The following is a 288358-nucleotide window of genomic DNA, read 5'->3' as shown; positions in this document are numbered from 1 at the left end:
GATGAGGCAGTTTGGATGGCAGCAGGGACTGCCCAGTGGATCAGGAGAGTATGCGCGAGTTATTCGGGAGAGGTACGCATGGGGGCCAGTGCTACCATATGATCAGGCACTGGTAGAGTTCCGGACACTGCAGGCGAGACCATGGGACAGACGACCGAGGGTCATGGATGCAGGTGTGACAGATGAGTACACGCAGTACCGGGCAGTGCACTCGATCTTACGGATCTTTGATCCAGTAGAGCCGATCCCAGCTTTTGAGGATGAGAGGGGACGGAGACGGAGGAGGGTAGGAGGTCGAGGACCGAGGGCAGGTGGAGGAGATGGAGGAGGAGGAGGAGGAGGAGGAGGGTTGGGGATGTGGAGTCAGCGGAGAGGGAGAGGTGGACTGTCTCTATAGATATCACAAGGACCATTGATACAGGGAGGAGTGCAGCTGAGTGGAAGGGGGATGGAGAGGGAGATCCCGATGGACAGGGGGGAGGGGACTACTGGAGAGGGTGGTGCAGGTGAGGCAGCGATGGATACCGGGGAGGGAGCCACTGGAGAGGGTGGTGCAGGTGGGGCAGCTATGGATATTGGGGAGGGAGCCACTGGAGATCTGCGAGATCATGTGATAGTAAGTTTGCAGACTCGGATAGAGGATTTGGAGGCGAAGGTGGCAGCTAGAGATGTGCAGCTATTTGTACGGGAGTCAGAGCTGGCGGTGGTGCTGCGGGAGAGGGATAGTGTAGTGGAGAGATTGGCGGAGCTGCAAGAGAGAGTGCGGGTTGGAGTAGGAGCACGGGGGCCTACGGGGGAGGTGATGAGGGAGATGCGGCAAGCACAGGCAGAGATAGAGTACTGGCGGGGTTTATATGAGCGGGTGGTGCCAGTTAGTCAGCGAGCTCTTAGCTATTCGCAGATGCGGCAAGCTAGATCAGAGCGATCGCAGAGGGTGCAGAGCAGTGGGGGTGTGATGGGTCCGCTGCGGAGGGAGAGATCAGGGGATGCAGGAGGGAGTGGTGGTTCGATGAGGCCTCTATGGAGAGATGGATCAGGTGGTGCAGGCACTAGTGGTGGAGCAGGTGGAGGTGTTGGGACAACATCTAGCCAGAGTGGCATTTGAGAGAGCATTTTTGCATGCATATATGTATTGTATCATTGTTTTTATTCTTTGGACTGTATCTTAGATGGCTCTTGGTAGCCGATTTTGTAGACTTCATTGTACTCTGATATATGAGATGAGATGGAGATCCCATATTTTGATGATATGCAGTTGATTATGTATGGATGTTTATGCGGGATGATGAGTTATGGCTAGATGGATATGTGTACATGTATGCATTTGATGATATGTTTCTTATATGCATGTTTTTATGATGATACTGACATATGAATGCAGGTTTATATATGCACGATTTGTTTTGATTTTTGATGTAATGCTTTATGTATGTAATGCCATGATGATGAGGTATGCTTATGATGATTTATGAACAGGATTTTGGTGTTTCTTATTTTGTTATAATGATGAGATAATGGTATGCAATGATGTTAATGTAATGGTTGAATGAATGATGTTATGTATGGATGTGCATCTAGATGTGTTTAGATGAATGTAATATGGATAAACAAAATGTAAAGTACAAATGTTTATATGATAATGTGTTAAATGAATGCATATGCATAATGGATATAAAATGTTAAGAACCAATGTTTTGTAAACAAATAGATTTTATGATTCTAAATGCTTAAATATGATTTAAGTACAAATGATAATGTGATGATACTATAACTAATGTTTTAATAACTGCGCCGTAATGCAATTAAAAAGAGGATAAATGAATGCAATGTGAATGAATCCTAAAATGAGCATAATAAGATACTTAGTAATGAATGAATGCACTTTTTAACTATAAATGAATGTAGGCAATAATAAATGATAAAAGATGATGAAATGATAATGGATAACTGACACTAAAGGAATGCATAGTAAATGGCTTAATATAATCAAAGACAATTTGATCCCATGAATGAATCTAATTATTTATGATTGATGCAATGATGCAAATGTTTAATGAAAACTAATGTCAAAAATGAACTATATGCAATGTTAAGTTAAAAATGACATGAATGTACTTAATGCAAGATGCAACTAAATGCGATGATGATATGACATGAGGAATGCAAGGTTTTTGAGACTTTGCATGATGCATTGATGATGTATCAGAGTACTCGGTCGTGATTGTATCCAAGACCAGTTTTAATGGTCACTTTTTGCATAAAAATCCTAGATATGAATGAGTGAATGGATGGGTGATATGCAACGGAATGCAATATATAAACAGACGAGATGAAATGACAATCCATAGTGCTCTATTTTCATCATTGAGCTTTAAAATGTTGGAAGAGAATACAATCATCTTGACATAATGATTCAAGATGACTCGAGTATTCCTTACATGGATTTTATATAGCAAGTTAATACAAACGACTTGATATAAGGGTCAAGGCGACCAGAGTATTGCTTGCGGAACAGATAAGGATTATCTCCGTTCATGCATGACTTGGATCGTCCTCCTTGATCTTAGGCTGATCATATCCTGAGACAAGTGCATACCGTACTAAGAGATAAAAACCTTTATCCAGTTTGGATGAGGTAGGAGGAACCAAAGGAAGAGCATTGTACCTGCAAACAAACAGTATATACATAAAGAATAAAGAATAAGGATCCTTGGTAATGGTTCATGCTCATATGGTCGAGGTATACGTTGTAGTCAGCAAGCTGTAATGATCCATGACTGCATTTGGCATAAGATCACGTAGCTTGGTGAACTTCCCATGTAGACACCATTAGTACATGCCCCAGAACTTCATTGGAAATAATGTGCAAACGATACAAAACAATGCTGAAAGATCCTGATGCAGATAAACGAATGATTGTACTCACAAATCAACCAAGTATTTGATAGCTTAACATAATTTTCTTGTCAAAGAAAACGTCATTTTTGTCTTTGTTTTGGTAACGAAGGATGCATCCTTGTTGAAGACAGTTTTTGAGTGTTGATGTGGATTGTGTGGTCGATTGGTAAATGGTCATCGTGTGAGTATTTTGTCAATGCTTGTTTTGGTATCTGCGTGGATGAGTATGTACAAAGTGTTGCCATGTTTTTGTTGGATTTTTTATGTTTTCTGATGTTTTTGGATTTTGAATTGTTTTGAATGTTTTTGGTATTTCTGTTGAGACATTTTCCAATGTTTTTGGTATTTTGAGATAGTTTGAATAAAGAACTTAATGAATCATAAGACAATGTAGAATCCATTTCCATCAATAGGTTTTAAGGGCATTGCCCCCAAGTGTAGACATGACTATGAAAAAGCGGGATGCAAGACGCATGAAGTACTTTCTCTGATTGCAGAGGAATAACAAGCCATGGTTTTGGATGGATGGATGTATGTATGAAGTAGATGTGATCGCAACAAGTCTGAAAGACAATGGAGCCATAGCCTTTACGAGTGGCGCCTGTTTGCCAGGTTTTCACCATCGTACTTACCCAAGGTGCTACCGGGGTGGTTGTTCACCGTTTGGATGCATGATTTTTCCTTACTTTTTTTTTGAATGTTTTTGTATTTTCTTCAGGACATTTTTCCAAATGTTTTTGGTATTTTCTGGTATGCAGGGGAGTCTGATGCTCTGTACAGCTTAGGTATAAAACTGTTTGAGGTGCATGTTGTTGATTGGATCTGTGAGCGATTCTCCTTCTGATGTAGCCAACTGATATGCCCCAGACCCGAACACAACAGTGACAACACATGGGCCCAGCCAGTTTGATTCAAACTTGCCTTGATGTTCTCTGTTTGGTTGGTTACGAGGATTTTCTCGTAGAACAAGATCACCTACCTCAAATGTACGAGGTCTAACTCGGTGATTGTAGCTTCTGCTCATGCGCTGTTGATAGGCTTTGAGATGGTTGTATGCAGCTTGTCGCTTCTCATCAAGTAACTCTAAGTCCTGAAGATGGGATACTCTGTAGGCTTCATCATCTATTAGATTGTGCAAGGAAACCCGTAGTGATGGTATCTCAACCTCAATAGGCAAGATAGCTTCTGCACCATAGACCAATGAGTAGGGAGTTGTGCCTGTAGGGGTTCGAATGCTAGTTCGATATGCCCATAGTGCTGGATTCAGTTGAACATGCCAATCACGACCGACATCGTTGACTGTCTTCTTGAGGATCCTCAATATGTTTTTATTGGATGCTTCGGCCTGACCATTGCCTTATGGGTAGTAGGGAGTGGAAAAGCGGTGTTGGATATGAAATTTCTCACAAAGTTCGCGGACATCCTGTTTTTTGAAAGGAAGACCGTTATCTGTGATGATGGACATGGGCACACCATACCGGCAGATGATGTAGTTGAGGATGAATGAGGCGATCTGCTTGCCGGTGACTTGGGTAAGTGGAATAGCTTCGATCCACTTTGTGAAATATTCGGTGGCAGTAATAATGAATTTATGGCCATTGGATGAAGATGGATGGATTTTACCCACAAGGTCAAGGCCCCATTGACAAAAAGGCCATGGTGTTGTGATTGGTTGCAGTTCTTGGGCTGGTGCATGTATCAGGTCGCCATGAACTTGACATTTCTTGCATTTTCTGACAAAGTAGTAGGAATCCTTTTCCATAGATGGCCAATAGTATCCATTGCGCAGGAGTTTCTTGGCGAGTGATGGACCACTTGAATGAGTCCTGCAAATGCCTTCAGGAACTTCTTCCAAAGCCTTTGTTATCTCATCTTGTTCCAGACATCGAAGGAGATTACCATCAAGACCGCGTCGGTATAGGGTTTCCGCAATAATGGTATATTGAGCAGTTTGGCGAATGAAGGTTTTTCGTTGGTTATTCGATTGGTTGGGAGGAAGGGTGTGATCGCGGAGATAGGTGTAGAATTCACCGTACCATGGGGATTCAGAACCGACAAGGCAACATATCATTTCAGATTCGGGGATATCATAAGCGGGAATCCAAAGCTGTTCGACCAAGAACTCGTAACGTGTTTAATTTTGTGGAAGATCTAGGAGAGATGCGATGGTAGCCATAGCGTCAACAACTTGATTCTGATCTCTTGGTATCTGCTCAAAAGTGATAGTAGTAAATGATGACTTTAGATTGTCCACCATTTGCTTATAAGGCATGAGTTTATCATCTTTGGTCTGATATTCATCTGTTGCTTGTCGAATGACCAATTGTGAGTCACCATATACTTGCAGTTCTTGTAATTTCCATTGTACGGCTACCTGAGTCCTGTGATCAAGGCCTCATATTCTGCTATGTTGTTAGTGCATGGAAATGTGAGCCTGTAAGACTTCAGGATGCTGTCACCTTGAGGTGTGATAAACAGAATGCCTGCCCCCGAGCCATGCCTAGTGTATGAACCATCAAAGTATAGTTTCCATGGTTGTGCTGTTGTGATCATGAATATCTCTTCGTTTGGAAAATTGGAAATGAGAGGATGATCACCTATGAGAGGTGCATCAGCCAACTGACCTGCAATGACCTGCCCTTTGATAGCCTTACGGTCCACGTACTCGATGTCAAATTCACTTAGAATCATCACCCATTTGGCCAAACGGCCTGTCAATGCTGCTTTGCTGAGTAAATACTTGAGTGGATCAATCTTTGCAATGAGTTGTACTTTGTGGGTTAACAGATAGTGCCTCAGTTTAGTAGCTACTAAGATTACTGCTAAGCAAGCTCGCTCAATAGGGGTGTAATTGAGTTCATAGCCCACCAGTGTGCGAGAGATGTAGTAAACAACACACTCCTTTCCTTCTGCATTATGTTGTGCTAGTAGTACACCCAATGTTGTACTTGTTGCTGAGATATAGAGTAACAATGGTCTACTTGGATCTGGTGGCATCAACAATGGTGGATTCATGAGATAGTCTTTAAGCGTCTGAAATGCTTGTTGGCATCGGGCATCCCACTGAAAGCGGATGTTCTTGTGTAGCAGATGTGTAAATGGGTGACACTTATCAGCCAATTGTGCAATGAATCTTTGGATGGATTGAAGTCGCCCTTGTAATGTCCTTAGCTGACTGATATTCTTTGGAGGTGGCATGTCCATGATTGCTTTTACCTTTGCTTGAGACAATGTATCCTAGAAGCTTCCCAGAGGTTACTCCAAAGACACATTTCTTTGGGTTGAGTCGAACATGGTATTGTTCCAGTCTATCAAATATTTTGTCTAAGATGTGGAGATGCCCGTCTCTGGTGAGTGATTTTGCTAGTAAGTCATCAACATAATCTTCCATCATAGTATGCATCATGTCATGGAAGATGGTGGTCATTGCTCTTTGATAGGTTGCTCCTGCATTCTTGAGACCGAAAGGCATTACATTCCAACAATATGTGCCCCATGGACAGGTGAAGGTTGTCTTATGTTGATCTTCTGGTGCGATCTTTATTTGATTGTATCCTGAAAAGCCATCCATGAGTGAAAGCATGGCATGTCCGGTTGTCAGATCCACTATGATGTCGATATTTGGAAGGGGGAAGTCATCCTTAGGACAGACCTTATTCAGATCTCTGAAGTCAGTACAAATGCAGATGCCCCCTTTTGGTTTGCTGACAGGCACAATATTGGAGATCCATTCTGCATAATCAATTGGTCTAATGAAACCAACATCTAGGAGTTTCTTCAGTTCTGTTTTGACTAGTACTGCAATCTGAGGATGCATCTTACGAAGCTTTTGCTTGACAGGGTTGGCTCCTTCTGCTACGGTAAGGTGATGCATGACTAAATCAGGATCAAGCCCAGGCATGTCTGCATATGACCATGCGAAGTTGATCTGACGCTTCTGGAAGAACTCTATAAATTTAGGCTGTTCCTCTGGAGTGAGAAGAGATGCCAGATGTATGATATGAGGATTTTCAGGAGTCCCCACATTGTATTCTTTGGTTTCCTCGATGAGAATCATTGATCATTCCTATTGTGCATTAGCAGGGAGAATGTCAAACCATTCATCCTCAGGCGCCTCATAGAGGTTTTCACCATTGGATACGCTCTTTCTTTTTACTATTGTCGGATCAAATAGTGCCACAGTGTGGTTTTCACTAGAAGATCCATGTTTTATTGTTATATTTTTGTAGCTGAAAGGTTTGGCATCCGCCCCGAAGTATGTTGTGCTATTAAGTTCAATGGCGAATCCAGCTTTGTGATCCCCGCTTGGTAGGTTATCCCTTAATTCCAAAAAGTCAATGATGGCCTCATCGTTTTGGAAGAAGTAAAGACATGGGGGATTTGGTTGGTTCCATTCGATGAGTTCAGGGTGGATAATGGGCATTACTTCATCGATTAGGTTAAGTGTGCTAGATGTATCAGTGAGGGTTAAGATGTTATGGTGAAGGTCATTGATGGTACTCTCGCTGTTAGAATCAGGTGTAGGATGAGACGTAGGGTCTGTGGAAGATGTTTCCAGTTCAGGAACCCAAGTGGTCTTTATCTATGCTTCTCCGTAAACAAGGATGTCTTTGTGTGGTGGAGGTGGTGATGTGTCTTCCTCATCTGAAGTGTTAAGCTGTACAGAATTAAATTCCCACTCATGGGAGTCGGTCTCTGAGTCACTTTCCAACATCCGATTACTATACCATACTGGGATGTCTTTTGAGTTAAATACTATAGGTGTGATTGGTTGATGTACCTTTGTAGTGATCGGTGTTGCAGGAAGGTTGATGGGGATAAAAGAATATGGTACCGGGAGTATCGGTAATGTTGACTCAGTGGCTTTTGCTGGAATTGCTGGTGCCATAGATGTTGTTGTGGGTTTTGATACAGTTGCTGCTGTTAATGGTGTTGTTGATGGGATTACGGGTTCGTTTGGTGGGATGAGTGGCATTGGTGATGGTTGTGTTGGGATTCTGAGCCTCGGTGGGGCAGTTGTGATGGTGCTCGATGTTGCTTTGATAATGAAAGGTGTCCTTTTTGCTGTAGGCGGACAAAATGGTTTGTTGGGTTTTCCTTTGAATTTGAGTTTAGGAAAAATCTCTTTTTCAAAGCCTAGGCCTGTATTACCTTTGGGCTTTAATTCCGGCAGCAGAGGTTCATGTCGTCCTTGTTTGCAATATCCCAAAGCACTCTGACCATCATACCCCATTCTTTGCATAATGAGGAGACCTTTGCCATACTGATCCGTAGGAAGTTTAACTTGCGGTATATCAGTGGTGATGGGATCTTTATAGATCTAGTCCGCTAAGTCCTCATCTTGGGTTTCTTCTTCTTGACTCTTTCCAAGGATGAAAGGCGTCAAAGTACATGCTGGTGTGATTAGTGGTTGCTGGAGTATCTGCTGTGGTTTACCATGTGTTCTAGGAGAAGTGGGCATTTGTCCCACACAAAAGAGGTGACTTAAGTTGTATTCCCCAGGACCTTCCTCTGCTATCTTCATTTTAAGCTTTTCTTGCTTTGGTATAGTGGTGTTTGAACTGGCAAGAGAGGCGGGACTTATATATGATGTGGAGGAAATGGCTTCTCTATTATTAGGAATGGTAATCTCTGGTTGATGGCTGATATTATGGCAGTACGCAAAGGGATTTGCATCGCCCAGGATTGTGATCTCTACACCATTATGTGGGAACTTGATACATTGATGGTAGGTAGATGGAATGACTTGCATGGCATGTAACCAGGGTCTCCCTAACAATAGATTATATGGCAGAGGAAGGTCCAGAACCTGACAGATGATGTGCTTCACCATAGGGCCCACTCGGATTGGTAGCATCACAGCTCCTTTGGATGAACGCTCTACATCATCATAGGCTTTGATTGTGATCTTCTTACGAGGATCCACTGATTCTACCGCATATCCCAATGCTGTGACCAACTGTAGTGTACAAATATTTAGGCCTGCTCCATTATCGATCAAGACTCGCTTGATCCTATGCTGGTTAATAAATCCTTCGATGTGGAGTGAGGCGTTATGAGGTTGCTGGAAGGAAGAGTTGTCACTTTCGGAAAAAGTGAGACAAGGTGATGACTTTAGACTTCCAACCATGGCTTGAAATTGGCCTGTATTCAGATTTGCAGGGACTGATGCCTCTTGGAGTGCTTGATCCAAGATATTTTTATGAGAGGGCGATAGGCGCAATAGCTCTAAAATGGATATAAGCGTAGGCGTTTTATCTAATTGTTCCACAAGATTGTACTGCTTTGGGATGGAGGTGGTGCCTTGTGGAGCTGCCTTTATGGTAACCTTGCCGTGACGTGTAACAACATTGCAATTTGAGTTGGGATTTTTGAAGGTTATGGTTGCAACTTGTTCACTGGCATCATACAAATGATTTACAGTGTAATTATACGCAGCTTGTGTATAATCAGTGGTATCAGTGCCTCGCCTGGAAGTGGAAGGACCCCTTTGATCTTGTGATGGAAGTGGATTTTTGAACATTAGATGATCATTATTGGTTGTTTTTGGGTCATGTCCTTCAATTTCAATTTCTCCTCGGTCAATAAGATCCTGAATAAGATCTTTTAATCGGTGACAATTACTTGTCTTGTGTCCTCTTCCTTGATGGAATTCACAGTGTTCAGTATCTCTCCACCATGCTGGTTTGACCTGAGGCTCATAGTTTGATAGTTAAGGTAGAGTGACCAAATTTTGAGAAATGAGTTGTCGCAATACCGTTTCAATGGGTTCCCCTAAGGGAGTGTACGTTCGTTTCTGTTTTTGCTAACGAGGTCTAGGTTCATCATGAGATGTGATGCGACCTTGATTGGAAGGAACATTTGTGTTATTCTGAGGTGGAGGATTTTGTCCTGCAAACTGAACCACAGGTTGTGCATTTTGTATAGTCCTGGCATCCACAACCCCATCGTTGACGATATTCTTGTTTTTATTCTAGAAGTTTGGTTTATCGCTATTGAAGCGTGGGCGAGGACCACCTTTTGGTTCATTAAAGATTTTGATGAGTCCTTTCTTGATAAGTGCCCTTTCACATTTCAAACCCTTGGTGATCATACCATTAAAAGAGTCTATGTCTTTGACATCCAGGTGAAATTCCATTTCTTCGTTTAAGTTGGAAATGAATATTTCCACTAGTTCTCGTTCAGGTAACTGAAGAGAATGTCTGCTAGACATTTGACGCCATCGTTGCAGGAATACTGAGAATAGTTCACCTGATTTTTGTTTGGTGTTGCACAGATCAGCCATGGTGATGTCACGTTCAATGTTATGAGAGTAATGAGCTAGAAACTTCTGGATGAGTTCCTCAAATGTTCTAATGCCACCTGGTAGTCGGGAAAACCATGATGTGGTTGTTCCTCCCAAGCTTTGGGGAAAAAGGCGCATTAGGTAGGTGTCTTCATATGCCACTTCGAGGCAAGCGAAATGAAATTCTCTGACATGATCACGGGGATCCCCCTTTCCTCTATATTTTTTGAATTTGGGTGTTTCGAATCCTCGTGGAAAGGGTGGCATATAAAGATTCCTATCAAAAGGATAGGACAGATGTCATTGAGTGAGAATTGGTTAGTTTTGACACCACTATGAAGTTGTTGGGCGAGATTCTAGACTTGTTGCCGCAACATCTCCATTTCAGTTGGAGGAGGAGGTGGTGGGTTACCTCGAGGAATGTTATATCTGATGGGATCTCTACCTCTTTCCTCTTCATGGCGACTTTGTCTTTCTGAAGCTTGTCTTAATTGGGCAAGATCGAAGTCAGAGGGGAGTTTGGCTCCTTCTTGAGCGAGTTTTAAGAAGTGAGCATCCGCATTGCTCCTGAGTATTTCGTCAAATAGTCTGTTAAAGAGAGGGTTATGCTGAGCCCTTTCTATTGTTGCAGGAGTAGGAGTACTTGGGTTTTCATCATTTGCATTTCCTCCAAGTGCTTCTTGAAATTCATTGAGATTTTCCTCTTCTTCTTCTTCTATTTCTATTTCTCGTTGCCTTGACTGTGATCGGGTTTGAGCCATTTTGTTTATGAGTCTTTGTTGAAGTTGAGTGAAAATGATGATGAGTTTTTGATGAAATGAGAGATTGATGATTGGTGAATTGTGTTGCATGTGGATCTCTAGCACTTTTAAGGTAGATGTAACCGAAATTCCTTTTTTGAATTGCTTGCTTGTTTGATAAGATTTTGATGTGATAAGGTGTAGAGAAATCTGAGATGTGTTACAGATTTATCTACCTAGTAATGAGAGGATTCACTCATGAACTAGTTTTAACCTGCGTAGATGTGTCTCTTAGGACGAGCTTATCCTAGATGTAGAAATAATCTAAAAAGTGATGTGAAGTGTTTGATTCAAGCAATATCTAAAAGAGAACTTTGGGACAAGAACCTCTTAATGTTTTGAGAGTTTGGAATGAATTGATGATGAAGTGACGATGGATGAATAAGATGATGGATGAAATGTTTTCAACTTCAATAAAAGCTTTGTGTTACAAATGGAACAAATTCTACCTCTTCTCTTTCGGGTGTTGGTGGTATTTCTCGAGCTATGTTGTATGTGATACAAATGTTTGGGAAAAAGTTGGGATTAATCTTACCTCCTTGGTTTTTGTGATAACTCAGAGCTCTATATTGCATAAAAGCTCTGCGGTTCAATTATTTTGAATCAAATTCGTTTGTTTTGCCTTGAAGGTAGAGACACATGTGACACAGAAAAACTCTACGGGAGACAAAGATTTGCCGATTGATATAGAAGAATTTCTTCCTTTTGATCAAAGCCTTTGAGCTTAATGGTCTTCTTTTCAAGTTGATATTCTGATGCCGCTTCTTCTTTCGCAAGATGTGAAGAATGGTCATAAATTTTGACTCTTTGTTGTTTTGCACTTTGTTTTTGATGTGTTCAGTTGGATGAATACTTTGTTTTTAGAAGTGATTTTCTTTTGATGTTTCTTTGACAAGAAAACAAAGCAAGCACACAAACACAAGAATGTTGCCCCCAAAGGCACAAATGAGTATGGGTCTAGATCAACCCAATCCTTGGACTTGTATATGACCCTTCCTTTAGATGTATTTTTAAGGTGTATTTCCAAAGCCTGAAGTCGGCTCAATTTGCACTTGGTCTTTAAAACGAACACACTTCAAACACTTTTTATCCCTAAGGTCAAACGGCCAGTTGCGATAAATTTAGCCCACATCTTGATATTTCTTCGACTTTGGTACTACGTACCTTATGAATCCCGTCGTGGCAAGTAAGGATGTGATATACTAAGTCTTGCACAAGCATAACAAATAGATGATCCCTATGATGGGGGAGTCACCACTTTTATCAAGCCACAAGTGACTTTTCAAAAAGCTATGTTTCTACTCAAGGAAATATGTATGGTGAGTATCTTGGGAGCAAAACCATCTATGCTCTTGCACTAAATTATATTGCAAATATTCTCAATCAATAGAATGAGTGGGCTACTACTTAAAGGTGTTTAGTCATGTTCGATGTTTTTGGACATAAGTTCATTCTGCAGTGACTCACTTAAGAGCCTTGTAACTGGTGGTGGGGCCCATTTGTCCTTTCGGCCAGTTACATTGTAGGAACAACTATACCCAAGGCTACAGCTTTCGCTCTCACCTGATTTCTATAGCGGCTCGAAGGATTTACCGCTCGAGGTCATTCCCAAGAGTATCGATCCCTTGACAGGCCTCTCTTAAAAAGATAAAATTTTGAGTGTTACTAACACTTTTCTCTTGTACCTAGGACCACGAAAGCCAAGGGAGAGGATAGTGTGTGTTAGAGGTAGGACCACTCGACTGACTTTTTTTTGCACAAGTGTGCCAAGCACGAAAGACACTTGTTCTTTTTAATCCACCATTGCAATGTGATCTAACTATTTGGAGATGTTGCTCCAACGACCATGGTGTTCTTTTTAACTTCAAAGGCAATGTGTTTTGTAATCTGGAATTTGGAAATCTTGGTCAACTTAATGAAAAACACGTTTGCTTGAAGTAAAATTTGTTTGCAAAAATCAAAACAAATGGATTGTGTATTTTATGTGCACCAAATTTGAAAGTGTGGATTGTAAATCTTTTTAGTTTGATGCAAGGAAATCAAATTTGTTTGTTGATTTTAAGCACCAAAAGACAAGTGATCCTAACTAGAAAGCAATGAAATTTTGTTTGTGTTCAAGTTTTAATGCACCAAAGGAAAATTTGTGATTTTTAATGGTGCGTTTTAACCTGCAAAAACAACAATGTGTTAGTAAAATCGATGTCCAAGGGGGGGCTTCCACAAGCCTAAAATTTACACTTTTTTGGTTACAAGGTGATTTTTACGACATTCTGTTACAATAGCGCTAGTCTGTGTTTGAACAGAGGCGCTATTTAACACAGAAGCACTGAAAGAATGGGAAAGCCAGAGAGGCAAAAGCGCTGAAAGATTCCAATAGCGCCAAAGTAACGATAAACGCGCCAAACCAAATCCAAAAGCGCTGAAATTTGGACAATAGCGCTAAAAGAATAAGTGTCGGTAGCGCTAGAACGTGTTCAATAGCGCCAAAGCACAACCTGTGTGACATTTTCAACATTCAGACATGTTAGTTTGCTAAAAAGATGATATTTTTTTGGTGTTTCGATTCACGTCGGGTTCACCAAATGATGCCCTGCAAAATGGACAAGGTTAGTCTAAGAGACAAACAACACAAGACACCCAAGAAAATCGTTAGTGTTATTTAATCAAAGACTAATCTAAATAGGCATACCAAGAGAGACACTAAAAACATGAAAACATATTTAACTAAAGAAGCAAATATGATGAGGCATCTCCAAATACCTCCTAACATGCTCTTAGCTCTTTCTCCCTTGTTCCTCTCCTCTCCAAGTTTCAAAATAGTGTAGCTCTCAGCAGTTTTTTGCACTATGGATGCTTATGGAGGATTGAGATTGTAGTATTGTGCTCCAAATCTGAAATGAAAAGCTAATACTAAACTATTGATACTAAAAATGATTTATTTTATCCAGGATGACAATATATGAGTTAATTATGCTAAAATGCTCTCTTAAAATGCCTATAGCTTAAATGCATACAAGTTTTCAGGATCTGGATTATGAAGAAATGGGCTCTATTTATAGGAAAAATGGAGCAACGGATGGTTGAGATTGAACAATCTCAACAAGGGTCAGGATTGAATGATTTCAAATCCATGTGAGGGCTTTCAACCCAATCCCAGGATGACAAGTGTCAATGTGAGATAGGTTGAGAGGAGAGGGAATAAGCATTAAATGCTTGATATGACTTTGGAAGTTAAAGTCAAGGTTGGTTGAATGAATAAACTCTTTATTCAAAGAATAAAGCTTTTATCCAATGGATAAACTCTTGTGCAAATGTGAAATGGATGAATATGGTCAAAACAATAAATGTTTGGGGGAACAAGTTTGAAATAACCATAAATGGTTATGTAAGAGCCATAAATGGTCATGTAAGAGCCATTAGTGGTCTTGGAAGACTTTGGGGGTTAATTTGTTGAACACACAAAGCATTAAATGCTTTTCAAAGACTTTGGAGTCTTTGAGAAGTGACTCCATTTTGCTTAGGAATGTGACAATAATTAGGGGATGGATTAGGCTAATTAGGAAGAGGTTAGAAGAATCTAGAAGGGGATTAGATTTTGCAAGTGGATTTGGTGGGTGAGGGAAATTAGGATTTTATTAAAATAAAAATTCATTTATTTCAATAAATGTGTGCAAGTTGCATTTGTAGGAAAATGCAAGTGGGGTGGGGATAATGATTTAAATAAATGTTTTATTTAATTTATTTAAAAGAGGAAAAGGGGATTTAATTAAATAAATAGATTTTATTTATTTAATTGATTTGTATTTGGTTTAATGAATGAATTAAAATAAATTGAATAATTTATTTAATTAATAGAAGAATGTTTGGAGATGAATTAATTAAATATTTATTTAATTAACTGATGGCTAGTGGATTTTTAATCAAATAAATAACGTTTATTTATTTAATTAAGCTAGACAGATTTATTATTATTATTATTATTATTATTATTATTATTATCAAAAACCTATTCTAAGGCTTATGGACACCTTAAATTATTCTTCATACATTCAATGATTCATGTGTTTAACTTTGGGATCCACTTTCTTAATTATGTTTAGATGTTTTTCACCAATACCTCAACTTGCATTACCATTAATGGGCAACAAATGTATCGATGTTCAATCTCAAACCCAATAAATGTATCGATGAGATTTAAGGCTTAGACAAAACCTAATGAAAATATGTGATTGTATGCATATCCAAAATTTAAGTTGTCTTAATACAAAAAACCATGGAGATATTGATCTTGTACATTATGCCATAAACCACCACTTTAACATACTTAATAAACCTATCTTAGATGAACACAAAACATCAAGCAAATGAACATTACTTCATCATAAGATAGAAACAATAAAGAAGTATAAATCAACAACACAAGAAGAACATCTCACAAAATATGATTTACGTGGAGAAACACTTTCAAGTAAAAACTCCACCAAGAAGAAAGGTATATGCTTGTATTATCTCCATGAAATAGAGATTACATAAAATACTTCCCGCCTTCTCCTCTTCAACCTTCAATCCAACAACGCCTGTGTACAAAAATGAACTCTTGAATAAAATGTCTCCATCTCAAGCCCTTAATATATAGACTTATGGAGGCCCAAAATACTACTATAAAATATTATAATGGATCAAAACAATGTTCCAAAATACCATGGTAAAAATCCATACGAATTACTGTAAAAACCATCATGATATAACCCAAAATATCCACTTATAGATTCTCTTACAATTGTCATAAGGCATTTCTCATGCATGGGCGCCTAGGGACCAAAATAGCAATATTTTGTCAAAGGTATCGTCATAGAATCTTATGACACTTGCCATAACTATCATAGGTTCTTTTATAACATCTTACATGGTTCCAACAACCCAAAATCAAAGATTCCAAAGGGGATGCCTAGGTATTTTGTCCTTTTCCTATAGTCCAAATAGTAACTGGAACTCCATCTTTACATGAGTTATTTTACATCTATTGGTAAATAAGTTTCATCCCTTATGGGTAAATTACAAATAACATTAGGAAGAATAATTACAAGAATTTACAAGGTTGATGGCACCTAAATCCTAATAATTTTTTGCCGGTTCAAGTATTCAATGGCAAAAGACCCAATGCTAGATGCAATCCTTTCATCCTAAACCTAGTTGGTTAAAATATTTTTTAGTTGGAAATGGATTGATCAAGGGATTTTTTATTTATGTGTGAGCATTTCCTTCACTTTTTCGAGCTAATTTGCTATCTTGTAGTAAGTTGTCATTACCAAAACTAAAAAAAAGTTGGGCTATTGGATCACCGAGGCTCTTTCTTTGGCTGAAAAATTCTAGGTTTTTAAAAAAAATTTGGTTGCTACTCATATTTATCACTCCTCTTGTTAGGTTCCTTTTGAGACCTCTTATTTAAAAAATGAAAAGTTTCATAGGTAATTTCTTTGGGATTCTATTGACAGGAATAATGGATTTCATTGTATTGCTTGGGAGTTCTATTATATCTCTCATGATGCTAGTGGGTTAGGATTACTCTTGATCCATTTTCAAGGCATTACTCTTTGTGCTAAATGGATCATCAAGGTTCTAGAAGGGAATGATGCTTGGGAAATTCTCATTAAGACGTGTACTACATTAGGAGTGCCTATTAAGTGACTAGCTTGAAAAGGACTTAAAATTTATTTTCTCCTAACCATGAGGGAGCCAATCTATATATAAGACACATGCGTTATTAACAACATTTGGAAGCAATAAGAGTCATTCAAGCCTTAGCTTCTCTAGCTTGATAATGAATTTCACAATGGACTTTCAATTAATCAATAGTTTATTTAGTGGCCTATGGTTCTATCCAATCAATATCGTCCTCTTAATAAAGACCATTGGGTTCATGCTTTGAAATTCTTTAACAAAAGAATTAAATTTTTTGTAGATCTCCTTAATAGAGCTACCAAGAATTTTCTCTCATAGTCTAAAGCTCGATTCATGGGTGCAAGCGTGGTCATAGTGAATTGTCCAAACAATTTTCCTCACTTGGAGTCTTAAGGCTCTAGAGATCGTGAAGCTCATAGGTAGTGTTAACCTTCTTGATCACTTTTTGCCTCTTCTTGTGGGTATGTAGCTCTTGGTTAGCTAGATTTCGACAAGTTTCCTCACTTGGAATCTTAAGGCTCTAAAAACTGTGAAGCCCACAAGTAGTGTTGACCTTCTTGATCACATTTCGCCTCTTCTCATGGGTATGAGGCTCTTAGATATTTCTCTTATTCATGCTCAAAAACTTGTAGATGAAGACCAAGGTGAGGAGGGCGTGCTCACAAATTGGAAGCCTATTCATGATAGTTCCATCCTTGCTAATACTAGAAGTAAAGGTAAGATACTCATGATCCCCATGTTATCAGTACTCTCTCATTGCTTGGCAACTTTAATATTTCTTGATGTTTGAATTATTTTCATATTTTTATTTTCAACTTGATTTCACATAAACTATAAAGATATACCTATTAAAACTCATTCTTCATAATATATTTTCTCTTTTAAATTTTAAAAAGAATAGAATTTTTTTATACAAAATTGTTAGTCAACACTGCTACTATTTTAGATTTTAAATGAGAGAGGAAAGAACTTAAATAAAAGTAGAGTACGCCACTTCATTAATTGGCATCTTGAAAAATAAATGATATTTTCGACACCGAGCCAGGCAAACAGGACGGTGAAAACGACAAAGAATCCTTGCTTTTGTATCACAACCTTAACGTGTACGCACAATTGCACGCGTCACACCAGGGGGCTATTATTCTTATCCCCCAGCCATCTTAAATTGAAAGAAAGATTCTGTATTTATGCATTAATTCTGATGATGGTGGTACTGGTCACCGTCCATCTGTATACTTCTCTCAGAAATCCGGTTTGTAACAGCCGCATGAAATGAAGGTGGGCCCAATCGAATGGCATTTATGTAGTTGACAGGGCTGTGAGCCGAGATGCCCGGTAAAACAATCCCCATGCATCTAAATACTATTCCACACCACCCTTCTCTGAAATCATTTCCCTTTGTATATCTAATCATGAAGCTCTGTATAAGTTCCCATATTGCGTTTATGCAATTTGGAATGTAGTATAAGAGAGAAAAATTTCTGTTGGGTTCTTCCTTCAATGTCTGTCAAGGCAGAGGAAGGGATATTAGTTGGTATGTAACAAAAATTGTTTCAGTGAGATTATAGAGTGAGATTAGATTTCTATAGTCTATCAGGGTTGTTTTTGTCTTCTGTATTTCAATTGTATAAATTTTTTTGCATCAATATTTTTGATCATATTCAATGATCTACTATCAGAATGAGAGAACTGTAAGACGAGAACGAGTGAAATTGCAAACCAAGAAAGGATAAATAGGAGTCTTCAATATGGACTCATTCTCATGATGATTGAATATGATCCAAAATATTGATGCAAAAAAATTTACACATGAATTGAAATCCAGAAAACAAAAACAACAAAAATTGTTTTCCTCCAACCTTTCTAAATTTGCAGAAACTATATATTACAGAAGCTATTGTAGAAAGAAATAAAAATTGCGAGCTGAGAGAATTAAGGAAAATGTACTTTCTGTTTGTAGCAGCTACTGTAGTAGATGCATGCTCCAAAATGCTTGAACAGGAACATTTTATTATCGTATGGCAACCTGGGAATCAGGTCATTGCTGTAGACTACTCGGTAGTACCTGGGTTCAGGTTCGTTGATGTTTTTATTCATGTATTTTCCCATCTGTTCATCACCAACTCTTGGTTGCCCAAATGTATAAACTGCCAACAGCTTTTCCAAGAGCTTTTTCCGGTTATGCAGAAGTAGTATTGTAGGAAACATTACTGCAAGAGCACCACCCAGACTGTGCCCTGTGACAATATACTTGGCATCCTTGTGTTGCTCCAGCAATTTTTCTAATCTTTCTCTAATGGCATAGTAAGCCAGAGGCTTTTCATGGTCTTCTGGGACATTGTCTGGCAACCCATCGCTTGTATTGGGTTTTAGATGAAATTGGGCAACTTGTTTATTGGAACGATTTGCTAAGCCCATTGCTTCAAGAAATCCAAGATGAGTTCTCCCTATTGGTTCCATTTTATACAAAGAGATGTCGAAGTCAGTGCTCCAGTCGATTGCATCGAATGGTTCTGTGCCTCTGAATGCAATCACCACCAGTTCTGCATTTTCTGCTTTATCACAGAATATGAAGGCATGGGTGGATTTTTTTTTCAAGAATTCTGCAGATCAATAAATCTCAATTACTCCAATGAATACAAAATGGATGACAAAAATATGTTAGGAATTCTATTCAAAACATATTTCTCAAAACCAACAGGACTGTTTTTCTATGATTCTAATGAAAACCCAAATACATTCTTTACTGTGTAAAAGATTTTATATTCTTCAATCTGAAAGTCAGGATTTTTCAGCCATAGTTGGAGAAAAAAGCATGAAAATGAACGGACGATTTCTTACGATTCCAGCAGCTGAAGAACTCCACGAAATGCATCTGTGAAAAAACAGTCATAAGATCTACATCAATGATCACACAACAAACAAAATTTGAAAATCTCGAGTATAAATATGTAACACTTGAAACTGTAAATACCTTCCAGTGATTGGTGACCACATTCTTGATAAGAGACTCATTTTCATATGCCAATTTTGAAGCCATTATACAGATATCTGCGCAATATCTGCTTCCCGATTTGATAATCTTTTCGGCACTATGGTCTAAATCCAGACGGCCATCCAAGTATCCAATGGCGCTGATGAAGTTTTCTGTGCCCCTCTTGGGTTTTATCACGCCATCCCCTGATCAAACAAGTCCTTTAAAAACCAAAACAAAAGCAAACAAACTATATTTTACGATTCCCCCACCATAAACATTTGGCACATTCTTTACGCTGAGTGCACAGAGAAATTCTCTCTGCACATTGAAACCTAATTGAACAATACAATTCATCCCAAAAGAATATTGTACTTCAAATATTCTGTAAACAAAGCACTCTAAAATTGAAGACAAACCTTTTAGAACCTTGCAAATTAGTCCTGTAAATCCTCCATTGTCCGATAAAAGATTCAACATAAACTCAATGCAAAATCCAACCCAGGCCATGGGCTTAGCCACAGAATGGAAAAGTTTTAATACAAGAATGGAAATTTTGATAATCCATTTATTCTGGTCTCTGTGACGAGGCCTAAAATGCTCAGAATACTCTACGAAGTCATGCTCATTTCCGGCCAGGAAAAGAGAACGGAGGAGCTGTAGAGTTCCTCCATTCTCAGGATGTAAAATGAGGCATTCATCACACATCTTGGTGGCCCTGAATAAATTTGGAAAATTGGGAGTAAACCAGCACATAATATGGGCATTCATAACTGGTTCCGGGCATTTAAAATCCTCAGTCTTTGCCTTCTTTTCTCATGACAAACGGTCGCCTTCCTTAGTGTTTTTCTTACAGTTAGAAGTTTGTTGGCTCACCGATGTCTTCAGGAAGGCTGAGACGTCACATCTACGGTGTCTGTTCATTTCCACATCAATGGATTGAGTTCTCACCGTTGATGGTGAGCAAATTCTTTCTCACTTCCCCATGAAAACTGGCAACATCGACCAGAAAGTCGGAATGTTTTCGTAGAACTCGCCACAAGCATGTTTCTTGAAATTTTCTTGAAGAATCAGTTTCGTTTCTTGAAAGTATTTACTTTCTGGTATATTTATAGTAAAAAATGTTTAAATATATAGTTTTATGACTTTTACAGCCAAGTGCCACCTACCCTTATCTAGATTTAATCTCTAGCCGATGGTATTCGTCTTTGTCCTTGCAAATCCTATCAAATTTGACTTTAAGCACCATGAAAGGGGTTCTTTAATTATTATATTCGTTTGGGTGTATGTTTTTGATGTATTAGTGTACAATTTGTTGTTTGAGTAGGTATGTTTATTGATGATTACTATGAATTTATGTGATTGTTTTGAGTGGAGAATCTTTTTTATTTAGGTTGTCTATTTTAAATTAGACAAGCAATCATATTTCATATGTGTAATAGTAATTTAAGTATATTTGTTTATTTTCACAATCTTTTGGATTCTATTTTTTTTGTGTTAATTCTAAACTTTTGGTTTATCATATTAGAACATGAATTTGTTGAAGCAACTTACTTTCTTATTGTTTAGAGCTCTTATAAATGTAAGGATGATGCAATTATTAGATGTTATTATGATGTAATGATTAAACGTTGTACTGATTGCCTAGATAATTAGGAAACATAATAGACAACTTCCTTCTATTTATCAATTATGCGAGGCTTGGATTTACCTTTATTATAATATTTATTAAACACCTATACATTTCTCCCACTGTCCTTCTCAAAATAACAAGCATGTGAAGGATTAAAACCATAAGGTAGAGGGATTATTAATGTGAATATGCACTTTCACATTTGTCTCACCTCTTCCAAACACAAAGCAAATTCTACATAAACATTTGAAAAGATGCAAATGGAAATGACACTATTCTCCATCACCTTTTTCAATTTCATTTCAAAGTCTTTCAATTTTAGGAAAAACAAGAATCTTTTTTTTTTTAATATATATTGAAGAATGTAGATTATAAAGAATGAAAGCTACCAATAGGTAGCTATAGGTAGCCAAAGGAAATAAAACATTGTTTGACCAAATGTAAAGCAACCACTAAATGGCTGAGAGAGACATTTACTAAATGGCTGAGAGAGACATTTATTTCATATATTGAATAACTTTACATTGAAAAATACTATTATCAGACTAAAATTGTAACACTTGCTCTTTAATTTGAAGAAGCTGATCTATGGCTATCTTATTCTTCTTACATTACGGCTACGAAAACAAAAAATCCACTTGTAGAAAAATGTTAGAGTAAAGCCTTAAAGTGCCAGTTATCTCATGAAAGTTTTTAGAAAACACTGCATTACATCTAGTCTTCCAAATATGCTTTAAAATAACTTGTCTAATAGAGTCAAAAAACATATTGTAATGCATGCCAAAACCAAAGATAACTTCTTTCCAATAAATCTCATGCCCTTAAACCCATAGGAAAAACAAGAATTATAGTAGTGATAAGAGCTCAAAGCAAATGGTCATGCATGATTTTTGGACATTCAATTTTTAAAACTATGGAAAACATCACACTTTAGTTTGAGAAGCAAATTTTTTCTTAGCATGCTCTGAAATTAGATATCTCTACCACACTTTACGGTATGTCCAGATCATGGTGGGCCAAATAAATCCTTAAGTGGCAATGAAAAATAGAAAAATAGAGTTACGTAGCTTGACGTAAAAAATTGAATAAGTTACCAACATTATTTCAAAAATATGTACAAGAAGATAATTTGTAGCAAATTAAATGTAGTTAAAAGCTACTAGTTATTTTCTGAAAAAAATAAAATTCTCTTTGATGAAAATTTGAAATTTCAATGCAGTAGTACTAAAATTTTAGGAAAAAGATAAGAAGTAGGTGTCTGTCTGACCACCATAACTTGGTCAAAACTTTATGAAATTCAATTTTTTCTTTTTTCATCCTATAATATACAAAGCATAGAATGTGATGCATTTTTCATATTCAAAAAATGTAATACTGTTTGAAAGTTATAGATATTTTTCAATCAGCTTATGAATCAGGACTTTAGTCAGAATATCGCCACTTTTTGGCCCCTCATGATCCTACACATACCCTTTAATTTTAGCAAAATAAAACAACTACAAAACTTGTGAAACAAAAATCAAGAAATACGAAAGAGTGAAGTTATGTATTAAAAGACAATCTTCATCAGGGCCTAGGTGGCCATTGACATTGTGGCATCAAAATACTCATTAGAATAGAAAGTGAAGAGAATGATCTCTTGAGCTACAAAGTGGATGTGCTTTTAACTCTTTGAAATTGCACACTTCCCATTCTACCCCCTTCATTTGTCAAGATACAAACTTCTCGTCTATAAGTAACCAAATAAATATTGGAATTAATCAATGCCCAACCAAAATATGCTTCACCATTTTTGTAAAATAAATGATTTTGTATTGATTTGACATTAATCTTCCCACAATATCACTATTTTGGGGGTTTTACAATCTTTGAAAATAATTAAAAAGTATAGTTGTAGGAATGCAAGTGATGCAAGGCCCTAAATATGCACATGAACATCATTAACAAAGGAACTTGGACATAAAATTATAGCTAAAAGGCCGTGCTAAATCAAAGGTTGAAAATCATTCTAATAAATCTTAATTAAATGATAAAATTGGTAAGGATGGTATTCAATAGTTACTACATGTCACTTAACTAAACAACACACTCAAAGGATTTGCCCAATAGCCCTTCTCCATGCACTACCATTGAGGACATGCCATGTGTTCTTAACACATTGGCTACAACAATATTTGGTGGGGTGTGCCATTTATCAAATGCAATGAACTTCAACTATAAACGAAATTATTATGCAAATGATGCAAGATGCAAAGATGGGTCCTGACTACTAGGCCATGTTAGGTAACCATATACAAATGATCTGTCACAAATGGAGAAAAGGAGAAAAACCACTCCCTAAAAGAGAGAATGCAAAAGAAGATAATCTAAAAGTGATAGAATGACTGATGTATGGAGGCCTCATTAGTACATTTGCACCTAGCTATCTCTTGAATTTTTAAATGGTGATGTTTAGTTGATCTAATTAGCCCCCAAGGTTATTGTATTGTGCCCCTTGTCAATTTGTCTTAATGTTGTTCGTCTATTTTATGTAATTTCCATATGGGTATACTTAAATAGGGTTGCACGTGTTAAATTATATAAGACATATAGCCTAAAGGAACATTGCTCCAACTAATTAAAAATATATAGGGTGCATTGGCTTAAGTGGATAGGTTTGTCAAGATTATAAAAGAAAAAGTGCATGTGAAAGGGATTAAATATTGAGAATGTCACAAATTGAAGATTGAGACAATTGAGTAGCATCAACTACTTCAAGTTTGTATTAAACTATCATGTGACTAGGAAGCAACCAACACATATTAGCTAATCATCATGGTTGTTATGTCCTTTTTAAAAATATCTTATTGAACCCTACAAATTTTGAGATTCTTGGCTACGCTAGGGTCAATACCTTGCCATTTTTTTATTACTAAGATCCTCTAATATTGTCATGCCCAAACTTTTGGGCAAAAACGCAACAACAATTTTTCTTTTTAAAGCAACATAAAAATACTAATTAGCCTACGATAAAGAAGGAGATAAATAAGTTTTGTCTAATTAAGGGTTATCTCAAGCGTTAAAAGAATGGGTTCCTAGAGTTAATTAAATTAACTCCACAATTATAACGTTACAATTCAAACTAGACTAATTATACTTTAAACGGGTCGTCACAACTTAATTTATTAATTTAATTAATTTACCCCAATTAATTCTCCAATTATGAATCAAGAGATATTAATTCTTTCTCACTTCCCCATGAAAACTGGCAACATCGACCAGAAAGTCGGAATGTTTTCGTAGAACTCGCCACAAGCATGTTTCTTGAAATTTTCTTTAAGAATCGGTTTCGTTTCTTGAAAGTACTTACTTTCTTGTATATTTATAGTAAAAAATGTTTAAATATATAGTTTTATGAGTTTTACAGCCAAGTGCCACCTACCCTAATCTAGATTTAATCTCTAGCCGATGCTATTCGTCTTTGTACTTGCAAATCCTATCAAATTTGACTTTAAACACTATGAAAGGGGTTCTTTAATTAGGCTCGCGACCCTTGGGGGAGGAAGGCGACTTGGAACGTAGTGCCATGGCAAATTAAACCTGCAGATTACTTCCCTATCTCACGGTGGTAGTAAGCGATTTGGCGTAATGTAATGCAGTTCCCACGGTGTTAGCTGAGAAGTCGACAACCTTCTCCACGATCTATGGCGAGAGGAGATCGACTCAGCTCACCACGACTGCAGAGAACAACAATCAGGATCCAAGAACCATAGACGTGTTGACAAGGCAGTTAGATGAGAGGTAGGTAGATTGGTGAGTTAAACCGAACTCTTGGAAAGGAGTAGACGTGGAGAAGAGGAGTGAGAGATCTGTCAACAATATAGCTAAGGTGTCGAACTCATGGCTAGGTCTAAGCCAAGGATGTAGCAGATAATGTAGAGGAAAATAATATAAATAGAAGCAAGGGCTCAAGAGAATGGGAGGAGAGCAAGATAGGAAGAAGATCAGAAAGGTGGAACATAGAAGAACGACAAGAGAGATTAGAGAGGGAATTTTAGAATAGAGATAGAAAGAATAATAGAGGGGTAATAGAAGAGAGGAATAATGGAAGAGTCGATAGAGTATTGTGAATCATCAACCAAGGGAGGAGTAGGCAAATATAGAGGAGGAAAGCGAGATTTCACTTCAAGCAAGTATCAAAGCATAAGGAGGGAGGATCTACTATTTTTGGTCTATATGCATTTAAAAATGATGGTGAGAAAGTCGTGAAATAGTTCAATGGTTAGTAGAATGAGATTTGATTAAGAGATTTCATGTTTTTATTAAATTTGTTTTAATATTATTTTGAATTAGTCATATAGGGAATACAATATGTGGTACATCGGATGAAATAACTATGAAATGCATGTTAATTGTTAAAGAATGGTATTTAGTGCTTATGGGTTACAGTAGTTAATCATTTAAAGAATGTGTACTAAAATATAACTATTTTATATGAAAACATTCATACTTACGCTACACCTTCTTTCATTTTTTAATTTAGTTGATTTACTTTTTGATTTAAGAAATGGAATTATGTTTGTTTATCAATTTGCGCAAAAGTTAATCAATGAAAGATTATTTTCAAGTATGTGTGAATGTACTTCCATAAAATAGTGTTTTATTTATGAACAAAAGTAATAGGAACGTTGTTAAATCTATTAGACAAGAGATTGTTTTCTTTAAGAAATTATAATCTTGATTTATATGAACCAAGCTAGATAGGCTTGTGTATGGGGAAAGTTACTTTCTAAGACGGGTACCGAATATGGAATCCTAGAGAGAATAGTTTATTTTTCCAAACTATCTATTTTTTGCTATGCATGGCATTATACTCGGCCGAGTAATTCAAATGAATAAACCATCGAAATAGATGGAATTCTTTTATTTATGCTCTCTACCATATCCTTGATTGATCTTGCTTGTTTCTTAATGGATTTAGAAAAATGAAAATGCATGTATCATTTAAGGACGCGCCAGATTCCATTTTGTCTTTCAAATTCTTTTTGCTAAGCAATTCGTGTAGGGTCGGGTATTCTTGATTGACTAAGAATTCCGGGGAAGCGTAAGCTTCAAGGACAGGCATAAAAAGTGTCTGATTCTTGTTCTTGTCTGCATTCGAAGGACTGAATTGAAGTGACTCAGATTGGAGATCAATAAACACATCTCTCTTTCTTTTATGTTTGATTATACTTATGGCAATAGAAAGCCTAAGCATGGTATAAAGATATGTAACGAGATATTTGTACCTTCCATTGTTTATGAAAATTTCTTTAAACTCCCAGTGATATCTATTATAGTTATATCGATTTATCAAGCTTGGGTTATATTATGTGTGAAATAGACTTATTAACTGATTTATGATTTTATTTATGAATAAAGAGTAGATTATGTCTTTTAGAGTAATTTACGTCTTTAAAACATTTGTCTCACCTCTTCCAAACATAAAGAAAATTCTACATAAACATTTGAAAAGATGCAAATGGAAATGACACTATTCTCCATCACTTTTTTCAATTTCATTTCAAAGTCTTTCAATTTTAGGAAAAAACAAGAATTTTTTTTTAAATATATATTGAAGAATGTAGATTATAAAGTGTGTATGGTGAAAATGGATAACAATAATAACAATATTGAAAGGCTAAATGAATTCAACCACAAAACCCTAGCCTAACAATCAACAAAGATCTACCATAACATATGAAGATTACCTAAGACAATGCAAAATAAAACAAAATCACAAAGATTATACCATCACATGTCCAATAGGGTTTTGATCTCCATTCTTCCTATCTCCATTGATCTTGCTTGATATATTTGCTCTCAGATTTTATGTGCACAAGAGCTCAACAAAGAACGGAATGTGGTTGCAAGTAGGATCATAATGTAGTCAATTGATCAAGTTGTTAGGTCATTAGGGTTTGATAATGAAGAAGGCATCTCCTTAAATAGAAGACACAATAAGAAATGGAGGGATAAGATTGAGAGGTGTAAAAAGGAGTTCGGCTAGGATTAGAGGGTAGGTAGAGGAAATAATAAAATAATGAAAGAGGTAGGTAGTGTATGAATTAAGAGATGAATGACATGTGTCATAGGTAGAAAAGGCTAATGAATTAATTAAATAAATAAAGATTTATTTAATTAATAGAAGAAGTAGGATAAATTAAATAAATAAAAATATTTATTTAATTTAGGAAAAGGATAATTTAAATAAATAAATGTATTTATTTAAATGAGAAATAAGGCTAGAAGAGGATAAATGAATGAATTAAATAAATAAAGATTTATTTAATTAATAGAAGAATTAGGCTTAGATAATTAAATAAATAAAATATTTATTTAATTAGACATGACAATTTTGAGTGTCTACATTTTGCCCCTCTTTGAGACAATGCGACTTGTCGCGTTGTTTCAAAGAAGATAAGATGAACTAATACAGAGTTGCCTCAAAATGGGAATGATATGCCCCCTCGAGAGATTGGATGAAAATGTCTGAAAAGATTGCAGACAATCTCTCAATAAAAAAGGAAGGATAGAATGGACTGACCGAATAAAGTGACAGAGTCACGGGATGAAGAAGACTGACTCAGAAAATGAAGGCGAGGGCTAGGGTAGGCTATAAGATAGACCACGGGCAAAAGACATCCTCATTTTCATCTACACCCTCACGAGATCAAAGTGCAGAGCAAGAAAAAGAGCAGCAGCAGTCAGCAGCGATGGCTTTCGTTCACAGATTCGACCGCGTTCGACGATTTCAGAGGCCAGCAGAGGCAGGAGAGCCGGTAAGTACCATCAAACCTCCTCGTACTTAGACGCATTTAAGTTTGTCATTAATGCATGTCGAATAGAGAAATAAATGCGCTTAGAAGTAGGGTGCAAAAAAATGCAAAAATCGGGAAACCGCGTCTGCGTCGGTGCCAGGCGCGTCTGTGTCAGACAGGCGCGTCTGTGTCTGGAACCGCGTTTGTGCCAAATGCGGGCGCATCTATGTCCTTCAGGGGCGTTTATGTTGCAAAGTCACGTTTGTGAACAATATAGGCACGTTTATGTCAAAAAGGCGCGTATGTGTTGTTTAGGCGCGCTTGTGCAGTCTATAGGCGCGTTTGTGAGGTAGAAACGCGTTTATGTCTGAAAATGCAAGGTTTTGGTCTTCTAGGTCAAATCGGCAGTTCTGTGATGAACATACGCTGTCGATTGGATAAGCTGCTGAGAGGATACACTCAAGCAGGTCCTCTAGGAAGACTAGGATAGATCAAGGCACTTTGTGATGAACAGGGAGCACGAAGATAGAGTACTTTGTGATGAACAGGGAGTACCCAAAGTATGAGCAGCACTTTGTGATGAACAGGGAGTGCAAAATGTGAGTAACACTTTGTGATGAATAGGGAGTGTCACACACGTAGTACTTTGTGATGAACAGGGAGTACTACTAGGATAGATAGCAACACTTTGTGATGAACAGGGAGTGTCACTGAGATAGATAACCATATGCATTTAGATAGCGAGTAGCATTTTGTGATGAACAGTGAATGCCACGATGACTGACATGATTGATTTGTTTGACTGCAGGAGTATTTGCCTATATTAGAGTCACGGGAGAGATTCCCGTCGACACAGAGGTTGCGACCGGAGTTGTCGTTTCAGGATAGAGCTGCCATCGAGGAGATGGGTTTGAGACACGTGCTATATGTGCCTGAGTTTCGGGCGAACATGGGTTTGCTGACTGCGCTGGTCAAGAGATGGCATTCAGAGACTTGCACATTCCATTTGCCGATGGGTGAGATGACAGTCACCCTTGAGGATGTTTACAGGATTCTACATATACCGATTGATGGAGATCTGATTCCATATGATCGTGACGGAGACAGAGAGGCTTTGAGACGGGTGTTTCAGGATCCCGACCTAGAGATGAGAGCAGGACATGTGGCATGGGACACCATGACCGCGACAGGGTTAGCCTTGCCAACTGTGATTGGAGGAGCTATCAGTGGGTTCCTATGTCTGGATAGGGCGACACGGGGGTTTGCAGTGGGCTGGGGAGGAGCACTGGAGACATTGGTGATGCAGCACACCAGATATGCATGGGGTCCATGTGTGTTGGCCCACCTATATTATGAGCTTCACCAGTTTGTATACCATGGATCAGTGGGACTGGGCTGTGGAGTGACACTACTGCAGGTTTGGGCGTACGAGCATCTGCCTATTACACGACCGATACATTTCAGAGGGAGAGGTCATGGACGGAGTTTTGTTCATCTGTATGACATGATCACTTCGCAGCCGCGGATTGGCAGGCTAGAGCATTGGCAGCGAGTGATAGATGACATTGACGTAGTCATCTGGAGGCCGTATCTGGGATGCGAGGAGTGGGAGGATGACGCAGTGGAGCTGCCTTACACCTTCTCGAGCAGGTGTCTGATTGGGCGGACGCCCTATATACTGGAGAGACAACTGGTGGACAGAGTATGTAGGCAGTATGGCAGGATCCAGAGGATGCCACGAGGCTCGGGTATGTATGCCCGTACAGTTAGGGATCAGGCGCAGTTCGGGCCCTTATTGTCATATGATTAGGCGCTGACATAGCTGGCAGAGATGGTGCCCCTACCCTAGAATATGTGGCCAGAGATCGAGGACGCCGGGATGGATGCGGAGTATGCAGCATATTGGGCCGAGCATCCATTCCCTCGATTGACAGATCCAGGAGAGCTACTGGAGGGAGATGGAGGAGGAGATGATGATGATGATGGTGGGGGTGATGGAGGCCGAGGCCGATGGAGGTGGAGGGGAGTAGTTGGGGAGAGGAGGGTGGCACCTCAGAGGGAGGGTGGACAGGAGGGGCAGGCCCAAGTGGTGAGGGGTCGCGGTGGATTGCCCCTGCAGGTACCAGCAGCACAGGGTTCTATAGCACAGGGACAGAGACAGGGATAGGTACAGGGACAGGTGCTAGTACAGGCACAGGAGCAGGGACGGAGACAGGTACAGGGACCTAGGCATGTACCGAGACAGGTACCCGTTCAGGCACCAGTACAGGCACAGGGACAGGTACAGGGGCAGGCACCCGCAGAGGGAGAGCCACAGGCAGAGGCAGAGGGTGGGGATCTAGAGGAGGATGAGCTGATTGAGCTCAGGGAGACCTGCCAGGGCCAGGCAGATGAGATCCAGGATTTGGAGAGGGAGAGGGACCGACTCAGGACCAGGCTCAGGGATACTGAGCGGGAGAGGGATCAGGCGATTCCGCGCTACACGGAGGCTGAGACAGCGCTGAGGGCAGGGAGGCAGGCGACGAAGGACACAGGAGCAGGCTACGCATGTGTCTTGCGAGCCGGAGAGGAGATTGCCTACTGGAGGGACCTGTATTATGGTGTCGTGCCAGTGGATCAGCGGGCGAAGAGCTTCCATAGACCATCGCGGACAGCGACAGCTACGGGAGGGAGCCGGAGGAGATAGGCATCGAGTGGTGGGGTCATGGGTCCTCCACCACCACCAGATAGGGGGGATAGGCAGGGTGATCCTGGAGCAGGTCCTTCTAGGGCTCAGATTCCGTCGAGGCCAGGCGGCTCCGAGGGAGGGAGTTCATCATAGGGCTCCCGTGTATCAGTATTTGTACCATTTTTGTATTGTAGACACCTGCGGGTGATTTTGTAGCCATATGATTTTGACATCATTGTATCATGACACTTTATATATATATGAGATGATTCATTTTTGCGGCAGCTATATGCATGTGTACCTATGTGATGAGATGTTCCTATCTGATGCTTATGATATGGATGAAAATATGTATATAATGCAATGCAATATATTTTTGTTCTTTTATGTTTTATATGTAATGCGTGATGCAAATGAATATGATAATGCAAATGTAAATTGTGCTAACAGGTGTTGTGTGCAGGATGTGATGCAATTGTGATATCTATATGTATGTGTGAAATGCTTATATGTGGTAATGCAAGTGCAGCTACATGAAATGCAAATGTTTTTGGTGTGTCATTATACTCAGTCATGTGATAGCAGGCTACGCGGACTCAAGAAGGATGATGGAAGTCAATCAAGAAAGGGGGATGAAAGATAGAAGATATGAACGTGAAAGAGCTTCTTGTGCGTTATCATCATTGAGATTTATTATGGCAAGTAGGTTATGACAATCAAGGCATATGTTCGACCCAGAAAGTCATTGTACCTGTTTGCATGGAGATAAGACAGTCACAAACAAGGAATGCCCCAGTTCATACTAGACTCACAGTGTCCTCATATCCTTGGACAAGTCATAGCATTACTAAGAGACAATCCACAGACAACAAATGCAAATAGGTGACGATACCCCATCCTCGCCTTTCTAGTCAAAGACATCTTGGAGATAGAATCTCTAGTCAGAGACATCCTGGAAAAGCTAAAAGACATGTCACCAAAAAGATGAAATCAAAAGAAAACCAAGACTCAACACCAACATCCACTGTAGTCCTCAAGTTTAGTGTCTCTTGTCACTTGTATAAGTCTTATTTGATTGTGGTCACAATGTTTACTTTCACAAAAAGGATAGATAGCATTGAACCATATGTTGTCTGAGTCTGTTGAAAGATTTGATTTGTTGAAGCCCATTGTTGCTGCTGTGTCTCATCTGAAACTGACTGAATCCATGAAACTGATACTTTATTGCGGAGAAGATGAAACTTTATTGTGGATCTGTGATGCAAAATGTTGTTTTATTGCGGATTGTGCGCGGATAGACTTGAAGGAAGCTGGAAGAAACTGTACTCCTCGAAACATGTGATGTTCTCAGTTCCACACCCATCACTAGACGTAGGATTTGCTGTAGTCACAGATAGGATCTGATTTATTATGGATGGAAAGGGAGGTTTATTATGAATGGCTAACCAATCTTGGGTAGATCAATAACAAGCCATGATGGGAATGGGTAAGTTTATTATGGATGAATTGGCTGTGAGTGTGTGCAAAGTGAAAGGATGAAAGTGAATCCTGAAGGAGGGAGGAGCAATGTCTCTACGCATGGCGCTGGTGACCCAGTTTTCACCATGGTACTTGCCCAGGGCGCCACCGAAGTGGTTTTCACCGTTGGACGAAATTATTTCTTTTTACTTTTTTGATTTTTCAATTTTTTTGTGTCACAAGGCGCCTGTTTGCCAGGTTTTCACCAAGTAACGATTTTTTTGTTTTTATAATTTTTTTTGTATTTTTGAATTTTTTTGATTTTTTTAATATTTTTGAATTAGGATATTCCAGAGAACTATGTGTAGAACCGGCGAAGGTGCATGCTGTTGATAGGATCCTCCAAAGGTTCACCTTCTGTAGTTGAGAGCTGATATGCCCCAGATCCATATGCTGCTGTAATGATGTAAGGACCAAGCCAGTTTGGTTCGAACTTGCCCTTCTTCTCTCTGTCTTGTTGATTCTTGGGATTTTCTCTGAGAACCAAATCACCTACCTCAAATGTGCGAGGCTTGACTTTGTGATTGTAGTTGCAATGTTCCTTGACTGAATGATGTGTAGCTTGAGTGACTGTCTTCCTTGATAAAGGAATTGAGATAGAATTACTAGTGTGTGGACTACGTTTGCCTGTATGCGTGTCACCTAAAGAAGTTTGGGCATCACTGATAGCAAAGTCCCTTGAGGAAGCTCCATTAAAGGTCCATGATGTATCATCAGAAGGGAAAGGATGTGTGGAACAAGTGGATGAGTTATGAAGGCTTATGATTGCAAAAAGAAGTGAAAGTATGATAGCATGATGGAGACTTAGGATCAACAAGTATGCTTTTTGACTTAAAATTGTAGAACTTTTGCCCCCAGTTATTTTGACATTAGGGGAGATCAACTCTTGCTCTTTTTGCTTCATAGGATTTTTATCCTTGACTTTGATTTTTGCAGAGTCCAATAGCTTTTGATTTTGATTTAGACTAAAGGATTTTTCTTTATTATTGACTTTTAGATTTTTCTTTTCAAAGCTTGATTTTTGATCCCCAATGAGTAAGGGCTTTTGTAATTCTTGTTGATCCAAGTCTGGAAGTGGAGTGGAAATGGAATGAGTGGATGAAATGGTAAACCTATGTGAGTTCTCAAGAGGGCCAGCGATACGCTCAATAGATTCTTTGTTGGAACCACTCTTAGGACTATTGATATCAAGAGATGCTTGCACCACTGGAGGATATTTGCATTCAAACTTAGTAGCCACAACGCTAGGTGGTTGACACCCAATTCCTTGGTCTTGCATACTACTTATAGACTGTTCCTGTTGACTGAATGTCTTAAGAGATAGTGGGATTTGATCAACATGAAAGATATATTCACCACATCCCATGTCTTTAATCTTGAATTCTTCTTTGATCTCTGCCTGTTTTGATATAGAAGCTTTTAAGGATTCTGGATCCACATATGCTGAAGATGGAATAGCTTCTCGATTAGTTGGAATTGTTATTTCTGATCTAGGTCGCAGATTGTTGCAATATATGAATGGATTTGGATCCGCTTTGACGGTCACTTCAACTCCATTGTGTGGAAACTTGATACATCGATGATATGTAGATGGGACTGCCCTCATTTCATGAATCCAAGGACGTCCTAGCAATATGTTGTATGTGAGATCCAGATCTAGGACCTGACAAACCACATCCTTTGTGACTGGCCCAATTCTTAGAGGTAAGGTGACTGTGCCCTTGGATGAGTGCTCTTCATCATCATATGCCTTGATGGTGATTTGATTTGTTGAATTCACAGCTTTATCAGAATATCCCAATTGTTTAATGGTGCTCAATGTACAAATGTTTAGACCAGCTCCTCCATCTATCAGGACTCGCTTTATTTGATGTTTGTGTATGAAGGCTTCAACATGTAAAGGTGAATTATGTGGCTGACTTACGGAGGCGTCATCAGCTTCTGTGAATGTGAGGGAGTGTGGAATGGAAAGGTATCCCACCATGGCTTGAAACTGGTCTACGTTCAGATTAGTAGGAACGGCAGTGTCTCTCAAGATTTTGTCAAGAATAGCTTTATGAGCAGGGGATATGCGTAAGAGCTCAAGGATGGAGATGAGCGCGGGTGTCTTCCCTAACTGTTCTACAAGGTCATACTCAGGCTTGGTTGATGAAGAAGTAGTAGTTTTAGTGGGAGCACCTGGCAACGTAATTTTACCTCGACGAGTTATAACATGACATTCAGAGGTAGGTTCGGAAGAAGATCCAACACCTCTTAGAACAATCTTGGGTCTCTGAGGAGGATTCTCAGGATTTTTGTTCTTGATGGTAATAGTAGAGATATGATTGTCCATCGAGATGTGATTGATAGTCGAGTCATAGTTGTAAGGTGCTCTAGTATAGTTGGCTTGATCATCTGTGACTTTAGTTTTTCCTTTGTCATGCTTTGGGAATGGTTCCTTAAACATCTCATGCTCTTGATTAGATGAGTGTCCCTCAATCTCAATGTCACCTCTATCAATGAGATCTTGCACAATGTTTTTCAGTCGATGACAATTTCCTATCTTATGACCCTTGCTTTTATGAAATTCACAATACTCATCATCATTCCACCAATTTGGTTTGACCTTTGGTTCATATGGCGGGAAATCTGGAACTGTGATCACCTTGTTTGCCACAAGCTTTTTGAAGACTGATTCAAGTGGTTCTCCCAATGGGGTGTACTTCCTTCGTGGTTTAGAAGTTGTTTGAGTATTCACTTGATTGTTTGTAGAACTTGATCCCGAAAAGATGAATTTGGGTCGCACTGTGTTAGCATCAACAACACCATCATTGACTGTGTTTTTGTTTTTATTCCAAAATCTTGGCTTGTCTTTTCCTTTAAAGTCATCTTTGTTTTCCTTGAATATCTTAATGACTCCTTGTTCAATTAAAACCTTTTATGTTGCTAAGCCCTTTTCAATAACATCCTTGAAGGTGGACAAACAAGCTTTTCTTAGATCATAGCCAATATCCTTGTTAACGTTTTGAGTGAACATTTCTACCATTTGTTTCTGTGGAATTTCACAAGAGCATCTGCTAGCTAGATTTCTCCATCTTTGTAAAAATGACGCAAAGGATTCTCCTTCTTTTTGCTTAGTATTGCACAAAGTAGTGACTGAGACATCTGTCTCTATATTGTAAGAGAAATGCTGAATAAATGCCTCTGCTAAGTCACCCCATGACTTAATACCAGGTGGTAATTGAGAGAACCATTCCATAGCTTGATCGCCTAAGCTTTGTGGGAACAATCTCATCAAATATGTTTCTTCTGCCGCTACCTCAATGCAAGCTGTGAAAAATTGTCTTATGTGTGCCTTGGGGTCTCCTTTTCCTCTATACTTGTCAAATTTTGGCATCAAAAGTGTGCAGGAAATGGAGGCATTGGAATGCTCTTGTCAAATGGATAAGGACATATGTCTCTCATTGTGTATGTTGGTTTTGGTGTATTTATGTCCTCCATTTTCTTTTGTAAATCTCTAATTTGTTGCTCCAAATTGCTCTTAGGTGGAGACCGACTTCTTGTAGCATACCCCATGTTTGAGACACCAATTTGAGGAGGAGCTTGTTGCATGTATGGATGATATTGATCATACACATGTTCATATGGAGGAGGTCTATATTGATGCGGCATATAGGGAGCACTTGGTATAGCTTCATGTTGAGGAACCCCATATCTATTTTGCGCATGTATACCATATTCTACAGGCATGTCATGTTCTAATGTGTTGCCCCCAAATTTGACATGAGGTTTCCTTGTGTCCAAATTTTGAGCATGCCTTTGAATGTCCAATTGTTTTGGTTGATCCATAGCTTGAGCATATCTATCTGCATAAGACTTCCATAATGGTCTTCGAAGGTAAGTATCATATGTTTGACCATGTGTATGTGGGACTTCTGGTTTTTGAAGCAAAGCTGATGGTGATTCAGGTACCATATGCGGTCCTCTATTTCCTCCACTATTAGGTCTCCTTTGATCCATGTTGGAGTGAGTTTGTTGCGAGGGTCGGTTTTCCATAAGTTGAGACATGTCAAAGTCATGAGGTATTTTAGCTCCACTTTGTGCCATCATGTGTAAGAAGTATTGTCGATCCCTCCTCATTATTTCTTCAACCAATCTATTGAAATGGGGATTCATAATGGATTCTTCTACATCTGCTGAATGTATTGAAAAGTTGTCCACATTGTCATTGTGTGTAGCATTGTTGTTTGTAGTGTCTGCGTTCTCCACATTTGGAATGTTTCTATAAACATCCATGTCAGGCAATGTAGTGTGCTCAGGATTGAAAAATAAATCATTGTCATACTCATAAGAACTCATGTTTGCGGACTCTTGAGCTTCTTTAGCTTTTCTCCTAGATTTTTAAAGACGGGTTTCAACCATGAACTAGGTATTGACCAAGATGTGAGAGACTAGATGAAAATGGAAAGAGTATGGAAGACCAAGAGTTGTATGGAGTGTAAATGAATCTGAGGTGTACTTGCAATGTCCAAAGTGTAAGACCAAGTATGTATGTAGTAGAGTAGGTGTGACTTCCAAAGAGAGGATAGTTTCTCTTGATGAGGTAAGTTGACCTTGACTCTAAGTAAGACCAAATGAGACCCAAAGGTAAGAAACCTTGATGAGGGACCACTTAGCAAAGTGTAGTTGTATGTAGTGTGTTGACAAAGTATGATGAGGACAAGCAAGTGAACTTTTGACTCAAGTTTAGACAATTGTGAATGTAATGTGAGATGTGAAGCAATGATGGACTGTATGAGACCCAAAGACAAGTTGAATGCTAGATGAAACCTGAAGAAACAACCTAGGAAGCTCAAGTATTCCGAAATTGATTTCTTTTGTTTGCCGGGTTGTAAAATTTTTCAATTCTGGACACAGACGCTTCTGTATACTTCACAGACGCGATTCCCAGACACAGATGTGTCTCTGTTCGACACAAATGCTGCTAGACACACAGACGCTATTATGCCCTTCACAGACACGCTTAGATGACTTAGACGCGGTTAAAACAGACACAGATGCGTTTCTGTAAATTTCGTGCAATTTTTCCAATCTGTGAAGTTGTTTTGTTGTGACCAAATCCGACTGTTTGACTGTTTTTCGTGACAAGAGGACACAATATTGATGAGGACTCAATGTTTGCAAGTGTTTAGACTCCAAAAGTGTGTTGTTTGATGTAAAATGTTTTGCATACACTTGAAGACACAAAAGAAACAATATTTTGTTGTTTGGTCTTGAATGTTTGAATGTTTAACATAAGACAAGCACAATTCTTATGGCTGGCCAAGACAATAGTTGTTGATCCCACATAGGGTTTTACTCCCGAGGCTACGCTATTCAGAGCGGATACTTAGATGCTTGACCTCACTGGCTCCACCCTCGACACTCACTTCTCGGGTCAGCCAAGCATCAGTCCCCATGAAAACTCCCCATGGCGAACTTTGTATCTCTACTAAGAACCGTATGTGTGTGGGCCGCTACCAGAGGTCCGACCTCCTGCCCCAACAACTAGAAGGATTTGGGCTTCTAAAACAAAAAGGTGCTAGTAAGGGCATCCGCTCGTGTGGCCATACATGCGGCACTTTCAGCTCTGTAAATACAGAAGGCTCCCAGCCGGTAGGGGTTACGCCCTACAAATGATCAAATAAATTTGATCAAACGGGTTTATGGGGAGACATAGTGTCGGTATGAACTAATCACCACACGTTATTCATAGTTTTCACCATGAATACATTTATTTATAGTGGTTTGGAAGAAGATGGCTTTTCTTTTTCTACCACTTGGGTCATTCTCTTCTCACTAGTAGTCCTAATGACCACATGGGAAGACAGGCCCTCTAAAGATTAAACAAAAAGAGCCTATTGCTCAAGACACAAAAGACAATGATTCAATTTTAGTGCACCAATGGAAGTGTTTGCTAATCTATGAAAACAAGGCACACAATAAAATTTCAAAACCCTAGCCAAGGACCTGCAACAAAATTTGTTAGTAGTTTGGGTTGTTTCAAATGATCACCCCTTCCTGCAAGCACACAAGTTAGGTAAATTTTAGAAACCCAAAAGACTTTGTGAAAGAGGGGCCTTCAACAAAAATGTTTTTTTGCTTCCAAGACAAGCTGCACAAACTTAGTTAGCTAGATCTGAAAGGGTTAGTCCAAAAATAAACCAGATCTGAAACCCTAAGTGCGAAATCCAAAAATTGAATCAATGAAAGTTTGAAAATTTTGAAACAGTAAAAACACAGACGCTGTTACCCACGACACAGACACGTCTGTATGACACAGACGCGGTTCTGTGACTCACAGACGCGGCCAAAAATCACAGACGCCCCTCTCGGACACAGACGCGAGCAGAAACAACACAGACGCGCTTATGAAACACAGACGCTCCTGTCTGAGACCTGCAAAATAAAACTTGTCGAAAACACAGACGCGACTCCAGATTCTGCAGACGCTCCTGAAAATTAGAGACGCGATCCGAAAGTTCACAGACGCGGAAAAACCTAAAATGTCGTCGAAAAATGTCCGATCTGCAACTTCAAAAACGCAAAATCTGCAACAAAAAGGTTAAATGCAAAGGGACAAGAGTCCCACCGGGCATGCCAAAATGTGTATGGTGAAAATGGATAACAATAATAACAATATTGAAAGGCTAAATGAATTCAACCACAAAACCCTAGCCTAACAATCAACAAAGATCCACCATAACATATGAAGATTACCTAAGACAATGCAAAATAAAACAAAATCACAAAGATTATACCATCACATGTCCAATAGGGTTTTGATCTCCATTCTTCCTATCTCCATTGATCTTGCTTGATATATTTGCTCTCAGATTTTATGTGCACAAGAGCTCAACAAAGAACGGAATGTGGTTGCAAGTAGGATCATAATGTAGTCAATTGATCAAGTTGTTAGGTCATTAGGGTTTGATAATGAAGAAGGCATCTCCTTAAATAGAAGACACAATAAGAAATGGAGGGATAAGATTGAGAGGTGTAAAAGGGAGGTCAGCTAGGATTAGAGGGTAGGTAGAGGAAATAATAAAATAATGAAAGAGGTAGGTAGTGTATGAATTAAGAGATGAATGACATGTGTCATAGGTAGAAAAGGCTAATGAATTAATTAAATAAATAAAGATTTATTTAATTAGTAGAAGAAGTAGGATAAATTAAATAAATAAAAATATTTATTTAATTTAGGAAAAGGATAATTTAAATAAATAAATGTATTTATTTAAATGAGAAATAAGGCTAGAAGAGGATAAATGAATTATTTAAATAAATAAAGATTTATTTAATTAATAGAAGAATTAGGCTTAGATAATTAAAAAAATAAAATATTTATTTAATTAGACATGACAATTTTGAGTGTCTACATAAAGAATGAAAGCTACCAACAAATAGCTGAAGGAAATAAAACATTGTTTGACCAAGAATGTAAAGCAGCCACTAAAAGGCTGAGAGAGGCATTTATTTCATATATTAAACAACTTCACATTGAAAAATACTATTATCAGACTAAAATTGTAACACTTGCTCTTTAATTTGAAGAAGTTGATCCATGGCTATCTTATTCTTCTTACATTGCGGCTATGAAAACAAAAAATCCACTTGTAGAAAAATGTCAGAGTAAAGCCTTAAAGTACCAGTTATCTCATGAAAGTTTTTAGAAAACATTGCATTACATCTAGTCTTCGAAATATGCTATAAAACAACTTGTCTAATAGAGTCAAAAATCATATTGTAATGCATGCCAAAACCAAAGATAACTTATTTCCAATAAAGCTCATGCCCTTAAACCCATAGGAAAAACAAGAATTATAGTAGTGATAAGAGCTCAAAGCAAATGATTCACACATGTTTTTTGGACATTCAATTTTTAAAACTATGGAAAACATCACACTTTAGTTTGAGAAGCAAATTTTTCTTAGCATGCTTTGAAATTGAATAACTCTACCACACTTTACGGTATGTGCAGATCATGGTGGGCCAAATAAATCCTTAAGTGGCAATGAAAAATAGAAAAATAGAGTTAGGTAGCTTGACGTAAAAATTTGAATAAGTTACCAACATTATTTAAAAAATATGTACAAGAAGATAATTTGTAGCAAAAAATGTAGTTAAAAGCTACTAGTTATTTTCTGAAAAAAAATAAAAAAATCTCTTTGATGAAAATTTGAAATTTCAATGTAGTAGTACTAAAATTTTAGGAAAAAGATAAGAAACAGGTGTCTGTTTGACTGTCCTAACTACAATCAAATCATAATATTTTTTAATAAGATTTTAGATATAAGTATAAGACTCATGTCCAGATGTGACACACACACACACACACACACACACACATTTTAAATAAATAATTAATTATGATTTTTTTACTACAACGTTTTAAAAATATAAAAACGTGTATGTCTGACCACCATAACTTGGTCAAAACTTTATGAAATTCAAAATTTTCTTTTTTCATCCTATAATATATGAAGCATAGATTGTGATGCATTTTTCAGATTTAAAAAATCTAATACCGTTTGAAAGTTATAGATATTTTTCATTCAGCTTATGAATTAGGACTTTAGTCATTAAATCGCCATTTTTTGGCCCCTCATGATCCTGCACATACCCTTTAATTTTAGCAAAATAATACAACTACAAAACTTGTGAAACACAAATCAAGAAATATGAAAGAGTGAAGTTAGAGGTGCAAGTTATGTATTAAAAGACAATCTTCATCAAGGCCCAGGTGGCCATTGACATTGTGGCATCAAATTGCTCATTAGAATAGAAAGTGAAGAGAATGATCTCTTGAGCTACAAAGTGGACGTGCTTTGAACTCTTTGAAATTGCACACTTCCCATTCTACCCTCCTCCATTTCTCAAGATACAAACTTCTCATCTATAAGTAACCAAATAAATATTGCAATTAATCAATGCCCAACCAAAATGTGCTTCACCATTTTTGTAAAACAAATGATTTTGTATTGATTTGACATTAATCTTCCCACATTATCACTATTTTTTGGGTTTTACAATCTTTGAAAATAATTTAAAAGTATAGTTGTAAGAATGCGAGTGATACAAGGCCCTAAATGTGCACATGAACATCATTAACAAAGGAACTTGGACATAAAATTATAGCTAAAAGGCCGTGCTAAATCAAAGGTTGAACATCATTCTAATAAATCTTAATTAAATGATAAAATTGGTAAGGATGGTATTCAATAGTTACTACATGCCACTTAACTAACCAACACACTCAAAGGATTTGGCCAATAGCCCTTCTCCATGCACTACTATTGAGGACATGCCATGTGTTCTTAACCCATTGGCTACAACAATATTTGGTGGGGCGTGCCATTTATCAAATGCAATGAACTTCAAGTATAAATGAAATTATTATGCAAATGATGCAAGATGCAAAGATGGGTCCTGACTACTAGGCCATGTTAGGTAACCATATAGAAATGATCTCTCGCAAATGGAGAAAAGGAGAAAAACCACTCGAGAAAAAATCACTCCCTAAAAGAGAGAATGCAAAAGAAGATAATCTAAAAGTGATAGAATGACTGATGTATGGAGGCCTCATTAGTACATTTGCACCTAGCCATCTATTAAATGTTTAAACGATGATGTTTAGTTGATCTAATTAGCCCCCAAGGTTATTGTATTTTGCCCCTTATCAATTTGTCTTAATGTTGTTAGTCTATTTTATGTCATTTCCATATGGGTATACTTAAATAGGGTTGCACATGTTAAATTATATAAGACATATAACCTAAAGGAACATTGCTCCAACTAATTAAAAAAATATAGGGTGTATTGGCTTAAGTGGATAGGTTTGTCAAGATTATAAAAGAAAAAGTGCATGTGAAAGGGATTAAATATTGAGAATTTCACAAATTGAAGACTGGGACAATTGAGTAACATCAACTACTTCAAGTTTGTATTAAACTATCATGTGACTAGAAACCAACCAGCACATATTAGCTAATCATCATGGTTGTTATGTCCTTTTTAAAAATATCTAATTGAACTCTACAAATTTTGAGATTCTTGGCTACGCTAGGGTCAGTACCTTGACATCTTTTATTACTAAGATCCTATAATGTAAGGTGGGGGCACATATAATGAACAATTATAGGGGATCAAAGTTTGTGTATCTTCTAAAATATGAGAACTAATTTAGCAAAATCATTACCAGATGTAATTAAATGGCAAGTTGGTCAAAGGATATTGCTCAATATTTTTTGTATTTAATAGAATTATACAACAACTAATTAACTACTTAAGAATCCCACCATTGATCATGGTAGTATTTGAATACATGAAAACTATTGTCATAAAAACTTGTATAAGATTGTTAGAATACTTTGAACCCTAACACTAGTTAATAAATAATATATAATACTTAACTCCTTTGAAGTTTTACAATTATATGATTGTGCCACACATAAAAATGCAAAGTATTGCTTCAAGCCCTGACACATAATGTTGAGTATATTTATTTTTATTATAATTTTATGGCTGCACTTCATATGACATAAACATCTCAATAGACATTTGACTAATATGACAAAAGCAATGAACTTTTCTATTGATATCACTCATTAAAATGAAGTGGCTATGCCACAATAGAACATATAATATCTAAATGCTACTTTAATAATATTCACTACAAACCCGTGCATTCTTGAACAACCCGTAGCTTGTGTTTGTTCATGTATGAGAGATATGTGGTGTGGAACTCAAGCATGATGTTGGGTCATTGGTGTCTAGTTGAAGATGATTTTGCATGCTTATCATGAATTATCCTTTTTTCAAAGAAGATTATTGAAGTATCAGTTATTGATTAAAAAATTTAGCTCATCCCTTTTCTCAAGAAGATAATTGTTTTTGTGTAATTATATCAGCAATTCTATTTTTAGACTAAATTTCAGATTTAATTGCATTTTCATTTTAATAATTTAAAATTTTACTTTTCAAAATAAAAAAATATGAAAATCTAGGTATTACCCATTCATATGGATGTCATAGTTAAGTCATATTTTTAAAGTTGTATTTAAAGTTGTTTGTAAGAAGAGAACATTTATATGTAATGAAATAACATCATCAAAAGAGATCCTATAAAGTATTTTTTTATGATTTTTTAAAATTAAAATTTATATTAATGAAAAAGCAAATAATATAATATTCATGGAAAAAAGGATGGCGGTAGATGGCATACATAAAAGTCTAACAAAAGGATTAATATAAAGGGCTCAAACCACAAAACATAATTAAGCAATAATGATTATGTTGGACAATAGAAGATGGTCCTTACAATCAAGGTTCCCCTCAAACATCACCAAAGTTGACATCTTCAATCGACTCCCAATTAGTGAGAATGAAAACATCTTCTTTATTGCCCCCAGGACCTTGCTAAATGTGAATTAGAGAGATGGCAAGCAACAAATGGCAGATTTTGTTTGTTTCCAGCTAGTCAAAGTCTCACCTTGTAGATGGTGGAAAGGAAGGCTAAGGACATCCTCCATGGGCAATTATGGGATTCTGAGGCAAATAATCATGGGAATGAGAGCCATGACCTCCATAACTTTCCTCATCCTGTTGGGACAAGTGGTTTCATTCATGTTGATGCCCTCAAGGGGAGGTGGAGTCAAGAGGCCTCCAAGCAATAGTGCATGAGGCTTTACCCTAGTGGTCCAACAAATCCTCAAAATAGACAAATTCAAATGCAATCTTGTTGGCTTGCACATGAATTTGTGTAAGAACATTAAAGAAAATGATTGATTTAGTATATAAATAAAAATACTTATCAACAACATGGTAAAAAAATGCAGTATTCCAATATTTCTAAATACTAAAGAGGATTTCCACCAAAAAAGCACGTTGAATTAGGGTATACTTATGTAGGAGACAAGGACATTCTCCAAGAAAAACCATGTGCCACAAGCAAGAGGTAGGTCTAAAAGGTTCGAAGAAATCATAAATCTAATTCTAAGCATCTTGAGCTTGATATAACCAACTTTTTTTTTGAGGGATTCAAGTTGATCACAAAAAGGACAATTAGGATTGATAGTGCCTATGTGAGAAATACAAATCCCCAAAGGAAGGCCATGGTAGAATAAGCACCATACAAACTTTGGCTCCAAGTACAAGGACCACCATATTATTAAAATAACAAATTTACTCAAAGTAAATATAAATTGAATAAAAGTACTCAAGATTAATTAAAAAGATAAAAATATTATATAGTGACACAAAAGTCTGAGTACATACGCCCCAAAGGCTAGCATGATTAGCTTACATGTATAAGGTTATTTCTCCACTTGTCTAAATGGGTATGAGTTATCCTCCAAAAATAGTTATTTTGGAGATGTCACATTGGGCATCTTTTTTCTTAGATCCCCTAATCATACTCGAATCAAATATGCTATGTGTCATGTTTGACCCCGTGTTAACCCAAATTCAAATCAAAGGCTATTTTCAAATATGCTTATGGTGTGAACTACCATTAAATGCTTGATTTAATTTAATAGTTGACTTCTCATTTTCCATAAATGAAATTTTAAGAAATGAAATGATTTCTTATATCTTCAAGTGAAATATTTCTATGATTTAGGAAAAAAGGAAAAACATGATTTTTTTTTTAATATTTAATATTTGAAATTCCTTGGGTAAAGAATCCCTATTTAAATTCGATTTAATCATTGAATTTTAAATATTGAAATAGAACCAATGTTAAATGTTTTATTTTCTCAAATTATAAATTTGAGAATTTAGAACAAAAACATAAGAAAATTAGGAGTTATAAAATTGGAAAAAGGGTTAAAAGTCAAAGAGAAGTCTTTCATTTCCATTATCCATATTTTTGGGAAAATGGCTCTCTAAAACCCATCTTTTGGAAATTTTTAAATGGGTTGAAATTGTGAGGATTTGGATTGGAATGGCTTAGGAGTTGGACGGATTAGGATAAGAAATGACATGTTTACATGTGTGTGACCTTGTCTCCTTCAATTTGAAAAATTGCAAATTTGTATATGTTTTGATGTGCATCCAATTTGGAGGTAATATTATTTTCCTCTCCATTTCTTGAGTTCTTTCTTGTTTTGGATTTCATTCTCACCCTTAAAAGAGGTTATGACTTCCTTTATAGACTGCGATTTGAAGTTTTAGAGGAGAAATTAAATTTATTTTAAATTTTAGAAGTGTTAAGTTTGATCTTGATAATATATTTTTCATAAATATTTAAAGTCACATGTATTAAAAACATATTTGTTTTTCAAGATAGAGAATATAATCTTGTCATCTTGACATAGAATCTCTCTTTTTAGGCATCATTTATTTTAGTTATAGTATAGTTTAGTAGTTTTTCTTGAGAAAGTAGTCTGTTGATCCCCAAAACCAGCTTTCACTAGTTTTTAAAGGGTAGTTTAGGAAGTTCACATGTGTGGGACTAGATGTGACCTCTGAAACAACCTTTGATATTTTAGAAGATGACTCTTCATTTCAAAGAAATATTTGGAAAAGGAGAAGGGAAACCAACACCCAAATCAAAGGTTTTCAAAGGAACAAAAATCTCAATGAATGCAAAGCTTTTATAGAGGACTCGGGGTGTACGAGCTATAATTAATCATTCTACTGAAGAAAGTTATTTTGTGGATTTTTGCACAATACATGACAAAACCTTCATTTTTGGGAAGAGAACAAAATGAACGAAGTAACTTAGACATAAGTCATGACATTCAAATCCCCTGTGGGAAGCACCTGTAAAGGCCAAAGAAAATTGAGAACCCTGCTATCCTAAAAAAATAAATCCCTTCACATCTTGCGAAAAAAAGCGATTTGATTTCTAATTTTCATAAAAATAAAAGAATGAAAACAGATGATCCATATTTCATGAACAAAGGAGCTAGAAATAAAACATTTATTAAGAAAATAATCACGCCTAAGTTGTTAATGCCACAGAGTATCATTTATAATGGCAAAAAGGTGATAGAGGCCCAATCTGACAAATTACAAGTGAAGCTAAGGCCCTAATGCAGATCATAATTCATGCAAGAAAATAAAAGGGGGGAAGCTTTTTATTCTTCTTCTAAAGCTATTACATGCACATAATTTATTTAGACCATTTCTTTGAGAATACGAGAGGTTCAGTCTCAGAGTCTTTGAAAATTCAGAGCCCTTCTCTTCTCACCACATTACAGGCTTTTATAATCTCGTTTGAAGAGAATTTTCTCTCGATGTGAAACTTTGCGGGGATAAGGCCAGGGTGGTGGTGATAGCTGCTTCTGTGCTGATAAATTTCAGGCCATAGATTTATCCTTGATCTTTGGTATGGGAAACAGATTTGTGCTTTGGTCATAATTGAGGGGCTAACTGCTTTCATTATTTTCGCGATCTTCTTGATTTCAAAGCACCTTTAAATGTTTTCAGGTTCATGCATGCATATACATCTTTTACTTATTTGTTTCCATCATTCATTCTTCTGACCACCATAAGCTTAACAACTAAGGATCATTACCCGCTAAGGTGGAGATACGATCAACACATGTAGAGAGTCTGCAGGTTCCCTATAACTTCCTTTCGGCCCTTTTAGTGAAGCTTCCCTGCGGATGTGACAAATGGCGAATGGATGGAGATTCTCAAGAGAAGACCTAGATCATAACCTGAATTCTCCGCAAATGCGATACGTAGCAAATGGGTGGGGACTTAGCCGGAGCAAGTTTGAACTGTGAATAAAAATAACCGTCTGCTAAGTGCTAATAAGGCCCATCTTGTCCGAAGAGGGACAAGATGCCGCTTGCTTGCAAATGAGAAAGAGGTCAGAAGAATGACGACAACGTTTATCCAGTTCTTACGATGTACTGGCATCTCATGCATATAATAGGTGTTATACATATATTATATGTTATGCATACATATATCTGTATGGTAACGTCTACCACATCCTATGCATACAATACATGTTATCCATAGATAGACATTGCCAAGAAGGACTGGTGTAGAGATATACATAATCAATCTTATATTTGATTGCTAATAAACAAATCTTGGTGAAAATAACAAATAAATATAAGAAATTAGTTAAAAAAAATTATATTTGTGATATCTACACTTTTAGTTTTATGAAAGAGTATTTGTAGATTAAAAAAATATTTATAGAAGTGGTAGGAATATTAACTTTTATTTTTTATTAAAAAAACTATAAATATTAGCATCAAATTGATGCTAGATATGTATCTAATTGACACTTTTTACTAGAAAATTTGTGGCTTGGATCTATTTTAGCTAGAATGAATCTATTCATAACACATGTTCAACCCAAACTAACTTTTAGTTGGAAATTTCGATTCTAGCATTTTGAAAATCTAGACTAAAAGCCAACACAACTTTGAACTTGAACTTTGTATTCCTTAAAGATGAAAGAAGAGACATTGTTGCTAAGCATCCTAGTACTTTTAGTTTGATTTTGAGTTAGGATTTGTAGATGTTAAGATAGAAAAAGAGGGTAAATGTGTTTTAATACTTTGTTCTTCGCCCAAATCACATGAAAAATTAATTATTGCTATTAGTGGTGGTATTACAGAGCCTAAGATGGATACCCTTGTTATTAATGAAGGGCACACAATATAATGAGAGGGGGGGGAGCAAATCACTATATGCATTTTTTCACTTAGTTCCTAACATTGACTTCCTCGAATAACTTCCATAATTAATTTATAGATTTACATTACTTAAATATTTCAATGATGCATCAAATAAACATGTAAATAAACACATATTCACACCATGAATGATACCACCTAGGATAGAGAAAACCACAGTGAGAATAGTTGCTTGGATCTACTATCCAAATCCAACCTCACAAATAATGAACTGATTATATAAATATTACAGGTACCAATCTACAATATGAGACAACAATCTCCTCAATGATAGTGAGCATCAACCCACTAGAGACACCAATCTCATAAACATATATTTGAGTACCAACTAAAAAACTAGGATCCCAATTTCAACAATATGAAAGATATAGTTTTGGGACTTTCAAAATACAATTGACCTCTATTTGAATCAATTATTGCAAGCTCTAGTTTGTCACTTGTGATATTCTGATAATGGGGCACATGAATCAAGATATCTCAACCTGACTCATTCTCCAAATCGCATGATATGAACTTGTAACATCAATAGTACATTACATAATCTAGAACACTCCCTTGAAATGAATCTAGGACACACACATCTATGAGTCCTAACTACAATTAGAAACATAGGTTTGCCACATACATAATTAAACATTCTACAAGTCGGCCAGACAATTATCGTCACCAAACATGTAGTAGGCTAGGTTCTAATTAGCCCATATAGAAACAAATTCAAAGAATCTTATCACACACTTTACAAGGCAGTTTAAGCAGGTCCTAAAGGATATCCACAAGCAATCTTTGATAGAGGCATATGCTACACTCCATCCACAAGTCAACCAAATCAAATGTGTAATAGGTTAGACCCAAAAATTCATACGTGGTTCGACACAAGGAAACATGTCATGCTGACCCTACTGAGAATTAATATGATCACAAGGAACATCCAACCTTAATTAAATAGGTAGTATACACTTAAAAAACTGCCCACCATTCTAGAACACAAACTAGATCTATCTACGACACAGTAACAAACTGGTGAAACAAACATTGTCTTTTGCCACACTAGAATTCCAAAAACTCTGGATACTAATAAAACATATGTAGGAATATTCTCCATTCCAACCATAAGTCATAACTCTCAAACATTAGCGCGCGCCCACACACACACACACACACACATATACAAGTTAACAAAACAAGCATATAGGCAAGGTAATTGCAAATTTTTTTTTTCAGAATAGACTTTATCAATATGAAAAAATGCTTCATGATAACTTACATAGATGTCTTGAACAATTTTGCAACCATATCAATCAATGGAATTGCATAAGACTATCATAACTCAAAACGAATTGACATGACAATGACAATAACACAGTTCTTCAACTATTCAAATAGATTAGGAGTAAGCATCATGATTGTAACACTGCTAAGAACATTTGTCCAACAATCTCCCTTTTTGACATTAATAACAACTTTTGTTCAACAATTAGCTTGGTCAACAAATAAATAAGAAAAAATACTATGTGTGACGGTTGAAAGGTTGCACTACATGTTCAAGGAAGGCTTGAGGATAAAGGATGTCCAAGGGGATAAAATAAGAAATCTAAGGATATATCCAAATCAAAATAATGGTTTGAAACATCTAGAAAGAGTAGATCTGAGTGAGTGTTATAACTACGAGAAGTAGAGCCATGTGAAGAAAGAATACATAAACAAGATCAAGATCTTTGATGATTCCTTCATAGAGAATCCTCTAATGATGAAGTTATTGATCCATTGAACATTATTTTTATTAGCACCTAATTTATTTAGGTCCCCCTACCACTTGACTCTTCACAAGGAATTATTTTCTTGTTACTAAGGATGTGATGGCATGTTGAGGTTTTCTTGATGATAATAAGATTCACAATATTATTGGTTGGGGAAAAGTAATATTAGTTTTAGTGATGGGATAATGAAAACTTACCATTGTATTGCACATTTTAGGGCTTGCAAGGAATTTAATTTTGATTTGTAAAGTGAATGATGCTAGAATGTATGTAAAATTTAAAAAGAATAATTTTGAGTTGCTAAATAGAAATCTAGTACTAGTTAAGGGCTCTTGGTGTAGTATTTTATGAAAGATAGGGGCATCTACTTATCATTTTTTGATAATGTAACTAAACAAGTTATAAAAAATTATGTATAGTGAAAAGGTCTTCAAAACATGATTAGTAAAATATATTGTTAGGTTTTGGTTTATTTTATGAACTTGATTTCTATGAGAAATATTTGTTCAACAAATAGAATGGATTTAATTTTTCAACTAATAGAAATGAGTAAATTTTATTGTGATAAGCACTATAGCTAAAATAATGTTATTCATTTGGATGTGTTTGGTCTATTGGATATTCACTCTATAGGTAAATTTGAATGTGATGTTTTATTTATAGATGATTACTCAAGGTTTACTTGGATGCATTTTCTAAAATATAAATATAAAATTCTATTTAAATTTAAGGAATTTAATGAAATTATTGCAAAATGGTTGGATTAAAAAAGGTCTTATAATGGAGGTAAATATTTCTCTAGGGATTTTTATTTTAGATATGGAGGTACCATGGAACAAAAAAATATTCAATACATGCCACGACAAAATGAGTAGCATAACAAATGAATTAGACATTAATGCATAAAGCTTAAATTATGTTGATTGATGCATAATTGGATCATTTTTCAGGGCTGAGGTTATGGATACCACTTGTTGCTTAGTGAATAGATTTGTTTTCTCAAATCTAATTGATAAGAAACCACATGAGGTGTAGACAGGTAAGAAATTCTTTATTTCACATATAAGAGTATTTAGCTATGAGAACTGTGTTCATATGCTAAAGGAATATGATCTAAATTAGATTTAAAATTAGCTTGAAGGTGTATTTTCATTGGTTATAACAACCATATTAAGAGTTGAAAACTTTGGGATCCTCTAAAATTAATATAAAGTGCAATTAATTAATTACAAAACATACTAAATATTGAGCTAACACAACATCATTAGAAATAATTAATGAGTCGTACATGTTAAACTTAAAAAAATATGAGAAATAATATTTTTACCTCTTAATACACTTATTTATGACAATTGATCAAGTCAAATTAAAAATTTACTAAATATTCAATTTGCATAAGTGTTGTAGTTAACACACTATGTAAATCAAATGTTGACAATAGTGATGAATAACTTTCCCAAGAAGCCCTACTATGCATAGGCCAAAGAGTACCGCTAACAACCAACTTATAGATTTAAAATGGCTATATCAATGAATCACATGGAAAATTCAAATATATTGTTTACACAATTGGCTAAAAAATTTGGATATGCCTATTTATGTCATAGTAAGATTTGGAAAGTGTATTGATAAAATATGAGATAAAGAAGATTGACTCATATACGTATACTACGAACATCATGAGATAGTTGAAGATAAATACCACTATCCATGACATAGGTTATCATTACACATAATCACAATAAATTACACCAAAAAAAGGTCACAATCAACAACAATATAACTAAAAAACAATGATTAACATTCACAACTAAACTATATTGAGAGTTTTATCAATTAAATCCCTTTACATAAAACCATATTATTCTCCTTTAATTGTTACTCTAAAATGAGAAATAATCCCTTACAACATTATCTGAAAAAAGAAGAGACATGTCTACAATTGATCTCTTCATAACAAATGAGGCATGTAAGTTAATTCAAATTACTAGTTTCAATATTTCATTTATAATATGTTTCATATACGACTCATTCACAATTAATATATTATAATGTCTACAATTTACAAGTACATGCTCAACAATAAAAATTTTGCAACTAAAATTTGTTCTCCATATTCATAATACATATAATTTTCTTTAATTAGTTTACATTACAAAACAAAACAAATTCATTTTCTACAGTATTCTATTAAAATAACAACAATTATGATTGTTGTACAGTATCATTGTAATTTATTTGTTAGGAATAAAATGAAATTAAAATGAGAAGAATTAATAAGCTCAAATATAAAAAAATATCATCATATATAAAAGAAAGAATGTTAGTATACAAAATAAATAACAATCACAAATTTATATTCAATATTAATAAAAAACATATCCAAATTTATATAATTTTTTTATAATTCAATACATCTACTTTTAAGCTTACAATGACAACACTAGACAAGGCCACCATGGTTCCCAAGGCTCCCTATATCCTCAACATCATGGGTAGAACCCTTTGCCACATGGACATTGATATGTTTCTTAGTGGGGCCATGTTGGCTAGCTAGATAGTGAAATAGTTCCCTGCTTGGGACCTTGCTATGTTCCTGTGTTCAACAAGTAGAAGGCAAAGATCAACACAAAACCAACGGTTACGACCACTCTTGTTGTAATTTATTTATTTATTTATTTATTTTTGACTTCAATACAAAATTCTTGAAATATGATTCCACTTCATTTGTCTTTTAGGTAAATCATATAATATCTTTTAAATATAAAAATATAATATTTTTCATCATTGAAAATTAAAAAAAAAAAGAATGAATCCATATAAATAGTGTATCTCTTATTTCATTAATTAATTTATATTATCTAAAATATTAGTTTAACATTATAATTTACTATCAACTTCTAAATATACAAGTGCTAACTAATTATATTGTCCTCTCATGATTTTCAAAACAGAAAGATATTTAGCATACAATAAAATAGGATATTTTTAACATCCACCTGTCAATAACTTTTTGCTATTTCATAATGGACTCCTCATTTTTCTGAACTGAAAATTACTTTATACTTAATGGAGAAGTCATTATAAACTAGTCCTTCTCCATATTTTGATTTCCCATTAGCATTGAACACGTGGTATTATTTCCCACTAGTGACGTTTCGGTGACCGCCAAAACTATAAATTTCATGTGTGTTAATCACTTGCGAAGGCTAATTACTACAGGGAAAAAAAACCAAGCAAGTATGCTCCAAACGAAGGAAAAGAATTTGGTGGTTTTGAAATTTTAACGTTGCAGTGAAATGCTCAAATGAGCATAATTTACCGCATATTCTCTGTAAACATTTCAAACGTTCAGCCATTAGAGAACCGCCAACGTCTGTGTAGATTACTATTTCAAAATTTTAAAAAGATTTCAGGGTTTGAAGAGCGGGCCAGTGTAATTTTCTCGAATGTGGCATGCAAGTTCTCTGGAATTTATAGATGGCATTGAATTTTCCTGGTTTGGGGTGGTGAAACGTAACTTTCAAAAATTGCATATAAGACCCGATAAATTGAGCCTCAGGGGGGCGCTTCCATCGTCTTTAAATTTAAAAATATATTCCTTTAAAGCAATAGAAGAGAAAATGATTTCAACTTCTTGAAGATATTGAAAGAATTTTCAAGTAAAGAAGATAGTAAGCTGGTTTTAATGGAAGCTGTAAGGGCAAAGCCATGAAACTTGGGTTTAGGCTGTAGGTTGAATTGTAGCCATGGAGAAGGTCTGCTGTAGATGCCTTGCAATCTTAAGTATTTAATTTCGAGTGTCCAAAGGCTGCCCTGGTTCTGTTCTAGGTTTAAAACATGGGGACGATGGTGGGTAGTTCTGATTTGAAGTCTATTCACAATGAAGAATTAAGCACCAGTGACAGCTTTTCCACGGAAGATAGGAAAGTTATATTGCACGGAACATTAGATGTGTGGATTTTTCAAGCCCGGGCTTTACCTAACATGGATCTCTTTTCCGAGAGACTGAGACAATGTTTTTCAATATTTACTGCCTGTAGGAAACCCTTCTACAAATTAAAGGGCCACGGTGAGCATCGCAAAATTATTACCAGTGATCCTTATGTTTCTGTACAACTTGCTGATGCTACAGTGGCTCAAACTCGTGTGATAAACAATTGCCAGCATCCAATCTGGAATGAACATTTCGTAATTCAAGTGGCCCATCCAGTGGACGAGGTGCGCTTCGTTGTTAAAGACGATGACTTGATGGGAGCAGATTTTATAGGGACTGTGGCAATTTCTGCAGAGAGAGTTTTAAGAGGCGAGAAGATTGAAGACTGGTTCCCCGTGCTTGGTGCCAATGGACTGCCTCCAAAGCCCAATGCATCTTTGAGGATTGCAATGGAGTTTTCTCCGGCGGAAAATAATCCTTTATTTGGATTAGGCGTGGGTTCTGGCCCCAATTATCAGGGAGTGCCTCGGACTTATTTCCCACTTCGAAAATGTGGGATGATTACTCTTTATCAGGATGCTCATGGGGAGGATAATTCCTTTCTGAATATTAAACTACAGGATGGAAGGCTGTTTGAACGGAAAAATTGCTGGGAGGATATGTGCCATGCCATATTAGAAGCACACCACTTGGTTTACATTGCTGGTTGGTCCATATATACCAAAATTAAGCTTATAAGGGAGCACACAAGGCCATTGCCGCGCGGAGGAAATTTGAATTTGGGTGAGCTTCTCAAATTTAAGTCTCAGGAAGGATTGCGCGTCCTGTTACTTGTATGGGATGACAAGACTTCACATGACAGTCTGTTCATTAAAACGGTATGTTTTCTATCCTAAACCCATCTTTTCTTACGTGAGTGCGTGTCATGCAACTAGTATGGGATGGCAAAACTTCATATGACAATCTTTTCTTTATAATGTTATGTTTTCCATTTTAAAGCCATTTGGGTTTCCACTTTGGCTACCGCATTCTATGTTCCTAAGTTTCTTGGGATGTGCCTGAGATTTGTCGAAAATTGTGTAAATGAATTATTTTTCAACTACTGTTCATTTCTTTTTGAAAAAGGTTTGATTACAAAATGTGAAATCCCTGGTTCTGCTCCTGAGATGCGGACGTGGACTTTTCTGGTACACAATCTTTCATGCCTTAACCTTTATAGCAGCATTCCTGTTGCTTTATACTCTTTTAGCATTCACAGGCAATTTAAGTTTTCAAGCTTGGGCCACCTCGGCATGACTTCTCTTCATTTTAATTGAAGAAGCTTAAGTACAAAATTGAAGCGATTAGTGGTTTACAGTCTTCCATGCCTTGTCCTTATAGAGGCAATCCTGTAGTTTTATAATATTGAAGGAATCACAAGCACTCTAAATGTCAAATCGTGGGCCACTGAGGTATGTCTATTTATTTATGGCTTCAAAGTTTGTTCTTAAGCTACGCGTTCGGATTCTTATGTGCCAGCAACTAATCTCACAATAAGTGCTAGATTACTACTACACAAATCATGACGAATCAAATGGGAAATTTCTAGGTATATAAAACACTGACACAAAATTGATTAGCAAAAAGATCTTGAAATATGGAGGCAAGAACTGACAGAAAGAGATGAAGAAGAAAAATTAGTAAGAAGGACTGAAGCATAACTTTTGTTTCTGTAGGATTCTATGAGAATTCAATCATAAGCCTAGAGGTGAATGAAGACAGGTACAAAACTGCAAACGAACATACAGATGGTGCAGAATGCAGATAACAACAAAATCTAATATCGAGGATGTGGAAAGATTGAAATGAAATTGATTGCACAATAAATAAAATAACTACTTAGGTGAACTTAATATTAAGTGCAATTTACCGAAAGATTCAAATATAATTATTCTTGGGTGGAGCTTCCTTGATGCTTAATCATTTGTGAGGCTGACCGTGTTATCCTTACCTATACTTCTTTGGTAGCAATCTTAATTTTTTTTCTCGTTGTTATACTTGTGTCATTTATCTGTACTTGGTTTAGCAGATTTTGTATTTCATGAATAGGATACTTGAATAGTTTGGTATTTTGTATATAAAACATTGAGTGAGTTACTTAGTTTTTGTGAGATTGGTCCCCTGAACGAGATTTCCAGTCTAAAAAATGTACATTATAACTCCAAAAAAATTAAAAATAGATTCAATTTCTTAACGAAGGGTTTCCAAAGCCATATCAATCAACAAGAACTGCAAAAAGACTTATTATGACCTTTAAAAATACATTGAATTCAGGGACTATTTATTTCTGTGAACTACTTCACACAAATTGCTATTTTTTTTGAAATTGAGCCAGGAAAAACCTGGACTACTCTAAATTCTAGGTCTTATTAATTTTTTGAAAAAGCAAGTTGATATCTTCGATGTTTTGTGGATGTAATAGTAGGAAGATAGCACTCTAGGTTGAGACAAACTACAAGTCATTTGGAAACTACTTGTAATCTTTGGTTTGCATGGGCAATTACTTACAACAATATCTATAACCGATTCATAAACATTGGGTTTATAAACCTAATGGTGCATCAAATATGGATTCTTACGTTAGCTCTACATGTCCAAGTCTCATAAATCATTGAACAAATGGTTTGTTGACATTCAACACTATGAATATTTAAAATTAAACAAAACGATAAATAGGAAAACAATGTACACTATATTCAAGAACACATAGCAACGATTTTTTAGCTATAGAAAACCCAATTGGGTAAAAAAATTGACGAAGGGTATGCTGCTAGCACCCATCAGTAATTTCAGTGCCAATGCATAGAGGTTACATTGCCGAATGATACATTAGAGTTGTCTCAACAATCCGCAAACTCCATCCCTACTCTGCTCTTGTGCCTCATAGAAACTTTGTAATATTCCCTCTGTTCTCTTTTAACTAGCATTAGAGTACTCCCGAATGAGACAACCTTTTAGGTTTCTTGAATGATAATGACCACAAATGATCAATGAGAGGTCGTTGAACATCAAATATGAATAGTTGTGGCCCTAGAGAATTGGAACAACCCATGTAGGAAAGGAAAAAGATGTCAGCATGGGCAAAGTATTTGCCTCTTCACCTCTCTTCATCCTATTGCACTTGACTGTTGCTTGCCCTTTTGACTCCCTCTTCTTGTTTGTAACTATAATGTAACATTAAAATCCTTTGTTATCGGATTTGCCTGTGGACAAACCAGATCTAGGTTTGGTTTGAACCAGATTCCAGTACCGGTTTGGTTCGCTTGCGGGTTCAGCCAGGATGTGGCTTTAAGCAACTTAGTTTGTTTGGGGCAAACCCAAATGCACCATGGCGAACCTGTCAATGCAGCTGCGCTTTTTTTTTTTTGCTTTTTCCTTTTTTTCCTTTTGATCTGACATTGATTGGGTGTCCTAGAATTCTTCCTCAACCCTAAAAGTGACTTCTTAACCACACGAAACATCAAAACATGTTCATTTTAGTTCATTTCTTTTGTAATCAACAAATATCATTCCAAGAGGCTGAACATTGATTTTGCTTGTTGAATCAATAAAGGAAGTTGAAGATTGATCTTTGAAGGTTCTACAATGAATGCATTGTCATTCCTATGCATTTACAAGTGTTCATTGGCTATTAGAAGATCATAGAAGTATGTTTTTGCAAAGAGGTAAGTTTTTTTCAACTTTTTTCCTCCATTTTTGTTTTACAAACATGAAACAAATTCTTTGATTTGTTTATCTATTTTTTCCCATTCTTCCACGAATGTATCAAAGATTCAAAATAGCTATGTTCTATATAATTGTTTTTGGTATTAATTTTTTTGTTTTGAATATGTTTACAACATTTCTTGCCATAGGAATGACAATGGCAGCTAATTCTAGCTCCACAACTCAACTTAAATTCAAAACAGATCCGATACAATTGGTTCTAGGTGGTGGGAGTTACATTTGGATTTTCAATTGATGTTAGGTATTCTAGTTCGTATAGTTGATGAAAGCCCCTATTTGTGTGGAATACTTGGGCAAGGCATCAAAACTTGCCTTGGAAAGGATTATGTACATGTTCCATCAGAGACAATGATAGGATATATTATGTAGCAAGAACAACTGATGAATGGACAAGCTATTAATCAAGTCACCCCTTAATAAAAAAAAGATTAAAGGAAATGAATCCCACAATGCCCCCATCTAATCCTAGTGTTGTGGTAGAAAGCCATCCATTTATGTCCTCTCCTCATTTTGAAAGTGAAGAACCCACTACAAACGAAAGACCAAAGGGACCCTTGGAAATTGCATTTCAAAATGATAGTTGAGACATTGTTGACCAACACATAGCAAGATGTATATATGCAAATGGGTTGTCTTTCAATGTTGTTTGCTCATCATATTGACAAGAGATTGTTAAAAAAATTAATGAGGCTCCAAAAGGGTACAAGGGCTCAGGTTATGAGAGGGTGCATGGCACCTTATTGGAAAGAGAGGTCAAGATCGTTGAAGATTCAGTGAAGCCCATAAAGATTCATGGGTTGATATAGGTGTGTCGATTGTTTTAGATTAGTGGAAAGATACAAAAAATTGGCCTTTGATCAATGTCATAATGATGTCCCCTAAAGGGGCAATGTTTTTGAGAGTCGTGGATTGTGAGGGGCAGGTGAAAGACAGCTAATCTATTATTGGTATTCTCATCACAACCAGTGAGGAAGTGGGACCTCGTAATGTTGTTCAAGTCATTATGGACAACACAAAGAATTGTAGAGCTGTTGGGTTGTTGGTTGAGGAATAATATTCACATATCAATCTTATGCTACAAAAGATTGAGAATAAAATTTGTTGGATCAAAGAGTTGTATGCAGAGGCTGAGAACGTCCAAATGTTCATTACCAACCATCACATGTCTCAAAGCATTTTTATGTCATTTTCAAAATTGGAGCTATTGAAGGTAAGTGAATCAGAATTAGATTTTAACATTTTAATATTTTGATTGTGTATTCTTATTCTTCTTTAAAGTTTGTTTTTTGAAATTTTAATTATTTTATATATGTTTTTTGAATAGGTTGTAGAGACCTGTTTTATCTTTAACACAATCGTTTTGAGATAACTTGTGAAAGAGAGACACTTTCAAGCATGGTGATTAGCCAAAATTGGTCAATATGGAGGCAAAGAAACTCTACTAGGGCAACAAAAATTAAGTAGATGATATTAGATGAGTCATAGTGGGATTGTGTGGAGTATCTCCTTAGTTTCGCTGAGCCTATTTTGAGCATGATTTGCTATACTAACATGGACTGCTTGCATGGGAGAGATATATGATGGCATTGATTCAATGATTGAGAAGATGAAGAGCATCATAAATGCAATAGAGCAAGACCTTGAAGAAGCTTTTGTTAAACAAGTGCATGCAATTGTTGAAGAAAGATAGAACAAAATGACTACCCAATGACTACCCCATTACATCTTCTTGCCTTTGCATTGACTCCAAAGTACTACAGTAGTGAGATTCTTTCTATGCCAACAAGGGTTCCCCCATATAGAGATTTTGAAGTCGTTGAAGGGTACAAAGCAGCATTACGTAGACTTTTTTCTGAAGTTGAATTGTGAGATATAGTCACAAGTGAGTTCATTGATTTTGCGTACTCAAATTGTCAAAGTATTTAGGCTCTTTGTGATAGGTTTAAGAAGGATGCTCATAGTTGGTGGTACTTCCATGGCCAACAATTCCAACACCTACAACTCCTCACAATCGAAGTTTTATCACAAGTAAGTTTAATTAGTTTTTTATTATAATTTGTTTTGTCTTTAAAGTTTCAACTTTTAACTTTCAGTTTCATTTATAATTTTAAAATTTTTTTTTTTCTATAATGTACAACTTTAACTATTTATTTACTTTGTCTTCATATGTAGCTAGTTCATCTGCATCTGAGAGAAATCAGAGCACATATTCTTTTATCTGCTTAGTAAAGCGTAATAGATTGCACTAAAAAAAACATAGAACTTAATATCTGTGCATTCCAACTTGTGTCTTCCATCACAAACAACATGACTACAATAAAGGTGACAGACTTGGATGCTTCCATTTCCCAACATTTTGCATTTGAGTCTGAAAGCTAACACACTTCTAGTGGAAGTGGAAGTGGCAGTGGCGTTCCTTGTGGTTTATCTAATGTTCCTAAATCATCTAATGTCAATGTTGATGATGATATTGGTGATTAAAAGTTTAAAACTCATTGTCGAAGTAGATGTTATTATTTTAATATTGAACTTGAAGTTTGAACAATGAATATTTTATAATATTTAATTTTTATCATGTATGTTTTAAATGACATTCTCAAGTTTATGGTTGTTTTGTTGTTTATATGATGCTATGTGATATTCTAATCTTAATTCATGCTTTTAGGCTGCATATAGATATGATTTTTACATGTTTTTTGTATGGACGGGCCCAAAACAAACCCAAACCTGAAATTGTCTTCGCTGGATCCACAAACCTGAACCAGGATCTATACCAGAACTTGCAACTTAGTAAAATTTTTTTCTTTAGTGGTTGCCTAAAATCTGAATTGTTATTATTTATGCAGCATTTTTCACCCATTTTTTTTTTAGTAATTTTATGCTTTTCTAGAGGTAAGATGCTTCTACATTGTAATCTTTAAAGTAGTTGAATTTTTTTGCATTAGTTACCTGGTAATTTTTACTTGTAGAGACAGTTAATGTAAACAGTAGTTGAACCGCACCAATCCTCTTCACGGGTGGGTGAGAGAAGTGATCCCCTCTCCCTCTATCCCCCGACTATTGCCACAGTTAGGAGAGCAAGAATAAGTTCTCATGCCCTACTATCTAAAGGCGAATGAGCCAAACAGACTACCTTAAGTTTCCCTTGCAGGCAAACCAATAATTATTAATGACTCGTGGACATATCTTTTGTGTTCTCAACCTTGCAAATATTTTCCTCCAGAATTTGGGAGGAATTAATTTTGTTCAACTTCTCCCTAATAGTTTTGGTCCTTTGGAAACCACCTTGCTAACCTCTCAAAGCCTACTTATCTAGAAATTTCACTCTTTTAACCAGATTCTTCTTCTTCAACTGAGTCCAAAGTTCCCATTCTGCATAATTATGCTGTCTCTATCAATTCCTTTCTCCCTCTTAATTAATAGTCATTCTTCCTCTAGAGCTCAAGTTTAGTCTTCCTTCCATTGCCTTTCTCTCTTTTCTGATTCAGCCAAGCCTTCCTCTTTGGCATTAACATTCCAGTCCAAAGTGGGAGATGATTTGCTAATTCCCACATCTGGTCTAACTACTTGAGAAAGGGCTACAAATCTCCAAATAATGAATATCCTTAAAGGAAACACTAGATATTGTTCGTTCACCATTCTTCCCCTTATGCATATCTTTCCATTTTTGCAGCTTCAATCCCCTCTTCCTGAGGCTTTTCTTTTTCCATTCGAAAAAGTTGGAAGTTCAAGAGGGGAAGGAAGCCATTTTTTTGTACCTTTGGAAACACCTTTGGTAAGTAAATGGCTCTCTCCTTGCTGTATAATTTATATTTGTCTCATCCTTATCTCTTGCCTCCTTCAAAGAACTGTTGCACACACAAACACACTTTTACTGCTCTGGGTCTTAATTCTTTCCCATGGGCATACTCAGATTTGAACTTTCCACCTCCAAGGAATCCAAAATATCTGCTATCTACATGGGTTCAGCCAAGGTTTTTGCTATCAATAGAAGACAGTGGATAACAATCAATATCAAAATACAAACAGATCCTTGGATCAAACAATCCATCACCTCCATAACATGAGGGCACACCACAAGTGGCAACAACACCTGATTTAAACCATGTAGGCTGCTATTGATCTAATGCAAAGGTGAAAAAAAGGCCTTGGCCTCCTGGAGTGTAGAAGCATTAAATAGCTTGGAGTACTATGCAGAAAGGGATAAGAGCAGAGGCAACAGAGTTCCATTAACATTGCCTTTGTCAACAAACTTGCAGACTGCATCCATTGTGACCTTAACTTGCACTGTCAATTAAAACTAAAATTAAAACTTGACTCTTTAAATGCCTCTTTACTTGATTGAAAAATAAAAAATTGATGTGCAAACTTTGGTGTCCAAAAGATGAAAATAACTAACCTTACAGCACCTGCAATAAAGTCTCTTGAAGATTTCAATACACATCCTTAATGATGCCCCACAAACAGAGAAATCAGAGTATTGAATAGCCAACTTGTACCTTCAAAATGTTAAAACTACAAACATCACTGTGTCCGCCAACAAAGGATATTTTCTTAAAAAGTAACTTCCTTAAGGCATTTCAAAACAATCTCATAGGAGAATCTCTCCAACCAACCTTTACTCTCTACCCTTGGCCAACAAAATGGCAAAAGAATGAAAGGAGTAAGAAGTGGTTTTTAAAAGGAAATCAGGTAGAGAATAATTAAAATAGCCGTCCCATGAAAAATACCATCAAAACTTAAATTAAAAGAGAAATAAGATACGTGTGCATGCACGTATGTTTTCTTTCTTTTCCAATTAGATTACCGACAATCTTAGGATAAGAGGAGGGAAGAGGACATTTTTTTTTGTTAAGTCAGGGAAAAAATACATTTGGTAATGTAGTAAATATGAAATGGGAGGAAGTGTAGAGTCCAATGAATTATGGGTATTAGGACTAGGGATTGGTAGAGAGTGGGGCACATAGTATGGATTTTGGATTGAGTGGGGAGAAAGAGAGGTCAATTAATCACTCTCTCTCTCTCTGACACACACACTCTCACACACACTCACTCACTCACACTCACTCACACACTCTCTCTCTCTCACACACACGCACACACACACACGCACACACACACACGTATTTGTCCATGTTACTTGAAGGAGAAGCTTATACTGTAGTTCATGTTACATGAATTGTTTTGGATAATTGGTGCTGTAAAATAGTTATTTTACAAGTTAATATTATTTGTTTATTTGAATTGTTCTGGATAACCTGGTGTTATAAAATAGTAATTTTTATGAGTTAATGTTATATATTCATGTGAGATATAAAGTTACATTTTTTCAGTGAAATGAACCTTTAATGGAACTTATTTTCCAATTTTGCAAATGATTGTAATGATTTGAGTGGTAATTTTTTGATATATTGTTTTTATCTACTAGAGCTAGCTGGAAATATAAGTATTGTTGTGCTTATTGCAGGATGGAATCATGCAAACACATGATGAAGAAACTCGGAAATTCTTCAATCATTCTTCTGTTCATTGTGTGCTTTCACCTCGCTATGCTAGCAGTAAGCTGAGTTGGTTTAAACAACAAGTAAGTTGAAATGATTGCCATTTCCAAGACAGTATATGTCAATTATCAAATATATAAACTAATATTAGGAATGTCCATGTATATTTGAGATTTATTTAACATCTTTGGAATTTTCCAGATTGTTGTTCTTGTTTATCATTTTTTAACAATTCTTAATACGATGTAGGCCACTGTATTCTAGCTTAAATAAATTGCTTACTTGTAATGACATGCTATATTTAGATCACTAGATAAATATGTTTGCAAACTGTACCCAAGCAATGCAAAAAGTCATGTAACAAGCTTGTGATGTTGTTGCTTGTGCTTAATAGTTAGGACACAGTACACATGCCATCGTCTTGTCATTTATAGCAGTAAACTTCCAACTCTTGGTTGTTGAATACAAGTTGTGTCCTTCTCATTTGAACTTCTACCAGTTTTTGAATGCATTTTAAATTATGTTTCTCTTATGTAGAATTTATATAAACATAGAGGAAGCTTATAGACGGTGTTTTAGGACATAGTTGAGAGTTTGAGACCTTCTGAAATTTTCATGGTATGAATATGATGTCAATACATATGAAATTGTATTACTTCTATTCTTATATTTCTCCATACATGTATTTTGGGACATGAAAATATAATTTGCTGAATGATATATTGTATCTTGTTCGGACACTGAAATGAAATCTTCAGGTAACCATTTTTTTGTTATTGCCTGTTTGTTAAACCTTTCATTTTTTGTAGAAATGATATACAATTTTCTTTTTAAATAACCACATATTAATACAAGGAAGTCTATTCATCATAATGCACAAATCATGTAATAAGTATATAATCTAGTAATAGCTTTCATAGATGAAAACTGCTTGTTCATCATCACTGATTTAAGAATTTATGCAAGGTTTTTATGACAGGATGGACTCTTGGCAAGGAAATTATTTAATATTAAAACAAAATGCATAATCAGATGGAACAAATACTTTGAGCAATATGTGGCATTCTGTTTCTACTTAAAATATTTAGTGTGACCATGATGGTAACTTGTGTAACTGGAAAGAATAAATCTAAAAGAACAACTTAATTATATAAAATTTGGAAGATTATTGGAATTTGGCAGGACAAACCTTCGTTATATTCTCCTTTCTATGTGAATTTTTGTGTATTTTCTTTCTCTAGCTTTCCTCAAGGACCTATAGTCTGCTTCCTCTTGTACTTTTTCAATTTAAAAACATTATATAGGTGTTTAGTTCTGGTCCATGTGATTGATATCAACTGCTCTCTGCACTCTTGTTGCTAAGTTTGTGAGTATGTCTATTTGTAATTGGTAGTGATATAAATCGACATGAATATATCTCTCTTTAAGTATATGTGCATATTCTGCACTCTACGAGTGAGGAAGCCATCCTCCTTTCTCATTGAGTGTATATCCACAAAAGGTAAGTTACCATATCGTTCCAGTTCCATGGTGAATAGGATGCCAGCACATTGACTATTCAAGAGCCACTAGTATGTCATAAGCTCATATTTCTGACAACTCTAACATAAATTATTATAACCTATGCATCTCTTCCACCATTTTTTAGTGAGTGGTGTTGATCTCAAATATTTTCTTTGAAACTCCATTGTAATATCAGCTACTAAAGGAGAAAAAGGCAACTCATTTCCACATCTCTTTCCGCTTATAATATTTGCCATGCAATCATAATTCTACTTGTCTGGATAATTTTTTTTCTGATTTTTTTCTCACTTCTTCAAAATACATCATCAAGAGGGATCTTGATGAAGAGAGAAACCATATCAAAGCTCACAATCAGCTCATATTTTCTTTGTATTCTTTTCTTCAATGAACTGTACGAAATGAACACTGTTTTACAAATGAAAGAGAGCTCCCCCCTAGATACTTGAGCTTCTTTGTCAAGAAATAGGCCAGATCATATGTAGGGGAGTCTTGAATGGCATCTTTATTGGGACCCCCCTCTTGTGGATCATACGCAAGCCATAGGGTTGCAGTGGTGGCCTATTTTTTATTCTTAGGATTTAATTTCCTTTTAGCCTCTCTATTGATAGAGTGGCATTCAAATAATTTTGAAGACCTTTATAGAGACTTCATTTATTGGACTGATTCCTATGTGTTAGCAACCTTGTTTACCCTCTGGGTGAATTGTTTAGAACATACAGATGGAATGCTTAACGAAAGACAATAATGCCATAGATACCGGATAAGATCAAGCAAATATAAGTGATACTATTTCCCTTCACAATCATGTCTGTTTACAAGTGACCTTCCATGGTATATAAAGGCACTGAGGGGTGCGAGGGGCAATCGTCGCACCCGTAACTACCATCCCTTGGTTACCATACTAACAAAGACAAGTACTAAATTAACTACGGTTTTATTCTCGTACAATATTACCGCTAACATCATTCCCCCCAAAAAAGAAGGTCGTCTCTGGATGACTTACAAACAAAATAGGGAATACATTGTGACAATAGAACCCAAAATCAAAAACTAAGGGGGTGCAGAGGGCGTCCCTGATGAAGAAGGTGCCAGTGGTGGTGTAGTGGTGGAAGCCAATCGCCCACGTAGCTCGTACACCTGCTTAGTCCTCCTCTTTAGATCTTGTTCCGCCACCATCTGCCTCTCCATTGCAGTCTTAACCATATAGGCTGCCTCCAACACCTCCTTCTCCTTCCTGTCGATGCTCTCCAGTGCACTAACCAATCGAGTCTCTAACAGAGCTCGGGATGCTCTCTCCTCCTCTAACTGCGTCTCCAACCTCGCCTTGGTTGCCCTTTCCTCTTCCAGCTGCATAACCAAGGCAGACTTATCTACTACCAGAATGTCCGTTGCTGCCCGAGTCTGTGCCAATGTAGCCTCAACCTCCTGAAACCTGGCAGCCAGCTCCTCCCAAGCCGTCACTGTTGCTATGCGCAAGGCCTCAACAGTGGATGCCATATGCTGTGTCCTTCGGAGCTCATAGTAGCCTTCTCAGAAGGCCTGCTCCACCTGCCTCAATAAGGACTGCATCCGGGTCTCTCCAACACAACACTTGTTATGGTTAGGAAATGAAAACCAAATGCTACTGAAAGTAACCCTCCACTTTCTGATCATCAAGAGCCCAATCTGAGAGGGTGAGAGCATACAGTGTTGAGGGGATCGTTAGATGCCAATAACTGAAAATGATTACAATCTTCGGGCGGCAAGCCAACCCCTTCCGCTTATACAGCGTGATAATGAAAACAATGCAATCACTTGGTGGTAAACCAGCCAAGGACAAGCTAAAGAACTAAAGAATGCAATCACTCAACCGCTTGTTCAGCGGGAGGACTAGAAATGAAATTACAACCAACTCTATCACTTATGCAACGGGAGGACAGTATTACAATATTCAAAATAGGTGGCAAAGCCAACCTCTTCCACTTATGCAGTGGGACTAAGAGCAATAATCCGATTAGATAGCTGTTAGTACTACTAACCAGCTTTACGATGCATAATATGGATTACAATTTAAGGGAAATCACTATTCCAAAGATAGGCGGCAAGGGCAGCCTCTTCCACTTATGCAGTGGGACAAAGAAAGAACAATAGAAACTGCTGTTAGTACTACAACCAACATTACAATATGAATCATAGCATATAAGAGTGATGAACCGAGTGCATTAACGTGACCAACAACTGCAAATGAAACCAAGCCCTTTCTCTTCACCAAAGAAACGGGACTCGGACTCGGCTCGGACTCGGCAAGGCTGACTCGGACCCAGACTCGGGACTCGGCGTCAGACTCGGCTCTAGACTCGGTTGGACTCGGGAAAGTGAAAAACTCAAGAAATTTAGAGATTTTTAAAGATTTAAAACTTGTTTCAGACACCCTTTATTGAATACACCTTAAAGACACAAAAACGTCATCAAACTCAGCTCATTTGATTACATACACAAGTATACATCAATGATCAATCACATAAGCATAAACACAAATTGTAGCTGAAGAAAATAACAAACTTAGATATATAAATATTGTCAAATGTATACAATATTACAAAACTCATGGAATAAAAAATCCATGTCATCATATGATCATCATCAAATGTTTCATACAAATGCCAAAGGTAAATTGTAAATAGTAAATACAACTACAAGTGTACAAGCCTATGGCTCAGAGGGCTGTGCACTCTCTCGCCCTGCCCCCCTGCGAAGGCATTTAAAGTAGGTCCTGGATGATTCACCAGCCATAGTCTCTCCGCGTGACACCATCCCATGCTCACCAACATCAGGAACAACTGTGTCATGCTCACCAACATCAGGAACAATTGTGTCACTCTGAGTCTCAGTATTTCCTGTCTCTGCTCGTGCTCTCTACTCCTCCTCTGCCATGGCTACAGCCTCAGCCTCTATATCTACCTGGTCGATCCAATCAATGTCATCATCACTAAATACAGCTGTAGGAGTCCCAGGAGCTGTTTGATTCTCGTTGGCCCACTCTGCTTGAAGATCAACCTCATCTAGAATGATAGGAGAGATGTCAACTAATGCATTCTTTCTCATTCTCAGGCGGAGGTTGTAGTGAACAAAGACGAGATCATTCATCTTCTCCACAGATAATCTATTGCGCCTCTTGGAGTGTATGTGCTCAAACATACTCCAATTGCGCTCACAACCTGATGCACTGCATGGTTGGCTCAAGATGCGAATGGTCAACTTCTGAATATTTGGTGTCTCTGGGCCAAAATAGCTCCACCAATGATCTGAGTTTGAAATGAGAAAAATAAATAAAATCAGTCTCACTCATGAACTCATTTAACAAGTTACAATATAGTATTGAATAAAACTAAAATTAAGCCTTACAATTTATTTTTACCTGGCATCATAGTTGTTCTACTGTCTTTGGCGACAAGATGAGAGGTCTCCCCTTGTGCATCTGAGAACAACTGTAGCTCTCGAAAAAGGTCTATCTGAGAAGTACTAGCAAGTCCCATCTTCTCCATGATTGCATATAGCCCATTAAGGACCTCCACATCAGCCTTGAAAGAAGGGATAAAACGGAATGCCGGATTCAGATAATAGGCTGCCGCATGGATGGGCCTATGAAGTTGATGATGCCATCTCCTATCAATGATCTCCCAAATGGGACCATACTTGCTCTCATCTCCTCCATAGACGAATTTGATGGCCTCCTTCGCCCTATCCATGCCCTCATATATATAGCCCATTGCAGGCTTATCTCCATCCGCAACTCGTAACAAAACCACCAAGGGCTTAACAAACTGCAAAATTGAAAATATTGTGTAATTTAGAAAAATGAGTAAATAAGAGAATACATATAATAAGTTATAAAACATGAAGTTAAATTGTAGAATTTATAAAAAAATTACCTTCACTATCTCATCACAAGGGACCCAAAAGCCTTGCTCATCAAAAATGCAGTCTGCCATATCTTTCCCTGCAGGGGTGGTAGCATAGGATGAGGAAGACCACTCCTCACCAACAATCATACATCTCAAGGTAGACTTAGACCTAAGTATGGATTGCAATGTGAGGAAGTTTGTGGCAAATGTTGTGATTCCTGGACAAGCTAACTCCTTCTGCTCTATGTATTGTCTCATAAGAGCCAACACCCATGAATGATTATATACAAATTTGCAGACATTTCTTGCCCTTTCTACACATCTCCTGACCCATGGGATTTTTCCAATATCCTCCAACATGAGGTCAATGCAATGAGCAGCACATGGAGTCCAAACTATAGATGGGTGCCTCTCCATCAATAGTCTACTTGCAGCAACATAATTTGTTGCATTGTAAATTGTAATTAATGGAGGTACAAACTACACGATAGTAATTAATTTGCAAACAAAATTGGTTTGTAATCAAAAGTTTACCCGCAGCAACATAATTTGCTGCATTGTCGGTCACCACCTGTACCATGTTCTCCTCACCCACATCTTCAATCACCTCTTCTATTTGCTCACATAGGTAGGTGGCATTCTTGCAATGGGCGGAGGCATCAATGGACTTGATGAAAATGGTGCCCCTTGAAATAAAAAAATAAAGCTAGGTCAATGATCATTCGATAAACCATTAGATAAAAAATAAAAAATTAAAGACTATATGAAACTAAAATTAATCAATCACTTGCGGAAGAAACAAGAAAATTAAGGAGAGTTCTATTTCTCCTATCCGTCCAACCATCAGTCATGATGGTGCAACCTTTAGTGCTCCATGTCTGGCGTTGTTCATCTAAATCCTTCTTCACATCATCCACCATTTGAGACAAAATGGGTTCCCTCAAATCACTCTCACTAGGGGCTTTGAACCCTGCCCCGCATATGGTAATGGCATCAACCATTTGTTGCCAATAAGGAGACCTGTCGCAAAGAAACTCAATGAGATAAGTAAAAAAATTCAATGAGATAAGTTAAGTATAAAAATTGAAACAATCAAAGTTATCAAACATAAAAGTTAGTAAAACATTCACCTGGCTACAAAGAATGGAATACAGTTGTAGCTCCAAAACCTGCCAACTGCCATTTTAGCAGCATCATGGACCTTGTTCCAACCCATGCCCTCAAGCGACGGTTGGGACCCAGGAGTAGTGTGAGGCACAAAGAAGGAATCCAACCTAGATTTACGAATCCTAGGTCCAATGGTAACATTCCCACTACAACTACTAGTGGTAGGAGCATGAGAAGTGGCGGTGGCATTGCCACTTATAGAAGCAGAAGCAGAAACGGAAGCACCAGCAGTAGCAAACTGAGTGGGATGATATGGAGGTAAGGAAGAAGGGCCTCCAACACAACCTAACTGTGTCCCTCTTCCTAAAACTGTCTCTCTCCCAATGGCCGCTCGATCCTCCTTTTGTTTCTTTTTCCTTTCAATCTCCTCAACCATTACATAACATTCACGTACGGCCTCAGGGATTGCTTTTAGGCATGGTTCGGCATCATGTCCACGCACACCAGCAATATGGTATTTCAGCCTATATATACCTCCATGGAATATTGTTTTGCAAAACATACATTTTGTTTGCCCCTTTCCTTGCCTTGGAAAATCCTCATGATATTTCCAAGCAGGATCCTTTCTAATGGGGGGTCTAGAAGCTGAAGTAGACATTTTAGGATAGTTTTGTGAAACTTGAAGTTGAAGCAAATAATAAAGTGAAGTTTGCTGCAATAAAACATTACAAATACAAAATAAAATTAATACATATTACATACATTCAAAAAAACTAAAGTAGGGTTTGTCAAACCCTACTTTTAAAAAAAAGAAATTTACAAACCCTACATAGTACAACACTACAACTACATACTACATGCTACATACAAACATACAAAAGATTTTGAAAGAAAATGTAAAACTTTCAAAATAAATGAATAGAAATGGATTTTTTGCATACAAGAAACAAACTAATCTTAAAAAAAACAACCGTACCTCTTACAACAAGCTTGAAATGAGCTGCAAAGTCTTCCTATCCAACTCTTGATGCACCAAATCGAAACACAATGCAGCTCCAATGTGACAAATTGAAGAAAACTTGAGCTTCCTCCTTGCTGGTTTTTCTTCTATGCACCCTTGTTTTTCTTCCCAACTCACTTTACTCCTTTTTTTGCAAGTGAATGAAATGAAAGTCACTTTTAGGAATAGAAGATAATTAACATAAAAAAACGGACTAAAAAAAACATTGCAAACTATTTTTTTTTTTTGTCTTTAAGCTTAGTTGGATGTCGACCGAGTCTGGGGCTCGGGACTCGCTGAGTTTGGGCCAAACTCGCCAACTTGGCGAGTCTGGCGAGTTTACTCGCTAGGTTCGGATGAGTCCGAGTCCAAGTCCCTGGGACTTGTTGGGCCTGACTCGTACTCAGACTCGCTGAGTCTGGGCGAGTCCCGTTTCTATGCTTTTCACACCAATGAACTCACAGGCCCCAAAACTAACTCCAAACACCAAAAACTTTAATTCTGATATACTCCCAGCATGCTGAAAACACACAGACCAGCAACACCAAATCCCACTAAAACACTCACAACTCACCCAATTCTTAACCAAATGACATGAAACTGAAAGCAAATGATCAATAGGAGGTAGGCGATCATTCCTATGACAACAAAACACAGTAAACCGACCCCAATAATCTATGCACACATTCCAAAGCGCTCAGCCACATGGTACAGCCAGCTAAGGTACGATTTTGCAAAAATAAAATCCAAAACACCATTTTAAGCTTTATATACTTGCAAAATGATCGCCTAAACTAAAAAGAAAGATAGATGAAATACTCAGAATGAGGAGAATGACACACTGAGACCTGCGACCCAAAATCCATTTCAGCACACTTCTCGACTAGCAACAAGAACACACTACAACACTCCCAAAAATCAGAAATCTAATGTATAAATCTGCAACATTATTCAATCCACTCCTCTGAATGAAGAGCAGTCTTTGGCTCGACTAGTTGCTGTATTGCAAGCAAGAAATCAAGCTATGGCTAGGAGGTAAGCATTCCCCGAAGCTTTCACTCTACATTTTGGCAGCATTTCATCATAAAAATTCTTGGATACCAAAAACAAGAGTGTAACACTCTTATTTATAGACTTTGTGTCTCCAAATTCAAATTCACATTGCCTCCAAATGAACACCAAACCCAAATGCACATTCACTTCACATTATTTTGAAATTACATTTCATTTCCCCTTTCTCCAAATCGACCTTCTCATAGGAGCAAATATACTTTATAAAAATGACACTAAAATCATAATGTGGCATCCAAGGTAGATAAGTGAAATATATTATAAAATTAACTTATTTCTCCATAAGGCATCCATCTTGCCTTATTAATATTTCACTTTATAAAGTATTTTTCCTCAACAATAAATTGCCCAATATATAATTAAGGAAATGACTTGGATATCAATATAACTTAAGCAATCCCTTTAAAATAAATCGTCCAACCTTTGCCTTAAGTTATAATTTAATTTAAAACACCATTTTTCATCAAATATTGAACCTGCCAAAACAAGCTCCAAGGATATGGGGAAACAAGATGAGAGAATTGCCCTATTAGAAATTGTCACTGAACTGAGCTAAAGAACCCTTGCCAAGAATAGCACCAAAAAATGCTTGGAAGACCAACTGCTCAAACTAACCTACCAGAAATAGCCATCTGAACAGGCCTGCTGACATCTTGGTAAAAATAGAATTGCTAAAAATAGTACTTACTAAAAATAACATACTGGTAAAAATAGTAAGTGTTTCCAAAGTGATTTTAACCACATTCTGAGCAGCCGCCGCACTTACTAAAAATAGTAAGTTCCGAAAAAGTCACTCGATGCAGATGCATGTCAAACCATCTTGAAGCTCTCTGAAAACTCAGAAGGAATCCAGAATCCAAACTATCAAACTCCCACATGCACCCCCTGAAAACACCAAAGAATCCTCCTAGAAAATAGGAAACCCTAATTTCTGCTCTTGGCTAGCCTACGAGCCTCCGAAATAGGCTAATGGCCAACTGAACTAATCACTGCGGAGAAGGGGACATTACAACTCTTCATAATGATAAGTTATTGTAGCGATAGTATTGTAGTGAGCAAAAAGGTGAAAATAATTTGCAACCTTCTTTGCATTGATGTGATTCTTGGATCGAAAAACCTCAAAGAACAAAGGGTTTTTGTCTTTCACTCTTACTTGGAAGCCAAGAGGGTTTTCATCCTTTGAATTCTTGTACTCTAAAAGTTTTTGGGTTTGGGTAAGAAGATGAACACAAATGCTCAAGTTTTGAGAAATGATTTAGTTCCAATAAACAATGAGTGTTTTCCTTTGAGTGATTCTCTTCCATTTATAATTTCCATTTGGCTCATATTTATTTGGATTCTATTTTCAATCTGAAAATTCCCTCCCAAAAGTGTTCAACTAAAACGCTCTAATAAAATATTACATTAGTCCTTAGTATGTTCCTTTTAGGTGGCCCCCTTTATAATAATAACATTTGAGTTGTTCTTTTACATTGTTTTAAAATAAGGTTACTTGGACTAAACTTAAGGTATTATTATTAATTTTCTCCCCTAATTTTATCGCTTAGCCTATGAGAAATAAAGAAATAGGTTACATGACTCCCAATAATTTTAATTTTGAAAAGGGGACATAATAGTAAACAATATAAATAATTGCCTTTTTGTACCTAGTTTTATCAATAATAATTTTCACGCTTTCATATTGCTGAAGTTGCTATTCATCAATTATTTAGTATTATTGTGATCCGACATTTGTCATTCACTCAGTAAATTTATTATGCCAATATTTCTTATCAAGCTTTTATTGAGATGTCTATTTATGTGTGTTGAGGGTTAAATTGTTTTGGTGAATTTGCAAGCTTTGTATTACAGGTTAGCTTGAAGGTGGAGATTTTGGCTTTATATTAAGTCTTGCATTTAATTTACCATAGCGTTCATTTCTCTGTGTTAAAACCTATTGAAATTTGTATGTGTGTTTACATTCAACTGAACAACACGTGTGAAGTTCTAGATATTTCTTTTAGTCAAAAAACTAACATCTCTTGCCTTGTCATCCTACATTTAAATTATGTGTTCTCCCAAAATAGTATTAATATGACTACTTTGGCTGGCTTGTTTGTACGAGATTTCTTGTCTATATACATGTAACTTCTTTGGATTCACCAGGAATTCCAGACTGCTGTTTTTTATCATTCAAATCCTAAATTAGGAAAGAGGATTGAGTGCTATAGATATATGAAATTAATTTTTATTCAAGCATAGATGAGTCCCATATTCACATCAGATACATCATAGAAGTATGTTGCTGGGCAGTGGCACTAAATTCATGAGCTCATTGTGCTGATAAAATGCCAATTATCATATTTTTGTGATTACCTATTATCTTGTGTAAAAGTAATTTTTTATTTTATATATAAAGTTTTGTTTTCCTCATGGTCATGCTTCTGCTTATTCTTGGTGAATGTTGTTGGTATTTCCAGGTCGTGGGCACGTTATACACTCACCATCAGAAGATCGTCATTGTTGATGCAGAAACTGGTAGTGATGATCGGAGGCTTATTTCTTTTATAGGTGGGCTAGACATGTGTGATGGTCGTTATGATACCCCAAGGCATCCATTGTTCAAGACTCTGAAGACTTCCCATAAGGATGACTATCACAATCCTACATTTGCAGTAAACCTTCAGATTCGATCTCCTTTTTGCTTCTGTCTTGTTTTGTTCTTAACAAAAGTATGCACTAATTGATTGCTGACAGATCTCGCTAGCTTGTATTCATATGTATTTGCAGTTGTAGGGGTCAAATTTTTATCAACCCTAAATAAGGAAAATACTTGTAATTCTCTTTTAATTTTGCTATTGTTTTTTACTTATTTTAAGTAAATGAAGTAAAGAATATTTAGTAGAAACTGTTGGCCATTTTTCCCTTTGAAAGGTATATACTTTCTTATTTTTATAAATTTACGAAAAAATAGCAAAAGCAAGAAATAGAAGATTCTTTTCTTCAATTCTGTTCTATTTTTTTGGTAGTTCTTGAATGAACTTATGGGTCGACTATGATGCAATGTTAAGGTAATAAATAATCATTACACCAAAACCTCACTGTACATTTGCTGGAGTTTGGTTGACCTCTTACAAGTGCTCTCCATTACCTTTATAATTCGTTGGAGCCTTGGACACATGTTCTTTGATTTTGTTACGTGTGCTTTATTTTGCATGCAATGGATGCATGAAATTTCTCCCAGTTTCCTTTCTATTTCATTCTGAGTGAAACCTTGAATTGAATATTCACCATTACACAACAGCAAGCATGATATCTTTGGCACAAAAAATGAGATACATTGATAGATTACATATTACAAATGCCTAAAAGGTGGATAAAAGAGTAAGAAGATAATGTCCCTGGATTGCCCAAGTTGAACTTAAAATTGAAAAATAAATTGATTGAATGATTCAATAATCGGATGATTACATTGAACGATATACACGTATATATAGAGGTTACAAGATGATGTTCTATAATTAGAACATAACGTTAAAGTTAAAGAGCTAAACGCTAAATTAAGCGTGAAAGCTAAATTAAGCTTAAAAGCTAATTAACTAAAAAGAAAAAGCTAAATGCTAAATAAAGCTTAAAAGCTAATTAACTAAAAAGCTAAATGACCATTAAACAAGGAACTAAATATAGGTGACTAAAATATAATTAAATATTCTAATACCTTCCCTTAATGGTCATGCTATCTATCACATCAAGCTGCCCTCTAAATTTGAGAAACTTTGCCGGGCTCAAGGACTTGGTGAGGATATCTACAGTCTGATCTTCTGTAGAAATGTATTGCAGTATCACTGATCCATCTTCAACATATTGACGGATGAAATGACAATGAAGCTCCACATGCTTTGTCCGCTCATGGAAGACTGGATTTTTGGCTAATTTTAGAACCCCTTGATTATCACAAAACAAGGGAGTAGGTCCTGGTTGAGACATTTGCATGTCTGCAAGCATCCTACGTAGCCAAATTGCCTCACATGCTGCCTTAACAATTCTCCGATACTTTGCTTCGGTTGAGGAAAGAGCTATTGCCTGTTGCTTCTTGTTGGTCCATGTGACTGCATCTGTACCCAAGCTGAAAACATACCCAGAAGTTGACTTTCTGTCATCAACACAACCTGCCCAATCCGAGTCTGTGAAACCAACCAGCCTAGGATCTTTGCTTCTGTTGTACAGAATGCCAAAATCAGGAGTGCCCTTTACATATCTAAGCACACGCTTTGCTGCAACCCAATGTTCAACTTTTGGGATTGACATGAAGCAAGAAATATAGCTCACAGCATAATTGATGTCAGGTCTAGTTGCCTAAATGAAGACTCATCCACTACAGGTGAATCTGATTTGGCTGATAATTTGAGCTTTATCTCCATAGGTGTAGATGCAAGTTTACAATCTTGCATTTGAAACTTATCTAGTAGGCTCTTGGCATACTTTGACTGAGAAATGAATATGTGGCTATCAATCTGCCAAACCTCTACACCGAGACAATAATGGAGAAGTCCCAAATCTGTCATATCAAAATGCTGACACAAATTCTGTTTGACCTGCATGATCAGATGTGCTGCATTGCCAGTAATGATGAGATCATGAACATAGACTACTAGAAGTAGAATATCATCACTAGTATGTTTGACATACAAATTGGGATCTGAAGGACTCCTCTGAAAGCCTTGATCAATCAAGTACTTATCAATTTTGATGTACCATGCACGAGGAGCTTATTTGAGGCCATAGAGTGCTTTGAGTAGTCTACATACCTGGTGTTCCTTACCGGCAACCTTGAAACCTAGAGGCTGCTTCATGTAGACTTCTTCTTGCAAATCACCATTGAGAAAGGCACTCTTGACGTCCATTTGATGGACTTTCCATCCAAATTGAGTTGAGAGAGCGAGGACAAGCCTAATGGTACTCATCTTGGTTGTGGGAGCAAAAGTCTCCTCATAGTCGATGCCCTCCTTCTTTGAAAACCTTTTTGCCACCAACCGAGCCTTGTACTTATCAAGACTTTCATCAGCTTTATACTTGACTTTAAACACCCATTTGCAACCAATGGGCTTCTTTCATGAGGAAGATCAGACAATACCCAAGTGTTGTTTTTCAGAAGACTATGTTGCTCCGTTGCCATAGTCTTTTCCCATTCAGGTACACCTTTAGCCTATGTATATGTTTGAGACTCATAGATACTGTGAATGTTGGCCATAAGAAAAAAATTAACTGTGTGTTGTTGGCTCTTACCTCTAACGGATCTACCCTCAATGAGCTCATTATCATGAAGATCACCAATGGTCTAGGCCCACCACTTAGGCCAGAGAGTAGAAGTACCAACATGTGCTGCATGATGAAGAGTGCTTGGAATATTTGGAGCAAGCTCCTTTGGATGTGGATCGAAAGGATCCTGAGGAAAGTCAGGGGGTGCAATGTCATGCCTGGGAGACCCCACAAATTCAGAGTCAACTAAATCCCTCCCATCAGGTGGAGCTAAGGGAAGTCGAACACCCATACTTACAGCCTTTGGAGGGTGATCCTCAGTGCTCAAATCAGGAGAGGAAGGCTGAAAAGGTCTGCTTTCTTCATCAAATACTACATCTCGACTGAATATGAGGTGATTAGTGTCTATATCAACCAGCCGATATGCCTCGTGGTTGTCATTGTAGCCGATGAACATCAATTTCTGACTCTTTGGATCTAGTTTGGTGTGCGTGGCATCTGGAATCCAAACATAAGCTGTAGAGCTAAAAACTTTCAAATGACCGATTTTGGGCTTCCTGCTAGACCAAGCTTCCTCTGGAGTCATCTTCTTAACAACCTTTGTGGGAGACCGGTTCAGGAGGTAGACTGCAGTGAAGACCGCTTTCGCCCAAAAGTGTTTTGGAACATTTATATGCTCCAACATAGTCCGAGCCATCTCAGTGATTGTACGGTTCCTGTGCTCAACAACACTGTTCTGTTGTGGGGTGTAAGGTGTGGTAAGCTGATGCTTAATGCCATGTGATGCACAAAAGTTGGTGAACTCTATAGAACAAAATTCCCTTCTATTGTCGGACCGAAGAGTGACTATCTGACAGCTAGATTCTTTTTCCACTAAGGCCTTAAATGTTTGAAACATGGTGAACACCTCTGATTTCTACTTAAGAAAATAAACCCACATGCATCTGCTGAAATCATCAACAAATAGTAGAAAATACCAGCATCCAGTGACGGATGGAGTGTTCATGGGACCACGGATGTCTACATGAATGAGCTGCAAGACCTTGGATGTTCTCCAAGCGTCTCCATCTGAAAATGGAGTCCTATGCTGCTTTCCAGCTTGACACGCTCTGCAAACTCCATGATTATGAGTTTGAATCTCAGGTAATCCTCTACGACTAGATCCTCTCGAACCAACTGAGAGAGATAGCGGACATTGAGATGCCCATATCGCTGATGCCAAAGAGTACTGATGGAAGTACTCCTAGCTGTCATGGCGAGCTCCTGAGAACCAATAGAATCAACAAGTCTATAAAGACCATGATCGTCAATACCAACTGCAACTGTAGTGCGAGTCTCCCTATCAACAATGTTGCACTTGTGCAACCCGAAGACGACATCCAACTGTGGTGAATGTTGCATAATCTGAATGACTGATAGTAGATTGAGCTTCATACTAGGTACAAAGTATACATTGAGGAATATTAAATCCCTCCCACCAGTTGAAATTTGAACGTTGCTCTTGCTGACAATAGTATACTCTTCGCCTCCACCAAAGATCACTGAATCAGTGAAAGGCATGTACTCTGTAAACCAATCCCGACGATGTGTGAAAAGCCGAGAGGCTCCAGAGTCAATGTACTAGGCTGCTGATTGAACATCATCAGAGGAGGTTTGGGCCATGAATGCATAGAAGGCAGATTCCTTCTGATTAGGATGCATGGTAGAATTGGCTTTCTGCTTGGATCCTCCCTGTTTGGATTGTTGGGATGCTATCAATTTCCGACAATGTTTCACCAAATGGCTATACATATGACAGTAGGAACACTGTAAGCTCTCTTTTTGGAAGACTGTTGAGGTTGACCTGGACCTTGACCTTTCTGCTGGAAGGATGGAGCTTTACCCTTGTACTTATGCGAAGATAAGGTTGTGAAAGCCTGTTCACTGGATGAACTAGCGCTACTTCCAAATTGCTGCTTCCATCAATCCTGTTGTAGCAGCTTGTTGCAAAGATCAGGAAACTTCAAATCAACACTAGTAGAGGAGATATTGAGCATATCAATGAAATGTTCGTAGGATCTGGAAAGGCTTTTCAGCGTGATCACTACCATATCCTCTTCCACCATGGTTTGACCTATTGCTTCTAACTGATCGCGAATGTCCTTGATCTTCGTAAGATGTGCCTGGATAGATGACTTCTCATCCATCATGATAGAAAACAACATATTCTTCAGAAAGAAAGCTCGGCTCTTTTCGAACGTTTCATGAAGATCCTTCAAAAGATCCTAGATCTCTTTTGCTGTTTTACCTGAAGGCACCTGTGGGAGTTGATCATCTGTGACGGAGAGTTTGATAAGCATGACAACCTCTTGATTCTTCACATCATGTTTGTCTTGATCATCACCTGCTGTTGTAGGACGAGATTCCTTGCCCAAAACAAGTTGATCAAGGCAACAATACTCAAAGATGGTAAGCATACGCTGTTTCCAGGTGTTGTAATTGCAGCCGTTAAACTTCTGACTGTGTTCCAACATGATGTTGGTTAATGATGCCATCACGGAAATCGATATTGATCGAGGTCAACTAAGTGAAAGCAAGAGACAGACGAATTTGATTTAAAAAAAAAATCAGAATAGAAGCAACTGCTGAAAAAATTGAAACCCTATAGGAGAATTCTGTCACGAACTCCAAGGCACAAATTTTGAGGTTTGGAAGAAACCCAAAAATTAAAAGTTTTTGCACACTTTAAACAGCATAAATGGTGCCCAAAAAACTGCAAAAATCCCAACGTCCATAGAAATAGCAGAAATTGTAAACTATTTTAAAATTCCAAGGCAAATTTGCTGGCACAAAATTTGAGTTGCGGAAAACAAGGCACCCAGAAAAATCTGAGACCAACCCATAAAAGCTCTCGAAAAACCTATCAAGAATTTGAAAATAGAATACAGATCTGACGGCTGAAAAATTGAGGCACGGAAAACGATGCACCTCGAAAAATATGACGATGACCCAGTTGAGGTCTCAAAAAACCCACCAAGAATCTGCAACCAGAATAAAATTTCGACTTGAACTAAAAGGTCAAAACCCTAGTCAAAAATTGTAGAAACCTTAGGAAAAATTTCAACTTGCAAAAAAACCCTGCCCAGGAAGAGAAAATGAATCTGCTCTTTTAAAAAAAAAAATAAAAAAAAATAATAGTTTTAAAAAAAATCTCTTCAAAAAAACCTTCAAAAAATTTTAATAACAACAAATTTTCGAAAATTTTAATTTCCATGCTCTGATACTATGAAAAATAAATTGAATGAATGATTCAATAATCGGATGATTACATTGAACAATATACACACGTATATATAGAGGTTACAAGATGATGTTCTATAATTAGAATATAACGTTAAACTAAAAGATTAAAGAGCTAAACACTAAATTAAGCGTGAAAGCTAAATAAAGCTTAAAAGCTAATTAACTAAAAAGAAAAAGCTAAATGCTAAATAAAGCTTGAAAGCTAATTAACTAAAAAGCTAAATGACCACTAAACAAGGAACTAAATATATTTAAATATTCTAATAAAAATACATCCACAAATGTTTGTATGATGAAGCCAAAAGGAGCCCCAAAAGCAGGTAAAATCTAAAGAACTATGTGAAATGCACAAGAAAGATTTCATCTAATCTTTGGGATGAACTTGAAATCAGGTAAACCCCTACATCTGTCAAAAGATAAGGTCTTGCGTTACAAACATTGTAAATAGCCACGAGAGAGGAAGAGTTACCAAAGAAGAAAGAGTTCATGTCGGCTGTTGAGGACAGACCTAAGCTATATTGTGATGAATTGACACACTCATTATTTGATGATGTCCATTGAATAATGGCTATAGTGGGGCTTATAAGGTGATCCTGAAGGGTGCAAAGAATGTATCACGGGAATGCTTCTAACAACCATGGCAGACTAAGGCACTTCCTATACCAGAACTATTTCTCTAGATGTACTCCAACATACGTAGACTAGTCACTAAGGATGATGAATCAATATACAAGTGGGAACATATTTAAAATCTTTCTTTCTACTTGAATAAATTATAATATAAAGCACAAACAAAAGAACATATTAGGGATGATATACATTATTTGTGTTAATTTTTCATTAAGATGGGTTATTCATTACAATTTGGATTGTTCATGACTGGATGCCGAATCAATATAAAGAAGGAACACATTTAAACTCTTACTTGGATTGTTTTTTCTTATTTTAAATTTTTTTTTGATAAAGCCTTTCCTTTTCTCCATCAATTCCGTAATTGGCTTGTAAGCAATGAAGCTCACTATGCATTTGGAAATTACAGTGGCACTGAAGCAAGATGTAAATTTTCACTAGCCATATTTTTTCCCAAGAAATTCAAATGACTTAGAGCAATTGATCAAGTGGTTAAATATAGTAATATTAGGATTGATGTGTTAGGACACAATAAATGATTAAACTTCCAAGTCAAGTACACATCTGAACTAGATGATAAATGAAAGAAGAAAAAACCTCAGGTTGCAAAGACCTTCATGAAGAGATATCCAGGAAATTAGTTAATAGAACTGTAACATCCCCCTTAATTTTTTTTCAATTATTTCAGTTTACAATCAACACAAACACCCGTTAGGGTTAGAAAATGAAATCCCAATACTGCTGATGAAATATCCCTTGTCCAGTCTGCTGTATAAATTACTGTTTATGGCTCAAGGAATATTGTCAAACACTTCACCATCAACCTCTTGACCTGCTGTTATAAGTTTCTGATTGTTTTTGTTTCTTGTTTTGCTTGATGCCAAATGATGTTTCAGTTGATTGCTTGTGAATTTTAAACATAAGATGCCAATCCTTGAATTGAAACTCAAAAATTAAACTACACGAAAGAGATACATGGCTAATGCAAAAACAAATCAACATCTACAGCCAAGAGACATTACGTCAAACAGTTGGCATGCAACTATCATTTGCTGGGCATAAATGCACATAACATTAAATACATAAGTCCAACTTCAAACCCCTTCTTGTAAGCAATCCTAAGTACAATACTGTTATAAAGATGGCCAAGACTCCTGGCTCACAATGACATATATGAAGTTACACCTGATCATGCATGCACACTTACAGCAGCAATATTAAGGTCCAAATCTGACAGTGCAAACAGTTATGAAAATTTCAAGGATTCTGATTATAGAAGTGCCCTATGTTTGCCAATGAAGAAGCAACTAATGACCAATGGAAGAGATCCTCTTAAGCCCAAATCGAAGCCTTCTTCTAGCCGGCCCTGTTCGGATATATATGCCAGACAATTATAAATAATCAGCAGCCTGAAAGTGGCTCCTTAAGCATCAAAACCCATCAATATCCCTTCACAAAGAGAGCGCTCAAGCTAGAAGGTGAAATCGATGCACCTATAGACCCCTATGAATCAAATCGTGTATTCCTCCAACTGTTGTGATGTCTGAAAAAGACTGTGATTAAAACTCAGAAATTGGAAGATGCAACCAGCTCTTATGTAGCAAGATAGATCAAGATTTTCAACAACAACAATGCCTCCAATGATCTCCAAATCGAACCCTAGCTAAATTTGGCCCTTGGTCACCTATTAAGCTCCAATGAGATGATTGAAGTATCACCTCCACAAAAAGAAACCCTCAGAAGATCTTTCATCACCTCAAGTAGCTGTCACAATGAAGATACTACGTTCTCCAATGCCCTGATTTGCAGAAATGCAGAAACCCTTAGGGTTGCCTTCTCCAAATACCAAGAAATCATAAATCTCAAGTTATCAAATGCTCAAGAATGAATTTATTGGCTTCTTCATTGTATATTTATATCTTTCCAAGAGGGGGTCGAATTTCTCCAAAAAAACACTTTTTTAACTCATTAAACTTTTTGAATGTTGGCATTATAACTTAATTTCACCCCCTTGGCCTAGGGACATCACTTAAATAATCAATTGGCCCCTTTTTAATGATGCAAAGACCCCTTCTTTATGAAATATTAACAACTTTTTAATATAACATTAAATGCCTTATTATAATTAGTTATTCCCCAAATAAACATTATTTCTCAATTTCGTCTGCACTCGGAAGTTGACCATTTTATCCTCTATACATGCAACTGGCTTACTAAAAATTTAAAGGGTCCTCCTCTATGTAACTCTGACGTACTATAAATAGTAAGTAATGCATACAGATTCCAAACGAAGTCCAATCTGAACCAAACGATGACTCAACTGGAACATACTGAATTCTGGAGAAGCCGAGAACCCTCATTAACCAAGCCTTTGCCTTAGAAGACCCTCTATCCACAATTATTAGCCTACGAGGGTCAAAATGATAGGCTAATTGTTCACAAATAGGAATGAACTAAAAAGGGGACATTACAGTTGAAAGTAACCTTTTCCACCTTTTGATCATCGAGAGCCCAATCTGGGAGGGTGAGAGCATACAGTGTTGAGGGGACCATTAGATGCAAGAAACTGAAATTGATTATGATACTTGGGCAGCAAGCCAGCCCCTTCCACTTTTCAGTGGGATAATGAAAATACTGAAAGATCACTTGGCGGTAAACTGACCAAGGACAAGCCAAGAAACTGAAGTAGCAATCACTCAACCACTTATCCAGCGGGAGGACTTAGAAAAGAAATTACAAATCTACTCTACTGCTAATGCAGCAGGAGGACAATATTACAATATTCAAAGTAGGTGCAAAGCCAACCTCTTCCACTTATGCAATGGGACTAAGAGCAATAATTCAATTAGATAGCTGTTAATACTACTAACCAGCTCTACAATACACAATATGGATTACAAATTAACTAAGTTACCGGTTCGGGTTTGGATTCGGGTATGGATTTGCGGATTCAACAAATTTTTTTTTTCTTGGGTACGGGTACGAGTACGGGTTCGTCCATATAAACAAACACATATATATTTTAATTATATATATATACACATACATTATATATATGTTCAATATATACAATCCATACAAAAATAAAATATACAATGTGATTTTCCATACGTAAATGATAAATGTAAAATAAAAAATCCATAATTGCCAATGCCAATAAATATTCATATATCGCAAATGTAATCAGTAAACTAATAACTAAAGTCTAATATCATATTTGATAATTTGCAAAAAAGATAATATTCAAGTTTAAAGTCTTTTTTAAAAAGTCATAAAGGGGCGAATTAGGGTTTTATTATTAAAAAACTATTTTAAAAAGTCGTTTTTAATTGTTTTTTTGACCCATGGGCCCTGTTTTTGGGAACCCACGGGCCTGGGTTCACGCAGGTCCTCCTCAGTTCGACCTGGGTTCCATTCAGGTCCTTCCTAGGTGGCCGGGTTCCTTGTGGGTCCTTGTTGACGTGTATTTTGTACACAATCATACACAGAATAAAATACCTAAAGGCATCTTATCCTCTTTTGAATAAAGTCGCTAACTACTGAAGATATCGCAAGAAGGATCAGTTAAGATGACTCCAATGTTCTTTTTAGTAGGGTCTCTACGTGTGGATAAGCACCAGTGGTCGTTGTGATTGCTGTGTCATCAAGGGGCCTTACGTCGCCGAAGAATTTCCTAAACTAAACAAGCTTTCAAAAAATATCAAAAGAGTAGGGTTTGCAAGAGGTCTAATCTAGTCTAACCCTAAGAATGACTTAATGCGGACAAGACTTGGTGAGATTCTACCAACTTCAATATTGCCATAAATTAACAACTCAATTGAAATTGATGCGATCTTCTAAGGCAACAAATGATTTTTCAATACATCAAAGATCAAGGACACTACCACGAAGGTACATATCCAAGATACAACAACGATTTAAGGTTTAAGCGATTCAAATATCTCCAGTTGACCACGCAAGGCATTCCTACAATCAGCAAGAAGCTAGTGGTTTGGAAAGCGAACCTTACCAAAGATCAAGTCCAACACTTTGTCCTTCGAATTAACACACTACTTTGATTGAGAATGATTCAAGAAAGTGCACAACCATGAAGATAACCACAAGAATAGCAATAAAACACCATAGCTTCAATATTTTATTGATCTCAAAGCCATCATGTACAACAATTGTTTGAATTCCTTTCTCAAAGCTCAATCTTGCTACAAAAGTAAATTGCTTCTAAACTCTAATATCTGTAATTCTCTAATACATCAATAATTTCTAACTCTCTGATTGATTACAAAATGAAAAGAAATGAGTGTATAAATAGCATCCTCAATTACAATGAATGGTCCAGATTGAAAGAAGATCAATGGCTAAGATTATGACACCTAAACCCGAATTAGGGTTTATTACAAATAGCCTCCTTTTTACTGAACAATATTAAATGCATAGCCAAATATTAAATTTGGCACAAAAATCTAGGAGACATAGACCAATGACATTTAAGGTGCCATGTCATCTATAACAACCTCTCATCTAAAATCTTATTCCCTTTCCAATGCTCCTTTTTAGCATATGCAATGAATCTTGATACGATTCCTTCGATCTCAGCAATTGGAATCTCGGGAAGATTCCTCATTCTTTCTTCTAAGTGGATGACCTGATCAAATGCCTTGAGAAGAGCAGTGTCCCATCCAGGTTCAAGTTCCTTAGTCTTTTCAATCAGGAGCATGGTAGCAAACATCTGGTCCCGTTGCTCATCTGTGATAACATTAGCATCTTTGCAAAAGATGATCTTAATTCTATCCTCTAATTCCTGCAGATCCACATCTGTCTCAACTTCGATCCTCCTGCCAAGAATGGTACGTAGTACCTCAAATACTCTGTCCTGGATCGGGTGGATAACCTCCTCAACATGGCTACATCTAGTACTGATGTCCTCGAAGAGAACTTCCTTCATCTAGAGTAAGGTTGACCACTGAAGTAAACTGTGAGGTCCTCCATCCATGATCTTTTCCTGCGCTAAGACCTTCCTTGATGTTTGTCTGATTACTTGCAAGACAGGAATGATAACATCTTTGGTATGAGCAAAAGCGGCTACCGTTATCATCAAATTGTGGATGATCTCAAGAACCTGGATAGCTCGGTGAATGGTCTGCATCATCTTTGTTGCAAATTCTACGGCAACTGTATGAGATTCGTCAATCCAAGTGCTCATAAGCTGGACCAAACTCTTGAATCTCTCTGCCTCACCAATTGATTGAAGGGGAAGTGCCTGCACAGGAGATCTCGCTGGATCCTGTCGTCCTAAAGGCTGATTGAGATGGCTGAAATATGTTCTCCATGCACCGACCTCTCTCTCAAGCTTTCTATTCTTTTCCATTTCTTCTCTAAGCTTGTCTTTCAATGCCTCAAATGAATCGGTGGCATCATCCATTGTCTGTTCAGCTGTGGATGGACCTAGCTCAAATGTCTCTACATCATATTCTTCTGCGAGGATCTCACCTTCATATTTGTCCATTGCCGGTGTAGCTATCTGCAATTTTCTGGATCCAGTCTCATCTCTAATCATCTTGGACATCTTGGTAGCCTTCCTCTTCTCTGTCACTTCCTAGGAATGTCCAACAAGGCTCTCTAAATCAATCACATTGTCCTCGTCCTCGATCACAATTACCTTCGTTAACCTTTCCTTCAACCAATCTGGGATGGCTGATCTTGTCTCTTTAACCTATATTTCCTTAAGCAATTCTTCTTCTCTGGGAGGAGATGTTACTTCATTATCTTCTCTATCTTCATGCAACTCATTGTCTTGGAGAGATCCACCTGGTGCCTGTCCTTCTTTATCATTCTGTACCATTGACTCCATAGACTCCTCTATCTCAAATGTCCTCTTCTCTTGTCGAAAAGACGTACCGGATGAACGATCTCGGTTGGCCTCTTGCTTCTTCTTGGAAGATTCTCTCTTCTCAGGTCTCTCTTTTCTCTTCGAGCCTCTAGGATGGAGATTGCCTTCACTTGCACTTCGAAGGTTGCCTTCACTTGTATTTCTGGGATTAGGATTGCCTTCGCTTACACTGGCTCCACCCTCAGCTGGTCTCTCCTCCAAGGTGAAAGTCATAGCTATGCCCTGTTCTCTCAACTTTTGATGCTGCACATCAACCCATCTGCGAGTACAAGACAAGACTGGAGCCATCAGAGCATCTAGATCCACAACCTTGGGCTCATTCCAATCTAACCTCATTGTTTTTCTTTCTCAATCATAGGATGATTGGAGATGTTTGCCACTGTCCTGAGCTTGGTCGGCCACTCTGTAAATCTTGCATTTCCTGATGAAATCCAAAGGCAATCTAGAATGCATCTTTCTTTTCACTTCAAGATCGTCTAAGAGATTCATCATAAAATCTTCTATCTGAAACTCATGCTTATATTTCCTACCGACTGTCTCCTCTATATATCCATGTGGATCAAAGCTCTCTCTCAAGGCAAAGAATGAAAAAGAATACAAAGCTAACTCCTTCTCTGTGTCATCCATGACTAGAGCATTAGGACATACCTCAACTGAATTGCCCAATATGATAGGTACAGGAACTCCATTTCCATGTCTGTGTCTGAATGCCTTCGCATAAGCTGCCAACTATCTTGTTACCTCAAGTTTTTTCTGTCCGATATCTCGGCAACATGTATGGAGGTGAAGGACATCCATGAACTCTGATATAAGTAAATTTCGGAAATTGGATGAACCAAGCACCGTACCTCTTTACTAGCTCTTGTGCATCCTGAGATAGTCTATTGTGAATCCCACCTTGCAACGTCCTTGTGATGTTCATCGTGAAGGTATCATTAACTAGCTTGTAGTTACTTCCTGGCGGATGATGCAAGTGAACATAGGAATCACAAACTCTGACCTCGCCGGGTCCTCTTCCAATCACTCCTCTGTGAGGTAGTCCTGCGTAGTCAAAGCTCCTGATCAAGGCATATATGACGTATGAACTCATGTGGAAGGATTTGGTAGCCTTCAGTCTCCTTAACTGTACGTCCAAGCAAGCCCAATGAATTGTTCCTTTTCCCTAAACTATCACTTGGATGAAGTAGAACATCCACTTCTCAAAATAGAAGGCTTGAGGGGCACCTGTGACTCGGTTGAGCATCGTTATCAAATCTCTGTACTCCTCCTGGAAATCGATCCTATGTGGTGTGTTCGGGATCTTGCTTAGGCGAGGACGACTCTTAAGTAGCCAATTCTTGTTGATAATGCTTAGGCAAGCATCTGGATCATCTTCGTACATGGACCTGACTCCTTCTATGCTTTTGTAGACCATATCTCTGTGCTTTGGAAGATGGAAAGCCTCACTTATAGCTTCCTCTGAAAGATAAGCTAAAGCGTTTCCCTCCTTGGACACGATCGTTCTAGACTGAGGATCATAATGACGAGCACACTCGATCATCAACTCATGGCACTGTACTGCTAGTGGGAAGCTGGCCGCCTTAATGATGCCACTTTCAATTATCCTCTTGGCGACAGGTGATGGCTTGCCAATATAAGGGACCTCTCGAAACTTCTTCGTGCTGAAGTTGCCCAAGTTGGTATCTCCAATGTTGCTCCACTTAGACACGATCTTGGTCTCCAGTTCTTCGTTCTTTTGATCTTCTTTCATGAGAGCTGGACGACTGGTGGATGCTCCCGTCTTCGGGGTCGCCATTGTAACACCTACACAACATTTCATAATAAGAAACTAGATTTTGCAAGGTATAACTATAAATTAGAGATTAAATTTAGGAAACTTCATGATAAGTCTTTGAGTTATCATTTCCTAAAAACGATTGAGCTACTTGAAATTCAAAATTTCAAAATTCAAAATTCAAGGCCATGACGATCAAAATTCAAAATTAAAACAAGGGATCACATCGCCATACCTCACTTGAGAGCTAACTCTAAAATGCAAAACTAAGAAATTCGCCTAGGCAAAAATCGATTTTTGATGACTTCAACGTGATCTCTCTCAAGCGAACGTCCTCCTTAGCAACTTCGCCACCTTTGGGGGGGGTCTTCAATGTCTTGATGGCAAGTTCGCTCCACTTGAACCAAACTCGCACTCCTTTTGATGATGTTCACACCTTGTATCCTTGATGAAATTCGCACTCTCCTTGTCTTCTCCAAATCGCATGCAAATGAAGTTTGAATGATGATTTGAAAATGAAATAATTTACCTCCCCTTTATAGGCGCTCACCCTCTCATTTACCTCTAGGCCGACTTTGTAAAATAAGGCAATTAAAACAAATTTCAAATAAAAATCAAGGGCCGACTTTGTTTAAAATATGAAAAATAAAACCCAAGCGCCCCAATTTAATTTTTATTTAAATTAATAATTAATTAATTTAACGCCTTTATAATTAATTTTTTTTTTCGATTTTCCAAAAGGCAAAATTAATTAATAAATGCTCATGCGCTATTTTAAATGCCAATTTTAATTAAATATTTCAAATTTCATCGATCTTAGCCTTTAATATAATTTGAAAAATGTCATTAGCGCCAAAATTTGGGAGATGAAAAAATACAAACCATATCGCTCTGGTCCCTGGGAGAGGGACAGGAGCGAATTAGCATTTTAGCCTTGATTCTCTTGCCTTTTACGTTCAAAACCACCTTCTCTACGTGGAAACTGGCATCTTCGTTGGGTATCTCGAGCTTGATCGATTCAACTTTGTGGATAAATGCCTCTTAAGGTCAATATCGCCCTGGTCCCTTGGTGAGGGACAGGAGCGAACCTTGTGTTCTCCTTGATCCTTGTTTCTTTGATCGCCAATCTATATCACAAGGCAAATAACAATGTTATCCCTTTACTCCACGCATACTTTACTCGTCCTTAACTAGGCACATTTGATGTTTGAATGATTTTTGCCCTGGTCCTTGCCTGAAGGACAGGAGCGATCGTTGGTGTCTTGGGCTCATCCTTGTTCCTATCAACTCGCAATTGCCTTCATAGTGTAAAACAATGTCCTTTGATCCTTCTTAAACGTATGAAACGAGATTGACATTCAAAACTTAAGCTCATTTAGAGATTTTGCTCTGGTCCCTGACTGAGGGACAGGAGCGAACTTGGGCATATAGTGCAAATTCTTCATCTTTGGCGATCTTTGTAACTTCATTCTTTGTCGATGCGTCCCAAACATCATTGCTTCTTTGTACCCTAACTTGGAGTGACTTAAACTTGAAGGAAACATTATGTATTTTGCCCTGGTCCCTGGCTGAGGGACAGGAGCGAACTTGCATTAGTAAGCTCAATCACACTTTGCCAATGTTTAAAACTATCTTCAACGGACTCGTCATGCATCCTTTCATTCATCCTTGGCATGGAATTTGTTTCAACTTGGTGAGAATTTGATTTAAGGAAGAAATCGCTCTGGTCCCTGACTGAGGGACAGGAGCGCCTAGGCAAATATGAGCCTCGCTTCGGTGTCTTGCAATCTTCAATTTATCTTCAATGGGTTCGTTACACCTTCTTTGCTTTCTTGAAACTTAATCTTCACTTGATCTTTGCCTAAAACTTGCCTTATAAGGAAATTCGCTCTGGTCCCTGGGAGAGGGACAGGAGCTACCATTAAAGTTCGCCCTGGTCCCTGGCTGAGGGACAGGAGCGATTTTGCTTCTAGGGTCCATTTTCCTCATGATGACATTTCCAAGTTATATTCAACTGGCAAGATGTACTTCCTTGGTTCTCCTCAAATCGCGAAATTGTTGAAATCTTGCATGTACAAGGCAATGTTGGATTTTAAGCTCCGGTCCTTCAGTGAGGGACAGGAGCGATTTTTGCTCCTGGCACATTTCCATGTTTGCGAAATTCTTCAAATTATATTCAATGGAAAGGACATGCCTCCCTTTATCTCTTCCAATCCAAAGATCATCTTGATCCTGCAAGGACAGTAAAATTTTGAGAAACAAGCTCCGGTCCTTCAGGGTGGGACAGGAGCGATTTGTCCTAAAACTCTAAAAATTCGCCATTTTAAGCTTCAAAAATCTTCCAAATCTTTCAATTTGCGTTCAAACGCATCTCCTGGTGACCCTGCACAAGACAAATGAAATAAATCAACAATCAAGATGCATAAAACATCACTTTCGCCCTGGTCCCTGGCTGAGGGACAGGAGCGAATTTTGCTTCCACAGGCCAAAATATCACGATTTCAAGGGTTTAATCACTTGACAAGGCAACAATAAGACCTTTCCAATACTCGGAATCAATTATTAAAATTTTCAAAATTTGGTCAAAAATCACCTGGGCAAAGATTCATAATCCCATCATCAACACTTAGGCAAAAATTGGACTTGCGTTCAAAATTCCAACTGAAATTAGACCAACTTTCTAGACCTCTGACGAATTCACTTTATTTCAAAATTGCATCCTACGGGAGGAAGCTCGACAAGACCTCAAGATTGACTGGACTCTAGCCTGAAAACACAAAACAGAAACCCTAAGGCTTGACCCTAGTCCAGACGACTAACATACTAAACCAAAACCCTAAAAAGCAGTGAGAAAGGCGAGAAAAACGAGCAAAAAGAGGGGGTCCCCATTTTAATGGGGCGATGTGTGAAATGGTCACAACAGTCCTGCGTAGACCCGGGTGGAATCTAGGTCGAACCTGGGCCGGACCAGGACCTAGCACAAACCAGGACCCGGACCTGGTGCATTTTCAGGAGAACCAGTAACTTAGCAAATTAAGAGAAATCACTATCCCAAAGATATGCGGCAAGGCCAACCTCTTCCACTTTGCAGTGGGTCTAAGAAAAATCAATAGAAATTGTTGTTAGTACTACTACCAACATTATAATATGAATCATAGAAGATAAGAATGAAGAACCAACAACTGCAAACAATTACCAAGATCTTTCTCTCCACACCAAAGAACGTACACACCCTAAAACCAACTCCACACAAGAAGACACTCCAAATCGGAAAATCTCTAAATCTGATATACTCCCAGCACGCTGAAAACACACAGACCAGCAACACCAAATCCCACTAAAACACTCACAACTCACCCAATTCTTAACCAAATGACATGAAACTGAAAGTATATGATCACTAGGACGTAGGTGATCGATCCTAGGACAACAAAACATGGTAAATTGACTCCAATAATTTATGCACGCATCCCAAAGCACTGAGTCACATGGTACAACGAGATAGGGTATGATTTTTGCAAAATAAAATTCCAAACACCATTTTAGATTCTACAAACTCACAAAATGAATCGCCCAAACCACAAAAAGAGATAGGAGAAACACCCAGAACGAGAAGAATGACACATTGAGACCCACAACAAAGAATCTACTTCAGCACACTTCGCGACCAGCAACAAGAACACTCAGAAATCCACACAAATCTTCACCACATTGAGTCCAATCTGCTCCTCTGGATGAGAAACAATCATACATTCAGCTAGGCACTATCTCTCAAACATGAAATTGAGGCACTAGGAGGTATGCATTCCTCGAAGTAAGAGTCTGACAGCATTTGGCAGCACTTCGTTATCAAAGCAATAATGGATAACCAAAACAAGAGCCGAACACTCTTATTTATAACTTTTTGAAGTTCCAAATTCAATTTCAACTCCCTCCAAAATGCCATGAAATGAAATTACATCCACTTTGGATGCCCAAGCAAAAATAATATTTGCCTTTATTTTAATCATGTATTTCCTCCAAAAGGGACGCCTACTTAACTTAAGTTAAAAATAATTCTTAATTCATCAAATCGACCCCCTCAAGGTAGCAAAAATATACTTTATGAAATATTCATAAAGTGAGTTATGGCATCCAAGGAAATTAAGTGAATAATTTCATAAAATTAACATATTTCTTTCGAAGGCGTCCATCATGCTTTATAAATAATGCGCTTGTAAAATATTTTTCCTCAAGTATAAATCACCCCAAAAGAAGCGCCAAAAATGCTAGAAGACAAACTATTCAAACTAATCCTAAAAACTGCACTACTTGAAATAGCTTCTGAACAGGACCACTGCAACCTGCCAAAAATAACACTGTCAAAAATAGTACTTACTATAAATAGCTTACTACTAAAAATAGTAATTGTTTCCAAAGTGATTTTGACCACATTTTGAGCAGCAGTCGTACTTACTAAAAATAGTAAGTTTGAAAAAAGTCACCCGATGCAAATGCATGTCGAACCATCCTGAAGCTCTCTGAAAACCCAGAAGGAATCTAGAATCAGAATTATAAAACTCCAACTTATACACCCCTGAAAACACCAAAGAATCCTCCTAGAAAATAGGAAACCCTAATTCTGCATTTGACTGGCCTACGCGCATCCGAGGATAGGCTAACAGTCATTGTAAACTGTAGTGCTAAAATGGGGGACATGACAAGAACCTAGTGAGTGTATGTTAGACTGCAGGAAAGACAAATATCACCTTTCTCCCAAATGCAAACCCCTGACATTCAAGTCACCTGAAACCTAAACCTAAGCAAAGCAAACCCGATTCTAGCTTAAGGAAAGCAAACCAAAAACAAAACGTAAAGGGAAATCTAATCTAATTATGTACCCAATAGATTCCTAGGGGGAATCTATGGTTGAAATAATGCTTGACGAACTATCCATTGATGGGCAATGGAATGTCCTCTCTTGTCAAAGTCTTCAACTTAATGTATTATCTCCTAGGATTTCAGAAATTTGATACGGGCCCATCCATAACTTGTCAAACTTATCGTGATCCCCTCTTCACTCATGGGCCTTGTCCCAACACAAAAGCAAGTCAAAAATCCAGAATGACTTGACTTTAGCCTATTTGTCGAACCAATGTTTGACTATGTCTTGACGTTTTGCACAGTTTTCGAGGACTTGTTCTCGTTTTTGCTCCAAATGTAAAAGCTATGATAGCCTTGCTTGGACTCTTATCTTCTTCCATGAATTTTTGTAAAAACTGTAGAGTTGGAATCTTTAATTGTAATAAGGAAGATTGGGTCTTGTCCGTAAACAAAATAATATGGGGTTTCCCAAGGAGCTCTTAGTTTGGGTTCTATCTTCCTAGAGGGCAAACTTCAGCTGTATGTGCCAGTCCTTGGGATTTTTGTGTAGCAACTTCTTAATCACAGTCAACAGATTCTTATTCGTTGATTCAGCTAGACCATTGCCTTGTGGATAGTAGTTTTATGAGAACTTCAGTGTTATCCCATTCTCAAAGTCCCAATTTGAAAATTTCAGTGATGAGAAGGCCAAACCATTGTCATAGACTAAAGCATAAGGGCACCCAAATCGGGTGACAATGTTCTCTTCTAGGGCCTTGATTACCACCTGGGTTGTCCAAAGTTTTAATGCTTGAGCTTCAGACCATTTGGTGCAGTAATTGGTAGTAGTTAAGGTATATTTGTGCTGTGGTGAAGAAGGCGGATTGATCATACCAATAAAATCCATACCCCATTTAGCGAATGGTCACACTTCAACAATTGGCTGTAATGGCATGGCAGGATACTTTTCTCATACAACAGATACCTGGCATATGTGAAATGCTTTTATGTGTTCATACTCATCTTTAAATAATGTGGGCCAATAATAGCCTGCTCTCAGGATTTGATGTGCTGTGGCCAGACTACCTCCATGACTTGCTCCAAACTTGTTATGAAAGTGCTCCGTGATCAATTTAGCTTCATCTTTTCCAAGACATCTTAGGTATATTCCTTCATGGTTCTTTTTGCATAGCAATGATCCTTGGAGCATGTAACGTTGACTTTTCATCCTTAAGGACCTTTTCCGAACAGGATTCAAATGAGGACACTTATGGTTTAGCAAGTAATATATACTATCGTTGTACCACTCAGTTGGAGAGACATTAGTCAGCACAAACGTTTGTTGCACTAATCTTGGCCCTTCAATGGCAATTGTTTGGGTCAAAGCTTGTCCACAAACTAGTTTCATTGGCTGCATCTCAATGTCGTACTCTTGGATAGTAGGGATCCACTTGCTCCTTCTCCTAGTTTGTTCTGCATCGAGAGTGTCTTCATTGCCACATCAAGCACTATGGCGTGAACCTTACTTCTCAAGATATAATGTCTAAACTTCTTGATTGCTTTCACCAATGTGTATGCTTGTTTCTCAATGTTTGAGTATCTCAATTTTGCATCCTTTAGGGGTGCACTCATGAAGGCAATCAGATGTTCATCTTTCTCTTTTGTTCTTTGAGTGAGAATTGACATGTATGTTCCGAGGCAAAGGAATACATAAAGAATGGTTTGGAATAGTCAGGACTGATGAGCACGGGAGCATTTGCAATTGCTTGTTTGATTTCCTCAAATGCTCTTCTAGCTAGAGGTGTCCATTCCATCTTGGCAACCTTCTTCAACATTTCATTCATTGGTTTTACTATTTTGGGAAATTCCGTTATGAACTTCCTCACGAAATTTATCTTACCAAAGAATGATTTAAGCTCCTTTTGACTTGTTGGAAGATTGATCATTGAAATAGCCTCAATGTGGTCAGGGTTGATTAAAATTCCATTCTCTAAGATTACATGCCCTAGGAGTTTTCCCTTGGTGACTCTGAACATGCATTTCCTTGGGTTTAACAATATTTCATACCTCCTGCATCTTTGAAACACCTTCCTCAAGTCTACTACATGGTCTTCTCTTCTCTTTGAAAATACTGTGAGACCATCCATGTTAATGATGATGCATTTCCGGACTAAGTCTCGAAAAGCTATGTCCATGGCCCTCTGGAAAGTGGCTCCTGCGTTGATTAAGGCTTTAAGCCAAAAGGCATTCTTATGTAAGCGAATGTTCCCCATTTAGTTGTAAAAGTCGTCTTTAGTCTATCTTCGTGTTCTACCATCACTTGGTTGTATCCTGAATAGCCATCCAAAAAGGACATCATCTGGGATCCATTGACAATTTGTAGCACTTCATCTAGTGACGACAATGGGTAGTTGTCCTTCTCTAAAGATTGGTTGAGATTTCAAAAATCAACACAACCTTATTTTACCCTTTTTCTTCTTCATTGGAACTAGATTGGCGACTCACGTTGAGTGCCTTATTTGAAAGATGATTCTTGCTGATAGTAATTTCTTGACTTCTTGAAATATTAATGGCTCCAGTAATGGGTTGATCGGTCTTTGTCTCCGTTTAAAGGCTTGCTTACTGGTTTGAGCAGACTTGTGTGTATGATGAGAGAAGTGTCGTAGGTCTTCAAATCTTCATATCCCCATGCTATCACATCTGGGAATTCTCTCATGTTCTTAAGGATACCTTCCTTTTTTTCCACAGTGCATACCTTTCCAATGAAAGCATTTCTTATTTGCTCATTTGTCCCTGGGTTTATACTCTTAACACTTATTTTCCTTCAGGGGTTTGATACTTGAGGGCACTTAGCTTATTTGAGTTGAAAATTCTTTTTAACTGTACCATACCCCTTGGGATGGTATTTGTTTATAAGTTCATTATCCCTTCTATATCAAATTCAGCTTCTTCAGCCTCTTCTTCATCAATGATTTGAGTGACAAAGACATTAGAGTTTGTTAGAAAATCAACTATATGCTTGTTGTCATCAAATACTTGGACATTGGTGATGCCGTCAGGAATAGAGGGTACTGATGTTAGCTCTACTGTAAACTTCTTCAAACCATCCATAGCAAGTGATTCTAATGAGCTGGCTGCCTATGCTAGCAAATTTTCCACTTGAATCTCTGACCAATACACTGATTTGATATTTAAAGCATCAAAATTTTCAATGAGGTCCCATACCCTATTGCGGTAATGATTTAGCCTTTTCTCATTACAAGCATATAGGTTTCTTGCTTGCTTGATGACTATTTCAGAATCTCCAAACACGTGCAGGATCTTGGCTCCTATCTTGATAGCGAGCAATAATCTTTGAACCAAAGATTCATATTTGGTCACGTTGTTGGTGGATGGAAATTGCAATCTATATGCTGCAAGGTAGACTTCTCCAGATGGGTTGATTAGTTTGAAACCAGCTCCGAGACCCTTTTTTGATCTTGACCCCTCAAACTGTAAGGTCCAAACTTGTTCAGCCAGTTGAGAAGGTTGAGCTTGTGGGTTAGCAACCTCTTGCTTGCATTTGTCTTGGAAACTTTGTTCTCGATTTGGTTGAACTCTTTTATGTTCTGATTTTGGTGTCAATTCTGTGAATAGAGCTTCCATCATTGTTAACCTCTTTATTGCTTATAAGATTAAAGGTTTGCAGAATCCTCTTGTGTGCTTCCTCGATAGCCTTTTGACACATCTTGCATGAGAATTCAGAGTGAGAAGCGTTATGAATCCGACACTGATATTTTGTTTGCCTATGACTAAACCAAGCCACCAATCTGAATATGCATTAACAAGGAAAGGTCTATGGGCATAGACAATCTATATCCAATCCATAAATGCAATCTTTTAAGTGTAGACTACCTACAACACTGCACAACTTGTAGATCCAACAATGCAACATACCTTCCCAAACCAAAATTGATAACCATGTCAACATGAGAGCAAAGTGAGATACATGAATGAGTATACATTGACATAAATTCAAAATCACCAATATCTAACATGTCATAAACTCATAATGTCACCATAGTAAGAAAACCCATAAACGGATCGAATCAATAAAACAGTAAATAAATCATACCAAATCAGTTCTAAACTTGGTCCATGGTGTAGTGCTCTGAATGAGCTTTTTGTCAACTATGGGAAGTCCAAAATCTGACTTTGTATGCTCAAGTTATGACCTCTCAAAGTCATTAAGGTACCTTTGACTTCCAACTATTATTTGATTGCCTTATAGTAAAATATGGAAAAACTGTTCACACTAAAGCATAGTGCTTAGAGTCACGTTTCCAGTGACTAATAAATCAAAAATCCAACACTCCTAGCCCAAGTTAAGGTCCATAGAAAAAAATAGCTTATTAGGCTAAAAAAGCAAGCATGGACTCCATATAATTTTTCCAATATGCCATCAAAAAAACATTTTCATTTTTTTTTAATAATAAAATATTGGGGTCGGGAAAAAGCTTGGACCCGATCTCATATCTATTCCAGCATATAAAATTTATTGGTGGGTGTTGTGACCTTTTCACACATAGTCCCATTGCAAGTGGGGACCCCCTTTTTTTGCTTAGGCGTCTAGTTGTTTTTATGGTTTTGTCAGTTTGGCAGTAAAGTTTGATCTCCAAAGCAATCTACTTTCAGAAATTGATAATTTGAGCTATGGTCTCCAAGGTTGAAGGGTAGAAGTGAAGAGAGCATTCCAAATTCGCCCATAAGGGAGAAGTATCCTCAGAATCACAACCAGTATAAGTGGAATTTAAAATTTAAATGAATCTTGTCAAGCATTTGAGAGGCGAAGTCCAAGATAGAATCAAATTTTGAGGGCTTGTAATAGATCAAAGCCCAGATCGTTTCTCTACCAAGTTAGAGGAATTGAATTTTAAGACAAACACTCAGTAATCACATTGAAAATCAGAACTTTTCTAAGTGTAATTCGTGAGGAATTTCATTGTGAAATATTATCAAGTGCATGTTTCCATTCCTAGAATTGTCAATTAAAGTGTGAAATTCTGATGTTAGGACTTAAATTCAAAATTTATAAGCAAAATAAAATAAAATGAAAACTTGGGCAATTCTAGAATTGATTACTTGGAAGCATGTTTAAATCATTATTCATTTTCAAACCAAGTTCTTTACTTCAAGCTTCATACAGGGACATGTCAGGATCAAAGACTGGAGGTAGCCCAAGAACATGCCTAGAGATTTCTTCCCATAATCACTAATGTCATCGGGATCGAGGAAAGTTGGGGATACCAATTTGGAACAATTGGATCAAGTCAAGTTCAAGAGGAGAATGTTTGGCACTCAGGATCAAATTCCATCCACATTGGCAAAGAACATGGTCAAGAGAGGAATCTACCAAATCGCTGGTTTCCCACTAGCAATTCAATGCAACGAGTAGATGGTTGAATGAGCAAGACATTATGACCCTCAAAGAAGGACGATAGTGGACCCTAATGGAGTAGTTCTTGCATTCCTCTCAGAAGAAACAATCAGGGGGACCTTTGGTATTCCTCATTATGATGGGATGGCGAACATAACAAAGCAAGAATCAATGACAATATTTGAAAAGGCACCTGGAAGATGTATGTGCTTTGTTACGTCAGATTGGATGAGCGGACCGAAGGGACCACAATCCAAGCTTCCAAAGAATTTTGTGCATTTGACTTCAAGGATGAGTATAATGATATGGTGCTCATGTTAAACAAAATCATGGGGAGCCCACAGGGATAAGTGTTTGAAACATGGATGTTCTACTGTATAGAAGAGATTTCTCTAGGTTTGAAGATGATAAATTGGGCTAAGCTGATTAGTGACAACCTAGATGTGCAGTTGAGGAACTTAGAAAGGACAAGAACATTCTACATGAGTTCCTATGTGGTATACATGTTGGACAGGAACATAAGATATAAAGGATTGATATGTAAAGGCAAGTTAGGACTTAAGAGAGGTCAACTCAAGGTGTACAATTGCTATCCATGCTTGCAATTGCACGCAAAAGAACATTATAGATGAGTAAACGGTGCATTCTCGATGTATGTCGCTCATTTACTACAAGGTGGAACACACAAGCAATTGTCAAAGGAAGCTATGGTGATAGTAGAAAGTTTTAGCTTGTGGTTCATACAGTTTCTGACATTCACATACATAAGAATCCAGGGATGCGCATATCATCTGTATAAACTTCCTAGATATCCGACTGACAAGATGGTGCTACTTGAAGTGATGAGGCAATTAATTGAGTTTGATTTCATTCAGGAGGAGAATCATAGGCCTGGAGTATCCTTTCCTATTTCAGTTGGTAAGATGATAGAAACATGTCCCACAACACAAGCAACTGAGACAGCCAATATGGAGTTGCAGTTCTACCAACTTGGAATATACAAGGTTAGATTGCACTTTGATCCTCATTATAAGATTCATAGAGTGGAAGGGAAGAGATACAAGCATAGAATCGACATAGAAAATTATTGGGCAGACCTTACAGATGAATTTGCAGTTAGAAGGAAGATGTAGTCTAGGATGTCAGTTGATTTCATTTGAAGATGCAATGTTTTTCCAATTCTTGACCAAGTGAAAGACAATGGAGAACACATATTGCTGCAGAATGAGCAAGAAAAGGATAAGCCTATCTTGGCTCCAACTAGGTCACAACCTAAGCTAACAGAGATGTAAACACATTGATGAAGGATGTGATAGACAATTCAAGATGGTGAATAGATCAACAGACTAACAATTTGAGAAACTAGGGTGTAGTCGTTATGTACCGCAAGATAGATGATGAGGAGTATTTTGCCGATAAAGATGAAGCAATGAAAAACAATGAAGAAAGGAATAATGAAGGAGAAGTTCAAGTTTCCAGAAAAAGGTAGGATTGTAATGTCCCTATTGGGAATTAACCTTGATTTAGTCTTGAAACAACAATTCTAACTTAAAGTGAGAATTGTAATACATTTATAAATATAATTTCATTGATTCTAAAGACATTCTTCTATAATATTTAAACCATAATGCTAAGAATAATTTTGGAAGATGGAAGTTATCTTGATGGCTTTCTTTGATTTATATACTTGAGACATGTGCTTTTATATTGTAGACTCCTGCTCCTATTTCCCCTGCTTGTCCTTTCTATATATTTTTCTCCCTCTTCTTAAATTAATGTATGTACTTGATATGTCTCCCTCTTCTTGGTAATCGCTGTCTATTCTCCCTCTATTCCCCCCCATTTAAATGAGTTCGAACTCCCTATATAAGATGGAAGAGTTGTCTTCTGGAGATACGTCTCTTCGTAATGATGCCTTGTTTATTAATTTTCATTGGTTTGACTAATTTATTGATTAGTCCATTCTTTCCTTTATCGATATCTTGACCATTGTTGGTATTTATCATCTACGTTGATCTTAGTTATCACAAACGTTGATATATCGATAAGGATTCTGAACATGTTCCATGGTCAGGCTGCCAAGTATATCGACTACCCTTGTGATTGCTACTTACGTTATTTTTTCTTCTATCATACTCTCATATTTCTTTATTACATGGTGCGTTCATTATAGTCTATCCTTGGCATCGACCCTTGTATCGTATATCCTTCACCATGGATATTTTTTTACTATGTTGACATCAAATAGACTGCTTCATTATGGTTACTGATTGTCGATTCATATTGTATGCGATCCATATTGGTTGTTAACAACCAATCACAATTACGTGGGTGGATATCAACGTGTTCCCTTATAACAAGTATTGTCTATTATTCTTGCCTTGGTCGATATTGCTAATCGATGTTCTTGTATGATCAATGTATATGGATACATTACATCTTGTCTTTATTATTCATTAGACTCTTACTTTCCAATGCTTATCGTTGTTCCACCAACTTGTATATCATATCATTGACCTTTGTTGGATACAAATATGATCGATGATCTTAGCTTAACCTTTGGTCTTCGTGTGAGCTATTATTCCCCTTTATTAATTCTTTATTCATTGTTTTCCTATCATGTAGATCATGCCTTCATAATAATCGGTTCATTTATTACTTGTGCTCCAATGTTTTGGTGACTTCTTGGTCCATTCCTCATAATGGTAGATTAGTGACTTTGTTTTGAATGTGCTTTTCCTTTCATATGCTAATAAACGATGGAGGCTTGGATTAATAAGTTTCGATCTTTAATTAAAACTTATTTAATCGTATATTGAATCTTATTGTTCTGAGGACTCGAATGGGGACATGCCAAGGGTATTAATGAAAGTCCTCAAGTTGAGGGAATTTTGGGAAAGGAAGTTGCTAGTGCAGAATCTTGACATAAGAAGTCAAGAACGAGTGCTACTCAATCAATTACGAGCACTTCATCAGTTAGGGAACCTGAAATGGATCAAGAACAACAAACAACTTCTCAAGATAGAGCATCTCCGCTTATGGATCATCTTGGAGTAGAAGAGATAGTTATAATAGAAGATTTGGGAAATGCTAGCCCAAATACAAATAAAGAGAAAGACAAAGTTATTGTTTTGGCCTTGAGGGGAATCAATGAGGATAACCAACTAGAGGATGGAATGGAGTTATCCACGACACCTGATTGGTTGAAGGAAAGAATGAGTAAAAAGATAGTTCAAGAAGTTCAACCCATTGAGGACATAGACGATTTCTTTGCAAGGATTAGCAAGGCTAAGGAGCAAAAGAAGGCAAAGAAGTTCTCCTACATCACAAGGGACAACTCAAGATCGTGCATTCTACAAGTGGCAATTTCCATGGTTGATAAGCCCAAGAGAGGAAATCACCCCAATAGATTATGAGGTTAGAACACTTGATCTTGAATCAATAACAAAAGAGCAAGAATTCCAAGAGTTGAATGATTGCATCATGACAATCCAACAAAGACTCAACAAAACAAAAAGACAATTTGAAAGTAGAAAATATGAGATTGAAGGAATTCACACAACGGTTAATGAAATCGGTGAGACAAGAAGATGAGATGTTTGTCCCACCTATCTCGATTCCCCAAGAATCATTTGAATTTCTTGAAGCCATGAGAAGTACAAATCAAGAAGTGAGGAAGTGGGTGGAAAATATCTCAAGGCAAGCGAAAGAGTTTCTACAAGGATTCATTCAAATGTATGATGAGATAATATTGTTTGAAGGTAGAGTTTAAAGTATGGAAAACTAGTGGGAAGATTGGCTGATGGGACAAGATAAGACAATTCATCATCTCAAGTTGTTGAAGGGGATTGCTATGCAAATATGGATACAAGAAGGTGTAATTGGGGAAGTAAATATCTATGATTTCCACCGTTGGTATAGTTTCTTAATGATGACAAAGGCAACACCTGATAGAGTGAAAGGAGAATGCCAAAAGATAGAAGGATCCATGAAAGGGATAAAATCAAAGCTCCTGACATCCTTGGAGGAATTATTAGGGCAGGAAATGAGTGAAGATGATGGTTTGAACTTGGAAGAATTTAAAGAGAAAGTGAAGGCCACCTAATTTTAGGTGTTAGAGTCAATCAAGGAAAGCCAGTTGCATGAAATCCTCTCATTCATGATCTTCATGAATCACCTCCAAAGACAACAAGCAAAGTGGAAGACGACCTTTGAAGTAGGCACAAAGGAATTGGATGTGATAGAATTGCAGCTTGATGCCTTGCCAAGCGTTGCTGTGGATAAGCTTGAATTGATAATGACCAGATTCATTGCATATGGAACCAGGGAAAGAGATAAGGGAAATTGGATTCTAGAAGATAGTTTAATAGATGTTTAGGTGTCATCTAATTTTCTCATTGGCTTTTTGCTCCTCGTGGTTCATAATGAGAATATTCTATTTTCATTGCATACCATTTAATGATTTTTTGTAAACCCTAATTATGGCTTAGGTGGTGTAATCTTGGCTATTGATTCCAGATCAATGTTGGCTCTTCAGTTGTAATAAGAGCTGTATATAAGATAGCTCACTTCATTTGTAGCTCATAAGAGACTTTGGAGAATTGTTGCTATAGTGCTGCCAAATTGATATAAGACGTTGAAGCTTGGTGATTTTATATGCTTTCTTGGAGTATTTGCATGGTTTTCTAACTTCTCAAGTCAATTTAGATTCGCATAAGTTACTTTAGTTCAATGAAAGTTATTGTGGATGATTTGTTGTGAAACTCTTATGTTCATACCATTTACAATTTGTTGATTATAAGTTGTAGTGCATGGTTACTCTGAACCTTTGAAATAAGATTAACTTTGATTGCTTCTCACTCATTGATATACATGACTTCTATGGTATTAATGATTGTTAGTGGTAATTTGAATACCATTAGCTTTCCTTAGAAGATCGCATTTGCCTAGTTGCTCACTGCATAATGAAACAAAGCATGGTTGAGTTTCACGAAGTCATTCATCATCCCTTGCATTCTAGGATTAGATTAAGATTTCTCAAACCTTATTCCTTTTTTACTTTTTTTCATAAATCATTAGCAGTAAGAAAAACACTTCATTGAAAATCATTTGAAAAATACAATCAGACTCTTGAGGCATTTTCCTAGTTTTGAATCGATCATCTCCTAAGAACAATTATGTAAGCCCCCTTGAGTTACCAACATACATATATCCAACTGAGTCTATCCACATGTCAAGACTTGACAATATAAACCTTGGAATCATCTCAAATGATCATTTAACTCAGCATTTGGGAGGATTTTGTTCAAGAGAGGATAGAGTATTCGATACTTTATTTTGTGTTCGAAGTGTCACAATGACAAAACACACATCAATAGTGGGCATTTTATATTTTCCAAAGTTTTTTAAAACTTTATAACTTAGTGGACAATAAATAAAATTTATTGTTTTTTCGTTGTTTTTGAAAAGGCCATTTAAATTTTATTTAAATTTGTTTTGCCCATCGTAGTGGGTTGTCCAATGGGACCTTGCGGTATTTGAGGTACTGGATGGGACAGCCCACTGGTAGATTGATACTGGTGGTATCACCGTCCTAGGGCCGAAAGGCTTGCAGGTTTGTCGGTACCTGTAGGCTTGTGGGCGGACGGGGGTGGTGGCTTGCCCCCCACCAAACACATTTTTTTTTTAAATTGACATTAAAATAAGTCCTTAACATCAATAATTTTTTTGATTTTATACAATAAAAAATGTCAATCGGGTTTTGTTGAATGCAAGGAATTTTTTAATAAAATATTTTTTGACGACTGTGATTGGGTTGTACAGCCATATGAACGTATGGCCTAAATTTTTTTCTTCTCAATCCACTGATGTCAAAATGGGGCAAATTATATATCAAAATTTGTCCCCCGACCTCTCTGAACGTGGGGTTTGTTTTGTTCCATGGGGTCAAATACATAACCTCACCCACAAAACCCTATTATGAACATCCATGGAAACCCATTTAGAAACAAATTTTGTAAACCTAGATCTGCAAAAAATACCCACAAATCTGGAACCCCACAACTTGCACAAAACCTTCATATCTTGCCTTGTCTTTCATTTTTTCATGCATTCCGTAGATTCAACTCCTAGGGTCATAACAATTAAAACCATGGCTTTGATAGAAAATGAAAGGAAATATTTTAGCCATACAAATGCCAATATCCACATAACCCAACTGAGATATCAAGCAAATAAGCACTAAAAATTCATATGCAAGAGAATTCACAACATAGTAACATACCCATCAAAGATGACACAAGATATACCTCGGGAAAACCCTCATGAGCAAAAAACCCAACCTTAAAAAGCATCCTTTTTTATTCAGCAATGCAACATTACAATACATCCATGAAAGCCTTCAGAACCCCAACCATCAATAAGCACTCCATGTGAACAAGCATGTAACCACACATCCGATGCCATGCTTCCAGCTTCCACAAATGCTAACCTAGCTTACCCAAACAACTGCCCTTGTGGTTGCTTTTATATAGTCAAGCTCCAACAAAACTACCAAGTGGAATTACATGAAAACCATGTGCTAAAACCATGGGCTACCTAACCCATTGACCTCACATCTAATATTGGGTACTTTATTAATTTACTTTCCCTAATAAAAAATAATTACAATATAATATATCCCAATGTTAGAATACAACATAAAGTGGCTCCAAGAATATTCCATAGGAATCTCTACACTTTAAATGCCCATGTGCAACTCACATAATAAATAAAATATTACAATTATAAACATTATTATGCAAGGTGTACAACACCTATTTTCCTAACAAGGGGGAGGGTTGGCGGAATCAAGTAATATTGTGTCGATTTGACCAAAGAAGCAAAAAGAGTTTTAGTACTCATAAGTTTTTTATTACTTTATAATTATGTTTGGTAAATGATAGAAATGAATCATGCTAACTTTGACTATTAGGAAAGACATAGGCATTAAGAAAATGTATGGTTTCTAACCTCCATTTTACAAAAGTAAGGTAGAATATTAGAAGTATGAAAGAGAGGAAATTTTCTCATTTAGTCTATCCTATATTCACGTGTTAATGTAGTTGATTGTACAGTCAAATATTTTTCAATTAAGTCTCCTAGTTTCGTGCATGTTTATTATAGTTATCAAATATTTTTGAACTATAGGATAATTGATCCCTTTCTCTTTACCAAGATAAAAATTGTGTTAATTTACATTGGTTATCATCATTCCACAGGGATGCATACTTGGCCCTCAAACTACTGTCCCCATCCCCAATGGTGTATTGTGTATTGTGGGATGGCAGCGGATGTCCCAAAAGATCTTCAAATCTTTGAAACATTTCTGAAATGTGTTGCTGTAACAGGAAATGCTGTAGGAATGTTTGGCCATCGTGGACACAGCTGGGGATGTTCGGGACATCCCTTGATTGTCCCCGGGAGATGTCCCTGATGACAAGGGAAATTTTTATAATGATAAACAGACTAAACTGTGACAGCATTAGAACAGCAGTTCAACATGACAACAATAGAACATGAGCAAATAAATATATCATGACAGTAGTACAATACTAATAATATTAATCATGACAGCAGTGACGCTAGCATAAGAGAAACAAATATGTTATTATTCTGATTCATCGCTAATGATTTATTTATATAACACTATACACTAACAATCCAACATCCGAGCCAATTCGAGTACCGGAGCTCTTCCATAGCAGAGCCTGCGGCAGAGGCAGAGTCTTTGGTTGGTTCCATGGAGGGGGATAATAGTTGGGTGGGAGGATAGCCGCTGGGTTGGAGGGGTGGGAGATTCGACTGCGACGACGACTTTTCTTTCTAGTTGTGGGTGGGAGGGCCCCTTTAGAATAGTAGGGGCCATTTGAGTTTCTGATTTCATTGTTCAAACTTTAACTCAAAGTCTCAAGCTTCAAAATTTTCAATGTGGCATTAAAGTTGTGTTGACGTGGCTAAAGTCGCATCGCTGCAACTCTGTTCGGCCAATGCAGAACAGAATGATCTCGCCGAGTATCCTATCCTCTCTTGTATAAGGAAGCCCTAATGCTTCTTTTAATCAATCAAAGGGGACAACCTCAACGTTCCAATTGTCAGTTCTTGACTGCAGGATAATTCAATGGTCGATGTGTTTTGCTGGGAGCACAAGGGGTCTTACATTTTTGCAACACGCTGGTCTACATCCTACGATGCTGTGATTCTCAAGCTGCGAAATAAAAGCAAAAGAGGAGAGATAGGAGACCTAAAATTAACAAGGCTGGTATGTGGGTAGACAGATTCGACATAACGAATCCTCGCTTGGCCAGAATGACTCACAAGCTCGCAGGAATGGTGCAATCTTCAAGGGAACTTGGAAGATTTTCAGATTGCAAATGCATGGCTAAGCACCCAACTCTGGCGCAGCTCAGACGGACACCTGCAATTGAACTAAATGCAATTAAAGGCTCAGACTAACCATACACAAGAATATACAATCAGTATATCCTCAATGGTATGAGCTCGAATCCATCAAATACCCACACACCCAAAAGAAAGATCTATCTAAAATGCTGAAAGAAACCATGCAAACATAAGCAAACAAAGACAATAAACACCATTCTTCAATGTTCATATATTGATTCCAGCTGTCTATTACAACAATTTCTGCAGCATCTCTATGCTACTACTAAAATTTAACCTTCTACAAAACTTTAACCTATTCTGACTGCCTAAAACTCTAACAGTCTAACTAGAGTCTAACCCTTTACAAAAGAAAGGCCCTTGCCTTTTATAGAATTTATAATTTGAATTGATGGCCAAGATGGACTGCATCCAAGGGTCGTAATCTGCCTTCCAGAAGCTGGCAGCGTTGTTGTCGGGTAATTAAGCAATAAGACATTTAATGTAATTAGAGTTAATGACGACAGTTAACCCGTCGGTTGTCGACAGTTGACACCGGGTAACTGACCGGTCACCTTTATATATTAGCGAGTCCTTGGTCATGGGGACAGAGTTAGTATGGTCATTGTCATTGTACTGACATTATTATGAATCAATGAAGATCTGAGTTTCTTTATATTTTGTCATGATGTATTTTGTCATGTCTATTATTTCTGCAATGCATTGAATTACACTTTATTGGCAAAACATTTGGTGCCGTTGCCTAGATAGACTCGGGAAAAGGAGCGGATGGCGTACGGACGTGATGGGCCTACTCGCGAGCGAGATTAACCCTGAGGCGGACGACGCACGAACAGAGCTCTACGACGGAGAATATACTACAATGAGGGAATTTTCAATCCTGCTTCAGGTGGCCATTGAAACTTACGTCTGAAGAGAGGCCACGGAGGCGGAAGTTCCAACAAGTGCCGTGTGGACCGCACTGGAAGTTAGCCCTGCGGTGAATCAGTTGATGAACCACCTCCCCCGATTGCTCGCACAGGCTTCACTCGCACAACGGGCTCGCCTGGAGGAAATTGCTTGCGAAGAACGACGCCAACAGATCCTCCTACAGTATGAAGAAAACAATCGTCGTTGGGAAGCGCAACAGGATGGCATGCGACGGGACACTTGAACCTTGAGCCGTACGGGGCAGTATAAAGAACACTCATTGTAATAATTATGTCATATTGTTGACATAGACTTGTATCCCGCAGGATGAATGAATAAAAGTGTTCTACTTTTTATATGTCGTTGTTATATATAAAGCCGTACAGGAAATAATGCCCAATACATTGAATAAAGACAAAAATAAGCAAGAGTATATAGATGAATGTGCAGTAGCCCGACGTGCCTTGATCCTTGAACAGCAAGCGGAAAGGCGACGGAGGTATAAGCGAAGGGAGGAGGAACGCTCCGAAGGGGACGGTGAGGCCGACGACCACCCACGGAGTCGGGAGGAGTTACTTGCGGAAACCCGCTGCAGGATAGAGTGTACTAAAACTTAGTTGAGGGACTTGAGGGACTTGTCATGCATACCAGAGGCTAGGGAAACTCCACGGAGTGGGGAGGAGGCAAGGGAGGGAGAAGACATCGGGGCTGCCAGGAGTGTCAGAGGGACACCGGGGCACGACGGTCAAGCACCTCTTACAGGATCTAACCCATCCGGAGTAGGACAACAGCCACTAGTAGTAAAAAGACAAGGCATGGCACAAAAACAAAAACATCCAAAGTTCCATGGGGATGGGAAAGAAGACCCTATCCGCCACTAGCGCAGTTGTGAAACAATTTAGGGAGCGAATGGTGTTACCGATCAGGACGAGTGGGTAACACAGTTTCCTGCAACCCTAAGGGGCGTGGCCATTGACTAGTTCTCTGATACGGAGAAGGCTAAAATTAGCACATGGCCTACTTGAAGAAGGAATTTCAAGCGGAGTTTTGTCTCCTAAGAGACGATAATGAGATCGTAGCCGAAATTTACGGCACGAAACAGAGGAAGAACGAGACGGTTCGAACCTACAGCCGGCGGCTCAAAGAGCTGCTAAGAAAAATGGAGAACCAGCTCGCAGACGGACTGAAAAAACGGTGGTTCGTGGAAGGTCTAAAGACGTCTCTTAGACGGAAAATGAAGATTGTACCTCCCTCTTCATATATCGAGGCCTATAATAGGGCAATGGATTTAGAAAGCGAGCAGAAGATGTCCAAGAAAAAGAAATCCTCGTCAGACGACGATTCCTCTTCTGACAAAAGCAGTAGCAGTGATGAAAAGTCTAATCAGAAGGTACGGGCTCTCCAAAAAGATATGGAGCGAATGATGAGAGAGATGAAGGCGACCAAATGAAGTACAAGCAAAGCCGACGAAGGGGATTTATGGTGCACGGACTGCCGCAGTGACGGACACACCAAGGGGTCTTGTTTGAAGAAAGCATTTTGTGATATTTGTCAGATTGCCGGACACCTTACCAAGGAGTGTCCGTACAATATGAGGATCCGTAACCAACAGGTTCTCTTTACGGAACCGTCTGCGCCAGCCGGTACGTCCCAGCTTGCGATCAACAACGTGTCGTTTGGTGGCTATCGGAACAACAGGCGAGGAGGAAGAGGCAATAATAATAATACTAATAATAGAAGCCGAATCCAATACGATGCTAAAGGGCGGCCGATGATACAATGTTGGGCTTGCAACCAATGGGGGCATTTTGCCAGGGACTGTACGGCGGAGGAAGTGCCACAAAAACTTTGCAAGTGGTGCGTTCCAGGGGACCATGACGATGGCAATTATCCAAAATCTAGAGTGAATTTGTTGAATGTAGAAACGAAGGATGTGCTCGCCATAACAAGATCCAAGACGAAAGCGGCCACTTACCCAGATCCTCGTACGGAAAAATGAAAGGCACTGGAGGCACGAGCGGAACTGGAGATGATGTCGACGAACAAGGACGCACATGGGCTTGCAGGTACTTCTCGCTCTGAAGCAGAAACAAATATTATAAACCAATTGCCACAGGTCGAGATACCCGTCAAAATGAAGGATCTCCTGGAAAGTATGCCACACTTGCGGACGACACTTCTGCAATCCGTATTGATAACCTGTTGTGACGTTTTCACACATCGCCCCATTGCAAATGGGGACCCATGTTTTTTTTTGCTCGTTTTGTTCGTTTTCGCTTTGCTTTTTCTAGGGTTTTGTTAGTTTGTTAGTTGTCTGGATTTAGGGTCAAGCCTTAGGGTTCTAATTACCGTCTTTTCGGACCAAAATCCAGTCAGTTTTGGGGCTTTTGAGTTTCCTTTTCTAGAATGCAAATTTTGAATGCAATGAATTTGCCAGAATGGTCTAATTTTCAATTGGAATGTTCATGCAGAGCTTAAACTTGTCTAAGTGTTGAAGATGAAATGTGAATTTTTGTCCAATTGAATATTTTTGACCAAATTTTGACTTTTTTGAATTTTGATCCTGGGCATTGGAATTGATTTGTTTTCGCCTCGTGAAGTGTTAAAATGTGAAAAATCTTGTTATTTTGGCCTGTAGGAGCAAAATCGCTCCTGTCCCTCAGTGAAGGACGGGAGCTCAATCTCAAATATCTCATCATTCTTGCAGAGTCCAGACAAATTTTACGTTCAAAAACAAGGAAAAACATGAGATAAATGCGTTGAATATAAATTGAAGATTTTTGGGACGTCCATAACAGTGCTAAATGCCTAAATCGCTCCTGTCCCTCAGTGAAGGACCGGAGCTACAAATCCAATTTTGCTTTGTCCTTGCAAGATTTTAACGTCTTGACGATGTGAAAAGGTCCAAAGAGGTGCATTTTATCAAATGAATATAACTTGAAGTGCTGTCGGGGAGATCAACAGGGTAGCAAGTCCGGCTTGAGTGAGGTCCTGATCCTGAAATTTGGCTAAGTCTGGAATGTCCTGATCCTGAAATTTGACTAAGTCTGGAAACTGAAAAACCTCCAAAAACTAGATTTTGCAATATAACTCCTGGAGGTCTGAAACCACTCTCAAACATCCTGAAAGTATATATGGAATATAACTTAAAGTATAAGAAAGAAGAAACATAGAAGGAAATGTCACATCATCTTCATTTTCACATCATCATTTTCATCTCTTACATGCGATTTGAGGAAGACAAAGGAGAAATGCGATTTGGAGTATGCAAAGGAAGGCGCCAAGATCATTCAAGGGGAGGAGCGAATTTCAAAGGGAGAAGTGCTAAGTTGTGTTCAAGGAGGTGCGAATTTATATCCAAAGGAAGGCGTTAGTACTATCCAAGGAAGTGCGAACTTGTCCAAGGCATTGGAGATCACGTCAATGACATATCAAAGATGGCGAAATTGCTAACTTGAAGAAAAGATCACGTCCAAGGCTTGAAGGGTGGCGAAGTTGATAAGAGGAACGTTCTTTTGAAGATCACATCAAGACTATCGAATTTCAAATTTTGCCTAGGCGAATTCCTTTATTTTGCATTTTAGAGTTAAGCTCTCAAGTAAGGTATGGCAAGATCTCTTGTTTTAATTTCAAATTTTGATCGTCATTGCCTTAATTTTGAATTTTGAAATTTTGTTTTGCCTTAGCTCAGTTGTTTTTAGGAAATGATTAATAAAGGACTTATCATTAAGTTTCCTAAAATTTGCTCTCTAATTTATGTTATGTATTGCAAAATCATGTTACTAATTTTGAAATGTTGTGTAGGCATCAAATGGAGATCTCTTCAAGGAAAATCAAGCCAGATCAAGGACGGTCTTCGCCAGGACGGTCTTCGCCAGGACGATCAAGCCAAGGCATGGGCGACCTCTTCCAATCCAGCGTTCCAAGGCGAGGTACATCATCTTCCTGCACATCAAGGACGCAAGGAGTTAGAACAAGGGCTCGTTGAAGAAGCAAAATAGATCCAGAGGAATTAATTAAAGCAAGTTTCTCAACAATATCAAGATGAATATCCACCAAGTTCCAAGTGTCAAATGAGGTGGTGTCCTAGTCATCATTTCTCCAATCAGTGAAGTCCATCTCAGCATGTCCAGATTCAATGTACTTAACTCATGGAAGGTGGCACAAACTCCGATGTACCTACCCCGGCTATCCATTGGTCGATTTTTCTAAAAGGGACATGTGTCCAAGCAATACAATTTTATCATTGGTCAAGCATTAAATGTTATGTAATGGTTGTAACAAACCCTAATTAGGGTTTTCATTGTAAAATCTTGGCCATTGATCTTGAATTGATCTAAGCCATCAAATTGTATTGTGGGCACTATATAAGCCCAGGCATTTCATTTTGTAAAGGGGAATTTTAGAGAATTAGAGAGAGTTGTAAATAGTTGAAAGTAGTTAGAGAGTAGAATAGGAGGACAAGGCAAGAAATTGTTGCCATTGATTGTAAACAAACTCCATTTTCATTGAAGTAATGGTGAAATATGACGTTTTTCTTGCAATTTGCATGGTTTCTTGTTGAGTCTTCAATCTTAGATGGTAGATGATTAAATGAATGGAGGGAATGTGATTGATTGATGGTGGAATTCGTACATCCATACTACTAGCAGTTTGTTGATTGCAGACTTGCCTTGCGTAGTCAACTGGATCATTCAGCCTAAGCTCAATTTCAAATTGTTGCCTCTTCATTGATATGCATCAACTTGGATGGTATCTATGCCTGCGGTGATGATTTGAACATCATAAAGCTCCCTTAGAAGATCGCACTAGTCTTGTGTAGATGTTCCATTGATGTCAAAACAAGATCTAGTTAGAGTTTCACCAAAAATCAAGTCATTGCTCCTACATTCTTAGTATTAGGATTAGATCCTCTCTTCGCCCTTATCCTTTTTCCATTTTGTAATCTAAGTTAGTCAGAGCCTGTGTCCAGCAAAGCAGATCGGAAGTTCAATGTAAGTCCCCTTGTGATTCCAGCAAATCACATCATACCACTGGAGCTTGTCCACACGTGGAGACCCCACTAAATGAACCTTGGAGTCTACCTAACTGATCCTTTACGCGAATCTTCAGCAGTTAGAGACTATTTTCTCAAGAGAGGATAAGATGCCTTTAGGTATTTTATTCTGTGTATGATTGTGTACAAAATACACGTCAACAGAATTGGCGCTAGAAGGAGGGCTTGTACGTGAACTCCAGATTCTATCACTTCAAATTTACGGAGGTTATCTCAAGAGCTTTTGTCCCTCCTCCCGCGCACAACAGAATTGGCGCTAGAAGGAGGGCGAGCATTTGAACGTCAGATCCTGAGGAGCGCCTGACAGTGAACACGAACTCTTGAATCCAAGGAAGATCAGTGGAAAGTTTTTTCTCAAACAAAAAAGGAAGGTGATCGCTGGATCGTCAGTTGGACTTACGCAAGAAGGAATCAAGCTGGAACCAGTTGAACGTTCAAGTTGAATCCGAGATATTCAAGATCTCTCTTATTCCAGAAAATCCAAAAAAAGTGAAAAATAGAAAATCCAAAAAAAGTGAAAAATAGAAAATCCAAAAAAAAGTGAAAAATTGAAAATCCAAAAAAAATCAAAAAATCAAAAAATCAAAAAAGAAAGATTTCTCAATGGAGCGGCAACAGTTTCACGAAGAGCAACAAGTTGATTTTCCTGAACTTTGGTGGAGGTTAGATACGCAACTTTATCCACGAAGATTGTCCGAGTTTGCAAGACCAGGGCAGTGTCGAGTTCATGAGACAGAGGAACATGATGAGATGCATTGCTTGAAGTACTTATCAAGGATGGAATCGGCAGCACAGGGAAAAATCTTCTTTTGGGATGTCCCTAGGCCAAAAACGGAAGAAGGCAACTTCAGTGTCCCAGAGACTAAAGATCCTCTTCTAAGCTTCATGTGGATGATCGAGAGTCAACTCGTTTTGGATGGTGAAATGCGTCTTGAAAACATATTGCTACCATTGTGGTGTAGAATTCACAACTCACCTCACTCGGAATTTACTTGCTCAGTATGTGAAATGGCTATCAATCAAGTCAGAAACCAGTTTGGAATGCCAACTTTGTCCGAGGAAGAATGCATCATGAACAAATCTTGGAGTGCACATCTCGCAGCCGAATTCAGGAGAACCTATGAACAGGACATTGCTCCAGCATCTGAATGTGAGAAGGATCAAGTGTACGTTGACGATACCAATGCACCTGATGATCAATGTATTACAATGAATAGCCTGCCATGCCTTGCACCTGAAAAGGAATACTATGAAACAAAAGTTGAAGAATCAGTTGAAAATACTCAAACAAAGGAAGATCTAGGAGTTGAACAAGCAACTAAAGGAAAGGACGACTCATTCCTTGAAGAATTCTCACTTATGCTACAAAAGGAGATCCTTGAAATTGAATTGCAGGAGTTTTCAAATGGCCTCATTGAAGAAGACAATCAAGTTGAGAATTTGAACAAAGAGATACAAATCATCATAAGTGAGCCCAGATATGAAGAACAATTCAAAGGGGCGCTTGAAGATTTCATCACTCTTATGCTATTTGAGGAAACATTGAAGGATCTTGTAGAGGAAACACAAATGGAATTACTGCCAAATTTTTTTCTAGATAAGCAAGTTACTGGGAGTGATATGATCCACCATCAGCTCCGACCTCCCGAGACTATACTTGAAGAAGAAAGGCCACTTGAGATTATCTTTGATCCACTAGAGGAGATGTTTGAAGATCAGTCCATCAAGGAGACTCTCATTTTTGAAGATATGCTAACAAAATTTCATGAAGATGCCTGGTTTATGCAAGATATCTCAGTGAAAACAAAGAATCTTGAGCTATTCGAGGGGGCGCTGAGCTTGTTTCAAGAGGAACTTCCTAATCAAGATCAATATGTTGTGGATACTCGTGGAATGATTCGTCATCAATGGCGACCTCCTGAAGCGGCTGGTGACCTCGCTTTCAACAATACAGTTCCGTCTGAGCCTGAAATATGCCAGGTTGTTTCTTTCCTTAATCCTAGCCTTGAAAGTTATTATGATTTTGATTATGGGGATTTTGGGAAAACAAATTGCATTTGGATTGATCATGGTCCTAACGAATTACCTCAGTTGATCATTTTGAGTGAAAACTTGCTTGAGTATGAGAGATGCATGGTGAGAGTTTGCCTTTCTGTATTTAAGGATGAATTTGCCCGATTGAGAACCATCACGTTTGCCATGCTCCTGTTGCACAACCTGAGAAATCATGTAAAGTCATGTACATATTTTGCTTCTTTGAGTCGTGTCGAGTCTAGGAATCTTGTATATAGGTTTAGAGTAGGTTTTCTTTTCGCGTTTTAGGTTAGAGGTCTTTTGAGCCTTGTTCTTGATTTGCCTTGAGTCATTTGACTCATGATCTAGTGTGGCTCAGGTAGTTTAGTAGTTTTCTTTTGGTGTGCGTTTTAGTTTAGTTTGCTTTGGGTCGGTTTGTCGGTCGGTTTGCTTTAGTTTAGGTGTCTTGAGTGGGAGTCTCCATCTTGTGAGAAAGGCGTTTGTGTTGTTGCCCGCACGCTGGCAATATCCTGGATCTTATGTTAGACTCATTTCTTAGATATCTATTCATGAAGTGCTCGGAATCCGAGGTTGTTCCTCTTCAGCTTTATCATCTGATCAGGACCTGTATTTGACTTGGAAGGGAATCATTTTCTGTGTCTTGATGCCGACATCTGTTGATTACTATATCTTCACACATTAATAGACTCCGAGTCATTATGGTTTTCAGGCAAAGCTGTGATTGGTGAAAAATCTAAAATCTAGCTTCAGCGCCACCGCAATCCTCAAACCCTAGTAAGCTTCACTGCTTACGAGCCAAAGGAATTGACGAAGAGAAAAAGCAATATCTAAAGGAAAAAATGAGAAAAAAAAGAGAAAACGAAAAAGAAAAATGAGGAGAAAAATGAAATGAAATGAAATATCAAAATTGGCTAAAGGGAATATGCGAGTAACTCCATCGGGGCTATAGACGCCTGACTGGCAATGGAGCAATATTCATGAGCTTGCGGTGATAACCTCGTCGGGACTATGGACGTCTGACTGGCAGCGAGGCTCTATCCAGGATGCTTTTGAAGTTCAGATATACTACGTAGCCTATCACAGGGGAACCTGAAGGTTATAGTTGTCTTGTCGAGAGGAATAAATACACTTGCACACACCTGGGTAATCAAAGACTAAGTGTCTAGATTTGGTTAAAGATTCTCCTTCTACTTTGAGTGCATTTTCTAATCTCTTGATGAGCTTGGTTGAATTTTCCAGAGGTTCTAGGTGTCGATTGAGTCTTTATCTCTGAAATGTTTTTCAACATTTATTCAAGGTGGCGCTAGATGTTGTGACGTTTTCACACATCGCCCCATTGCAAATGGGGACCCATGTTTTTTTTTGCTCGTTTTGTTCGTTTTCGCTTTGCTTTTTCTAGGGTTTTGTTAGTTTGTTAGTTGTCTGGATTTAGGGTCAAGCCTTAGGGTTCTAATTACCGTCTTTTCGGACCAAAATCCAGTCAGTTTTGGGGCTTTTGAGTTTCCTTTTCTAGAATGCAAATTTTGAATGCAATGAATTTGCCAGAATGGTCTAATTTTCAATTGGAATGTTCATGCAGAGCTTAAACTTGTCTAAGTGTTGAAGATGAAATGTGAATTTTTGTCCAATTGAATATTTTTGACCAAATTTTGACTTTTTTGAATTTTGATCCTGGGCATTGGAATTGATTTGTTTTCGCCTCGTGAAGTGTTAAAATGTGAAAAATCTTGTTATTTTGGCCTGTAGGAGCAAAATCGCTCCTGTCCCTCAGTGAAGGACGGGAGCTCAATCTCAAATATCTCATCATTCTTGCAGAGTCCAGACAAATTTTACGTTCAAAAACAAGGAAAAACATGAGATAAATGCGTTGAATATAAATTGAAGATTTTTGGGACGTCCATAACAGTGCTAAATGCCTAAATCGCTCCTGTCCCTCAGTGAAGGACCGGAGCTACAAATCCAATTTTGCTTTGTCCTTGCAAGATTTTAACGTCTTGACGATGTGAAAAGGTCCAAAGAGGTGCATTTTATCAAATGAATATAACTTGAAGTGCTGTCGGGGAGATCAACAGGGTAGCAAGTCCGGCTTGAGTGAGGTCCTGATCCTGAAATTTGGCTAAGTCTGGAATGTCCTGATCCTGAAATTTGACTAAGTCTGGAAACTGAAAAACCTCCAAAAACTAGATTTTGCAATATAACTCCTGGAGGTCTGAAACCACTCTCAAACATCCTAAAAGTATATATGGAATATAACTTAAAGTATAAGAAAGAAGAAACATAGAAGGAAATGTCACTTATACTTAAATGTTATATTCCATTAAAATTGTCCTGATTGAGAGTGCGAAAAGTCAAATTTCGCTCGTGTCCTTCTCCAAGGGTCCAGAGCGAAATGCGCTCGTGTCCCTCTCCAAGGGACCAAGGCGAATCGCTCGTGTCCCTCACCAAGGGACCAGAGCGAAAATGCTTAGTTAGGCCATTCCTGACCTTGTTTGGACGAATCGAGACATCAAAGGCATGGTGAAGGACGAAATGAGCATGATAGAGCATCCAGACTTGATCAAAAACGATGAAATGATGAAGTTTTGCCTAGAGGGTCAAATTCGCTCCTGTCCCTCACTGAAGGACCAGAGCGAAGTTCTTCATAAGGTACGATCTGGGCAAAGATCAAGCAAATTTTATGTTCGAAGGCAAGAAAGGAGGTCAATCGAACCCGTTGAAGACAAATTGAAGATTATCAAACGTCAACAAAGGACCAAAATGCTTAAGTTCGCTCCTGTCCCTCAGGGAGGGACCAGAGCGATTTTTGTTATAGATGATTTTCTCGCCAAATTTCAACCGATCTCAAGGCATGAATGAATGAAAGGAGGCATTGCGAATCCGTTGAATATAATTTTCGAAGGTGATGAAGTGAAATGAGGCCCACAAGAGCAAAATCGCTCCTGTCCCTCAGTCAGGGACCAGGGCGATGAGGTACGTATCTTCCCACTTTTTCATTTTTGGGCGCTAAACAAATATTTTTGAATTTATTTTAAATGCTAAAAATCGATAATCTTTGAAAATTCAATTAAAATGGCATTTAAAATTTGCGCAAAACATTAATTAATTATTTTTGCCTTGTAAAAAAAAAAAAAAATCGAATTTATTAATTAATAAACAAGGAAATTTAATTAATTAATTATTGTTTGCAATAAAAATGGAGCGCTTGAGTTTATTTTATGAAGGTCGGCCTTTGTTATTTATTAAAAATCATTTATAATTGCTTTATTATTAGTTTATTACCAAGTCGGCCTTAAGGTAAGTATGAGGTGAGCGCTATAAAGGGAGGGTGAAAATCTTCATTTTCACATCATCATTTTCATCTCTTACATGCGATTTGAGGAAGACAAAGGAGAAATGCGATTTGGAGTATGCAAAGGAAGGCGCCAAGATCATTCAAGGGGAGGAGCGAATTTCAAAGGGAGAAGTGCTAAGTTGTGTTCAAGGAGGTGCGAATTTATATCCAAAGGAAGGCGTTAGTACTATCCAAGGAAGTGCGAACTTGTCCAAGGCATTGGAGATCACGTCAATGACATATCAAAGATGGCGAAATTGCTAACTTGAAGAAAAGATCACGTCCAAGGCTTGAAGGGTGGCGAAGTTGATAAGAGGAACGTTCTTTTGAAGATCACATCAAGACTATCGAATTTCAAATTTTGCCTAGGCGAATTCCTTTATTTTGCATTTTAGAGTTAAGCTCTCAAGTAAGGTATGGCAAGATCTCTTGTTTTAATTTCAAATTTTGATCGTCATTGCCTTAATTTTGAATTTTGAAATTTTGTTTTGCCTTAGCTCAGTTGTTTTTAGGAAATGATTAATAAAGGACTTATCATTAAGTTTCCTAAAATTTGCTCTCTAATTTATGTTATGTATTGCAAAATCATGTTACTAATTTTGAAATGTTGTGTAGGCATCAAATGGAGATCTCTTCAAGGAAAATCAAGCCAGATCAAGGACGGTCTTCGCCAGGACGGTCTTCGCCAGGACGATCAAGCCAAGGCATGGGCGACCTCTTCCAATCCAGCGTTCCAAGGCGAGGTACATCATCTTCCTGCACATCAAGGACGCAAGGAGTTAGAACAAGGGCTCGTTGAAGAAGCAAAATAGATCCAGAGGAATTAATTAAAGCAAGTTTCTCAACAATATCAAGATGAATATCCACCAAGTTCCAAGTGTCAAATGAGGTGGTGTCCTAGTCATCATTTCTCCAATCAGTGAAGTCCATCTCAGCATGTCCAGATTCAATGTACTTAACTCATGGAAGGTGGCACAAACTCCGATGTACCTACCCCGGCTATCCATTGGTCGATTTTTCTAAAAGGGACATGTGTCCAAGCAATACAATTTTATCATTGGTCAAGCATTAAATGTTATGTAATGGTTGTAACAAACCCTAATTAGGGTTTTCATTGTAAAATCTTGGCCATTGATCTTGAATTGATCTAAGCCATCAAATTGTATTGTGGGCACTATATAAGCCCAGGCATTTCATTTTGTAAAGGGGAATTTTAGAGAATTAGAGAGAGTTGTAAATAGTTGAAAGTAGTTAGAGAGTAGAATAGGAGGACAAGGCAAGAAATTGTTGCCATTGATTGTAAACAAACTCCATTTTCATTGAAGTAATGGTGAAATATGACGTTTTTCTTGCAATTTGCATGGTTTCTTGTTGAGTCTTCAATCTTAGATGGTAGATGATTAAATGAATGGAGGGAATGTGATTGATTGATGGTGGAATTCGTACATCCATACTACTAGCAGTTTGTTGATTGCAGACTTGCCTTGCGTAGTCAACTGGATCATTCAGCCTAAGCTCAATTTCAAATTGTTGCCTCTTCATTGATATGCATCAACTTGGATGGTATCTATGCCTGCGGTGATGATTTGAACATCATAAAGCTCCCTTAGAAGATCGCACTAGTCTTGTGTAGATGTTCCATTGATGTCAAAACAAGATCTAGTTAGAGTTTCACCAAAAATCAAGTCATTGCTCCTACATTCTTAGTATTAGGATTAGATCCTCTCTTCGCCCTTATCCTTTTTCCATTTTGTAATCTAAGTTAGTCAGAGCCTGTGTCCAGCAAAGCAGATCGGAAGTTCAATGTAAGTCCCCTTGTGATTCCAGCAAATCACATCATACCACTGGAGCTTGTCCACACGTGGAGACCCCACTAAATGAACCTTGGAGTCTACCTAACTGATCCTTTACGCGAATCTTCAGCAGTTAGAGACTATTTTCTCAAGAGAGGATAAGATGCCTTTAGGTATTTTATTCTGTGTATGATTGTGTACAAAATACACGTCAACATAACCCCAGTCGGCCGAGCAACACATGGAAGGGACAACCTTGGCGAGACGGCGGCAGACCCATTAGCCCTGACGATCAACAATGGTAGACACCTAGCAGTGGTGGAAATGGGTATACTGGGTACCATCTTGACCGACACCATTGTCGACGGCGGGCCGGGAGTAAATGTCTCGCCAGAGGAAACATGGAAAAAATTGGGCAAACCTACTCTCTGGCCGTCCACCTTTAATTTATTGGGAGCAGACCAACACGACATCAAGTCGCTTGGCACACTCATGGCGCAGCTAGTAACGATCGGAACATAGCCGTTCGTCTTGAACTTTGTGGTCATCCCATTGAAGAAGAAGGGATATGATGCCATCCTTGGCAGAGGCTGGCTGGTGGCGGCAAAAGCAAACCCCAATTGGAAAAAGAACACCTTGTCCATGGAAAAGGCCGACAGAAGATATATCATTGACCTCAAAACCCAACTATTCAGTGAAGAGTTGGCATCAGAGTTAGAGTCCGATGGGGATGACGGTACGGATGAAGGGAAGGATGGCAGGGAACCAAATGACGAAGGCATCTTAGGAATTCAAGCCTATTCTGAGGATGAGACGGATTCTTTGAGAGGGCTCTTCCATTGGCAAATGGAAGACTGAATTATTGTACGGGTGCAATGTGCTGGAGATTGAAGAAGAACCTGACGAGAACGAATTCCCGCCAAATTACGGACAATACAAGGAAGGGGATGCCCCTGTGGATGACGCACCAACGCACCAGTTCGACAAGAGTAAGCCCATAAGGTACGAGGAATCCACACTTAAAATTACAAATCTTGGAGAAACTTCAGAACAGAAAAATATTCTGGTCGGCGACGACTGGAATCCGGTCTTGAAGATGGCGGCGTTCAAAATTCTCACAGAGTACAAGGGTGTGTTCCCTAGACGTATAAAGACCTCAAAGGGGTACCACAAGAACTTTGTGTACACCAGATCCCTTTGGTTCCCGGAGCCGTGCCTGTACGGAAGTGGCCATACAGGATGAACAAAAATTATGCTGCTAGGGTAAATGACGAAATTGACCGCATACTCGAAGCAAGAATCATCTTCAAGGTCCAGACCAGTGAATGGGTATCACCCATTGTGATATCCTTCAAAAAGGAGGCCGATCAGATAAGAATTTGTGTAGACTTCAGGTGTTTGAATGCTGTCACAATTAAAGATCCATTTCCCATACCATTCACAAACACCATCCTCGAGGAAGTAGCGGGCCATGAAATTTATTCATTTATGGATGGATTCTCCGGATATAATCAAATTTCCATTGTAGAGGAGGACAAATTGAAGACCACCTTTGTCGTAGAAGATGGCGTCTATGCATACAACCGGATGCCATTCGGGTTGTGCAATGCGCCAGCTACCTTCCAACGGATAATCCTCCATATTTTTGATAAAATGTCTGTAGGAAACTTCAAAGCAATCTTGGACGACTGGTCCATTTACAACATGGAAGAGGCACATCTCGCCGCACTTGGCGAATGCATGGAAAGATGCCGACGAGCCCGCCTCGCCCTAAATCCCAAGAAATGCAGATTTATGGTGCCTCAAGGCAAGTTACTAGGGCACATCGTCTGCAAGGTCGGACTGAAGACTGACCTTGACAAGGTACGGGTCATTGTGGAGATGGAGCCCGATGATGTCACTGGCGTCAAGTCATTTCTTGGACACATTGGGTATTATAGGCGGTTTATTAAGAACTTTGCCCAAGTATCATACCCACTTGATATGCTGACACGAAGGGGGGAGCCGTACATCTTGGGGACGGCCCAAGAAGAGGCTTTCCAAGAGTTAAAGTCACGGTTGGTAGGTGCGCCAATCTTGACATATCTAGACTGGGACAAAGAGTTCCATGTACATGTCGACGCATCCAACTTTGCCATAGGGGCCACACTGGCGCAGGTTGGCAGCCACAGGCTGGACCACCTAGTGTATTTTGCAAGCCGACTTTTGTCAAAAGCAGAGAAGAATTACAACACGACGGAGAGAGAAGCCCTCGGGATGGTATACTCCGTCCAGAAATTCCGACAATACCTATTGGCGACACCATTCACATTTTATGTGGATCACCAGGCGTTGATGTACCTGGTGAACAAGACAATCATCCAGGGGCGGATTAGTCGATGGCTATTGCTGTTACAAGAATTTACATTCAACATCATTGTTAGACCTAGCAAGAGCCATGTCATCGCCGACCAGCTATCACGGATCAAGTCTGGAGAGCTGGCTGAAGGTGTTGACGAGGATTTTCCGAACGCCCATCTCTTCCACATTGCCGTCCTTCCTGCTTGGTACATGAGTGTGGGCGAATACCTGTCAACTTCAAAATTTCCTAAGGAAATGTCATCAGGCGAAAGACGAAAACTTGTACTAAGAAGCAGAACGTTCCAACTTATAAATGGCCTTCTCTACAAGATGGGACCTGACCAGATCCTACGACGATGCGTCTTGGAAAAGGAAATCCCAAGAGTCCTGAGAGAAGCACATGAAGGGGTCGTAGGAGGACACATGGGACCGGACACGACAACAAGGAAAGTCTTACTAGCAGGCTTATGGTGGCCGACAATGCATAATGACGCCAGAGAATGGGTGACAAGTTGTGATACATGTCAACGCGCTGGATGACCGTTAAAGAGGGATTTTATGCCACTCAACCCGTCGAATGTTCAAGAGCTGTTCGAAAGATGGGGGTTGGACTTCATTTGTCCGTTGAAACCAAGCCGGGCCCGACGATGTAGATACATTGTCGTGGCGACCAAATACTTGACCAAATGGGTCGAAGCGAGGGCCTTGGCAGACAACTCCGCCGATAGTACGGCGAGATTCATTTATGAACAAATTATCACCTAGTACGGAATACCTTTACAGTTGACAAGTGATAGAGGAGGGCACTTCGTAAACCACATTATCCGGCTGTTGACAACCGAATTCAAAATTTTCCATTCTCTATCAAGTCCGTACTGTCCTTGGGCAGACGGCCAGGCTGAGGCGACCAACAAAATCATGGTGTCAGTAATTTATAAGTCCTACGGGGTTGAGAAGGAAGACTGGGAGGAGCGTCTACCATCGGTACTTTGGTCGTACCGAACAACTTACAAGGTAACCACTGGGCAGACACCATTCCAATTAATGTACGGCCAGGAGGCTGTGGTGCCAGTGGAATTCATGGTGCCAAGTCTCAAAATTGCCATTGACAACAGGTTAGGCGACATGGAAAGCCTCCGGGAGAGACTATACGCCCTGAATAAGTTGGATGAAAGACGGACGATGGCACAGTGGGCGACGGAGACAGCTCAGTAACGACGGAAAGCCTGGCACGACAAACATTTAAGAAGGATGCAGTTCACCCCGGGGCAATTGGTATTGAAGTTTAATGGTTGAAATGAAATTAAGCCAGGCAAGTTCAGGGTAAAATGGCTAGGTCCCTTTAAGATTCGCGAAGTTGGTGTGAACGGAGCCGTCAAGCTGTGGACGATGGACGAGATGGAGGTGCCTGATGCTGTAAATGGCTCCAAGTTGAAAATCTATCACCAACAGAGGCAAGAGACGAGGTCCGCCCAGGCGGACAGGTAAGTGCGGTCGTATGGAAATGATCGTACGGTAGGTCCGTATGACCCCGTACGGTGTCGTAGGAAAGAAAACGGAAAATTAAAAAGTTAAAAAATATAAAAATGCTGTCGTACGGAAATAACAGTACAGTAGGTTCGTACGGCCGTATGGTACATAATTTTTAAATTTTTAAAAAAAAAATAATTAAAAAAAAAAGCCAAAAAAATCCGTATGGTCGTATGGAATTGATGTTAATTTTTTTAAAATCGGTACGGTCGTACGGAAAAGGCCGTACGGATGTACGAAATTGAGTAAAAAAAAGAAAAAAGATAAAGAAAAAAGGGACGTACAGAAAAAAGTTAAAGTTATTTTTTTGTCATTAAGTGTTTTATATGGCATGAATACTCAGGAAATTGCCAAGTTAGAAAATTGTCGGGTTATAAAGACGTCCGTACAAACAAATCAGCTACTTGCCAGTTAGAAAATTGTTGGGTGATAGCTGTACAATCAAATCAGCCGTACCACATTAGCAAGGCAAATCCGTACAAAACAAAAGACAGTTAAGACTCAAAACAATTACAAATCGAACCCCAGACAAGGAATTTTTATTTTATTTTGATTAATGGCGACTGAACCTAGGGGATTGAAAAAGCTAGACTGGAGGAAGAAATTGCAAGAAAGAGGAGCAAACCAAGAAGGTTGCCAGAGAGAAACCTGCTCTAGCAATGGGCGACCAAGACAAGGGTAAAGCAATTGCACAGGATGCAGGAAAGGGAAGAGTTACGCAGGTCACCGTAGATACAATTCTATTTCAGGGTTTGGCTGGAACGGTGTGCAGGCAATGGTGGGAAAATGCCACAAGCCTGTCAGATATTGAAGTAAAAATTGAATTAGCAAGAGCTAGGGTCCATGATGCTATTCAGATGCCCATTTTTAATATTAAGGAATTCGAACCCTGCCTACAACAAATGATTAAAACATATGATCCTGAACTTCGCACATCGTCATTCAATTTCCAGCACACTGACATCATTGTTTCATTTAACTCGGATGATTTTGAGAGAGTATTTTGTATTCCTGACAAGGGTAAAAAGATTGACAAAAAGGTAACAAAGTTGTCTGAGGAAAGAAGAACCCAACTATTAAAAGAAATGTGTAGGGACAACTTGACTACAGAAGAATGGAGTCGCATCCTGGATCCGAAGGGAAGAGGTCTGAAGAAGACATTTTTAAAATCTGGCATCTAGCAATGTTTACTTGACGTAGTACAGAGCAGATTGACTGGCGCCAACAGAGCATCAGACGCGGCACTACCTATAATCGCATTGATGGTAGGACTCATAAAGGGCATGGTGTATGATTGGGCTAGTCTACTGTTAGACAGAGCCCACGACTGTATGATGCTGAAACATAAAGTATTTTATATGTCACATCACGCTATCGGATTATTTTTAGATTCCGTGCAGGTATAGGTGCCACCACACTATAGAGGATGGCAGCCGCGGGATAGCATCGACTCCCTTAAGCCAGCTATATTTTATTGGGCAGAGCTGGATGTTTTGACTACCGCCGAGGGACAGACTAGTAGGAAGAGGAGGAGACCGGTCCACGTAGTGGTGTCGGCCAGTGACATGGATTCAGGATGACATAGCACTAGTGAGGAGGAAAGTGAGGGGTTGGATGATTCAGAGGAAGATAGCACCTTCAGGCTTTCACAGACTGAGCAGCCAGTACCGCCACAGGAGACCCCCACCACTCAGACAATATCGTTGGCAAGTGTACCGAGGGGGAGCATCGTGGAATGCCTGGAGGGACAGACTAGTAGGAAGAGGAGGAGACCGGTCCACGTAGTGGTGTCGGCCAGTGACATGGATTCAGGATGACATAGCACTAGTGAGGAGTAAAGTGAGGGGTCGGATGATTCAGAGGAAGATAGCACCTTCAGGCTTTCATAGACCGAGCAACCAGTACCGCCACAGGAGACCCCCACCACTCAGACAATATCGTTGGCAAGTGTACCGAGGGGGCATTGTGGAATGCCTGGAGGGGGAGCTGGCAGGATCGGCCAGGTGGTATTTACTCCAACATTCTTGACTGTCGGAGGAGAGGGAGGACCATTAGCATCATCTGAAGTCACAGTGGGTACCATCTCTACCATCCCCATACCTGGGTTTGGTCAGATGCATCCTCGGCCTCCACCAGTCCAGCCATCGCCAGTCACAGCCAAGATGACGACACCAGCGAGTGCACCAGTACGCATGCCCGTCATTCTGATGGAACCTAGGACAGAGGAGGCTCAGAGGACGGTCGAGGAGAGGTCGGCGAGGGACGATGTCGATTCATGGCTAGACAGATATGCAGCTCTACCTTCATCCCCACGCAGGCAGGCACCACCCACACCTTCCTACCCTTGTATTCCTTCACCTCTAGGGGTTATCGACTTGGACAGTGGCACTAGAAAGCAGGGCGATAGAAAGACACCGCTGGTGGAGGAGGGGGCGGTATCACCGCAGCAGCAGCATCAGGTTGGACGAATTGGAGAGGGGAGACCTACTACCATGGTGCAGTTCTTAGCCAGGAAGGAGGAGGAGGTTCAGTTATTGGTTGCCTCGACAGTAGAGGAGTCTGTCAGACAACTCACTTTGCGGAGACTCCTTGCGTTTGCTACATCTGGAGTAGCAGTGACATTTCAGTAATGTTTTGAGCAACATGGATGGCCGACGCTTGATCTTTCAGAGATGCGAGCAGAGTGGCAGAGCCAGGAGGTGGCCGGAGGGAGTCAGACACAGTTTGTGGTCAGATGGATTGAGTAGGCTGTACGAGATAGGTATCTCGAGCTTCGAGAGACTCAGCTCAGGGCGGATAGGGCTCAGAAGGAGCTGGCCACTCACATCCCTGCATTGGAGACAGAGTTAGAGCAGCAGCACACCCATGCTAGGAGTACAGATGAGATCGTTGCCACCGTGAGAGGAGAATTGAGTGCCGTGAGGGCAGAGTTGGCAGTGCAGTCAAATGAGAGAGCCTCAGCAGAATCGAGAGTTGCTACCCTGGCAGCCGAGTTGGAGGCGAAGCATCAGGAATTGATGGAGGCAGTGTTTCGAGTGAGGAGTTCTCGAGAGCGGCAGTTGCAGGCTGAGCAGGACCTCCGATACCGGACCGACCAGGTGGTACAGCTTCGGGAGGAGTTGGCAGTAGCAGCCCCAACCCCTCCACCATCAGGGACGCCTCCCTTACCCCCTCAGTAGTCTGTGTGTAGTTGTTATTTTGTGGGGTTCATAGTTGTTATCTGTTGTAGGCATATCATTCCCATTTTGTTGTCTGTTGTCCGGAGACGACATTTCTTTTTGGGGGGGATGATGTTGTCGGGTAACTAAGCAATAAGACATTTAATGTAATTAGAATTAATGACGACAATTAACCTGTCGGTTGTCGACACTTGACACCAGGTACCTGACCGGTCACCTTTATATATTAGCGAGTCCTTGGTCATGGGGACAAAGTTAGTATGGTCATTGTCATTGTACTGACATTATTATGAATCAATGAAGATCTGAGTTTCTTTATATTTTGTTATGATGTATTCTGTCATGTCTATTATTTCTGCAATGCATTGAATTACACTTTATTGGCAAAACATTAGCGTTAATCTATGCCCACTCAATTTTTTCAGTTATGTACCCAACCACTATCTCGACTACCTACAATTGTTTGGCATTAATTTGATCCTTCTGGTGGTTGGGAATAGCTGTCCATAACTGACCTGTTTCCCTTTTGTTTCAAAATATCTTGAGTGGGGCCCACAGGTAGTTTTACATTAAACAATTTCAGATTTTTAGGAACTGAACTTCCGGAATTAAATCCAGCTGTGTAATTTTCGAGAATGCATACTTGCTGCATTTTGAATGTTCTTTGGTCTTTGGTCTTGGTGGTGGACTTCAGCTTGAGGTCCAACGTCACTCATCCCAATGCCTGGTTCCGAACTCGTGCTCTCGCATCTTCTTCTCGGTGTCGATCACGATCAAGCCTCCAATCTAAACTTTAGGTTGACACTTTAGCACTTCTTGATGTCGTCCTGCAAACAATCAATTTCACCTTTAATCAATCAATTTGAAAAATTTATTAAATTAATTTGACAAATGTTAAATTTTATTTAACGTCTGGCTTCGTCTCGGTGGAGTTCAGGCTTGAGAAGCTCTTTGTGAAATGTATCTTTTAAATGTCTCTCCTCAAATGTGAACTCCGATTCTTTGTCTTGATTCGCCCTCTAACTTAGACGAAATTTAGGCCTGAGAGGTGAACTGTGAGATGTTAAGTTCAATTTCGAACGCTTCACCTAAAATGTGAGATTTCTTCATATTTTTCTTGCCTTTGTTTATGATTTTCGGGCTTGAGAAACCTCTTGGTGCGACTTGACAAGTTTAAATTGCACTCATTTTGAATTTCGGGCCTAAGGGGCCTTTGTGTGATCTTTTCTTTTGAATGATCTTTGACTATAAAAGAAGACATTCCTCCTTCAACTTAGACCTTTTGAGTTCTTTTTTGGGCCTAAGAGGCAAAAATGAGGACGTAGTTTTTTTCTTCAATTTCGGCTCGGGAGGTTCTTAGGGCAAATTCGAAACCTTTATTCATTTTCGGCTTGTTAATGTGTTGTAATCTTTTCCGGCTTATGAAAGGTTTTCCTCCTAGAAGGCTATTTTGCGAACTTGTTATTTAGCCCCCTTTCTCCTTTTTGGGGTATAAGGGGAGAATGCGCGAATTTGTTTTATTTTGCAAAACATTTAAAATGGCTGAACTTTGCTTTCAAAAACCTCCCCTTGTATTTTCATTTCAATATAAAATTTCGGCAATTTTATGCAAATTTATAATGAACCATGTGATTTTTAGGCTTTGGTCGTTTTCGGCCCTAGAGGCTTATCTTGTGCGATTTTATTTTAGTGATTTTCAGCCTGGAAGCCGATGTCGACAGGCTTTGTGCATTTCGACCTCCTTTGCAATTTTGGGTATCTTGCCTAAGGTGCGTGATTTTAACTTGAATAACTCTCCTTGGGCAAATGAGGTGAAATATCCGATTCATGCTTGGGAGGAGTCGGGCTTAAGAATGGAAATGAACGATTTTGGTTGCCTTATAAAATTCGGGAGATGAATGAGAAATGCAAGATGTCTTCTTTGCTTCATTTTCGGCTCAAATGAGGAGTTTGGGCGAATTGTATTCTTTTAGCCCTAATGGTTTGCGCGATTTTGGAGTGAGTAGGTGACTTCGGGCTCCATGAGGAATTTGCACGATGTAGTTTTGCTTTAGCCTTTCGGCCCTTTTGACCACAATGCATAATTTTTATTGACTTGCAAATCAAACAAAATGTCAAACTTGCACTTCGGCCTTTTATGCCAATTTTGAAGTTTTATAGAGCCTTTATTAATTTTCGGGCTCGATGGTTATTTTGCAAGATTAAGTCAACGATTTATACTTCGGGTTACGAAGGCAATTTGAGAGTCTGTGTCTCGCATTTTGGGCTTTTAGGCCGACTTCAGACTTTTAACGACCTACATTTCGACCTTGTAAGCCGAATTTCAACTTTTGTCATTTTGAATTCCTTCCTTAAAGGCTGATTGTGAAGCTACTCTACGGATTTCGGCTTTGAGATGGCTGAGTGTGCGATTTAGACTTTCTGACCTTTTCCTTGTCCTCTAACTTTCGGGTAAGTTGGCCGAATTTGATTTATAGCCTTCCATTATGGCTATGTAGGCTGATTTCGTTACTTTAATTGGTATTTCGGGCTACTTTCTCCATTTTGGAGGTTTTGAATGATTCTCGGCCTATGAGCTTAAAATGCAAACTCAAACCCCTTATCATATTTGGTCATGTGAAGCCTATTTGCGCGATAGAGTCTCTTTTATATCATTTTCGGCTTAGAATGCCTATGTAATGTCCCCTTCTCAAACCTGATCCTTTTTGCAACCGTTGGTCTCTTTCTAGGAAGCTCGGAGGCCAGTCGGAGGGTAAAATTAGGGTTTCCTATTTTTGAGGAGGTCTTTTTGGATGGGTTCATCGTCGGCTTTTTCTCATGGTTTAGAGGGCTTCGCAACGATGTCTTCATCTCAGTTTTTGGAGCAGTTTTCAGAATTTACTATTTTTAGTAAGTTCTATTTTTGGCAGGGCTCGCGGGGCATCGGGCAATCTCTACATCCTGTTCAGCTAACTCCAGGAGCATGGTCAGGTTCTAGCTTCAGATTTTGGAGTTGTGTGGTCAAGTAACTTTATTTTAATTAAATAATCATTATAATTATAAAGTTGCTTATCCCCCCTTGGCCTAGTCCAACAACTTAAAAACATCACTTAAAAGGGGGACTTTATGGGTGGCGCCCTCATGGAGGATTTAATTAATATTTTATCCTTGGCCAAAGTCAAAAACATGGCGAAACTTACCAAGGTGATATTTTTATATTATTTCATTGATTTTTTGGCTAGGTGTGATGGCGCCATGTTGAGGAGGGGATTAGGGTTTGCCTTGGAAATCGAATTAGGGTTTTGAGGAGGCAAGTGAAGCTATTTATTGGAGTCTTGGGAGGATTGAAGGGATCTTTTGGCAGAATTTGTATTTGGGCAGCCGTCTGGCTCTGGACATGCTTCAAGGAATGGAAGCCTTCTAGCATAGGCATCTCTTCTTGCTTGAAAAATAGCAACTAGGGTGATTATATTCTCTATGTAATTGCATTTAGCCGTAGTTTATCATCAGAGTTTTCATTGTAATCATTTAGGCTTATAGTTCATTCAGTTTTCTGCATCCAGAATTCCCGCGACTAATTTCATGTTTTGTTCACAACCAGAAAATACAAAAAAATTGCATTGTGGGTATTAGTTCTTTGCATTTGCCTCACCTAGGCGTTGCATTTCCTTGGGTTTCAGCAAGTTTGGTTCATGCATTTATTTTTAATGACAAATCGTATTTTGCAGCCAGCCGTACCATTTTAAATGCATTGGAAATCGTGCCATTTTTCATTGTGAGGATTTTGCAGTGTTGTTTGAGTCTTTCGCAGGTTTCCACGTCACCAAGGCATTTTGCAACTAGTTTCCGGAGGAAAGAAGATTGTACGAGGAAGAAATGAGCTGTTGGCAGTGATCCATGGGTTCGCGGCTGAATGTGCAGATTTATGTTGAACCAGAGACTCTCTTCTAAAAGGGGAGTTGTGAAAGAATTTCTTTTGATTGTAATCTGACCAGTAGTACTGGCAGTCTTGAACTGTGATCTTGGTTGTAATTGTCAAGCTAACCAAACTTATCTTATCTACCTCCATCCTATGGTAGCTCCTCTCCCTGTTGGGATTGAAAGCACATCCTGGATGTCGAGTGTCTTTTCAGTTTCTGCAATCAATTAAATTCAAGCATTTAAGTTTCACTCCGTCATATGGTAGCCCCTATCCGTCTGGAGTGGGTAGCACATACTTGGCGTTGAGTTCCTTCCAGTTCTAGATTTCAGGGACCCTCTGACCAATGCTCGCCATCCCGGCGCCATACTGGTTAGAGTTCTTTGCATAAGCAACTAAGACCCTCTGACCAATGCTCGCCATCCCGGCGCCATACTGGTTAGAGTTCTTTTTCATAAGCAACTAAGATCCTCTGACCAATGCTCATCCACACGGTACCATTCTGGTTAGGGTTGCTTCAGCAAATTAAATACTTTTTTCTCAGAACTAATTGATTACTCATATAGTTGTTGTAATTAAGTTGATCAAAAATTTCAAAAAAATTGGCTAGGGATATTTCAGTGGTATCAGAGCCAAGATTCTGCCATCCTGTGAGCAACTTGTCTATGAGTGACAGAGAAAAACGATATTGGGCAAGGGAAGATAAGAAGGTTGGGAAACAATTTCAGTTTCATCAGCCTCCTGAGGGTCAAACAGCCTCAGAAGTCTTGTGGGCTCACTGGGAGTCTTCTCAGGAATCTGATATGGCAGAGGGTGAGAGATCAGTTGGGGGTAATGAGAGGCACACCCACAACAGAGAAGATAGCGGAAAGGAAAGGGAAAGATCTCTGAGTCCCGGGAAGAGGTTTGAAAGAAAGATGGATGCTTTGATGGACATGGTCTCCCTCATGATGGGAAAAATGGGTCAGAACACCACTCCTCAGAATAACTCAGGCCATAGAGGAGAGTATAGTGCTTCCAAACCGCATGATGAGCATGTAGGCCGAATAGTGCCTAATAATACCAACATTTCTTCCAGACCCTTTAAACCCACTTTCCTGGCACCTACAATCAACCAGCCAGATCCCGAGGAGAATGCTTCATTTGTGGAACAGTTGAGACTCGGTAGAGCAGAGTATGATTCTCTGCCTGAAGACATCAAAATGGATATGTCCTATAATGATTTTATGGATCATAAAAGGAAAAACAAAGGACAAGGGAGGTATTATGACCAAAGGAGATCATTCAATCAAGGGGATTTGTACCAAGCTGTCAACAAAGTCATCCTTCCACACTTTGACGGGAGTGAGACTAATTCAGCCCGAGCTTGGATTCAGAAGCTGGATAACTATCTAGCTCTTAGGCCAATGGCAGAAGAAGAAGCGATTAAGTTCGCTACGCTGCACCTGGACGGAGTAGCGCACGAGTGGTGGTACCATGGCCTCATTACTCTTGGTCATCGGTCTATCACAACGTATGATGAGTTCACCACTAGGCTCATCGAGAGGTTTGAGAAGAAGGATCCTGAAATCCATTTCAGAGAGCTTGCTCAACTGAGACAATATAGTACGGTCGAGGCTTACATTGCAGAGTTTCAAAGGCTCTCAGTCATGGTGACTGGAATCACGGAAAGGAGACTGGTGATTTTGTTTAGTGAAGGGTTGACAGAACCTCTCAAAGGTTGGATCAAAGCCTTTGACCCTCCATCACTGCAAGAAGCCATGAAAAAGGCAAGGAACATGGAGTGGGCTGCTCCTAAGGCCAAGTTTCAGTCAAATTCCCCCTTTCAGAAAAGGGATAAGGGAAAAAGGCCTCAGCATAGACCACCCTTGAGACCTCAACACCAAGAGTTCAAGAACCGCAATCCAAATGTTACCAGGTTGGATCCAGAAACCCTGAATGAACTCAGAAGGAAAGGGTTATGTTTTCGGTGTAGAGAAAAATGGTCTCAAGATCATGTTTGTCAAAAGGGGGTTAAGTTCAATCAGATTGAATATTATTCTGCTGGTGAAAGTGGGTCTGATTTATCCGACCAGCAATCTGATTATGAAGAAAGTGAAGGTGATAGAGCCCCAGAAGAATCTGGAGATGAAAAGGAGTGTGGTGGAGTCTTGGCCCAGCTCTCTAGTTTTCAAAGAAACGAATCATTCAAGGTTCGTGGGATGATCAAAGGGCAGCGAATTGTTGCCTTGATCGACACCGGAGCAACACATAACTTCATTGATGAAGTTGTAGTAGCCAAGAAGGGGCTGCAAACTGAAGAGTTTGAAGGGTTCAAGGTCATGGTTGCAGATGGATTTCATATCTCTTGCACCAAGAAGATTTCAAACATGACCATGCAGTTGGGAAACTACGAAGTCAAGGATGACTTCTACGTAGTACACATTGGGGATACTGATGCTGTCTTAGGTATTCAATGGCTGCGATCTCTTGGAGAGATCTCCTTGAATCTGCAAACTATGGAGTTAAAGTTTCAATCAGATGGGAAGAGAGTAGTTCTAAGAGGCATGTCTAATGGAGGTCCGCGAGTGGTGTCATTCAAAAGAATGGCAAGACTGATCCGTCATGATCAAGTTGAATGGGTTGCCGAATGTATGATCCTCCCTGCAAGTCCCATTGAGGCTAAGCGTGATCAACCTCCTGATATCCAGTCTCTGCTTGCAAAGAAGAGTGCAGTTTTTGCCGACTTGCCTCCTGGACCTCCCCCTGAACGGGGTTCAGAACACATTATAGAGCTCAAGGAAGGAGCTAAACCAGTGATCACAACTCCATACCGGTATCCAAAGAGGCAGAAGGATGAAATAGAAAGGAATATTCAAGAACTCCTGGAGATGGGTTTCATTCGCCCAAGCAAGAGTCCCTTTGCTTCAGCAGTAGTGCTTGTTAAGAAAAAAGATGGGACCATGCGCATGTGCGTGGACTATCGTGCTTTGAATCAAAGCACCATCAAAAATAGATACCCCATTCCCATAATTGATGAACTCATTGATGAGTTGCATGGGGCCAAGTTCTTTTCGAAGATCGATCTGAGGTCGGGCTACCACCAGATTCGGATGAGGGGATCTGACGTGGAAAAGACAGCCTTCAGATGCCACTATGGCCATTTTGAATTCCTAGTCATGCCCTTTGGGTTGACGAATGCTCCAGCCACCTTCCAGTCTTGCATGAACCGTGTCTTTCAGAATCAGTTAAGGAAATTTGTGCTGATATTTTTTGATGACATCCTGATTTACAGCAAGACTTGGGATGAGCACCTTAAACATTTGGAGGTAGTGCTTAGTACCCTAGAGTCAGAAAGTTTGTTTGCAAAAGCTTCCAAATGTGAATTTGGAATGGAGGAGTTATTGTACTTGGGTCACATAATCAGTGCTGGGGGAGTAAAGGTGGATCCGGAGAAAATAAAAGCAGTAATGGATTGGCCACCTCCCGAGAACTTGACTCAATTAAAAGGATTTCTAGGTCTATGTGGTTTTTATCGGAGGTTTGTTAAGGGGTATTCCCAGAATGCAGCTCCTCTTACTGATCTCACCAAAAAGGGGGCCTTTGTTTGGTCCGAAAAAGCTCAAGAGGTGTTTGATAAATTTAAGAAAATCATGAGCTCGTGTCCAGTTCTAGCCATTCCAGATTTTTCCAAACCATTTGAGTTGCAGTGTGACGCATCAGGTGAAGGAGTTGGCGCTGTCCTGATGCAAGACAAACACCCTATCGTGTTTGAGAGCAGAAAATTGAGGGGTGTGGAGAGATCCTATTCAATTTATGACAAAGAAATGCTTGCCATTATGCATGCATTAGCCAAGTTCAGGCAGTACTTGGTGGGAAACAAGTTCGTGGTAAAAACAGACCACAATAGCCTCAAGCATTTTATGCACCAGAAGGATTTAAATGAGAGGCAACAGAAATGGGTGAGTAAGCTGCAAGCTTACGACTTTGACATTGAATATGTCAAAGGGAAAAATAATGTCGTGGCCGATGCTCTCTCCAGACGGCCTCATCTTAGCTCATTGTGTGAGCTTACTGCAGATTGGAGAGACATGTTGCTTGCTGATTATGCCAAAAATCAGTTTGCAACCAGCATTTTAGAAGGTACTTTCCATGATGAGAAGTATCAGGTGGTTGAGGGATTGATTCACTATAAGGGAAGAATCTTTTTGGTGGCTGATTCTAAGCTCAAAAGAAAGATCCTTGTGAATTTTCATGACATCCCAGTTGCTGGCCATCAAGGTTTTTTCAAGACCTATAGGCAGATCCGCGAAAGGTTTTCTTGGAAAGGTCTGAAGAAGGAGGTGCAACGCTACATTCAGGAATGTCCTGTTTGTCAAGCGAATAAGAATGAGCATACATTGCCCGCCGGATTGCTGCAACCACTTCCCATTCCCAATCAAAAATGGGAAAGCATTTCAATGGATTTCATCACTGGGTTGCCCAAGGCCCAAGGGAGGGATTGCATTTACGTGGTGGTTGACAGATTAACCAAGTTTGCTCATTTCTTTGCCATTACCAGTACTTTTTCTGCAGCCCAAGTTGCAGATTTATTTTTTCGAGAAGTGTTTAGGCTTCATGGATTGCCAAAGAATATTGTAAGTGATAGGGACAGTAAGTTCCTAAGTACATTTTGGCAGGAAGTCTTTAGAATGAGTGGTACTGTGCTGACTCCAAGCACAAGTTATCACCCCCAAACTGATGGGCAAACTGAAGTTGTGAACAAGTGGCTGGAAGGCTACTTGAGAAATTATGTGTCAGAGCAGCAGAAAGCTTGGGTTAAGTGGCTGCATATAGGCGAGTATTGCTAAAACTCTACCTATCATATGTCAATCAAAATGTCTCCCTTCTTGGCACTTTATGGGTATGAAGCACCCAGCTTTGCAGATTTGGTGTTTGGGGATAGCAAAGCCCCTTTAGCCAAGGATTTATTGCAGCAGAGTCAAGACATAATGAGGTCCTTAAAGGATAATTTGCAGATTGCACAGAATCAGCAGAAGTTATATGCTGATCAGAGACGGGTAGAGCGTTCTTTTGAGGTTGGGGACATGGTCTATCTCCGGTTACAACCTTATAGACAGTCTACTCTCAAGAAGAGTGGAGCTGAGAAGCTGAAACCGTGCTTCTATGGACCATTTAGGGTCATCAGGAAGATTGGGGCTGTAGCTTATGAATTAGAGCTACCTTCAGATAGCAGAGTGCATAACGTCTTCCACGTGTCTCGCCTCAAGAAGGCACTTGGACACAATGTGATTGCTTCTTCACAGTTGCCACCGTTGGACGAAGAAGGACTATTGATTCTAGTTCCCGAGGAGATACTTGATGTCAGAGAACGTTCTTTGAGGAATAGAACTGTCAGAGAATATTTAGTGAAGTGGAAGAACCTACCTTTGGAGGATGCAACATGGGAAAATGATGAGATATTGCAGCATCCTGGGTTGCGATTGCTTGAGGGCAAGCAATCTTGGGGAGGGCGGACTGTAATGTCCCCTTCTCAAACCTGATCCTTTCTGCAACCGTTGGTCTCTTTCTAGGAAGCTCGGAGGCCAGTCGGAGGGTAAAATTAGGGTTTCCTATTTTTGAGGAGGTCTTTTTGGATGGGTTCATCGTCGGCTTTTTCTGATGGTTCAGAGGGCTTCGCAACGATGTCTTCATCTCAGTTTTTGGAGCAGTTTTCAGAATTTACTATTTTTAGTAAGTTCTATTTTTGGCAGGGCTCGCGGGGCATCGGGCAATCTCTACATCCTGTTCAGCTAACTCCAGGAGCATGGTCAGGTTCTAGCTTCAGATTTTGGAGTTGTGTGGTCAAGTAACTTTATTTTAATTAAATAATCATTATAATTATAAAGTTGCTTATCCCCCCTTGGCCTAGTCCAACAACTTAAAAACATCACTTAAAAGGGGGACTTTATGGGTGGCGCCCTCATGGAGGATTTAATTAATATTTTATCCTTGGCCAAAGTCAAAAACATGGCGAAACTTACCAAGGTGATATTTTTATATTATTTCATTGATTTTTTGGCTAGGTGTGATGGCGCCATGTTGAGGAGGGGATTAGGGTTTGCCTTGGAAATCGAATTAGGGTTTTGAGGAGGCAAGTGAAGCTATTTATTGGAGTCTTGGGAGGATTGAAGGGATCTTTTGGCAGAATTTGTATTTGGGCAGCCGTCTGGCTCTGGACATGCTTCAAGGAATGGAAGCCTTCTAGCATAGGCATCTCTTCTTGCTTGAAAAATAGCAACTAGGGTGATTATATTCTCTATGTAATTGCATTTAGCCGTAGTTTATCATCAGAGTTTTCATTGTAATCATTTAGGCTTATAGTTCATTCAGTTTTCTGCATCCAGAATTCCCGCGACTAATTTCATGTTTTGTTCACAACCAGAAAATACAAAAAAATTGCATTGTGGGTATTAGTTCTTTGCATTTGCCTCACCTAGGCGTTGCATTTCCTTGGGTTTCAGCAAGTTTGGTTCATGCATTTATTTTTAATGACAAATCGTATTTTGCAGCCAGCCGTACCATTTTAAATGCATTGGAAATCGTGCCATTTTTCATTGTGAGGATTTTGCAGTGTTGTTTGAGTCTTTCGCAGGTTTCCACGTCACCAAGGCATTTTGCAACTAGTTTCCGGAGGAAAGAAGATTGTACGAGGAAGAAATGAGCTGTTGGCAGTGATCCATGGGTTCGCGGCTGAATGTGCAGATTTATGTTGAACCAGAAACTCTCTTCTAAAAGGGGAGTTGTGAAAGAATTTCTTTTGATTGTAATTTGACCAGTAGTACTGGCAGTCTTGAACTGTGATCTTGGTTGTAATTGTCAAGCTAACCAAAGTTATCTTATCTACCTCCATCCTATGGTAGCTCCTCTCCCTGTTGGGATTGAAAGCACATCCTGGATGTCGAGTGTCTTTTCAGTTTCTGCAATCAATTAAATTCAAGCATTTAAGTTTCACTCCGTCATATGGTAGCCCCTATCCGTCTGGAGTGGGTAGCACATACTTGGCGTTGAGTTCCTTCCAGTTCTAGATTTCAGGGACCCTCTGACCAATGCTCGCCATCCCGGCGCCATACTGGTTAGAGTTCTTTGCATAAGCAACTAAGACCCTCTGACCAATGCTCGCCATCCCGGCGCCATACTGGTTAGAGTTCTTTTTCATAAGCAACTAAGATCCTCTGACCAATGCTCATCCACACGGTACCATTCTGGTTAGGGTTGCTTCAGCAAATTAAATACTTTTTTCCTCAGAACTAATTGATTACTCATATAGTTGTTGTAATTAAGTTGATCAAAAATTTCAAAAAAATTGGCTAGGGATATTTCAGCCTATTTGCGCGATTCTCATTGTTTGTGATTTTTTTGACAAATGTGAGGATTTCACGAAGTATACTTCTGGCTTCACATCGCACTTTCTCCTTCGGGCAAATATAACAAAAAGACGGGGGTCCCCTGAAACAGGGGTGTGTGTGTGCAGAACGCACAACAAGTTGGTTGTCATTGTCAGTTGCAAAAGAGATCAAAGGTGCATTGGCCATGGTCTAGTAGAGTGTGGTATTGTGTGAGAATTGTAGACAAACAATTATTTTTGGAATGTGATTGGTATGCAGGTTTCTACAGACATTGTCCAACATTGTTACATGTCATATTGCTGCTGTTATACTGCTGCCCATTAACTTGTAGAAATTTGACTGTGTGTGTGTGTGTGTATACATATATATATATGTATATGTATGTGCATGTGTATATATGTATATGTATGTGTATATATAGCAAAGTTCTCAGACTCGGACTCAGCTCTAACTTGGCAAGGCTGACTCGACTCGTGACTTGGCTCGGACTCGGCAACGACTCGGCAAAATAAGAAAGCCCTTGAAATTTAGAGATTTTTAACGATTTAAAACTTGTTTCATACACCCATTATTGAATTAAGCTTAAAGACACTATAACATCATCAAATAGAAGCTAATTTGATCACATACATAAACATACATCCATCACATGCGTAGAAATGTAAATTGTAGCTGAAGGAATTAGAAAACATAGATATATAGAGTTATAAATGTTGTTCAATGTATATAAAATCCACGACTTCAAATGTTCCCAAACATATATCTAACTGTAAAGTGTAAACAAAAACAAGTCTATGGCTCAGGCTCTGGCTTAGCCTCGTCTATCTGCCTCCTAGAAAGGCATCTAAGGTAGGTCCTGGATGACTGAGTAGCCATAGTCTCTACCTGTGATGTGCCAGTCTGAGTAACCATAGGTGTTGTGCCTGTTCGTGCTCTATCCTCCTCCTCTGCCATAGCCACAGCCTCAGCCTCTCTGTCTGCCTGGTCAACCCACTCAAGGTCCTCATCAGTGAAGACTGGATAGGTGGACTCAGTGAGCCAATCGGACTCGGGGGCGACTTCCTCTAGAGTGATCAGAGAGGAGTCAACGTCCAAAATCTGTCTGGTCCTGAGACGGAGGTTGTAATGAACAAAGACTAGATCATTCAACCTCTCCACAGACAATCTATTTCGCCTCTTCGAGTGGATGTGCTCGAACATGCTCTAGTTGCGCTCACATCCAGAAGCGCTGCACGGCTGGCTCAATATGCGGATGTCAATTTTTTGAAGGTTTGGGGTTGAAGGCCCAAACATTTGCCACCATCTATCTGAGATAAGGAAAAGAAAAAAACATTAGTCTCATTTCCAACTTTAAAGGTAGATTATAAAATGAAAAATTAAAATGCATAAGTCATAAACTTTAGAATTTTCTACCTGGCTGCAATTTTGTTTGACCCTCTTTGCACAATTGGCTGGTAAAGATCGCCCCTGCTGCATTTTTAAATGCATCCATCTCGAGAAGTGTAGCTGTGGTATCAGTGCCCATCCGTTGTACTACTGAATATAGCCCGCTAAGAACCTCCTCATCCGCTTTGAAATCAACACGGAAACGAAATGATGGATTGAGGTAATAAGCTGCTGCATGGATGGGCCTATGAAGCTGGTTATGCCATCTTCTATCAATTATGTCCCAAATGGGCCTATACTTATCCTCAACTCCAGCATATATAGATCTAATGGCCTCCTTGGCCCTATCCATGCCCTCATAAATGTAGCCCATAGCAGGCTTCTCCCCATCAACAACTCGTAGGAGAACTACTAGGGGCTCAGTGACCTACAAATAATGTTAAACAAAAATAGTTAACTCACAAGTGTGCATGAAAATAAGAAAAAATGCAAAGTTGCACAATGCAAACAAAACAAAAATATGCATATAAATTTATAAAATTACCTGCACGATCTCTGCACAAGTGGTCCAAAAACCTGGCTCATCAAAAATGCAATCTGCTACATCCATCCCTGCAGTGGTCGTAGCATAGGATGAGGAAGTCCACTCCTCACCAACAAACATGCGCCTCAAAGATGCCGTTGATTTTAACAAGGATTTCAATGTGAGGAAATTTGAGCCAAATCTCGTTATACCAGGACGAGCCAACTCCCTTTCCCCCGTGTATTGCCTCATAATGCTAAGGACCAATGCATGATTGTAAATAAATTTGCATATATTCTTGGCCCTTTCAACGCATTCTTTCACCCATCCAAGCTTACCTATATCCTCTAGCATGAGGTCAAGGCAATGGGCCGCACATGGAGACCAAAAGATTTTTGGGTGCCTCTCCATCAAAAGTTTTCCTGCAACAATTTTAAATCAGTTAAAGAATTAGATGTGATAAGTATCAAGAAATTTTACCATTAATATTTAAAAGTTAAAAGTTAAAACTTAAAAGAAAACTTTTAAAGTTTACCTGCAGCAACATAACTTGCTGCATTATCCGTCACCACTTGCACCACATTTTCTTCCCCCACCTCATCTATAACTTCCTCAATAGCCTCACATAAGTATTTCGCATTTTTGACATGTGAGGAAGCATCGATGGACTTCAAAAACATGGTGGATCCTGAAAATAAAACAAATTAATTATCAATAAATTATAATGTAAATTTTTCAATTTCAATCACAATGCATATAGAGAAGTAAAATGATCATTCACCTCTGCTGGAAACAAGAAAATTTAGGAGTGTTCTATTCCTCCTATTAGTCCAACCATCTGTCATGATGGTGCAACCCTTGTGGCTCCAAGATTGGTGGTTGTCCTCTAGGGCAACTTTCATATCTTCCACCATTTCCAACAAGAGAGGGCCACTCAACTCAGTATCACTATGGGCTTTAAACCCCGCCCCACAAATGGTTACTGCATCAATCATGCCTTGCCAATAAGGAGACCTGTCACAAATTGAAATAGATTAAATAAGAAAAGTTCAATTTCAATTTCAACTTTCGACTTCAAACCATAAAATTTTAAATTTTAATTTAAAACAATCAAATAAAAATGTACTTGGTTGCAATAAATGGAATGTTGCAAAAGTACGAAAACTTGCAAATTGCTTTTCTTCCTGCATCATGGACCTCCTTGTTCCAAGACATGCTCTCAAGTGAAGGCTATGCGCTAGGAGTAGTGCGTGGTACAAAAAAACTGTCTATCTTGGATTTTCGCACTCTAGGACCAAAAGTGTGACTAGTAGGAGCAGGGCCAGGAATAGAAGTACTAGCACTAGCAGAAGCACTAGGACGAAAGGGAGGCATAGAAGAACCCTCTCCAACACAACCTATGGATGCAGCTGTGGATGTGGAGCCGGATGCGGATGTGGGTGGAAGGGAACCAATATGACATAACTCCTCTCTTTGTCTTTTTTTTGTTTGCTTATGTATTTCAAAATTTTCTAACTGGACGTAACAAAAACAGACTGCTTCAGGAGGTGCCTCGATACAAGGCTCAGTATCATGACCACGTATGCCAGCAATATGATATTTCAATCTATTTATCCCCCCATGGTTAATTTCCTTACAAAAAATACACTTGGTTTGATTTCTTTGTCTACCAGGGAATTCTTCAGTCTATTTCCATGTCTCATCTTTTTGACCATTTTTCCTAGGCTTAGGTTGTGGAGGATTAGGATGAGCCATTAGGAAAAAAAAATGTTTTCAAAACGTGAGGGCTACTGCAATAAGACAATTTTACAAATCACCATTTGAGCATTGTGTTTGACAAAGTTTTAAATTTAAAATTTTAAACTAATTAAAAAAATTGTAAATACATGTATACAATTTTTTCAAAAAAAAAAAGTCTAGGGTTTGCTATGCTATTCTTCTATTTATAATTTTATCTCATTGTGATTGAAGTATGCAAGCAACAATATAGATTTGGAAAGTTAAAAAAAAATAACAACAAAACGAAAAATCCATAAATATAGAAAAAAACCCAACATAATCAATAAAAATTAACACTTACCTCTTTCAAATTTGTTGAGAAGTGTTTGAAATGAGCTTCTATGGACTCCTTGATGCTCTCAATGCAACTATAGTGCTGCCCCAATGTGATTTGTGCAAGCTTTTCACCTCTTCCTCTCAGCTGGTTGCAAAACTATGGTTTCTTATTTTTCTCTCTTCTTCTTATTTTTCCTCTCTTCCACTCATAAAAGTGGATGCCAATCCCTTTTAGGGTTATAAGAAAGGGAAATGGCAAAAAATAAAATAAAAATATGTTGTGATTTTTTTGTTTTTTCGTCCACACTTTTCAAGCTGCGCTGGTCGGGTCACGACCCTCGGACTCAGCGAGTCAGGGGGGTGACTCGTTGACTCGGCGAGTCAGGCGAATCACACCCTGTGACCCGTCCGGGCTCGGGTCAGGGTCACCATGACCCAGCGGAGGTCACCCGGCCCACTAACTCGTGTGACTCGCGGCGAGTCACGGAACTCTGATATATATATATATATATATTGTTTAGTCCTCCCTGCTGCTCCCAAAAAAAGGCCCTTTGACTGCTATCCCTATAATATATCTAATGCCATCTCGCCATTCCCATGCCCCGAAACGCCATAGAACATAGCTTATTATTAATAAGTTTCTATGGCGTAGAGAGTTTAACTCAATTTGTACTTAAATCTTCTCTTTTTTTCCAGGTTTTACAAGCTTTCATGTTTAGATTTTACACTTTGAGTACTTATTCATGTCATTTTATGTGTTTTATCACAATGAACTCCAAGTACTGTTGCATATTAATATATAACTTATTTTTTCTCAACTCTCATAATGTTTCTTGCTTGGAGTTGTATTAGGGAACAGTTGACACAGGTGGCCCTAGGGAGCCCTGGCATGATATGCACTGCAAAATAGAAGGTCCTGCTGCATATGATGTGCTTACAAATTTTGAGCAACGGTGGCGAAAAGCAACAAAATGGCGTAATATTGGTAGGCGTTTTAAGAAAATTGCTAGATGGTATGATGATGCCCTTATCAATTTGAATCGAATGTCATGGATACGTAGCCCAACAATGAATATTCCTGATGGTGACCCTCATCTGTGGGTTTCAGATGGAGATGATCCAGAAACTTGGCATGTGCAGGTTGATTATGAAAAGTATCATATATAAAGCATATGTACCGTTTTGACTTTTGTTTTGTAGTTCTATTTCTATGGGTGTTATTTTTTTAGATACTACAAATTTTTATCAAAATAACCAATGGCAATGTTTGTCTTGCTTTCATAGGTTTTTCGTTCTATTGACTCTGGATCAGTCAAAGGTTTTCCGAAGTCTGCTGGAGAAGCAGAAAGCCAGGCAAGTCCGCTAAATTGGGTGCTTGAGTGCTATTTCATGCTCTAGTCTTATTGCATGCTGATTTAATACAAATTTGAATCATTTCGTGTCCCTGTCATAATTTTTGTTGACTGCATAATAGTTAATATCCTCAACCAGATCCATTCTAATGGCACAGTTTGATTGGTCCACATTATAACAGAATCTTGTTTGTGGGAAAAATCTGGTTATTGATATGAGCATACATACAGCTTATATTATGGCTATCCGATCAGCACAACACTTCATCTACATTGAAAATCAATATTTCATAGGGTCTTCTTACAACTGGTTATCTTACAAGAATGCAGGTATGGAACTAAATGTAGTGATGAGCTTTGCTAAAAGATTTTTCAATCATCTATTTTATAAATAGAATTCTATTGTAGTGTTTGCTTAGCATTGTTATAAAAATTGCAAATTTAATTTTTAGGGAAAACTGATAGAGCTTTACTTTGCCTATGTACCCAAATGGGTAAGGAAAGCATCTGTGATTATGCTTTCTAGGTATGATTCATGAAGTTGGAGCGTAGGACAGTGCTATCTCATTATGTTATCTGTTAAAAAAGTGTCATTTAACACTATCAAAAGTCACTCTTTATCTTACCAACTGTCGGAAGGATACAACCATAGATCTGAGAACAGATTAAGAGCTTCGACTTTTCTTGTTACTCAACCACAGGTCTTTAAAGAAATTGATGTCCACAGACATGCCTATTAAGAAAAGAAAAGGTATTGACTGACAAAATATACTCTTTATATTAGCAACCATAGGTCCGATAAGAAAACAAGAGGCTTAAGCTGCCTTTTTAATCCACCACTAGTCTTGGAAAGCATTTGATGTCCATATATATGTCTATTAAAAAATTCACCGTAACATTGCATTGAATTTTGCATTTCTGAGAATGTGTTGGCTGTTCTACATTTTGTATCACTGAAAAGACTGCCCTTTTTAACGTTTTTTGGGCAACATCATAAAATTTGTACTAGATAATATTTGGTGTAAGAAAAATCAACAGGACACCTTCAAATTAATGAGCAGATGGGCTGATCTAGGAGTCTTTAATGTCCCTTTTAAATTTTTAATATCCTGGAAGGAATGTTTTGTAATATTTGATCAAGTTTAATTTATAATTTCTATGAAATGATATATTTTCAGGAAACTATAATCTTTCAAATTGATATTTATGATGTTTAATAAAATAATATATCTGAAATCTTTTGTGCTGCTTTCTGATCTGTTTATTCTGATGATGTAATCTTAATATTCTGATAACCCTTACTAGTATGCTACAGCTTGTCCACTTCAAGGTACTAATAAAAAATTTCCAATGATATTGTATCCCAGCAAATAAAATATAAAACTTTACCAAAGATGCAGCGATTCCCTCTTTTCAGGCTATATTTATTAATAATATCAGCATTTTGTCTTTTCTTACTGCATAGTGTGTCCTTAGCACCCAAATTCTTCCTTAGATAATTCTTCCTTAGATAGTTTTTCGAAAGTAATTATAGAACATGGGGAGGCTATAAAGGATATGTAAATTTAGATGGGTGACGACAGATATATAAAGTCCTTATATTAATCACTACTTTTGACAGATTTAAACAGCAATATTACTTTGTTTATAATGTAATGATCAGTCTTTCAAATGACTCCTCGGAAAGTAACTCCTGCACTAAAAATAATCCACAAATATAATACTTAAGGCCAACACAATTCAGAAAGTACATATTCTAATCCATCGATTTGTTTCTCCTAGCCATAATTCATTCCACACAGGCAAACAATGATTAAGAAAACATAATAATATCTTCATTATAATACTCTTGATCAAAGTATAATAATATTGTGGGTTCAAATCCCACCGTGATTTTTCCCTTTCCGGGTTTCCACGTAAAAATCTCGGTGTTATGGTTTTTTGGTTGATTGGTTTATGTTTCTGCACTTTGCTTTCATTCTTATGCATCCGTTGGTTTAAGAATCAGTTTAATAAGTTTATAAATTGCAGAACACTGATTGATCCCCCCCTCTCAGTGTTCATTGATTCCAACAACAACAATTTGATATATGTCACATTATTCAAACTAGTGTCTATCTACAATAATAGTAACAAGGTTTGGCTGATTTTAACTAATTTTGACTGTGACAACTGAACATCAAGGATTGCCATTGAACCTGAATTTATTGAAAGGGCCAAACTTTTTGGGCTGAATCTATCAATGCAGTTCGACATATTGACTGTGACCTCAACTTTTTTTTTAACATTAACTCTATTTGCCAGCTTCTATGCTATGAAATTCATGACAGACATAGTAATTAGTGGTAGTGCAGATGCACTGGATCAGAATGCTGGTAGTTGGTACTGACTGTAATAATCATCATACAGAAACTTTTTTTTCTGAAGATATTTAATTTTTAAATTGTAATTATAGGGTCCATTGTTTCTAAAACCTAGACCACGTTGATTATGCAGGGTACTAAGTGTAAATGATGTTCAATTTACATTCAATATGCAAGTTATATTCTATTTAAACTGATCTAGTTCTATATATTACTGAATTAACATATGAATCTGACTATCTTCTTATTTGTGGCAGCTGAGAGGAGCATTTGTTATTTTCTATGTCCTATCTCACGAATGCCATTCAATATATGTATATAACAAGTGGGGTACGATCAAGCAATGCCTTGCTCGGTCATGACCGATCAAGACATTACTTGATCGTGCCTCTTTGTTAATACCAAACAATGCATGTTCATTACTAATGCCAACTGGTATGTTTATACTTAAACACCCGATGACAATCGGTGTTTGCATAATCCTAACAGCCGATAACTATCCGCATATGCGTAGCCTTAACAGCCGATAACTATCGGCGTATGCTTGACAACCGATAACTATCGGTAAACTTTATCATGCCACCTGATATTAATCGGAGCACATATAACCCGATATCAATCAGTGTTTGATTAATCATTTTATATTTATCAATTATGTTAATCGATACAAATCGGAATGCATGAGCATGATTTAGTAATCAATGAACATAAACAAATGATATAGTATGATTATCAATGTTAAGGATTTGATCGAACTGAATAGGTTAATTATATGCAAATGTAGAATGGCTATCAAAGAAGAATTAATTGCTTGAAGGTTTCCATCATAATTATCGATATGATAAATGATTGAATGAGAGACTTCATTTATCTCTCATTCAATCATTTATCTTACCAAAGCTATCATGCATAAACACTAAGTTCTGAAATATTCTGAACATTGGGAATAGAAATATTTTCTTCATATCATTTACATATTTTAAAATTGATTATGCATAATTTTGTATGTTATATAGCTTCAAAACTTTCTGATTTTTTTTGAAATCCCTAACATTAGCCAACCTATCACCTTCTTGAACATATCAAAATTTTCAAACCTTGTTGCCTTGTCTACACTAGTGTAAATATCTACCTTATGAGACTTTGCCATGTTTGTATTCTATTAGTTGTTTTAGATTAGATTTGTTTTATGTTCCTTTCATAACTAAAAAGTGTGCACGCTATTTACTTCAACATGGCATAGTCTCATAAGGTGCACGTCAATCTGGGTTTAAGTCAATAGTTTTTTATGCCTAGCTCTTAAATACTAATTTAGGTGCACTTTGTGAATGGCAGAGCCAAATCTTTTCTCCACCTAAACCTTCTAAAACCGGCTTAAGTCAAACAGGTGCACCTAGAGTGGCTTCGTCAGTATAAAATTCTGTCTAAATGTTGAAAACCAAAACTTAAGTGGCACATGTAGCACTTTGGCATGCCTAGAATGTAACGATACAAATTTGAGTGACAAACATGCCATTAGGGAGCACCTATTGTGTCTTCAGTCAAGGGTAAGTGTCATGAAAGGCGCCTAAGGTGTTTTTGACAGTTTTTAGTGACACATTGACAAGACAACCTTAAAAGTGCACTTCACAGGTTGGAGCAGGGTTTCAGCCTCTTTGAAGTTGTAAAAATCAAAATTTCAGTTTCTTATGAACAAAAGCTGTTAGTAAATGTGTGTAATGGCAACTTCAGCAGCAGTCAATCCTCCAGTTTTCAAGCATGTATTTTTGGTGTGAATGTGTTGGCAGTGGGCCAGCGTCCCTCGCGGGGATTCACGACATGGTTTAACAACCTCTTGTGGATTCTATAAGTCTAATGGTTGTATCGGGCATTGACAGGTCGATCTTTTACTGCAACGACAACCCTAGCTTGTAACAAGTGGTATCAGAGCTTGGTCATAGGTTCGAATCACGCAAGCCGCGGCGAGTGACACTGGGAGGGGGATTGTTGGCAGTGGGCCAGCATCCCTCACGAGGATTCATGACATGGTTTAACAGTCTCTTGTGGATTCTATAAGTCTAGTGATTGTATCGGGCATTGACAGGTTGATATTTTGGTGCAACGACAACCCTAGCTTGTAGCAAAATGGTTAAAGAAGTGAGGAATGAAAGTTATCAAGGGTTTCAATATTTTTTGTCTTTGACAAATTGTGTGCTATAATTTTCTGGTTGACTGTATGAACACTAACAAAGATCAGGTGTATTTCAGATCAAAAGTGTTTGAAAATCCTAGAGGTCAATTGTGTCCAGACTCCAAATTGTTATTTTAAGCAGCCAAATCCGATAGTGGCTATTTTTAGTGTTCTATTCTAAGGAGTGGGTGATAGGCTTATTTTAGGCTGTTTGTATTCTATTAGTTGTTTTGGGTTAGATTGTTTTATATCCTTTCTTACTGCTGCAGCTCTTGGATTGGTTTGTCTTAAAACATTTCTTTATAGGATATTGAATTATTATTTTTTGATCCCAAAAGAAACTAAGAAATGTTTTAAGACAAACTAATAAAATAATTCAAAAAATAATAAGAAGAGTATCTTTTTGGAATTAAAAAATAATAATTCAATATCCCATCAAGAAATGTTTTAAGACAAACTGATCCAAGAGCTGCAGTAGTAAGATCATTAGTAGCTTTTTGGGATTTAAAAATAATAATTTAATATCCCATAAAGAAATGTTTTAAGACAAACTGACCCAAGAGCTGCAGTAAGAAAGGAACATAAAACAAATCTAAGCTAAAGTAACGTAAAAATAAGTTCCTTGGGCACAAGGCATTCTATACTGCGGTTATGCTACTGAAATACTATTATGTAGGTTATCTCGGTGATTTTATTATTGTGTTTTTAATTTCATGGATTGAATCGAAAGTAGATCTTATCAGGTCAAGTGTTGTATTGATGATAGTTGTCTATGTAGGTTGTAGCATTGCATGAAATGTTGCCATTGAATTATTTGAATTATGTATTTTTCAAATTGATATTCTTTAAAATCTTGTTTGTAGAAGAATATTGGTCTCTATTTTAAGCAATGGGAAGTTGTGGTGTTTGTTTGTGCTTAGATAGTTTCATCGAATATCTGAAATTCTTGTCTTCCAAGGCATGATGACTTTTAACAATAGGATGTATGTATCTAGGGCAATATATACCTAGTCATATTCGTTTATGCAAATCCCATCAGTGAAATATTGTGTAATGTGCATACTTGTAAATCTTGTTTTTAATTTTAGTTTAGGGTTAATTTTAGGTTTAGTTAGATCATGGGTAGCTTCCCTCATAATCTGAAAAACGTTTCTATTGTTTGCACTATTCCATTTTGTGTTCCCTTACAGAAGACAAATTAAAATGTTAAGTTGTAACTATAGTGGCAGAAAGAGGGTTGTAATGGCTTGAGTGTGTTCACAAAAACTTATTTGCTGCCTACATATTAAAATTTTAAATCTACACCAGGTGGTCCACAAATCAAAATTATTTATAAGTGTTTTTATTTGCACCTTTCAGTGTGACAGAAAATGTAATAGTTTGTATGGTAAAATTGTTCTTTGAATTAGTACAAAATCTTCCTGTAAACAAAAACTAAACAAAAATCCTTATATAAACAATATGTACTTGCCCTTACATCTGTATAGGTTTGTTTTCTAGGGTGGTTCGCTCATATTATGCAATACAAACAAATTTAAAATAAACCCTATGATGACCACCATGCTTACGTTGGTTAGGTAAAGGTAGAGACTGAGTAGAGAGTCAATGTAAAGGTGGGATTTGGTTTTGACAACATAAATGACTTGGAAAATTAGAAGAGAAATAACCTACAAACCCTGCACCCTTCAATACAAAGGCTATGGTTGATAGTAAAAATACTTCAATTTACTTATCTACACAATATACAAGATGTTTGTCAGTGTTTTAATTTGCAGCTCTCGTTGCAACACAAAATGTAACAGCTGTGTGGTAGAACTGCACTTTGAATTAGAAGGGGAAAGCTTTGTGTAAAAAAACAAACAAACCTAATTTTCACAATATATACATGCTATTTACAATCTTTACAATACTTTTTAGTGTTGAATGCTCATGTTGGATAAAACATGTATTTCTTTTTGGATTCACTCAGGGGAAAAGGTGGAACACACTTCAATCCTAGGAAAAGGATTTTAATTTTTTTTGATTGAAAGAAATCCCTACAACTACACATTTGTTCTTTTTAACAAAAAGAATATGCTATATAAATCAAGTACATAAAGGATTTGATAGGTTAAACACATTCACCAAATATTGTAGATCAACTACAACAATTGCATTCAAAGTTACCAAATATTGAACTCACACCTATTGCAATACAAAGCTTTTAATAATTGTAATGTTTCATCTTATAAAGGCACAATTACACATAAAGTGGAGCACTTTAATCATAATTGAGAGGCAAAGTAGTTGTATTGAATACATTGTAGTGAATAATGAATTTTGGAATAACAATCTTGAATACTTGATGTTTTCCCCATAGGGTGTCAGGTTAAGACATTGCATAAATGACAGAAGTACATAGAATATATGGAACTCACAAGTGTTCTATTGATCCGTACAGGAATTTCCTTCTCACTGGCCCCAGTCCGTATGGAATTAAGACTGTTTTTTCACCATTTCCAATGTGTGCCGCACTTTATTTTCCTTTATGTCGCTACTGATTGGGTCCCATTGTCATATTTGCCAAAATTAAAAACATTGCTTGTAAAAGAAATATCAAAAAATGGTGTTTTTTTCAACTTATAATTTTTTCAATCAAATTTTTTTTTTTTCTCAACTAAAATTTTTTTTCAAAATTTTTCAATTTTTTTTTTTCAATTTTCACGTTCCCGTCGTTCCCGTTAGACCTTTAATTTCGAGCTATTGACTGCCTCGGGTATTTCCTTTCCGTCGAGCGTCCACAGTTTAATGGCTCTGTTCGCGCCTTCGCGAACCTTAAATGGACCCAGCCACTTTACCTTGAACTTGCCAGGCTTTATTTCATTGCGTCCATTAAACTTCAGCACAAGTTGTCTAGGAGTAAGCTGCATTCTTCGCAGGTGTTTGTCATGCCATGTTTTTTGCCTCTGTTGTGCCGTCTCTGTCGCCCACTGAGCCATCATTTGTCGCTCATCCAATTTGTTCAAGGCGTACAACCGCTCTCAGAGACTCTCCATGTCACCTAGTCTGTTGTCAATGACGATCCAAAGAATCGACACCATGAATTCCACTGGCACCACCGCTTCCTGCCTGAACATTAACTGGAAGGGGGTCTGTCCTGTGGTGACCTTATATGTCGTCCGGTACGCCCACAGTACCAACGTTAAGAGTTATTCCCAATCTTCCTTCTCCACTCCGCAAGACTTGTAAATAACAGAGGCGATTATTTTGTTTGTCACCTCAGCTTGCCCGTTCGCTCGAGGACAGTAGGGGCTTGATAAGGAGTGGAATATCTTGAACTCCGTCGTGAGAAACCAGATTATATGATTGACAAAATGTCCTCCCTGGTCACTCGTCAATTGGATTGGAATCTCGTACCGTGTAATGATTTGCTCGTAGATAAACCTTGCCGTACTGACGGTCGAATGGTCTGGCAGAGCCTGTGCCTCGACCCACTTGGTCAAGTATTCTGTGGCCACCACGATGTATCTGCACCGTCAGGCTTGAATTGCCTTCAAAGGTCCGATGAAATCTAGCCTCCATCGTTCAAACAGTTCCTAGGCATTGGACAGGTTGAGGGGCATAAAATCCCTCTTCACCGGCCTCCTCGCCCGTTGGCACGTGTCACAACTTGTTACCCACTCCCGGGCATCATTGTGCAGTGTTGGCCACCATAGCCCTACCAATAGAACTTTCCTGGCCGTGGTGTCAGGCCCCATGTGCCCTCTTGCCGGCCCTTCATGTGCTTCCCGTAAAACACCTTGAATTTCTTCCACCAGGACACATCGTCGTAGAACTTGGTCAGGTCCCATTTTATACAAAAGGCCATTAATGAGTTGAAACGTCTTACTCCTTAGTACGAGCTTCCTTCGATCTCCTAGTGGCATCTCTCCAGGGAATTGTTATGTCGACAGATATTCCTCGATGCTTGTGTACCAGGCAGGAAGAACGACAATGCGGAATAAGTGGGCGTCCGGGAAGTCTTCATTTACTCCTTCTGCTGGTTGCCCTGACTTGATTCTAGATAGCTGGTCGGCTATCACATGGTTTTTCCCAGGTCGTACAATAATGTTGAATGTAAACTCCTGCAGCAATAGTAGCCATCGGTTGATTTGCCCCTGAATGATTGGCTTATTCACCAGGTACATTAACGCCTGGTGGTCCACATAGAATGTGAACAGCGTGGCCAGTAAGTAATGTCAAAACTTCTGGATGGAGTACACCATCCCCAAGGCTTCTCTCTTTGTCGTACTATAGTTTTTTTTCCGCCTTTGATAGGAGTCTGCTCGCGAAGTACATCGAGTGATCTAGCCCGTGATCGCCAACCTGTGCTAGTGTGGCCCCTATGGAAAAATTTGATGCATTGACATGTACATGGAACTCTTTGTCCCAATTCGGATATGTTAGGATTGGCGCACCTACCAACCGTGACTTTAGTTCTTGGAAGGCTTCTTCCTGAGCCGTCCCCCATGCGTACTGTTCACCTCTCCTCGTCAGCTTGTCCAAAGGGCAAGATACTTGAGCAAATTTTTTGATAAATCTCCTATAATACCCTATGTGTCGTAGGAAGGATTTGACTCCCGTGACATTTGCCGGTGCCTCCATTTCCACTATCAGCCAAATCTTGTCCAGGTCAGTCTTGAGTCCAGCCTTACACACTATGTGTCCTAACAACTTCCCTTGAGGCACCATGAATCTGCATTTTTTGGGATTGAGTGCTAGGCCGGCTCGCTTGCATCTCTCCATGCATTCGTCAAGTGTGGCGAAATGTGCATCCTGGTTATTGTAGATGGACCAGTCTTCAAGGAATGCCCTAAAGTTCCCTATTGACATCTTGTCAAATATGTGAAGGATTATCCGTTGGAATGTTGCTGGTGCGTTGCATAACCCGAATGACATTCGGTTATACGCGTACACGCCATCTTCCACTACGAAGGTCGTTTTTAATTTGTCCTCTTCGGCAATGGATATTTGGTTATACCTAGAAAATCCATCCATAAATGAATAAATTTCATGACCGGCCACTTCCTCCAAGATGCTATTCGTAAATGGTATTGGAAACGGGTCCTTTATGGTGACCACGTTAAGGCATCTGAAATCCACGCAGATTCGGATCTGGTTTGCCTCCTTTTTAAGGGATATCACTATGGGCAACACCACTCACTGGTCTACACTTTAAAAATAATCTCGGCTTCGAGCATACGTTCAATTTCATCATTCACTCTCGCAGCATAGTTTTTATTCATTCTGTACGGCCTCTTCCGTTACAGGTACGACCGTAGGTACGAGTGAAATTTGGTGTACGCACAATTCTAGCGGCACCCCTTTGTGGTCCTTGTACGTCTAGGAGAATACATCCTTGTATTCCATGAATATTTTAAACGTGGCGGCTTTCAAGACTGGATTCCAGTCATCGCCAACCAGGATGTTCCTTGACTCTTCTTCCGTGCCGAGGTTTGTAGGTTTTATGGACTCTTCGTACCGGATTGGTTTCATCATGTCAAACCTATGTGCTAGTGTCTCGTTGACAGGAGCATCCCCTTTCTTGTATTCCCTATATGCTGGCGGAAATTCATTTTCGTTTGGCTCCTCCTCAACTTGCAACATGTTGCACCCATACAGCAGCTCGTAGTCTTCCATTTGCCAGTGGAAGAGCCCATTAAGGGTGTTGGTGCCAATATTGTATAAAACTAGTTAATTAAGTTGTATTTGTCTTTGTTAGTTCAGTAACCGAGGGATGGTAGTTACGATGCGATGGTTGGCACTCGTACCCTCTTGGTACCTTTATATACCTCGGAGGTAACTCGTACAAGAACATGATTATGAATGGAATATCATTTCTTATGTTTTATCTAATATCTATGGCATTGGTATTCGGCATTGAGTGTTCTGTCTGTATGTTCTAAACCGTTCACCTAGAGGGTAAACATTTGGCACCGTTGCCAAAATTTATCCGGAGCACGGGAGTATACTACATGGCACATGGATAATGGGACAACCATTAGCCGAAGGGATGAGCAGTAACCCGAATGACAAACTTGAAGAACTATTCGATGGAGAACTAGAACTCACAAAGGATTTTTCATGCATCCTCCAAGTGGCGATTGAAACACACGTGCGAAGGGAAGCCACCACCGAGGATGTTCAAGAGGATGCTATGTGGAGTGTGCTTGGTGTAAGTCTGACGGTGAATCGATTGATGAGCAATTTGCCCAGCCTTCTGGCATAGGCATTTTTGGCTCTTCAAAGCCGCAGGGAAGAGACCTATCGCGAGAACTGATGCTAACAAATCCTAGGGGAGTTTCACGAGCACCAAGAGGAGCGCAATGAAATCGATCGAGGGATGAACAATCCGTGAAAGTGTACGGACAGAGAAGAATAAAACAAGAACACCCCACTGTAGTGACATACATTGTATATCAGGGATGAATTAATAAAAGTGTTCTTTTCAATATGATGCCTTGTTCTATTGTATAAAGAGAATTTAGAATTAATGCCCAATTTGCTAAATAAAGACAAAAATAAGAAGGAATACATTGTGGACTTTGATGCCGCCCAATGAACATTAATTCTCGAGCAACAAGTAGAACGAAGAAGAAGATTTAAGAGGATTGTCGAGGAAGGAAGCGGTGGAAATGGCACAAATGTCTCTGACGAGGGCCAGGCTTCCACACTAATAGAAACCACCAGGAAACGTTTGGGGGACCTCTCCCTAACATTGGAGGAGATCGGTGACGGGAGTGCGGTAAAGCCGTACACACCATACAGAGGTGCCCAGATGAGGAGGGAAGACAAGACAGACCGGAGACAGAGAGGCCGAGGATACCGATGCGACTGAAGGTGTCAAGAGGACACAAGGCCACGGTAGTAGAAGCAATCTGTTCGGGACAGGCTCATCAAACCCTTGTAGTCAGAGCAACTTGGTGGGACCCAACGGACCAAATCTCGGCGGAGTACCTTCGGTAGGACAAGTGCCTGGAGGAGGAGTCCCTGGAGGGTTAAGTTCGAGTTTCGGAGGGCAAACCGGGCTGCCGCCAAGAAACGTAATGGCGAATCGGCAAAAATTACCCAAATTCACCGAAGATGGGAAAGAAGACCGTGTGCAGCACTGTCGTACATGTGAGACAATCTGGTCAGCCAATGGCGTGGTCGACAAGGCTGAATGGGTGGTGCAATTTCCCGCCACCCTACGAGGAGTAGCCATTGATTGGTACTTTGATGCTGACAAAACCCAACTGACAACTTGGGATGCATTACACAAAGCCTTTGAAAAGGAGTTTCGACTTCTCAGAGATGATAATGAAATTGTAGCGGAAATCCTGAGCACCAAGCAAGGGAAAAGTGAGACCATCCGCGCATATAGTCGACGCCTCAAGGAATTGTTGGGGAGAATGGATAATCAGCCCGGAGATGGTTTAAAGAAAAGATGGTTCGTGGAGGGCCTAAAATCATCGCTTAGAAGAAAAATGAAAATTGTACCCCCCACATCCTACGACGATGCCTATAACCGGGCAATGGACCTGCAGAGTGAAGGGAAGACATCCAAGAAAAAGAAAGACAAATCCTCTGAAGAAGAGGACTCCTCCGATGGAAGTAGCAGCGACGAGGGGTCGAGTAAAAAGGTGCAAGCCCTTCAAAAAGATATGCACTACATGATGAAGGAATTCAAGAGTATGAAGGGAAGCACCAGAAAAAATGAGGAAGTATGGTGCACAGAATGTAAGGAGGAAGGTCACACAAAAGGCTTTTGTCCAAAAAAGGCCTTTTGCGATATTTGCCAAGTGTTGGGACATTCTACCAAATAATGTCCCTACAACATGAAGACACGCGGGAACCAAGTGCTCTTCACCTAGGAGCGGCCGTCAGTGACAACAAGCACATCGCAGCCCCAAGCCAACACCACGGCATCATCTGGCGGTTACAGAGGTAACAAGAAGGGAGGAAGAGGCAACAATAATAATAGCAATAATCGGAGTTGGATGCAGTAAGATGCCAAGGGACGGTCGATGATTAAGTGTCGGGCATGCAACCAGTGGGGACACTTTGCGTGGGACTGCTAGAAAGAGGAGGCATCACAACACTTGTGCAGATGGTGTGGCCTTGGAGACCACGACGAGACAAATTGCCCCAAGCCAGGGGTTAACCTCCTCAACATTGAGAAGACTGGTGAGAAAGAAGTACTAGCAATCACCCGTGCTTAGTCAAAAAAGGCCACTTATTCGGACCCCCGTACGGAGGAGAGATTATGGGAGGTAAAAGTCAATATTGAACGTGAGATGACGACGGAACGACAGAACGAGGTGGTGAGTACATCATCCCGTACGGAAGCTGAAAATAACATCATTGGGCAAGTACTGCAGATGGAAGTGCCTATAAGGGTAAAGGACCACCTAGAAACAATGCCACAGTTGAGAAGCGCCATTTTTAGTTCCATACAAACCATTGCGTAGGTACCTTCACATGCAGCACGGGTGGAAGTTCCGGTCAGCCCCTCGACTGACCCAATGTTGCTGGCCTTAAATAGTGGTCGGCATCTTGCTGTAGTAGAGATGGGAATTCTCGGGGCTATCGTGAAAGACACCATCGTGGACGGAGGTTCGGGGGTGAACGTACTGCCAGAGGATACGTGGAAGAAGCTCGTGAAGCCAACACTATGGCTACCCACGTTCATCTGGGTATGTGTAGACCAACACAACATCAAGCCACTCATCACCCTGATGGCCTAGCCGGTGACAATCGGCACACAACCCTTCCTACTAGATTTTGTGGTAATTCCACTCAAGAAGAAGGGGTACGACGCCATCTTAGGGAGAGGGTGGCTGGTTACAGCAAAGGTGAACCACGACTGGAAGAACACCCTTTTTATGGAGAAAGGGGTATGGAAGTACACCATTGATCTGAGGACCCAGGTTGTCGGCGAGGAACTTGCGTCATTTGACTTGGATTCGGAGGATTCAAACAGATGGGAATGGGACTCCTATGAAGGTAAAGAAGAGAGGGAACCAAATGAGGAAGGAGTGCTGGAACTTGGTGGATGTTCAAAAGATGACACTTCGTCATTGAATGGACTCTTCCATTGGCAAATGGAAGACTATGAAGTGTTTCACTCGGCTTGTCACATGCTATAGATTGAGGACGAGCCAGGCGAGAAGGAGGAATTTCTACCATAATACACGAAGTACAAGAAGGGAGACGCCAAAGTAAATGATGTCCCGGCATACGACTTTTCGAAAGATAGGCCAATGTGGTACGAAGACCCCACTGTGAAGGAGACAAACTTGGGAGACTGCCAATCCTCGAAATATCTGTGTAGGCGACGATTGGAGCCTAGTGTTGAAGGCTGCAACATTCAAAATCTTCCTGGAATACAAGGACGTATTCATGTGGGATCCTACAAGGATCTGAAGAGGTTCCGCCAGAAATGTGTGTCCATCGGTTACCATTGGTCCCAGGAGCCCAATCAGTATGGAAGAGGCCGTATCAAATGAATAAAAACTATGCTACCAAGGTGAACGAGGAGATCGAACGGATGCTGGAGGCCAGCATCATATTTCAGGTGGAGACAAGTGAGTGGGTCTCGCCAATTGTGATTTCACTAAAGGAGGCCAACCAGATCAGCATCTGCGTGGATTTTCGGTGCCTCAACGCACTCACCATCAAGGACCCGTTTCCCATACCCTTCACAGACAGTATCCTGGAGGAGGTGGCTGGCCATGAAATTTACTCATTTCTCGACGGCTTCTCAGGGTACAACCAGATTTCGATAGCTGAGGAGGACAAGCTGAAGACCACCTTTGTGGTGGAAGATGGAGTCTATGCGTACAACCGGATGCCATTCAGGTCGTGGAACGCTCTTGCAACCTTCCAGAGGATAGGTATTCACATCTTTGATAAGATGTCAGTGGGAAATTTTAAAGCCTTTTTGGATGACTAGTCGATTTTCGGTAGCGAATACACTCACTTGGTGGCGCTGACAGAGTGCATGGAGCGATGTTGAAGGGCTAGGCTCGCCTTAAATCCACGGAAATGCCGGTTTATGGTTCTACAAGGGAAGTTGCTGGGTCATATCGTTTGTAAAGTTGGACTGAAAACTGACCCGAATAAGGTACGGGTAATTGTGTAAATGGAGTCGCCCATTGATGTGACAGGAGTCAAGTTCTTTTTGGGACACATTGGATACTACTGGAAGTTCATCAAGAACTTTGCCTAACTTTCATTTCCACTCGACAAACTAACTCGAAAGGGCGAACCATATGTATGGGAATTGGCACAAGGGGAAGCCTTCCAGGAACTCAAGACGAGACTGGTGGCAGCATCCATTCTGGCCTATCCAAACTGGGACCAAGAATTCCACGTACACGTGGACGCCTCGAACTATGCCATTGGGGCTACGCTGGCTCAGGAAGGGGCACACGGGTTGGATCACCCCATCTATTTTGTGAGTAGGTTGATGTCGAAAGCCGAGAAAAACTATAGTACTATTGAGAGGGAGGCCCTTGGGATGGTCTATGCCATACAAAAATTTCGACACTACTTGCTGGCGACACCCTTCACCTTCTATGTGGACCATTAGGCCTTGATGTACCTGATAAACAAACCCATCATCCAAGGCAACATAAGAAGGTGGCTACTACTACTTTAGGAGTTCATGTTCACAATAATTGTACGGCCAGGCAAGAGCCATGTCATTGCTGACCAATTGTCCCGTATTAGGTCCGGAGAGCCGCCAGAGGGGGTAAATGACGACTTTCTAGATGCCCACCTATTCAAGATCGCAATATTACCACCATGGTATACTGCCATCGGGGAATATCTCTCCACCTTTGTATTCCCCCAAGGCATGCCACCAGGAGAACGAAGAAAACTTGTGTTAAGAAGTTGCACGTTCTAGCTGATTAATGGTTTATTGTATAAAATGGGGCTCGACAAGGTGTTATGTCAGTGTGTGATGGAGGAAGAGGTGCCAAGCATCATGAGGGAAGGACATGAGGAGCCCGCGGGAGGCCATATGGGACCGGACACTACGGCAAGGAAGGTGTTGCTAGCAGGCCTGTGGTGGCCCACATTGTGTAATGATTCGAGAGAATGGGTAGTAGGTTGTGATACCTGTCAGAGAGTGGGGAGGCCGCTAAAAAGGGATTTCATGCCCCTCAACCCTTCGCATGCCTAAGAACTATTTGAGCACTGGGGGCTGGATTTTATTGGGCCACTCAAGGTGAGTCGCGTTAGAAGGTGTCGCTACATTTTGGTAGCCACGGTATATTTAACCAAGTGGGTTGAAGTGCGGGCCCTACCTGAGAACTCGGCCGTAAGTAGAGCAAGATTCATCTATGAGCAAATTATTACATGGTATGGGATTCCTATGCAGTTGACGAGTGACAGGGGTGGACATTTTGTGAACCACGTTATTAAACTCCTTACTACGGAATTTTTCATTCACTGTCTAGCCCCTATTACTCGCGAGCCAATGGGTAGGCCGAAGCTACCAACAAGATTCTCATGGGTGTAATGTACGAGTCGTGTGGTGTCGAGGGAGAAGACTGGGAAGAAAAATTACCGTTGGTTTTGTGGGCCTATCGCACGACCTACGAGGTGACCACCGGCCAGACTCCGTTCCAATTCATGTATGGGCAGGAAGCTGTCGTGCCAGCAGAATTCATGGTGCCAAGCCTTCGCATCGTAGTGGAGAATAGACTAGGGAATATGGAGAGCCTGAGGGAGAGATTGTATGCCTTGAGCAAGCTCAACAAAAAAAGAATGATGGCACAATGGACCACAGAGGCAGCCAAGCAAATATGAAAGGTCTGACACGACAAGCATCTTCAGCGAATGAAGTTTACTCTGGGGCAATTGGTGTTGAAATTCCATGGGAGGAACGAAATCAAACCCGAAAAATTTAAACTACGATGGCTAGGCCCCTTCATGGTACGCGAGGTCAATGCCAATGGGGCGATTAAGTTGTGGACGCTCGACGGGAAGGAGATACCAGATGCCGTCAATTGGTCGAAATTAAAACAGTACCATGAATAGAGACGGACGACCGATCCCGAACCCTCCAGCAGAAATAACAATTAAAAAAAAAACAAAAAAAACGTACGGTCGTACAGTCTGTACGAAAGCTGACCGTACGGCCCGAGAAAAAAAACCGAAAAAAAAATTTAAAAAAATTAAAAAAAGAAAGAAGAAAAAAAAGCACGTATGGCGGAGACACTGTACGGTGGTTCTCGCCGTACGGTGGGGGCCACGCAGGTGGCCCCGCGGGGTCATTGTGCGGTGACACCGCGTGCCCACTGTGCGGTGGCACCGCGGGGTCACCGTACGGTGGCACTGTGTGTCCACCTTGCGGTGGCACTGTGGGTCCACCGTGCGGTGGCTATTGTACCGCACGTAGCATCAAAGAGGCCAACATAAAATAAATAAATACGGGAAACATTGCCAATGGAGGAGATTACATGCCAAGGTAAAATTGCGGAGGAAGGAGATTGCACGCCATACGCCGCACACCCCATGCCAAGTACACCCGCATGCCAGCCGTACACTGTACTTGACATCTGGAAGGAAGGGCAGCACGTGCAAGAAGGTTAAAAAAACCCTATAAAGGGAGATCAAGGGAATTAATTGGGGATCAATGGACACAAACAGGAACAAGGCGGATTGGAGAAAACGGTTACAGCCATTAGAAGACAAGTTACAGGGAGGGTGAAAAACTTCAGAATCAAGTGTAGACACAGGCAAGCGAGTTTTGTCATCTGGTGTGCGAATTGAAAGCAGCCTTGGGATGAGCAGCAGTCAGAAAAGCAGGAAGCATCCTCCAAAAACCCAGTCGACAAAGGACAAGGATGAGGTAACAGTAGACAATATTGTGTTCGAGGGTCTTAATGGAATAGACTGCAGGAATTGTTGGGTGAAGACATCTCACGATGACCCGATAAAGAAAAACCTTTGCCTGGCATAGGTACACTGGGCTGTCCAAATGCCAGTTTTCTGCATAAAAGATTTTGAGGTGGTTTTGCATGCCATGATTGGCAACTATGATAGACACTGTCGCCAGTCGGTATTTGACTATCAACACCAGCGGATAACTATTTCCTTCACGTAAGGCGAGTTTAGCAGAGTGTTTGGCATATCGGGGTTGAAAGGGAAAAAATTGATACTTCACAGAAAATCACTCTAGAAAACTGTGCCTCCTTGCTACAGTTGATGTTGAGGGATAACCTTATGCAGGGAGAAAAAGATAGTCTCAAAAGTGCAGGCAAGAGTAGGGGGGTCAAGAAAACATTTTTGGCTAAGGGAGTATGGCGATGTCTGTTGTCTATAGTGAAGAATCGCCTTACAGGTGCCAGCTGCGCATCTGACATAGCTATCACACAAATATTGCTGATGAATGGGCTGCACAAAGGGGTGGTGTATGACTGGGCATCATGTTGACGTGTCTGAAATCGCATTGCTGCAAACTTCATATGGCCAACGCAGAATAGAATAGCCGACTAATTATCCTACTCTCTCTTGAGATAAGGAAGTCTCTAATGCTGTTTTCTAAGTTTGATCAAAGGAGACTACCTCAAGGTTTCTTTTGTCAGGTCTTGACTGCGGGATCTCTCAGTGGCTTGATGTGTTTATTGCTGGAAACACAAGGGGGCTTACGTTTGATTAGTAATTTCATATACGAATTCCCAGGGACCTCTTTTGGTTTTCTTTCTGGTGATGTTGATTAATTTGAAGCTGATTCAGCAAGACTGTGGATTTCTAAAAAAGGGATAAAATTGGGAGGAAAGAAAGGAAGGGTAGGGAGAGAGAGAACAGTAAATGTTAACTAGGACAACAGATTTACCCAAGCAGACAGACACCTCCAGGAAACCAGGTTAAGCATCATCAGTCATTCAGACACAATGTTTGCATAAACTTAGTGCAATCTTCAAAGGAGAAACCAGATTTTCATATTACCAAATACAATATTAGAACTTCTACATTCATGATATGTGTACTTTTGATAATCGAACTGAATCATAAAATAGCCCAGATTAACCATGCAGAAAGGAAAAAAGCAATCAGCTATCCTCTAATGGTATGGACTGTGGAGATTCTATCAAATGCTTGGTAAGAACTGCTGTGTAAAATGAACAGACATAATTAAAAGCTTTCTAATTTAAATGAAGAAGGAGACCACGCACTCACAAGGAAATTTGAAGGTAATTTCAATCCATTGTATTAATTCCTGCAAAATTTCTTCAGAGCTTTCGCAACAATTCAAGAACTTCCTCCCAAATGAGGGAAAACCAGTCCCCTTAAATAGGTTTCCAAAAATGGATGAATGGCCAAGATCTAATCTAAACAAGTGGCCCAGATTCATCCTTACAAAAGAGGGACCCACACTCATAAATAGGGAGATAAATATCTACAACTACTCCAAAAGGAGCAATAACTACCAAAGGATAATTACAACTTTGAAATAATCCAAAAAGGGGAGGTGCACAAAAAAAACTTTACAATATGTTGACCAAAAGTCAACTGTCACCCTTTTGGGACAAAAGTGCACTTTTAAGACTTGGAGGGAAAAAAGCATTTTTGAGAAACTACTTTCTCTATCCTGGTTTCACATTCCTTTTGCAGAAATTGGTCTTCGCCATGCAGGTATTCTCGCCATAAATCACGACCTGCTGCTCGTTCCTCACGGACATATTCCTGAAACTTGATGCATAATTGGAAGAGGGGATTAAAAGGTGGCATGGGAGGGTGGCGAATTTTGTATTGCATGCCTTCGAGATACTGGTCCACGTGCCTTAAACCGTCCTTCCAGCTGGAGCGATTACGCTCGAAGCATAATATGTCTGAATGGAACTGACCAGCAAAACTCAAGTCTTCAATGGAATAAGAAGCCTTATCTGCTCCCAATCTTCCCTCCCAATCCGGCCGGATTACACTGTCGGACAGGTCATTTATCCACCCCGAAACCATTGATCGGAGGATGGTCTTGCCTAGTTCTTGCATGTTCCCCAGAATCGCCTCACACGCGTCATTTTCTTTGTCAATAATTTCCTGGGCGTCGTTCTTCATGGTGACGGTCCAATACCATTCCTTGAGAACACTGATGCTATGGGGATTCAAGATGTCAGGCAGTGTGGGAATTTGTGTATGTGTCCAGAAAAGAGCTCTTAGGAGTGGAAGGGTAGAGGCCGCTACTTCATGCATGTGAAGGGATTCTCTCTTTACTTCCAACAACCTGACGAGAGTGAGCTCTCGATGGAGAGCCATTTCCTTTACTTCTTTGAGGATCTGTTCTCCCTTTTTCTTAATGTCTTGCACCCATTCCTTAACGGCCTTTGCGGTATCCCGGACTCCTTCAAATTCAGTTGTGGTCCTTTGCGCAAATGCCATTGGGGGAATATGGGATTCAGAGGGGTTGTGTAGTGGCCGTAGGAGCTTATCGATGTATCCCTCGGCTTGTTCAGCACGGGCCCGATACATGTCCTTTTCAGCCGTGATTTCCTCGAGCTGTCTGAGTATGTTTTGCACCGAGTCCTTAAATTCCTCCTTTTCTTGTTCTTTTGTAGCTCGTCCGATGGGGACAGTCGTAATGCTATAATCTGCCAGGGTTATTTGATCTGCTGGCTTGTTTACGGGCGGGGTAGCAATATGAAGAGTGCAGTTCCTTTGCCCATCCTTGGTTATCTTAGAGTATGTTCTCGGTTTCTTCTTCCCTTTTGCTTTTGTTTGATCCATTCGTGAGAAGATGTCTTCAAGGTCGATGGGCGCCTTGGTGGCGGCCCTGCGCTGAGCTCTGGCGATCAGCCACTCTTGAGGCACCGTCTGGGTTGAGGATAGGGTTAAGTTAGCACCTTGTGCTCCCATACTTCCAACTGGCTGATCACAAATTAACAGCTGTCCCGCCATCGGAGGGGTGGAAGAAGGAGGAAGCTCTTTGTTTGCATCTGAGTTCTCCCCTATCTCACTGAATAATTGTCTGACATCTTCCTGTGATGGTGGCTCCTTGGTTCCCTCGAGCTCATGGATCTCGTCTGTTCTTGGTTCCCCTTCGACCGTTGAGTCGTCCTTGGCTGCATGGAGGAGTAGTAATTCATGGCGGCTCTGCTGGGTAGGTTCATGCACTTCGATCCCCTGGGTGGATGGGATTTCTCCTTCCTCTATCTGGTCACCCGGCTTAGTCGGATTGGGGCCCTTTTGCTCGGTGTCCGGCATATCTGGAGCAGGAGGATCATTGGCTTGGAATGCCTCTATGTCGCTCTGGGAAGGCGGAGCAGGTATGCAATCCAAATCTATGGCATCATCGGGCGAACTGGGGTCTGAAGATGAAGTGGTCTCTGGCCTTCTTATGGGAATCTTCTCCCTCCTTGTTCTCTTGGACGTCCGAGTCCCTCTGCAAGCCTTAGTTTTCTTCCTTTTCTCTGGTTTTTCAGCTGATGTCCTTTCATCTTCGGAAGACTGAGAGTCGAAATTGCCCATCAGATGGTAAGTAAACTGGACCCCTTCATGGACTAGCCTCTCGATCTGGTGTTGTAACCATTGATTTGTGTATCTTGCCGGGGCCGCCATGACTGCTTCGAAATCCGTGATTGGGTCTTGAGACCAATCAATGCCTGGCAAGAGATGCCTTACTGCTTCGAATTCCCGGACTTGGAGACAGTTCCCCGAGTCTGTGAGCTGATCCGGGACCCGACGGTACTCAAAGAGTCGCATTTGCTGCACACTCAATCTAGAATATTCCCGTCGCCTGACTTCGTAGTCATCGGAGCAATTTTTCCAGTAATCTTCAATTGACTCCTTTGCTCTGTAGCGCCTACCGTAAGCTCTCTTTGCCAAATTGTCATGATCAAAACATTTTCTTGGGAAATGTTCCGGTAGGCCATAGGAGGCTAGCTCTGCAAGGGACTCTTCTGCTAGGGTGGGAGTTCTCAATTGGACATCATGGTTGCCTATGATCATTGGAAATGTGAATCCAGCTTGCTTGCTTTCTCGTAATAATATGCCGGCAGGGCGTGATTGTCTTGCCACCTCCATGAGGACTACTTTATCGGTTGGGTACCGCGGAAGTCGAAGGGGGGCACCTTCAAAGCCAGCAATTCGGATGTAGGAGAATCTTGGGAACTGAATAAACCAGGCCCCATACCTCTGCACTAAAATGGTAGCTTGCTCCGAGAGCCTTATGTGTAACCCTCCCTGCATTAGCCTGACTAGGCGCATTGTGAAGGCGTCGTTGACACGTTCGTACTGTCCAACCGCATAAGCCGGGCTGCTCTTTTCCCTTTGAGCTAATCCTGGTAGTGCAGCTGTGGGTAGCAATCATAAACCTTTACCTGACCAGGCCCATTCCCGATCTCACCTTTCATTATTAATCCTGGCAGTGGCTGGTTCTTTGCGAACATATAGACCAAATAGGAGGTCATGGTGAAATACTTCTTTGTCTCAAGCTCAATCAGCTGAGCGTGGATGTTATCACTTATGATCTGAGCCCAGTCAAACTTAGACTTTCCGGCAAAGACCTGTTCTGTAAAATAGAACATCCATTCTTCAAAGTAGTTGGACTTAGGGGGTCCCATGACTCGGCTAAGTAAGGTGACCATATCGCCATGTTCATTATGAAAGTCACTTCTGGGGGTCTTTTTCACAATCCTGGTGCTTGAAGGCCTTTTTTCTTTGAACCATTCTTCGTTAATTAGTGCCCTGCATCGAGCTGGGTTCATATCATACGCCCCCTGTGCCTCGCCCATTGTTGTAGCTATGGGATTATTTGGAAAGGGGATATCAAATGCATCGCCGATAGCCTCAGGGGAGAAGTCGGCAATAGTGATATCTTCCAGAAGCACTAATCTGGACTTTGGCTCGTAATGCCGAGCAGCTTCCACTACTAATTCATAGTTCTGGATTGCTGGAGGAAAACCTGCTGCTTGGGCGATGCCACTTTCCAGCATTTGCCTAGGTCTGCCATATGCATTGGGTGAGAAGACCCGATCCCTGAAATCCTGAATATCAATGTGGCCAAGGTCGGTGTCACCGATGTTGTCCCAGATACTCTGGACCTTTGACTCTCTTAACCCTCCTCTCTGATACTGATACTTCATTTTTTCAACTTTCCGTGGGATGTCTGATTTGGATGCTCGTGAGGTTTCTGCTGCAGCGGGTGTTCTTGATGATTCCGCCGCTGATTTAGGCATTTATCCTGCACAGCCAGACACGGATTACAAGGTGACACGAGAATGACGATGCGGGTTAGATAATAACAGAAGTGTTTCAACAGACTGAGATTAGTTTAAATATCACTCTGGGCTAACAATCTGATTAACTTCTACAGCATCATATTCCTGAAGATTTATGACTAAGCATTCTTACTCTCGAATTTTTTGGATTAATTTTAACAAAGGCAAAACATGAGAATTTTGAAAAGAGATGCAGTTTTCGGCCAAACCTCGGGAATGAGTCCTAAATTTTGGATGCTTGCATAACGGAGATGCAGACTCTAAGCATTTCAAATTTTGCGTATTTGCTTATTTGATTCACACATTTTAAATGACCGTACGCGATAAGGCGTACTTACCTGATTGGAGCGAATGATGGGTGATTGCCCGACCTTGTTGCGCGGGGCGAGCGGATGATCCTGCAAAATTTGAATCCCAACGGTTATCCTTCCTGTTTAAATTTTCGCGGTTTGGAGGATGAAAGAGGATTTATCAATTTCACATGGTTCTGTGCCTAGCAACCTGAATTTTAAATGGTTGATGGGAGGATGATGCGGTGTCTTACCTCCTTGTTTTCGGATTTAAGAGTTCTTTCAAATTTTGAATCGCATTCTTTGAATTTTGACAAATTGGAGGCTTCTTGATTTAGCCTTCGCGGACTTCGGACCTGGGGTAAGGGGTGTGGTTTGCGCTGAAATAGTAGATTCTGCGTTAAAACTGTGCCTTCTACGTTAAAACTTCGCTTTCTTTTAGGACTTCGTTTTCTGCGTTTTCTGCTTGCCCTGGCCTCCGCGTTACAAACTGTGCCTTCGCGTGCCAAAGTTCGGATCTTTAGCCCGAAGAGGAGATGCGTTGGATTTTAAACTCGGCTTTGCCCTCGTTTTGGTTCGGACCTAAAGTCCGAAATGCGATCGCACAGTGTTAATTTCCTCGACTTTCGCCGGCGCTCGAGGCTTAGGGTCCGAAAACGATAATCGCGCCCTGTTTCGTTTTTAAACTTTCACTTTGCCCTTTCGGACGCTTGGGGTCCGAAAACAGCATTCGCCCGATGTTTTAACTTTTAAAACTTTCGCTTTGTCATTTCGGGGCTTAGGGTCCGAAATGCGATGTTCGCCCTATGTTTTAACTTTTTAAACTTTCGCTTTGTTGAAGTTCGCCCTATGTTGAAGTTCGGACGCGGAGGTCCGAAATGGATGTTTTGATGTTGTTTTTGAAACACCACACTTTCCCTTTCGGAGCTTAGGGTCCGAAGAATGTTATTTGATATGTTTTAAAACTTACACTTTGTCCTTTTCATTCGGACGCGAAGGTCCGAAGTGTGCCATGCGTTGCGTTTTTAAAACCTTAGTTCGCCCTTTTCAGAGCTTAGGGTCCGAAGTATGCATGATATGCGTTTTTTTTAAAACTTACTTCGCCCTTTTCGGAGCTTAGGGTCCGAAGTATGCATGATATGCGTTTTTTTTTAAGAACTTAACAGCTTGTGTTATTCGGACACGGGGGTCCGAAGTATGCTATTGCACTGTGTTTTAAACTTAACCTTCACTAAAATTCGAACCTAAGGTCCGAAAACGCTGTTGGGCAGTGTTATGTTTTAAAACTTTAATTTTTTGGAAATTTCGGACCTAGGGTCCGGAATGCGATTGCCACCTTATGCTTTCAAATTTTTGAATTTTCACCTTCGGATGCTTACATCCAAAAGGGGGGAGCGCACAACGTTTTAAAACTTAACGGCTCATCTTGACTTTCGCCAAGTTCGGACCTGAAGTCCGAAAAGATGCTTGCATTGCGTTAAGTTTTGAAATTTTGGAACAAACTCTCGGTATTTACGCCCGAAAGCCAGATCAGTCAAAAGGGCTCATTGGTTCATTACTCCAACGTTGATCAGCTTACGGACTGATCACGAACTCGCTCAAGGAGACACGAGAAACTCTGATTCGATTCTCGGGATGACGATCAAAAAACTCAAAACTGGAAAGGGGGACCCTGTTGGCGACAGGGGGCGTGTGCAACGCACAACACATCACTGCTGGCAGATAGGATGAACGAGTTCATGACCCTGCAGTACAAGAAATTTCACATGCCGCATCACGCCATTGGGTTATTTCTCGGTGCAGTCCGCACACAAATCACCCCAGGCTCATAGCCATTGGAGCCATAAGGTCGTTTTGCACCCCGACCAACTACCCATATTCTATTGGTCGCACTTGGACGTCTTGGCACATGGCGCAAAGGCACGTCTAGGCACAAAAAGGAAGAAGCCCGCCATGTCAGACATGGAGTCCGACACAGAAGAGTCCGATGCAAAGGAGGATGTGGATAGTGGCAGGGAGGAATCTGCAGACACCTCCCAGGTGAGCGGAGGGAGCTTTCGGTTGGCAGGTAGAGGAGGTGACTAGTTGCCTGAAGAGGAGGTAGTGGAATCGGCAAGTACAGAAAGGTCCGTTTTAGCATCACACGTTCAGGTACACTTTACACCAGCACGCTTACCGGAGACTTGTCAGTTGGCGGTGCCACGGGCATTCGAGACAGTGAGCGTAGTCACCACGGTGCCAGTACCTAGCTTTGGGCAACCTTGGATGACGATAGCTATGACACCACCGCGGGTCGAGAACACAACAGGGACTGACTCTGGGGTGGCCTCAGTTCAGCAGGATGGGCCGGGTACCTTGGCAAGTGCAGGGGCTTCCATGGAGTAGGATGTGTCGGGTGTGCCAGGTTATATGAAGGAGGTAATGATGGAAGCAGGCGCTCTCCAGGATGACCTCAGCAGTGCCTGGTTGAGTCATTACCAGCTCACACTCGTGGCACTTGTAGGGGAGGCCACTCTATCTCCAGGTAGGGAGATGCATTCCTTGGATATCATTGATCTAGAGGAAGGGAGTTCTCCGAGCAGTAGGGCGCTTCAGAGGGTTGCGTCACCCCCGGCGGATGTAGTAACCAGTCCTTATAGAGAGGAGGGGGTGCTTGTGGGAGTGCAGTAGGGTGCCAGAGAATTTGAGCAGTTCGTTGCCGAGATGACTCTAGGAGCACAGCGGCTTGTGTCATCTGCCAGACTTCAGGCGGATGCCGTTGACCTTTGTTTGCACCGGATGCAGAGAGGAGTTTGGGAGGTGTTTTGAGTCTACCGGGTGGCCTAAGACTGAGAACCTAGGGATGCTGGAGGCTTGGCGCCTCACTGAGGGGGTTGGCGAGATCCGGATGCAGTCGTTGTTGAGAGATGGAGCAGGCCTTCCGCGAAGGTTATCTTGAGTTCCAGAGGACACAGCACATGGCATCTACAGCTGAGGCCTTGTGCGTAGCAGCAGTGACGGCTCGGGAGGAGCTGACTGCCAGGTTTCGGGAGGTTGAGGCTACCATGGCACAGACTCGGACAACGATGGACATTCTGGTGGCAGATAAGTCTGCCTTGGCTATACAGCTGGAAGAGGAAAGGGCATCCAGAGAGCAGTTGAAGGCTCGATTGGTCAGTGCACTGGAGAGCGTGGACAAGAAGGATGAGGAGGTGTTGGAGGCCGCCTACATGGTGAAGACTGCAATGGAGAGACAGATGGTGGCAGAACGAGATCTGAAGAGGAGGACGGAGCAGGTGTACGAGCTGTGTGGGTGATTGGTGTCCACCACTACACCACCGACGCCTTCTTCATCAGGGACGCCCTCTGCACCCCCTTAGTTTTTTATGTTGGGTTCTGTAATAAGCAATTTATTCCCCATTTTGTTGTAAGTCGTCTAGAGACGACCTTTCTTTTTTGGGGGGGATGATGTTGGCGGCAATATTGTATAAAACTAGTTAATTAAGTTGTATTTGTCTTTGTTAGTTTGGTAACCGAGGGATGGTAGTTACGGTGCGATAGTTGGCACTCGCACCCCCTCGGTACCTTTATATACCTTGGAGCTAACTTGTACAAGAACATGATTATGAATGGAATAGCATTTCTTATGTTTTATCTGATATCTATGGCATTAGTATTCGACATTGAGTGTTCTGTCTATATGTTCTAAACCGTTCACCTAGAGGGTAAACAAAGGGAATCGGTCTCATCTTCCGAACATCCTTGGATTCCCAGGATGCCTTCCTCATCCGGTTCCCTTCTGTACTTTCCTTTGTCAACTCCGCCCTCGCCGTCTGATTCCGATTCTGACCCGAGTTCTTCACTCACGAGTTGTGTTTTCAGGTCGATAATAAATTTTCGCCTGGCTTTCTCCTTGGACAGCGTGTTACGCTTCTAGTTGTGATTCGCTATGGCCGCCACCAACCACCCTCTGCCTAGAATGGCGTCGTATCCTTTCTTGGCGAGCGGAATCACCTCGAAGTTGAGAACAAATGGTTGTGTCCCGATGGTCACTTGTTGCGCCATGAGCGTTCCAAGAGGTTTGATACCATGTTGATCCGCTCCCAGTAAGTTGAAGGTTAATGGCCACAGTGTCGGCTTACCAAGCTTCTTCCAGGTTTCTTCCAGAAGCACATTCACTCCCGACCCGCCGTCGACAATGGTGTCAGTCAAAGTGGTGCCAAGTATTCCCATTTCTACCACCGCCGGGTGCCAACCACTGTATAGTGTCAGGACCAATGGGTCTGTTGGTGTTCCTCCAGGAAACATCCGTATTCTAGGTCACTCGACTCTATGTAGTTACTTGCAGTGTACGTAGTGTTGTGACCTTTTTTTCACACATCGCCCCATTGCAAATGGGGACCCTCTCTTTTCCTGCTTTCTAGGGTTTTGTCAGTGTCCTATGACCTTTTGCTGCAGTTTCACCAAGCCTTGTCTAGTGCAGAGCATTTCAGGCCCTGACGATTGAAAGTTAGTTTTTGCAAGTTATGTGATTCCGAAATACGAACACCACCAAAGTGCTTAGAAAGGCCAAAGGACGAAGATCGCAATTGATTTGGACGAATTTGGACAACTTTCTATTTTTAGAAAGTTTTTCCTAGATGTTAGGGATCCCTGTTTTTTGCTTTTTCGGGATGCGAACCTAGGGTTTACACTTGCACCACTGACCAACTTTGATTGGAACTTGAAAATTCTAAGTTTTGACCAAAAAAAGCTAAATCCCTAGATTTTAGGCTTTTTGCTTTTTCGGGATGCGAACCTAGGGTTTACACTTGCACCACTGACCAGCTTCGACCGGAACTCGAAAATTCCAAGTTTTGACCTAAAAAAAGATAAATCCCTAGATTTTAGGCTTTTTGCTTTTTTTAGATGCGAACCTAGGGTTTATACTTGCACCACTGACCAGCTTCGACCGGAACTCGAAAATTCCAAGTTTTGACCTAAAAAGCTAAATCCCTAGATTTTAAGGATCGTATTGCTTCAGATGATCCACCTAGGCATGGATTTCAAATTTCAAGTTAATCCGGTTAAATTTGATTAAGATGTGAAATTTTGAAATTTTTGCTAAGAATTCTTCCAAGTCTGGCTAACAAGGGTTTTTTGCAGGTTCAAATAAGGTCATGTGTTGAAGAGGCCATGATGGCCAACACTCCAACGTCCGCCATTGTCTTGAAGAAGCTTTGAGGGTGGTCTCCAAAGTCTGCCATTCATGTTGGGAAGGCTATGAGAAGCCTTGCTAGAAGTCCGCCCATGAGGAAGCAACTTCCAAAGTCCGCCATGTGTGTGTGGGGTACTCAGGGAGATGCCACAAAGTCTGCCATGCCTTGAGCCCCCTCCAAAGTCCGCCATTGTCTTGGAGAAGCCTTGGGAGAGGTCTTCAAACTCCGCCATAGTCATGTGGAAGACCCCCAAAACTCCGCCCAAGGTCTTCAAATGGTGGAGAAGCCACCAAAGTCTGCCCAAGAGAAGCCTTCAAGGAAGTCCTCCATGCAACTTGGGGAGCCCATGATGGAGAGGTCTAGAAGTCCACCCATGTTGGAGATGTCTGGAAGTCCGCCCATGTTGGAGATGTTCTAAAGTCCGCCATAGGGGGTGTGTTCTAAAGTCCGCCCTGTGCCTTAGTGAAAAATTCGCCTTGATTGGGCTTTGCTCAAAGTCTGCCCTCCATGTTGAAGGGACCCTTCAAAACTCCGCCCAAGGAAGTAGATACAATGTGAAAGGAAGAGTTATCATCAAAAGTCCACCTACACATGAAAAGTCAAGCAAAGTCAACAAGCTTGAGTGATATTGGAAAATCCTACAAGATTTCGAACTTAATTCCAAAATAGAAAGTTTTTTTTTGAAAAAGGGGATATTGGAAAATCCACAGAGATTTCGAACGTGAAGATCAAGATAGAAAGTTTTTGAAGAGAATATTGGAAGACTATTGAATATCTTCAAAATTAAATCCAAAATGGAAAGTTTTTTTGAAAGAGAATATTGGAGGATTATTGGATATTTTCAAACTTAAATCAAAATGGAAAGTTTTTTTTGAGATATTTTCTTAAAACTTGGAAACATGAAGTTAAAATTAGAAGTATGAATTGGAAGATTTTAAGGGTTTCTACTTGAAGATTTAACCTTGTCTACAAATACTTCATTATCAACTTTATTATTACACCAAGAAGTTCGAAGTTAGTAAGGAGAGCTTAGTAAAGTATTTCAGTTTGAAGATCATCTGGAGAAAATTTTGATATTGTTGGAAGTTGGATAACTTTTTTGACAAAAGTTTCATGGATTTTTTGGAGAAAGGCAACTAGTACGAGGAAGGATTATCTAAACTTTTCTGAATTTTCTGAGTATTCTGGAGAAAATTCTAGCCTTACTTCTATCCAAGTCGGAGGTGAAATTAAAATTATGAATTTTCTGAATATTTTCCAGAATTTAATAAATGATTTTTTTTTTTCGAAAATTTTGGAGAAGGAAAATAATTTTTTTTGGCTAAGTATGAAATTTTTTGAAAGTTGACACTTGCTGGTAACCACAACTAGCCTTTAGACATGGTTTTTGAGGTGAAAATTCGATTTTTTTGGCTAAGTATGGGAACAAAAAATGAAAATTTTCGAACACTTAGCCATTTCGCAGCCCTGTTATTTTCAAAACTTTGCAAATTATTTTCTAACTTAAAATTTCATTGTTTGTCTGCAGGTCATAGACATTATGAAATTTCAAGTAGACAAAGATGCTCCTCCAGAGTTGAGGATGACTTCAAAATGGAAGAACATCAGCGACACCAACCTGGAACACATCAATCTAAGGGAATTTAAGAAGCGAATGTTTGGTCTGGACAACCTTGTGCCTACTACCATTGCGCGAAAGATGATGAAGAGTGGCATCGTGCATGCTGCTGGCTTCCTCCCCACCATGCAGTGCAATGAACTAGTAGTTGAATGTGCAAAACACTACAACCCCATCAGTAAGGACATTGTTGCACTTGATGGAAGAGTGCTAGCGAATATCAGTGATGAGGCCATCAGAGAAGCCTTCAAGATCCCAGAGTATCACAAAACAGTGTATATGACAAAGGACAAAGCTGACGGTCTGTACCGGGACCACTTAGAGGAATATGATGCCATAGTTAACCATTCCTGGCTAGACAAGCCGAGGAAGGGTGCCTCCAAACTCCAGAGGAAGAGCCTATTGCGAGCATACTTCAAGGAGGACATTGGGGACATGATTGTTCTGCTCAATAGAATAATAGGAAATCCTCAGGGAGCTCCATTCGAACCCTGGATGTATTATTTCATTAATGAAATAATCAATTGAGTAAAAATGATAGACTGGGCCAAGATGATCAGCGATAACCTAGACAGCCAATTGAGGAACCCTGAGATGAATAGGACTTTCTTCATGAGTTCTTACCTGTTTTATTCCTTGGCCAGGACCTACAGGTACATAGGTCTCACTTGTAGAGGAGAAGTAGGGAGCAAGGAGAACCAGTTTCTAGTGTATGGTTGCTATCCCCAGCTCCACATGGAAGAGAAATTCCATTTCAAAAGAGTGAATGATACCTTCCCTGATGCACATTACTCGGACACTTCAAGGTGGGCTGCACCAGAGGCTCTCTCAAGAGTCTATGGACTTCATCGGTCGGTTCGGGTGTTCGTACATCCAATATCCAAAATTCACTTACCTCCGAATTGAGGGATTCTCCGGGCCTCCATACAAGCTTCTAGCTTACCCTACCAACCGAGTGGTGTTGCTCGAGGTTGTGAGACAATTGGAAGAGTATATAGTGATTCAAAGGAATAAGAAGAAGAAGGCAGGAACGTCCTCACTTACAATTGGCAATGGGCTGGAAACATGTCTGTCATCACAAGCTGTTGCGACAGTTGACAAGGAGCTAGCCTGGTATCCCTTCTATCAATACAAAGCAAGTCATAATTTCGATCCATTCCATAGGATAAAGAAGGTCGAAGGAACAACGTTTGAGCACAGATTGGATCTAGAAGACTACTGGGCTAATGCAGCCGATAGCTTTGATATCAGGAAGAGATTCTGGTCAAGAATCCTTTTGAGCATTGTGAGAGCAACAGAAGTATTTAGAGTTGCCGATCAAGTAGAAGAAAGCCTAGAACTTCAGCAGCCGAGTTTTGAAAAGATGAAAAATGAACCCCTAGTTTTAATAGATTGGACAGAGGGAGAGAAATCAGATCTAGCAAACCTCATGAGGTCGGTGGTTGAATATTCGAGGTGGTGGACGTCTGAAAAGACAAGGCAGTTGAAGGCCAAAGGTGTGACCTTGACTTACGAATTAATGGGAGTAGATGATACTTTGTCCATCAATCCTTGTACCTCCGCCAGTGATGTTCGAAATCCAGAAAGTGTTGGGTCTCGAAAGAGGAAGGAGTTGGTTGGAAGCTCCACAAAGGTTACAGGAAAAAGGGTTGTAGGTGAAAGAAGAGAGTCCAGTGAAGGCCATTCAATCCTAAGTGCTGCTTCCATTGTGCCCAATCAAAATGCAATTGGGGAGCAAGAGATGAACATCTACATGATTGATGATGAAGTAAGAGTGCTTTCTCAACCAGTTAGGGAAGTAGTGGAAGAGGTCGTCCAAAGTCCAGACAGAGAGCAAACTGAAGCACCTACAGTCTTCTTGGATGGCATACCAACAAACCCAGGAGAGGCAGATGATGAGTTTGACCGGAACATTGTAGAGAAATCAACCATTCCAAATTGGCTGAGCAAAAGAATAAAGGACAAGGTTCCCAAGGAGGCCAGCTCCGAAGAGGTCACTGCAGCATTTCTAGAGAAGGTGAATGAGCCCACTAAAACTAAACCACCCAAACCCGCTAGGAAGTTTTCCCTAATTCAGAGAGACAGTACAGGATTCAGGACAGTCTAGCTAGCGGTGCCCAAAGAAGGGAAGACTAGAGACAATGTCACCGCAGATGATTACAAGGTTACCACCATAGAGCTGGGTAAGCCCACCTAGGACCAAGAGGTCCAATGTTTTGACGACTCTTGCAACGTTCTAAAGACGAGTCTAGCTTATGAAAGAGAAAAGAGGAAGAAGGTTGAAGAAGAGAACCATAAGTGGAGGAAGTATGTTCTCCATCTTACCAGCCCACTCAACCGCGAGGTTTCGGTTACTCTGCCACAACCTCTTCAACAGGGATCAATGAAAGACTATGATGATATGAAGGGCTCGTACACTCAAGCAAAGGAGTGGATTTCAGACGCTTCGGTGCGTGCTGACACACTGGTAGAAAATTTAGTATTGGCACATGAGTCAGCTTCTTTATTGATCGATCGTATCTAGGATCTAGCCTCCAATTGTGAAGAGGTGGATGAAATTCAGAATGAAATACTCCCTCATCTAAAGGTTATCCGAGGCATGTTGAAGAGAAGCTTAGTGGATGCAGGTATCATACAGACAGGAGACAGGTACGACTTCAGCATATGGGACTATAATTTGGTCACTCGGATTGAAGTTCTGAAGAAATCCGAGACCAAGTGCTTTGAGATAGAGGAAAGTGTTAGAGAGATCCTGGGCAAGGTATTCTGTGTGGCATCAAAGATCTAGAAGAAGGAAAGCCTAAGGGAGAAACATTTACAAGCGGAGAACCTGAGAGCAAGGATTCAGGCAAGCTTCTTCAAGGATTCAAGGATGATCGACAAAGGCGATCTTTCAAAGATTGCAAACTTCCTCTCTATCGATGAGAACTTCCTTACCCAAGTAGTTGAGTGGGAAGGCATTCTTGCCACATGTACCGATGATGTGGACATCATCGACTTCCAGATTGGCAGTTTTCCAAGTGTCACCATGGAGGAGGTCAAGCTCATTGTGTCTAGATACATTGAATCTCTGAAAGAAGAAAGTGGCCACTCACCTTAGTGAAATTAGCAGCTGCACCATGTGTCACTCTTTCGTTCATTTGAGCTGATAGTATTTTGGGAAACCCTAATTAGGGTTTAAGACTTTCAATCTTGGCCCTTAATCGCTGTTTGATCTCGGCCATTCATTTATTTTGAAAAACTATATAAGGTTGCCTCCTCCCATTTGGAGAGTGAGGTTTTTGATGTATTGTTGCTTAAGGTCATTTCCAGATAATATATTGCATGTGCGCTGCTTTGTAATCTCTATTATTTGAATGATTTGCATGGTTTCAATTGCCTCAACACTTAGTTAGAATTAATTGAGATTTGCTTTCATTGTTGTTAATTTGAATGAAGGATTTGATAAGTGTCAATTGATGGTGTATCTCCGCTCATACTTTTGGTAAATGGATGATTTCCATCTTATTGTGCAAAGTTAGTCTGAGGCCATCCCCTGTGCATCCCAACATCTCGATCATAAGCACAACCCATTGAAGATTGCATCGACCTTGTGTAGTTGTCCCTAGTGTGGCGAAGCAAGGTTTGGTTTCTCGAGAGCACCCAGTTGATATCGTCTCCAAAATTTGTAGGATTATATTAGTCTTCCTAAACCCTATCCCTTTTTCCCTTTCTCTTGAAAGTCTAAATCCCAGAAATTCCAAAAACAAAAGAGCCTAAAATTGCTAAATCCATCTAAGTTCAGCAGTTCAAGACAGTTCTTAAACGTAAGTCCCCCTTGAGATTTTTAGCATACACTACCCAAGAAGCTATTCCAGTAAAGTCGTTTGTTTGCACATATAGACCATGGAATCAGTAGTGATTTTCCAGGAGAGGATAGAATGCCTTCGGGTATCCTATCCTAATGTTTGGTAGATGATAAAACAGACACCAACATAAAATGGTGCTAGAAGGAGGGCTAAATCATTATCAAGTCTTGACTAGCTAAACTTGAACTCATACTTGCGAAAAATTGCATACAACTTTTTAACCCTCCTCCCAAGCGCAACATAAAATGGCGCTAGAAGGAGGGCTTGATCATTATCAGGTTTCGAACAACTGAATTTGAATTTGTATTTGCAAAAGCCGTCTACGACTTTAATCCTCCTCCCACACGCAACATACAAGAGCATTAGGAGGATTTTATCACTATCAAATCCTAAAGTTACTTAGTTTTGGATAGTAGATATGAGGTAGCATTGCCGCATGAATTCCCATTCAATCTGCCTCTTGAACAACCTGAACAAGGACTGAATCAGTCATACATTGCAGATCAATTGTGAGCACTTGCTTGGAAATCAAAAGTAAATTATTCTCACTTCAAACAAGTAAGTCACGTTATTGCCAAAGAAGAAGAAAAAGGTAGACAAATAGAGACTGTGATCAAGGAGAATCTAGAGAGACAAAGGATTTCTACCCTTCACAAGCAAGTTCTTAAAGAAATGTGACAATTTTCTTTCCAGTCCACTAACATGGTAGGAGATGGGTTTGCCCATCACTCCTCCTGAACCAGGAAGAGACCCCGAACTAGTGATACAACCAGATTTGAGCTTCAACAATGAACAAGAAAACATCATCATTGAGTTATATAGCTTAGCCTGGTCTGTGAAAAGAAATTATCTTGACTGGTGTCGAATATGCTTCATCCTTGAAGAAGAAGAAGAGATTGCTAACCACATCAACACACAAAATCAGAGAGAACAATAGGAAGTTAATCCAGCTCTTGAACCTGCTCCTGCATTGCGTCAGCAAGAATAAATGCTACGCTGGATCGCATAAGTTCCTTCTCCCCGGATAAATTTCAAAGAATCCTCAGATCAGCACAAAATTCATCCGAGGAATTCGCGGAGTTGGAATGACCCACAAGATCTAGACAAAAGAGAGAAGTTTCACCAGAGAAAGGAGAACATCAAGCAGAAGAAGATAGGCCAGAGGTGGAAGGCATTTCCAAATTATTCCAAAACCCCTGCTCTCAAATCCCAAGCACTCCGCCTTCAGTGTCCTTTACACCAATTATCCAACAAGTTCAGCCAATGATTTCCCAAACGAACATCCCAATGGCGTGGCGTCCAGCCAATGCATCCCCTATGGTCTTCATAGCCTATAATGCAATGCCAAAGAGTCCTGAGCACTTTTGTTCTAGGTTTCATAGTTGTGACCTAAGTCGCTCAGCTGATGAGCATATCAAGATTTTTGAAGATCTTCTGCATAATAGAGATATCCAGCATGAAGATGTGGCTTGTAGGTTGTTTCCTTACAACTTTGATGAAGAAGCCTCTCATTGGTATATCCACCTGCCAGCTGACTCCATTCATAATTGGCAAGAGATGAAAGATATCTTCTTGGAAAAATTCAGATCGCCAATCTCTCCATCTGAATTATATCGACAGTTTGTGGAAATAAGAAGGCAAGAGCATGAATAGGTTTCACAAGACATATACAAGGCTAAGAGATCCCTACAATTTGAATAATGCTGCTGCACTACCGGTTTACTATGCAGCATTGGATCGCCTCACTTCCATGTTTGTAAAAACAAAAGGCACCCCGCCAACCAATTTAAAAGAAGCCTATGCTTCAGCTATTTCAGTCAGCAATGATCTGGAAGTAGGTGCCGCTACAGGGCCCTTGAACTATCTAGGAAATCCCGCTACACAAGGACAGATTCAAAATATCAACAAAGCATTGTCTCAGAATACTCCGGTGATGAACCCAATTCCCATAGCCAGTAACCAGTTGGTTCTTCATCTTGGAAATCCCATCTCGCAAGTACCTCCGCTGCAACCGGTATATCTCCAAAACGCGACGACTTCAAGTCGGACCTCAAAGGAGAAAGACGAAATGAGGGAATTAATCAATCAAGTAAAGAAACTATCGGCAGAGGTAACCTATTTGAAAGGACAAAACAACCAAATGCAGAGAAATTATCAAGGGAATCATCAAGGACAAAGTTCTTCTGGATATATAAGAGATGGCCAAAATTTCCAAAGAGACAATCAAAACTACCAAGGGAATAATCAGAATTTCCGGAATAACAATCAGGTTCCTCAGAAGAGAACATGGAATACTGGGCCTAACAATGGTACTGTGCCATCTTCCTTGGATAGCCAACCTGTTGCAGACAATCGTCCTGCAAACAAAGTATTCCTAGCAGAAGTTGCACTATCAGGATGGTGTAGGTTACACAGTACTGATCAACATTTCGAGTTACAATGCCATGAATTCCAAGTAGCAGCAGACATTTTCCAAAGTGAGAGAAGGAATTTAGTAGTAGAAGAAGCTCTGACAACTGGGTATGAGATTGTTCCTGTAACAAGATATGACCAAGCTTTGGTCATAGAAAATGTCAGATCCCCATTCTAGAAGGGCTCATCATACTAGCCTAGCCAAAGATTCCCACTTGCATCTGCTAATAGCCTCGTGGAAGCGCCCCAAGGTCAAGTCGAGCCTAAAGTCCAATTAGTATCAAATCAGCCAATCACAATCAATGGCTATAGCTTCCCCCCATTATATGATAGTGTTTTGGTAGAAGGCACTAGGGAAGTGCAAGCATTCCAACAAACGTCCGGAAACCAACCTCGTGTGTACCAAAGGAATGCTTGATACAATGAGCCTCTAACCACATCTATTCCTCCCAACAACTTTTAGACCCCACCAAATCCCAATGCTACCAATGCACCAACACCTCCTAGGGATTCTCCTGAATATCGCCAGTAGAATGTCCAACCCAGTGGATCAAAGCTTGTCAATTCCCATCAAGTTGACCAAAGATGAGCAACGGTTCCCCAACTAGAGCCAGGTCTTCCTTGCCGTCCCCTGTGAACTTTCGCAATTTCTGTTTACTTGCCATCCCACCGCTGGGTCTCGCTCCTCTGATGCCTTGTGTGCTTGTACCTGGTGATCCACCACCTCCGTCTCCTGCACCTGACCCTCCACTCGTGGGTCCTTCGGAGAAGGTTGCTGACCTTGAACCGAATAAATTGCCTCCCATACGGTACCCTTGTGTTCCCTCGGCACCTTTGGCTGTACCGTCACCTTCGGTCGTCTCCCTCTGGTTGGTTGTCTCCCTCTGGTCGTCCTCCGAAATGGACAAGTTCTTTAGTAGGTCTCTGGTAGCGTCGATCAGGTTTAAATTTCGCCTTGTTTGTTCCACCAATTCTTCACGACTTGTTATCCTATGGTGGTATTCTGGTGAACTGTAGAGTTCTCCTTCGGCACCCTCTGTGACTTCTTCTAGGTTCCCTTCGGGCAATCGTACAACAGTGTAGAGAGTGTAATTCTCTCCGTCTATCTCTGCCTTTGCAACCTCTGTGACACCTGCTGGGTTCCCTTCGAGCAACCCCTCGATCGGTCGTCCGTCGACAAGCTGCCTTAGCCTACGCCTTCGTTCTATCTGTTGTCTGAGATTCAATGCTCTTTGTGCCACTTCCCATTCGTCACTTTGTATCTTTTTATTTTTGTCTTTATTTACTATATTGGGCATAAATCACTTCCGTACACAGCAAGCACACACCATGTGCACAAAACAAAAAAAACTTTTATTACTTCATCCCTCTTACATAATGTATGTCACTGACATACTCATTACAATGGGGGTGTTCTTATTTATTCTCTTTGACCGTCAGAGTTCATGTATTGCGCTCATCTTCTTGGAGCTCCCTAAATTCTTGTAGAATTTGCTGTCGTCAGTTCTCTCAGTAGATGTCTTCCCTTCTGTTCTGGAGAGCCAAAAATCCTTGTGCCAAAAGGTTAGGCAGTTCGCTCATCAACCGATTCACAGCGGGGCTTACTCCGATCGAACTCCACACAACATCTTCTGGGACATCTTCCCTCTGTACGTGTGTTTCGATTGCCGCCTATAGGATGCAGGAGAAATCCTTTGTGAGTGTCTTTTCCCCCTTGAACAATTCTTCGGGTTCTCTGTCAGGATCCCTCGTTCCTTCTGGTAATGGTTGTCCCATTATCCGTGTGCCATGTAGTACGTCCTTTTCCCCGATGCTCCCAGGTTTTTGCTTAGGCAATGGCACCAAATGTTTTCCCCTTAGGGTTTCAGGTTAAGACATTGCATAAATGACAGAAGTACACAGAATATATGGAACTCACAAGTGTTCTATTGATTCATAATAAGCCAGTACATACAATGATAGCAATATGTTTGACTACAATAGCATGTCCAAAGATTGGAAATAGATACAATATAAAGGAGTCTGGTCAGTTAGCTGGTGCCAACTGCCGACAATCGACGGGTTAACTGCTGATGCTAACACAATTTACCCTAATGCTTAATTACCCAACAACACTTGACGAATGACAATTTGAGCAACAAGCAAGTATGAGAATTACTTTTAGGAAGTTTCAGTGCAAATTTAACACTTGTTTGTAAGGTTTAAAAAGGTATTGCGTGAGAAAATAAATAAAAACCCAATTGCTCCTTCTACCTTAAGAATATTTGATTCATGAAATGCAATTTTTATTACAACATCCTTTGCAATTTTTTTGACACATGGGAAAGGTCTTCAAATAGAGCTATTGATACCTATCATGAACTTCTAGCAAAAAGTAATTTGGCAAAGGTCGATAAATCTCAATGATATCATGTTTGGCATTCATGAATTATGATCTGGATTCGATTTATTGTCCTTGCAACACTTTATCCGATTTGAGTCTTCTGGTGACCTGAGTCGACCTTGTAATAGAAGAATAATATCTATGAGTATATATCTAACAAATCCCTCTATAATCCATATTTAAGTTAGACTTAGGATTACCACTAAGATATATGAACATGACAAGATAGATGATCGCAAAATATTTCCAACTTATATGTATGAATGTGTTGTGTCTAGCCATAATTTGTTTTTTAATATTTTAAATAAGTTAAGATATTCATTTTTACTTTTCTTTGAACTGTGTCTTCATATTCCTCTAGTATATAAATGTGTGTGTATGCGTGTATTGATTTTTCTTTATAACTTGACTTGGTTATCTAAATTTGAAAAAAATATAAGATTGTTCTACATTTCATTCTATGCATATTAAAAAAAATTACATTTTGGATTAGTTTGTATAAGTTATGTGATGTGCACACTTTGTGATGTAATTTTTAGGATGCATCCACTTTGAAAAATCATAAATTTTTTTTTAATAAAAGAAATAGTTAATCTATAGTACTTACTCTTAGCTATATTTATACCAAATGGTTTTTACAAATAAACTATGTTGCAGGGTTTGCCCCCCTAGACCCCTGGTACTGGTTTGGGGTCCTGGTCCGGTCCGCCTGTGGTTCGGATAGGTTCCGTGATTCACAGGCCTGGTTCGGACTAGGTCGAACCCAAGAGGACCCAGGTCGAACCCAAGACGATCCAAGTTGAACCCAAGGGTTTGATGGCCCAAAAAAGGTGTTTTGTTTGCAAATTTTTTTTTTTTTTTTTGAAATCCATTACATAAAAAATTAAAATATAACCCTAAAAGTGAGTTTTAATACATTAACTTGCTCATTTCACACAAGCAACATGACTACAAGCTAGGGGAAAGTTGAAACAATGATACTTGAATATTAATAAACTAAACTAATAATTGTTGAAAAAATAATAATAATAATAAACTAAACTAATAATTGTTGAAAAAATAATAATAATAATAAACTAAACTAATAATTGTTGAAAGTTGAAACAATGATACTTGAATATTTTGTCATTTTGATATTAAACTTGATGTATATTATGCTGTTATGGTATGATCATGATGCTATGATTACAAATTTATGTTGGTTTTGTTGTTTATATGATGCTATGTGACATGCTAATCTTAATTGATGCTTATAGGCTGCATATATATATATATATATATATATATTTTTGTACTAACGAACCCAAACCCCTTTTCAAAATTTTGCCGTGCCGGCGTACCAGTTCTTCGAACCCGAACTGGCAACTTAGCAAATAAACAAGGGTTGTACAACAACTTAGTACCTGCCAAGTGTTGGCAGGATGGTAAAAGAGAAGAGGAAAGAAATTGAATAATAAATGTGGGGTTGTCAAAGAATGGTTTGAGAATAGTAGTGTATGATGACATAGAAAAAATAGACAATTCTTGCTAATTTGGGATAAAAATCCCCTACATATTTGACCTAAAATTCTAATAGTTTTTCCTATACAGTAACTCTTATTACTTATCTCCACTTTGTTCTTGGAATCTTCAACGGTGTCCTCATTCTTTACGCTTTTGCAATGCTTTCCTTTAAGTGCCTCGCAACTCACAGCTTGTGCATCTCATATAAAGTAGACATGTAAAATAATAAGTACATGAGAAATGAACATAAATTGAACATCAGGCTTTAAATTTATAAGAATATGAGAAATAATCATAAATTGCACTTCAAGCTGTAAATTTATAAGCAGATCATTAATTTCGACTTAAATTCTCAAGTTTCTCTTGAAATTTTGAAGAGACGTTCCATTATTCAGTCTGGATTTAACTTTCACAATTTCAATGATTAAAACTCATACCACGACAACATTTTTACGCTTCTTGTGACAGCTGTACGTGACTTCATTTGCTGACACAACAAATGTGAAAGCTATTTCTCTCCATTGCCATTTGTAACAATTCCTGTAGATTCCTCAAATTTTCCTTCACAAAGGATGAATACTTCGTCCCCCTTTCTACGAACACTAGGTCAAAAGGAATCACCACCAAAGTGCTGGTCACAGGGGCAACTCCTGTAAAGCTAGAATTGTATGGGATCGTCACTGCAGACTGCTGCACATTTTGCCATGTAGCAAACCACTCCCTTGGAATGTTCACACTTATCACACTAATATTTGGTCCTACATTTGTAGTGTGACTTGCCTTTAATTATTGCACACAAGGTTGCAAAACTCGCCAAAAGACAACATAACTCACGAGTACTCGCAGGTCGAAACCCTAGCCAAGTCACTTGCCATTAAATTCGGCTCTGAGTTTCTGTAAAAACACGCAGCATTATTTAGGAAATACTCGCGAAATCTCGCGAGTTAAACCCTACTTCCCAAGAAAAAATCGTAAGGCATTATTAATTTGACTCACAACTTTCGCCATTATTTCTTCTGTTTTTTGGCCATGAGAAAGGATGCACAAGGGTTTTCATCTGGTTTTTTAGCGTGAATCTAGGGCACAATGGTGGCACGACTCCAGGGCAGGACAATGGCACAACTCCCATTTTTGATGATTCCCTGCATTTAGTCAAAATGCCTTTCGTTTTATTTACCAATAATATTTCGGATTTCCTTAATTCTTTTAAGTTTGATCAATGTCCATACCAGATATATTAGAAGATTAAATTAATTGATAATTGGCTTTTTTAAAAAAGAAATGACTATAAACTATAAAGTATAAATATTAGACTTTAATAATTATTAATTTATTTTTTAAATATTTTAAAACTAAAAATTATTATGATTCAAAATTTTAAATAGTATTTTATTAATATATGTTTATTTTAATATAATTAAAAAAATAAATTTAATGACACTAGTTTTATATGAATGTGTATTTTTGAAGAATATTTAAAAAAAATGTATTTTCAAATATTTGATAAAGTTATCGAGTTATTGTCGAGTTTTTCCCTGAGTTTTAAAAAATTTTTGGGCTTGCCAAGTCATTGCGGAGTCTGAGTTTTTCAACTATGATTGCACATATTGCATTGTTTGGAAAAATCTATATTGTTGAGCCTTATCTTGTCTTGAACGTTGTGTGCAGAGATTGATAAGTCTTCTAAAATCTGACAAAATTAAATTATCATTGTAAACAGTTAAAATTTTAACAAGTTGTATGTAACATATGTTTCAAAAAAACAAAGAAACTTTGAAGTTTGATTGGTTGAAGCATAGAAGTTTAATCACTTGTTAAATATTTCCCTTCTTTAATAGTTCCAAGCCAACAGGTGCACACTAGACATTATATTACAATTTGCTAATAAAATCAAGAACACTTTTGTGTGTGCTCAACATTTCAGTCCCTCAACCTCAGCTTCAGCCATTTAAAAAAATATTTAGTAGTTTAGAAACTACATTCAGAGTAATAAAATTCTTGTTCTTATTTTAAAATTTTGAGTTTACACATCTCAAATTGTTCATTTTAATTTAGGTTTAGCTGATTTTAAAAATAAATGGTCACATTTGCGTCCTCTTTGTCACTCATTATTCGTGTATTTGTAGAATTTGATGATCAACCATAGGAGCCAAGATCCATCTGCAAGGAAAACAACTATCACACAAAAGAGATCAAGTAAAGATTGTATGCTCTATAACAATAAAAAAATTATGTATTATTGCACAAATTTTGATTGGAGATACGATTACAATGAATGAATCCTTATAAAGGATGAATGAAACCCTAGGTGCAAACCTTAATGCTAAAATTAGGACTGAAGCAATGCAAAGTAGTGTTGTGACCATTTCACACATTGCCCCATTAAAATGGGGACCCCCTCTTTTTGCTTTTGTTTTGCCTGTTCTTCTCTCTGCTTTTAGGGTTTTGAGTAAGTGGGTGAGTCGTCTAGACTGGGGTTAAGCCTTAAGAGTTTCCTTTTGATATTTTCAAGCCAAATCCAGTCAAATTTTGAAGGTTATTACGCATCCTCTTGAAGATTGATTGCTGAAGTTAGGGTTGTTTTAGGTTAAGTTAGGGTTCTTTTGGGGTAAATTCAAATTTTTTCTAAGTGCCAGCATTTTGAGGATGAAATTGTATATTTTGTCTAGGTAAATTTTGACCAAATTTTTGGAAGCAAGATGACTGACCCTGGCCTTGAAGATGACCTAACCCTGCATAATGAAGTGGTTTGAAGATTTAAACTGTGGATATTTTAGCTTGAAAAGGAGAAATCGCTCCTGTCCCTCACCTAGGGACCAGGGCGAAAATGTTAGTTGATGCATATTGATTACTGACTTGTTTAAATTGTTTTGTGCAGGGTCGCTAGGGGATATAATTGGACGTAAATTGAAGATTTTGAAGATTTTGAAGACTCGAAAATGATAAATTTTGAAGGATTAAGACAAAATCGCTCCTGTCCTTCACTGAAGGACCAAGGTGAAATGGCTTATCAGGGTCATTCTTGGCCTTGATTCCTCAAATTTGAGCGTCGAAGGCACAAGGAAGGATGAAGTGAGCGTAATTAAATATCCAGACTTAGTCAAAAATCAGTGAAAGGTTGAACTCTTTGTCTAAAAGACAAGTTCGCTCCTGTCCCTCTCCAAGGGACCAGAGCAATTTTCTCGACACACACCTTCTGGGACCATTCCTATGCTTGGGCTCTCGTTCGTGGCTTGTAAAAAGATGATATCTCTCCCAGCAAAGAGATTTCGATGTAAAAAAGTGAAAAGATTTGGCCTTGAGGACAAAAGGCGCACCTGTCCCTCACTGAAGGACCGGAGCTTGAATTCCAAAATTGCATTATCCTTGCAAGATTTGAGTGACTTTACGATTTGAAGAGGTCAAGTAGAGTGTGTTTTGTCCGTTGAATATAACTTGAGTGGGCCACAATGAAGAAAATCAACCCAAGTTGCAATAGGCGCTCCTGTCCCTCACCAAGGGACCAGAGCGATTTTTAAAGGATGCTCCTGTCCCTCTCCCAGGGACCAGAGCGATTTTCTCACAAGACAAACTTCTGGCAAAGGAAAAGCAAGTTTCATGTTTGGGATGAATGGAGGAAGGCGTAATCAATCCATTGAAGAAAATTTTGGAAAGTTAGCAAAACACAAGTGAGCTCATAATGGCCAAGGCGCTCCTGTCCCTCACCTAGGGACCAGGGCGAAAAACACATTATCAAGTCTTCCCCTCCAAATTTGGACGAATCCAGGCCTAGGCGCAAGATGGTGATGATATTTAAAATGCTTCAAGGAGGAATGAAGTTGCGAGGACCACAAAACTTGATGAAAATTGGCTAGGGCGCTCCTGTCCCTCACCAAGGGACCAGAGCAAAATCTTCAAATTTGCCTAATAGCCTAACATTTTGGAATGCTACTTTCGTTTCCAAGACTCAAGATAGAATAAGGAATGATGTTTTATGCCTTGGAGGTAATTAGATATTGATATGGTTAAGAATTTGTGCTATGGACTAAAAATCGCTCCTGTCCTTCACTGGAGGACCAGGGCGATTTCTATAGAATCAACCATTTTCCTTCCAAGACCACGTCAAAGCAAGGTTGTGCGAAGTTAGAAATGTCTTTAAGAGGATGATGGACCAAAAATTGACCCCAAGAATCAACAATCCCAGGCTCAAGAACAAAAACGCTCCTGCCCTTCACTGGAGGACCAAGGCGAATATCTTTGGAGAGTCTATGTTGCCTGGGAGAAACGAGTTAAGCATGCATAGAACGAACAAAAATGATCATTGCCTACCTCACATCATGAATTGACAATTTGGAAAATAAAGTCCAAGGACAAAAGGTGGGATCGCTCCTGTCCCTCACCAAGGGACCAGGGCGAAAATGTTTTAAAGCAAGCTCCTTCCAAAGGTCACATGAATTAAACTCAAAATTCCAAGCAAGAGTGCCATTTTGGACGTCAAGGATGGGATTTTGAACGTAAAAAACTAGAAATGCGAGGTCTAAAATGTATGGGCGCTCCTGTCCCTCTCCAAGGGACCAGAGCAATGTTATTCATGTCCACTATTTTCCCATGCTTAAGCACGTACTTTGAAAAACTCGTATTAAATGCCAAATTCGCTAAAACCTTGAAATATTCTAATTAAGTTGGCATTTAATAAAGGTGCGTTGATATTTAATAATTAATTTAAGCCTTTAAAAAATCAAAATTTTTAACTATAAAGGCATTTAAAATTAATTATTATTAAATTAAATTTTAAAATAGAGCGCTTGGGGTATTATTTTTAAAGTCGGCCTCTTCTTTTATCAATTTTTATTTATTTTTGGCCTATTTTCCAAGTCGGCCTATGGGAAATTGCAATGGTGAGCGCCTATATAAGAGAGGTGTTTTGAAGCATTTTAATCCATCATTTAATCATCCATTCAAGTGCGATTTGAAGAAGCAATAAAGGTGCAAAATCTGGTCTAAGGAGCGAATTTGGTTGAAGGCTAGAGGTGGTAAAGTTAATGCTTGCGAAGTCTAGAGGAAGACCATTTTGTTGAGGGGAGAACCCCGATCCACATTTTGCCTAGCGAACTTGCCTAATTTTGCATTATTTCTTAGAATTAGTTCTCAAGTGGAGGTATGGTGGGATCTTCCTAGTTTAATGTTGAAATTTTGAATTTTGAATTTCAAATTGCGTAGTTATAGTTAGGAAATGATAATTCAACGATTTATCATGAAGTTTCCTAAATGTTTAAATTGCAAAATATATTACTTATTGTGAAATGTTGTGTAGGTGTCAAGATGGCGACACCAAAGGCAGGAGCATCCACCAGTCGTCCAGCCCTCATGAAGGAAGATCAAAGGAATGAAGAATTGGAGACCAAGATCGTGTCAAAATGGAGCAACATTGGAGATACCAACTTGGGAAACTTCAGTGTGAAGAAGTTTCGAGAGGTCCCTTACATTGGAAAGCCATCACCTGTCGCAAGGAGAATAATTGAAAGTGGCATTATCAAGGCGGCTGGTTTCCCTCTAACAGTCCAGTGTCATGAGGTGATGATCGAGTGTGCACGCCATTATGACCCACAGTCAAGATCGATCGTGTCCAAGGAAGGAAACACTTTGGCTTACCTTTCAGAGGAGGCTATAAGTGAGGCTCTTCATCTTCCAGAACACACGGATATGATTTACAAAAGCTTAGAGGGAGCCAAGTCCATGTACGAAGATGATCCAGACACTTGCTTAAGCATCATCAACAAGAATTGGTTACTCAAAAGTCGTCCTCGCCTGAGCAAGATTCCCAACACACCACATAGGATCGACTTCCAGGAGGAGTACAGAGATTTGATAACCTTACTCAATCGAGTTACTGGGGCTCCTCAAGCCTTCTATTTTGAGAAGTGGATGTTCTACTTCATCCAAGTGATAGTTCAAGGGAAAGGAACAATTCATTGGGATAGAATTATTAGCCATTGCTTGGACGTGCAGTTAAGAAGACTGAAGGCTACCAATTCCTTCCACATGAGCTCGTACATCATATATGCCTTGATCAAGAGTTTTGAATATGTAGGACTACCTCACAGAGGAGTGATCGGAAGAGGGCCCGGGGAAGTCAGAGTTTGTGACTCTTATGTTCATTTGCATCATCCACCAGGAAGTAACTACAAGTTAGTCAATGATACCTTCACGATGAACATCACCAGGACATTGCAAGGAGGGATTCACAATCGGCTATCTCAAGAGGCACAAGAGCTTGTAAAGAGGTATGGTGCTTGGTTTATCCAATTCCAGAAGTTCACATATATTAGAGTTCATGGGTGTCCTTCACCTCCCTATATGTTGCCGAGATATCCGACAGACAGGATAGTACTACTTGAGGTGACTAGGCAGTTGGCAGCTTATGCGAAGGCATTCAGACACAGGCATGGAAATGGAATTCCTGTACCTATCATACTAGGGAATTCAGTTGAGGTATGTCCTAATGCTCCAGCTTTAGACGATGCAGAAAGAGAGTTAGCCTTATATTCATTTTCATTCTTTTCCTTGAGGGAGAATTTTGATCCTTATGGGTATATAGAGGAGACAATTGGTAGAAAGTACAAGTATGAATGTCAGGTAGAGGACTTTTGGATGAATCTCTCAGATGATTTAGAAGTGAAAAGAAAGATACATTCTAGATTGCCTTTAGATTTCATCAGGAGATGCAAAGTTTACAGAGTGGCTGATCAAGCTCAGGACAGTGGCAGGCATCTCCTGTCATCCTATGATAGAGAGGACAAGGCAGTGAAGATAGATTGGAACGAGCCTGAGGTGGTGGACTTAAAAGCTTTGACGGCTCCAGTTTTGTCCTGTACTCGCAGATGGGTTGATGTGCAACATCAAAAGTTGAGAGAGCAGAATATACCAATGACTTTTACTTTGGAAGAAAGGCCGGGAGAAGGAGGAGCAAGTGCAAGTGAAGGCCATCCTCATCCTAGAAGCACAAGCGAGGGCAACCCTCATCCCAGGAACGTAAGTGAAGGCAATCCTCATCCTAGAGGTGCAAAGAAGAAAGAAAGACCTGAGAAAAGAGAATCCTCCAAGAAGAAGCAAGAGGCCAATCGAGATCGCTCATCCGGCACATCTTCTCGGCAAGAGAAAAGGACACTTGAAGTGGAGGAATCTATGGAATCAATGGTTCAGAATGATAAACACGAAGAAAGGCAGGCATCTCAACGTTCATCAAGTCAATCTCTCCAAGTCGATGAGCTACATGAAGATAAGAATAATGATGAAGTGACATCTCCTCTTCGGAAAGAAGAGCCATTACCTAAACAGATACAAGTTAGAGAGACAAGGTCCGCCATTCCAGATTGGTTGAAGGAGAGACTAACAAGGGTAATTGTAATTGAGGATGAAGATAATGTAATTGACTTAGAGAGCCTTGTAGGAAATTCTCAAGAAGTAACAGAAAAGAAGAAGGCCACCAAGATGTCCAAGATGATCAGAGACGAGACAGGATCGAGGAAGTTGCAAATAGCTACACCAGCAGTGGATAAGTATGAAGGTGAAATCCTTGCAGAAGAATATGATGTAGAAACCTTTGAGCTTGGTCCACTCACCGCCGAGCAGACACTGGAGGAGGCAATTGATTCATTTGAGGCACTTAAAGATAAACTTAAGGAAGAAATGGAAAAGAATAGAAAACTTGAGAGAGAGGTCGGTGCTTGGAGAGGCTACTTTAGCCATCTCAGTCAGCCTTTGGGACGTCAGGATCCCGCAGTGTCTCCTGTGCAAGCACTTCCCCTTGAATCAGTTGGTGAAGCAGAGAGAGTTAAGAGCTTGGTCCAGCTTATGAGCTCTTGGATTGACAAATCCCATACAGTTGCCGTTGAGTTTGCAACAAGAATGATGCAGACAATCCATCGAGCTATCCAAGTCCTTGAGATCATCCACAACCTAATGATAACAGTAGCCGCTTTTGCTCATACTAAGGATGTTATCATTCCTGTTCTTCAAGTAATCAGGCAAACACCAAGGAAGATCTTAGCACAAGAAAAGATAATGGATGGATGAGCTCATAATTTACTCTAGTGGTCAACTTTACTCTAGATGAAGGAAGCTCTTTTCAAGGACACCAGCACCAAATGCAATCAAGTGGAGGAGGTCATCCATCCAATTCAGGATAAGGTGTTTGGGGTGTTATGTACTATTCTTGGCAGAAGGATCGAAGTTGAGACAGATGTGGATCTTTAGGAGTTGGAAGAAAGGGTCAAGGTCATCTTTTGCAAAGATGAGAATGCTATCACAGATGAGAAAAGGGATCAAATGTCCGCTACTATGCTTTTGATTGAGAAAACCAAAGAACTCGAACTTGAATGGGACGCAGCTCTTCTCAAGGCCTTTGATCAGGTTATCCACTTGGAGGAATGAATGAGGAATCTTCCCGAGATTCCTATTCCTGAGATTGAAGGAATCGTGTCCAGATTCATTGCATATGCTAAGAAGGAGCATTGGAAAGGGAACAATGTTCTAGAAGAGAGGTTGTTATAGATGATGTGGCACCTTAAATTATCATTGGTCTATGTTTCCTAGATTTTTGTGCCAAATTAAATATTTGGCTATGCATTTAATATTGTTCAATAAAAAGGGGACTTTTTGTAATAAACCCTAATTAGGGTTTAGGTGTCAGAATCTCAGTCGTTGATCTTCTTTTGATCTGGGCCGTTCATTGTAATTGAGGATGCTATATATACCCTCATTCATTTTCATTTTGTGATTAGAAATAGAAATTAGCAATAAGAAATAGTTAGAAGATTAGAGCTTTTAGAGAGAAGAAAGATATTTTGTAGCAAGATTCAGTTTTGAAGAAAGAATTTCAAACAATTGTTGTCTATTTTGGCTTTGAGATCAATAAAATATTGAAGTTATGGTGTTTTATTGCAATTCTTGTGGCTATTTTCATGGTTGTTTACTTTCTTGAATCATTCTCAGTCGAAGAAGTATTTAAGTTTGAGGGACGAAGTGTTGGGCTTGATCTTTGGTGGGATTCACGTTCCAAACCATTAGCTTCTTACTGATTGTAGGAACGCCTTGTGTGGTCAACTAGAGAGACTTGAATTACTTAAACCTTCAGTCGTCATTGAGCTTTGGATATGTACCTTCGTGGTAGTGTCTATGATCCTTGATGAATTGAAAAATCATTTGTTACCTTAGAAGATCGCATCAATTTCAGTTGAGTTGTTATGTCTTGGCAATATTGAAATTGGTAGAATCTTACCAAGCCTAGCCTACATTGGGTCATTCTTAGGATTAGATTAGGATTCATCCCTTGCAAACCCTAGCTTTTGATCTTTTTGAGAAACTTGTTAGTTTTAGGAAATCTCATTCCTGCAGCTCGGAAAACGTAAGGCCCCTTGATGAAACAGCATTCACAACGACCACTGGTGCTTATCCACATGTAGAGACCCTACATCAAAGAACATTGGAGTCACCCTGATTGATCCTTTTTTGCGACATATTCAGCAATTAGAGGCTTTATTCAAGAGAGGATAAGGTACCCTTGGGTATTTTATTCTGTGTATGATTGTGTACAAAATACACGTCAACAAGTAGGAGCTAAATTCAGCTCAACTACAGATAGAAAAGAAAACTCTAGATAATAAAAGAGCACTTAAGTTTAGCTTAAGTGAAAAAGTAATAAAGGACCTAATTAATAAATAATTAGATAAATGTCCCAATTGCTCCAACACCTGCCTTACGATGAAGTTAGGGATAAGCTAAGGAGCTAATATGAATGCATGCATGAATGAGTCTTGAGAACTAGGCTTGATCAGACACTCATGTACAAACCAATGCAACTCTCACAAACGGAGAAAAGTTGAAAATAACCAATGGGAGAAAACTCCTCTCCAAAAGAGAGAAAATGAAATAACAAGATGATGCATGGAGGATTTAATGATACCCCCCAAGAACTACATACATCATGTATATACTAGGTTGCCGGTTCGGGTTCGGGCACGGGTTCGGGTTCGAAGAACCCGGTACACCGGTACGACAAAATTTTGAAAAGGGGTTTGGGTTCTTTAGTACAAAAACATGTAAATTTTATATATATATATATATACATTTTGATATTTATGAAGCCTATAAGCATGAATTAAAATTTGCATGTCACATAGCATCATATAAACAACAAAACAAACATAAACTTGTAATCATAGCATCATGATCATACCATAATAGCATCATATACATCAAGTTTAATATCAAAATGACAAAATACTCAAGTATCATTGTTTCAACTTTCAACAATATAAACTTAAAGTTTAATCATCAAATGGATCATCTAATTCATCCTCCTCCTCTTCCTCCTCCTCCTCTTCCTCATTGACATTGACATTAGATGAGCCAATGCCACTTGCACTTGCACTATAAGTTGGCTCGATTTACGAGGCATCAAGTGTCAATGCAAGAAGCTGAGAAGCAGGAGCATCCAAATCAGTATGCTCTGGCTCTATATCCCACATCTTTGTTTCCCCTTGTGTGTAGTCATGTTGTTTGTGTGAAAGAAGACGTAGGTTGGAATGCACATATACTAAATTCTCTACTCTTTTTGATAGCAGCTTATTGCGCTTTACAGAGTGGATGAAAGAGTATGTGCTGCAATTTCTTTCTGAAGCAGATGAACTAGCAACCTATGAAGACAAAGTAAACAATTAAAGTTATACATTAATAAAATAAAATTACTAGCAACCTATGAAGACAAAGTAAACTATAAATAAACTAAAACTTGTAAATTAAAAATTTTAATTAATTAAACTTGTGATAAAACTTTTATAGCGAGGGGTTGTAGGTGTTGGAAGCATGTGCCATGGAAGTACCACCAACTATGAGCATCCTTCTTGGATCTATGATGAAGTGCATCAACACTTAGACCATTCCCATTTGCGAATTCTATGAACTCATTTGTAACAATATCTCGCAAATCATCATCGGGATATAGTTTAAGAAATGCTGCTTTGTACCCATCAGATACTTCCAGATCTCTCCATGGTGGGATCCTTCCTGGTTTATCAAGAAACTGATTGCTATAGTACTTAGGTGTCAAGGCATAGGAAAGAAGGTGCAAAGGAGTGGTCATCTTATTCCACCTTTCTACAATAATTACTTCCAGTTCTTTGAAGAATTTCTCCTGAGGATCATTCTCTTTTTCATTTATAGTGACCTTTATTTTTTCAAGCATTGAGTCAATGCCATCATAAATCTCACCTATGCAAGGCCTATCCATGTCTGTATATCGAATCATGCTCATGATGGGCTCAGTGATACTTAGGAGATATGTAACAAGATCCCACCATTTCTCACTCAATATTCTATCCCTAATTTTTTCTGCCCTCTCAGTGCTACTTTGCTTCCATACAGTCCAATTGGTGATGATCACCATATTGCATAGTGCCACTCTAACTTTCACAAGTTGTCTTAAGATGATCGTGTTTGATGCAAAATGGGTCTCAGCAACCTATAACACAAATTAATGCCAAATGATTAAAAAATAAAGCCAAACTTTAAAGAAGAATACACAATATAGCTTACACAATGATATTATGAACATTGAAAATTAAAAAAAATCAGAAAATGTAAAATTAAATTACTATTTCACCTTCAATAGCTCCAAATTTGAATAGTTTCTAAAAATCCCTTGAGACATGTGGTGGTTTGTGATGAACATTTGGATGTCCTCAGCCTCTGCATACACATCTCCGATCCATTTTATTTTTTGCCCAATCCTTTGTAGCATAAGATTGAGTGAATGTATGGCACAAGGTGTCCAAAAGATGTGATCATAGCGTTGTTCAACCAACAAACCAACAGCTCTACAATTTTTTGCATTGCCCGTTATGACTTGGACAACATTGTGGGATCCCATAGACTCAATGGCAGAGATGAGAATTTCTGCAATAAATTGGCCATCTTTTATTTGGCCCTCACAATCCACAGCTCTCAAAAACATTGGCCCTTTAGGGGACACCGCTATGACATTGATCAAGGGACGGTTTTTAGCATCTTTCCACCCATCTGAAACAATTGTTACACCTGTCTCAACCCATGAATCCCTTATGGGTTTCAATGCATCTTCAACCCTCTTCACCTCTTTCTCCAATAATGTTCCACGTACCTTCTCATAACCGGGGCCCTTATACCCTTTTGGAACCTCATTAACACTTTTTATCATTTGCTTCCAATATGGGGAGCGAACAACATTGAATGACAACCCATTTGCATAAATGCACCTTACTATAGCTTCGTCAACATTGTCTCTACTCTCATTTTGGAATGTGGTTTCTAAAGGCCCCTTTGTTCTTTTACGTGTCAAGGGTGGTTCACTTTGAGGTTCATTTGTGGCAAAGAAGGGGTGGTCTTCTACTACAATAGTGGGATTAGAAGGGCCTTGCATTCCCTTTGTTTGCTTTGATGTGGTTTGGTTCAATCTACGGGCTTCCCTCTCTTCTGCCGCCTCATGCTCCCTAATATATTTCATCACTGTCTCATCTGGTATAAGTTTACCATTTTTTCTAGGGCATTTTTTGATGCCTCTTCCTTTTATTCCACACAAATGGCCTACCACCCGATAATATGAACTATTACGTTCAATATCACATCCATGGCATTTCCAACAGAATCCCCCACCTCTTGGAAGTTGTTTTATAATGTCCACATATTTCCATAAGGGAGAATTTTGATCATTGCTTTGTTTTGCAATTATTTGTTCATTGCCAATGGAGGAAGATGTAGATGCCATTCTAGTTCCTATGGCAAGAAATAACATAAACATATTCAAAAACAAAAACTAAATAATGAAAAAAAATTCAAGTTTCATGTTTGACAATTTGTGAAACAAAAATAGTTGGAAAAAAATGTTTAAAAACCTACCTTTTGCAGCCAATGGAAGCTTGAAAATGTATGGAAATGATGCTTCAACGCTTGTTGAAGCTTCAAAAATCAGTCTTCAACTCCTCTTTGATCTTGGAAGCCAAATTTTGTTCACCCTTTCTTCAACCCGCTCTCGTAAAACTTTTGTTTGCAACACAAATGAGGTGAAATGAGTCAATAAAATGTTTTAGAAGTCAATTTTAGGTTATAATTTTCACTTTTTACAAGGTGGATTTGAAATTTTTTTAAATTTTGCAATGTTTTTTGACTTTACGGGCCGCCCAGCCACCCGGGTTCCACTGGGTCCGCCCGGGTTCGATTGGGTTCGACCCCGGGTTCGACTGGGTTTGACCAGGGTTGAACCCACTCTGGGTTTTTCGAACCCTGGTCGAACCCAGGTCGAACCGGACCCGTACCTCGGACCCGGTCGAACTTGGACCCGTACTAGGGCGGCCCAGGGGCTAACCTAGTGTATATACAATCAAGTATCTCTCCATAGGAAGGTAAGAGATAGACTACATAGCCCCCCCATAATGTATAATGTCTTGCACAAATGGTGTGTGTTTGAAGACAAAACATAGTCCAATGTCTACAAACAACATTTTTCCCCTTAGGAAGAAGATAAAGCAAGTATAAATGCTAAAATGCCTCCCATTTTGGATAATAAATTGTAGGAAGCGAAATCCAAATGCAGGATGATGATATCTCTGCAATCTGCTCGTGTCTCCAAGAGCTTGGAAGATGATGCCACAAACCAATCAGGGTCCATACCCAATCACAATAGAAGGTGACAAACTAGGAACCACTAGAAATTGATCTTGAACAAGCTCCAAAAGACAAATAAGATGTGAGAATAGGTGCATCACAACTATCATCAAATAGAAGAAATAAACCCTCAAATATGTCTTCAAAATCTGAAATGTGAGACTCTGCAAACAATGAAGCAATGTTTGTCAAATATGAATTCCAATCAGGACGACAAATAACTGAATGATGCTTCTTAACAGGATTAAGAGTTTGTTGTGCGTATTGCACACACACCCCGTCAGTTGACAAGGGACCCCCCTAAATTTTTGTCTGCCTGTGTGGGAGATATTAGACCAAGTCTTGTGAAATTCGCCAGAAATTGGTGAAAAAAAAAGGGCCTAAAAGGTCCAAAAATGGCAAAAGGCTAAAAGGTCCGAAAATGGCAAAAGGCCTAAAAGGTTCGAAATTGACAAAGTTGGCAAAATTCCTCAAAGGGCCGAAATTCTGACCTTTAAGCCAAAATGTTAGAAAAAGTAAAGTTGGCAAAATGCCCCAAAGGGCCGAAATTCGGACCTTTAAGTGAAAATGTCAAAGTTTTTTAAAGTTTGCAAAAGTGCCTAAAATCCCGAAATTGGCCATAAAGGGGTGAAAATGTGAAAGTTTTTAAAAACTTTTCGAACGCCCCTCTTGCCCGAAATTGCCAGGAACAACTAAATTCGCGGAAGGACTAAAAGTGTTAGAACTTGGGAAATTTTCAAATGACCCTCTAGGCGTTAAATTTTAATATTTATTAAATTAAATTAATTATTTTTTCAAATTGATTTATTGAAATGAAATTCGTTCGCAAGTCGCAGGACGTCATTAGAGAACCAGGAGAAAACCTGAAATGCAAATCGAAGAAGGATCACAATCAAGGCTAGGCACTGAAGATTGGAAAAGAAAAAGATGTGGGAACGCGCTGCAGGAGCGCGAGAGCAACCAAACATTGGGAACCGTGCCGTTGAACAAAGATGAAGTCCACCACTGGGACCAAAGACCAAAGGACACTCTGAATGCTGCAAGTTTATGCCTTTTCGAGAAAAAGCACATAGCTGGACTTAATTTCAGGAATTCAATTTCTAAAAAGCTGAAATTGTTTCATTGTAAAACTGCTTGTAGGCCCCACTCAAATATTTTGAAAGAAAGGGAAAACAAGTCAGTTATAGACAGTTATGTCCAACTACCGAATAGACTCAAATTGAAGCCAAATAGTGGCAGGTAGTTGAGATTGTGGTTGAATGGATGAGTGAGAATTTAATGGGCATTGGTTAAGGCTGCTAGTTTTTGGAAGGCATATCAGGACCCTTGGATGCAGTCCATCTTAGCCTTCGATTCAATATTGTAAATTCTATAAAAGGCAGAGGCCTTTCTTTTGTAAAGGGTTAGATAGTTAGAGATTCTTGTTAAATAGTTAGACTTTGGTGAGAGAGTTAGATTTTAGAGTTAGAATAGGTTAGATCTTAGCAGTAGCATAGAGATGCTACAGAAATTGTTGTAATAGGCAGCTGAAATCAATATATAGACATTGATTTGGTGTTTATTGTCTTGTTTTCATCCCGTTTGCATGGTTTCTCTCAGCATTTTAGATAAATCTTTCTATTTTGGGTGTGCAGGTATTTGATAGATTCAGGCTCATACCATTGAGGATATACTGATTGTGTATCCTTTTGTATGGTTAACCTGAGCCTTCGATTGTGCTTAGTTGAATTGCAGGTGTCCATCTGAGCTGCGCTAGAATTGGGTGCTTAGCCGTGTGTCTCCAGTTTGAAAATCTTCCAAGTCCCTTTGAAGATTGCACCGTTCCTGCAAGGATGTGAGCTATTCAGGCCAAGCAGGAATTGGTTATGTTGAATCTGTCTACCCGCATACCCGTGTTGTTAGTTTTAGATCTCCTAACCCTTTCCTTTTGCTCTTTATTTCATAGTCTGAGAATCACAGCAGACCACCTTGTTGTAAATCGTAAGTCCCCTTGTGCTCCCAGCAAATCACATCGACCACTGAGTAATCCCGTAGTCAAGACCTGACAAATGAAACCTTGAGGTTGTCCCGTTTGATCAAACGTAAAAAAATAGCATTAGGGATTTCCTTATCTCAAGAGAGGAGAGGATACTTAGCAAGTTTATTCTATTCTGCGTTGGCCGTATGGAGTTTGCAGCAATGCGACTTTAGACACTTCAACTGAATTGGCGCTAGAAGGAGGGCGGTATGGTGAATGTCTAAACAGCTAAATCCAGATCATGTTAGTCTATATTTTCGAGGAATAACTTTATAGCTTTTATGCTCTGCACGCAACAAAATAGAGGAGGGCACCTTAACAGTTCCTTGCAGCAAGTTGAGTCTAATCGACCTTTTAAATGCTATATTCGGGATATGCAAGATCCCTGTTAAACCAGAAAAGCCAAAAAAATCAGAAAACCAGAAAATACCAAAAATATTTCTGAGTTTGTATGTTGAGTCAGTCGCTTCATGAAGGTTGTTTGCAGTCCGAAATTTTTCAGATCCAACAGAGGTTGAGTTTGCAGGGTTATCCCAAGCGGTTGTTTGAATTTGCATCTGCAGCTCACTGCAGGATTCATGACACCACAACACACGATGAACTGAATTGCTTGACATTTTTGTCAAGGGTTGAGCTCACATTATAGGGGCAGATATTCTTTTGGGATGTCCCCAAACCAGAGGCGATCGTACAGTCGGATATCCCCAGTCGTCCATCCAGCATCGAAGAATTTACAAGAGTCAAGAATTTGATTGAGAACTGGTTTGGTCTTGATGAGGAATTATGCTTGGAGAGCGTGTTATCACCTTGGTGGTGTAGAATTCATCGCACCCCACATTCAGAGTTCACCTGCTTGATATGCATGGAGGCAGTCAGTCAAGTTAAAGCTCAGTTTGGACTGCCAGAAGAACCAGAGGAGAGCATCACCAGCAAAGTGTGGAGTGCCTACCTTGCTGTAGACGAGTATAGAAGATCGCAAAATCAATACAACAGCACACCTTCTGATGATGTTAAGTTGGGGCTATCAAGTGCTAAGCAAGATGAACCAGTCAATTAGACCAAGGTAGTAGATGAATATATTATCCCTGCAACTGATGAGGACAGTGTTCAAGAGGACGATCAAGGGAGCTTGTTGGATCAGCCACAGGTTGAAGAGGAGTTTGTAGCAGCCCCACAAATGGATGATGCAGTCCAAGAGTCCGTCGAGGATGTTTTTGAGGGCCAATCAATCAAAGAGTCCCTGCTGTTTGAGGACATACTGATACAAGTGCATAAGGCCGCATTGTTCATACAGCCCAAGGATTCACTGACAGATGATGCGCCTCTCTTTCCTGAGTTCGAGGTTGGTTTCAAGACTAATTTTCAGCCTACGCAACCTAATGTGGAATGTGACGCTGATTTGCTTGCACCAGATGCTATCGAGATGCTGCACCACCAATGGCGACCTCCTGATACAATTGTTGAAGCCTTCCCGCCGCACAACCCATCGTACAATACTCTGCATGACTCAGAATCTTGCAAGGTTGTTTCTTTCCCTCCTGGTGTTAATTCTGAAAATTTTCCGTTTAATTTTGAATATTTTGGAAAAACAACCTGTAAATGGATTAACCATGGACCTAATGAACTTCCCCAACTAATAATTTTGCCCAATGTCGTGGTTAAATTCGAGAGTGGCCAACTGAAAATTTTCTTTTCAGAGTATAAAGACAAACCAGCCAAACTGAGAACTATTCCCACTGCCCTGCTACTGTTGCATATATCGAAAAATCACCCTAGGTCGGGAATGCATGCATATAGTCCACCTTTTGTAGAATCGGTTTCTTCTTGTACATAGTTTAGGTTTTTGTTCGTTTTCTGTTCTTTTAGCTTAGATTTCTTGTTTTCTGCTTTAGTTTAGTTTGCTTTCCGTAGTGTAGGTGTCATTTCGGAAGGGGCTGCCTCCCTGTCAGTTTTTGAAGGGGTTTGTTTTCTTTTCTCAGCTTTGGTGTATGAAGTCAAAATTTTTTTTTCCGGCTCATTTCTTGGATGCTGACTTTGGTAGAGCACCTAATTGACGGTTGCCCCCGTAGTCAGTCCATTTTGGTTTAAGGCTTAGTTAGTCTAAAAATTTAGTTGCTTACTGCGTCTTGTCGCCAACGTTGTGATCACTGCACTTTTAAACGCTTAAAACGCTTAAGTCTATGGTTTTATCAAAGGGAGGTCACTGCAAGTGAAAAAATTTGAAGCTCTGCTTTAGCGACTATTGTAATGCCCAATCCCACGTAGGCTTCACTGCTTACCAGCCAAGGTGAAAAAGTGAAAAGTAAGGAGAAAAAAAATAAAAAAAATAAAAAAATTGAAAAGCAAAGAAATATCAAGTTGCTTGGATTTGGGAATGCAGACACCTCTACCGATTTTCAAAAAGAAAATTTATCAAAAACAGAGCAATCTTTGTAAGCTTACAGGCGATAACTCCGTCGGGGCTATAGACACTTGCTAGCAGTGGGGCTCTATCCAGGTTGCTTTTGGAGTTAGAGTCGCTTTACGTAACTTGCATTAACTAAACAATGATATCTCAACCTTCTTAAGGCTTGAATGAACTTCACTGCACACACTCGATTTCTCAAGGTTGGTGACTTAATTCAGTTTGGGACCTCATTTTTACTTTGAATCTATCTTCTGTCATTTGGGTTGTTTTGTGGGGTATATACCAAAGATTCTGGGGTTCGATCCAGATAGTCATCCTTGAAATATTCAGGAACATTTCCTAGCCGAGTCGTGATTTGTTGTGCATATTGCACACACACCTCGTCAGTTGACAGGGGACCCCCCTAAATTTTTGCCTGCCTGTGTGGGAGAAATCAGACCAAGTCTTGTGAAATTCGCCAGAAATTGGTAGAAAAAAAAAAGGGCCTAAAAGGTCCGAAATTGGCAAAAGGCCTAAAAGATCCGAAATTGACAAAGTTGGCAAAATGCCTCAAAGGGCCGAAATTCGGACCTTTAAGCCAAAGTGTTAGAAAAAGTAAAGTTGGCAAAATGCTGCAAAGGGCCGAAATTCGGACCTTTAAGTGAATGTCAAAGTTTTTTAAAGTTTGCAAAAGTGCCTAAAATCCTGAAATTGGCCATAAAGGGGTGAAAATGTGAAAGTTTTTAAAGTTTGCAAAACAATCCAAAATCCCGAAATTCACCATTAAAGGGTGAAAATGTCAAAGTTTTTAAAACTTTTTGAATGCCCCTCTTGCCCGAAATTGCCAGGAACAACTAAATTCACGGAAGGACTAAAAGCGTTAGAACTTGGGAAATTTTGAAATGACCCCCCAGGCGTTAAATTTTCATATTTGTTAAATTAAATTAATTAATTTTTCAAATTGATTTATTGAAATGAAATTGATCGTTCGCAGGTCGCAGGACGTCATTAGAGAACCAGGGGAAAATCTGAAATGCAAATTGAAGAAGGATCGCAATCAAGGCCAGGCGTTGAAGATTGGAAAAGAAAAAAGATGTGGGAACGTGCTGCAGGAGCGCGAGAGCAACCAAACATTGGGAACCATGCCGCTGAACAAAGATGAAGTCCACCACCAAGACCAAAGACCAAAGGACACTCTGAATGCTGCAAGTTTATACCTTCTCGAGAAAAAGCACACAGTTGGATTTAATTCCAAGAATTCAATTTCTAAAAAGCTGAAATTGTTTTTATTGTAAAACTGCTTGTAGGCCCCACTCAGATATTTTGAAAGAAAGGGAAAACAAGTCAGTTGTGGACAGTTATGTCCAACTACCGGATAGACTCAAATTGAAGCCAAATAGTGGTAGGTAGTTGAGATTGTGGTTGAATGGATGAGTGAGAATTTAGTGGGCATGGGTTAAGGCTGCTAGTTTCTAGAAGGCATATCAGGACCCTTGGATGCAGTCCATCCTAGCCTTCGATTCAATATTGTAAATTCTATAAAAGGCAGAGGCCTTTCTTTTGTAAAGGGTTAGATAGTTAGAGATTCTTGTTAAATAGTTAGACTTTGGTGAGAGAGTTAGATTTTAGTGTTAGAATAGGTTAGATCTTAGCAATAGCATAGAGATGCTTCAGAAATTGTTGTAATAGGTAGCTGAAATCAATATATAGACATTGATTTGGTGTTTATTGTCTTGTTTTCATCCTGTTTGCATGGTTTCTCTCAGCATTTTAGATAGATCTTTCTATTTTGGGTGTGCAAGTATTTGATAGATTCAGGCTCATACCATTGAGGATATACTGATTGTGTATCCTTTTGTATGGTTAACCCGAGCCTTCGATTGTGCTTAGTTGAATTGCAGGTGTCCATCTGAGCTGCGCCGGAATTGGGTGCTTAGTCGCGTGTCTCCATTCTGAAAATCTTCCAAGTCCCTTTGGAGATTGCACCGTTCCCGCAAGGTTGTGAGCTATTTAGGCCAAACAGGAATTGGTTATGTTGAATCTGTCTACCCGCATACCCGTGTTGTTAGTTTTAGATCTCCTAACCCTTTCCTTTTGCTTTTTATTTCATAGTCTGAGAATCACAGCAGACCACCTTGTTGCAAATCGTAAGTCCTCTTGTGCTCCCAACAAATCACATCGACCACTATGTAATCTCGTAGTCAAGACTTGTCAAATGAAACCTTGAGGTTGTCCCCTTTGATCAAATGTAAAAAAATAGCATTAGGGATTTCCTTATCTCAAGAGAGGATAGGATACTCAGCAAGTTTATTCTATTCTGCGTTGGCCGTATGGAGTTTGCAGAAATGCGACTTTAGACACGTTAGCAAAGTCTCAATCAATGAATGTACATCAATTGTTTCTGTAGGTGGAGAATGAGCAACTTGAGATTATAATGCACACTCAAGCAAGAGTTAAGAAGCATTATCTGAGAAATTAGAATAGATTTCATGCTTATACTGATTTGATGAAGAGGTAGGGTTTGTTCAAGGATTTCAATCTACTAGGACAATGGGTTTATACTCCACTTAGACACCCATGAGGCACTAATTGACTTTTAGGGCTTGGACATTCTTTAGGCCAACATGATAGGGTATTGTGCACATACAAGTTTAGACAGTAATATCACGACGAAAAGTCTCTTGAGGACCAACTTCAATGACAGACACTCATCCCTTGCATTTAGGATTGCTCTCATTGATCGTCTAGGACTAAACAATATATCAGTACTTCCAACTTTCCACTCTAGACTTGGACACCCTACAAAGGAATCATGGACACCCTTTAAGACTCACCACTTCATTAACTCTTACTGTGACACTTCTTTGCAGCAAACATGACTGGTAAACCAAAGCTGTGTCAGACGGTTTAATTAGGACAGTCACAAATATTGGCCTAGGGCCGCACCAACACTATTTGGGCACTCAAACACCCTGCTTACTGGTGTAAGAGAATCCTTTTTTGGTCTTTGATACCATCATTAGGCATTACACACTTAGGTTTACAATCAAAACTTCATTTAGAAGACACTTGTACTGATTTATTTATGACTGTCACAGTCAAAGTATTCTTAGGACAGTCACACATATATTTGTCTTGACTTGGTAAGATGTCTTCACATCACACAAGGTTGATTCTTAAGGTTCTCCGACACCGTTCCAACACCAAATATAGGGTGGATTACTTCTCATCTACTTTGTATAATGCATTTTCTACTTTGCTGTCTCTGAGGTCTGATACATGAGGATATCAGACTGAATTATCACCCTTGACACGTGCATCCTTCATTATGGAGCCCTGCAAGATTGGGAAATACAAACACATGTTTACAAGAGCCTTTCCACTCATTGGTGTGAGTTTTTAACGTGGGAAAGGGCAAATATACATTATTTATGCTCACTGGATACCCTAGCAAGGGTTTATGACAGTTTTTACAAAAATGATGATATCCTATTCAAAACACAAGAAATTTAATGAAACGAAAAGAAAAATTCAGTAGATTTTCTGCCCTATCACTTCCAATAGGTTTGAGAAAGAAACAATAAAGATTTCAATGTGAACAAAGCAGATTATCAGACTGCAACGTGTAGAAATGCACAGGAACTCCAACCTTCATTCAATCAAAATCTTATACCCATCCAAGTGGGTTACAACCTCCAACTTCCCAAAACTAACTTATAATCACTTATTTCAACAAGTTGTCACATAAATGCAAAAGTTGCTTTTTGCAACTTTTACATTTTTTGTCCAATGGACCTCAAATTTGCACAAATAGGTCCAAATACATCATAATGGCCCCAAATGGCCTTATTTACATAAAAGAACACAAAAAAAACAAAACACTCAAGTTTGGCCTTGTTGACCCTATACATGCTCCTCGGGTGCTTTTGCACCATGATTGCTCCCAGAATATTTATATCTACAACCCTTATACATGATTCACTCTAAATAATCCCAAAAAAGGTACAAAAATAGAAACCCTGAATACAAATAGAGACTCGATTTGCGTTTTAAAATATAAAGGGTTTAAGTTTGCACTTTTACCTCTCATCCTCTAGAAATCCCCTTGAAGTGCAAAACGTTAAGTGAAAAGTGAGAAGGGGGAAAACTTTAAGTGGATATTTTAAAGTAAAAGTTCACACTTTTCCCTCAAAATGCCGAAATTTTCCCTTTAATTGGGCAAAGTGTGAAATTAAAATACGAGAATTTTTTTCGGAACTTTTGCTTTTCCTTTTAAAGTGGTGCGATTTTAAGTAAAAAAGTAAAATGAAGTAAGAGGGGTTCAGATTGTTTTAAAAGTAAACATATTTCGTTTTCCCCTCTTATTTGCCGAAATGAAGTAACGTTCTACGTTACCCCAAGTTTCCGGGACGGCAAATTTTTTTGCCAAATTTGGGGACGGGAGGGGACGGCTATATAAAATATAGGGAAAATTTAAAATATATAGGAAAATTCTAAATGTTCATATGAAAACATGGATAAAGCATGCATCTATACATTATATTCATATGAAAACATGGATATAGCATGTGTATGATACTATGAAAATATTTTAGAATGCAAACATCGAACATACAACATTATCAATAGACTCAATACTCAATATGCACTCATAATTCAGAATTTCAATTCATTCACATTGTCAATATGCATATCATAATAGATATTAAACAAATAACATACATAATGGAGCCTAATCAGACTCGGAGGTTAAATTTTCACTACTTCCATCAGTGCAGTTTCCCCCAATATTTTTCAACGGGGGTTTGGGGGCAGCGCCCCCAAGTTGGGGTCAAGGGGCATCGCCCCGTGAGGCCAAAAATACAGGGCGGGGTCGAGGGGCAGCGCCCCATGAGGCCAAAAATACTTTTATTATTTTATTTAGGCGTCGGGTGTTATTTTTCTATTGGCAAAAAACCCTTCATGAGATATTTCACTCCCTCAATTACGCAAAAAACATCATTAAAAAAAAATGAAAATATGAATTTTTTTATTTTAATATTTTTTCCTAGCCCTAGATGTGGGGGATGTCTATCCGTCCCCGGGATGGCTAGGACGTCCCCAATCCGTCCCCAGCCATCCCCGACATCCCCCACAGCTAGGGAAGCCGTCCCCCCATTTCGGGGACCTCCCCTCAAAATTCTGGCAATTTGGGGATGGGGGGGGGGACGTCCCCTGGCCGTCCCCAAGTCCTCGAAACGTCCTCGGGACTGGGACGGGGGTTTTCAGGTAGGGGACGCATCCCTGGGTTTTGTAGGTAACGTTTAATATTTGTTAAAATTACTTAAATTTTTCAAGGTGATTGATTCAACTTGTACTTGCTTTTGTAGGTTGATGTTGATGCCGCTGCAAGGAGTCAAAGGGGAACCTAAAACGCAGATTGAAGACATGATGCTGTTGTGAGTCTTTGAGAGGCATCAATAAAACCACTCAAAATCCTATAAGAAATATGCATCTTCAAGAAATTACACAGCAGGAAAATCAGTTTGTAGAAAACTGATTTTTTTTTATGTAAATAGCTGCCTGTGGGCCCATTTAATGCATTTAAAACAAGGGGGCACAGGTCAGTTATCCCTCAGCTATTTGATTGACCGAATTGATGTAGAATAGTGGCCGGTAGTTGAGGAAGTAGTTGAGAAAGCGTTGGGAAGTTATGAGGAGTTACTAGGCATGGGTTAAAGCTGCCAAGCTTCTAGAAGGCAGTTCATGGCCATTGGTGTTGGAATCAATGAACACTGAGAGGGGGGGTGAATCAGTATTCTGCAATTTATTAGTTTATTAAACTGATTCTTAAACCACTAGATGCATAAGAAAGAAAGTATAATGCAGAAATTCAAAGCAAATAACAACACAACCATAACACCAAAATTTTTATGTGGGAACCCGAAAAGGGAAAAACCATGGTGGGATTGAGTACCCACAATATTATTATACTATGGCCAGTAGTAAAACAGTATTACAAATGTGGAATGCACTTGCATTTAGGCTCACTGTCTAGAGCTCACTGCTCAATTAAAAAACAAGGTTGTAACCCCGGAGGACTCATTGTCCTACAATCGAGATATAAAAGCAAATACAATGTCTGAAGTGGAATATAGCATCTACAAATGCTTTGAATCAGTTTTGGTTAAGCTCAAAATGATCCGCTGCTATTGTTTTGCTCTGTTGCCAAATACCGGATCACCAAAACTCAAGATGCGCACGTGAAACTGCACTCAATCGCTCCCAAAAATGATTCCATATATCAACCATCTTGTAAGATGATCAACCAAGTCGATTTTATATATCCGCACCACCAAAATAGATCTCCATCAAGTTGACTTCACAAAACTGCAAAATATGAAATGTGCAAGGACATGTTGGCTCAAACCTTCCACAAATGCATATGCGGACCCAAAAAAGATGATGACAAGCTTCACACGCAATGGCACAAACACCTCGAACTCACCAACATTCACCAAAATCATCCTAAGTAATCGAGACCACACGTTACACCATCAAACATAATGGTAACTCAATTCTTCTTGCATTACCAGATATCGGACTAAGAACCATGCACTAGAATTAACACCGGAGGCTAGAATTACAATATGATTTGTCTCAAACAACCAATAGACCATCCCAATCACTGCAACCAGAACTGCATCACCGAAAATGAATTGTGCCCACTGAATCTCTAGTAGATCAAATCTATAGGTACCGGATAGAATTATAGGTTGAGTTGCCATTGTTAGACAGTTCAGATAACCGGAAGACAATTGAGACGCGGGGGTAAATCAGTTAGGAGTCTCATTGACTACATATAAATCCAGACTACAATCTGGAGAAGTGTTGAACTGCAAAAGATATCATCTCCTATGCCTGAGTACAGTTCCGGTTAAGCTCAATACCGGAGGACCAAATCCTCTTACACAAACCCAATTCGATCTCTAATGATCGACCAACTCCTTTGCCTCAATGATATTACATTATTCGCACTTTACATTCCTTGACCATGATTGTCTACAATGAGATCTTACATCTATTTATACAAACCCTCGACCATAAACAATCAGGTCGGCCACCAAATAATAAACTAATTACATAATTACAAACCATGTCAGCCTTAGACCAAACAAGTAGTATCAACACATAAGACATCTCGGAAAGACATCAATAGGTCCTATCCACACGTTACATTAATGCCGGTCCATAACCTAGATCAATCGGGACCAAGTATAGGTCCACACGCTTCAGCAATGATTTCCAATCGCCAAGTCTTGAACACGATCACCAATAGCATCCTAAAACTACATCAGAAGCTCCACCAACACCGCTTATGCAATTTATCAAAGATTTCCACCAAAAGCTCTGCCGATGAAACCCTCGCCGGAACCAGAAACCAATCTTCTAATCAAGCAGGATAGCATCCAATCACCAGACCAAAACCAACTGACCAAATATGAGTATAGGTATCATGAATAAGCCAATTCCATCACGAGATTATACCGGAGTCTACTGGATCATGTCGGATCCAAGTTAACCAGAAACCACTTAACCTACTGTTACCAGAAGGGTGCCAGTAAAGCATCCAAACAACTAGTGTTGACATCAATGCAACACATAATCGATTCCACCAAATGGCCAACAATCTCCCCCTTTGGCATTGATGGCAACACTAGATGTGAAAAACATTTAAGTACTAAGGAATGCCAAACAAGTTTCCCCCTGTGGAAGACAACCAGCAATCACTTGCATATAGCTCTGAATATCAATCTCTCCCTTTTCATATTTCTCCCCCTTTGACATTTATCATTTTCTTCCTTTATCTTTTTCACATCACTATCTCTCCCCCTTTGATATCATTGCCATAAATCTGATAGAAATATCAAAGCCTCTGAATCTCAAAGCTGACTACTCCCTCTGAGTAGTAGCATCCCACATCAGTGCCTTAATGAATAGTATCTTAGATAGTGCATGCCGGACTAATGCCAAACCGCATCAATCAAGTCTCTATTGGAGGGGCATAAACCTCCAGTTTGTCTCTCAAGTACTCAAATGATTCCTTGGATAAAGGTTTGGTGAAAATATCTGCAATCTGTTCTTTAGTGTTCACATAAGCCAGTCTAACTTCATTTACTTCCACCTTCTCCTTCAAATAGTTATACTTGATAGATATGTGCTTTGTCCTAGAATGAAATACCGGATTCTTTGATATATCAATAGCTACAGAGTTATCATAGTGAATACCTATCGATAGATATGTGCTTTCTCCTAGAATGTAATACCGGATTCTTTGATATATCAATAGCTGCAGAGTTATCACAGTGAATATCTACTGGTGCATCACAATCCACCTTTATATCTTTCAACATTTACTTCATCCATAAAACTTGTGCACAGTTAGTAGCAGCAGCAACATACTCAGCTTCAACAGTAGATAAAGAAGTACATGACCGTTTCTTGTTGATCCATGAAACCAACTTCTTTCCAAGAAAGAAAGCTCCACCGGAAGTACTTTTCCGGTCATCAACATCCAATCAACATTTGTATATGCACATAAAGTAAAGTTATCGTCCCTAGGATACCATAAGCCATATTCTGATGTACCTTGCAAGTATCTAAAAATCCTTTTCACTGCCATCTCATGATTTTCTTTAGGATCACTCTGAAATCTCTAAACAATACAAACAACATTCATAATGTCAAGCCTAGTCTGAGTCAAATAAAGCAGACCTCCAATCATAGATTTGTATCTTGTAGGATTTACTGGTGTAGAAACATCTTTTCTTGTCAATTTCTCACTTGTAACCATAGGTGTACTTATCGGTTTGGAGTCTCGCATACCAAATTTCTTCAACAATTCCTTAGCATATTTAGTTTGATAGATAAAAATGCCTTTGTCAGTCTGAGCAATCTGCAAACGTAAGAAAAAAATCATCTCACCAATCATAGACATCTCAAATTCTTTCTCCATATTCTTAGAAAATTCTATGCATAATTTATCTTCACCTCCAAAAATAATGTCATCAACAAATACTTCAACAATTAGTATATCATCATCAGTGATTTTATGATATAAATTACTGTTAGCACCGCCCTTAGTAAAACCAAGCTTTAAAAGATATTTATCGAACCTTGCATACCAAGCTCTAGGTGCTTGTTTTAATCCATATCAAGCTTTCCTTAACTTGCAAACCATATCAGTATCATCTGATAGTGAAAAACCATCAGGTTGCTCAATATAAACTTCCTCATCAAGATCCCCATTCAAAATTGCATGTTTAACATCCATTTGATAAACCTTGTAGTTTTTATAAGCAACATAGGCAAGAAATAATCTTATAGCTTCAATCCTAGCTATCGGTGCAAAAGTCTTTCCATAATCAATTCCTTCCTTCTGAGAATATTCTTTACAAATCAATTTAGCCCTATTCCTTATAACTTGACCATCCTCATTCAATTTATTCCTAAAAACCCATTTAGTTCCAATAACATTTTTATTTATAAGCTGGGGAACCAAATTCCATGTGTTATTTTCTCAATCTGATCTAATTCTTCTTCCATAGTTTTTAACCAAAATTCATCTTTACATGCCTCAATTACTGATACCGCCTCAAATTGTGAAATTAAAAATACCTCTTTAGTTGCCAGTCTTCTTCTTGTCATCACTCCATTGTTCTTGTCCCCAATGATTTGATCTTCAGAATGATTCAGTCTCACATACCTAGGAGTCTTCTGACTCTCTGTTCCTCTTCCCCGATCTTCAGTTATTGTAGAATTCTCTGATGTTGCCGGAGTAATTGGTTCAACTCTCTGTTTTAGTAAAGGTGCTACCGGTTTAGATATAATCATTTCCATTGCGAGTTCCTTTTCATAAACTTTGATTTGACTTCTGTTCAGCTCATCTACTTTGACATTAGCACTCTCCACAATTCTCTGCAATCTCTTGTTATAACATCTATATGCTTTGCTTTCATTAGAATAACCAAGAAATATGCCTTCATCACATCTAGGATCAAATTTCCCAATAGTATCATCTCTCCTGATATAACATTTACTACCAAAAATTTTGAAATACTTAATTGTAGGTGTATTGCCAAACCATAATTCATAAGGTGTCTTACTGGTTTCTCCTTTGATATGTACTTCGTTGAATGTATAAACCGCTGTACTCACTGATTCTCTCCAGTAGATATGAGGTAGATTAGCTTCCATCATCATTGTTCTAGCAGCATCCAAGATAGTTTTGTTTTTCCTTTCCACAACTCCATTCTGTTGAGATGTCCGAGGAGTAGAAAATTGTCTTCTTATACCATGCTTGTCACAAAAGTTATTAAACTCACTGGATGTGAATTCTCCACCATGATCAGATCCCAAACATTTAATCTTCAATCCTATCTCAGTTTGCACTTTAGCCCTAAAGATTTTAAACTTTTTAAATGCTTAAGATTTTTCTCTCAGAAAAGTAACCTACATCATTCTAGAATAATCATCAATGATTAGTATGAAATATCTGTCACCATGAAAACTTTTAACTCTAGCAGGGCCACATAAATCAGTATGATTAAGATCAAGAACATTATTTGATTTATCTTGTATACTCCTAAAAGAGGTTCTGACCTGTTTACCCATTTGACATTCTTTACATACCGGATTATAGGGCTTCATAATCTTAGGTATATCTCTAACAGCCTTAGTTGAATTGATCTTCACAATGCAATCAAAATTCACATGACACAACCTTTTATGCCATAGCCAACTCTCATCAATCTATGTAATCAATCATGTTTTCTCACTGGAGTTCAAATAAAATATGTTACCTTTTATCTGTGTACCGGTTGCAATCTCCAAGCCAGATCTGTTAATGATTTCGCATTTTTCATCCTTGAACTGTAATTGAAATCCCTTATCTACCAATTGTCCTACACTCAAAAGATTATGCTTCAAACCTTCAACATAATAAACATTGTGAGTATTGTTCTTACCATCCAATGATATAGTTCCTTTTCCTTTAATCATACTTGCCTTGTCATCTCCAAATCTAACTAGTCCACCATCAAATTCTTGCAAAGATGGAAACCTCCTTTTATCTCCATTCATATGAAGTGAACAACCATTGTCAATTACCCATTCATCCTTGTCCTCAATTTTAGTAGCAAGTGTCTTATCTTCAGGTACATTCTCTTCTTGTGCCGGATCATCTTCCTTGATAGCTAGGAATACCCATTCCTTCCCATTGCCGAATCCACTAGCAGAGTCTTATGCTGGTTCATCATCTGAATCAGTAATGCCTTCCTCATCCACTATGGAGCATGATTTGTCTCTATTTTTCTTGAATCTATACTTGTTCTGATATCCAGGGTTAGGCTTAAATGATCTTTTAACTCTTTCTTCAAATCTTGAATTCCTTTTAGGACATCTAGAATCAAAACGACCAATCTTATTACATGCAAAACGACCAATCTTATAACATGCAAAACATTTAAAAGATGCTTTTCCTTCATACTTACTTCCTATCGGTCCTTTCAATACTCTTCTAGCAAATAGTGCTTCAAGTTGCTCAAACTCATCATCTTCTCTTTTCATATCTTCTAACTCTTTGCATATAAAGCTTTCCAGTCTTGCTTACCGGTTGTAGATGTAGATGCATGAGAAGCAGGTTTAGTCTTCACAGCTCCAGAATGTCCAAATTCCTCAAGTTCAAAAGCAGGTAGTTTCCCAACCAAAGTATCTCTGTTGATAGATGTATTAGCCATTGTTCTCAACTCATTAATAGCAGTAGCCTTCATTTTGTAAGCCGGTGGTAGGGCTCTCAGGACTTTAGAAACAATTTTATCTTCGTTCAGAGTTCCACCACAACATTGAATTCCCATAACAATCTCATTTACCCTTTCCATGAATGCAGTAATACTTTCATCTTCTTCCATCTTCAGGTTTTCATATCTCACCCGATAACCATCAAGTTTAGTAATCTTCACTGTTGGGTCACCTTCATTAAGAGTCTGCAACTTATCCCATATAGCCTTTCTAGATGATTTGTCTGTTAATCCCATTATTTGCTAATCAAAAAGTGCACACAATAGGGCTTTTCTTTCTCTACAATCATTCTGAAGCTCCTTGTCCAGGTTTGTCGGAGGAGGATTGCCAGATCCCGGATTAAAGGGTGTGACACCATTCTGTGTGATCTCCCAAATCTCCTTGCTAAGACATCTCAGATGAGTCTCCATCCAAATCTTCCATACTGTATAGTTTGTTCCTTCAAGCCTCGATATATCCCTTCGAAAGATAGCTCCAGAAGAACTGGATGAAATTGAACTGTTAGTCGCCATAGGATCTTCCTCAAGCAGTTAAGCTTTGTGCAGAGAGGACCAAAGCTCTGATACCAACTGTTAGACAGTTCAGATAACCGGAAAACAACTGAGGAGGGGGGGGGTGCATCAGTTGTCACAGATTACAAGAAGCATTAGCAATTTAAACTTTAATACCGAAACCCAAAAAATTTATACCGGAATAGAAGATGAACCAATTAAGCATAAACAATAATCCCAGAATAAATGCTATCCACATGACACCAAGATTTGTACGTGGAAAACTGGGTAAAGGGAAAAACCACGGTGGGAAGCCTACTCGTAGTCAAATGATGCTTCTGCAATAAGTATGTGAATTACAATGAAGGGGCTTGCACTTGTAGGAAGGGCAACAACCTAGAGCACATTGCTCATCACAAAAGGAGTCTCACTAACTACATATAAATCTAGACTACAATCTGGAGAAGTGTTGAACTGTAAAAGATAGCATCTCCTATGCCTGAGTACAGTTCCGGTTAAGCTCAATACTGGAGGACTAAATCCTCTTACACAAACCCAATTCGATCTCGAATGATCGACCAACTCCTCTACTTGAATGATATTACATTATTCGCACTTTACATTCCTTGACCATGACCTCTTACATTGACCATGATGATCTACAATGAGATCTTACATCTATTTATACAAACCCTCGACTATAAACAATCGGGTCGGCCACCATATAATAAACTAATTACATAATTACAAACCATGTCGTCCTTAGACCAAACAAGTAATATCAACACATAAGACATCCCAGAAGTACATCAATAGGTCTTACCCACACGTTACATTAATGTCGGTCCATAACCTAGATCAACTGGGACCAAGTATAGGTCCACACGCTTCAGCAATGATCTTCAACCGCCAAGTCTCGAACACGATCACCAACAGCATCTTGAAACTCCATTAGAAGCTGCACCAACACCACTTATGCAATTCATCAAAGATCTCCCCCAAAAGCTCTGTCGATGAAACCCTCGCCGGAACCAAAAACCAATTTTCTAAGCAAGCAGGATAGCATCCAATCATCAGACCAAAACCAACTGACCAAATATGAGTATTTGTATCATGAATAAGCCAATTCCATTACCAGATTATACCAGAGTCTATCGGATCATGTCGGATCCAAGATCCAAGTTAACCAAAAACCACTAAACCTACCTGGACCAAAAGGGTGCCGGTAAAGCATCCAAACAACTAGTGTCGACATCAATGACAAAAAATCAATGCAACACATAATCAATTCCACCAAATGGCCAACAACCATCAATGACAACCCCTAAGTAATCTCCATGCATCTAACATCATCAGAACAATGTCTCTTGCCAACAATCTCCCCCTTTGGCATTGATGGCAACACTGTGAAAAATGACAAGTGCTCAAGAATCCAAAACTACAATCAATCCGAAAATTTGTACACTCAACTGACTCCCCCCAAGAATGTGCATCATTTTTCACTGCTTTCTCTCCCCTTTGATGTCAATGGAAAAGGTAGGAATCTGCCAAAACTTATATACAAAAGAATGTGTATAGTGATCTACAAAAACTTGAAAATATTTGCATAAGTTACCTTCAAGGACTTCAGATACTCATTCCATCCTCTCAGGAAATAGTCCAAAACATTAATTAAGGCACTAAACATGTATGCATGAAATTCTACACCCTTAAGATTTGTTGGTACATCTGTTCCCAAAGCAGTTACCACATCCTACTGAGCTCCAAGCAAAGTGTTCAATCGGAGAGTGATTAGACTGCTCAATTCTCCCACTCTGCCTCTTAACCGCTCCTTTGCACTCAAGCTCTTGATTTTGTTTGTTAGATTCATAATCTGGGCGACTGCTAGAAAAAACTGAAAGAGGGGCAAAAGATTGTGAAATTGCAGCTAACTGCCCTTCATATTCCCTTATCTTTTTGTTGATGTCTACTGTAAATTTGGGTAAAATGAGACACGACTTAAAGATCTTACCACCTTCATATAAAGCATTCTTAACACTCTTTAGTCTTTACCATAGATTTCAAAACTGCCCTATTAGCGTCAATTGTTTTCAAAAAGGTTTGGAGTCTCATCTCAGTAAATTTGTTCAAAACTTTTATATCCGCTGCTTTCTCCAATGGCACAAAATCTGATTCAACTTTGTTCAACATACCCTTAAGCTTACCAGAGGGTGTGTCACTTGAATCCCGCTTAAGGTTAGGCAAAATTTTCTCCAAAACTGTAGTAGCCAGAGATATAACCTCTTTTTCTTCAAATGCGGACTTAAGTAAGTCCTCACTTGCTTTGATTTGAGCAAGGGTGGCTAACTTCAGTGCTTGTATGTGAGATAGTGTGCTCAAACAGCCTCAAATCAACCGGTCTATGGGAAAAGTCATTTTCTTCAGCAGCTATCTACTTCCCTTTGTCATGAATAGTAGCTCTTGCCATAATCACCGGTGCCTCTTCAACCTCTTCTTCTCCTTTATCTTTCTCAGCATCAACACTAGTATCTGTGTCACCCTTTGCTACATCAGCTTCTTCTTCAGCTTTCTCATCTACAATCTCCTTGGCTGCTTCCTCTGAGTGCACTTCCATGATAGGAGGATCTTGCACAACTTGACTGGAGTCTCCAACTACTTGATTATCAGTGGTGTAAACAACAACTTCTTTCTCTACCGGATCAATCTGCACAGATGGCTGTTCGTGAGAAACTTCTGACTGATCATGAACCACCGGAGTAGAAGTATCTTTGCTTGGTTATCCTTCTGGTTCGGAGTCATCCTTCTCTGGATTGATTTGATACTGATTCTCCTTCAAAAAATTCCTCAAAATGCTCTTAGTTTCCTTAGCAACTTCAACAGATTTTCCAAACATTATCTTATTCACCCGGTGCTTACTCCTAAACTTCTCATGTACATTTTTCAAAATTCTTTGGATTTCATCTTTTGAAATGACAAAACACAGATTAACTAATGTGTATTCTTTTAATCTCTCATTTTCAAGGCTTGCTGCATGTCTCCAACATCCAAAATATCATATAATTCCTTCGGAATTATAGATGAAAGCTCTAACAAAACTTTACTATATGTATTCAAATACTCTACTATTGCTTCTTCAATTGATTTGTGCTCACTCTCATCACTATTCTCATAATATACTTAGACATTTTTTAAATTTCCTTCCTTGACTATCTGATTAATTAATTCACTTAGTGTCAAAGGAGGCACAATAGTGTAGGATTCATCAAGCTTACCAGACGTCAAGGCTTCATCTAATTCAAATTTTTGCTTGTTTCCTGATCTGGCTTTACCGTATTGCTCACCTTGAGTTTTAGGCTTCTTTGCAGGTTGAGCTTCTTCACTGGAGGGAGGTTTTCTCACCACTCTGGCATATGTGGTCTGCTTTACTTCTCTAACCTCTTCATCTGACTCGGTTTCCTCTTCTGGAGCAGCATACTTTCTAACTGGCTTTTCCTTTCTTTTTTCAGCCCCATTGGTTGATGTTGATTGTGGTTTAGGTCGAGGGACTGCCTTCTGTGCACTGGAGATGGGTGCAAACTTGATTGGCTTGGCCTTAGCTTGCTTGGAAGGATTGGGAACTGTCTTAACCTTTTGCTTTACCAAGTCTTCCTCCTTTAATATATTTTGCTCTTGGGCCCTCTGTACAACTTCTTTTGCTCTGCTACTAACTATGAACTACTCACTATTCACTAACTATTAACCTTTACAAATAAGAGATTTGAATCTTTTATAGTGCTCTCAATTCAATTCAATGGCTCAGATCAATTTGAGATCAATGGCCGAGATTTTACAATGAAAACCATAATTAGGGTTTGTTACAACAAACTCAATTCTGGCCAATGAAGTAATTACAACATTTTGATAGGATCAATAGATAATAGGGGTAGGTGCCTCGAAGTTTGTGCCATCATGGATGAGTCAGGGACATTGCATCTAGACGTGCTGTTGTGGAACTTTTTTGATTGGCGAGTGATGATTGGGATGATGACTAGGATTCCACCTTTAACTTGCACTTGTAGGCTTGATAGATCATCATGAAAGAATATTTCTTGATACTCAACATTATCTAGCTTCAGTGGTGATGATGATGATCTTCTAACTTTGATTAACTCTTCTAAAACTATCCTCTTGAGGGCCTAAATCATGGAGGTGCAAGGTATAGATCTTTTCTTCCTCTTAGTTTTGAAGTACTGATGTTGCCTTGGAACGAATTCTTGATGGCACAACTACTTCTCTGCTTTGGAATTCCTTCTCTGTGACTCCTTTCATGTTGTTGATGTTGTGGATCATGTCTTTGTGTAAGTGAATGCTTCTTGTGTAATCACCTTCTTGTGCTTGTCTGTGAAGTTCCCTTGTGAATATCTTCCTTGTATCTTAATCTTGATGTTGAAATTTGATCCTAAAGAGACTTGTTTCAATCGTCCTCCAAAGTGATCCGCTTGATTTCTTTCTTCATTTCCTGCAAAACAAACAAATGAGCAGCAAACACACATGATATATACCTTCTATATAACCTCCTAATTTGATATAATTATGTGGTTTCATGCGGTTTGCAGGTTTAATAAGAGCATTTAGAGAGAATTCGCCTTCATGAAGGAGCATTTGAAGTTGAGGTCGCTTTGAGGAAGGGGCACTTGAAGTTCGCTCTCACCTTGCTGTTCATGAAGTGATCTTTGAACTTGCTTTTAACCATTCATTGATGAAATCATGTCAACTAACCTAAGGGAAGGCCTATAGAAGAATTTCGCTCTGGGAGTGGAATACATGAAGTTCGCTCCACAAGGTGAGCACATCAAATCCACTTAATGAAATGACCTATTAGCAGTTTTGCATCTTATTTTGGGCAAATGAGACAAATTCGCTCCTCTACTTGTAATGTCCCTACTAGTTAGAGATCATTGACTTGCAAAACAGACTGTTAGAATGCAACAAATATATAACTAATCTAATTTGCAATTAAACTTCCATTACTTAATTAACACCAATCTCAATTCCTATTTAATAAAAAGGATACGAGTGCAATACTGGGACATGTCCATAGCCAGCTGTGCAGCTCGCCTTCTTGGAACCCATCTTGGTTCCAAGCCATACCAGGAAATCAAATGTTAATTCGATCCCTGTCTTGGATGTAATTTCTTACACGCAAGCCATCCAGGAGATCGAAGGTTAATTCGATTCCTTTCTTGGATGTAATTTCTTACACCCAAGCCATGCCAAGGAAGACCATCATATATGATCGTTTCCTTGCCTTGGATGATGCATCTCACCATCCAAGTCCATTTGAGGGGACCGGCCAAATCCGTCTCTTCTTGGATGAACTTTGTCAACCAAACCATAACATATATGCATATAGATACTTAGTATATACTGCCTACCAGGGATTATCATAACCCCTGCATTAGACTAAGGGAATTTCTTCCCAATAGCCTCCATCATATAGCCACATCATTCATATTACATTCTACAATTCATTATCATTTTCATTCCATAATCTACCTTTACATATTCCTATATTAACATGTATTCGGTAACATATATTCAGAAAATATTCATTAACATGTTCTCAGGAAAGTTCATTAACATCTAAAAATTAACATATATTAACGTATATTCACTAATATTCATTAACATATATCTAGAACTATTCATTAACATGTATTAAAATATTCATTACTATATATGTGTGTGTGTGGCACACACGTCCACACATTGATATATCCTCTATGAACCGCAGACATCACTTACTTGTTGCAGCTTGCAGTCTGTTGTTGAAGCTCCTAGACCGTAGTCCGCTTGCTATCCTCCTGTCTCCCTTCCTGTCTTATCACTTGAATTGTCCCCTACTAAGTTTAGGCTTGTTTTAACCATAATTAATCCATCTCGACATACTTTGGCTTAAACTAAATTGATTAGGAGACAAAACTATCTTTAACATGAATCCAATCAGTGATAACAAGAACATAGGCTTCTTCTTGATATAATCTTAAACATTCCATCTGATTTATATACTAATATTTATAATTAATATACATATAGTTTATATATATATGTTTATATACATTATTTATTCTCAGATATTATCATTATATTACTGCAAATGCAGAACTTATAAAACATTATAATAATTATAATTATATAATAATAATAATAATTATTATTAGTATTAGTATTATTATTATTGTTATTATTATAATTATTATCTAAATTTATATTACTATTAAATTCTGCATAAGAATGTTATCGGGCTTCATATATTAAGCATACATATTAAGCACATCCCATGCATACCACCAAGAACACAAATGTTACTCCCTGTAACTCCATAACAGTTCTGTTCTAATCTGATCGTAGATAATATATCCTTCTTTTTTCCCTCTTCCCATCATTCTCTTTTTATACCTCCCAATAGTCATGTCTCTTTGGAGTAATCTTTCCTTGAGGAAACGCGTCTCATACTAATTGCTTAATTGCTGATTTGGGGAATTGTTGGCAGCATTATATCAGATAACGTTAGACCGTATTCTTGGCTTAACTTATATTAACAACATTAGGTAATACCTTAAATATATTTTAAAATATCAGCACTACAGTATTGTAATATGTTACTAGCATTATGTTGTATTGACTTCATTATGTTATATTATGGTAAGAAGATTATGTTATATTAATTTCTTCATCCTATATGATATCAGTAGTACTAAACGGTGTTAACAACATTAAATTATATTATATTATCAGTGATATGTTCTCAGGTTCGTACCTGACGTAACTCCTAGACAATATAATAGTAGACGTTTTTTTTTTGTCTTCTTTTTTCTTTCTTATTGCTGAATGATTCTCTCCTCATTCTTAATATTACTTGTGCTTTAGTATAATATAGGGGGAAGTGGTGACTCAAGGAAGGGTCACCACCTTCTAACAACAAGGTTATGTGGGATCCTTGGGCCCATACATTTAACGAGCTCATTAACAAATGAACTTTTTTCAATAAGTATTTATTAATTGATAATAATAATTAATTAATAATAGCATCAAATAAAAAAATATTAATTAATAGGTAAATATTAAATAATAAATAAACATTGATAATATTTATTGTTTAATATTCTTAATGATGTTAATGTTTATAATATAATGCTAATTTATTTTATTTGGATATTTTAGAATATTATTATCAACGAATATTAATCAAATAATAATATTTAATAAATAAATAAATATTTAATAATTTCAAATAATCATTCGTCGATAATTAATATATTAATGAATAATAATTATTGTTTTATTTATGCTCTACATAATGATCAAGGAGGGGACATGACACTACCTCAACTCATGAAGTTCTGTCCCCTCTCTCAATTTGTGAAGTTCACTCCTATAGCTTAAATCATGAAGTCGCTCTTCCATCTTGAAGATGAAGTTCGCTCTTATATGCTTGAAGGTGAAGTTCGCTTCCCTCCTTTGACTCCTAAAGTTCACTCATCCATCTTGAACATGAAGTTTGCTTTCAACTCCAAATCGGAATCAGCTCAAGGTAAATGCTCTCACATCTTCCCTCGGACATATGAAAGAAATTCACTCTCACTTGGGAATTCATGAAGTAAAATTCGCTCTACTACCTTTGCACATGAATTTCGCTCTCTTTCTTCTATGCCCAAACATGAAGTTCGCTCCTCTTCCTCAGTTCATGAAGTTTGCTCCTCCACCTCAGTTCATGAAGTTCGCTCTCCTCTCTCAATTCATGAAGTTCGCTCTCCTATGCTCAAACATGAAGTTCGCTCGTCTATGCCCAAACATGAAGTTCGCTCCCCTCCTTTGATTCTTGAAGTTCGCTCCCCTCTGCCTAAACGTGAAGTTCGTTCCTGTACCTCAAGATATGAAGGCGCTCTCCTAGGCGTGAACATGAAGTGAATTTCAAACTAAAACAACTTTCCTCCAATCACTTCATTGTTACATCAACTCAATCCTTAGGTTTTTATGTCTTCATTCACAAAAACATGTCAAATTTACCTCATGAAGTCCTAAAATGCAAAATTCACTCCTATTAAAGAGCTCACGAAGTGGAATTCGCTCCAAAGAAGGAGCACTTGAAGTGAATTTCAAAATCAACATTCTAACTCTCCTTTGCTCACTTTCACACACTTTCTCAACTCTAATGTAATGTCCCCATTTTCATGAGGATCAGTCCGCAGAGGAGTTTGGCCTATTAATTGACCCTCGTAGGCCAAGGAATTGATAAGAGGGGTGCTTGGGCAGGTGCTCATGGCTTCACATTTTAATTTTATATGATTTTTTGTGAGATAATGAATTCTCACGTATGATATCACGTGTGTTGCACTTTATATTCATAATGATATTTTAATTATCTAAAATGCAATTAAATAATAAAGTCACTTAAATAATACTATTATTATTATTTAACTGGATCTTCTAGAAAGATCAATTAAATATTATTTTATTTCTTCTAGAAGGAGGCCGACCTCTAAAAGGAAAAAAATAAATAGAGGGGGTAGCTTCATTGTTGTGCAACCAGGAATTGATATTTTGTGGAGCCAAGGGTTTCTGTAGATCTATTTGTCTTTGGGAACGAAAACTCCCATTGATAGCATAACCGAGGTGGTGAAAGATCCTCTAAAGGGTTGCATTGTGGTGGAAGATACTTAAGTCTTTCACATAGGGCTTATTGAACTTTGTTACAACATCCAAGGAGTTTGGTTTGGTATGGAGCCTTCACCTGTTGGTTGATTGATTTCAGTTTTGGCATCCATTTATTGAGGGCAGATAGGTGCTCCATTTACGAGTAATTTGGCGGTGATTTTGTGAGGTTTGAAGGTGGTTCTCAGATTTTTACAGGTCTGCCATGAAGGTTGATCAGACCACATGAGACTCACATTTATGTTCATTGCATTTGATAGAAGGGACAAATCGTTTTGGGTTTTTCACCAATTATTTTCCCTAGACTAGACCATCATTTCCATCATGTTTTGAAGGCTTTCCCAAGTTTGAAGGTGACATGAACAGTGGTTGTGAACAGTTCCGTCGCTATAGTGGCCGTGAATAGTGCCATTGCTACAGTGGTCGTGAACATTACCGCTACAGTGGTCATGAACAGTACTACTACATTATATGGTAGATTCTGATCAGATTTAACTCTGCTTATCAATCCTAGGTTCCCTTCATTATATCTTCATGTTATTGCATTGTAATTGTATTGAGTATAAATCTGAAACACATTTTCAGGGCATTTGTATGGGCAATGTAGGCTACAATCTGATTTTATATCAGCAAACTACCATTTTTAAAAAGGTCTGAAATATAATTGAAGTTTGCATGAGAAGTGTTTGTAAAAATACCAGTCTGCTGTAGGTGTTCATTTCTTGCATTTGATTCATGTATATGCATCTGAAAAAACACAAAACTATTGCATGTTCATCCTAGAAGGCTGTCTTAATCATTTGCAAACAATTATACCATTGCCCATTGGAGTTAGTACTATTAAAGCAAGTCTGAAATCATATGTTAAGTTAAACTGCATAACACGCAGAATTATACAGCTGTCCAAAACCGCATAACATGCAGGTTATACAGTCTGAAAACTATAACAACAGGTTATTAGACAATTGTTTATTAATATTCCCTACACTTTCAGTCATATAACAGCATGGGATATTATATCTAATGCATCATGTCATGCTTAACTTGAAGTGTTAGGAAGAATTTCGCTCTATGAAGTCCAAATCATAGTGGATGCATATGAAGTGAAGTGAAACTTGACACTTAGTGTTTTCTTGCTCATTCTCCTTCATTCCATTCATTCAAGTTTGTTGAAGCTAGGCTCATGGTGCGTTCTAGGAACAACTTCGCTCTCAACTAAGGGCACTTGAAGTAGCTTGAAAATGTACTCTTGAGTTGAACCTCAGTTTATTCCTCCAAGGAGTCCCTCCATTCATTTACCACTTCATTTCCCACTTGACACAGAGCTATCTACTTGACTCATGGCTTCTTAACCAACTATACCCTTCTAATGCAAAGGCTAATAGCTAAGGACTCAAACACTATCCTAGAAAGAAGATAACAGTGGGGGTCCCCATTTGCAATGGGGCGATGTGTGAATACGTCACAACAGTACCTCCAACTGAAAAAGGGTATGCAACCAATGCACACATGCATGGCACACGAATCTCTAGGCTTTGATGTTGTCGTGGAGGGACAGTCATTGGATAAAGTTGTGATGGAAAAATAAAAAGTTGTACACAACCACCCCCCCATGACACTTTATAATATAGTGCATGTACAAAATAAGGCACAACAAAATGTGCCCAAAAACCATACACAAAAGTGGCACTTTATCTCAACGTATCTACAAACAAAGAAGTGCATGAAAAGGATGCCCAAAATCCTCAAATAGAGTGAAGTGCTAGAAAGACATTTATAATAGCCCAAGAGAAGCCATCCAATGCAAACAAAAAGATTCCAGAAGCCAAAATGACCAAGTAATCAGCCATAAGGTGAAAATGCAAAAGGCTTAATAAAAACTACCTGGGCCAAAATCTGAAAAAAATAGCGGCAATTTTTGGATAGAGCACTAAACCATCTTTTCAGTGATATTTGGTCTTTGAAAAAACGAGTCTGAATATGCAAGTTATGGCTCGAGAAGCGCAAAAAAGAGAGCCGACTTGAACAGCCTTCTGGAATCACTAGGAACAAAATTAGATCAAACCACCTGCATATTCAAATAGCCCTCTGAACTAGATTTCCAACGATATGGGGAAGCCGAAATACGGATGTTGTATGAGCAAGATATTGTAAAAGAACCACTTGCATGTCAAAATGGGCTTGGAGGCTTGAAAGGGTTTCCAAAAGGAGAAACTTTTCGAAAATAGCAACTTTCCAAAAAAGAAAGTTTTCAAAAATAGAAACTTTTCGAAAATAGAAAGTTTTCAAAATTAGAAAGTTTTTGAAAATAGAAAGTTTTCAAAATTAGAAACTTTTTGAAAATGGCTTTCCAAAATAGAAACTTTCTAAAAATAGAAATTTTTTCAAAAATGATTTTTTTTCAAAATGGATTTTTTTTTTGATGCCTATTTTTCTCTAAAAGATGATAAAAGTTACCCACTTTGAAATCTACACAAGATGGCAAATTTGGTGACCTTGTAATGCTTCTAAGAAAATAAACCCTAATGCTCTTATTCCATGTTGAATTTTGCAATACAATCTTGCAAGATCAAACAACAAACTTGAACACCTCCCACAAACGGGAGTGGCAAGGAAAATATGCCATATTGCTCAAAAGAAAAGACTATAGGATGAATTACAATGCATAGTGATGTGCTTATATAGAGAGCACAACGATTCCCTAAGCTAAAATTAGGAGAACTTAAGTGCAAGGATAAGGAGATAAAAAATATTTAGCTCTAGCTAAACTAGATGCACAACTTGTTGAGACATGGACCAGCTAGGACTCGAACCTAGGACCTTCCATACGCTGCTGGAGTGCTCTACCATTGAGCTACTGGCCTGTAATGTCCCTACTAGTTAGGGATCACTATCCTGCAAAATAGATTGTTAGAATACAATAAATATACATATATATATATATATATATAATCTAACTTGCAATTTAACTTTAAAGTACTTAATTAACACTAATCATAATTCTTATCTAATAAAAAGGATACAAATGCCATATGGAGATATGTCCTTAGGCAGTTGTGAAGCTCTCCTTCTTGGAATCCATCTTGGTTCCAAGCCATCCAGGAAATCGAAGGTGAATTCGATTCCTGTCTTGAATGTAATTTCTTACACCCAAGCCATCCAGGAAATCAAAGGTTAATTCGGTTTTTGTCTTGGATGGAACTACTTACACCCAAGCCATCCAAGGAAGACCATATGTCAATTCCTTGCCTTGGATGATGCATCTCATCATCCAAGTCTACTAGAGGGGACCGGCTAGATCCGTCTCTTCTTGGATGAACTTTGTCAACCAAGCCATACATATATGCATATAGATATTCAATATATACTACCTATCAGGGATTATCATAATCCCTCCATTAGGCTAAGGGAGTTTCCTCCCTATAGCCTGCATCATCCAATCACATTTATATTACATTTTACAATTTATTACTATTTTCCATTTCATAAACTACATTTACATGTTCCTAACTTATTATGTATTCCATAACGTATATTCAAGAAACATCCATTATCATATATTCACATTTATTTATTATGTATATTCCTAACTATTCATTAATATGTATTCATTAACATATATTTTCACATATTCATTAACATATGGTTACACATATTCCTTAATATCTAAAAACCATCCATTAATATATATATTAAAATATTCATTAACATATATATTAAATATGCATTAATTATATTCATTAACATATATATTAAATTCTTCATTCATTAATATATATATTAAAATATTAATTACTTATACTCATTAACATATACATTAAATAAGCATTAATTATATTCATTAACGTATATAATAAAATGTTCATTATTTTAACATATATCATGAAGTATTCATTCATTATTTACCTGTCGTAACCTGCAGCTGTAGCTTCCAAACCTCTTCCTCTTTCCACGCAGCAGTCCCCTTATCCTCCCGCTCACTCCTATCCGATCCTTATCTTTTATATTTCTTCCTTCCCTGATTTTAATCTTCATATTCCTGCAATGATGTGGACACCATTTTTCATTTGTTTGTTCCTTCTTAACACACGTCGATGGTTATGTTGAATTGTGGGATTACCACCCTCACTTGACTGCCTAAGCAATTTGTTATGAATCAATAGAACAGTCATCCAATTCGATGCCTCTAACATATTATGTTATGATCAATACTTGGTTGTGCGAAGGCTTTTGTAAGCGCTGCTGTATGAAACCCGTGGATTAAATCCCCCCCTTTGCTGGAAAATATACGTCCCATATATACTTTGGCATGTTGAAGGGTTACAACCCTTGAGACGTTAAGAGATAAATATTTTCCTTGATCGTATCCTTTCATCATTTCCGTAACTAATGGTTATATATGCTTAATTATTAGTCATCTTCCTTGTTCAGTCACCGTTAGTTATTATCCCAGTCGCACTCTTCAATGCTAACCAATATTGTCGATATAATGTTGTAGCATCCGTTACAATGTCATCTAGTTTGATATTCGTGGCTTACTATAAGATTAGCCATCTTGCCTTGATACAAACAGTTGTCTTTCTTTTAATGCATGTATTAATAATTAGTGGTTGCAAAGGCAGACAGATCTGTGGTCTGCCACTAATTATGTGTTTGCTAATGGCTTAATAGATAGGATGTAGCCAATAAGAATTACCTTCGGGTATGACAAGTCTTCACTGTCATGCCAATAAGGTATATATTAATTAAATCTTGTTTATTATTATTATTAAGATTTTATTTAGTTCACTCTATTCATTTATTCGGTTATATATATATATATATATATATTTTAATTGTATTATTATTTATTATTGAATATATAAATCACGTTGATAATATATAAATTAAATCATGCTCATAAATAATATTTAATTAATGAATTTTAAATAATCATTCATTGGTAATTATTATATTAATTAATAATATTAATTTCTTCATTTAGGGTCTCTCTCTTTCTCTCCGTATATATATATATATATATATATATATATATAACGATCCAGGAGGGGACATGACATGGCCCCTCTTGGACCAGTCCATCGTTGGTCCAAGTGTGGCTTATTTCCAACACCAACACCCCACCTTAAGCCACACCTCTCGTGTGCTTGGGGCTTCTAGCTTGGACCTGGCTCTGATACCATGTTGAGACATGGACCAGCTAGGACTCGAACCTAGGACCTTCCATACACTGCTGAAGTGCTCTACCACTGAGCTACTGGCCCCTCTTGGACCAGTCCATCATTGGTCCAGGTGTGGCTTATTTCCAACACCAAGACAACTTAAGCAACTAGAAGCATAAAAGCACAACTAAGTGAACTTAAGCAAAAAAAGCATAACTAGTTAAAATACTTACATTATTTATACCATAATCTCTATTACATTGTTAATTAAAAGAAATGCTTTCATCAATGTTGAAGTTTTAATTTCAGAGTGAAACTGAAAATTTAGATTGAAAGTGCCCTAAATTCAATCTCTAACTGAAACATATAACTTTTACTGTGCTTTGTATTTCCTTTCCTCTTAAGTGTAAAATAGAGCCATAAAAAAGGCTTAATCTATATAAAGATATTTTGAAATTACTTTTTGAAAAAAACTTGAGAAACAATATTGAAAATATGACTGGTCATAATTAATCGTGATTAGTCACAAGTTATTCAAGCATAATTTTTCTATGATGGATAGAATTCTAACTCTTGATTTGTAATGCATATCTTTGGGTTTTTTGATATGAATAAATCTTCACTTTTCTCATGGTGTTTTGTTACCCCACAACAACATACTCATGTGATTCTTTGACTTGTGTGGAATGTTGTTCTGTGATTTCCTTGCAAACGATTTCCATTATTTTGCTGTATATTATGTAGCTTTGACAATTGAGCGGTTTTTCCATAGCTTAACATTGATTTCAACAGCGTACATTATCTGCTGGATGAATTGTATCAAACATAGTCTATGCCATTACAGATGAATTGCAGCACCTGTCCTAGCTGCATTACAATTTCAATGACTTGTCAATAGTGAATCAAGCTCATTTATAGACCAATATATATCAGACTGAATATAGTGAAGACCATCTATATCTGTACTATGTGATCTCGTGTACTTTGATGACGATGTTTAAGATAAACTTCAGTTAATGTTTTGCGATTTGTGTGTATACTGTTCTCTGTTGAATCATATTCCATAATGTTAGGAAACTGATGCTTCCAATTCCATGTGGTCATCTTCTCTGGTGATAGAAATTTGGTGACACTGAAGTTTATTTTTAGTAGTACAATATGAAGCTGTCCACTCAAAGTTTTATCTGGATTAATATTTCTTGGTTGTACCTCTTGTGGGCTAGATATTTTCTGTCACTAGTTCTATGGTACTTATTTTTTATGATGCTGTTTATTATAGAAAAGTACCTGTAAGTTGTAAATTTATTCTAAACATAAAGATATAGAATTCAATTTTGTGACTTCAGGTATCTAAATCTTATTCCCATCAATGTGTATCTATAACCTGTGACCTGCTATAAAATATGTTAATTTCTTTCAGATTTTTTGTTGCACAGATCCATCTTCATTTTATTAGTATTAAGGACCAAAACTATCAGTTCCAAATCTAGATATTTTTTTTATCTGTCACTAGTTGTATTGTACTCATTTTCTATGATGGTGTTTATTGTAGAAAAGTGGCTGTAAGTTGAAAAGTTATTCTAATCATGAAGTTATAGAATTCAATTTTGTAACTTCGAGCATCTAAATCTTATTCCTATCAATTTGTATCTATAACCTTAGACCTTCTGTAAAATATGTTGATTTCTTTTAGAATTTTCGGTGTACAGATCCCTCTTCAATTTATTAGTATTGAGGACCAAATCTAGCAGTTCCATATTTCGTCCATTTTATTTGAGATTGATTGAGGATGATAATATTGAACTTAAATTTAGTTCTTGGTTTTAGATTATGTTCTGAAGTGATTGTTCAAGGTTTTCCTTTTCTCAGATGGATTCTTTTCAGCATATGATCTCTTACTATTCCGTCATTTGACTCTCAGGTTTTCACATTTTATGACCAGGTGCAAACAATATGATTCCTATAGAACTAGCTTTAAAGGTTGCAAGTAAAATCAGGAGAAATGAGAGGTTTGCAGTTTACATTGTGATACCAATGTGGCCTGAAGGTGTCCCTACCAGTGCAGTTGTGCAAGAAATTCTTTTTTGGCAGGTAACATAAATTTGAATTGCATCATAGATCAGTATTGAAAGCATAGGTGCATATTTCAATGAAGAACACTAGTTCTTTGGTAAATATGTGGGACGGAAGAGTATTTTTCTCAAATATTTGTTTGAAATCTTGAAATTTGTTGGTGAAATCGTTCTATAATATAGGAAATGATTAGCAATTGCACCTTGGTGTGCAATTGGTATGCCGAAGAGGCGTTGAATGTCAATTGAGAAAAAAATTGGTCTATTTTTTTGCATATATTTTTGTAGTACATGAGATCAATTGATAGAAAATTTAGCATATGTATTTTTTTATGCAAAAAAAGTCTCAATGGAGAAGGGATAGTTTCAAATCAACTATGCAGATCCACTTATAGGGATACAAACACGACAAAAACAAAACTTCTAAAGCTGAAAGATAATTAGGCTCCATTACCTAAAGTCTCATGTTATTTTTGTATATATATATATATATATAAAGGGAGAGAAGGGGTTGTAGAGATAAGGATATAGAGGAAGAGAGAGATACAAATGGAGATAGTTATAGAGATGGAGAAGGAGAGGGATATGGAGAGAAGGAGAGTTATATATAGATAGATAGATAAAGAGAGAGAGAGAGAGAGAGAGAGAGAGAGAGAGAGAGAGAGAGAGAGAGAGAGAGAGAGATAACAAAATAAAGATAGTGGGAGAGATGAATGAAGAAATATGGAGAGAGGTAAAGGGATATAGATATAGAGGTAGAGAAAAAGGGTGAGGGAGAGAAATGGATGGATAGAAAGGGAGACACGTCTAGAGATAGAGGCAGATAGAGGTAGAGATGATGATAGAGGGAGAGAGGAAGAGGGAAACAAATAGATAGAGGTAGAGGGACATATAAAGTAGATAAAGATAGGGAGATAGAGTGAGAGATGAGGATATATAGAGGAAGAAAGAGAAGAAAAGATATAGATAGATATAAACGGTGAGATAGAGTGATAGAGAGATAGAGATATAAGAGGATATAGAGAGAGGGGGCGATGCACAAAGAGAGAGAGACAACAAAATAGAGTAGTAGAGATAGAAAAATAGATATGGAGAGTTGTAGCATCGTAAATTGTAATCAGTATAATTCAAACCTCATTTTTGTGCTCCTACTTTAGTGTGTCCCATCTTGGTTCTCCCTAGGCCCATTTTCGTCCATTTTACTCTAAATCTGATGTCGCCTTGTTGCATGGCTAAATGGTCCCCATCCTGGGACCTTGCCCTCTTGTTTGCCTACTTGTTGGCCTTGTTTTGGGAGGACAAGGGAACTTGGGGCGCCCTGGGCACTATGATCCCCCTTAAACAGGCCACAATTTAAATAGGATTAGGTACTCTCCCTCCCAAATGGATTTTGGTCCCTGTGCCTCAATGTGATTGTTGGAGGTTGGTCTAATTGGTAATTTACCTAGTGAACCCTATATAAAGACATCCTATCAATTCATTTTAGATCTAAGACTCTAAGAAGCATTCCTAGCGTAATTGAGATCATTACAAGCATTCATTGTCAAGCATTGTCAAGCATTGAAGGCTCCATTTAATCCCACCATATTCTTCAAGCATCATGGAGAAAATACATCAATTCTCATGCAAGTATGTGTGTTTGATTAGGTCATGTTCATGTTATGTCAAGTCATGTTATTGCATCAACATTTGTGATCACATCTAAAGAGCATTGCATCATCAATTTCAATCAGTCATTGCAGATTTGAGGTATTATGATACAACATTTACTTCAACATTTCAATTACTATTTCAATTCAAGGTTAATTCCAAAACTGGGGTTTGGCCTAAGGAGAACCCCCATCAACAATCGTATTTCTTTCTTTCTCTATGCAAGGAATTGTCTTAGGAGCTGCAAGCGAGGAAGCATGTAGAATAGATGATGACAATCAGACTTAGATTTTGAAGGAGCAAAAAGCGGAGTACTAGGACGACTGGCTCCTCTTAGTCTCAAGAATTTTTGACGACCTTCTAATAGTGGATTTTGTTTGTCGTCCTGATCCAGAAAAGATCTAGTTTGTTTGCCCTTGACATTTGGAGGACCAGGGCGACCTGCTCCCTTTCGATCTTGACAATTCAGCCCAAATCTTCTATCATAGGGTTTTAATCCATTTTTCTTCCTCAGATCTAGGTTTACAGCTCTTCTTGACATCTGGAACATTTTCTTGCTATTGTTTTATGTTAATTTCTCATTGTTTGACCTAGATCTAACATTACATGTCAACCTTAATTACACTTCATTTTCAACTCTAACAAGGGAAGGATTAACCTGATTTGAATTCAGTCCTTTTAGGATTGGATCAATCGAATTCCCTTCCCTTAATGTAAGGTTAGTTCAAGGTTTAATTAGTGGCTTTATTATCAATCTAGGTGGTGGAGCCCTAATTCCAACACCTTAGATTTTGGCGAACCTAGGACTTCTAACATTTTTGCATATTTCCGATTTGGTGTTTTCAGATCTGATTTTTCATAATTTTGTTGCATACATTGAGTGAACATTGCTTTGGTTGTTGCATATCATAAGTAAATTTGATAAATGGAATTGTTATCTTGCTTTGTTAATTCAATACCAATTTTAATTCAAGATCTCCATAATGTTCCCTTTTGTGCATATGATGATAGTTCATGTTTTTCTTTCATCCATAGCTACGAATTACCCTCTGCTAAGGATCCTCTTACCCATGAGGATACTATGCAAGAGGAGATTATTAACAATTCTATTAAACTCTCTTTCCTAAGGATGAAGTTTTGATGAATGATTTTGATCTTTCTCCTAAAATGTGCCTCAACCATAAGGATATCCTAGAGGAAGAGGATGATATCATAATCATCTTCCTTAATGTCACCTTACATTCCATACATGATATTTTTCCTAGAGATGACATTGAAAAGGCTAACACTTGTACCAATCCTAGGGTATCTTATGTTTAAGAGGAAAGAGTCAATAATCCTATCAATATTCTTGTGTTCTTCTATACTTGTCAATTGCAAGATAGGAACTTGAAATTTTCTCAGTGATGCACTCATCTGGTGGCTTAGATATTCCATACTGACATCTAACTTGACTAATTGCCTCCTAACACAATGAGCACGTAAACTTTGAATGGGGTTCCTTGTGAATCCTACACCACCAAGGTAGCAATATGCTTTCTAAACACAATTCTTCATCAAGACTTAATTGATTTTCAATTAACCCTCTAAACCTCGTGAATTCGTCGTTGTATTGTGGAGCATTGAAATTATTAGGTTCTACGAACACCTCCGGCTTAACAATATCCCAAAAGAAGATTTTCCCTTGTAATGCTAACTCAACCCTTGACAAGAATGTCATGCAATGTAACTTGTTATGTTCAGCAGTCTCGTGTATTCTACACTACCCTGGTACTACAAATGCGGAAAAATTGCGTGGATGCAGTTGTGCATTCAAAGTTGACCAAAGTTGAAGGATATCTACTTGTTGATCACTTTTGTCACGGGAATGATGAATTTGTTGCCCATCCATAGAAAAATCTCTCTTTTATGATTTTATGATTTTTTTTTGCTTTTCTAGTTTTTTACTTTTTTTGGATTGTTTCAACTTTTTCACTTTTTTTTTTGAATTTTTGAAATAAGAGAGATCTAACTAGAGAGCTCATACGGGTTGTAGCCTGCAATTGAAATGAATGTGAACTGTTTCCTTTCTTTTGCAAATCTGGTTGACGACTCGGTGTCCTCACCTTCCTTTTGTGGTAATTCTGTCGAGCATAGAAAATGACTCCACTGATTCTCCATTGAATTGATAGGATTTGATGCTCAATTGTTCACATGTTCAAGAGTTCGCATGTAATGTCCCCTTTTTAGTAGTCATAAGGCGATTTGTCATTAGCCCATCTTGCCATGGTCTGGAGGGCTAACCGGGACTTTACAGGGATCGGTGAATGATTTGGCCTAGGTAATTTTAGTTTCAAGCCAATCGGAGGTGTTTTGATGGGTTTTTCAGATACTTACTATTTATAGTAAGTCAGTTGTGGCTTAGATTCTGGTAAATTTTTGAAGCAATTTTGGTTGTCGATATTTTGGTGCATTTAATTCTTCATTTGGATTGCTAATTTAATAGGCCATTAATTATTTGGGCAATAAATTAAAAGTTCCTAAAGTTAAATTTAAATATTTAACTTTAGTGATTTATTTAATGCTGGGACTAATTTTTAAAGGGGAAAATTAAAAGTCCCCTATCTTTTTGGAGACATAAGGGATATTAATCTTTTATTACAACTTTCTTTTATCCCACATTCATGATGCATTGGTAATTGTGCCCAAATGGAGTTATAAAAAAGAGCATTTAATGCAGATGGACGTATCTTGGAAATTGTGCTAGTTTGGAATTGGTGATTTTTGGAGAAATTCGGGAGTCTTTTATGGCATTTGGGGACGAAATCCCTCAAGTGTAACATTTCTCTTGCCTGTGAAAGACCAGGTTTGGAAATTTAAAAAACCAAATTGATATTGAATGAGTTGAAGAGCATAGAAGATTCAGATTGGTTGAGTAAGCTCAGTTGGATAAATTGCAGAACTAGACTGGGTATTCCTCTTAGAATCCAACTCTAAGAATGTTGCTGAAAATCGATTAGTATCCTAGAGGATGGGTTTGGGTCAGAACTTTAATGGTGTGGCCTTGGGAGATTGATATGGCAGCTGCAAGGAAATCGCAAAACTTAAGTGATAGGTAGAAAATACAGTTGCAGTGCATGAAGTCTTAAAATGCAGAATTGAGTATTTGGGTAATACGCGAAAACCAGGGCTGAAAACTAAGTATAGGTTGAACGGTTCTGAGGAGAAAATGACCTTCATTTCTCTGCATTACATGGCGAAACCTGAAATTTACACAGAGGGTTATATCGCTGCTGTAGCATACAGCAAACTGGTTGCAGCAACCCCAATCTGGAGACTCACGATTCCCTTGGTTGCCTTCCTTCTTGTGTGCTGAGTGTCGTATAGAAGAGCAGCTCGTGTTTTGGAAAGGGAGCCGCCCGCTAGTGTAATGAATGACATCTTGTTATTGTCTGGGTGTGAGGAATGGAAGGAGATCGCTGTTGTAGCCTGCTTGAATGTCACCACTGGAGCTGAAATCAGTCATAGAGGTCTTCTTCTCAGGTTCCACTGTTGAATGATACACACATTGTTAGGAGTTGCATTAAAACAAACTGAATATACATGTGTTCCTTGAATCATTAATTGTAAAGAAGTGATGCTTTTCTGAAAATTCTGTGGTTGGAATTTAATAAATTAACAGTTAGTTGTATCAATTTATTATACGCTCTGTTTTTGGAATGTTCTAAATATCGGTGTTATTCAGAGTCTTCAAACACAAAAGCGCACCAGGTTCAACATAACTTCAGCAATTTGTCAAAAAAGAAAAAAAAAAATAGTTTACTTGTATTTAGCAAACAGGGCAGCCTGTTATAGTGGTATCAGAGCTTTAAGACCTACCAACCTGTGAGGGTTAATGAGTCATAGAGAGAGAAAGTATTATCAGCGTGAACTAAGGAAAGAGTGACAACCACCATTAATTCCAGAAGGACAAACTGTGTCAAGTATTTTGGGTATCAACCGAGGTTCATCTTCACAAGAGGGTGATCCAATTCCCACTTTCATTTACCCCAATGATCTACCTGAAGTTGAACAAGCAGGTGATCCACTTATAGCTGGAAATATGGGGGATGAGAGAGCAGAACCAAGTACTAGGGATATGCTAAATGATTTTGCTAGAGGACAATGAGAACTATAGATGTCATTATAGCGGATGGCAACCCTTATGAATGAGCACTTAACATTTATGAACAATGGGAACAACCAAAATCAAGGTAATATTAATCCAGGTGGACAAGGAAATAATGGGAACAATGGAAATGTCAGGAATAATGGCAATGATGATGGCTCGATTAATAACGGGGGTGCGAGACAGCAAAATAGAGCAGGATCAGCAAGTACTAGGTCCCTTATGCCTCACTTTCCACCAAGGCAGGATGATCAACACAATGATCCCACTCAACAGGAGGTATAGTATCATATTCTAAATGATTGGATGAATTCTGGTTTAGATTTTTAGGCTGAAATGTCATTCAGAGATTACATGGATGTTAGGATGAGGCACTTACCATTCAGGGGGAACAGGCAAGAACATTATGACCTCAAGAAGAAAATAGGACATCTCTCAATACCATTTTTTGATGGTACATGGAAGACTACAACTAGGGCTTGGGTTCAAAAACTTGAAACATATTTTAATCTTAATCCAATGCTGGAAGATGATGCCATTAAATTTGCAACTTTACATTTGGATGGTAGTGCACATGAGTGGTGGCACCACGGGTTGGTGACATTGGGACATGCTTAGATCAATGAAGAACATTGCTTTACATCTGTTGGATAAGAATTTTATGTATACATCTTATGGACCATTTTCAATCCAAAATATATCATGTTATGTCTGGTTTTATGAATGGAGACATTTTGCTATATATACTTAAAATGAAATTCATGAATGTAAATTAAAGCCATATATTTCTAGAAGTAACTCTCTTTTCGAGACATAGGAAAGTTGTACTTTCATGGATTAACAAAACACTTCCATTAGTCTTCGGAGATGGTATTCTTGTCTTAATTCATAAATTTTCTATCCACTGAAACTTTGAAAATAATCTCAGCTTCTAAATTTTTTTCCAAGAAGCCTAGCAATCCAATCCTCTTTTTTTGCCCTCCAGGGATTATATCACCGTTTCCTTCACTTCCACTCGCTGAATCTTCTACCCCTCTGCTCTGAAAGCATACTGGATTCTTTTCCTTTGCAACAACAGGTGCCATGCTGTAAGCCCCCATTTACTATGTACACTTACAACCAAGCTCAAAACAACAAAGATATCTCAGCTAAGAATTCCCACACAATTCAAACTTATTTACACTTAGCCTTTGCCAATATTAATTATACACTTCACGGCTTTAACAAACTCCTGACATCCAAAAAAATGGATCAAGCTAGCCATCAGAAATGCATCATTCTGGTTCCCAGCATTGTGCTAGCAATTGGATTGCAATTTTCAATTGTCTAAACTAGAAGAAACAAGGTTTAACGATTTTAGAAAATGCTACCAAAGTGTTCTAATCAGGCTAAGGCTTCTAAATCTCTACTGAGAAATAAAAGAGTAAGAAGAGAGTTTACAGTGGCTGCACAACATAAATAGCATCAAAAGGCCATCACGTGAACCTTCAATCTAAAACAAATTTCCTGGCTTTACAGTTCCTCCTAATCGTTGCTATGCAATCCACGGAGATCAAGTGGGAAGGTGCAATTAGAAGTTGGAGCTAGGATGCTTAAGGAAGCTTTGAAACCGACCCCACATCAACAAGTGTTATTTTGCTCTCAGTTATCTGAACTTTGAGGATATGCAGTCCTTTCAAGCTCCAAAAGAAATTTCTTAGGTTTTATCACCATTTACTTTTGTGTTAATCTCTTACACTTATGTATTATCATCTTACACTTTTGTTATGCTTAACTCTAGTTCATCTCTGGCTGGTTTTTCTTCTAAGTTTTTAGATTATTCTTCCCATCGGAATGGATGCTGGTATTCCTTACAATCTGGTCTAAGTGATCTGTTATTAGGTTTTGTTACTTTGTGAAAAATAGGAAGGTAAATATTTTGACATGCACTTACTTTCTTTTATTTCAAACAGGGTCAAACAATGCAGATGATGTATAATATCATTGCTAATGCCCTTCAAGATGCAGGGATGTCAGAAACGTATCATCCGCAAGATTATTTGAATTTTTATTGCCTTGGCAATCGAGAAACAAATGACGAGAATGTGCCACTTCCAACATGCCCACCAGCTGGAAATAGCATTCAGGTTCCAATCCCTCAAGTATTTGTGAATTTAATTTTTCATGTTGGAATTTGCATAAGAAATATATTTTTCTGCTTTATATTACCAATGTGGGTTCTTGATATTGAAGAAAATTCATACATGCAACTAAGCTGGCATTACACTTGTCAGTTAATTTTGACATTCAGGTATAAAATAATAATTATATTTTAAATTGTGTGTGTGTGTGTATAGATGCATGCATGCATGTATGTATGTGTGATGTCCCCATCCTCTTCTGTAATGTCCCCTCTTCCTAGACAGTATTAGTATTCAAGACCAGTCTATTAACAAGTCCCTGTAGACTGATAGGAGGGATAGAGGACACTGGATTTTGTGAATGTGATTATTCTCCTATTTTAGATGGCACTCTAGAGTAAACTTGGTGGAATTAGTTAATAGTTATATCATCACCAAGTTGCCGGTTTAAAACTACTTTAAATCGAGCAAAACACCTCCTAAAGTCTAGAGAGAGAGTGAGGTGTCTCCTTGCTAGACGCCCATGAGGAGAGAGAAACTTAATTATGAAAAAAGGTTTTAAAAAAAAAAGCAATTGAGTGAGATATTACAAGAATTGAATAATGTCAAGGTTTAAGGGGGTATTAGTGAATATTAATGGAAAGGCAAATTCAAGACATGTTTAAGTGGATGCCCCCTGGAGGAGAGAGGAAAAAGCATGCGAAAATAAAGTTTAATGAAATACATTAGTGAGTTTATTAAACGCTACATAAAATAAAAAATAAAACATAAAGTGGGCACATGATGAGAATCCTAATTAGAGTGTAGCATTTGGAGGATGTTAAAAGGGCAACTTGGAAACCAAAAGAGACATGTTATTGTTGTTATTTTACCTTTCCTCCTTAGAGGAGCTTGCTGGATCAGGTTTAGAGCTACTTGTGGGTACGAAACCCTCCATAGGCAAACACAGTTGCAGTTGTGAGAGATCAACCCAGAGTGTGAAAGGAGATCCCATTTGTGGGGATTTCATTTGGGCTTCAAAGAAATCAGTTTTGAAGCATTTTGCTGGTTGTGGCTGAGTGAGGTGTCTTCTTGCTAGGACGACCTATTATTGGGCAGATTCAGAGCAAGGAAAAGCCATTACCCTTGTTGTTTGGTATTGGTTGTTTAAGTTTTTCATCATTGATAAAGATAGAGGTAGTTTTGTTGAAAGTTTCGAAGCTTTTTGATATTTAATCAGATTTCTAAGTGAGGTGCTTTCTTGTGAGGCCGACCCCTCTTGGACAGCTTTGGAGCCTAAGGAAAGCACAACAACTTCTATTTAGTGTTGTTACCATCCAGTTTCATCTTCTATAGTGGAAAGGGCAGTTTTGATTGCTGGATTCAAGGGATTTCAGGGGATTGTGGAGTAATTTTCTGAGTCAGCTGCCTACTTGTTTAGCTGACCCCTTTCTAGGCCATATTTGGAGCTAGAGAGACTATTTTAATACTGTCCAGCCTTTGGGTTGCAAGGCTCTATCATTGACATCAGTTTATATAAGTATTTCGCCATATTTCAGAGGGTTTGGGTGATTACAAAAGCAAAAATTAGAAGCCGATCAGTCTGAACCATCTCTTAAAGAGGAGGGTTTCCTAAGGACAAACGCTCAGTTATTGAAAGCAAACTTCTACATCTAGAGCACATTGAGAATACTTAACACTTGGAAATAGTTTGGGAGTGAAAAGGACGGATTTGCAGCTACTGCAATTCATTTTGAGTGACCTATGTGGCTGCCACCTTCAAAAACAGATCTGCAAACAACTCTTCCAGTCCATTCTTCTTCTCTTATTTGTCTTGTAAAGGGATAATGCTTCATACCCTAACTTAGAACTATCAACAGGTATGTCCCCTTCCAGTTGTACTTTCGAACTCTTAAGTAGTTAAGATTAAATCATTACTAGTTTCAGTCTGACTTCTATATCAGACCTGAAACTTTTGTAATCAGATCTATGATAGTAATAACATAGTTTATCTAAGGTTGAGTTATCATTTCTCTTGATTGCAAAATAGAAGTACTTGTTACTATTGTTGTTTATACATTGAAAAAACTCTCAAAACATCATACAATCACACAAAATCAGTGCATCAGTTCCAAACTAGAATTCAGAGGCAGTTCATTGTGCCCCACACCAAGGTGGGACACTACAGTGGTATTAGAGCGGTTTCCTGCCATCCCGTGGTTAAAATATTGCGATTGATTTGTGGTTGTTTTTGGTCTTCAGTTAGTTGATAGTTTCAGTGGCTTATCTTTTAAACCTCTCCTGATTGTTGCATAACAAATTTGGAAAGATGAATACTGCTAATAAGTCTATCTGAGTTGACGCAAGAACTCTCCAAGCTTATGAAGGACCTCGACATCAAAGGGTACCTAAAAAAAGGTTACAGGGTTTTAGGATGGTTCTTTGGGCAGGCCTACGGTTTCTATGGTTTAGGTCATCCATGATGAAGAAATTAAAACAACAGCCTTGGATCCAATTTCTGATTTATTGGACGATGCTTCTAAGATTAGTGACTTCCATGATGTTTCTTGTGATGAGTTATTTAATTTTCCTTCAGATGAAGGGAATGATGAAAGCATTTTTTCAGATGAAAGGCTTGTAAACAAACCTGGTATTTATTTGCCTAGAGCTTATTTCAAGCAAAGGCTTCATGAGACCATTAATTCTTTTGAGCACCATCATAAAGTTGATGTTGAAGAGCACACGAAGATTGAAGGATATGATGTTAAGGAGGTTGACAAATGAGGAAATCAGTTAATTATTGCAACCCTAAATGAGGAGCAAACTACACATGAAAATGCAATTTTCAGTCTTGGGAAAGTTGCTGCTACAGGTAAAGAATACTCAAGTTTTTATGTGGGAAATCTGGAAATCAGTATTGATAACAATAATGAAGTGATGGATTTTGTTCACAATGCTATCTCACCTTTCGAGGATTATATGGTGCCTTCTTGTAAGTCACTTGCTATTGATGGAGATAGTGTTCACTCAAATGAAGTGGAATTAGAAATTTTTTTTAAGTGGCATCTCAAGTCACTTAAACAAATTTGATCATGAACTTATGGCACTGCAAGGTATTGAGAATCAATGTGTGGTTTCAGATGACAAGGTAATACAAGCACTTACAAGAATTGTTAACACTCATATAGCCATTGAAGGCCTCATGGGTAAGATCCAAACGGAGGGAAGACAAAAATGTCTTCAAAGTAGGATCTTTTATTTACAATTGCAACCTATCAAAAAGGCAATTGAAATAATAAAGGCTGATTGCCTACACTTTCTTAATGATAGAGATCAAGCTACCAAGATGGTTGAAGAAAAAGAAAAAGAAATTGATGATCTTTGTTTACAAATGAGTTTGGCATATGCTTTGTCATCCAAGATAAGCACTCGATCATCTATCACAGCCACTCCTATGAACAAGGAGCAAACAGTAGGACTATGGAGTTCATGCAAATAATTGAAGGGATTGATGAAATCAATAGGAATGAAGTGTTGCAACATCCAAACATAAGAAACCATGTGGAAAATGATAAAACAAATAGAGAAGAGTTAGCAGAAGCAAAGAATTCAAATCAGCAAGGGGAGGTAACTTTGATGAATGAACCTCTTATGATGTTAGAGAATGAAAACCAATAAGATTTGCATAAACTGATTGGAGATAGCAAGGTATGGGATCCGGAAAATGGTTCAGGACATGATTTGGATGATGATTTCCAGCATAAGGGTGCAAATGTTATCGAGTTCCCTATTGACAACTCTCAAGATTCAAGGGTCATACGTGATACAAATAATATAGATCCATTCCTCAAGAGGTCTAAATTTATCTATCATGACATGGAAGATGAGAAAAGGACCCAAAGTGTATGTAATGATTAGATGGGAAGAACTAAGGAGACTAAGTTGTTGGCTGCCCATACAGGACAGCACTTTCAAAAAATCAAAGAACAAGTCAACTACATAGATCATGTAAGTCATCAAAGGGAAGGGTATCATAGTTCTCTTTTTCTTCGAAGGGAAGGTACTATAGAGGTAGAACACTTGATGAATAAACCTCCTATGACAGCCAAGCATATAGAGAAATCAGAAGTATGTGGACAAGAAATAAGGAATGAATCAGAAATTTCTTGTGGTGCTAATGATTTTAGACATGACGTTGCTGAGACATGTCATTTGGAAAAATTTATGAAGATCTGAACCATGAAGGGACAAGAAAAGATTGTGTCCAGATGTTATGGTCCAGCTAGTAATAACTTGTCATCATGAATAGATGAGGTTAAGCACAAATCAAATTCGATAGGCAGTTCAAAAGATATTGGACTGATTTATAAGTATTCTTATTTCTTGATACAACCATATGATGTTGATTACCATCTGAAGGAACATGCAGCTGTCCTAATACTGGGACTTGAGATGAATATTGTGGAGATATTGGTTTATCCTGGAATTTGGGAAATTTAGCTTCAGCTGATATATGATCCTAAACATGGGAATATTGTAATGATACTTAGTATTGAATTTCAAAAGATTGTGTTTCAGTTGGACTATGGTGCTTGGTATGGATGTGAGCATGAAGACATTGATGTTCCAGACCGAATTCATGAATCACGATTCCATGCACTAATGGGAGGTGGCTGTCCCATACTGCTGTACATTGATTTCCTAGAAGGGATTGAGAGTACAGCAGCTGTTTCGGTGCTTTGGGAAAACAAGGGTCATCTCTTAACTATTGGAGGATGGCTTAATGATTATCATCATTGTTCATTAAAGGCATCCCTTATATCATCACAGGTCTGATTTTCAGATTTATGAGAATTGTCCTAGTCTACACCAGCAGCCTAGGACGGACTACTATGTTCTTTAAAGCACACATGATGGATATTTTGCATAACCATGAAAGATCGATTGGAGTTGGAGAGTTGTATGTTAGTAGCTCTTGAAGTACTTCTATCTTCCCATGATTGATGGATGTGCCAGCATGTGTCAAATTTTATATGCATGGATATTTAATTCCCTACAACTGTAGTGGGTATGGTCTCTTGAAATATAATTATGCAATATAGGATTTGTCATCCATCTATAAAACCGGTTTGAGATTCAGTGACAATTTGCTGGAAGATAAACCATTTCATTTTAAGGTATAAGTAATTTGAAAGCATTTATTCATGAATTTGAGTCCTTGTACCATTCATTCTGCCTATATGACTTGGTAATGCTGTGAGTGAAACATAAGTTTATGTTGAAGCCTCTGCAGTTATTTTCAGAACCAAGTAGATTTATAGCTAAATCATTCTAGATGTATTTTTATTTGAAAAATTGTTCTACATTTGTATATCAGGTATTTTCTTCACTTTTCTTTATATTGCAATCTTAAAAATGTAAGATGAGAAAGGAGAAAATTTGAAATAGTATGCGTTCCAATTTATATTTCTAAATTTTCCAGCTGTCAAGAACAATAGGTTACAATATTTAGTTTATGAAATTGATATGACTATAAGGACAATTTGACTGCAGGGACAAGTTCAAAAATATCGCAGATTTATGATCTATGTTCATGCAAAGGGAATGATTGTTGATGATGAATATGTTATGCTAGGCTCTGCAAACATTAACCAACGCTCTCTAGATGGGTCACGAGATACAGAGATTGCTATGGGTTCCTATCAACCTCATTATACGTGGGATCAGAAGAAATGTCACCCACGTGGTCAGGTGAGGGAATTGATTGTAAATCTTGTATGCATATTTAGCTTATGTAACTAACATTATTTATGGTAAGAATTCCTTTATTAGTTATAAATCCTACCTTACAGTGTATACAAAATAGGGAATATTTCACCCTTTTTTAATGAACAGTTTAATTGAAATCTAGAGAAATGCTAAATAGACATAAGAAACCAATGTAAAGCATATATGGCTGTTTTAAATGTCTACGTCCAAAATCCTTACATAGCATAAAAGAAATTTGAATTGAGGCTATGTTGATAGTATGCTAAACATGATTTTTGTTCTATTTCTCTATCATTTATGTCAGCGGTTAAGATCTTAGCAAATTAATCATTGCATTCAGAATAGAAAATAAAACAAATGAGAATTATAGAATATACAAAGACAATGTACTTATTGTTAATGTATGGTAGCTTCGGTAAGATAAATGATTGAATGAGAGGTAAATGAAGTCTCTCATTCAATCATTTATCCTATCGATAAACTATCAGGAAAACTTCAATCTATTTCATTTGATGATCATTCTTCAGTTGTATATGGCCAATCTACTTAATCGATCAATATCGATAATCATATCATAGCATAGTATATCGGTTTACATTATAACAGTGATCGCCGATTATTATCGGGTGAACCATGTATCCCGATTTATATCGGATATCTACACAGCAGTAAACAAATGATGATTATCGGATTGTTATCGGGTGGCAAAGTATGCACCACTTGGTTTATAACTATTAGTTAGTGATTGGTATCGATCAACTTAGACACTGATTGACATCGGTTAACATGCCACGTGAATACTGATTGGCATTGAATACTAAGTTACGTAGACCCCGATTAGTATCGGGCTGTTGATTAGAATAAACACCAATTGATAATTATATATCAAAGGGTGCAATCAAGTAATGCCTTGACCGGTCATGTCTAGTTACGTAGACCCCGATTAGTATCGGGCTGTTGATTAGAATAAACACCGATTGATAATTATATATCAAAGGGTGCAATCAAGTAATGTCTTGATCGGTCATGTCCATAAGACATGACCGGTCAAGGCATTGCTTGATCCTCCCCTCTTGCATATATATATCAATCGATATTTGTGAGAAGGATATTGAAATCGATAAATACTCCTCTCACTTGCCATACAAAAGAAGATAGTCAGATTTATAATATAAATAGATAATACATAGATAGAGAGAATACAAATTAGAATACATCTTGCATATTGAATTGTAAATTGAACATCATTTACATGGTATAGTTAAATCAAACCCGAGGCTGTTCAATTTTGCGGAAAATTCAAATCAAGCATATATTTAAATCAAACCATAGTTAAATCAAACCCGAGGCTGTTCAATTTTGCGGAAAATTCAAATCAAGCATATATTCAACATCACAATTCTTTCAATGGCTAGCACTATCAGATTTGAAGACAGACTCGCAGGAGGTGATGACTTCTCAGCATGGAAGTTCAGAATTCAAATGATTCCAAAAGAAAATAAAGTCAAATAATTTGTAAAAACTGAAACTACAGAACCTGAGACTGAACCTGACAAAACAACTTGGAGAGAGGGAAATGAAAAGGCAATCAAAATCATAGTTGATGGTGTAAGAAATAATATTATGCCCATCATAAGGAAACATGAAACAACCTTCAACATGTTCAAAGCACTTGAAGATGCATTTGGGATATCTAATGCCAGTAGAACCTTGGCTTTAAAAAGATAAATAAATCACATAGCCATGATCAAAGGAGAATCAGTCAATGCCTACTTCATGCGAATATCTACCCTAAGGGATGAACTGACAACCCTTGTATATGAGATCCAAAGAAAAGAATTAACACTCATTGCTCTAGATGGGTTGCCTAGCATATGGGAAACATTCATCCAAGGCATTAGTGCAAGGGATGAATTTACAAAATTCGATAGGCTAAAGGCTGACTATCTCCAAGAGGAATCAAGGCAAAATAAGAAAGGGATCAAGCAAAAGAATATAGATGAAGATCTCCAAGTTCTAAATATGAACTCAAACAAGAAAAGCAAGCAGAAACAATTCAGAAAGAGAAAAAGTTGTCACGACAAGAATACCTTCAAGAAGGACCTTTCTCAGATTCAATGTTACAGATGTGATAAATTTGGGGCACTACGTTGCCAAATGTCCAGAAAGAGCTAATCAAGCCACATTTGCCAAAACAGGAAAATCTAAAAGGGAAGAGGACCTCGAGAAGTATGTACTCTATTCAACACTCACAAACCAAGCATCAAACAAAGTTAACTCCTGGGTGATCGATAATGGCTTATCCAGACACATTATAGGATTCAGAGAAGTGCTAGACTCCATGAAAGAGGAGAATGATGAGGAAGTAACTATCGGAGATGACTCTACACATCTAGTCAAAGGAGTTGGAACCTGCACCATCAAACTAAAGTCAGGTGTATCATTACAACTTAAAGGAGTACTATATGTTCCAGGCATCAAGAGAAATCTAGTCTCAATATCAGCACTGGAGGACAATGGATATAGAGTGACCTTCATGGACAACAGAGGATTGGCTTGGCCAAAGAATTCATCCATCAAGAAAGCTGAAACGATTGGTCAAAGACAAGGCTACTTGTATGAGCTATGCACAGAGCCCAACTTAGTCCTAATCCATGAAACTACAGATGCTAATGAAGTCTGGCATAGAAGACTAGGCCACCTAAATTTTAGAGCTTTATCATCAATGGGAGACCTTGTCACAGGTCTACCTAAGTTAAAGCAATATCATTCAGGGGCATGCAAAGGATGTGTCCTAGGTAAAAATACTAAGGGTGCTTTTCAGAATAGTACTAGGAAAATAAGTAAAATTTTAGAGTTAGTTCATTCTGATGTATGTGGACCCATGTCCGTACCTTCATTGGGGGGATTTTTGTATTATGTAATATTTGTTGATGACTACTCTAGAAAAAATTGGATCTACTTTTTGAAATGTAAAGAATCAGAAGAGATCCTTAATAGGTTTAAAGAATTCAAATCACTAACAGAGAACTACTCAGGAAATAAAATTAAAACCCTAAGAACTGATAATGGGGGGCAATACACATCATAATTATTTAAAGAGTTTTGTAAAAATTCAAGGATTAAGAGGGAGTTAACAGTACCTTATAACCCTCAACAAAATGGGATAGCTAAGAGGAAAAATAGGACAATCGTTGAAGCTGCCAAAGCTATGATTCTTGATCAGAATCTTGTTGATGTGTATTTTGTACACGACCAAACACAGAATAAAATACCTAAAAGGTACCTTATCCTCTCTTGATTAAAGTCTCTGAATGCTGAAGATGTCGCGAAAAGGATCAATCGGGATGACTTCAAGGTTCTTTGTTGTAGGATCTCTACGTGTGGATAAGCACCAGTGGTCGTTGTATATGTTGTTTCTTCAAGGGGCCTTACGTACTTTCAAAGAAAGCTTGTCCACATTACTTTCTTTCCAAATGCAGGAACAGGATTTTCCTAACACTAATAGATTTTCAAAAAATGTCAAAAGGTTAAGGGTTCAAGGAAGAGATACTTAAACTATTCCTAAGAATGACTCAATGAAGACTAGACTTGATAAGATTCTACCAATTTCAGTTTCGCCAAGAAATTACAACTCTCCTGGAATTGATGCAATCTTCTAAGGGAGTTCAATAGTTTTTCAAATCATCAAGGATATAGATACTATCACAGAGATACATATCAATACTTCTAGGAATGATTGAATTCTTAATCAATCTCAAGGTTTCCAGTTGACCACACAAGGCGTCCTTACAATCAGTAAGAAGCTAGTGGTTTAGAATATGAATCTTATCAAAGATCAAGCACAACACTTAGTCTTTCAAACTTAAAACTTAAATGCTACTTCAACTGAGAGTGATTCAAGAAGATAAACAATCATAAAGATAGCCACAAGTATTGCAATAAAACACCATAACTTCAATATTTTATTGATCTCATAGTCAAATGGACAACAATTGTTCAAAATTCTTTCTTCACTACTCAATCTTGCTACAACAATAACTTTCTAACTTTCTTCTCTCTAAGCTCTCTCTCTTCTCTAACTTTTCTAACTGTTTTAAAATGAAATGAGTGAGGGTATATATAGCATCCTCAAATACAATGAATGACCTAGATCAAAAGAAGATCAATAGCTGAGATTTTGACACCTAAACCCTAATTAGGGTTTGTTACAAAAAAAAGTCCCCATTTAGATAAACATCACTAATTCATAGCCAATAAAGAATTGGCACAAAAACCAAGGAGACATAGACCAATAGGAATTAAGCTGCCACATCATCCTATAACAACTTTTCATCTAGAATGTTGTTCCCTTTCCTATGCTCTTTCTTAGCATATTCAATGAATCTGGACACAATTCCCTCAATCTCAACAATGGGAATCTCAGGAAGATTCTTCATTCGTTCTTCCAAGTGAAGGACTTGATCAAAAGCAGTGAGAAGAGCTGTCTCCCATCCAGGTTTAAGTTCTTTGGTTTTCTCAATCAGGAACATAGTAGTGTACATCTGATCTCATTGCTTATCTGTGATGATGTTCTCCTCTTTGCAAAAGATGACCTAGACTCTCTCCTCCAACTCTTGGATGTCCACATCTGTCTCAATCTCGATCCGCCTGTCAAGAATGGTACACAACACCTCAAACACCTTATCTTGAATTGGATGAATGATACCTTCAACTCGACTGCATCTGGTGTTGATGTCTTCAAAAAGGACCTCTTTCATCTGGAGCAGAGCTGACCACTGTAGGAGGTTATGGGTTCCCCCATCCATTATCTTTTCTTGTGTCAAAATCCGTCTTGGTGTTTGTCTTATCACTTGTAAGATAGGAATGATAACATCTCTAGTGTGAGTGAATGCAGCTATAGTTATCATTAGATTATGGATAATCTCAAGAACTTGGATAGCTCGATGAACTGTCTTCATCATTCTTGTTGCAAATTCAACGACTACCGTGTGGGATTTATCAATCCAAGAGCTCATAAGCTGAACCAAGCTCTTCACCCTTTCTGCCTCGCCTACTGATTCAAGAGGGAGTGCTTGTAAAGGAGATACTATTGGATCTTGACGTCTCAAGGGCTGATTAAGGTGACCAAAATAGTTCCTCCAAGCACTGACCTCCCTTTCAAGCTTCTTATTCTTTTCCATTTCCTCTTTGAGTTTATCTTTAAGTGCTTCAAATGAATCAGTTGCTTCTTCCATCGCTTGTTCAGAGGTAAGTGGACCAAGCTCAAATGTTTCTAGGTCATACTCATCTGCAAGAATCTCATCCTCATATTTGTCCACCACTGGAGTAGCTACCTGTACTTTCCTGGATCCTGTCTCATCTCTAATTACCTTAGACATCTTCGTGGCCTTCTTCTTCTCCATTACCTCATGAGAATTTCCTATAAGGCTTTCCAAGTCAAACACATCTTCTTCCTCTTCAACCACAACTACCCTTGTTAGTCTCTCTTTTAGCCAATCAGGAATGGCAGATCTTGTTTCCTTCACTCGTATTTCTTTAGGTAGTGGCCTATCTTCTCGGAAAGGAGATGTTGCTTCATCATCATTCTTTTCTTCGTGTTGCTCATTAGCATCAACTTGGGGAGATTGACTTGATGAATGTTGAGGTGTCTGTCCTTTCTCTTGTTTATCATTCTATACCATGGATTCCATAGACTCATCAACTTCATATACTATCTGCCTCTGATGTTCCCCTTGACTCGCTTCCTTTTCATGCCTGGAAGATGTGCTTGGTGGGTGATCAGGGTTTGTTTTCTGCTTCTTCTTGGAAGGTTCTTTCTTCTCAGGTCCTTCTTTCCTCTTTGACCCTTTGGAATGAGAAGTATTCTCACTCACACTTGCTTCTCCTTCTTTTGGTCTTGCCTCCAAAGTAAATGTCATTGATACATTCTGCTCCTTCAACTTTTGATGCTGTACATCCACCCATCTGCGAGTGTAGCATAAAACGGGAGCCATCAAAGCTCTCAAGTCTAAAACCTCAGGCTCATTCCAATCTACCTTCACTCCTTTGTCCTCTTTCTCATAGGATGACTGGAGGTATCTACCATTATCCTGGGCTTGATCGGCTACTCTATAAACTTTGCATTTCCTGATGAGATCTAAGGGTAGCCTGGAATGCATCTTTCTTTTAACCTCTAAATCACCTGGGAGATTCATCCAAAATTCCTCCACCTGAAACTCATGCTTGTACTTCCCGCCGACAGTCTCTTCCATATAACCATGAGGATGAAAATTCTCTCGCGAGGCAAAGGATGTGAATGAGTATAAGGATAATTCCTTCTCTGCATCTTCCGCGGCTTGAGTATTAGGACACACCTCAACCGAATTCCCTAGTATGATGGGCACGGGAATTCCATTTCCATGCTTGTGTCTGGATGCCTTTGCATAAGCTGCCAACTGTCTAGTCACCTCAAGTAGTACTATCTTGTCTGTTGGATATCTTGGCAACATGTAAGGTGGTGAAGGACACCTGTGAACTCTAATGTATGTGAACTTTTGAAACTGGATGAACCATGCGCCATACTTCTTCACAAGGTCTTGTGCATCCAGAGACAGTCGATTGTGAATTCCCCCTTGCAATATCCTGGTAATGTTCATTGTGAAGGTGTCATTGACTAACTTGTAGTCACTTATAGGCGGATGATGTAGATGAACATAAGAATCACAAACCCTTATTTCTCCGGGTCCTCTTCCAATCACTCCTCTGTGAGGTAGCCGTGCATATTCGAAACTCCTGATCAAGGCATATATAACATATGAGCTCATGTGGAATGATTTGGTGGGTTTTAGCCTTCTTAACTGTACGTCCAAACAATTGCTAATGATTTTGGCCCAATGAAGCATTCCCTTTCCTTGGACTATCACTTGTATGAAGAAGAACATCCACTTTTCGTCGAAGAAGGCTTGAGAAGCACTTGTAACTCGATTGAGCAAAGTTATCAAGTCTCTGTATTCCTCCTGAAAGTCGATCCTATGTGGTGTATTGGGAATCTTTTTCAGACGAGGCCGACTTTTAAGCAACCAATTCTTATTAATGAAGTTCAAACAAGACTCAGGATCATCTTCATAGATCGACCTGGCTCCTTCTAAGCTTTTGTAAATCATATCTTTATGGTCTCGAAGATGAAGAGCTTTGCTTATAGCTTCCTTTGAAAGGTAAGCTAAGATGTTCCCGTCTTTGGTTACGATCGTCCTTGATTGTGAGTCATAGTGGCGAGCACACTCGATCATCAGCTCATGACACTTGACTGCGGGAGGGAAACCTACCGCCTTGATGATGCCACTCTTGATTATCTTCCTTGCAACAGGTGATGGCTTGCCAATGTAGGGGGCCTCTCGAAACTTCTTCACATTGAAGTTTCCTAAGTTGGTGTCTCCGATATTACTCCACTTGGACACGATCTTGGTCTCCAATTCGTCGCTCCTCTGATCTTCCTTGATGAGAGCCTACCGACTAGTAGATCCTCTGGCTTTGGGGGTCGTCATTTGATGCCTACACAAACAATTTAAGATTAGTCTTTAAGCATCATACCTTAAAGCATAGCTTTTAAGAACTTCCAAGGGAATAATTCAAAACATTAATTTGAAAAGGACATGATTCTTCAAATTTATTATGAATGAAATCAAATTCTCAAGACTTAGATCCTTTTTTAAAAAATTGCTATAAAATCAAAACAAGCCTTGAATAAGAACTTCAAAATGATTCTTCATACCTTCCCTTGAATGCTTAACTATAAAACCTTGGAAAATGAAGAAAGAAGACCGGATTTTGCTGGACGAGGGTTGAATTGTGGTCTTCCTTTGGATGAATTACGCCTCCATTAGCCTTCAAAAGAGCTTCACTTTCTTTAGCCTCCAACACTTAGCAAAAATTCGCCTCCAATCTGCTGGATTTCGCTCCTCAATCTGCTCCTCAAAATCGCACTTAGAAGGAATGAATGAATGATTTGAAATTTGAAACAACACTCCTTCTTTATATAGGGCGCTCACCCTAATTTCCCTCAAGGCCGACTTGGCAAATAGGGAATAAAATAAAATAAAAACCACTAACAAGGAGGCTGACTTGCTTGTAAAGGCAAGTAAATATGTTTTGAGCGCTCACCTTTATTTTTTTTTAAAATTTTAAAATTAATTTCAATGCCTCCAAGGTGGATTTTTCAATTATTTCAAGGCCTAAAAATTAATTAATTAAATCGTCAATGCCTTAATTAATGTGAATTTAATTCAACCTCCCAAATGTCTTGAATTTGGGTAATTTAGTGCAAATTGGGGAATATCAAGGTTTGATTGAGGCTTAATGAAGCTTCCTGATGATTTCGCCCTAGACCCTCTGGAAGGGTTACGAGCGATTTTATCAATTTGGTCTCGAATATCCCATTCCTTGACTCCAAAATCTCCTGGAAGGTGAGTTCATGCGTGCTTTGGCCTACTCCAAGTCTTGTATTCTGAATTTATATCATTTTTCATGTAGGAATTAGGTGAAAATGTGAATTTCGCCTTGGACCCTCTAGAAGGGTCAGGAGCGATTTTTGCTTATTAGGTCAAAATTTACCTTAATTTGATCGTTGACCTCCTGCAAGGCAATCTCTAGGGTTTATTTCTATCCATCACTGGGTTATCTCATCAAAACTTTGAAGGAAATATCGCATTTTTGGGAATTTCGCCCTGGACCCTCTGGAAGGGTCAGGAGCAAAATTTACAACTGGGCTCAAAATTCAAATTTTTTGAAGGTCTAAATTTCTTCAAGGCATTCCAAATGGCATCTGTTACTGTAGTCCAGGCCTAGTTTCACTTGAATTTTGGAGAAAAAGGTGACTTTAGGGTTTTCCGCCCTGGACCTTTTGGAAGAGTCAGGAGCGATTTTTCCTCCTTAGGCTTACTCCTTCATTAGCTTTTGTTGAATTTTTGACTCATAGCTAGGCAATGTTCTTCCTCATTCACTCCACCCAAGTTTGGCTTGTTCTTGCAAGGTAAAATAGGGGTTTTTTAGATTTTCACCCTGGACCCTTTGGAAGGGTCAGGAGCGATTTTCCCTCTCTAACCTAGAATCATCAACTTTTGAAACAAACAATTACTCATCAATGGTCTTAAAGGTCATTTCCACCTTGGTGTATCCTCACCTTAGCACAAACTTAAAAGGAATATGTTGATTTTATGATTTTCGCCCCGGACCCTCTGGAAGGGTCAGGAGCAAATTTTGAGTTTTAGGCCTATTCCTTCATGCTTTTTAACTTCAAATCACTTCTAAGGCATAGAACATCATGCCTCTCTCCCATCCAAGTCTTGAAAACCAAAATTTTATCTTGAAATGCAAGGAAAATAGGAGGAAGTGGAAATTTCGCTCTGGACCCTTTGGAAGGGTCAGGAGCGAATTTCCCTCTTGGCTTTAAAATTTTCATTCTTAACAATCCAATTTCACTCCAAGGCAATTCAAAAGTCTTCTCAAACCCATGTCTAAGCTTGGTCTATTCCAATCTTTGGAAGAAAGGATAGGTTTTAGGATTTTCGCCCTGGACCCTCTGGAAGGGTCAGGAGCGATTTTCACCATTTTGACCAAAATCCTTCATTTTCCACCTTGAAACTTCTTTGCTAAGCGGGATTTCATCTTTTATTGCCCTAAGAACAAGGTTTTCATGTCCAAGAAAGGTTAAAAATGGATTTCCAAGGAATTTCGCTCTGGACCCTTTGGAAGGGTCAGGAGCGAAATTGCCTTTCTTGGCTAAAATCTCCATCCCTCATACTATCAAACACTTCTCAAAGCAAGATCATGTCCATTCCTCTTTTCAACATACTTTGGGTATCACAATTTGGTCAAGTTGAGCAAGAAATGCCTCTTATAAAGTTTTTCGCCCTGTACCTTTTGGAAGGGTCAAGAGCGAATTCCTTAATTTAGGGCAAAATCCTTCATTTCTTCATGACTTGTAACATACCTAAGGGTTTGAATATGCTCATTCTTCCTTTCATGATGCCTTAGGCTCCTCAATTTGATCAAACAAGGCAATAAATGTCTCCTATAAAGATTTTCGCCTTGGATCCTCTGGAAGGGTCAGGAGCGAAAATTAGGTTTTAAGCAAAATCCTTCATTCTTCAAAGTTGAAACTTCTTCAAGAGGCAAAAGGGAGTTGTTCTTGTTTCACTCATGCCCAAAACTTGACCTTTTTCATTGCAACATGAGAGCTAATGAGAATTTCGCTCTGGACCCTTTGGAAGGGTCAAGAGCGAAATTCACCTTTCTTGTCCAAAAATCTTCATTTTGCACGCTTCCAAATCTTCAAATGTATCAAATGATGTCCAATCTTCATTCCAAGAGATCCTGCACATGAAAAGTTAGCCAAAGTTAGTGAAAAATAAGCTCTTATAAGATTTTCGCTCTGGACCCTCTGGAAGGGTCAGGAGCGAAATCTTCATTCCAGGCCAAATTGCCCAGTCTTCAAGTTTGAAACCATCTCACAAGGCAAAGTTAGATCATTTTCTAGGCTAGGAATAGGATTACAAGTCTACTCAAAGCAAGAAATAGTATTTAGGATGAAATTCGCTCTGGACCCTTTAGAAGGGTCAGGAGCGAAAATCCTCTTTCTGGCATCATCTTGCTCTTCAAAATCAATCAAATCCCTCTCCAGGAAAGAATATATCAATTCACCTCCAATCATGCCTTTTAGAAATCATTACTTAGTCAAAAATGAGGAGAAAAGAGGTTTACGATGATTTTCGCCCTGGACCCTTTGGAAGGGTCAGGAGCGAATTTGACATTTCCAGGTTAGATATTACCTTAATTTGCTTCATCCTTCATCTAACTTGATCAACCCAATTCCTTATCCTCGCTAGCTCAGCTCAACTGACTTAGATAGGTAAACAAACAGGACCCTGACAAGCAAAACCCTCTTTCAATCTAGACCTAACTTGACATGAGACCTATTCACCCTGCCCCTGACCTAACCAACTTGACTCCCCTGAAAGGCATGTTTCATTCTGGTGATCTTGAAGTTTTAGGCAGATGACTAACAACTTCCCAAACAAGACTAGACTTAGCTTGAAAGAAACCCTAAAACGAGCTTCCAAGGCTTAGCCCTAATCTAGCCAGCCCAGGCAGACTACTCACTCACTCAAAATCCTAAAAGCAGAGACAAAAACAAGCAAAGAGAAAGCAAAAGAGGGGGTCCCCATTCTAATGGAGCGATGTGTGAAATGGTCACAACAAATCTAAATGTCAATCTTTGGGCAGAAGCAACTAGCACTGCTGTATATATCCAAAACAGATGTCCTCACTCCCATCTTGAAGATAAGACCCCTGAGGAAGTCTTTACTAAATCAAAACCTAATATTAGCCACCTTAGGATATTTGGATGCCCTGTCTATATTCATGTACCTAATGAGAGAAGATTAAAATTAGATTCTTCTAGAAAAAGGGGAATCCTTGTAGGATATAGTGAAACCTCCAAAGCCTATAGGATCTATATACCTGGTCAAAAGAATATTGAACTAAGTAGGGATGTGATATTTGAAGAAGACTTAGCCTTCAAAAGAGCCCAAAGCTCTCTAGACCCTGAAGTCCATATCCCTACCCCTAGCATAGATAAAGATCATACTCCTGAGCTTCAGAGAGAGAATCCTGAGGAAACTATAAGTGAAACTCAAGTTCTACCTAGAGAAAACCTCAAGCAAAGACCACTATGGGCCACCAAGACTGTAGCAGAAGCTCAGAAGTTTGTTGCTCCCTCAGGGATCTTCAGAGAAAGCAAAAGGCCTAATAAATTCACTAGCTATGTTGCCCTTATGAATGATCTCTCTAAAGCCGAACCAAACAATGTATCAGATGCACTTGAACATCAAGTATGGAAGGATGCCATGTCTGAAGAGTATCAGTCCATTATGAAAAATGATGTTTGGGAGATTGTTCCTAGGCCAACTAAGAAATCTGTTGTTTCATCTAAATGTCTCTTTAAGATCAAACATGTTGCAGACGACAGTATTGAAAAACACAAGGCTAGATTTGTAGCTAGAGGGTTCTCACAAAGGGAAGGAATAGATTATGAAGAAACTTTTGCAGTTGTTGCCAGGTATACATCAGTAAGAGCTGTATTAGCCATTGCAGCAGCATAGGGGTGGAAGGTACACCAGATGGATGTTAAGACAACATTTCTAAATGGTAAGATCTCAGAAGAAGTCTACCTAGAGCAACCTAAAGGGTTTGATATTCATGATGCAGAGTCTCATGTGTGTAGACTCAAGAAAGCTCTCTATGGGCTTAATCAGGCTCCCAGGGCCTGGTATGAAAGAACTGACACCGATCTCTCAGGACTAGGCTTCTTTAAGAATGATGCAGATCCTAATCTCTACTACAAAAGAAATAAAGGTGATATGCTAATATTGATTTTATATGTTGATGACTTATTAATCACAGGAAATGATCACCTTATAGATCAATGCAAGAAAGATCTATCCAAAGAATTTGATATGAAGGACTTGGGACTCCTTCATTACTTCCTAGGATTGGAAGTATGGCAGAATTCTAAAAACATTATACTAAACCAAGGAAAGTATACCTTGGATATTTTGAAGAGATTTGGAATGCTAAATTGTAGGCCCATGACCTCTCCTATGGAAACCAACTTACACAAACTTAAAGAAGCAGCAGCAAAGTCACAACCCACTCACCCTACTCAATACAAACAGATAATTGGGTCCCTGATGTACCTAGTGAATACAAGGCCAGATATCTGTTATGCAGTTAGTGCTTTAAGTCAGTTTATGTGTGAACCTAAGGAGAACTTGGTTGCAGTAAAACACATCATGAGATACCTACAAGGTACCCCAAATCTTGGTCTCAAATATGAGAAAGTTGATATAGACCTACATGGATTTATTAACTCAGATCGGGCTGGAAGTGTAACTGATAGAAAAAGCACTTCAGGGTGTTGCTTCAGTCTAGGTTCAGCTATGATATCTTGGATCAGCAGGAAGCAATCCTTTGTAGCTCAAAGCTCCACCGAGGCACAATACTTTGCAGCTTTTATGGCTGCCCGAGAGGCAGTATGGCTTAGAAAGTTGCTTGTGGGGTTGTTTGAAGAACCTATGAAACCCACTGTTATACATTGTGACAATCAGAGCTGCATAAAACTTTTAGTAAATCTAGTCTTCCATGATAGATCCAAGCATATTGAGATTCCATACCACTATGTGCGAGATATGGTAGACAGAAATGCGATTCAATTAATATATATTTGTACAGGAGATCAAACGACAGATATTGTGATCAAACCTCTTTCCAAAGTGAAGGTTGATCACTTCAGAAAAGGTTTAGGTATGATAGAAAGGTAATTTCTTTGTAATTTGTATTTACATATCAATAAGATGTTTAATGTGTAAACTTCTTTGTCATGATAGGACATTTTGGATTTTATCCCCTGGGTTCATATCTAAGAGGTGACGATCTCTCAAGATAATTAACACCTGTATGGAGACATTATAAGGTGACGATCTTATGATGTCCAAACCAGTTATCATGTTGGATCTCTGGTGTGTCATGGATGTGCCATGATCGTGTTGTGGTAAAGCATTTGTATGAGATGTTAGTGCACATACCACAACTTGGATAAAGATGAGAATTGAATCTTTTCTCATATGATTATCCTTAAGTATTGGATGTTTAGGCAATGCTGATATCACATGCTTAGGTGATATCCTGTCATCACAAGATTGACGTGATGGACATTTTGTATCACGTGTTTAGGTGATACTTCATATCATGTGATTAGGTGACATGATTTCCTAGAAAGTTATATTGTGTAAAGAATACTAACCATCATTTGAATTGTGATGCTTGATATATTGTTTTCATTTATCTTACCTAGCTAAGAGGGAGTGTTAATGTATGGTAGCTTTGGTAAGATAAATGATTGAATGAGAGATAAATGAAGTCTCTCATTCAATCATTGATCCTATCGATAAACTATCAGGAAAACTTCAAGCTATTTCATTTGATGATCATTCTTCAGTTGTATATGCCCAATCTACTTAATCGATCAATATCGATAATCATATCATAGCATAGTATATTGGTTTACATTGTAACAGTGATCACCGATTATTATCGGGTTAACCATGTATCCCGATTTATATTGGATATCTTCACAGCAGTAAACAAATGATGATTATCTGACTGTTATCGGGTGGCAAAGTATGCACCGCTTGGTTTATAACTATTAGTTAGTGATTGGTATCGGTCAACTTAGACACCGATTGACATCGGTTAACATGTCAAAGTATGCACCGCTTGGTTTATAACTATTAGTTAGTGATTGGTATCGGTCAACTTAGACACCGATTGACATCGGTTAACATGCCACGTGAATACCGATTGACATTGAACACTAAGTTACGTAGGCCCCGATTTGTATCCGGGTGCTGATTAGAATAAACACCGATTGATAATTATATATCAAAGGGTGCAATCAAGTTATGTCTTGATCGGTCATGTCCATAAGACATGACCGGTCAAGGCATTGCTTGATCCTCCCCTCTTGCATATATATATCAATCGATATTTGTGAGAAGGATATTGAAATCGATAAATACTCCTCTCACCTGCCATACAAAAGAAGATAGTCAGATTTATAATATAAATAGATAATCCATAGATAGAGAGAATACAAATTAGAATACATCTTGCATATTGAATTGTAAGTTGAACATCATTTACACTTATGTACGTGGGGAAACTTTTAGGTGAAAAACATACAAAGCACACTTTATTTTGATTACGGGTCATCGAGTATGATCTGAAATGTTGATGGAAGAATGTTTATGCAGTCAAATTGAAAAGCTTTCAAATTCAATAACATGGACTATTACAATTTAATGTCTTTATTTTAAGTTACAAAGCACCAATCATTATTACATAATGAATAAAGATAACACATTACATAGTATGTATATGGAAAAACCCTTTTAAAATACAAAATCTCAAAAAACATCATTTGTTATTAAGGAAACTTAAAACAATGTTTGTATAAAAATAAACATATAAGAACCTAGCTCTAATAGGATCTTTTTTCCTTTCTCCTTTTTATAATGGCCTTAGAAGCATATACAATGCTTATATATACATTTCATGCAATCTTGCCTCACACATACCAATGTGTATGCAAATCAATTAATATATCTATGACGTAATCTTCCCTTACTTGAAAAAAATCTCATATAGGTTGGTCGATATATTTGATATTTCTCAATCATTCACATAGGGGGGGTAACTTTTCACCAAATAATCAATCAAGATTAAATTAAATTAAATATAAAGTCACTCTTAATTTTATATTATATTACTAAACCTTTTTAGTTAGAGCCTTGTATATGTTATTTAGGGTGACTAACATAAAATGTGATCTGTTAATTAACATTATATTATATGCTACCATTCTTGAGACACCTATTCCATTTAACCATAAATCTAGTACAAAATGGGCACCTTGAAAATGATGATGCAGTCCTTGGGATTCAGTGGCTGAGATCTCTTGGTGAGATCACATTAAATCTGCAAACCATGGAGCTGAAATTCACGTCTGATGGGAAGGTGGTAGTATTGAGAGGAATGTCCAATGGTGGTCTTAGAGTTGTATCATTGAAGAGGATGGAGAGGTTGATCCGCCATGATCAAGTGGAGTGGGCAGCAGAGTGCTTAGTGATGCCATCAAATCCACTTGAGGAAAAAAGGAGCTACCCTGCAGACATCCAAGCTCTAATCACCAAAAGGAGTAAGGTTTTTGAGAATCCACCACCTGGTAGGCCTCCTGAGCGTGGCACCCAGCACATCATTGAGCTTGAAGAAGGAGCTAAGCCTATCATGACTACTCCTTACCGGTACCCCAAGAAGCAGAAGGATGAGATTGAAGAGGCCATTAAGGAGCTGTCGGACATGGGTTACATTAGGCCAAGCAAGATCCCTTTTTCTTCGGCTATTGTATTATTGGCAAAGCTTCACCTCGCTGTACCCAACCCTAGCGATCCAGCAGGCTCGCTCCAGCTGTTCTTTGGGGAGCTATAGGGGATTTCAGATGTAGCACGTGGAATGGCACTGTTGATTGGGCAGATGGATGCCGACAACTCTGTCGACGCTAAGAAACTGCACCACTTCATGATTTTTGAATGTGCAAACGAGTTTGCACGCCACTTCGAGCAGCAGGGGTGGCCAGATAGTAGTATGTCGAAGATGATACAGGAATGGACGCGCATGCGACTGGTGGAAGGAGTGGGAACCTTGGGCGCCACCTTGTGCAATATGGAAGGATCCTTCCGGGACGTGTACCTGCAGATACGATAGAGCCAGATAGAGCAGCAGGCCCAGCGGCTGTATGTAGCAAAACTAGAGAAGGAAGGGGAGAAGCGTGTGCAGCTAGCCACAGTAGAGAAGAACCTGAGGGCTGAGCTAGAAAGGAAGGTGACTACTTATGAGGCCTGTTGCAGCATGTAGAAGGAGGTGCAAGTACTGGCAGCAAAAGTGGCTGAGCTTACCTTACAGATGGAGCAAAAAGACAAAAAACTGTTGGAGGCTGCACACATGGTGAAGAAGGCACGGGAACGACAGCTGATGGCAGAGAAGAACCTCAGACTCCACACATGGCAATAACCTTCTTCTTCGACCACTACAGGGACTCCTCCTCCCCCTTCTCAGTCTTAGTCTTTTGTTTTGTATTCCAGCTCCTATTGTCTTAGTCGTATGGAAGACGACTGCTTTTTGGGGGGGTTGATGTTAGGGGTCAATAACACATGTTAGTTTGTAGTTGGGATGGGTGTTTATGTTTGGTTATGTTTGAGTCGCTGAGAGGTTCCCGTGGGGTAGTTGGTAGTTAGTGACGGTTGGCAACTTGGCCAACTGTCGAGTCTATATATGATTTGGATGGAACCTCGGCAAGGATGGGATTGTATTGGTATATTCTTGAGAATTCAATAAAGATATCATTCTTCTATTATAGCTGTTTGTTATTGTTACTTATGCTTTGATATATGAATGTTTTGTTACATGAATAGTTGGTACGTGTGGGAAATCCTTGTTTTATCCGTGAGTTTACCAACCTCACATTAAGGACTAAACAAACGGCTTTTCTGGATACAATCAAATTTTGATAGCTGAGGAGGACAAGTCGAAGACCACCTTTGTGGTGGAGGACAGAGTCTATGCATAAAACTGAATGCCGTTCGGTTTGTGCAATGCTCAGGCAACATTTCAGAGGATAGTCCTTCACATTTTCGATAAGATGTCTGTGGGAAATTAAGGCCTTTTTGGATGACTAGTCAATTTTTAGTAGCGAAGACAATCACTTGGTGGTGCTGAGAGAATGCATGGAGAGATGCCGGATGGCCAGGCTAGCCTTGATTCTGAAGAAATGCAGATTTATGGTACTGCAAGGAAAGTTGTTGGGCCATATTGTTTTTAAAGCTGGATTAAAAACTGAACCGGATAAGGTACGAGTAATTGTGGAGATGGAGTCGCCCATTGCTGTAACGAGAGTAAAGTCCTTGGGACATATAGGATACTACCGGAAGTTCATTAAGAACTTTACTCAACTTTCATTCCCATTGGACAAACTGACAAGGAAGGGCGAACCGTACATATGGGGACTGACACAAGGGGAAGCATTTGAGGAACTCGAGGAGATTGGTGGCCGCACCCATTCTGACCTATCCAAACTGGGACCGAGAATTCCATGTACACATGGATGCCTCAAACTATGCCATTGGGGCTACGCTAGCACAGGAAGGGGACATGGGTTGGACCATCCCATATATTTTGCTAGTCGCTTGATGTCGAAAGTTGAGAAGAATTATAGTACCACCGAGAGGGAAGCCCTCAGAATGGTCTATGCCATACAAAAATTTCGGCACTACTTGTTGGCGACACCTTTCACTTTCTATGTGGATCACCAGGCGTTGATGTACCTGGTAAATAAACCCATTATCCAAGGTAGAATAAGCGGGTGGCTTCTACTCCTTCAAGAGTTCACATTCACAATAATTGTACGGCTAGGCAAGAGCCATGTGATCGTTGATCAGTTGTCCCAGATTAGGTCAAGAGAGCCACCGAAGGGAGTCATTGATGACTTTCCTGAGGCACATCTGTTCCTAATTGCGGCATTACCTTCGTGGTATGAGAACATTGGGGATTACCTGTTCACCTCTTGGTTCCCAGCCGAAATGCTACCGAATGATAGAAGAAGATGGTCTTGAGAAGTAGGACATTTCAGCTAATTAATGGGTTGTTGTATAAAATGGGACCCGACCAAGTCCTCAGAAGGTGTGTGATGGAAGAAGAGATTCCGGGAGTGCTTCGGGAAGCACACAAAGGGCCCATAGGAGGCTACATGGGTTCAGACACCACCGCACGCAATGTATTGCTGGTCGGACTATGGTGGCCTACATTGTATAATGATGCACGGGAATGGGTGGTGGGCTATGATACTTGCCAGAGGGCAGGAAAACCATTAAAGCAGGACTTTATGCCCCTCAATCCATCCCATGCCCAGGAGTTGTTTGAATGCTAGGGTGTGGATTTCATTGGGCCTTTGAAGGCTAGCAGAACACAGAGATGTTACATTGTGGTGGCGACAAAATAGTTTACCAAGCGGGCTGAGGCACGAGCATTGCTAGATAAATCAGCTTTGAGTACAACCAAGTTCATTTATAAACAGATCATCACAAGGTACGACATCCCAATCCAACTGACGAGTGATCGTGGTGGGTACTTTGTGAATCATGTCATCAAACTGCTCATGACGGAATTCAAGATTTTTCATTCCTTGTCAAGCCCGTACTACCCGAGGGCAAATGGGCAGGTTGAGGCCACTAATAAAATATCGGTGTCTGTGATCTATAAGTCTTGCGGAGTTGAATAGGAAGATTGGGAAGAGAAGTTGCCATCCGTACTATGGGCATACAGGACCACGTACAAAGTTACGACAGGTCAGCTACCCTTTCAGTTAATGTACGGCCAAGAGGCCATTGTGCCGACAAAGTTCATGGTCCCAAGTCTAAGGATAGCAATTGAGAACTGGCTAAGAGATATGGAGAGCCTGCGGGAGCGGCTATACGCATTAGGCAAGTTGGATGAATGCATAGTGATGCCCCAATGGGCCTCAAAAGCTGCCCAACAAAGACGAAAATTTTGGCATGACAAGCACATCTGGCACATGTAATTTTGTCCAGGTTAGTGGGTGTTGAAGTATAATAGGTGGAATGAGATTAAGCCTGGGAAATTTAAAGTCTGATGGCTGGGGCCATATAAAATTCGTGAGGTAGCTGCGAATGGAGCAATTAAGTTGTCCACATTGGGTGACCAACCTATAAAGGAGACGGTAAACGGGTCAAAATTGAAAATTTACCACCACATGCAGCAGCGGAATGACCCAGTTCGTCTGGAGGCGGGGCCTAGCTAGACAAATTGAAAAGGAAATTATTTAACTTCTGTTAAAAAAGAAAAAAAGAAAAACCGTACACCGTACGGAGATGATGAAAACCATACAAGTCCTATTTGTAGGTAAATTTCGTACTATCCAAACAGATTGGATCCGTACGACGAGAGAGAGTAAGAGGAATCTGTACGGTCACACATAGCTAAGAAATCCGTACGCGCGGCATGAAAATCCGTACAATTTGAAATCAGTATGTTTACAGAACATAAGGATCCGTACAGTTGCAAGCATAGAATTCGTAAGGTCACAGAGGGAGAGGGAGACTTTCGTACGTCAGATGTAGAGGGTGGAATCCGTATGAAGCATGGTTGGCAGGTAAGAATTCCGTACACTGGCAGGGAAATCCGTACTTCTTGAATCTGTATGATATATCCACCAGGCAATCATTGAAGCATTTGTACGGTTAAAAAAGAGAGTCAAGAATCCGTACAACATAGAAGTTTGAAAAACCTGTACGGCCAAAGGGTGATGGAGAAAGGCCATACGACTGTAGTAAAATGACATCGTACGACTGAAGGATAAAAAAGGGCTGTGCGGGGAGATTTCATACATGACCACTGATTTCCGTACGACTGCAGGTTGAAGTAAGTCGTACACCACAAGGAAGAAGATTTGTACCACGTGTGGGCACAAAAGGAGGAAACGAAATAAAATTTTGTACAACGTCGTACAAGAAGACACCACCAGGCAAAAATCATATCAAAATAACGACATTTGACAAGTATAAGGTTGGCGTTGGCAATTTAGGAATCATTCAAATGGAATTAAGAAAACTGAGATTAGGAAAGCTGGACTGGCGAAAACGGTTGCAGCAATTAGACCAATCATCTAAGTCAAGGAAAATGGTAGAAGGAAGCACAACAGCCAAGGACAAGGGTAAGCGAAAGTTGCAGTGTGGAGTAAAAGTTGCAGGGCCAACAGATATAGGAAAGGCCAAAAAGAAGACAATGCTGGAGAAAATCGCACCTGACACTATTACATTTGAAGGATTGAGTGGTAATGTATGTAGGACCTAGTGGCTGGAAACCCCTGATAATTATGTAATTAAGGAATCTCTCAGGAAAGCACGGGTGCATTGGGCAATTCAAATGCCCATCTTTGCCATCAAGGATTTCGAATCATGTCTACGAATGATGGTGGCTACATATGACAGCGCGACAAGGGCATCGACTTTCTCTTACTAGCAGAGCACTATGACTGTCTCCTTTGCACCTGACGATTTTGCTAGGGTATTTGGCATACCAGATGAGGGAAAGAAAATAGACAAGAATGCCACTAAGATGTCGCCAGAGAGGAAAGAGCAACTGCTGCGGTTAATTTGTCGAAGTGATCTCTAAGAACAGGAATGGGCAGCGATCAAGGCACCTAAGGGCAGAGGGTTGAAAAAGTCGTACATCATTCCAGGAGATTGGCAGTGTCTGCTGGATATTATGAAAAGAAGACTTACGAGAGCCAGCAGGGCATCAGACACGACGGTACCCATGATTGCACTTATGAATGGTCTGAGGAATGGGACGGTGTACAACCGGGCAACAGTTTTGTCCAACAGAATTCACAAATACTTGATCTTGTGACACAAGGATTTTTACATGTCGTTTCATGCCGTAGGGTTGTTCCTCGATGCTGTACGCACACAGGTATCGTCGAAGAAGCATTTTCTGGAAACCTTGGGAGACGTTGGACCCTTCACAGCTAGCCATTTCTATTGGACTCACCTGGATACCATGGCAGGTAGCGGGGAAGCCCATTCCAACAGGAAACGAAGGAGACCACCACAAGTGGTAGTGTCAGAACATGAGCAGGAGACTGAGTATCCAGAAGAAGAGGCTGAAGAAGAGGATGATAGTAGTGTAGAGAAAGGGAAGATTTTGAGGACACTTCTTCTAGGAGAAGCCAGAGTCACGACACATTTCGCCTTGATAGCCGGAAAGAAGTAGAGAAAACCCCTAGTATAGAGGAGAGTAGTGGTCACGCAGTGTCTTTTGGGCACGTGATGAGAGGAATCTATGGATTAATGGCGGGTGGAGTGTGACCTGCGGGAGTAGGCCGACTAATGTATGCACCAACAGTATTGACTCGGGATGGAGGACTAACACCTCTCTAGACTTCGGGGGTGATGGTGGGAGCCATACTAGCCGTACCCATCTGAGGATTTAGGCAATTGAGACCCCGACCTTCATTGCCTACACCCTCTAGGGTCGCCATAGGAGTTCTGGCAGAGGAGGTTCCAGTAGTGTCATTGGTTCCCTCCTTGCATTGGGTCTACCGTACAAAGGGAACGGGTACATACGGAGGTCACTGCAGCAGAGGGCACGGTGACCAGAGATGATGATGCCACCATGGATGCGTGGTTGGGTCACTATGAGATGCCTCCTATGACACCATTGGGATCCCCGCCTGCCTCACCCCAGCCACGTCCTTTTCTTGAGATTGTGGACCTCAACGAGGGTAGTTCTCATTAGGAGGCGAGACAACAGGAGTTAGCGATGGACTTCTTATAGGACACTGTTGGGTTTGAGGAGGAGATGGCAAAGATGCAGCAACAGGAGCAGGCCACTACCGAGAGCCAGCCAGAGGGCATAGAGATATTTTTGGCAGAGGTGGGAGCCAGTGCCCAGAGAATGGCAGCAAAGGTTGAGGCCTATGCACGGAGATTGGCGGCTTGTATTTAGGAACGGACTGTCGAACAATCTATCGTTGAGGGACTCCTCGCTTTTGCCACTGGAGGGTGTGTTGAGGAGTTTGGGAGATGTTTGAGGCCAGGGGTTGGCCTGCTATGGAAACTCCCGAGATGTTGGCAGATTGGAGGAGTGAGGAGACGACTGGGGTTAGTGGAGTACACTTGCTGCTACAGCAGGTAGAGCAAGCCTTCCGGGACGAGTACTACTAGCTTAGACGTACCCAGCATGGTGCCTCGGCAGCAGAGACGGAGCGTGTGGCGGCCATCACAGCTCAGGAGGAGCTAGCCACTCGCTTGCATACGATGGAGATGGAGTTGGCATAGCAGAGGGCCCGAGCGACCAGCCTAGAGGAGGAGTTGGTTTGTGCCAAGGTAGAATTGGCCCAAGAGATGGTGGGGCGTGCACACGAGGTAGCAAAACGGGCAGCCCTTGAGACCCATCTCACATCTACCTTAGAGGCGTTGGATGGGAAGCAAAAGGAGCTATGGAAGCAGTTTTTATGGTGAAACGACCTAGGGAGAGGCAGTTGGTAGCTGAGCGAGATCTCCAGCATCGGACACAACAAGTTTACCAACTGAGGGAGCAGTTGGCAGCAGCAGCAGCACTGACCCCTTCTTCATCAGGGATGCCCTCTGTACCCCCTCATCTTTGATTTTCATGTTTGGTCTTCGTGTCATTTCCCATTTTGTTTGTACATTGCCAAGAGATGGCCTTTTTTTGGGGGGGGGGATAATGTTGTCGGGTAATTATGTCATAGTGTAATTAGAATGTTATGTGTGCTAAGGGTCGGTGGTTACATGACGGTTGTCGGCAGTTGGCATCAGACAACTTGTACCGACACCTCTATATATGTACTTGGTTTCCTATTTTAGGGGGTAGGGATTGTCGAAGAAAGCTATGTTTTGAATGTACCAGCATTTGGCATTAATGAATACAAACATATGAGTTCTTCTATTTACTTACAATGCTGTATACTATCACATTTCCTACATTTCTGTACTGTTATGCATTGAATGCACACACACCCCTCAAGGGAAAATAACAAGCTAGCAGGAAAAGGGGCTCTAATACCACTGTAATATCCCCAACAATTTTTTTTAATTTTTCAACAAGATTAGAAGCACAACAACACCCGTTAGGGTTAGAGAAATGAAATCCAAACCAACTGGAAAGAACCCTACACCTTTTGATCACCGAGAGCCAAAGAGGGTGAGAGCATACGGTAGTAGGGGATCGTTAGTTGCAAATTGTTAAAAGTATTGATTACAATAATGGGCGGCAAGACAGCCCCTTCCACTTTCCAGCGGAATAGGAACAATAAAGCCTGGTGGTAAAACAGCCAAAGAGAAATAAGAACATAACCAAGCATGAATCACTCTATCGCATATCTCAGTAGGAGGATGAACACATACAACAAAGCTCAACTCAACCGCTTATGTAGCAGGAGGACCATTATAAACAAAAATCACTCGACCGCTTATGCAGCGGGAGGACAAAATTACAAATATCAAATGTAGGTGGCAAGCCAACGTCTTCCACTTTTCAGCGGGGTATGCTTTACAATCCAGAAGTGGTTGATAGTACTACCATTCAACCTTACAATATAGAGAGAAATGATTAGAAAAGAAGAACAATGTTGATCACAAATGATAGCTATCCCCTAAACCAACTCAAACATAAAGCAACTACTACTGTTCTTTATTCTGAAAGTCAATAACACACAGACCAACCACTACCGGAAACACCAAAATGCTCATAACTCACTCAAATGTACTCGAAATCACACCAAATCAAAAGAAAATGACTAATATGATAGAAGCCAACATTTTAGAACCTCAAACCTGCAACTTCAAAGTCTGAAACCAGCTGCATGTGTAAATGATGTTCAATTTACATTCAATATGCAAGTTATATTCTATTTAAACTGATCTAGTTCTATATATTACTGAATTAACATATAAATCTGACTATCTTCTTATTTGTGGCAGGTGAGAGGAGCATTTGTTATTTTCTATGTCCTATCTCACGAATGCCATTCAATATATGTATATAACAAGTGGGGTACGATCAAGCAATGCCTTGATCGGTCATGACCGATCAAGACATTACTTTATCGTGCCTCTTTGTTAATACCAAACAATGCATGTTCATTACTAATGCCAACCGGTATGTTTATACTTAAACACCCGATGACTATTGGTGTTTGCATAATCCTAACAGCCGATAACTATCGGCATATGCTTAGCCTTAACAGCCGATAACTATCGGTAAACTTTATCATGCCACCCGATATTAATCGGAGCACATATAACCTGATATCAATCGGTGTTTGATTAATCATTTTATATTTATCAATTATGTTAATCGATACAAATCGGAATGCATGAGTGTGATTTAGTAATCGATGAACATAAACAAATGATATAGTATGATTATCAATGTTAAGGATTTGATCGAACCGAATAGGTTAATTATATGCAAATGTAGAATGGCTATCAAAGAAGATTTAATTGCATGAAGGTTTCCATCATAATTATCGATATGATAAATGATTGAATGAGAGACTTCATTTATCTCTCATTCAATCATTTATCTTACCGAAGCTATCATGTATTAACATCATGCATCCCAAGGCAAATATGGAAGGGGCATCCCAGCAGAAAAGTTCGACTAGCAATATAAAAATCAGATCAGCAAACTATCTTCTGCGATTTGGAGTACTTCATCGCCTATGGTAAAGAGAAAATCAGAGCCACTACCCATATTGAAACACTCAACAGGTAGAGAGGTACGAATGAAAGATTGCTGCAACCACTATACGCCCAACACACACCAAAAACACAGCAGCAATCAGAAAACTGAAAATATAACAGCAAACTCCATCACTTTGAAGCTGAATCTACTCCTCTGAATGAGAAATAGGCTCTTTCATAGCTAGGTGCTATCTCTCAAGCACGAAACTGGTACAAGCTAGGAAGCACGCAACTTCGAAGCAAAGGTCTGGCACAATTTTGGTAGCACTTCGTTATGAAAATGTTCAAAGATGACAAATGAGAGACCAAGCTCTCATATTTATAGATTTCGAGACCCCAAATTCACCTCCATATGGCATCCAAATTACAACTTCCTCATATGCCTTTCATTTCCAATGCCCTAATGTGTTTGGTGTCCAACTCCTAGGCAAAAAGTTCGAACTTTTTCCTTGGTGTATGACTTACACCTTAAAACATTATAAACTCATGAAATATGCCTCCTTTTCTCATGCCACTAACTTAGGAAAACTATAATATTTTTAGGTGCAAAGTATTTTTCAATAAATCGTCCAAAAACACATTAAATATTAACTTTAGCATAAAGTAATAATATTTAATAGATCACTGAAAATCAAATATTGATTGTGCTAAATTGAACTGATGGGTTGAAATGCCAAAAACCAACAACTGGACTAGGTCAGGGCTCTGAACTGCACTGCTAAAAATAGAACTGCCTGAAATGGCACTTACTAAAAATAGTAAGTCCCGAAAACAACTCCAAGTAGCCTTCTTTTTGAACCCTGAGAAGAAGCTTAGAAAACTCAGAATAATCTCAAAACCCTAACAGCTGCCAACCTGCCACCAACTTACTAAAAATAGTAAGTTCAAAATTCCTCTCAAAACTGAATGCATGTTATATCACTATGAAGCTCTCGAAAAACCCAAAAGGAATCCACGAATGAAGTTGCAGAAGCCCTACCGGATAAGCACCAATTAGATCATACAAAGCTCCACAAAAATAGGAAAACCTAATTCTTCATTCCAATCAGCCTACAGGTCTCCGAGATAGGCCAATGGACCATTGATTACTCCTCACTGAGAAGGGGACATTACAGGAAGTTAAAATTTTTCAAATTATTATCAAACATGGACACCATTAATTGAATTTATATCAATGATTGAATAACAATTGAACTTAAGCTCATTCAAGAATTCTAGTTGACCACACAAGGCGAATTTGCAATCAACAAACTGCTAGTGGTATGTATTAGTAGTTTCACCATGAATCATGCACAATGTTCTATCATTCAACTTAAATAGTGAAACAAAATTTAAAGCTCAAATTGAGAATATGAATAACCATGCAAATGGTACAAAGATTGAATAGAATCACCACACTTCAATGTCTTTATTAATCTAGCAGAAATATAGCAACAATTGTTCAAGTCTCTCTCATTCGTTACACAAATGAAAAATGGCAGCTTATATAGAGCTCCAAAATAAAATAGAGGGCCAATATTGTCCTGAATTGAACGACCAAGATTAAAACCCAAATTAGGGTAAGTTGCACCCAACTAACCAATTTCATAATCAACCAATAGGAATTCAACATGTCTTTGGCACAAAATTTGAGAAAACTGTCATGAATCACAACAAACTTTCTTCCAGAAGCTCATTCCCTTGATCCTTCTCTCTGATGGCGAATGCAATGAATCTGGACATCACTACGTTGAGCTCTTTCATGGATAGACTAGGCAAATTATCAAGTTTGAATTCGATTACCTCTAATGTGTCAGCACAAGTGGCAAAGACCTTTTGCCATTTCATTTCCTACATTCGAAATATTGCCATGAAAACCATGAACGAATATACTCTATTCAAAACAACATTTGAGAAACTTGTGGTTGGAAAGAAGGTTGTCATGTCCCCTCCTTGATCATAAACCATGAACGAATATACTCCATTCAAAACATCTGAGAAACCTGTGGTTGGAAAGAAGGTTATGTCCCCTCCTTGATCATTATATATATATATCAATTATTATTATTAATCAATATAATAATTACCAACAAATAATTATTGAAATTTATTTATTAAATATTACTATTTAATTAATATTTATTAATAATAATATTCTAAAGATATTCAAATTAAAAAAAAATTAATATTATATTATTATAAACATGATTCAAATAATAAAAGTAATTTACATATTATAAACACAATTTATATATTTAAAAATAATAAAGACTTGCAAGCATCCTTATAATCATTAAGTAGAAAAGAATCACCCGAGCAGATAAACAGAAGACCATCGGGTGGCTATCAATCATCATCATGGGAAGAGACTTAATGTATTGCTTAAAGCATACTGCCTATAATCAACAGTAACAGATCCGATACCATTGCCCTTGGGAGTGGAGACCCACTCAAGTCGCATAGACAAGAAGATAGAGACAGAAGTCCGATGCTAAGAGGAAATGGACCAAAGGTTGAGCGCAATTCTTGCCACGTCAATTGACCATCGATTAGCTTGTGGAAAGGGTCAACATTGGCTGAGGGATGCATGGCTTCAACATCGACAGCCTATCATTAATATGATAAACTATATTCAATATTAATTATTGGCAAACATAAACTAACAAACATAAGATGGAGATTAATCATATTGAAGAGATGTGATTAGCATACAAGTCCAAACCGTAGGCATCATGATAATGAAGAGGTGCAGTTAATGGGTATAATGAAGGATATCGATTATTGGTAAGAAAAAGATATCAATTAACAACAGTGATTGGAGTGTAATATGTGGCGATTGGAGTTATGGTTAAGGTAGTGATTGACAAGTTTATGAACAGCGATTATCATTAAGTAGGTAGCGGTTATATTTTATAAGGGAGGGCTTGGACAGCAATGGCAAATTAAAGGCAGATCTTCCTCAAGAACAATGGTTAAGGTTAAGAAGACATTGAATTACATTGAGCAAACAACTTATATATTAAAAGATTAATAAGCAATACATCCTTGGTGAAGTAATGCATCTCTTCATAAGGATATAAAGGAAGGATAGGTAGTAAGGATTCGGGAGGAAGAATGACTATCTTATTTATTCCTAGCAGATCGCTCAAAAGGAGAATATGGCAATAACAGGCAGTAACATCCTAATTCTTGGGGATATGCATAGGAGAGGCGTTTAGTATGTATGCTTAATATAAGAAGCTTGATAATATTCTTATGCAAAATTTAGTAGTAATATTAATAATATTAATATAGACTGCAATATGTATGACAGTCATACTTAATTATATATACATTAATAATAATTGAAAGACGAATATATTCACAGTCTAAGTACTTAATCAACTCTAATCCTATTCCCCAAGGGAGATGGGTTCTGCTAGGGAAGGGCAGAGTAAAACCATCCAATAGAAGCCCCAACGGTGAAAGACTCCTCCTGAAATCTGGGCTGCAGGCCCCAAGGGTGAATGGACTGAGTTCCGGTAATCTGGGTTACATTAAGGAGGTGGTGTCAAGCGCTCTAGGCAGCCAAGCCCCCTTTTGGGAATGGGGTCAGATTGGTTTGGGTTTTATGCATGACATTATAAATCATATTACCAAGAATTAGTTAGTTATGCTCAATTGAGAGTGATAGTAGGTAGTTACATAGATGTTGCCCTTGGGAATTGACAACCTACAAATAGGGGACATTAAAAAGGTAGACTTTATCTTATTATGCAATTCATCAACACTGAAACCATCCTCATCAAGCATGTCTTGAATAAACACTTCCTTGGTTGAGATGATGATTGTTCTTGAATTCCTTTAAGTATTTTTTCCATCTTGATACAATCATCTCTTGTTTTATCAAGAGTTTCTTTCCTTGCCATCAAAATACAATACCATCTGTTGAAATCATAAACTGCTTTTGCTTCCATCACTCCACCTTCTATTAGTATCTGTTTTGGAGCTTCTTTCAATGCTTGCAAATGTGGTATGGTCTTATCTCGGATGAACTGAAACTCTTCCCATATTTCCATGATGTTTTGGATCCTGCATAAGAATGTGGTGACTCTGTCATAGGTTTGCATGAATTAATGAGTGAATGCATTAGCTTGTTGGAAAGCATTCTTAATCCATGTTTTAGTGGTTTGGGCTATCATTCTTGTTTTTTCTACTCCTTCAAATAATTCTTTAGAGAGTATCTGAGGTGGGAAAGGTGTATCTTCCTCCTGTCAGGATGACATATGATGGATGTAATCTATCAATTGTTTGTTTTCCTCCTTCCATTGTTTCCTTTTTCCAACTTCGATCCTCAATTGTTCTTCCATGTTAGAGGTTGATCCTCTAAATTCTTCAACCATTTGAGTGCGAGTTACAGGGCCAATGTCTATCAAATCATAATCTTTTGTCGTAATCTGATCTCTTGGTTTATCAAATTTGGGAATGGCCACTTGTACTACTTGAGAGCCAGATGCATCATTTACAATCCTAGAATATTTCTTAGGCTTCTTTTCTTTATGTTGTTCTACTCTTGCAAGCAAAGTGTCCAAATCTCTTACCTCATCAACTATTGTCACTGTTTTCTTCTTCATTCTTTCTTTCAACCATTCAGGCATTTGATCATCCACCTCTTCTAATCTAGATTGCTGCTAATTACCCTTGGGGACTATGAATGTATCTTCATAATGTTCTTGATTTTGATCATCAACATCCATACCTTGTGCTTCTCCAATTATATTGGTTTGTTGTTCATAAATGGGTTCTTCATCATGAGGTGGTGAATTAACTTCTTCATCATCTTGCTGATTGGTATCACTGGATTCATTAACACTTCTCCTATCTTGTGCATTCTGAACGACTCCATCTTCCTGTGAGATGTTCTTTCCTTTTGAAGCTGCATTCATGTCTACAAAGATATTTACTTCCCTGTTAGACGGAGTGTTGGTAGTAGATGGAGTACCTGCTGATTTCTATTTCTTTTGCTGAGGTGGATCATCATTTACTGTCTTTCTTTTCTTTTCTTGAGCTTTTGAACTTTCAGGAATGTCTTGTTGACTTCTCCCCTCTTGCGTGTTTACTCCATTCCCTGTGCTTTCATCCTCGGAGTATTCTGAATTCTCATACTGATGAGATGATGACTCCTCATTATCCATTCAATCATATGTTGGAGTGATGCCTTTTGCTCTCATCTTGTCTGCCGGATAGAGTATCCACTTTTTGGTGTTCTCTAACCCTAATTGATTTATTATCTCTGGTTGGGTGACTTTAGGAACATACCAATCTATTGAAGAAAGGGGCTTGTCCTTTTCTTTTCTATAGTGTGGCAATATCACATCTTCATCTCCTTCAATCTGATCTGGTACTCGCAGCACTCTTGTGTGTCTGATCAACTTAAGAGATAGTCTTGAGTACTCCCTTTCTCTAATCTCAAAATCATCAGTTGCATTTGCCCAATGGTCTTCAACATGCATGAAGTGATGAAATTTCTCCTTGTTTATTGTTCCGATGTTGTGATAGGGATCAAAGTTGCTCCTTGAGATATGATTCCTGAGATTGTAGTGTTGTAGCTCTTCTTCTGATCCTTGTACTGCTGAAAGGGTGGGACATGTTTCAAATGACTTACCAACGATGACTGGGAAGGTGGTTTTAGGTTTCTTCTTTCTCTTCTCAATTGTATCAAACTCTAACAATTGCCTAGATACTCCCAATAACACCATTCTGTCTGTAGGATATCTAGGAAGACGATAGGCATAAGAAGAGCATCCTTGTATTCTCAAATAGGCGAATTTTGGAAATAAATGTAACAAAAACCATATTTCTTCACAAACTTCATACATTCTTTAGATAACCTCATATGAGTGCCCCCTTGTAATGTTCTTACAATATGCATGCTGAAGGCATCATTCACCCTCCTGTAATGAGCAATACTATTATTCAAATGCAATTGGGGATATGCATCATATGATAGCATTTGTCCTTCCTGTTGACGTGTTTTTTAGGACAGCATCTAACACAGAATAAAGTTGTCGAACGGTCACTTCACTCTCTCTTGATCAAAGTACGATTGCATGCTAAGATTGCAAGAAGTTCAAACAATCGACTCCAAGGTTCCTTCAATGCGTGGACGTGACTCAGTTGGCATATTAAAGCACGTTGATCTGATTATGTGTGTGCATATCCATTAATCCAATCTCACTAGACCATCCAGACTTATAGAATTAGTCATGGCAAGCTATAGGTATCTATACTTCAAAAGCATCCGGGACATTGCCTCGCTGCCAGTCAAGTGTTCATAGCTCCGACGAGGTTGTCTTTGGAATTCCATGAATATTGTTCCACTGCCAGCCAAGCGTCCATAGCCTCGGTGGAGTTATTCGCATATTCCCAAAGCCAATATTTTGATAATTCTTTCATTTTTTCATCTTTTCTTTTCCTTTGATATTTCATTTCATTTCCGTCAATTCCTCTGGCTTGTAAGCAATGAAGCCTACTATGGGTTTGAAGATTCCAGTGGCGTTGAAGCAAGATGTAAAGTTTTCACCAACCACAACTTCTCCTAGGAGATCTGAATGACTTAGAGCAATTGACTAGGCGTGGAAAACAATATCATCACCCCACCCACAAACAGGAACTCCAAACAATTTAGGCCACTCCAAAACCCCTAAACCTAAGCAAAACCACTTGAACGGACAAGCTCAAGGGAAACCAGCACCAAAGGCTGAAAACCAAAACTGAAACAAAACCGACGGGGAAACAAACAAGAAAGAAAAACAAAACAAAACAAGTCAAAACCCCAAAAACCAACGGGAAAACAAACAAAGCAAACAGAAAGGAAACCTAATCTAATTTAAAAAAAAAAAAAAAATTCAAACGGACAATACTCACAAGACCTAAATATATACAACTCCTAACATGATTTCTCAAGATGTGCAAGAGCAACATGGCATTAGTCATGGTTCGAAGCCTTGCAAATTCATCTTTAAACTCAGAAAAGTAATCTTTCACAATACAAATCTCAAACTCAAGCAAGACTTCAGGAAAGATTATCAATTGTGGCAAATCGTCGGGACCATGATCAATCCATAAACAAGTTCTTCTTCCTAGATTTCCATAATCAAATTTAGGAGCAAGGAAAGAGACAACCTGGTGGTTTTCCTACGTGGGCGAGAATTCTGGCGTGTCATCCACTGCTTCATTAGGAGGTCGAAGCTGGTGGTGTATCATTCCACTGGCATCCGCCATATGCAAATTGGGATCACATTCAAAGGTGAGCAAATTGTGGTGTGAGCTGGATTTGAATGGGAACTTGGAAATAGAGGACATTTCTCCAGCTAACTCCTTTTGAATATTTGATAACGAGTTGAGCCCCAACCCGAATTGCTCTTCATTCTTCACTTCCATCATGGCAACTTGTTCCTCAATCGGCATCTCACGTATCCCACTTTCTTTTAACAATTGTTCTTGTATCTTGAGTAGAGGTTCAAGCACCAACCCAACCTGCATTTCATACTCTACTTCCATCTCAGCGGCCCACTGACTATCACATGTTCCCTCCCGCCTCGAGCTGCTTATCATTTCTTCCGTCTGGAGCATGCACGAACAGACTTCTTCATCAAGGAACATCTCTTCTTGCTTGATTGTGGAAACATTGCTTGCATTTGTTTGAACATCTTCCATTTCTTTGTCAACCTCCACTTTAGCCGGTGTTCCTTTCCTTGGCTTAAGGTACACAAATTTTCTCTTGACTGAATTGTGTTGATTGTCCTGCTCAATCGTGCTTTCTTCACTACAAGATGCTGCAATTATACCTTCTTCATTTGATGCCAAGTCAATTGGTTGAAGGTGAGCATTCCGCCACTTTTCTATAGTGTACATCTTTGCCGATTCTTCCAACTCTGCCTGCATCTTAGCTTGGTGAATAGCTTCCCTGCATGACAGACATGTGACTTCGGAATGAGTGGTATTGTGGATCCTACACCAACATGGGAGCAAGATGCCTTCTATGCACAAGTCTTTCTCAATACTTAATCCTTTCTTAACCATCTCCTTGAACCTCATGAAAAATTCACTTTCACCAATTGAAGCCTCAGGTTCTACTTTTACCGGTACAATGGGCTCATGTACTTTTGAAAAAGAAATTTTTCCTTGCAAGGCTAATTCCATCCTTGATAGAAATGTTGAACAATGCATCTCATTGTGTCCACCAGTCCTATGAATTCTACAACTATTCCTTTATGCAAATTCAAACAAACTTTGGGGATGTAACTGCGCATTTAGTCTCCACCAAAGTTGAACGATATCAACTTCTTGCTCCATTGTGAAATCTTTTTTTTTAATTTTCAATTTTCAGATTTTTTTGGATTTTTCTTGCACATAAGAGATCTAACATATCTCTAGCGCCAATTCTGTTGGTTGCGGGAGGAGGGTGAAAAAAGTCCTTAAGATTACTCCTCGCAAATATGAATTGACAAGATCTCTAACTGTTCACGTTCAACCCTCCTAGCGCCAATTCTGTTGGTTGTGGGAGGAGGGTGAAAAAAGTCCTTAAGATTACTCCTCGCAAATATGAATTGATATGATTTGGAGTTCAGCTGTTCAAGAATTAATCGCGATCAGCCCTCCTTCTAGCGCCAATTCTATTGGTTGCGGGAGGAGGGTGAAAAAAATGGCTTGAGATCACCTCCACAAATTTCAAGTATGTACCAGCCCTCCTTCTAGCGCCAATTCTGTTGATGTGTTTTTTAGGACAGCGTCTAACACAGAATAAAGTTGTCGAACGGTCACTTCACTCTCTCTTGATCAAAGTACGATTGCATGCTATGATTGCAAGAAGTTCAAACAATCGACTCCAAGGTTCTTTCAATGCATGGACGTGACTCAGTTGGCTGATGTGATTGTTGGTAATCCAAGGGGCCTTACGTGTGCATCGTTCTTTCACTTCTTTGCTGTGGCTGGAACTCCATCATCGGATATGGCAATTTTGCGATGCTATTGCTTCGAATGCACTAAAATGAACTGAAAGTAAAAGGGGAAGGGTTCAAAAGGATCTAAATCTATTCCTAAGGGCCATGATATCAACGATTAATGCTTTGGTGGACAAATTCCAAACAAACCAAGCTCTGCTTCGCCAAGATCAACTACAACTCCACAAGAATCGGTGCAATCTTCTGGGGATGCTAGAGGATTTTCAAATCGAGAAAGTACATTTGAATACCCAAAACAGCGCAATCCAAACGACTATCCACAATCGAACTCAGCACAATTTTAGGGGGCTCAGACTAACTTTACACTGCAACTTACAATCAGCAAGACGCAAAAAGTATGAACCGTGGAAATTCATCAGACACCATTACATTCTCCATTGAAATCAAAGCACTTCACTATTTCTAATCTAAGTGAGGAAAGTGAAACCATGCAAGCTGTGAAAAAATAATTTAAGTGGACACCATCAGAGAACAACGTTTCACTATTATTTTCTCAAAAACTTATCGCAACAATTTCATACAAAACTCCCTCCTCCTTCAAATGAGGGGGGTCACCCCTTATATAGGCTTCAAGCCCTGGCTACATGCAAAACTCTAATTAAGGTTTGCCCAAAAGATTCTCCACACATGATGCAACAAGGTGGGAATCTCCAATTAATAACCCATCATGCCCATATACAATTAATTCAAAAGTACCCAAAATAGCATCCATTGTGCATTAAATGCACCACCTCCTTCAAATTCGTCCAACATGCGTTGAATATTCATCCATGCAAAAATCACCCCACTATGTCATAAATGATCCATCATTTCCACATGCGGCGATTGCATGCAAAAGGAATCTGCCATAAATTCAACATGCAATGATCGGGTCACCATTTGGTCAAATATTCCGGTAATGAATGCGCCACTCTACTGCCACGTTTTCAATAGATCCTTGCCATGCAAGTGGTCCCCGCCGTCGTATATCCGCTCCTGCACATCTGGAATTGTTGGAGAGGGAAAATTCAATTCAGGAAGAATTTTCTTGAAGTCTCTTCAACTTTCCTTGCTCAAAGAAGGTTTTTCATCAATTCTGCACATTTCCTATTTTTTAGGAAAATTTCCAAATTAGGGTTCCATGGTCCAGGAGAGAGAAAATTCTCCTACGAATCCAAATCTGTAAAACTTTTGAAATTTGGATGTGATTTGATGCCCGAGAATGGATTTTTCAAATTTTTCCCTGGAGGGGAAATTTCTTGTTCAGTTCATCCCTGATTCCTTCCTTGCCTAAGAAATTTTATGTTCAATTCATCCTTGGGTGTATTTCTTCCTTGCTTGGAATTTTGTCTCGAAGGAAGGAATTTCCAATACTTAGCCAAATTTTCATCTTTCTTGGAATTCTGTCCTGAAGGAAGGAATTTCCAACACTTAGCCAAATTCTCACGTTTTTCAGGAACTCTGTCATGAAGGAAGGAATTTCCAACACTTAGTCAATTTTTCACCTTTCCTGGAATTATGTCCTGAAGGAAGGAATTTCCATTACTTTGTGAATTGTCCATGTCTCTTTTTCAATATCCCTATTTTTTAGGGATCCTCCTAAAATCTAGGAGCCAGGTTCATTGGATGAAGAATTTCACCCCGATTCTGAATCTATAAAATTTTCCACATTTGGTCGGGATTTGGTGTCTAAAAATAGGATAATCGAAAATTCGCCCGAGGGGAATTCTGCTTTTTATTCCTCCTTGACTCCTTGGATTCCGTGCCTTAGGCAAAATTTCAATTTTTAGCTTGGGTGAAATTTTCACCATGCCAAGGATTCATGGATTTCCCTCCTATGAATGCCTTCTTGAATTCAGCGCCCCAGCCCAGTCTTGGGCGCATTTTAGCCCTGTCCATGGATACATGGAATTTTCCTCCTGTGAATGCATTCTTGGTTTCAGTGCCCCAGCCCAGTCTTGGGCACATTTTGGCCCTGTCCATGGACTAGTGGATTTTTCCACTTGTGAATGCATTTTTGAAATTAGCGCCCCAGCCCAGTCTTGGGCGCATTTTCACCATGTTCATGGATTCATGGATTTTTCCATCATTTCAGGCTCTTCGTCAGGATATATATATGAAATATAACATTTAAGTATAAGTGGCATCTTCAATATGTCTTTTTCCTTTCTTATACTTTAAGTTATATGTCATATATATTGTTAGGATGTTTGAGAGTGGTTTCAGGTCCATAGGAATCATAATGCAAATTCTGGATTTTGGAAGATCTTCCAAATTTCCAGACTTAGTCAAATTTCAAGCCATTTTTGGATCAGGATGACATTGGTGGATTGATGTGAATTTCTGGACTTGGATGATTTTGCATGCTTTCCTCTTCTGGAATAGGAGTTCCAAACTTAACCATTTTTGATCCAACTTGTCTGCCTTCTGACTTTTCCGGATTTAGAAATGGTCTTCAGGAACGTTCAGTCTTCAGCGTCTTCGGAGATATTCAGCTTTCAGTGTTTTCCTGTGAAGATCATGCCAAAAATAGATTTTCCCAAATAGTAAGTGTTTCAAAATGTCAAGGTTTGGGCAAAATAGGTCAGAAAAGCACTTACTAAAAGTAGAAACTTACTAAAAATAGAACTTACTAAAAATAGTAAGTTTGATTTTTGGCAAAATTAGACCAATTCGGGACTCAGTAAAATCCCTAAAAAATGGGAACTTTCTAAAAATAGAAAGTTGCTCCGTTTTGGCTCAAATTTTACTGGGAGGTTCCTTGAAGGGTCCTAATTCCAGTCGTATGTTCAGTTTTTTTCAAAACCCTAACAGAAACCGCCTAAAATCTAGGACAGAAGGCAGAAACCCTAAAAAGGGGCAAAACATGCCCTAGACTTCACCAAACTCGCTCAAACGAAAAGCAGACTTGATCAATCTAACCCCCGAACACTTGCAAAGCAGAGAGACTGTAGAGACTATTGCGAAAAGACCCAAAAAACAAAGCCAAAAGACCAACAAGGCCTAAAAAGAAGGGGGTCCCCATTTGCAATGGGGCGATGTGTGAAAACGTCACAACACTTCTGCTGGCCCAATAGGTGCTCTACAATTCAATCCGTTATATTTACCATATCTAGCCAAAATGTATATCAAGTACAAACTCATATAAAAAGTTTTAGTTTGCTCCACATTCATCATTTGCTCATGTAAATTATCACTTACTAATCTTGCCCAATTGATTATGTCGGCTCCTCTAGTCATCTCTTTGATGTAGTACCACATCCAAGGTTCATATGATGCAGTTTGGGGTGATACCATGACTCTATTTAGCATCATCACAAGCTCAACCAATCCCTCTTTGAAATCTGATTTGAGAAGTGACTTCTTTGGTACTCTCTTTTGACTGCTTCTTGGCTCTATGATCCAATTCTTGTTGAGGATGTCATCACATACTTCTGGTATTGCTCCAATATAGGGCTAATGCGTCATCTTTGCTTTTGTAGATCATTTTGTCATATGTAGGTACATTGAATACCTCGGCTATTGATATCTCCATGAGATAGGATATCTTGCTACCATCTGGTGCTACTACAATTTTTCGCTCTGGGTCGTAATGTCTAGCACATTCCAGAACTAACTCGCTGCATTGAACTGCTGGTGGAAAGCTAGCTATATGAGCAATACCATTTCTTGTCAGCTTCTTCGCCATCTTTGAAGTGTTACATTTGCCTCTACCAAATGCTCGATCTCGAAAATCTTCCTTATCAGTGTGCTCAAAGTTGGTTTCGCTAATCTTTCGCCATTTGGAGGTGAGCTCAGTATCAAAGAGTGTGTCTTTAAATTCATTCTTCATTAGAGCTCGCCTCCTATTCCCCTATGTCTTTTCTTCAGTCATTAACCTACAAACAAGATAATTTTGTCACAAAGTAGATATGAATTTGTGGTTCTAATGATTAATTGATAAAAAATGAGATTTCATCTTTGGTGTCATATGATAGATACAAATGTTAGCCATGTTTAGCTCAATCAATGACCTTTTGTACCTTAGCTAGGATAAACAAAACCTTTCTTCAAAGAAAATTGAAAGCTACAGCTCTTTGAGATAACAAAATCAGACCTGGAAATGAGAAAAGAAACTCAGATTTTCAAGATTTTATAGCAAATTGTAAGACTTTAGGGTTTCCAAAAGTAGTTTTGCATTGAAATGTGGTCTTACAAATGAAGATTTGCCAAATGTCAAGGTCTGACTTGGCTTTATTTCATCTTTGAATGCTGATGCAGGTCTGATGATGCACAGAATTTCACCAAATTTCGTCTAGGCTGCCTTCAACTTGGACTCAAAACCTCTCAAACTAGGATAAAGATCCTTCTAATCAAGTTTGCTTCCCTTGAAGGTGTATTTTGATCAGTGAAATGATCAAAATCTATAGTCAAAATCGCTAATTTGGTGAAATTCCCCTTTCCTTGTAATCAAAATTGTTGCCTTGAATGTATTGCACTGTGCCTTGAGGTCATGATCAGAATTATGTTTGCTGGATTGCTTTGAAGTGTGACAAAACAAATGCCTCCTTATATAGGTGCCAAAGGCTAAGGGTTGTGTCTTTTCCTTTCATCTCCCCCTAGGCTGACTTGTTTTGATCAAATGAAACATTTCCTTGTCATTTTGGGCACCAATCATCATGCTAGCTGACTTACCTTTTGAACTTGTTGGTCTGATTTTTCATGTCCATTTGTAGTTTTGGGCAGTAAAATACCTTTCGTTTTCACTTCATGACCTTGGTGGCATTTTACCTTTCATTTGTAGTTAACAAACTTGATCGGCAATTTGGGGTTCGTTTGTAGTGTCTTGCCTTGGTGGAAATTTGGAGTTTATTTGCACTTGACAACCTTGGCGGAAATTTCATGTTTGTTTGCACTAAGCTCTTCTTGGCAGATTTTAGAGGCTCATTTGTACTTGACATCTTTGGCGGAAATTTCATGCTTGTTTGTAGTAGACTCCTCTTGGAGGAAATTAGAGCTTCGTTTGTAGTTGATTCCTCTTGGCAGAAATTAGAGCTTTGTTTGTAGTTGACTCCTCTTGGCAGAAATTTGAGGCTTGTTTGTACTTTGAAACTTGCAAACCTTAGTTTCTCCAAGAGTATATACTTGTGATCATGTCAAAGCAATCAACCTTTCCTTCTTTTGTAGTTACAAGTTCAACCAACCTCACTAAAAATATCATGGGATTTTTAAGCCGCATTTGTACTACCATCATTTTGATGTTTGTGCAATCCATTAACTTAATTAGTCATCTCTCTTTCATTCATAGCATCTTGACTTGGATGGAATCTTGCCTTGAATTTGTAGTAACTTGAACTAGGGCGACTTTCAAGACTTTGTTTGTAGTAAGGTTATATGATGAAATTTATCTCTTGCCCTTTGCATGAACAAAATCATTTTGTCAAATCGGCCATTCCATCTCCTTTTGTAGTGCATCATTGAAAACCTCACCTTTTGCATTATCAAAACCCTCCTTGTTGAGTTGGATTTTTCTCCTTCATTTGTATTAAGTTGTCATGAGCAATCAACTTTTGTTCATTTTGCTTGTTCAAGGTGGATTGACATCTTTGTGCTCATTCGTAGTAGATGATTGAATTTACCAACTTGTGATTTCTTTATGCACTAAGGCAAATCAACCTTAGGGTTTTGATTTGTACTACATTGTTGATAGAAGCTTGAGTCACTCTCTCGTTTGAATCAAAGATATTTCATTGTCCGATCGGCTTTTGAGGTCTCATTCATACTAAATCCTCTTACATTTCATCAAGGCTACCATGCAGGACAAACTCATACCTTAGTTCTACAATTTCTCTCCAAACCCTAACTCGACCTATGCTATGAGGTTTCATTGTTCGCCTAGCCTTGAAAGCAATTTTGACAATTCTCCCTTCATTTGGTCCATACTACTTTAAATCTCTCCTACATACCTTTCAACTATGAGACTCTTCTCTTGCCATCAAGCTTTGAGATATCTTAAGGTAAGAAAAATAAAACCCTTCAATTTGGAGTCTAACTAAGACTGCTAGCTACTTGATCAATCGGCTCATGCTGCTGGAAGTGAAAAAAAGGGGGTCCTCATCTTTGATGGGGTGATGTGTGAAATGGTCACAACAGGAACTTATTAACAGGGCAAGAACAAAGCCACCAACATCATAAACATGGAAAGTGAATTGCATAGTTGGGAGTGAAGTACAAATCAAGAATCCTTCTCTTGTGAGAAGTAATAAGTACAATGCCTTGGCTAACTCAGGTAAAGGCCACTCTTCACTTCGAAAAAACCTGTGGGAAAGAAACATGATGAATAAGAATAAATTGTTCTTAAATCTGGTCGTTATATAGTCCCTACCCTTGCAACACACGTTTGTGTTGCTGACTTATGGGACTGACAAATTTCATCTTAATCCTTCTTCCCCTTCAGTCACTGGACCTCTTGCTCAACTTTCTAAAAACCTAAGCCCCCATGCTCTGAAACATTCTTTTCACCTCCATCATGCCATTGGGCCACAAAGCTTTAGTGGACCCATTTGCAAGCCCTAATCAGCCTGTCACACCACTCGCTTCCTCTGTATTAAAAAGAAAATACCCTTTTTGCAAATTACTTTACCAAATATCAATTACTCTCTTAAAAAGCCTTGTTTTCCAATGCAAACTGGACTACATAGATATTGGCATCTCTATTCTTTATGAAAATGCAGATTACAACATGATGAATAGGGATACATCTAAACGAGAAGTCCTTTGGCTAAGCAGGATGAGCAGGGGGATGGCCCAATTGCACCTCTGCAAGTTTGAACCTTGGTGGATGACCTAATCAATGAACATACCATCATCCTCATCAATTGTGCTCAACCAACTGACCTACAACCCTTTGACATTAAAAAGCTTTTGGCTGCCATGGAGACAAAAGTAAAAGAGAATGCATTTCTTCAAAATCTTGCCCCTCTTGGTTGCCTACTCCAAGAGCAAAAAATCAACCAACTTTAGTTGCAAGTCTCATGAAGTAGATTGAGTCGTTAAATCTAGTAACACAATTTATCAACTTTCAAAGTTGGGCTGAGGCCGTAAAGAAATTCACACTGCTGAAAGACTCATCTCTAACTGTCCGAATTTATGCAACATAATAGGCAAGAAATTGCAGCTTGTTTTGCAGTCAAAACTATGGTTGCTTTGTGTTCTTGATTATTGTGTTTGATCTGTGTGGCATCACCCTTCTCCTCAGGAAGGACGGCCATGGTGGAATGGACCCATCAAGATTGTGACACAGGCTACTTAGTCCAACTGTTGTTCACATGTTATCTTTTCATTATATATCGCGAGTTTTCTTTTCTATTCTTTTGTCTCAGACTATTACTGTAATGGCTAGCACTATCCTTCAAGCTTTCTTTCCTAGTTTTTCCTCTCTCATGACGACTTAGGGTTTTTGTAACATCCTTTTCTATTAATCTAATCCATCTTTAATAAAAAGGAACACATCAAGTTCCAAATATTAAAGTGTTGACGTCCAGGGTGACCCTTGAGTCCCACTTCAATATCTTCTCTAACTATCCTTATTCTGCTCATTCTCTACTCGAACAATGATAAACATTGATAAAAATTATGTTCACTTAACTCTTAGATCTTTGATCCTAACTGTGAAGTGGGATGTTCTTGTATCTTGCATATCATTACTGCTATTATGGTAGGTTATTTTTTGACTTAGTTATTTCTTTCAGTGGTTGTAAATTTGGCAAACCAAGTTTGAACCATTAGGAGTTATGGACAACACTAAACTAATCCACAATAAATGAAGATGATAAATGCATCTATGAAGCTTATCAAACTGTTAATATGACACTGTAATTAAGTTAGGGTTTCATTGCTTTGTACATAAATTGATTTTAATTGATAAGGTACAATAATCTGGTTATAGCCGCATAAATTAAGAATGTGTTGATGATATTTATAATTCCAATTGTATGCACTTCAACTTGGAAACTTTAAGAACACGCTAACTGTTTGCCATTTCTGTTTGGGTACATCCATCTATGTCTGTGCAGGTTTATGGATATAGGATGTCATTGTGGGCAGAACACCTTGGAACCATTGAAGATTGCTTTCTTCATCCAGAAAGGATAGAGTGTGTTAAAAGAGTTAATTCTCTAGCAGAACAATACTGGAATCAATTTGTGGCTGAAGAAGTGACAGATCTGAAAGGTCATCTCTTGAAGTACCCTGTACAAGTGGACGCAAATGGCAAGGTTGGACCATTGCCCGGACACGAAGTTTTCCCTGACGTTGGAGGCAAAGTTTTGGGGGCACCTGCCTCTCTTCCTTGTAATTTAACAACTTGATTTAAATCGTTTATTTTGTAGAAGATGAACAATTTTTATTTAGAATACAGAAATGATGAATTGGTCGGAAAAAAATGGTTCTTATTTTTGCCGTGGAAGAGAAATTGTTCCATTTACTCCCGCTAGTTTTAAAATATTTTAGCCAACCTAAAATCTCTGCCCAAAAATAATTTAAAATCGAAGTTAGACGTACTCTTCGATATAGTATAAATAAAATCAACAGCCTTAACATTAATTCTGCTCCCTAAAAACAAACATGGCGAGTCTCTTTATTTTCATACGATATCTATATATTTTAACTCTTTAATTTTAAAGCTGTAATTATAAACATTTATATCATAAATTATTAAATTCAAACTTCCAACTAATTCATTAGTTCATCATTTTTAATTTTGCCCCTCTCAAAAATTTTATGTGGCAATTTAGATTTACTCAGTTTTTTACAGTATCTTATTTGGCAAATCGTCTGCAGTTTCAGGTCCATATCATCAAGTAGTCACATCAACAATATCATCAAGTAGTCACGTCAACATGCTTTTTATTGAGGTGCTAAAACGATCTCCCAAAAAAGCTAGATGAGTGGTTGTATACTAAGTCTTTTTTTATTGGTGCATTGATGTGGGATTACATGATTTGTCGCTTTTTAGATCTAAGGAATACATATCATTCAATTGTTGGCACTCACGATCAAACACTAACAATTTTAAAGTCAATACTACTAGTGTTATATTATTAAAAATATTGGGCATTAAATCAGCAAATGCTATAACAACTATAGAAACATGCCAAGTTATGAAACTTCTTCTCTAATATTGAAATGACAAACTTTAAATCAACAAATGCAATAATAACCACTAAACATGCTCAGCTATAAAACTTATCCTCTAGTATTTGATTGGTAAGAGGAATTTGTACATTTAAACAAAAAAAATCATGAAAAAAAAATGCTTTCAACCTTTGAAGGGGGAGTAAAGCCAAAATCCCATTGACATGATGAGTAAGATGTAAAAAAGCATGAGATATTTTCCAACCCTTTTCTTACATTTTCACATGTGAGTGAGTATTCATATTGAGTATTTTTTCCTCCTTTTTAGAAATCTTTCTTCTAGCAAAGGAATAAGTAACCTAACATTTTTTGTCCATGGATACATGTTTTATCCTCATGGATTTTAAATTGTGCATTAGGTCAACTTGCCATTTGTCCATCATCAAATGGGGGCTCTTTTCGAAGGATTTTCAAACACCAATTGTTGAATCATATACTTTATCAAAATGCGTTGTCTTTCAAGCAATAAAGAGAGAGGGAATGGTTTAATTTCAAATGAGGTTGAATAATGTAGTGGTAAAGTTCTAATCATTTGCACTAGGTGGCATTCTTCTTGCTTTGTTGAATTGATTCAGTGGAGACATTCCTTAGGGAATGCATTGCAAAGTGACTATACTCAAAGCATCTTCAACCCTTGAAGGGACTATTGACATAGTGCATATTTCAAATCAACACCATCTGTTCTCTAAGGGAATTGATTGTGGAAGACCATTTTTAAGTCCATTTCAATGTAGATCTTTGCAGAAGTTGTGGTAATGCTCTTTAGCTTCCTTGGAAGCATGTAGGAATTTCCCTAACTAGAGTTTTGTCTTCATTTTTGCCCAAATTGTAGCTTTGATACCACTTGAAAAGACCTATTAATACAATAATGGCACCATAGCAATGGACAAGATAGATCTCACACAATACAAAAGATGTTTGTGGGCCAAAATGCCCAAATATTTAATATGTGAAAAAATCAAATAAACCCTTGAGGTATAATAACATTATACACTACTTACAAAAGAAGCTAGTCCAAGCTACATCTTCAAGAGACCCCAAACACGTTGTACTCCACATATCTTTACAATGATATTAACCTCCTATATAGAGATCTAATAATATAATGGAGAGTATCATAATTTCAATGAAGACCTACTCATCACCTAATATAATCAATTACACAAGTTATTCGCATGACCTAAAATAACTACCCTAAGGATTGTATGCCACATGTTGGCATATCCATCCACCTAAATACATTATAAATCATATCCTTAGGTGCATAACATCATTCCATTTGCAACATTCTCTTTGTGTGATGAGGTTGTTGCCAAAGCATTTCATTGAAGGGAGAGTAAGGTTTCAACTAAGGGAGGTATTTGGTAGCAATGTTTCCTAAGAGTGAATGAACACACACACACATATTTCATACTTCTTTATTAATATATTTAGTCAATATTATTCAACACATGTTTCCACTCTATTTCATAGTCATATTTCCCCCCACATTTCCCTCTTTTTATGGCCTCTTAATGCCTTTTCATAATGCCTTTCCATCATATCCTTTCATAATAACAC

The 288358-nt window shown here is 38.8% G+C and overlaps 2 protein-coding genes across 3 annotated transcripts; one reads left to right on the top strand and one right to left on the bottom strand.

Moving 5' to 3' along the window:
- Positions 1-17595: 17595 nt before the first annotated feature.
- Positions 17596-20701, bottom strand: LOC131061415 (triacylglycerol lipase OBL1). The gene is made up of 5 exons (XM_057995064.2): positions 20059-20701; positions 19640-19845; positions 19507-19540; positions 18613-19268; positions 17596-18169 (listed from the first exon to the last, which is right to left on the bottom strand). Exons 1-5 carry the CDS (start codon positions 20408-20410, stop codon positions 17858-17860), a joined length of 1560 nt encoding a protein of 519 aa, XP_057851047.2. The 5' UTR covers positions 20411-20701; the 3' UTR covers positions 17596-17857.
- Positions 20702-52879: 32178 nt separating this feature from the next.
- LOC131061403 (phospholipase D delta) lies at positions 52880-286092 on the top strand. 2 transcript variants are annotated; one of them, XM_057995056.2, is made up of 11 exons: positions 52880-54492; positions 62847-62963; positions 73926-74120; positions 143228-143360; positions 143484-143515; positions 143660-143728; positions 143910-144057; positions 229929-230077; positions 237808-237981; positions 243508-243705; positions 285679-286092. In XM_057995056.2, exons 1-11 carry the CDS (start codon positions 53518-53520, stop codon positions 285970-285972), a joined length of 2484 nt encoding a protein of 827 aa, XP_057851039.2. In that variant the 5' UTR covers positions 52880-53517; the 3' UTR covers positions 285973-286092. The 2 variants fall into 2 exon arrangements, with proteins under 2 accessions (XP_057851039.2, XP_057851032.2); XM_057995049.2 differs by having other exon boundaries at positions 143228-143515.
- Positions 286093-288358: the final 2266 nt, after the last annotated feature.

Source organism: Cryptomeria japonica, chromosome 2 (assembly GCF_030272615.1).
Source record: "Cryptomeria japonica chromosome 2, Sugi_1.0, whole genome shotgun sequence".
Lineage (NCBI taxonomy): Eukaryota > Viridiplantae > Streptophyta > Pinopsida > Cupressales > Cupressaceae > Cryptomeria > Cryptomeria japonica.
Note: the sequence above shows the minus strand (reverse complement) of the source record. Positions and strands in the feature narration are given on the sequence as shown.

Excerpts from the sequence above, each read along its gene's own strand:
- LOC131061415 (XM_057995064.2), bottom strand. The coding sequence starts at position 20,410 with ATGAATGCCCATATTATGTGCTGGTTTACTCCCAATTTTCCAAATTTA. Across the intron at positions 19,541-19,639 it reads TGGTCACCAATCACTGGAAG|ATGCATTTCGTGGAGTTCTT; the intron begins GTATTTACAGTT and ends GTTTTTTCACAG. Across the intron at positions 19,269-19,506 it reads GTTCTTCAGCTGCTGGAATC|AATTCTTGAAAAAAAAATCC; the intron begins GTAAGAAATCGT and ends ATTGATCTGCAG.
- LOC131061403 (XM_057995049.2), top strand. The coding sequence starts at position 53,518 with ATGGGGACGATGGTGGGTAGTTCTGATTTGAAGTCTATTCACAATGAA. Across the intron at positions 54,493-62,846 it reads ACAGTCTGTTCATTAAAACG|GATGGAATCATGCAAACACA; the intron begins GTATGTTTTCTA and ends TGCTTATTGCAG. Across the intron at positions 143,729-143,909 it reads CTGGAGAAGCAGAAAGCCAG|AATCTTGTTTGTGGGAAAAA; the intron begins GCAAGTCCGCTA and ends ACATTATAACAG.